The 267,236-nt window shown below is 43.5% G+C and overlaps 1 protein-coding gene across 4 annotated transcripts; it reads left to right on the forward strand.

Moving 5' to 3' along the window:
* The first annotated feature begins 100,026 nt into the window (after positions 1-100,026).
* Positions 100,027-243,478, forward strand: cacnb4a (calcium channel, voltage-dependent, beta 4a subunit). Of its 4 annotated transcripts, none has more exons than XM_067987132.1 (13): positions 100,027-100,418; positions 171,366-171,485; positions 176,076-176,198; positions 177,659-177,795; positions 194,527-194,603; positions 195,261-195,280; positions 201,920-202,000; positions 208,530-208,588; positions 209,075-209,184; positions 228,762-228,913; positions 231,112-231,207; positions 233,650-233,835; positions 242,431-243,478. In XM_067987132.1, exons 1-13 carry the CDS (start codon positions 100,374-100,376, stop codon positions 242,689-242,691), a joined length of 1,467 nt encoding a protein of 488 aa, XP_067843233.1. In that variant the 5' UTR covers positions 100,027-100,373; the 3' UTR covers positions 242,692-243,478. The 4 variants fall into 4 exon arrangements, with proteins under 4 accessions (XP_067843233.1, XP_067843231.1, XP_067843234.1 ...); XM_067987130.1 differs by lacking the exon at positions 100,027-100,418 and adding an exon at positions 131,111-131,184; XM_067987133.1 differs by lacking the exon at positions 100,027-100,418 and adding an exon at positions 131,111-131,184 and having other exon boundaries at positions 194,527-194,573.
* The last annotated feature ends 23,758 nt before the right edge of the window (positions 243,479-267,236 follow it).

Raw genomic sequence — 267,236 nt, forward strand, 5'->3', positions numbered from 1 at the left:
CACTTGGGCCATCTATTATACTCCCTGCCCAATATCACTTGGGCCACCTGTTATACTCCCCACCCGGTACCACTTGGGCCACCTGTTATACTCACCGCCCGGTACCACTTGGGCCTCCTGTTATACTCCTCACCCGGTATCACTTGGGCCATCTATTATACTCCCCGTCCGGTATCACTTGGGCCATCTATTATACTCCCTGCCCAATATCACTTGGGCCACCTGTTATACTCCCCACCCGGTACCACTTGGGCCACCTGTTATACTCCCCACCCGGTACCACTTGGGCCATCTATTATACTCCCCGCCTGGTACCACTTGGGCCATCTATTATACTCCCTGCCCAATATCACTTGGGCCACCTGTTATACTCCCCGCCCGGTATCACTTGGGCCACCTGTTATACTCCCCACCCGGTACCACTTGGGCCATCTATTATACTCCCTGCCCAATATCACTTGGGCCACCTGTTATACTCCCCGCCCGGTATCACTTGGGCCACCTGTTATACTCCCCACCCGGTACCACTTGGGCCATCTATTATACTCCCTGCCCAATATCACTTGGGCCATCTATTATACTCCCCACCCGGTACCACTTGGGCTACTTGTTATACTCCCTGCTCGGTATCACTTTTGCCACTTGTTATACTACCTGCCCAATATCACTGGCCACCTGTTATACTCCCCGCCCGGTATCACTTGGGCCACTTGTTATACTCCCTGCCCGGTATCACTTGGGCCATCTGTTATACTCCCCGCCTGGTATCACTTGGGCCACTTGTTATACTCCCCGCCCAATATCACTGGCCACCTGTTATACCCCCTGCTTCTTGGTTTCTCCCTTCCCTCTTAAATAACGGAGTGACTTTTGCAACTTTCCAATCCAAAGGCACAATTCCTGAATCTAGAGAGCCTTGTAACTAATGGACCTGCAATTTTGTCACCTATTTGTTTTAATACCTTCGGATGGAAAACATTAGGTCCTGGAGATATGTCTATCTTAAGTCCCATTATTTCCTCCATTACCATTTTTAATGTGTACTTCCAATACTCTTAATCAATTTTTTCTGTTAAAATTGATTTTTGCCTCCAATGAATCAAAATATCACCTTATGTGCAGGATATGTGGGATAGCACTCTCGTATCTGAGTTAGAAGGTTGTGGATTCAGGCCTCACTATGATTTTGAACACATAATTGAGGCTGATTCTTCATTGCAGTACTGAGGGCGCATTGTATTCTTGGAGGTGCCGTCTTTTGGCAAAAGATATTAAACCAAGGTCCTGCCTGACTGCTTAGGTAGATATAAGAATCACAACAGCATTTTTCAAAATAGAGTAGAGAGTACTTCTGGTGTCCTGATCAACATTCCTTCCTGAACCATTATCACCAGAAAATAGATCATCTGGTTATTCATTCATTTGTTATTTGTGGGACCTTCTTGTGCACAAATTGGCTGTCATCCTTGTCTACACAACAACAGTAACTGTACTTCAAAGTTAACACATTGGTTATGAAGTGCTTTGGGACAAGGATGTGATAAGGCACTATATAAATGCAAATTCTTTCTCTTTTTATTTTACGCACTGGAAATAGTATGGGGTTCTACCGTATACTCCTGGGGCATGATTTTAACATGCGGCAGGAAGACAGCAGATTAGTCGCACGGGAAACCCTGAAAAACTTTCTGTACGTCGGTTTGAGTGGTCATGACTGAATTGAAGTCCCATGATTTCACTTCCGGGTTTCGCATCTAAAAGCTGCGCAGCGGGCATACTGTGCGCCTGAATGACGTGCTGTGAACTGGAGTATTTAAAGGGCCATTGCATCAGTGGATTTTGAAGGAGAAAGGAGGATGATTCCAGAATGCAGCAACATAGAGTGAAGGAAGCACCCTGTTTCAGCGACTCCTCCCCTGAGTTGCTACTGGCTAGTGTCAGAAGCAGGAGGAAAGTCCTATGCCCAGCGGATAGGAGGAAGCGACCTGCTTCTGCCACCAAGGCCTGGCTGGAGGTGGCAGAGGAGATCAGCAGCAGGAGCACGGTGCCCAGGTCATGGTGCAATGCATGAAGCGATTTAATAACCTAACCAGGTCAGGAAAAAAGTGAGTACACCCTGTGAATCCCCTCCCCCCCCCCACCTCTCTCTTACACTGTGTTGGCAAGCCTACTCCATCACATCACTCCTCGCACACACTTGAGTCTCATCATCAACTTACCTTCACTTTCTGTGCATTTCCCCATTTGTGAACCCACCACTCCCACTCACCCCAATCCTGATGCAATGTGACGAATCTGTCTGACAGTCACCCTCTGATGCACCTGCTTCACCCAAAGCATCCATCGTGTGAACACGTCACCTTCAGTCACTCACACATCTTTTTCCCCTTGGAGGAGAAGAAAGCCCAAAATGTAAGGGAGAGGAGTAGAAGTGGAGGGGGCTCACCACAAATAGTACCCCTGACAGATGCAGAGGTGGAGGCATTGGACTTAAGTCGCATGGTTGCATGCCTGGCCATTGAGGTGGCAAGACTGGCAACACACAGGCGGCTGGTGACATAACTTTAACATCCTTCATACACATCAATAGTGTTATCAACAATTGCTCTATTCCACGCCTCAGTATGCTCATTGGAAAGATTGTAACTTTTCCGATGAATAACTAATATTGGTTTATGTTGTCATCCATGGCCTTCACAGATTGATGAGGAGGCAGCCGCCATGGAAGAGGGTGATTCCAGAGGAGCTCAATTCCTCTGAGGGCACACTGACACATGACATCCATCCATTCCAGCGCAGATACTGGCACTTTGGAGGGTCCTGTTAGCCAGATAGTTGGGTTGTCACCTGGTGATTCAACACTCACAAGTGTGCACGAGCAGACAATGGTGGTAGGGGCAGCTGTGGAGAGTCCATGTCCGGAGTCGCAATCCTCTCTAAGCCCTGCTCAGCTGGAAGCAGATGCTGAAGCCCAGGGGACTTCATTGAGTGAGAATGATCGAGGTACAACTCCACCTTTGTGAGGTAATGGAAAAGGTGTTACACACGCTCTCCACAATAGTGGATAGGATGGAGAAGTCCATCGCTAGTGGATTGGTGGCGCAGGTAAGTGCTGGAATGTCTTCAATGGAGAGAGTGGCAGCCTCCATTGAGCTTCAAGCACGACTCTCAAATGAGTCCATGCAGGCCATGACAATGGCCGTGCAGACTCTGGATGCCAATATGTCTGCCGTCTTAAACAGGCAGACAGAAACTTCATCTGTGGCCTTAGAAAGTGCCACATTTCCTCATCAGCCTGCTGTCCAGCAGAGTGGTGGGAGTGATGTTGTGCCAGCCCGGGAGAGGAATGATGGTGAAAGGGGACATGGAAGTGGGAACTCCACTCAATGTGCTCCCACGTCTCACCCATTCCCTCCCCCTCAACCAGTACCTGCAATGCTGACTGCTCCTCTCCTCATATCCGAGTCTGCACCTGCACAAGTGCAGGTGGAGCAGATTTTGGCGGGGCCCTCACGGGCTCCAAAACCCAGGGGTCATACGCTGAAAGCATCTCATCAGTCATGGCATGAATCTGAGCAACCTGCTACTACCTCTGCTGAAACCACAGGGAATGGACTACGTAGAACCGCGAGGAAAAGGAAGGCTAAGGTTTTGTAATCACCAAGGGTTTGCACAGAGGTGTCTGATGGAACGTCATGTTTTTCATTTATATTTGTTTTTTGTTAACTCCACAATAAAAGTTATAATTCTCACCGCCACTGCCACATCTTGCCCATTCTTGAGTACTTTTTGTGAAATTGCCCTTTCATGTGCTTCATCATGAACACCAAGACATGATGCCAATCAATGGGCGTGTGTGTAATGAGTGTATGTGTGGTTGAAGGACTGTTTTGTGCAAACGGAGGGGGGTGGGTAGTTGGGGTGGGGGTTGCTGTTGGTGTTGGTGGTTGTTCCAGGCGGCCTGAGTAGTTTATGTTCTTAAATTTGCAGATCTCATTTTGAGATGAGGGAATTCCTGGCATCATGGGAAGCCATGTGCACCCCTGCTCTGGCGATGAGTTCCCCATCTTCATCCTCTTCTTCAATGTTGCCGGCAGATGAGGATCCTTCATGAGCGCATTCAAGCTCCTCCACCTGTAACCCTCTCTACTGAGCGATGTTGTGCAGGACAGAACAGACAACTATTATCTGCACACCCTTGCTGGTGAGTACTGAAGGGATCCCCCAGATCGATCCAAGCACCTGAAGCATTCAACATTCAACATTCCTATGGCTTGTTCAATGACAGAACTGGTGGCGATGTGACGCTGGTTGTACCGCTGCTGTGCCTCCTTGGTGCGGTTTCTCACAGCTGGCATGAGCCATGTCTGCGGGAGGTATCCCTTGTCTCCATGGAGCCAGCCATTAAGTCTGTCTTCTGTGTGGAAGAGGTCCAGAATGTTGGACTCACGCAAAATGAAGGAATCATGGCAGCTGTCAGGGAATCTTGCACACACCTGCAGAAACCTCCCATTGTCACAAACCAGCTGTGCATTGATGGAGTGATATCTCTTTTGGTTTATGAACAGTCCTGGCTCATGTGGCGGTCTTTGTATTGCTACGTGTGCAATCAATTGTGCCCTGCACCCGTGGGAAGCCAGCCAGAGAGCGAAAACCTACTGCCCTTTCAGTCTGGCTGACGTCGTTGTGGGGGAAGTTGACGTAGTTGGATGCCCTGGCAGATGTGCAATGCGTGGCCACCAGGCCCAGCCAGGAGCAGCTCTGCATGAAGGAGGCTGCAGATGTCTGTAACCACCTGCTGATTCAATCTGATCCAGCGTAGGCACTGATCCTCAGGGAGGTCCAGGAAGCTCAGCCTCACATGGGTAGTGCCTCCTGCCTCCTTGGCCCCTCCATTGGTCCCCTCTCTACTCTTCCACAGGTCCTTATGGCGCACCTTTGTCTTGTGCTCCTGCAGATCCCACAACACGCTGTGTCTGCTGGTGATGTGCCTCCTCCTCGGATGTACTGTAGAATAAATCCATTGCGCATCCCCCCCACCCCCCATCCTGATTTTGTCAGTTTGAGGGGGTCTAAAATGTAGGTAAAGTTGTCTGAAGACAAGAATTCTCAGTCTCAACAAAGAAATCTCAGTCTAAACACAAAGAACGCCCAGCTAATCATAGAATCATAGAATCATAGAAGTTACAACATGGAAACAGGCCCTTCGGCCCAACATGTCCATGTCGCCCAGTTTATACCACTAAGCTAGTCCCAATTGCCTGCACTTGGCCCATATCCCTCTATACCCATCTTACCCATGTAACTGTCCAAATGCTTTTTAAAAGACAAAATTGTACCCGCCTCTACTACTGCCTCTGGCAGCTCGTTCCAGACACTCACCACCCTTTGAGTGAAAAAATTGCCCCTCTGGACCCTTTTGTATCTCTCCCCTCTCACCTTAAATCTATGCCCCCTCGTTATAGACTCCCCTACCTTTGGGAAAAGATTTTGACTATCGACCTTATCTATGCCCCTCATTATTTTATAGACTTCGATAAGATCACCCCTTAACCTCCTGCTCTCCAGGGAAAAAAGTCCCAGTCTATCTAACCTCTCCCTATAAGTCAAACCATCAAGTCCCAGTAGCATCCTAGTAAATCTTTTCTGCACTCTTTCTAGTTTAATAATATCCTTTCTATAGCAGGGTGACCAGAACTGTACACAGTACTCCAAGTGTGGCCTCACCAATGCCCTGTACAACTTCAACAAGACATCCCAACTCCTGTATTCAATGTTCTGACCAATGAAACCAAGCATGCCGAATGCCTTCTTCACCACCCTATCCACCTGTGACTCCACTTTCAAGGAGCTATGAATCTGTACTCCCAGATCTCTTTGTTCTATAACTCTCCCCAACGCCCTACCATTAACGGAGTAGGTCCTGGCCCGATTCGATCTACCAAAATGCATCACCTCACATTTATCTAAATTAAACTCCATCTGCCATTCATCGGCCCACTGGCCCAATTGATCAAGATCCCGTTGCAATCCCAGATAACCTTCTTCACTGTCCACAATGCCACCAATCTTGGTGTCATCTGCAAACTTACTAACCATGCCTCCTAAATTCTCATCCAAATCATTAATATAAATAACAAATAACAGCGGACCCAGCACCGATCCCTGAGGCACACCGCTGGACACAGGCATCCAGTTTGAAAAACAACCCTCTACAACCACCCTCTGTCTTCTGTCGTCAAGCCAATTTTGTATCCAATTGGCTACCTCACCTTGGATCCCATGAGATTTAACCTTATGTAACAACCTACCATGCGGTACCTTGTCAAATGCTTTGCTGAAGTCCATGTAGACCACGTCTACTGCACAGCCCTCATCTATCTTCTTGGTTACCCCTTCAAAAAACTCAATCAAATTCGTGAGACATGATTTTCCTCTCACAAAACCATGCTGACTGTTCCTAATTAGTCCCTGCCTCTCCAAATGCCTGTAGATCCTGTCCCTCAGAATACCCTCTAACAACTTACCCACTACAGATGTCAGGCTCACTGGTCTGTAGTTTCCAGGCTTTTCCCTGCCGCCCTTCTTAAACAAAGGCACAACATTTGCTACCCTCCAATCTTCAGGCACCTCACCTGTAGCTGTCGATGATTCAAATATCTCTGCTAGGGGACCCGCAATTTCCTCCCTAACCTCCCATAACGTCCTGGGATACATTTCATCAGGTCCCGGAGATTTATCTACCTTGATGCGCGTTAAGACTTCCAGCACCTCCCTCTCTGTAATATGTACACTCCTCAAGACATCACTATTTATTTCCCCAAGTTCCCTAACATCCATGCCTTTCTCAACCGTAAATACCGATGTGAAATATTCATTCAGGATCTCACCCATTTCTTGTGGTTCCGCACATAGATGACCTTGTTGATCCTCATTTGTCTGAGAGAACTGATTGCCCTGCTGCAAAACTTCACCTTTTACCATAAGACCATAAGAGATAGGAGCAGGAGTAGGCCATTCGGCCCCTCGAGCCTGCTCCGCCATTTAATGAGATCATGGCTGATCTGATTTTTACCTCAACTCCACTTTCCCGCCTTTTCCCCATATCCTTTGACTCCCTTGCTGATCAAAAATTTGTCTAACTCAGCCTTGAATGTATTCAATGACTCAGCCTCCACAGCTTTTTGGGATAAAGAATTCCAAAGATTCACGCCCCTCTGGGAGAAGAAATTCCTCTTCATTTCCGTCTTAAATGGGTGACCCCTTATTCTGAGAATATGTCCCCTAGTTTTAGATTCCCCCATGAGGGGTAACACCCTCTCAGCATCCACCCTATCGAGTCCCCTCAGAATCTTATATGTTTCAATAAGATCTCCTCTCATTATTCTAAACTCCAATGAGTATAGACCCAACCAGTTCAATCTTTCCTCATAAGACAACCCTTCCATACCCGGAATCAACCTAGTGAACCTTCTCTGAACTGCCTCCAATGCAAGTATATCCTTCCTTAAATAAGGGCACCAGAACTGTATGCAGTACTCCAGGTGCATACAAGTCATGGTACAGTTGTAGCGTGACTTCCCTGCTTTTATACTCCATCCCCTAGAAATAAAGGCCAATATTCCATTTGCCTTCCGAATTACCTGCTGCACCTGTATGTTGACTTTTTGCGTTTTATGTACGAGGACATCCAGATCCCTCTGTACCACAGCATTTTGTAGTATTTCTCCATTCAAATAATATTTTGCTTTTTTATTTTTCCTCCCAAAGTGGATCTTCCCAGATGCGCCAATCACTGGTTTAAAGGGCCAAATGAGGGTCGGCTGCAACTCGCCTCCGTTTCCATGGCGTGTTTCAGAGGCCACGGGAGACACATTCAGTATAAGCTGGGATGCAGTCCCGCTCCAAAAAGCTGTTATTTTCACCTCCCACCCGTTCCCAACCCACCCATTCTTGGGGGTTAAAATTACCCCCAGATCTCTCTAAAACTTCTAATTCCACGTTGTTGTATAAAGTATTTTATATAGATGCGAGAATAAATCAGCAGATTAGCTTTCACAAAAGATGTAACTATCTTCTGAATTCAACATAACAAATCACTTTGAGATTCTTGGTCCTTTTTTCCAGAGTTCTTGAATCAAGGTTATATACCATGCATGGGTTTTTTGGCACCATGGAGTTCCAACTCACCAATGCAACACCAAGCTAAATGTTGAGTCACGTGAACTAAAACAATTGCCAGTAGCTGTCTCTAAATAAAGAACTATCATTGAAAATCAGAACAAAGACACAATGGCAGGAGATAGCTGCTGAGGCACAGATACAAGGACATTGCTGCAGGAGTTCCTCAGTGCAGCGTCCTAGGCCCAACCATCTTCAGCTGCTTCATCAATGACCTTCCCTCCATCATAAGGTCAGAAATGGGGATGTTCACAGATGATTGCAGAGTATTCGGTGAGCGGCGGAGAGAGCGAGGCCAGAGCGGGGATAAAAACAGCGCGGAGAGAGCGAGAGTTCAGTCGGTGAGCGGCGGAGAGAGCGAGGCCAGAGCGGGGATAAAAACAGCGCGGAGAGAGCGAGAGTCCAGTCGGTGAGCGGCGGAGAGAGCGAGACCAGAGCGGGGATAAAAACAGCGCGGAGAGAGCGAGAGTCCAGTTGGTGAGCGGCGGAGAGAGTGAGGCCAGAGCGGGGATATAAACAGCGTGGAGAGAGCGAGAGTTCAGTCGGTGAGCGGCGGAGAGAGTGAGACCAGAGCGGGGATATAAACAGCGCGGAGAGAGTGAGAGTTCAGTCGGTGAGCGGCGGAGAGAGCGAGGCCAGAGCGGGGATAAAAACAGCGCGGAGAGAGCGAGAGTCCAGTCGGTGAGCGGCGGAGAGAGTGAGACCAGAGCGGGGATATAAACAGCGCGGAGAGAGTGAGAGTTCAGTCGGTGAGCGGCGGAGAGAGCGAGGCCAGAGCGGGGATAAAAACAGCGCGGAGAGAGCGAGAGTCCAGTCGGTGAGCGGCGGAGAGAGTGAGACCAGAGCGGGGATATAAACAGCGCGGAGAGAGTGAGAGTTCAGTCGGTGAGCGGCGGAGAGAGCGAGGCCAGAGCGGGGATATAAACAGCGCGGAGAGAGTGAGACCAGAGCGGGGATATAAACAGCGCGGAGAGAGTGAGACCAGAGCTTACTCTGAGAGCGAGACTCTGAGACCAGCGGCAGTTCGGGGTGACGTCACCAGTCAGAAAGTGACGCGGCACAGGGGAGGCAGCTGATTGGTGAGTAGGTTCAGGTGAGTATTTCTACCATTTTACTGTAAGTAAAGTAATAAGAAAGGGAAGATCTGCAGGTTTTATAGCAGATAGTGTTTTTTTTTTAGTGAACCGAGGTCCCTAGTATAGTTAACATTTTCTAATTTCAACGTAATTTAAAAGGGGTAACTAAGCTAAGGCAAGTCATGGCAGCAGACCTCGCACCCGTGATATGCTCCTCCTGCAAGATGTGGGAAGTCATGGACACTACCAGTGTCCCTGCCGACCATGTGTGCGGGAAGTGTGTCCACCTGCAGCTACTGACCGATCGTATCTCGGAGCTGGAGCTGCGGGTGGACTCACTGTGCAGCATCCGCGATGCAGAGAAACTCGAGGATAGCACGTTTAGCGAGTTGGTCACACCGCAGGTAAAGGGTATACAGGCAGGAAGTGAATGGGTGACCACCAGGAAGAGTAAGAGGTGCAGGCAGGTAGTGCAGGGGTCCCCTGTGGCCATCCCCCTCTCAAACAGATATGCCACTTTGGATGCTGTTGGGGGGGATGACTTATCAGGGGAAGGCAGCAGCAGCCAACTTCTTGGCACCATGGGTAGCTCTGCTGCACAGGCTGGGAGGAAAAAGAGTGAAAGAGCAATAGTGATAGGGGACTCAATTGTAAGGGGAATAGACAGGCGTTTCTGCGGCCGCAACCGAGACTCCAGGATGGTGTGTTGCCTCCCTGGTGCAAGGATCAAGGACGTCTCGGAGCGGCTACAGAACATTTTGGAGGGGGAGGGCGAACAGCCAGTTGTCGTGGTGCACATAGGCACCAACGATATAGGTAAAAAAGGGGATGAGGTCCTAAAAGCAGAATATAGGGAGTTAGGAGGTAAATTAAAAAATAGGACCTCAAAGGTAGTAATCTCAGGATTGCTGCCAGTGCCACGTGCTAGTCAGAGTAGAAATAGGAGGATATTTCAAATGAATACGTGGCTGGAGGAATGGTGCAAGGGGGAGGGATTCAAATTCCTGGGACACTGGAAACGGTTCTGGGGGAGGTGGGACCAGTACAAACCGGACGGTCTGCACCTGGGCAGGGCCGGGACCGCTGTCCTAGGAGGAGTGTTTGCTAGTGCTGTTGGGGAGGGTTTAAACTAAAGTGGCAGGGGGTTGGGAACCTGAGCAGGGAGAGAGAGGAAAGCGTAACAGGAAGGGACAGAAGGTATGGAGTAATAGGTAAAGTGTTAAAAAAGGAAAAAGCAGGAACTAAGCGTCACAAAACAGATTTGAAAGTTCTTTATCTGAATGCACGTAGCATTCGTAACAAAATGGACGAGTTAACGGCACAAATAACTACGTATGGGTATGATCTTATGGCCATTACAGAAACATGGCTGCAGGGTGACAACGACTGGGAAATAAATATGCCAGGGTATTTAACAATCAGGAAGGATAGGCAGGAAGGAAGGGGAGGTGGGGTGGCTATGTTAATAAAGGAAGGAATCACTGTAATACAGATAAATGATATTGGGACAAAGCATCAAGATAATGAAACAGTTTGGGTGGAGATAAGGAATAATAAGGGGAAAAAAACATTAGTGGGCGTAGTATATAGGCCTCCTAATAGTTGCAACTCTGCTGGAAGAAGTATTAATCAGGAAGTAGTCGGGGCATGTAATAAGGGAACAGCTATAATTATGGGGGATTTTAATTATCATATTAACTGGACAAATCAAATTGGGCAGAGCAGCCTTGAGGACGAGTTCATTGAGTGCATCAGGGATGGATTTCTTGAGCAGTATGTAACTGATCCTACAAGGGGGCAGGCAACGTTGGACCTGGTCCTGTGTAATGAGTCAGGATTAATTAATAATGTCCTAGTTAAGGATCCCCTTGGAACGAGCGACCACAACATGGTTGAATTCCATATCCAATTAGAGGGTGAGAAGGTTGATTCTCAAACAAGCGTACTGAGCTTGAATAAAGGAGACTATGATGGTATGAGAGCGGAATTGATTAAAGTGGACTGGGAAAATAGATTAAAGGGTAAGACGGTACATGAGCATGGTGTTCATTTAGGGAGTTATTTTACAACTTTCAAAATAAATATATTCCACTGAGGAAAAAAGGGTGTAAAAGAAATGACAGCCATCCGTGGCTAAGTAAAGAAATCAAGGATAGTATCCGACTAAAAACAAGGACATATAAGGTAGCCAAACTTAGTGGGAGGATAGAAGATTGGGAATTCTTCAAAAGACAGCAAAAAGTAACTAAAGGATTGATTAAGAAAGGGAAGTTAGATTATGAAAAGAAATTAGCAAAAAATATAAAAACAGATAGCAAGAGTTTCTATAGTTATATAAAAAGAAAAAGGGTGGCTAAGGCAAACGTAGGTCCCTTAGAGGATGAGACCGGGAAATTAATGGTGGGAAACATGGAGATGGCAAAAATGCTGAACAAATATTTTGTTTCAGTCTTTACAGTAGAGGACACTAAGAATATCCCAACACTGGACAAACAGGGGACTCTCGGGGGGGAGGAGCTAAATACGATTAAAATCACTCAGGAGATGGTACTCAGTAAAATAATGGGACTCAAAGCGGATAAATCCCCTGGACCTGATGGCTTCCATCCTAGGGTCTTGAGGGAAGTGGCAGTAGGGATTGTGGATGCTTTGGTGATAGTTTTCCAAAATTCCCTGGACTCAGGAGAGGTCCCGGCAGATTGGAAAACTGCTAATGTAACACCGTTATTTAAAAAGGGTAGTAGGCAGAAGGCTGGAAATTATAGGCCAGTTAGCTTAACATCTGTGGTGGGTAAAATTTTGGAGTCTATTATTAAGGAGACAGTAACGGAACATTTAGATAAGCATAATTTAATAGGACAAAGTCAGCATGGCTTTATGAAGGGGAAGTCATGTCTGACAAATTTGCTTGAGTTCTTTGAGGATATAACGTACAGGGTGGATAAAGGGGAACCAGTGGACATAGTGTATTTAGACTTCCAGAAGGCATTCGACAAGGTGCCACATAAAAGATTATTACTTAAGATAAAAAATCACGGGATTGGGGGTAACATTCTGGCATGGGTGGAGGATTGGTTATCGAACAGGAAGCAGAGAGTTGGGATAAATGGTTCATTTTCGGACTGGCAACCAGTAACCAGTGGTGTTCCACAGGGGTCGGTGCTGGGTCCCCAACTCTTTACAATCTATATTAACGATTTGGAGGAGGGGACCGAGTGCAACATATCAAAATTTGCAGATGATACAAAGATGGGAGGGAAAGTAGAGATTGAGGAGGACATAAAAAACCTGCAGGGGGATATAGACAGGCTGGGTGAGTGGGCGGAGATTTGGCAGATGCAATATAATATTGGAAAATGTGAGGTTATGCACTTTGGCAGGAAAAATCAGAGAGCAAGTTATTTTCTTAATGGCGAGAGACTGGAAAGTACTGCAGTACAAAGGGATCTGGGGGTCCTAGTGCAAGAAAATCAAAAAGTTGGTATGCAGGTGCAGCAGGTGATCAAGAAAGCCAACGGAATGTTGGCTTTTATTGCTAGGGGGATAGAATATAAAAACAGGGAGGTATTGCTGCAGTTATATAAGGTATTGGTGAGACCGCACCTGGAATACTGCATACAGTTTTGGTCTCCATACTTAAGAAAAGACATACTTGCTCTCGAGGCAGTACAAAGAAGGTTCACTCGGTTAATCCCGGGGATGAGGGGGCGGACATATGAGGAGAGGTTGAGTAGATTGGGACTCTACTCATTGGAGTTCAGAAGAATGAGAGGCGATCTTATTGAAACATATAAGATTGTGAAGGGGCTTGATCGGGTGGATGCAGTAAGGATGTTCCCAAAGATGGGTGAAACTAGAACTAGGGGGCATAATCTTAGAATAAGGGGCTGCTCTTTCAAAACTGAGATGAGGAGAAACTTCTTCACTCAGAGGGTGGTAGGTCTGTGGAATTTGCTGCCCCAGGAAGCTGTGGAAGCTACATCATTAGATAAATTTAAAACAGAAATAGACAGTTTTCTAGAAGTAAAGGGAATTAGGGGTTATGGGGAGCGGGCAGGAAATTGGACATGAAGCTGAGTCCAGATCGGTCAATGCCCTGTGGGTGGCGGAGAGGGCCCAGGGGCTGTGTGGCCGGGTCCTGCTCCTACTTCTTGTGTTCTTTAGATTTGTGGTTGGGATCAGATCAGCCATGATCTTATTGAATGGCGGAGCAGGCTCGAGGGGCCGATTGGCCTACTCCTGCTCCAATTTCTTATGCTCTTATGTTCTTATTCAGTTCCACTCGCAACCCCTCAGATAATGAAGCAGTCCGTGCCTGCATGCAGCAAGACCTGGACAACATCCAGGCTTGGGCTCATAAGTGGCAAGTAGCATTCGCACCAGACAAGTGCCAGGCAATGACCATCTCTAACTAGAGAGAGTCTAACCACCTCCCCTTGACATTCAGTGGCATTACCATCACCAAATCCCCGACCATCAACATTCTGGGGGTCACCATTGACCAGAAACTTAACTGGGCCAGCCATGTAAATACTGTGGCTACAAGAGCAGGTCAGAGGCTGGGTATTCTGTGGCGAGTGACTCACCTCCTGACTCCCCAAAACCTTTCCATCATCTACATGGCACAAGTCAGGAGTGTGATGGAATACTCTCCACTTGCCTGGGTGAGTGCAGCTCCAACAACATTCAAGAAGCTCGACACTATCCAGGACAAAGCAGCCCGCTTGATTAGCATTCCATCCACCACCCTAAACATTCACTACCTTCACCACTGGCACACTGTGGCTGCAGTGTGTACCATCCACAGGATGCACTGCAGCAACTTGCCAAGGCTTCTTTGAAAGCACCTCCCAAACCCGCGACCTCTACCATCTAGAAGGACAAGGGCAGCAGGCACATGGGAACAACATCACCTGCACGTTCCCCTCCAAGTCACAAAACCATCCTCACTTGGAAAGCTGGGTCAAAATCCTGGAACTCCCTACCTAACAGCACTGTGGGAGAACCTTCACCACATGGACTGCAGCGGTTCAAGAAGGCAGCTCATCACCACCTTCTCAAGAGCAATTAGGGATGGGCAATAATTGCTGGCCTTGCCAGCGACGCCCACATCCCATGAACTAATAAAAAACATTCTATGTTAATGAGTAGTGACACCTAGTGATGAGGCCTGTGACCAGCGGTGTGCCTCAGGGATCGGTGCTGGGTCCGCTGTTATTTGTTATTTATGTTAATGATTTGGATGAGAATTTAGGAGGCATGGTTAGTAAGTTTGCAGATGACACCAAGATTGGTGGCATTGTGGACAGTGAAGAAGGTTATCTAGGATTGCAACGGGATCTTGATAAATTGGGCCAGTGGGCCGATGAATGGCAGATGGAGTTTAATTTAGATAAATGTGAGGTGATGCATTTTGGTAGATCGAATCGGGCCAGGACCTACTCCGTTAATGGTAGGGCGTTGGGGAGAGTTATAGAACAAAGAGATCTGGGAGTACAGGTTCATAGCTCCTTGAAAGTGGAGTCACAGGTGGATAGGGTGGTGAAGAAGGCATTCGGCATGCTTGGTTTCATTGGTCAGAACATTGAATACAGGAGTTGGGATGTCTTGTTGAAGTTGTACAAGACATTAGTAAGGCCACACTTGGAATACTGTGTACAGTTCTGGTCACCCTATTATAGAAAGGATATTATTAAACTAGAAAGAGTGCAGAAAAGATTTACTAGGATGCTACCGGGACTTGATGGTTTGACTTATAGGGAGAGGTTGGATAGACTGAGACTTTTTTCCCTGGAGAGTAGGAGGTTAAGGGGTGATCTTATAGAAGTCTATAAAATAATGAGGGGCATAGATAAGGTAGATAGTCAAAATCATTTCCCATAGGATGGGGAGTCTATAATGAGGGGGCATAGATTTAAGGTGAGAGGGGAGAGATAGAAAAGGGTCCAGAGGGGCAATTTTTTCACTCAAAGAGTGGTGAGTGTCTGGAACGAGCTGCCAGAGGCAGTAGTAGAGGCGGGTACAATTTTGTCTTTTAAAAAGCATTTGGACAGTTACATGGGTAAGATGGGTATAGAGGGATATGGGCCAAGTGCAGGCAATTGGGACTAGCTTAGTGGTATAAACTGGGCGACACGGACATGTTGGGCCGAAGGGCCTGTTTCCATGTTGTAAACTTTTACTTCTATGATTAATCAAAAGCTGTCGACAGTATGCACCACATGCCGCCCCTTCATTCAAATGTGACCTCCCTTTACCTGATTATTAGATCAAACAATCTAGTTTGCTTTCCCTTAAACAGCTTGACCCCTTTTCCAGCTGGCGATCTCATGAGGACAGGCAGTTTCCATTTTTACCCCTAGCTAGTTTAATATGCCTTCTATATAAATTTAACAAAGAAAAAACTATACAATCTTAAAACTTCATGTGATATGTAGAGTTTCTATGGTTTGAAACAGGGCAAATATTAGACCTATCACACTGCATACACCTTTCAAATACTGACAAACTCGTGGGGACCTAACTTCCAAAAGACAATTTGTCAGCAACCCAAAAGACAACTGTGCTATCAATGCAGAAAATATTTTAATTGGTATACAGTAACAGGAACAATATGCTGGTAAGTTAACAAATAGAAGGAAAAATGCAGACATCTAATGAGATGCACAGCAAATGTGTTAACCTCATGAATACCCTTCTGGACTCCTGAGAGCTCAGGGGCTTCAGTATGGGGATCTGTGCCATACATTAAGTAGATAATGACACAGACTTCGAATAAACTGCAGCTCCAATTGCACTGTCCTGTCGACTACCTCACCTGATGGTCATCAAGCATTTTTTCCAATCCTATTTTCTTTGTCAATTTTTGCTTACCCCTCTTCTGAAGCCACTGACTTCTTGATGGGGTTTGGTTCTGCAGGTGCTCTCCAGTACCTCATTAAATGGGCCATTACTCATTGTGTGAACTTCAACAATGAGTGTTGGGGGTTATTTGATTGCCAGGGGAGGGGCTATAACATTCAAGACCTGTCATCACCCAACATTCACAGATGTACTCTTCTAGCAGTGGTCACTGGACCGCAAATCAGAAGCACGAACTCTGGCTGATATTCATGTTCCTAAATTAAAGCACTATGATCAATTGTAGTGCTTCTCCCAATGCCTTGAGATCTGTTTAGGACAGACCACGATCAAACCTCGGACATAGAATTTACAGCACAGAAACAGGCCATTCAGCCCAACTGGTCTGTGCCGGTGTTTAAGCTTCACATGAGCCTCCTCTCACCCTACTTCATCGAACCCTTTCCACATGGCTTTGCCACTCACTGGAAAAACTTGCTGATCTATTAGAGAAGCCTACCATATATACACGTCTTAAAAAATGACTGGAAAGAACAACTAGTGTTAATGTTTTTAAGTTGAAGACGGTTGTTTGTATGGTACAAACAAAGTACACACCATGATAGCTGCAGTTGTGGATAATAAACCACTTTCAATGTGGCCAACATAATGTATTTATTTACCCCTTGTACCACCCATGCCAATCACTAGTTTATTTTCCGTGAGCTGGTACTTCTGCTACATTGTTCTATATAAAAACTCCACTGCTTGTGGTATAATTAAAAACATTGTGTTGTCTCACATATAATTTCATAATTCCAGTTATGACGGTGATTCAATTGCATGCAACACAAAACGTGCCTTTGATCGGATGATGCAATCACTGTAAGCATTAGATTGGGACCATTTATGCCTTTCAGAATCAAAGAATGCAATTTGCCCTCCTTTCTCCTGTCTCATGTGGGTCTCTGAAGGTTAACAACTTTGATTCTGAAAACTGCATTAAGATACCAGGCACATCTCGATCGAGATGAGGCCAGTTGCAAAAGGTCATTTGTCATAGCCAGGTCTCATTGGATCATTGACCCCTCCTCCTCCCAACTGATATATTTCTTTCACATTTTTTTTTGTAACTGGCAGCACCATACAACCAGCTCCTCAGAAGCAGCGACAGCTCAGTCATGCAGTGAGAAGCAAATGAGCAGTTTCGATGCAGGTGAATGATGTTGTAGGAGTAAGGACACGATCTTTCCAGCTATTTCGCGGCAGGGGGCTATCCAGTAGGGAGGGAGGCTGCCGCTGTGAGACACAAGATCCCCAGCAGGTCCCAATGGATACCTAGGGCCCTCGGGGCTGGGCCGAGCACCACAACCGCAAGGGGACAGCCATCACAAAGTCAATGGCTCGTCGGCTTCCACGTTACTAACACCCGCTTCAGCCGTCGGACTATCACCAGCTCCCGAGCTAATGATCTATTTTAAGATGTCCGGAGTCGGACCTTTATTTACCAAAGAAATATCTGCCGATGGATTACAAGCTCCCATCTTTCAGGTAAACAGATGCCTTAAACTATTAGTTTAATGACGGGGACGGGAGCAAGTGATTTCTTTATCCATTCTCATCGACATCAACTTGTGATTTATTTTGCATTGTTAATCATGGATCGAATGAGATTTTGAACTGATACTAGAGAAATATTGAAATTGGGGAAATTCCTGAAAAGTTGACGTGCAGTGAATTTTACATCGTTTTGAACTATTGCATTCTTTCACACTCTCAGCTCAGAAATGCAGTTTTCAATGTGTTCAATTCATTTTCTTTTTGCATAGTTTTACCGGTTTCCACTATTGAACGAATATAATTGCAAAAAAGTTTTGTAATTAAACTTTGTAATGGTGATTTTTATCTCTCCCTCTAGTATATTTCGTGTTTTATGTCAGATCTAACCCGTTAAAACCGGGCTTTTAAAAGCAATTTTGTGCATGTAACAGTAAAATCTAACAGCGACCATTCTATCCCCCCCCCCCCCCTATCCGGGAAGCTGACCAGGGTGAATAGGAGAAGGAGCAGGTTAAAACGTTCTGATGGAAGCACATCGTCCGACACAACTTCGACCAGTTTCATTCTCCGACAGGTAGGACTCTGAACACTGACTGCAGTCTGATTCTCCAGACACCCTCCACTGTGGATCGGTAGAAATTACTCATTAAATGCTCATTACAGCGATTCCTGAACTTTTGGTCCCATTAATTAAAAGTACTGATACCGTGACATTGTGCCTTTGGTAATTGGGATTTGGTAGCCTATTTTGTCCTGAAGATAATTTATATATGGCACAATTTATATTTTTGACAAGGAGATATTTTGACTTTTCCATCACATATTTTTTCATTACAGCCTTTTATTTAAATCCAAAGAAGCTATTATAATATAAATTGGGTCTAATTAGCATAATCCATTAATGTCATCGCTAATTGCATAATGATTATAACCTTCCAGAAGGACTTAGGTTTTTGGAATGTGACTTTCTTGTCTGATAGAGCAAACATTGTACTCCCAAAGGATGGGGGAAGTGGGGGTGGGTGGATGGATCTGTTCAGACACCCCATGATTCGTTGGAGATCATTATTGAACTCAAAGGTACAAAACTGGAAGGATGGATGTCATTATAAGAGTGTGGATTGTGTAATACAGAAGAGTTGTAGCATAAAGGAATATTCCAGAATGAGATTCTATAATAGCTTTATCCTGCAACCTTAATGTTCCAGGATAAGAATGCTACTTAATGTTTCTGCTGCACCATATTAAAAGCAACCATATGTGTAATGTAAGTTTGTCTCTGACATATGGCTTGTCTTCTGTTTGGTACTGCTGCCTCCCTTGTGATTCCATGCTGCTGGACAGATTGAGAAAATGACATCTCAGTGCCTAGCATAAAAATGAGGAGGATTACAACAGACAGCAATTATTGTGTGAAACTTACTACTTACCCAAACATATATACATAACTTTGAATCCTGCCCCCACAAAATCACAAATGCGTTCTTTATAAGTGCGTTTACAATTTTGCTACATCTAGCGAATAGAGCAAATTTGCTCCCATAATGATTTCTTAAAATTATCATTTTCAATTTTTTAAAATGAATTTGTAATTATATAGCAGCTTATCACATCTTTGAGAAATGTCTCAAAGCTCTTGACATAAAATGTACTGCATTAGGTGAGGTCAGTAGCCATTTTGCAGATAGCAATGTTCTACAAACAGCAATGAGATGATTAACCAGTTTACCAATCTACTTTTGGTGGTGTTGGTTGAGGAAGGAATATTGGCCAGGACACTGGGAAAATTCTCTTCTCTTTTTCAAATAGCAACATGGGATCTTTAACATCCATCTGAGGGCCTTGGTTTAACAATCCATTCAAAGGATTGGAGCTCTGGCAATGCCACATTCTCCATTTGTCATCCTGGATTATGTGCTCAAGGCCTGGAATGGGGCTTGAATCCATAATCTTCTGACGGAATGGTCAGAATACTACTAACTGAGGCAAACTGATACATAAATATATTGTATGTACATAAATAAATTTAAAAGTTACTTCATTGTGTAAGAGTCATCAGTAGCTGAGAAGAGAACTTGGAAAATAAATTTCCTGACATTCACCTGACGAAGGAGGAAGCCTCCGAAAGCTTGTAATTTTCAAATAAAATTGTTGGACTATAACTTGGTGTTGCAAGATTGTTTACATTGGAAAATAAAGGCAAACCAGTGGTGAGGATGAGAGGATTTTTGGAATCGACTGCATAACACTACCATCACCTGCTTGCCCTTACTCAGTCCCTGTAGCTGTCTTCCTATTGTCACTCTTCCATTAATAATCCCACCAACTCAATCTTAACTCTTTGGTCATTTCCCAGCTGGGACCTATTAGAATTATAGAAAGGTTACTACACGGATGGAGGCCATTCGGCCCATCGTGTCCGTGCCGGCCCTATGCAAGAGCAATCCAGCTAGTCCCACTTCCCCGCCCTTTCCCCGTAGCCCTGCAAATTCAATTCACCTTCCAAAGGCAGATCGTCAACCATACAGTCCGGATGTCCAGCCCATCACAACCTTCTTATCATAAAATGCTGTATCATAAGTGCTAAATTGGAAGGAGCAACTGCTCCACAATGAAACAGTGCGGGGGAATCCGAGCGTTGACAGAGCAGAGCATTTTGGGACAAGCTCAGGGGGAGCAGTTAGAAATAGTGCGGGGGAATCCGAGCATTGACAGAGCAGGGCATCTCAGGACAAGCTCAGGGGGAGCATTTAGAAACAGTGTGGGGGAATCCGAGCATTGACACAGCAGGGCATCTCAGGACAAGCTCAGGGGGAGCATTTAGAAACAGTGTGGGGGAATCCGAGCATTGACACAGCAGGGCATCTCGGGACAAGCTCAGGGCGAGCAGTTAGAAATAGTGCGGGGGAATCCGAGCATTGACAGAGCAGGGCATCTCAGGACAAGCTCAGGGGGAGCATTTAGAAACAGTGTGGGGGGATCTGAGTGTTGACAGAGCGGGGCATCTCGGGACAAGCTCAGGGGGAGCATTTAGAAACAGTGCGGGGGGATTCTGAGTGTTGACAGAGCAGGGCATCTTGGGACAAGCTCAGGGGGAGCATTTAGAAACAGTGCGGGGGGATTCTGAGTGTTGACAGAGCGGGGAATTGCGGGAAAGGCCCGGAGACAGCATTTAGAAACAACGTGGGGGAATCCGAGCGGTGAAACAGATGGAGTGAAGAAATTGAAAAAATGACTTCATGGCTAACGCAGAGGAAGGAATGGCGGAGTCCGAGCAATAAACGATAGGTGCTCAATTATTTTATTCACTCTTTAAGTTAAACTATATAGTAGATTAAGTGGCTGCTTAACTAAAAAAAAAAGAATTAATACATAAGAGGGAAGGGCAAAAACCTAACTATCAGCTTTAAATAAGTAAATAGACATAATAGGCTAAATATACTAAACTAAGCAATAGAAGTAATTAAAAATTAAATCCTTCTGATAATCATAATTTAGTATTAAAGGCGAATCAGCACTAGAGATAAATAAATAGCGGCTGTTAAATAAATAAATATAGAATAGATAATGACAGCACAGGCAGTGTGCTGGTTTGCAGAATGTAGGAATTTGTGGACAGTGAGACTGTCCCGGATGACCACACCTGTGGGAAATATCTATTTCTTGAAAGTCGTTTAGTTGGAGCACACATTAGAGACACTCCGACAAATAAGGGTGGAATATCTGGATTGTTGACTCTAGAACACAGTCACGTAGAAAGATACAGGTACAGGAAGAGGAGCATATGAGTGACAGTCAGTAGGGTACAGGGAAGCTAGTGGTGGTGGATAAGGAGGGAACTGCAGAATTTAGTCCTTGCCAACTGGTACAATATACTTGCTACCTGTGGAGATAAGGAAGAAGTCTGCGAGGAGGATGGCCAGAATGCTAACCAAGACACCACGGAGCAGGAGGTGGGGAGGAGCAGAATAAGAAGATGTAGTTATAGGAGATTTGATAATTAGGGGGAATAGAGGGTATCCTCTACAGTTATGATTGAGAGTCTAGGAGGGTATGTTGCCTACAAAGAAAGTAAAGACGTGAAAAAAGGGAGTATGAAGATAGGCTGCATTAACTTGGCTTGTATTTCCTTGAATTTAGAAGGTTGAGGGTGATCTAATTGAGGTGTTTAGAATGATAAAAGGATTCAATAAGGTTGATACAGAGAAGCTATTTGCTCTGGTGGGAGAATCCAGAATGAGGAGACATAATCTTAAAATTAGAGCTAGGCCATCCAGGAGTGAAATCAGAAAGCACTTTTCCACACAAAGGGTAGTGGAAATCTTTTTTTTTATTCGTTCATGGGATATGGGCGTCGCTGGCGAGGCCAGCATTTATTGCCCATCCCTAATTGCCCTTGAGAAGGTGGTGGTGAGCCGCCTTCTTGAACCGCTACAGTCCGTGTGGTGAAGGTTGTCCCACAATGCTGTTAGGTAGGGAGTTCCAGGATTTTGACCCAGCGATGATGAAGGAACGGTGATATACTTCCAAGTCGGGATGATGTGTGACTTGGAGGGGAACGTGCAAGTGGTGTTGTTCCAATGTGCCTGCTGCCCTTGCCCTTCTAGGTAGTAGAGGTCGCGGGTTTGGGAGGTGCTGTTGAAGAAGCCTTGGCGAGTTGCTGCAGTGCATCCTGTGGATGGTACACACTGCAGCCACAGTGCGCCAGTGGTGATGGGAGTGAATGTTTAGGGTGGTGGATGGGGTGCCAATCAAGCAGGCTGCTTTGTCCTGGATGATGTCGAGCTTCTTGAATGTTGTTGGAGCAGCACTCATCCAGGCAAGTGGAGAGTATTCCATCACACTCCTGACTTGCGCCTTGTAGATGGTGGAAGGGCTTTGGGGAGTCAGGAGGCGAGTCACTTGCCACAGAATACCCAGCCTCTGATCTGCTCTTGTAGCCATAGTATTTATGTGCCTGGTCCAGTTAAGTTTCTGGTCAATGGTGACCCCCAGGATGCTGATGGTGGGGGATTCGGCGATGGTAATGCTATTGAATGTCAAGGAGAGGTGGTTAGACTCACTCTTTTTGGAGATGGTCATTGCCTGGCACTTGTCTGGCGCGAATGTTGCTTGCCACTTCACAGCCCAAGCCTGGATGTTGTCCAGGTCTTGCAGCATGTGGGCACGGACTGCTTCATTATCTGAGGGGTTGCGAATGGAACTGAACACTGTACAATCATCAGCGAACATCCCCATTTCTGACCTTATGATGGAGGGAAGGTCATTGATGAAGCAGCTGAAGATGGTTGGGCCTAGGACACTGCCCTGAGGAACTCCTGCAGCAATGTCCTGGGGCTGAGTTGATTGGCCCCCAACAACATCTTCCTTTGTGCTAGGTATGACTCCAGCCACTGGAGAGTTTTCCCCCTGATTCCCACTGACTTCAATTTTACTAGGGCCCCTTGGTGCCACACTTGGTCAAATGCTGCCTTGATGTCAAGGGCAGTGACTCTCACCTCACCTCTGGAATTCAGCTCTTTTGTCCATGTTTGGACCAAGGCTGTAATGAGGACTGGAGTCGAGTGTTCCTGGCGGAACCCAGTGGAACTCATTCCAAAAGCCATTGGATGCTGGGTCATTTGAAATTTTCAAGACTGACATCGATAGATTTTTGTTAGGTAAGGGTTTCAAGAGATATGGATCAAAGGCGAGTAAATGGAGTTGAGGTACAGATCAGCCATGATCTAATGGAATGGTGGAGCAGGCTTGAGGGGCTGCATGGTCTTCCCCTGTCCCTATGTTCCTAATTCAAATTGGGCAGCTCTAGTTCAAATCAAGCTGCAAAGCAACTAAGAGAGAGACTAGGTAATTTATGAGGACCATCAGTAAGAGACTAAATCGCTCATAAAGTAAGCAACTCGATAGTGTGCAACTGTAGCAAAAAGGTACTTCTGCTATAAAATATCAATTTGTAATAGTTCAAAATGAACTGAAATCTACACTAAATACAATATCTTACCACAATATCATTCTTTGAGTGTAGTTAAAATAATTGTACCATTAACTGAAATGTGGTGTAATACAACTCAATATATAAGGTACGTTATTCTAATAAAAGTACCCGTTTCCAGTGTTTAAGAATCCTAATGTAACCAGGTACAGATAGTAATCGGCAAAAGAGTATGTAGAGTGCACCAAAGAATGGGTCACAGACAATGAAAAGGAACAAACAAGATATGTACACTATACATTACAGGGGTTGCAAGAAAGAAATATACCAGGACACAACTGTTTTGGAAAAAACAATAACTGTATGAAACCAAATGTTCCAAAGGACCTCAGAGGTAATAGCTGAGAGAAAAATAAGTGATTGTAGGGAGATAGTTTCCCAATAGAAAATGTGAGGAAATATTATTAGGCGTCACTGCAGGAAAGAAACAAAAACCCTATTTGCTGTACAGAACCTGAGGGGGCTAAATTGGGCTGCGTAGCGCCCGTTGCATAGACACTACGTGGACTCCTACGCACCTAAAATGGTGTTCGAGATGCGCCGCACACCTCCGGCGTGACGTGCGCAGGACGCCATCTTATTAAAGGTGGTTGCGCACGAACACCGGAAACATGGAGATTATGATGTGCGACGCTGATTTGGAGCAGCCGGCATCGTTTTTGTGCGCACGTCACGCCGGAAGTGTGTGGCGCATCTCCAACGGGCGCTACGCAGCCCAATTTAGCCCCCTCAGGTTCTGTACAGCAAATAGGGTTTTTGTTTCTTTCCTGCAGTGACGCCTAATAATATTTCCTCACATTTTCTATTGCGAAACTATCTCCTACAATCACTTATTTTTCTCTCAGCTATTACCTCTGAGGTCCTTTGGAACATTTGGTTTCATACAGTTATTGTTTTTAATCGCTCCAGCCATTGCACTATCCTAACTGTGCACAGCTGGACAGGAGTTAAAGAGCATGAATGATTCCGCCCACCCTAACAGTGCTATTTAAAGGGAGTATGCAGGAGTCACAGGTTAGTTGCTGGATTGGTTATTCTGGCTGCTGGTACAATTGTACGTGTTTTTGGAAGTTTCCTATATTTGGAGGAAGTTGCAATATTATTTGAGAGAGTGGTCTGGATGGTCTTGCAGCACTTTTAGTGGCATTTAAAATAGTGTGCTGAACAAGGTTGCTTCCAGACCTGGGTAGCCTGCTAGGACGTCCTCTTGGAACTGAGCATGACTGGGAGCGTTCAGAGAGGCCAAGCAAAGAAGGACAAGCTGCCAGAAGAGGGAGAAGGAAGTGCAGGGCACTCAGCAGCAGACCATATTCAACGAGGGCCTACAAGGACCAATTCTCTTACCTCAACTTCAGTGACGACCAGCATCTGACGGCGGAGGTTCACGAAAGGGGTCATGACTGAAATTTGTCAACTGCTGCAGCCACAACTGCAGCCTCAGAGCAGAGCAAGAACAGCGTTGCATGTGGCTGTGAAGGAACCGTGGCGCTTAATTTTTACAGCTCTGGCTCCTTTCAGGCTGCTGATGGCAATATAAGCAACATCTCGCGGTTTGCAGTGCACTGCTGTATAAGGGAGGTCACTGGAGCTCTGTACGCACTCAAACAGATTCATCACATTCCCTCTGCTCAGAGACAAGCAACAAGAGCGAGCATGAGAGTTTGCTCACATTGCAGGCTTCCCCATGGTGTAGGGTGCCGTTGACTGCACGCATATTGCCATGCATGCTCCACTTCAGAACTCGGCCATATTCATGAACAGAAAAGGGTTCACTCCCTCAATGTGCAGCTGGTGTGCGACCACAGGCAGCGCATCATGCAGGTCAATTCCCGCTATCCTGGCAGCAGTCATGACACCTTCATTCTGCGGCAGTCCAACGTGCCATCCATAATTCAACCAACACGGCAAGTCAAAGGCTGGCTACTGGGTGACAAGGGTTATCCCCTCATGAATTGGCTCATGACTCCGGTGCGGAACGCATGCACATGTCCACAGCCGGCCTACAATGAGAGCCATGCTGCCATACGGAACATCATAGAGCACACCATAGGCATCCTCAAGCAACACCTCCGCTGCCTGGACTGCTCTGGAGGAGCCCTGCAGTACTTTAGCTGAGTGGGGTGTCAAGATTTGTTGTTCTATGCTGCATGCTGCACAACCTCACCATTATGAGGGGACAGCCCTTGCCACCGCCTGTCCGGCGAGAACCTGAGGCTGAGGAAGAGAAGGAGGAGAAAGTGCAGGAGGAGGAAGTGCAGCATGAAGTGGAGGGAGAGGCAGGGAGGTAACAAGGTAGACAGGCCCTGTCAGCCAGGGCTCTGCGTGATCGGATTATTAATGAGCAATACCAGTAACCTCAATGACACCTCCCCATTCACCATCAGTCCCACACTCCTTACCTTTCCGCTCCCACATGACCATCAAATCGTCCTCCTTATGATTACATATTGCTTCCTCCCTCAAAAAGCCAACACCAAATCCAAATTTATCAATTAACACATGCAATAAAGCAAACAAAATGAGACTATTCGCCCTTGCGCATTTCCTCAGTGCCTGTTGCTAGTGTGCCTTCACCTATCCTACAAGGTGCTTCCCCAGTGGCTGGAGCATGGGTGATGGAAGGCTGCTGACTTTCAATTGAGGAGATTGCAGATGGCCTTGGAGGATGACCTCGAGCAGCTCCGGGCTGGGAGGGCCCGGCTTCAGTCTGCACCATCAGCCTGGGTTGCAGCAGTCTGGCCTGGCTGGCTGACAGGCAACTGGCGGAGTGGACAGCCTGTTCATCTCCCATGACGCCACTGCCACTCTCCTGGGGCGGCGCCTCAGCAGTCCTGGTGATCTGCTGGAGAACAGATTGCTGGAGTGCTGTGACGCCCTGGAAGCCTTGTTCCACAGTGGTACCCAGAGACACGATAGCAGCAGTCTGAGCCTTTAAAGCAGCAGTCTGAGCCTTTAAAGCAGCAGTCTGAGCTACCAAAGCAGCAGTCTGAGCTACCAAAGCAGCAGTCTGAGCTCCGGATGAAGCATGCAGACCTTAGATGGCAGCTGTTTGTGCTGCAATGGAAGCTGAGACATCGTTAACAGACACTGCACCATCGTGGGTTCCACAAGTATGCTGATGGAGCTGACCACCTGTTCCATGTGGGAAAGGTTCGGCTCCAAGCTCTGTGCAAAGCCCTGTGCCAAGTTGGAGCTGGACTCTTCCACGGCCCTTGACATTGTGCTCAGACTTTCCGGCAGGCTTTCCAGTGCACCTAGCATTTGGTTGTGTACGCGCCCATCAGCCTTCTTCTGTAGCCTGGCCCATCAAAGTCATCATCTGAATCCTCTGCAACAGAACTAGTGTGTGACCTCGCCCTCCAGCGAGCTAGCACCTGTGGTTTCCATTCCCCCCGCCCCGGCTCCTGTGCACATGTGCTCGGTGTCTCACCACGTGTAGATCCCTCCTCTATCCTAGCCTCTAAAGTATGTGCAGTGTCAATATCTGAGCTGGTGGCTGCGAGTGTAAGATCGAGTGATGGTGTGTCTGCATTATCACTGTCATCTTCCTCTGCCTCCTCTGATGGTGCGGTTCCAGGTCTTGGGTATCTGAAATGACAAAGGGACATGGGTTGAGTTGTGGTGAGGGGAGAGGAGGAAGTAAGACCTGTGTACTGACACCATCTGCAGCACATGAATCATAAAATATTGTGGGATGAGGGAGAAATGGGAAGTGAGAAGGAGGATTAGGTATGCAGAGACCCTCATCATCGATACCTCCAGCATTGCCAGTGGCCACGGCCGCAATGATGGACCGCCCAGCGATCACCAACACGGTGTCCTCCATGGGGGTGAGGATGCGTGAGTGCGCCTGTCTTCCCCCAGGTCTTCCCTGCTGCCTCCTGTTATGCCACCTTCTCCTGCAAGAAAGAGGGAAGTGTGTCATTGAGTGTCCTACAAGATGTTTGGGGGATATGGCTGTCATGGATGAATAGCTGCCAGTGTGTGTGACCTGTAAGGTGTGGATGTGCGGCTTGCAAGAATGGTAATGTGTGAGGGTGAGATGCAGCATCTGATTGAAAGAATTCGTTGGTAGCAGTGGATGAGGCTGGTGGTGCAGTTGGTAAGATATGCCATGTGACAGTTGAACGCACTCACCTTGACCAATCATGTCAAATCATTAATCTTCTTCCTGCACTCTGTCCATGTGCCTGGAGCAATGCCCCTGGCATTGACCTCATCCGACACAGCTTCCCACTTCCTCTTGAGCATGTGTCTGGAGGGTCTCCTGCCCCCCTGCGGATAGAGGATGGCCCTCCGGCTGTCCACCTCTTCCACCAAGGCCTCTAGTGCACCGTCCGAGGACCTTGGGGCACGCTCTCTCGCAGGCGCAGCCGTTCTCCAACCCAGGAATCACTTCCCGCACCACTTACTGCAGCCACAGTGCACTTCCCCTTTAAGAGGTGCAGACTGCCTTTAAGAAATGCTAGCCACTCCCAATATCGAGGCCCCCTGCTGGTGTATGCACAGCACAGGTAGCGCTGGCTGCATACAGCAATCATGTAGATTAGCAGGCAGCACGAATGTTACGTGCTGCCTGCATCTCAACGACCGGGCGCGGGTTAATCATGCACCGCGGTCCCCGCGCCAGTTTTCTGGGATTAACCGATTTAAACCCTGAGAACCTAAGACTGACCAATGGCTGTACTTACTGACAAATATTTAAAGTGTTGAAGAAAACTTCCTGTGTTCTAGAGTGGGCATTGTACCAAGGGATATGGAGCTAAGGCGGGTAAATGAAGTTGAGGTACAGATCAGCCATGATCTAATTGAATGGTGGAACAGGCTCGAGGGGTTGTTCTCAAATCCATTCTTTTAATTGTTCTTGAAAATCTCAAAACTTGTTACATTTGAGACTATATAAAAAACAATCCTGCAGATAACATTTACACATTGTACTCATTAACATTGATAATAGGAAGGATTGAGCACCAGACTGATAAAACTGACAAGAAGGTGTATTAATTCTCCAGCGCTTTCATCTTATCCATGTCTCTGTGCTCTCAACCTCATCCAAGATGAGCCCCAGGAGTTTTATTCACATAGTAACTCAATCAAAGTGGGAAATAAATGTCAGGTTTTAACTGCGCCACTCTAAACTGCCAAGGAAAGTGACCAGACAAACGGTAATGAGGCAAGGCTGAATGTGACTGCAACTATTAAATGCAAATACAATTTGACAGTTTATCAGCCTGCGAAGGTTATTTTTAAAAGTATTTCTCCCCTTTCCACATTGATTGTTCCTACATCACTTTAGGGGGTAAGATGTACGAAATGGTCTTTGATTTCTAAAATATTATTTTAACTTGCTGTTTCCCTCCATTTCAGGGTTGATTGCAGATATTTGCAGTTTGTATAATGTTAATGGAGCTGGGGCAAATTTCAATATTGAGCTGTCTGCTGGCAGTGTCTGGTCTGACTGCGGTCTACACCCGGGTTCTGCTTCCCCAATATTGTATACAAATCAGCAGCGGCTTCTGCCCCTCTGATGTCCCAGCTCAACATACTGCATGCGATGTGACTTCGTTGGGAAAATTTAAATGGCTATTTTAATAGGATGCAGCATAAAAATTGATTTTACTATAGTACTAAATGATAAGTAATTCCATCTGTTCCAAGTTATATATTCTTTTAAAATATTTGTGAAATGTGTCCAATAGCTCCATTCACACAAGTCCCAGATGCCCAGGAGAGGGCACCACGCTGGATTGAGAAGACAATAAGAGGAACTTGCAGTGCAAAGGCCCATGAAAAGTCCATGCGCAAGTCCAAAACTAACGAGCAGTGGGTGTTATTCGTTCGCCGCTCAGAGCAAAATCCGGCCCATTGTAGCCCTGATCTTAAGATTATATAACATAAATGTTTGCATGTACTGTGCACTGAGTATAACTTGCATTCAACAACAACTTGCATTTATATAGCATCTTTAAAGTAGTAAAACGTCCCAAGGCGCTTCAGAGGAGCGTAATCAAACAAAATCCCCAGGCCCGGACGAAATGTATCCCAGGCTACTGTGTGAGGCAAAGGAGGAGATTGCGGGGGCTCTGACACATATATTCAGAACCTCTCTGGCCACAGGGGATGTGCCAGAGGACTGGAGAACCGCTCATGTAATACCATTATTCAAGAAGGGGAGTAGGGAAAAACCGGGGAACTACAGGCCAGTGAGCCTAACATCAGTGGTAGGAAAATTATTGGAAAAAATTCTGAAGGACAAAATTAGTCTCCACTTGGAGAAGCAAGGATTAATCAGGGATAGTCAACATGGCTTTGTCAAGGGAAGATCATGTCTGACTAATTTGATTGAATATTTTGAGGGGGTGACTAGGCGTGTGGATGAGGGTAACGCAGTGGATGTGGTATACATGGATTTCAGTAAGGCCTTCGATAAAGTCCCCCACAGGAGACTGGTCAAGCAGGTACGAGCCCATGGAATCCAGGGTGCCTTGGCACTTTGGATACAAAACTGGCTTAGTGGCAGAAGGCAGAGGGTGATGGTCGAAGGTTGTTTTTGTGACTGGAAGCCTGTGGCCAGTGGGGTACCACAGGGATCGGTGCTGGGTCCCTTGCTGTTTGTGGTCTACATTAATGACTTGGATATGAATGTAAAAGGTATGATCAGTAAGTTCGCTGATGATACAAAAATTGGTAGGGTGGTAAATAGCGAGGAGGATAGCCTCAGTCTGCAGGACGATATAGATGGGTTGGTCAGATGGGCGGAACAGTGGCAAATGGAATTTAACCCGGAAAAGTGCGAGGTGATGCACTTTGGAGGGACTAACAAGGCAAGGGAATACACAATGAATGGGAGGACCCTAGGCAAGACAGAGGGTCAGAGGGATCTTGGTGTGCAAGTTCACAGATCCCTGAAGGCGGCGGAACAGGTAGATAAGGTGGTAAAGAAGGCATATGGGATACTTGCCTTTATTAGCCGAGGCATAGAATATAAGAGCAAGGAGGTTATGATGGAGCTGTATAAAACACTGGTTAGGCCACAGCTGGAGTACTGTGTGCAGTTCTGGTCGCCACACTACAGGAAGGATGTGATCGCTTTGGAGAGGGTGCAGAGGAGATTCACCAGGATGTTACCAGGGCTGGAGCGCTTCAGCTATGAAGAGAGACTGGGAAGATTGGGTTTGTTTTCCTTGGAGCAGAGGAGGCTGAGGGGGGACATGATTGAGGTGTACAAAATTATGAGGGGCACAGATAGGATGGATACTAAGGAGCTTTTTCCCTTCGTTGAGGGTACTATAACAAGGGGACATAGATTCAAGGTAAAAGGCGGGAGGTTTAGAGGGGATTTGAGAAAGAACTTTTTCACCCAGAGGGTGGTTGGAGTCTGGAACTCACTGCCTGAAAGGGTTGTGGAGGCAGGAACCCTCACAACATTCAAGAAGCATTTGGATGAGCACTTGAAATGCCATAGCATACAAGGCTACGGACCAAATGCTGGAATATGGGATTAGAGTAGACAGGGCTGATGGCCGGCGCGGACACGATGGGCCGAAGGGCCTCTATCCGTGCTGTATAACTCTATGACTCTATGACTCTATGACTCTAAAATTTGTTCTGCCTGTCCAAGTAAAATTACCACATAATGCAAGCAATACCACATAGAAGGGAAATATACGTCTATGTAAAATGATTTACACATTAAGTATACTCACTTACGGAGTTAAATATTATGATTTAGCCCTGCTGGAAAGAAAATTGTATGGGCCTCAAAATCCGGTGAACTGACATTTATGCCTAAATTTCCAATATCTGCTTCTGTTATTGCAAAGTTCTGTGCTCGGACCTCTCAAAATTTAACCCACAACTACTAGTTCTGGCCATTTTCCAATGCAAAATTGTATGCATTCTCAAAAAGTATTTATAGAGTAGCTCTAAGATTATTTCTGTGTTTTAAAATAGACTTTAAGAGGGTACTCAATAGTAAAGATGTGTCGGATCAGTCAGGTTGAGCACTCCCCAGATAAAAGGGCACCGCACTTTAGGAAAGATGTGAAGGCCTCAGAGGATGCAGAAATTATTTATTAGAACAATTCCAGGGATGAGGGACTTTAGTTACGTGGATAGACTGGAGAAGCTGGGGTTGTTCTCCTTGGAACAGAGAAGGTTGTGAGGAGATTTTGATAGAGGTATTCAAAATCATGAAGGGTCTAGACAGAGTAGATAGAGAGAAACTGTTCCCATTGGTGGAAGGGTCAAGAACCAGAGGGTCTAGATTTAAAGTGATTGGTTCTTTTGCCAAAGGTGACACGAGGAAAAACTTGTTTATACAGCGAGTGGTTAGGATCTGGAATGCACTGCGCGAGGGGCTGGTTGAGGCCGATTCAAACGTGGCCTTCAAAAGGGAACTGGATAAGTACTTGAAAGGAAAAAATTTGTGGGACTACAGGGACAGGGTGGGTGAGTGGGACTAGCTGGATTGCTCTTGCATAGAGCTGGCATGGACTCGATGGGCCGAATGGCCTCCTTCCGTGCTGTAACCTTTCTATGATTCTATAGCAAATTACTGCCGAGGTAATTCTGATGCACTCAAGTACTACTTAATCTCCCTGTGCTTCCACTTGATGCGTTCACACTATGTGTTCAGATCTCCACACAATAAAGGATTTTGGATGTGTAGGGTGGAGAGTACAGCTCTTATTTCTGGCTTATCAATCACTCCAGCCCTTCCTGTTTTCAATGCCTCCTTTCTTGCTATCTATTTTTCCATCTCTGGCACTTGCTCTTGTTTTCACTGAACAGCCTCCCATGCCTCTGCCAGTGCTGGCGTTTTGACAGGAGCTCTTTCCTGTAACTCCAGTCCTCCTGGATCGTTTTATCCTCTTGTTCTCCATTTGCTCACCAGTGGAAACAACCTTCCACTATTTACCCAGGGTAAAGTCCCCAGGTTTCACTCACCCCTTCTGCTGGCTGCTCCTCTTTTGACTCCGCTCCCACTCACCAAGTTGCTGTTTGTTGCTCTCAGCTCCCAAGCCACTCCCATTCCTTAATCTTCCCTTCTCTCCCTGAACCCCAGTCTCCTGTCTCCTTCGTCCCTCTCATATCAGGAATACTTGCATGCTTTATCACTTTTTCAATATTTACACAGCAAAATAATAAATTTACAAATATTGTGTATGTGCTAAAGCTTTTAATAGATTCCAAATACGACCGGCATTATAGAACCATAGAAAGATTACAGCATGGAAGGAGGCCATTCAGCCCATCTAGTCCGAGCTGGCTGTATGCAAGAGCAATCCAGTTAGTCCCACTCTCTCGCCCTATCCCCATAACCCTGCAATTTTTTTCCTATCGAGAACTTACCCAGTTCCCTTTTGAAGGCCATGATTGAATCTACCTCCACCACCCCCTCGGGCAGTGCATTCCAGATCCTAACCACTCACTGTGTGAAAAATCTTACACAGCGAACACATGCCTCTTTAGCCATGTTGTAAAGGTGCTGTATAAATGCAAGTTTTTGTTGTTGTTATATGATTTCTTCGTCACAGTTTTAAAGAATTCCTAACTAGTTCCAGGAGTTGGTGCTTAGTCACCTTGTAGTTGATGATAAGCCACAGGAAAAAGACAGCAAGGAGTGTTCCTGCAAAAAAATACTTTACCACAGTCTAACATTTTGTTAATGTAAATGGTTGGTTTAATATGCATGAGTTAACGCCGGGTCTTTAAGGTACATTGGGTTTTCACACTTTTACCTGAGCCATTTAGAACAAATAAATATCAGATATAGATGCACTACAAAGTAGCAATTGCCAGATTTTTCAGGCCTGAGCTCTCTAAGTACCTATTAGAAAAATGAAAGACTTGCATTTATAACGCCTTTTACGACCCCAGAACGTCCCAAAGTGCTTTACAGCCAATAATGTACTTTTAAAATGTAGTCACTGTTGTAATATAAACATGGCAGCCAGTTTGCACACAGCAAGATAATTTGTTTTTTTAAGTGATGTCGGTTGACCAGGACACTGGGGATAACTCCCCTGCTCTTCTTTGAAATAGTGCCATGGAATCCTTTATGTCCACCTAAGAGGGCAGACAGGGCTTCGGTTTAACATCTCATCCAAAAGATAGCACCTCCGATAGTGCAGAACTCCCTCAGTACTGTACTGTCAGCCTAGATTTTGTGTCAAGTCTCTGGAACAGGACTTGAACCCACAACTTTCTGACTCAGAGGTGAGAAAACTACCACTGACACGTATTAGCAGCTTAACAAGTATCTTCGCAGTATTATTGCACATGTGTTCTGATTGACTCTACATTTGAACAAAGGTTGTGATGCTCAAGTGCACAGAGTAAAGATGTACATTTCTGAGGCATTAAAAAGGAAGAAAAAATGAACTGTCATTTAGTGCATTTCCTGTGCTAAGAGTAATTTCATCCCCATATTGTGTCGTATTGGATATGATGTGAAAAACTTCTTATTTTCTGTTTTTCATTAAAAAAAAATTAAAATTGACCAAAAGCAAGTCACATTTTTTGAGTTTTAATGGATGTTGTGGGAAAAATCACCACTCGGAGTCAGACTTAAAGATTCAACATGCAGTTTATTGGACAAAGCTTTGGGAGAACAGCTGGACACTCCGCAGTGCACGCAGTCACCTTTCTCAACTTTAAAATGGTTGTCATGCTTTTTTATACCTTTGAAATACAGATTTTCAGTAGCTTTTACATCATTAATCTTGATTACACACATTAACCAATTAAGCCCGCACGGCAACAACGGACTGTTTACATATTAACCAATCAAATTAAAACAACTGTTATCACCTTAAGACAGTATGCCTTTGTTTCACGCAGTCTGGTTCTATAGTTTTATCAGTTCGTTGTGAAATGTCTTTTGTATTCCCAGACTGTAAGCCAGTTTTGGAATGTACAAACTCAACACTTTTAACTGTCTTTCCCACAGTCACAGAATCCATTTTGTTTAGTAGTGTCCATTTTGTTAGTAGTCAAGTGTTATGTTTAAGCTTTAATTAGGGTTAGTCTAATCTACACAAAGCGCATTTCAGTGTGGTTTTAGGGTAATGATCACCGCCATGTACCCAATAGTCACTTCATCGTTGCCTTTAACCCAACAGCCCAAAGTTTACGCTAACAATGGAGAATCTATTTTGGAGTCATTTCATTTACACCGCACCTTCGGAAGGACATATTGGCCTTGGAGGGAGTGCAGCGTAGGTTTACTAGAATGATACCCGGACTTCAAGGGTTAAGTTACGAGGAGAGATTACACAAATTGGGGTTGTATTCTCTAGAGTTTAGAAGGTTAAGGGGTGATCTGATCGAAGTTTATAAGATATTAAGGGGAACGGATAGGGTGGATAGAGAGAAACTATTTCCGCTGGTTGGGGATTCTAGGAGTAGGGGGCACAGTCTAAAAATTAGAGCCAGACCTTTCAGGAGCAAGTTTCGAAAACATTTCTACACATAAAGGGTTGTAAAAGTTTGGAACTCTCTTCTGCGAACGGCAATTGATAATAGCTCAATTGCTAAATTTAAATGTGAGATAGATAGCTTTTTGGCAACCAAAGGTATTAAGGGATATGGGCCAAAGGCAGGTGTATGGAGCTAGATCACAGATCAGCCATGATCTTATCAAATGGCGGAGCAGGCACGAGGGGCTGAATGGCCTACTCCTGTTCCTATATTCCTATGTTTCCTATATATGTGAGTATGGTGTAATATTTGTTAACACGTTGAAATAGAAAAACTATAAATGTTGGAACTCTGATACTACAATAGAAAATGTTGGGAATGCACAGTGGGTTAATTATCACCTAAAAAAGACAGATTAATAGCTTGAATGGAACCCTTCATCAGAATTGTTTTGAAGAGGGATTCAACCCAAAATTTCAACCTGCCTTTCTATTTCAAATGTTAACTTGCCTGATATATATTTCTAGCATTTGCTGCCTTTAGTTTACTAAGATAGGAAATAATTTTTTTCTCTCAGAATTTCTGATTTTTTCTCATTGTAAAATTAATGAGAACACAACTGTAGGAGGAGTACCTATTAATACAATTTAAAGTACTTATCCTTTTTAGGTCTTCAATCTAAGGCCTTTAAAACAGTAACTTGTTCAGTAAAATGCTACATTTTACCGCTGCCTGGACAACCAACATTTCAGCTCAGCCGAAGACTGGGGAAGTGCTTCTCCGGTAAACACAAACACGGTCAACAAGCTTCTTCATTGAGATGGCAAGCAGTACGTTTTTTTCACGTCAAGTAAGGAGTTAGTCTTTTAATTCAGTACCAGCTGAGTACACAGCAGTACTCGACCGCTGCTGGAGTCAGAGAATGAATGACGGGTCCCTACTGACACCTGGGAACAAACAGCATATTTATTCTGTTTCTCAGTGCAGCCACTTGCTGCTTAGGCTCATGGTTGACGTCTGTTAAGAAGCACTCAAACCTCTAACCAATCTGAAATGTCAGGCCTCCTTGGGGTGTGATATTGAAGAAGCTAACTGCAAACATCAGCCAGCGTACATGACTTGACCTCAGCCTACTAACCTTACCTGGCTGTAGGACTCTAGAAAAATGTTCCAATAAATACAGCTGCTAATTCTGTTACTTCAGTTGTGTGATAATTTGCAGATCCTTAGCTGAAATGTAATTCGATCAAACTTTTTCATCATAAATATTTTACAGAATAACATTCTTATGACAAAAAGTGAAAATGGGTACAGTGAAGTCCACTTAAGTGCACACCGGTTAAATACACACATCAGTTAATTGCACACGTTTTCAGAATCTTAATTCCTTTCCATTAATTCAAGGTTAAATATTCTGGTTAAATGTACACTAGTTTAAAGCACATTCTGCTTCTATACTCAGATTTTCAAAGCTTCTAATGAGTTATTTACTTAGAAAATGCAGATTCTTGCTTCACCAGCCCATTGTCTCACACACACCAATGCTTCACAGCTTTAACATGTAGCTATTAATTATTGCAGAGGCCCTTACCCAAAGTGTTGATAAACCTGAGTGATAGTACACATATTATAATCGACCAATTGTGACGCTTCTGGACAATTGTTTGAGAAATGGGTGTCGACACCTCTGCAGTACCCACCTCTTTTAAATGTGAACCATGTTAAATTCAGAAGTCTGCAGATCAACAAAAAGATTACTGCCTGTAAAAGAATATAGGACTGCTCCTCTCGACCCCACATTAAAACCACAGCCGGCCACTGCTCGTGCCCACTCAAATCTTGTCCTCGACCCACTCCTACCCTCCCTCCCTATCACCGCTACCCTCCCTCCCTATCACCGCTACCCTCCCTCCCTATCACCGCTACCCTCCCTCCCTATCACCGCTACCCTCCCTCCCTATCACCGCTACCCTCCCTCCCAATCACCGCTACCCTCCCTCCCTATCTCCGCTACCCTCCCTCCCAATCACCGCTACCCTCCCTCCCTATCACCGCTACCCTCCCTCCCTATCACCGCTACCCTCCCTCCCTATCACCGCTACCCTCCCTCCCTATCACCGCTACCCTCCCTCCCTATCACCGCTACCCTCCCTCCCAATCACCGTTACCCTCCCTCCCTATCACCGCTACCCTCCCTCCCTATCTCCGCTACCCTCCCTCCCAATCACCGCTACCCTCCCTCCCTATCTCCACTACCCTCCCTCCCAATCACCGCTACCCTCCCTCCCTATCTCAGCTACCCTCCCTCCCTATCTCAGCTACCCTCCCTCCCTATCTCCGCTACCCTCCCTCCCTATCTCCGCTACCCTCCCTCCCTATCTCCGCTACCCTCCCTCCCTATCTCCGCTACCCTCCCTCCCTATCTCCGCTACCCTCCCTCCCAATCTCAGCTACCCTCCCTCCCTATCTCCGCTACCCTCCCTCCCTATCTCCGCTACCCTCCCTCCCGGTCACCCCCCTCCCTGACGGCTGCTGCCAGCGATGCAGTCACCCGATTTTTGATGCCTCATCTAATGGGCGTCCCGAGGCCCAATATTAGGTGTGCCTCTGGCCTAACCATTTAGGTGCAGGGACCGTTCCCTGTGCCCAGTTCATGCTGGCAGACCGGCGCGATTGAATTTCTAGGCCTTAACTTCTTCACCACTGGTTCCTTTCAGTCTGCTACAGGGAATATCACTCTTGTCTGCAGCACACAGTTGCATTAAGCAGACCATTAATACCCTGTTCGCCGGGACTGAGCAGTACATCACCTTCCAGCCTACACTCTCCAGGGTAGACTGCAGAGTGCAGATGCCACCACACAGGCTGGAGGTGGACTCCTCCACACTCTCAGCCATAGTGGTGAAACTGGCTGGCCTTCCAATACCTTGTACAGCTGCTTGTGTGATACCAGAAGTTTTCTTTTCATGGCTGTGCTAATTTCTGTCCTCAGCAAAGCTGGGAGAAGACCTCGACCTCTGGCGAGCTGTCTCCTGGGCTGGCCCTGCCACTAGCACCTACTGCTGTTCACTGGTGCTGGGTGTTCCATCACGTGCAGTCCCCTCTGACTCACTATCTCACCCACATGGGTGCCATTGTCTGAACTGGTGCCTGGGAGGGATGGAGCGCGTGATGGTACATCCTCAGGAGGATTTTCTTCCTCCGAGGTGTCTTACTGTGCAGGAGCCTCTTGCTGCAGAGAAGGACCCAAAAGAAAGAGAAAACGGACAAAAGTTAGAATGGCAGATAGAAGGGGGACATTTGCAGGTGACAGTCTTGAGCATACAGCTTGAAGTTGTGAAGCTTGTTGCTTAATTTGCTGAGCTGAATGAAGGGTTACATGTAATATGCAGACAGTCTGCTGAGGTAAGCCTTCAGCCTCGCCTTTCTCAATGCTGATGGGTCTGTCTGGGCCACTGACCTCCCGGGCCTCCTGCTCTGTTTGAGTGAGGGCGATGATGTTGGTGACTCCGCCTCCCCTGTCTTGTTCCTCTCCATCGCATTATGGGCTGTCTTGTCCTGCAGAAAGAGAGAAAGGGTGACAGTGAGTGACTGTTGAAGAGGCAAGTGGAGATGTGTGGGGTTTGTGCATATAGTGGGTGTGTTGGGAAGTGGAGAAGAAGCAAGATGGGATGAGGATGATGAATGTGCAGGGAAGTGTGTGTAATGTCAAGTGAGGTAGGAGTCTTGGGAGGAATTGGTTGTGCAAGTAGAGAAGAGAATGATGTTCGTGTGTGGTGTGAAGAGAGCAAAGGAAGAGGTGAGTGTGTTTGGAATGAGAAAGCGAGGAGTGGCACTGTGCCCTTGTGATTGTAAGGTGGAGGATGTGATGGAGGGGAATTGTCAAGCATGGCGGGGAAGGGGGCGAAAGGACAGTTGTCAGGTGCTGTTGAGAGAGGCGGAGAGATGAAGAGCTATACTCACCTTTGCTGCTCTTGTGAGGTCATTAAACCTCTTTCTGCATTGAACCCAGATCCGGTGGGGTGTGGGGGTGGTGGTGGTAATGCTAGTGGTACTGACGCTTTCAGCCATCTCTATCCAGGCCTGTTCCATTATGGCCTTGGGGATCTTCTCACGGCTTCTGGGGAAACATTTGCTCCCTCCTTGCCCTCACTTCTTCCACTCGGACCTCCGAAGTGGCATCAGAAAAGCGAGGGGCAGCCTTTCTACTCATTTGTGTTGCAACCATCTTTTCCAGCGTTCTTCCAGCAAAAATCAACCTTGCTTTAAGAGGTGCATCCCCGCTTAAAGTAAACCCTGAGAGTCGCTCCGGAAATTGTGAGGGCGGGCTGCCCGAGTCCTGATGCGATTGGGAGGGCAAATGGAAATGAGGCCCGGGAGTTAAAATTGCCCAGACCTGAAGCCAACGACGTCATAGGGACAAGCCGCCCACCCCTACCCCCCCACTCGCTCGATTTGCGGCCCTCGTTAAAATGGTGACTTGTGATCTCTCTTCAAAGTTTGATTACATGGCCCACAGTTTGATTACATGGCCCTGAAACTATCAGAGGGTCTTAACTCTATGCTTAAGATTATGCATAGAGAAATAAATTGTAGAACAAATTTCTAAGGAAAAGTCAAAATAAAGCAGGATTGTGGAGGCAGAATTTTAAAAAAAGAGGATTGCAGTGGATACTAAAACCTTAAGAAGAAGATGAGCACACTGAATAAATCAAGATTCTCAAAGAATTGACAACATTATGTTGGTATACTGTCTAATAGGTTGTTAGCTATTTTCCTCTGCTTTGTTGTTACATTTTATAAGAAGACTTGGCTGAAATGTTTCCAGAACTTACAAAATATTTTATCAAGGGGAAACCATTTTTGTCTAATGTTAACGAGTTTCAAATGATTTTGTTTGAGAGATGGTTAAATGTTGCAACCTGTGCAGGAAAATTTATGGACACTGATGGGTAATATTCCTTTGAGATCATTTATTTCTTTATGTAATTTGTAGTATGTATAAAAGGGTATTGGCTTTTAGAAGCTTTTGTGCTGTACCCTTCAAAGGATTGACCGTGAAGAAGTGAACTGTATTAATGGCTCTCCTAAAATTAGCTCTCTCGTAGCTTCTGCGACTGTGCTGGCCTGGTTATGTTTCCATAGTAACAAAGAGTCTTATTGATTTCGTATACAGTAATAAAAAAACTGCAAATTGTGTTTGGAGACAGGGAATTGTTACAGTGGAAATTGAAATAATGCCACAGCAGTGCTATAGTTACAAATGAAAAAATATCATTTCCTGAGTAATGAAACAAATCCTTTCTTCTGCTTCCTTGCCTTTGGCAACAAATACTCTGGAAAAACAAAGATATCGTATTTGAACAGAAGAATAAGTCTGGACTTTGTAACTTTTCTTGCTTTTTTCCAGTTAAATTCTGTGGACATGCAAGATTTGTTTCTCTGACTGTTACGGTTTGTTCAAATCTAGAGCACCGTCATTTTGTGGATCACCTTTCCTCTCATCAGAACAGGATTGAGAGATGTCTTCAGGTGCAGAGATACAGGAAACTCTCGAGGATTTGTAGATCTCAAATTTAAAGGTGTGAAAGCCGAGCAGATGGAAGGAGAAAATGTCATTCAGCCCATTTTGGTTGTTCGCTTGCATGGTCCAAATTAGGTTATATTGTATTGTCAACATTTAAACTGAATGAAGTGCACCAATTGAAACCACTGGGTGCTAAGTAGATTGAAGTCACGGTTTTTTGTTCTTTTCCTCCTCTTTTGTTGTATGAAGACTCGGGACCTGAAATTCAAGAAAATAATTTCATTAGAGTTTGTGTGGTTAAAGTGTAGGGGGCTGGAATTTGGGGTTACACCCATTCTAAAATACACGCTAAAGTCCAGTAGAATTGGCTGCTGGCAGAAGATGTGCCTTGCACCAAAGTGGTGCATGTGACAGGATAATGAGGGTCACAGCTGCCCATCCCGGAAATTTCACCATTTACACCAGAAACGCAGCTAACTTAAGTTAAGAGGGGTAGAAAAAAGAGCTAAGAGAGATATTAAGGGGAACAGATAGGGTGGATAGAGAGAAACTATTTCCGTTGGTTGGGGATTCTAGGACTAGGGGGCACAGTCTAAAAATTAGAGCCAGACCTTTCAGGAGTGAGATTAGAAAACATTTCCATACACAAAGGGTGGTAGAAGTTTGGAACTCTCTTCCGCAAACGGCAATTGATACTAGCTCAATTGCTAAATTTAAATGTGAGATAGATAGCTTTTTGGCAACCAAAGGTATTAAGGGATATGGGCCAAAGGCAGGTATATGGAGTTAGATCACAGATCAGCCATGATCAAATGGCGGAGCAGGCTTGAGGGGCTGAATGGCCTACTCCTGTTCCTATGTTCCTATGTTCCTATGTAAGGTACCTGCATGATCTGTCAAACCAGGAAGTGATTGAGTTCACAGGCTTTGATTGACCACAAAAGTTGTCTCAAATATCAAAGGAACATAGTTTTGACTGAAGCAATTAGAATTTTTTTTATTCGGCTTAGCAGCTAAGAAAGGATACCAGAAACTGTCTTTCAGCAGTTTCATGCAGGGAGATCTTTTTCTTCCCATCCTTCTGTCATGGAGCCCTTATCATGGGGTTCCCATATATGTCCTTATGATGGACGCAGCACAGCAGCAGGAAGGAGAGAAAATGAGAGAGGCACGCAGGATAAGTTTACACCAAAGAAAGCAAAGACCAATTGGGAGATATCCTTCCACCAGAGTCAACAGACCATGACCCCCCTCCGTCCCCCACCCCACCCTGCGAGATTGTATCAGGAAGGATCTGCTTAAGGAGCAATGGCTCATTAATAGAAGGAACTCTGATGCTGAAATTCATCTGGGCCTGAGCCAGCCAGAAATTGGGCCTCGGGCCTCATTAGCTGTGCCAATGATATATGCTGCACGGTACCTGTCGATGACACAGCACTGCACCTGGCTGTCTGCTCATCTAGGAAACCGAAGACAGTTTCATGTGACCATTGTCAAGTAGGTACGACGTTGCCTGCACGGATACCTGGGGGGTAATTTTAACCCTCTAAGGATGGGTGGTTTGGGGGCGGGTGGGAGGTTAAAATCATAACTTTTTGGAGCGGGACGGTATCTTGGCTCCAATGCGCCCACTTCTGGGGTTAATCCAGGCAGGTTTATATGCGTATACACAACAGACACCAGGAAGTCCCACCCCCACTTTAAGCCGTCGGGGCGATACTTAAAGGGGCAATGTACCTCATTGAAATAGTTGAGGTACTTAATATTTTGTGTATTACAAAGTTAAATGAATTTAAACTTACCTGTTCGGGTTTCCCATCGCTTCCCATTCACGTCAGGTGAAAGCAGGTGGGAAGGGCCAGATCTATGAGGTGAGTGCCTTTATTGCACTGCTTGTGGGCCCGGAGGAGCAGGAGTGCTTCATCCAGGCCCAACAAGCTCACCTGTCCGAGAGGAACCCAGTGATCGGCCAACTCCCCCCTCCCCCCCCCCCACCCCGATGGTGGACCCCCCGATGGTGACCCATCCCCACCCCCCCACTCCCAAATCCCCGATGCTGGCTGGACTCCTCAATGTTGTCCATGCCCCACAACCTCCCCCCACCCTCCGATTTTTTCCAGTGCCGAAGTTCTCTCTCTCCCTCCCGCCCCCACTCTCTGATTTACAGCTCCTTTCACTGCCGACAGGCAACCAGCCTGTCAATCAGGCTGCCAACTTCGTGGGAAACCCAGAATCACAAATACTCACCTTCAATTGAGTGCGACCGCAGATTGTGACGCACTCAATTCACTTCCGGGTTCCCCACGCAAATATGTAGAGACGCGCGGGGTACCCGGCTCTGAGATAAAATCATGCCCCTGGTGGCGAGCATGGCAGGGTATAGCCAATCAGACTTGATTGGCTGTTGATCACTTTGGTGTGCAGTACCACGGAAAGCTTAACATCCTGTGATTGGGATGTTTCCGAAGAAGCATCCAGCACCGCAGTTGGTCAGGCATTCACGTATCTTTGTGCCATCTGGTCTGCTGTCTCATCTTTCTTTATAGATTGGACCTCTGCATGCCGTTATTCCCGGTACGGTATGTACATCTAATTTTGTAGGTGTAGGTATGAGGGTGCTGAAAGGTACCACAGAACACCTCGGGTGCAGCCTGACCTGCTTGGCATCCTTCTATTGATCTTTTTCTTCTTAGTCCAAAAAGTTCAAATGGGATGATTCCCATTGGGAGCAGGAATGGTGCTGGTGGCAAAACAAAATGCAGCACAACAGTTTGCCCTAAAACTCATGAAAATCCAAGTGGCAACAGAAAGAAAAGCACAAAAATGGTCAATAAATGACTGAATTACGCTCATCCTAATATTACAGTGTTCTCTCACTGAACGTCCATATGCTTACCATCACTCATCGGCCCTGAACACCCATTTCACATGGGTGCATTAAGAATGGACAACCTGCATGCACAAACATTGGGCCTGCGGGATGCCCCATCGATCTCCACATTTTAATACTTCGAAGAGGTTCCCGCCCGTTTGAGGTGGTCATTTCCTGCCCCTGATGTAGCACAAAGATGTGTGATGTAAAGTGGGTGGATCTCCATCCACTTTTCCATTGTGGTTTGTCTCAACTGTGCCTATAAATTGGAGCTCATTGCCATCAGTCTATGTCCCGAATCCAGTAGTATCCGACTTGGACAATCACAATTCCAGCCAATGATATTGACAGGCTGTGCAAGGCTCTATCAAAATATTTAAATGGATCTTATTATCCAAAATATTTTCAGGACGATTTTCATTGCCAACAGTCAGTCACCTTTTTCCAAAGATATATTTTATAGTGTGGCCACAATCTGGCCCATTGCAACATGTAGGAAGGTTCAATATCTGCAATGCTAATATTTTTTGGAATTGTAGGTGCTGGCCTCTATTCTCCTTAGTAAACATTATTGATGAAATCTGTGACCTGGATTCTCATTCCCTAAATGTACTGAGCTTTTGTTGATAGGCAGGTCAATCAAAGGATAAGACTGCAGGCTTTGGTTTCTGATGTAGCAGTCAGCAGATAGATAAGTACACGAGGGAGAAAGGAATAAAAGGATATGTTGATAGGGTGAGCTGAAGTAAATAGAGTGGGAGGAGGCTCGTGTAGAGCATAAACAAAATGGCCTGTTTCTGTGCTGTAAATTCCATGTAAGCTGCATTTGTTTTTTTCAGTCATACCATTACTACTTTGAGCAAAAAAAACTTGTCTTATTCCTTTCATTGTGTTGGCATGTGACATACGTGTGTCTGTGTCAGGGGCTGCTAAGACTGCGTATGTGAAATGCGTAATGCTGCCTGTCTCAATCACATCAAGGTATCCTTTGACAAGTGTGAGACTCCAGAATGAAATCAGTCAAAAAGAATTATTTCAGAGGCAGGCTCATCCTTGTGACAGCAAGCTTCCTACTTTTACTCTTATACTATTCAGGAATTCTTCAAATGCCAAGTTATTTTGGCATATACCCACTATTTCAGATGAGTTTTTTTATTATTACCAAATCCCATACTGATTGTGCTGATCCCATCTCACTGCAATCCCAGAAGTGGTCACAAGATAGAGCAGTTGCATTGTGTTAAACAAAAATGGATCAAATTAGTCCATGCCACCCATTGAGGGCTAATTTAAACTACATAGCGACACACTCGTAGCAGCTAATGGGATCCTAAAAATTAATTCACAGGTTGCCAGCAGCATAGTGTCTTTCAGATGAGACGTTACACCGAGGCCCCGTCTGTCCGCTTCGGTGGACATAAAAGATCCCCTGGCACTATTTCGAAGATGAGCAGGGGAGTTCTCCCCGGGGTCCTGGCCAATATTTATCACTCAACCAACATCACTAAAACAGAATACCTGGCCATTACCACATTCCTGTCTGTGGGAGCTTGCTGTGCGCAAATTGGCTGCTGCGTTTCCTACATTGCAACAGTGACTAGACTTCAAAAGTTCTTCATTGGCTGTAAAGCATTTTGGAACATCCTGAGGTCATAGAGTCATAGAGTTATACAGCACGGATAGAGGCCCTTCGGCCCATCGTGTCCACGCCGGCCATCAAGCCCTGTCTACTCTAATCCCATATTCCAGCATTTGGTCCGTAGCCTTGTATGCTATGGCATTTCAAGTGCTCATCCAAATGCTTCTTGAATGTTGTGAGGGTTCCTGCCTCCACAACCCTTTCAGGCAGTGAGTTCCAGACTCCAACCACCCTCTGGGTGAAAAAGTTCTTTCTCAAATCCCCTCTAAACCTCCCGCCTTTTACCTTGAATCTATGTCCCCTTGTTATAGAACCCTCAACGAAGGGAAAAAGCTCCTTAGTATCCATCCTATCTGTGCCCCTCATAATTTTGTACACCTCAATCATGTCCCCCCTCAGCCTCCTCTGCTCCAAGGGTGGAGCTTAAAAACAAAAAGGGGGCAAGCACTTTGATGGGAGTGTATTATAGGCCCCCAAACAGTCAGGGGGAGATAGAGGAACAGATATGTAGGCAAATCTCAGAAAATTGTGCAAATAATAGGGTAATAATAGTGGGGGATTTCAACTTCCCCAATATTAACTGGGATACTCAGAGTGTAAAAGGCTTAGAGGGTACAAAATTCTTAACGTGCATCCAGGAGAGCTTTTTGAGCCAGCATGTAGAAAGTCCTACAAGAGAGGGGGCGGTACTGGACCTAATTCTAGGGAATGTGGCCGGCCAAGTGGAAGAAGTGCTAGTAGGTGAGCACTTTGGTGACAGTGACCATAATTCGGTGAGATTTAAGGTGGTCATGGAAAAGGATAGGGAGGGGCCGGAAATAAAGGTTCTAAATTGGGGGAAGGCCGATTTTAATAGGATAAAGCAGGATCTGGCCAAAATGGACTGGGATCAGCTGCTTGTAGGAAAATCCGCATCGGAGCAATGGGAGTCTTTCAGAAGGGAGATTGAGACCATACAATGGCAACATGTTCCCGTAAAGGTCAAGGGTGGTTCCAAGAACTCCAGGGAACCTTGGCTGTCAGGGGATATACGAGAATGGATTAGGGAAAAAAGGAGGGCTTTTGGCAGATACAAAAGGCTAAAGACGGAGGAAGCCCTAGAGGAGTACAAAAAGTGCAGGGGGATACTTAAAAAAGAAATTAGGAGATCAAGGAGGGGCCATGAAATAACACTGGCGAGCAAAATAAAGGAAAATCCTAAGATGTTTTATAAGTATATTAAGGGTAAGAGGATGACTAGGGAAAAAATAGGGCCCATTAGGGACAAAAATGGCAGTCTGTGTGTGGAGCCGGAGGTCGTCAAAGGCGCTACAAAAATACGAGTCTTTTTTCTTTCATGCCATTTGGGGACAGGCAGTAGATACACGAATGCATGCAGTACACTAAAACAAATACAGGTTTCTATGACTTACCAGCACTTACCAATGCATTCGGTGTTTGGAGTTCTTGAAATGGTTATGCTACAGAGGCAGCTGTGTTGTGATACAAATGTGAAGCCGGCAAACATAAATGGCTGGTCGTGGCAATGTTGACGCTGCAGGCTGCCATCTTTTCTGGCTGTGAGAGACAGCTAAGCTGCTGAGCTGCCCTGTACAAAAGTGATGTACACTTGGATTTTCATGAGCATTAGTGTGAATCGTTGTGTTGCATTTTGTTTTGCCACCAGCACCATTCCTGCTACCAATGGGAATCCCCCTATTTGAACTTGTTGGAAGGAGAAGAAAAAGACCAATAGAAGGATGCCAAGCAGATCAGGCTGCACCACAGCACCCTCACAGCTACATCTTCAAAATTAGATGAACAAACGCAAAATACAGGGCAGCAGAATGGCCTTTCCATTGCTGACCTATGTGTACCTTCCACTGACATCGGGGAAGGTCATCAGCCAGAAAATGAAAGCCGCTGTGCGTGCACAGTTCTTTCCCCATTGTTGCTGGAAACCAAAATCCGCCCTGTAGTGTGAACAGAATGGATTCTAGAGCACATTGTAATGTTGCTTCAAATAGAGGTTAAATGGGGTATGTGCCAAGATATCTGACAATCACAAGAATATTCAGTTATCACTCAAGCACCTTCCTTCCCCAATGTGACTCAACACACTAACCAACTCAATACTATTTACAGCCTACCAATATAATGAAAGCCAAAAGCAGTTTAAGCTGGTCAAAATCAAATAACTGAGTAGGCTATCCATAAGTGCTCTCATCTCGATAGGGATCCCTATAGTTCATGGGGCACTTAGTGAAACACAGGTATGTGAAGAGTTTTTTATAAATGATTGTTCTTGCAAACTTCTTAATTGGCTGACAAGGCTAGGAAAAGTGCATCAGATTGTTATAACACAAGAAGTAGATTAAGGAAGGGTTGGGGGTAGCTGGGATGGAATGACACAAATGAGGCAGGAGGAGAAAAAGAGAGGGGGAGAAAAAGGAAAGAAGAACAGCAAACAGAACAAGGAAGCTAAGAGAGAAATGAAACACCTCAAGCAAGAAATAAATGGACTAATACCTCCGCCTCTTTCTTTTTTTCTTTCTTTCTCTTCTTTTTTTTTCTCTTTCTTTCTTGGTAATCCAGAATTTGGAGCTTGCAGTGTGCCTTGGGTTATTTTGCAGTTACTGTATTGAAAAATTGGCTCTCCATACTAATTGATGCTTCTTGCTAAGAAATTTTGAGATTGCTATTGTAATGCATTTAATTACTGTGTTTTGATTAGTGAAGACCATCTGGTGGGAAAAACGTAACTAACATACTGTAGTTGTATTTAATTTATAGAGTAATACACCTGAGCAAACTGGTGTTTTGCTGCAAAAATAGCCTTAAAATAAGAAAATAACAGATAGGAGCAGGATTAGGCCATTCAGCCCTTTGAGCCTACTCCGCCATTCAGTCAGGTCATGGCTGATCTTCGACCTCAACTCCACTTTCCTGCACGATCCCCATATCCCTTGATTCCCCTAGAGTCCAAAAATCTATCCATCTCAGCCTTGAATATATTCAATGACTCAGCATCCACAGCCCTCTGGGGTAGAGAATGTCAAAGATTCACAAACCTCTGTTGTGAGCATTTTGGTGGTAGTGATCATAATTCCTTACCATAGTTAAGGAAAAGGACAAAGATAGACTAGAAGTAAAAGTTCTAAATTGGGGAAAGGCCAATTTTACTAAGCTGAGAAGTGATTTAGCAAAAGTGGACTGGAAATAGCTACTTGAACATAAATCAGAGCAGTAGGAGGCATTCAAGGGGGAGATTCAAGGGGTTCAGAGTAAACATATTCCCACAAAGAAGAAGGGTGGGACTGCCAAATCTAGAGCCCCCCGGATGACAAGGAGCATAAGGCAAAAAAGGGTAGCTTATGTCAGACACCGAGAGCTCAATACTGCAGAAAGCCAAGAGGAGTATAGAAAGTGCAGGGATAAAATTAAAAAGGAAATTAGGAAAGCAAAGAGAGGGCATAAAAAATACTGGCAAGTAAAATTAAGGAAAACACAAAGATGTTTTCTAAATACATAAAGAGCAAGAGGATAACTAAGGAAAGAATAGGGCCCACTGGAGACCAAAAATGTAACCTGTGTGTAGAGGCGGAAGATGTGGGTATGGTTCTTAATGAATACTTTGCGTCTGTATTCACAAAAGAGGGGGATGATGCAGATATTGTAGTTGAGGAGGAAAAGTGTGAAATATTGGATGGGATAAACAAAGTGAGAGAGGAAGCATTAAAGGGCTTAGCATCTTTGAAAGTAGACAAATCGCCAGGCCCAGATAAAATGTATCCCAGGCTGTTAAGAGAAGCAAGGGAGGAAATAGCAGAGGCTCAGACCATGATATTCCAATCCTCCCCGGCTACAGGTGTGGTGCCGGAGGATTTTAGGACTGCTAACGTTGTACCGTTGTTTAAAAAGGGAGAAAAAGATAGACCGAGAAATTATAGGCCAGTCAGTCTAACTTCGGTGGTGGGCAAATTATTGGAATCAATTCTGAGGGACAGCATAAATTAATAGAAAGGCACAGGTTAATCAAGAACAGTTAGCATGGATTTGTTAAGGGAAGGTCATGTCTGACTAACTTGATTGAATTTTTTGAGGATGTAACAAGGAGGGTCGATGAGGATAAGGTGTTTGATGTAGTGTACATGGATTTTAGCAAGGCTTTTGACAAGGTCCCACATGGCAGACTGGTCAAAAAAGTAAAAGCTCATGGGATCCAAGGGAAAGTGGCTAGTTGGATCCAAAATTGGCTCAGTGGCAGGAAGCAAAGGGTAATGGTCGACGGGTGATTTTGTGACTGAAAGGCTGTTTTCAGTGGAGTTCCGCAAGGCTCAGTTCTAGGTCCCTTGCTTTTTGTGGTATATATTAATGATTTGGACTTGAATGTGGGGGGGCTTGATCAAGAATACATAATAAATGGGAGGATACTGAGAGGTGTCGAGGAACAAGGGGTATGGGGAGAGAGCGGGAATATGGTATTGAGATAGATGTTCTGTCACGATCATATTGAATGGCGGAGCAGGCTCGAGGGGCCTACTCCTGCTCCTATTTTCTTTGATTCTATAGACACAAAAGGCATCAACAAAGGGACCTTGGAGAGCATGTCCACAGCCCCCTGAAGGTAGCAGGACAGATAGATAAGGTGGTTAAAAAGGCATATGGAATACTTTCCGTTATTAGCTGAGGCATAAAATATAAGAGCAGGGAGGTTATTCTAGAACTGTATAAAACATTGGTTAGACTACAGCTTGAATATAGCATACAGTTCTGGTCACCACATTACAGGAAAGATGTGATTGTACCAGAGAGGGTACGGAGGAGATTTATGAGGGTGTTGCCAGGGCTGGAGAATTTTAGCTATGAAAAAAGATTGGATAGGCAGAGGTTGTTTTCTTTGGAACAGAGGAGGCTGAGGGGAGATTTAAATTGAGGTATATAAAATTATGAAGGGACTAGATAGAGTGGATAGGGAAGACCTATTTCCCTTAGCAGAGGGGTCAGTGACCAGGGGGCACAGATTTAAATAATTGGTAGAAGGATTAGAGGGGAGCCGAGGAGAATTTTTTTCACCCAGAGGGTGGTGGGGGTCTGAAACTCATTGCCTGAAAGGATGGTGGAGGCAGAAACCCTCAACTCATTTAAAAAGTACTTGGATGTGCACTTGGAGTGCCGTAACCTACAGGGCTACGGACCAAGTGCTGGAAAGCGGGATTAAGCTGGATAGCTCTTTTTCGGCCGGCACAGACATGATGGGTTGAATGGCCTTCTTCTGTGCCCTAACTTTCTATGATTCTATGAAGAAATTCCTCCATATCTCAGTCTTTAATGGCCGACCCAGTATCCTGCGATTATGCCCCCTAGTTCTAGACTCTCTAGCTAGGGGAAACAATCTCTCAGCATCTACCCTGTCAAGCCCCCTCATAATCTTATATGTTTCAATGAGATCACCTCTCATTCTTCTAAACTCCAGACAGTATAAGCCCATTCTACTCAACCTGTCTTCATAGGACAACCCTCTCATCCCAGGAATTAATCTAGTGAACCTTTGTTGCACCGCCTCTAAGGCAAGAATATCCTTCCTTAGATAAGGAGACCAAAACTGTATGCAGTTAATATGAATAATAGATGGCGCATAGCCTTGTTTTCTTCTCTTAAAAGAGGCTTCACCTATTTCCTAGCAGCACTGATAACAGCTATGTCACAATATATTTTCACATCGTTCACCTGACGAAGGAGGAAGCCTCTGAAAGCTTGTGAATTTAAAATAAAATTGCTGGACTATAACTTGGTGTTGTAAAATTGTTTACAATACATGATAAAAGAACAGTCCTGTTCACTCAGCTGAAGGATAAGATGGAGACCTGCTCTTCAGTAGCTTTAAATCTGACCTAATTAACCTGCAAATGGCGGACAACAATGCCATCAGGGGTGCATCTAGGGCTCCATTTAAAACAAGCCGAAAATTCTGGCATAGATGCGCATGTGATCCCCATTTGTGAGGGGATGCCTTAACAATTGGAAATAAAAACATTTACTCCAAGAACTTTGGGGTCTGGCCCACACTCCTGACCTGGATTTTAGGGGGTGATTTTAAACCCCAAGAACGGGGGGGTTGGGGGCGGGTGGGAGTTGAAAATAGCTGTTTTTTGGGTCGCGACCGCAACCCGGCTTTATTTCCGGGTTTAACGTCGGCGCGGAAAAGTATAGACTTTGCATGGGGAATGCAAAGTCCAAATATTTTGCAGTTGTGATCCAAAAAAACATCTATTTTCAGCTTCCACCCGCCCCCTACCCACCCGTTCTTGGGGTTTAAAATCACCCCCTTAGTCCCCAGGTGGGTCCCACAAACGTTGGTAATCAGGGAACTGCACCTGGTCTGACCAGGAGTACCTCCGCTGATCGTACAATGAAGGCCCGGGGTGCGGTAATTCCTGACTAAGGGAGCCCTGGCCTTTGGCTTCACCCTCCCCTTATGACAATGGCCCCGTTTGGAGCGGGCGGAGATTCTACTCCAACAAGGCTGTCCGGATTTTTTGGTGCAAGGCCAGGACCTGGCTTATCCGAGTCCCAGCTTAGTTTCCAGTTGTCCCGATGGATTCCCACCAAAGTTACAGTCAGAGTGTAGTCATAGGTTTCCAGGGTCCCTCTCTTTCTTTCAATTTTTCACACTTTCTTCCTGTTGCTGCCACAGTTTCCATCAACTTTGCACAAAACAGATACAAATGACGAACCATCCATCTCTAATATAGGGAAACAAACATTACATTTTCTTGATAGCATAACTGGGGAAGGGGAAAGGATAAGGCTGAACTACGTTATGGTTCTGGTGGTTATGGATTGTTCAGACTTTCTTCCCCTCATTTATATCATTGATTGTGTTGCTGCCTTATAGCACATTTTTAGTTATTTATTAATATTTTATTGTAATAGAATGGAGTTACAGATAGTGGCAAAATAGAGAAGGTGAAATAAGATGGATAAGTTTGTGTTGCACTAGTCCCTGAATTATGTTACAATTTGAAGGACTTTTCTATTCATAATTCTATAGAATCATAGAAGTTACAACATGGAAACAGGCCCTTCGGCCCAACATGTCCATGTCGCCCAGTTTATACCACTAAGCTAGTCCCAATTGCCTGCACTTGGCCCATATCCCTCGATTCCCATCTTCCCCATGTAACTGTCCAAATGCTTTTTAAAAGACAAAATTGTACCCGCCTCTACTACTGCCTCTGGCAGCTCGTTCCAGACACTCACCACCCTTTGTATTTTGTTTGGACATTTCTGAATAAGTCTATACACAAATAAGGTTTAGTACTTGTTGAGAAGGAGAAATATTTCCACACATGAGATAGTGAAGTTAAGCATTGAAAATAATTGTTAAGAGTACAGATTCTACCTGCTATTGTAGTACACTGAAATGCTGTAGTCATCTTCAGAATCATCCAAATGTATAAACGTCTGCAGTATAGCCAGCACATCAGTAACATTAGTACATGAGGCAGTCCGGTGGGCTGTGCCCGTGATTCCCCACAGTGAGTTCCCAGTCTTAGTTCTGTTGCTGTGAGGAGGTGGAATGCTGCGGCCAGGTGCTATCCACAGAAAAGGAGAGGAAAGTGGAGATATAAGTCACCTCCTGCAATTCCAAAAAGCTGACTTTAGAGTGGCAGTGGCAGAAACTTAGGACAGATCTCCAAACTGTCTTCTCATTACTTGGTGTGGGTTGGTGGGATGGGAGGAGGGAGGGAAAATATAGGTATCTGGAACTGCACTTACAGGAGGATGTTTCTACAGCTATGAAATGGTTATACAGTGGCTCCTTTGCCACCAGAACTGCAAGTCCTGTTCCTAACTAGAGACTCTTTCATTACCAATATGGTTTATTCCACTCTTTGGTACCAGTTCTTGGATGAGTAAAGATTAGCTGGATTACTGAGGACGCACATGGTACATGTAGGAGTTAACAGAATGATGCACTTGCCATACAGTACAAGATGTGCATGAATTGTTAACCTTTATCCTTGCACTGTTTCTAAAAGCAGCCAATCCATGCATTCATTTTCAGCAGTTCTTGGGCTGCTTTATTCTTAGCTCTTGTCAGTAGGGATTGAGTCATAAGCTATTACCAAGAATGCTTGTTGTGTATTTTCTCTTGCTGCACTGGCTGTTCCAAGTTATCTTTTTAACAAGCAAAATAGAACAGACAATGTAATGGTGAAGCTGACAGAAGTAGTGTTTTTGATAGTAGAAAACAACACAACATGATATCATGAATGAAGGTGAGAGCGGATTTTACAACCTAAACATAGACTTGATAGCGCCAAGCATAACAGGCAGTTTTCAAGCTGGATTGGGGTGGAACAGTTGCCTGTGTCAAGAAGGAAATCAGCCATGAGCAGAAACAGACAGACTAGGTCAGTGAACAGCAGATTCAGGACTAAACTGAGGCAGTGTCCTGAAAGGAGAATGTGAAAATGTGAAGAAAAAGGGCATAAGCAAAATAAATGGAACCCGGAATGATCATAAAGAAGAGCAGGGGAGTTCTCCCCGTTGTCCTGGCCTATATTTATTCTTCAACCCAACATCACTAAAATAGATTATCTAGTCATTATCACATTGCTGTTTGGAGAACCTTGCTGTGTACAAATTGGCTGCCATATTTTTTTTATTCGTTCATGGGATGTGGGCGTCGCTGGCAAGGCCAGCATTTATTGCCCATCCCTAATTGCCCTTGAGAAGGTGGTGGTGAGCCGCCTTCTTGAACCGCTGCAGTCCGTGTGGTGACTGTTCTCCCACAGTGCTGTTTGGAAGGGAGTTCCAGGATTTTGACTCAGCGACGATGAAGGAACGGCGATATATTTCCAAGTCGGGATGGTGTGTGACATGGAGGGAACATGCAGGTGGTGTTGTTCCCATGTACCTGCTGCTCTTGTCCTTCTAGGTGGTAGAGGTCGCGGGTTTGGAAGGTGCTGTCGAAGAAGCCTTGGCGAGTTGCTGCAGTGCATCCTGTGGATGGTACACACTGCAGCCACGGTGCGCCGGTGGTGAAGGGAGTGAATGTTTAGGGTGGTGGATGGGGTGCCAATCAAGCGGGCTGCTTTGTCCTGGATGGTGTCAAGCTTCTTGAGTGTTGTTGGAGCAGCACTCATCCAGGCAAATGGAGAGTATTCCATCATACTCCTGACTTGTGCCTTGTAGATGGTGGAAAGGCTTTGGGGAGTCAGGAGGTGAGTCACTCGCCGCAGAATACCCAGCCCCTGACATGCTCTTGTAGCCACCGTATTTATATGGCTGGTCCAGTTAAGTTTCTGGTCAATGGTGACCCCCAGGATGTTGACCAGTGCACTCCATCTTCAGCCAGAAGTGCCGAGTGGATGATCCATCTTGGCCTCCTCCCGATATCCCCACCATCACAGAAGCCAGTCTTCAGCCAATTCGATTCACTCCACGTGATATCAAGAAACGGCTGAGTGCACTGGATACAGCAAAGGCTATGGGCCCCGACAACATCCCAGCTGTAGTGCTGAAGATTGTGCTCCAGAACTAGCTGCGCCTCTAGCCAAGCATGTTGCTCCTGCTGTTTAGCATGCATGTAGTCCTGAGTTGTAGCTTCACCAGGTTGGCACCTCATTTTTATGTATTCCTGGTGCTGCTCCTGGCATGCTCTTCTACATTCCTCATTAAACCAGGGTTGATCCCCTGGCTTGTTGGTAATGATAGAGTGAGGAATATGCTGGGCCATGAGGTTACAGATTGTGGTGGAATACAATTCTGCTGCTGCTGATGGCCCACAGCGCCTCAAGGATGCCCAGTTTTGAGCTGCTAGATCTGTTCTGAATCTATCCCATTTAGCACAGTGATAGTGCCATACAACAAGTTGGATGGTATCCTCAGTGTGAAGATGGGACTTCATCTCCACGAGGACTGTGCGATGGTCACTCCTACCAATACTGTCATGGACAGATGCATTTGCGACAGGTAGATTGGTGAGGACGAGGTCAAGTAAGTTTTTCCCTCGTGTTGGTTCACTCACCACCTGCCGCAGGCCCAGTCTGGCAGCTATGTCCTTCGGAACTCGGCCAGCTCGGTCAGTAGTGGTGCTACCGAGCCACTCTTGGTGATGGACATTGAACATTTCATACGAACATACAAAATTGACGGGCAGGAAAAGACCAGCTGGTCCATCAAGCCTGCCCCACATCATGATGGCCGGACCATTACGGCCAAACACCTCCTACCGCGCCCCCCCCCCCCCCACCCCCCCGACCTCCCACCCCCTCACACCCAACCTGGAACCATGTAATCTTCTGGAAGAGGCAAAAATCAGAAAAATCCCAGGGTCAATAAGGGAAAAATACTTTGTAAAATTCCTTTCCGACCCCCCTCAGGTGAACAAAACCAGTCCAGGAGATCACATGGACTAAGTGATATCTATAAAGACACTTATCTTCTATATGATGCGCTCGCTGCCCCAGTCAAGAACCGGTCCAGCTCCCTCTTGAACATTACAGAGAATCAGCAGCCGCCACGCCAACCGGCAATGTATTCCTGAGGTTACAATTCTCTGGGAAACAAAGAACTGCCTAACATCCAATCTATGCCTACTCTTCCATTGTTTAAACTCTTGTCCCCTGGTCCTTCCCCAATCTGTTGAACTGGAATAATCTATCAATAAGGACGCTATCCAGCCCTTGAATTATTTTATAGAACTCTAACAAGTCACGTCAAACTCTACGCTGCTCTAAAGTAAATGAACCAAGGTCCTTGAGCCTACCTGAGTAGCTGAGGTTCTTGTAGTTCTCCTCTGGACCATTTCCAAGGTCACTATATCACCTACCATGTGGGTGGACCAAAACTGGGCACAGTACTCTAGATGCGATCTGACCAGCGACCTGTATAAATGCTGTCAAAATGCTGTCCTTTGATTTATACTGAATCGTACTATTAATACAACCCAATACCTTGTTAGCTTTAGCTGCCGTTTCTCTACATTGGTCATGAACCTTTAGTGATCTGTGCACAATAACACCAAGATCTTTTTGTCACTCAACCTCTTTCATTTATTTCCTATATTACAACAAAAGTAAAACAAAAGCAAAATACTGCGGATGCTGGAAATCTGAAATAAAAACAGAAAATGCTGGAAAGACTCAGCAGGTCAGGCAGCATCTGTGGAGAGAGAAACGTTCCAGGTCGATGACCTTTCATCAGAACTGGATAACAAGCCCAACAACTGCAACATTAGATATAGTGATAGTTATTTTTTTTCCCCTCAAATGTGTGAGAGCAGTAGTGTTGAAGTTGGAACAAAGATTGGATAAAGGATGACACAGTAGAATAGTTAATACTATTAGAATACATGTAAAATGCTGGTGTGAGAAAATTAAAGCTTTCATTGTCAGGGAAATGTTAGGATAAAAATTATGGTCAAAAATTGAGACAGATTATAAACCCCATTTAGACTTGGAGCTGTGTTTATTTTTAAGAATGAGATACAGGAGCAAGGATGTCTTACTGTAGTTATACAGGGCCTTGGTGAGACCACACCTGGAGTATTGTGTGCAATTTTGGCCTCCTTACCTAAGAAAGGATATACTTGCCATAGAGGGAGTGCAGCGAAGGTTCACCAAACTAATTCCTGGGATGGCAGGACTGTCGTATGAGGAGAGATTGGGTCGACTAGGCCTGTATTCACTCGAGTTTAGAAGAATGAGAGGGGATCTCATCGAAACGTATAAAATTCTGACAGGTCTAGACAGACTGGATGCAGGGAGGATGTTTCCCCTGGCTGGAGGAGTCTAGAATGAGAGGTCACAGTCTCAGAATATGGGATAGAACATTTAGGACTGAGATGAGGAGAGATTTCTTCACTCAGAGGGTGGTGAGCCTGTGGAATTCTCTACCACAGAAGGCTGTGGATGCCAAGTCACTGAATATATTTAAGAAGGAGTTAGATAGATTTCTAGACACAGAAGGCATCAAGGGGTATGGAGAGAGAGCAGGAATATGGTATTGAGATAGAGGATCAGCCATGATCATATTGAATGGCAGAGCAGGCTCAACGGGCCGAATGGCCTACTCCTGCTCTTATTTTCTATGTTTCTATGTTTCTACGTCAAAACAGGTTACAATTTGAAAGCAAAACGAGTAAGGACCGAGATGCCAAACTTTGGGACCCAATTTTGAATCCAGCCAAGACAATGAGTTGAAAACCTCCTCTGTTGATTCTAAAGGTACTAGTTTGGACATAACGCAGTTCAAAGTGGGCATGCCCCCATAGCATAAAAATGCCTTGATTTGGCATTCATTGGCAGTCTTATTTAGAAGGCCACAGGATGGCTAGTGTGAGAAACAGGATAAGTCACACTGTTACAGTTGGGGTGTTTTTCTGAGTTGGAGCAGAGTAGAGGGGTGCAAATGGGGTTCAGCATATTTTTCATGGCTGGTGGGCTGGATACTGATGCTATCATACTCATCCTCCACGGGTGAGCAAAGCCATTTTGCTATCTCTGGCCTGTATGGACTTTCCCCGGATTTCGGGGAAATTACCAGCTCGAGCAAGATAGTTACTGTTTGAAATTATAAAACAATTACATGTGAATAAGCTTGCACCTGCACACTATTATTTTGAAATGGATCCAGTTACTGTAGAAACCATGCTCCACTGTAAACTGGGCAGGTTCAATAGCATTGGTGGCATCATAGCATTGCAGATCTTCAGGGAGTAGTTCTGTAATATGAATGCCGTATTACACAATACTCACCATTTTTCCAGAACTGGCAGGAGAGAAAGAGAGAGAAGGAGAGATTAGCTGGTCACTTTCACATCAATACAAAATACAGGTTTATAGCATAATGGGTCCTGGGAGAGGAATGAGAAGATACATTTTCTTTCAGTGAGCAGTTAAAAATGCACAGTTTTACAGTTTTGGCATATTTCTTTCACAAAATACTCATTTTTATAGTGTTAAATCTATTGTTCTTAGAATTTAGGTAATATTACAGCTCGCTTATAATACTTATAATGATATATACGCTTATAATGATATTTGATGCTGTGCTGTGTAACAAATTGAGATGCTTGATGTGCACCCACATACTCTACAGTACAAGAGTGGGCTGGTTGTGAGCCAGCGTGTTGTATGACTCATTTTATAGCGCAGGTATAAGACACATGATCCGTGTTAAAAGAGTTGTTATGCGTTCTGCAGTGAAAATAATAATTATAGACAGAGGCATGTGGTACTAACTGAATAAATGATTGTTACTCCATACCTATTAAATAATATTGTAGCAAAAATGTGTTCCATATTCTAATCTGTTACATTCAGGACAGCTTCGCAATTCCTCTCCCCTTCACCCCTGGCTACTAAAGATAGTCTGTACCTTTCAACAACAGCCACCTCCATTTATATAGCACCATTAACATAGTAAAATATCCCAAGGTGCTCCACAGAGGTGAAAATGGATGCCAAGCTGTAGTAGGAGAAGAAGTAGCAGAGCTGACTGAAGACATGGTTAAAGAGGTAAGTTTTGAGGAGTCATTTGAGGGTAGGGAGAGGCGTAACAAGGAAGTGGGGGGGGAGGTTTAGGGAGAGTGTTCCAAAGTGTGGAAAAAAAATGGCTAGATATCTGCCATCCAAGGTTTGGCAGAAGAGGGGAATGTAAATAAATCAGAGTTGGAAGAATGGAGGGCACGTAGGGTTGGAGGAGGTTGCAGAGGTAGCAAGGAAAGAGATATCGAGGGATTTGTAAAAGAAGTCGAGGATTTTGAATTGAATGCATTGGGGGATGAGGAGCCAGTGGAGGTTAGCAAGAGCAGGGATGATAGGGGATTGGGGCTTAGAGTGGGGCAGGATACAGACAGTGAAATTTTTGATGAGTCAGAGTTCATGTTGTACAGAACTCAGGAGGCCCATAAGGAGAGCAGTCTGAAAGACTTGTTCTCTTCACTAAAACTAATCACACATGGATGACCAGATGTTGCTGCTCAATGTAGTGAACCAGGATCTTGCTGAAATATTCCCACCTCTCTGGGACTGCTGAAACTTAACCTTACTTGTCCAGCTTGTCCAGTACTAATCTTTCAGAAGTCTGGGGAGCCTGCATTTGGGCTATATGATACACCTTTACCAAAATGACCACTGCAGAAAGAGTTGACCTCCCTTCTGTGTCTGTACAGGTCTGCTAACAAGAGAAATTATTGAATGAGGCCCACACTCTCATCCATTCATGTTAAGTTTGATCACTTCACTGAAACTGAAACATGTTTGCTGGAGAAGGAAACTACTGCTACCTGCCCTTTTGAGGTGACAACTGATTTTTCCCTCAGTATATTAATTATTATTAGAATGAATGACATCTAAGCAGAGCAAAGTCTATGAACAATCTATGATCCCTTCTTTATGAGATGCTATCATCCATAACTTCCATTTAAATGTTGGTCCTTCAAAAGGCACCTTTCAATGAACTTTTTGATCCATGAGCCCTGATTGGTGACTTTGCACCCAGATTGTCCCGATCCACTGAATCCAGACCCTCCATCCTTCTGCAAACAACAAAGATGAAATTGCATTTTTACTCCAGTAAAGCTGAAGACTAGCTTTCCTTTAACCGATTTGCTGACTGCTAAACATTTACATACAGATAATGGAGCTGATAATGCTATCTTCTGTCATCGAGTGCTAGATCCTAGTATTATATGGTGTGGAGGCCTGAGGAGCATCCATTGAGCACTGCACATAATAACCCAACCTGCAAGTGTCTGAAGCGCCTGGAGGCTATGCACCAGTTTGTGCTCTGGGTTCATTAAGGCCCTGATTCTTATGCAACTTAGGGTAGGTTCTTGTAATAAGAATGGAGCTCCATAAGTTCAGCACCTATATGAAATGTGTACTTCAAGGGAAGACTCTTCCCTTGATTTGGGTCTTTGCTGTGTTGCTTTTTGTCTGTCTGTTTGCAAGTTACTGTTTTTCCGCTGTTGGAATTTAAAATAAATTTAAAATAAATTTGTTGGACTATAACTTGGTGTTGTAAAATTGTTTACAATTGTTTACAATTGTTTACAATTGTCAACCCCAGTCCATTACCGGCATCTCCACATCAAGAAAAAGAAAGGTAGTGAAACTTCTTTAAGCCTTCATCACAGCTTCTTAAAGCTGTACTGGTTCTGTCATTTGTGTCTTTTCCCTGTGAATGATCTTTGTGTGTTGCCCTGAGAGCCCCTATGTGTATCCATATGAGTATACCTCTCTATTTGCAGGTTCTAGATGAAGGTGATTAGAGGAGTCTTGCCAGACAGGTGCTTTTGCACTTCAGATGCTCAATTAAGTCCCTTCCTTACACTGTCACCATGTTTCTAGGGCCAGGCCCTATATTCTGAAGATGTTTGAAAATACCTGGATGCAGAGACTAAGGGGGTGATTTTAGGAGGCAATTGTGGGTGAGTTGGGGGCGAGGGGCTCCGAAAATCACGGAAATCCCGTTCGGGTTTGGAAGCCGGCTCTGACCCGCCGACTTCCGAGTTTCCCGGGGATCCACCTGAGTGCACGCAGGTGACCCAAAAACGGAAGTCCCACCGGCAATTAAAGCCGGCGGGATGACAGTTAAAGAGCCAAATGTACCTCATTGAGGTACTTAAGGCACTTTACCTGTGACAGATTAAATACTTAGAAAGACTTTTAACTTACCTGGGTGGCTTGCCCACTGCTTCTGATTCACACCTGGTGAAACCAGACTTGAAGGGCCGGATCAGGCAAAAAGAAACTGAATAAATTAAATAAAAAACCCCCATGGAAGGAAGTGAAAACACTGAAAGAACCTACCTTTGAAACCTGCTCCGATGTCCGATGTCTCCCGCTCTGATGTCCCCCTCTTCACAGCCCGATATTCCCCCCGATGTCCCCCTCTTCATCCCTCTGATCTTCCCCCGACCGTCCCCCGATGTCCTCCTGATCATCCCCTCTCCCCCCCCCCCGATCTTCCCCTCTCCCTCCCGATTTTCCCCTCCCCCCCCCGGTCTTAAGTCCAGTGCCGGATCTTTCATTCTGCCCCCAGTGCGGTCTTCCATTCCAGCGTTGCATAACGTCTCGCTCTCTCTCTTTCTTGCACCCCCCCCCCCCCCACGCGTTGCAGTGCCTGTTAATCAGGCTGGCTGTCGGGCGCAAAACCTGGAGAGGACGTTAATCACTATCAATCAATGTGCGATCGTGTCGGAAACGGTAAGTTTTGTTCATGCGGGTTTGCCTCGTGCACCTTCACCCCCCCCGCTGCCAACCTGCCACCATTGTAAAATCGAGCCCTAAGATTCCCGAAGGAGACCATCACAGAAGTATGCATACTCCTGCAGCCAGACTTGGGAACCACTTCCAGGACAGAGGTGACTGTCAGTGGCTGTGAAGTTACAGCTCCATTGAACTTTTAAGTGAAAGGCTCATTCCAAGCAACTGCAGAAGAGTTCTACTACATCCTGGAACTCCCTACCTAACAGCACTGTGGGAGAACCTTCACCACACGGACTGCAGCGGTTCAAGAAGGCGGCTCACCACCACCTTCTCAAGGGCAATTAGGGATGGGCAATAAATGCTGGCCTTGCCAGCGACGCCCACATCCCATGAACGAATAAAAAAAAACATAGTATCATAATATCATAATATCATAGTAGGTACAGCACAGGAGGAGGCCATTTGGCCCATTGTGCCTGTGCCAGCTCTTTGAAAGAGCTGTCCAATTAGTCCCATTCCCCTGCTCTTTCCCTGTAGCCCTGTAAATTTTTTTCCTTCAAGTTTTTATCCAATTCCCTTTTGAAAGTTACTATTGTCTCTGCTATCACCACCCTCTCAAGCAGTACATTCCAGATTATTACAACTCGCTGCATAAAAAAATGTTTCCTCATGTCGCCTCTGGTCCTTTTTCCAATCACCTTCAATCTGTGTCCTCTGATTACTGACCCTTCTGCCACTGGAAACAGTTTCTCCTTATTTACTCTATCAAAGCTGTTCATGATTCTGAACACCTCTATCAAGTTTCCCCTTAACCTTCTATGTTCTAAGGAGAAAAATCCCAGTTTCTCCAGTCACTCCACATAACTGAAGTCCCTCATCTCCAGTACCATTCTAGTCAATCTCCTCTGCACCCTCTCTAAGGCCTTGACATCTTTCCTAAAGTGTGGTGCCCAGAATTGAACACAATACTTCAACTGCGGCCTAACCAGTGTTTTATAAAGATTTCGTATAACTTCCTTGCTTTTGTACTCTATGCCTCTATTTGTAAAGCCTAGGATCCCATATGCTTTTTTAACAGCCTTCTCAACTTGTCCTGCCACTTGCAAAGATTTGTATACATACACCCCCAGGTCTCTCTCTTCCTTCACCTCCCTTTAAAATTGTACCATTTAGTATATATTGCCTGTCCTCATTCTTCCTGCCAAAACGTAGCACTTCACACTCCTCTGCGTTAAATTTTATCTGCTACGTGTCTGCCCATTTCACCAGTCTATCTATGTCCCCCTGAAGTCTGTTACTATCCTCCACATTGTTTACTACATTTCCAAGTTTCATGTCATCTGCAACCTTTGAAATTATACCCTCCATACCCACATCCAGGTCATTAATATATATCATAAAGAGCAGTGATCCTAATACTGACCCCTGGGGAACACCACTGTATACGTCCCTCCAGTCTGAAAAACAACTGTTCACCACTACTCTCTACTTTCTGTCCCTTAGCCAATTTTGTATCTATGCTGCCACTGACCCTTTAATCCCGTGGGCTTTAATTTTGCTAATAAGTCTACAGTGTGGTACTTTATCAGATACCTTTTGAAAGTCCATATACACAACATCAACTGCAGTACACTCATCAACCTTCCCCAAATTACTTCATCAAAGAACTCAAACAAGTTAGTCAAACATGACCTTCAATGCATCATGCAAGTCACCAATTAATTATTTGTCAGGACCAGTAAATTCATCATTTTCACTTTACAGCATAATAGAGCCCTGTACTTGTACTGTAGCAGGATCCCCCAGAATGCAGGGCAATACTGACTACGTTTGTGTCTAGATGCATTTCTACCTGCAATACTGGTTCACTCATGATCAGGAAGGGCTACTGCACCATGAATTTGAGGCTGGCCTGTGACCATAAGAACAGAATTATGGACTTGAATGCCCATTAGCCCCCACCCCCGTAATTCCTTCTTTCTTTCTTTCTTCCTTATCTGACAACACCATTCTGAAACCCAAGGACATGACTTGTGTTGCTGGGGAGCACATGGGTCTTAGTCAAGCATACCATTGCCATCCAAAAGCTGGGAGTTATGAATATGGCATTATCTTCAGAGGGATCTCCATCATTTGTGCCAGCTCCTGCCATTCCCCTCCTGCTGAGTATTTCCTCAGCATTTGCCTATATAATAACAGTGACTGCATTTCAAAAATAATAGATTATTGGTAAAGTGCATTGAATGTCTTAATAATGTGAAAAATGCGAAGTAAATACAAGTTAATTTTTGCATAGAAATTGCACCACAGAAATGGGTCATTTGACCCAACTAGTCTGTGTTGGTGTTTATCCTTCCTATGAGCACTTGGTGAAACACAGGGCACAAATGAGGAAGAGCAAGTGCAGATGGCATTGCAAACTAACCTGCTGGCTGGTGGGTCAGGTCTCTCTCTCAAATGACAAGATGAAGTGCTGATGCTGAACTACGAAAGTGTGTTTGTAGGTAGACCCTCTAAGAACATAAGAAATAGGAACAGGCGTAGGCCATACGGCCCCTTGAGCCTGCTCCGCCATTCACTAAGATCATGGCTGATCTTCCACGTCAGTTCCACTGTCCTGCTCTATCCCCACATCCCTTGATTCCCTTAGTGTCCAAAAATCTATCGCTCTCAATCTTGAATATACTCAACGGCTGAGCATCCATAGCCCTCTGGGGTAGAGAATTCCAAAGCGGCAAGTGGCTCACCTCCTGATTCCCCAGAGCCTCTCCACCTCCTACAAGGCACAGGTCAGGACCATGATGGTATACTCTGCACTTGCCTGGATGGGTGCAGCTCCAACAATGCTCAAGAGCTCGACACCATCCAGGACACGCAGTCCACTTGATCGGCAGCGCATCAACCACCTTAAACATCCACTCACTCCACCATCGGCACACCGCATCTGCAGTGTGTGCTATCTACAGGAGGCACTGCAGCAACTCGCCTAGGCTTCTTTGACAGCACCTCCCAAGTCCGCGACCTCTGCCACTTAGAAGGACAAGGGCAGTAGGTGCATGGGAACACCATCATCTCCAAGTCACACACCATTCTGACTTGGACATGTATTGCCATTCCTTCATCGTCTCTGGGTCCCTACATAACAGCACTGAGGGAGTACCTTCAACACACAGATTGCAGTGGTTCAAGAAGGCGGCTCACCACCACCTCAGGAAGGGGTAGGCCTGCTGGCTGATTGATGGTCAACGACATTACCTCCTTGTGTACCTAGGGAAACTGAAGAACAACATATTTTAGAGTAAAACAATAAAATAGCAATAAAACACTTGGTAAGAAATTGTTGTGTGTTCAATTGCAATGCTGCATTGTATGCCTGTGAGTGAGGGAGTGAATTTAGAAGAGACTATATCGGGAGAAAAGGAGGTGATGGTATATGTAAACTCCAGTATTGAGGCACAAGTGAGAGAGGATATAAAAAAGGAAAAGGCAGACACACACTCACTTTGGGTAGAATTAACAGATGATAACAGAGGTAAACTATTACAGGGAATATGCTATTGATCCCAAGGCCAGGGTGAAAGCCTTGACCTGGAACTGTGGGATGATGGCAGAACCTCAATGATGGCAGAGCCCAGCATGTGAGTGCAAAAGACAAGGCTGAAGCATTTGCATCCATCTTCAGCCAGAGGTGCCGAGTGGATGATCCATCTCGGCCTCCTCCTGAGATCCCCACCTTCACAGAAGCCGGTCTTCAGCCAATTCGATTCACTCCACTGATATCAAGAAACGGCTGAGTGCACTGGATACAGCAAAGGCTATGGGCCCTGACAACATCCCGGTTGTAGTGCTGAAGACTTGTGCTCCAGAACTAGCCGCGCAGTACAGCCACAACACTGGCATCTCAAGGGCAATTAGGGATGGGCAATAAATGCTGGCCTTGCCAGCGACGCCCACATCCCATGAATGAATAAAAAAAAGATAAGGAAGGCGATGAGTAACAACAACAACAACTTGCATTTATATAGCACCTTTAACATGGTAAAACGTCCGAAGAACATAATTAGACAAAAAAAGTAAAGGATCAACTACAGTAATTGGAGATTTCAACTTACCAGAAATTGACTGGGACAATAATGTCTCTACTGGTAAGACAAGGAAGGGATTTCTTGAGTTAATGGAAGACTGTTTTATGACTCAGTTTGTAAAAGAGCCAAGAAGGGGATAAAACATCCTTGATTTGATGATCAAACCTCCAACACAAAGTTGGGTGTGGCTTTAAGTACCAGTGAACATAATATAATCACATTTGACATTACAAGGATTGGAGTGGTTACTAAAACCCAAACAAAATCCCTAAATTTTAAGAGGACCAACTTTATGTGCTTGAGAAGCCTTGTCAGACTGGGCCTAGAAGGTTTGAATATGGCTCGGAGAGTGGAGGAACTATGGAGTTCCTTCAAAGAGGTGATTCTGAATGCAATTAACTAATGTGTACACATGCAAAACAAAGGCATCAAGCTTAAAGGCACTCTGGCTTGTTTGAATGGTACTACCAAGCAACTCAAAAAGAAGAAAAAAAAGACTTTTAAGCATCTAAAGGAAAATGGCACAGAATTAAGGCAGATTCAATATAATATGACATGCCTGGAGTCTAAAAAGGGCATCAAAATGGTAAAGAACATTTTTTGAATTGAATATGGCAAGAGATATGAAAGATAATAATAAAGTTTTTTAGTTCTATTTAGAGAACAAGAAAATTGAGGGATGGAATGGGGCCACAGAAAGTGGGATCAGGTGAGTACATGACAACTGATGCTACACAGGCTGCAAAAGTGCTAAATAAGTTGTTTGCCTCAGTCTTTACCAAGGAGGAGACAGGTAACAGGGAACTGGAGGGTGTTGCAGAAGTAAGCTGTGACACTGTTACATTACTACTACCACGGTTGCTGAACAGCTGTGCAACCTCAAGGTAAATAAATCTCAGGGGCCGGATAAGATGCATCCGAGGATTCTTAAAGAAATAAGGGAGGAAAAGGGAGCAAGTCAGGTACTTTTAATCTTTATCAAATTGCCTAGGAATGGTAGAAATAGAGACTGAGAAGATGATCAAAAGCATTTGACTTAATCCATTTGATTTTCCCAGGCTTGGCCATCAGTTTTAGAATTGAGGAAATCTCGTAACTGTAATCCATCGAGGTTTTGACATCAGGAATTTCTTTTAGCAGTAGTTGCAATTCTTAGCCTCTGGCTTGCTATCTGGTACCAGGTCTAGCATTATCAGTGGTAAAATGCATATTATTTGATTCTTGCTGTTTGTGAAGAAGCCAATATACTTAAAAGGCTTCTATGAAACACTTATTGCCTCAATTTCAAGGACTTCTAAATTGTCTTTTGTGTGGACATTCACTTTTAATGTGGTTTTACATTGTTTTTGCCCCTTAAGGGTTTGAATTAAACTCAGCAGAAGTATGGGACCACCTAACCTCCTGTTTTCTACCATTCAAGCCCATGTAACTCAAGCTTATATGGTTGGTTACTGCAGTCTGAGATAAAAATGTTCAACTGTTTTAGAAACCACTGCATGTAGTACGTCCTACTACGTCCTTTGTCCTGCAAGCATCTGTGTGATCTTAGAGAAGCTAAAATTTCTTCCATTAATCGGAAACGCTCGGTTCCTGCACTGCTTTAATAACAGTGGTCCTTTTCTTAATTATCCACCAGGTTGTCTCATTGTCAACCTCACATTATAATATAAAGTAATTTACTCAGAAGAATTGCATGTTTCCTGCTATCATCCTGCTGTTAACGGCTAATTTAGCTAACTGTTCCTTCACTTTTACTGCTGAACTATGGAACTCCTTTCCAAATAACAGAAGATTATCTTCAAGTCTGCAAACCTTTAAGAAAAACTTAAATTTCCTTCTATGGTAAGAAAATTGTTTCAGTCATTGGTGTGCAAGTTGTCGCTCAATCTGTGGTACTCTTATTCCATGTATGTCACTTTATGTATTTGAGTTGTCTTTCCCCCCCTGTCGCCCAATATTTTGATTCTACTTCTTACACTTTCCTGTCATCTTGTCAACAGGGTTTGCCTAGCTTCATGGGTAAATAAGCCATTCTGAATAAATGACTCAACCAGAAGTGTTTAAAATAAAAAAGTAGTGGCTCTTAAGTGGAACACAATTTTATCAGACTTGATCTGAAATGAATTCCACTGTATTGATTTTACTTCTTCAATCTTGTTTATATTGTCCATGAATCTACTTTTCTGAGAAGAACTGCCTGGCAGATAACAATACAAGATTGTCTAATCTTTCTTCCTTCTGAAATGTTAGCAAACTCTAAGAGTACTTAGCTAAACAATATTCTTCTTTCTGAGTGGTGCTTCACCTCAGTTCTACTTTTCCCGATAAGATTTATGACTGTAGCTTTCTCAGCACTTCCAGAATGGGTCTGGGAACATTTCCAAATGTACGACTAGATCGCATTTACTAATGTGTGATACCAGCCATTGTATACCAAGATTGCTGGATGTCCAAGTCGGATATTAGAATGTCTCCTTAACGCCATAGAAAAAGTGAAGTTGTGCCAGGATGGACAAGGATGAGTCAATTTTATTCTTTCATTGACACAGACATGTCTATATATTTAAGGTTGAACAAGATGCCGCAAGGATACCATTAATCGATCATTTTAATTTAATTTTTAGCATATTTTTTTGTTAATAGTAAGATTATTGTTCTGCTTTTTAGTTTTATGAGCTCATTTACACTGGACTCAGGCAGAATTTTGCACCCTTCAATTAGAAAAAAATCTCATTTTAACCTTTCATTAAATTATATTTATTTAATCTTTTTTCTCCCTTTTATCATGCGTGCTTTTAACTCTCTTAGGTAATCACCTATGTTGGCACTTTTCACCCCCCCTCCCTTAAGTGGTCCAATAGCATTCCCCTTGGTTCAACCTAAAAATGACCACAAATTGACCTCTCTAGTGCATTAACCCATATTTCTTATTTTAGCATTATATTGGTCAGATCCCTTCCTCAATAGATTCAAAACCCAATTGACTTGCTATTTTGGTGCTGGGTCTGAGCAAAACCCACAAAAAAGTCATTGAAACTTCCCTTACATCATTGAGGTGTAAGTCCTTTGGTATAATCTCTCTCATAAGAGCATAAGAACATAAGAAATAGGAGCAGGAGTAGGCCATATGGCCCCTCGAGCCTGCTCTGCCATTAAATAAGGTCGTGGCTGATCTTCGACCTAAATTTTACTAAGCTGAGAAGTGATTTAGCAAATGTGGACAGGAAACAGCTACTTGAAGGTAAATTAGTGTCAGAGCAGTGGGAGGCATTCAAGGGAGAGATTGTGAGGGTTCAGAACAAAGATGTCCCCACAAAGAAAAAGGGTGGGACTCCCAAATCAAGAGCCCCCGAATGACAAGGAGCATACAGGGTAGGATAAGGCAGAAAAGGGAAGCTTACATCAGATACTGAGAGCTGAATACTGCAGAAAGCCTTGAGGAGTATAGAAAGTGCAGGGGTGAAATTAAAAAGGAAATTAGGAAAGCAAAGAGAGGGCATGAAAAATACTGGCAAGTAAAATTAAGGAAAACCCAAAGATGTTATCTAAATACATAAAGAGCAAGAGGATAACTAAGGAAAGAATAGAGCCTATTAGTGACCGAAGAGGTAAACTATGTGTGGAGGCAGAGGATGTGGGTATGGTTCTAAATGAATACTTTGCGCCTGTCTTCACAAAAGAGGGGGACGATGCAGAGATTGTAGTTAAGGAGGAGTGTGAAATATTGGATAGGATAAACATAGTGAGAGAGGAAGCATTAAAGGGCTTAGCATCTTTGAAAGTAGATAAATTGCTCGGCTTGGATGAAATGTATCCCAGGCTGCTAAAAGAAGCAAGGGAGGAAATAGCAGAGGCTCTGACCATCATTTTCCAATCCTCCCTGGCTACAGGCGTGGTGGCGGAGGATTGAAGAACTGCTAACGTTGTACTGTTGTTTAAAAAGGGAGAAAGAGGTAGACCGAGTAATTATAGGCCAGTCAGTCTAACCTTGGCGGTGGGCAAATTATTGGAATCAATTCTGAGGGACAGCATAAATCGTCATTTAGAAAGGCACGGGTTAATCAAGGACAGTCAGCATGGATTTGTTAAGGGGAGGTCGTGTCTGACTAACTTGATTGAATTTTTTGAGGATGTAACAAGGAGGGTCGATGAGGATAAGGTGTTTGATGTAGTGTGCATGGATTTTAGCAAGGCTTTTGACAAGGTCCCACATGGCAGACTGGTCAAAAAAGTAAAAGCTCATGGGATCCAAGGGAAAGTGGCTAGTTGGATCCAAAATTGGCTCAGTGGCAGGAAGCAAAGGGTAATGGTTGACAGGTGCTTTTACAACTAGAAGGCTGTTTCCAGTGGAGTGCAGCAGGGCTCATTCCTAGGTCCTTTGCTTTTTGTGGTATATATTAATGATTTGGACTTGAATGTGGGGGGCTTGAACAAGAAGTTTGCAGATGATATAAAAATTGTCTGTGTGGTTGATAGTGAAGATGTGGAGATGCCGGTGATGGACTGGGGTGGACAAATGTAAGGAATCTTACAACGCCAGGTTATAGTCCAACAGTTTTATTTGAAAATCACAAGCTTTCGGAGGCTTTCTCCTTCGTCAGGTGAGTGTGGGATTCCATGGAAGGTACCGCATGTATAGTCAGAGAACAATGCCTGTAATCACCAGGCATTGTTCTCTGACTATATATGTGGTACCTTCCATGGAATCCCACACTCACCTGACGAAGGAGAAAGCCTCCGAAAGCTTGTGATTTTCAAATAAAACTGTTGGACTATAACCTGGTGTTGTAAGATTCCTTACATTGGTTGATAGAGAGGAGGAAAGCTGTAGACTGCAGGAAGATATCAGTGAACTGGTCAGGTGGGCAGAAAAGTGGCAAATGGAATTCAATCCAGAGAAGTGTGAGTTAATGCATTTGGGGAGGGCAAACAAGGCAAGGGAATAAATGGGAGGATACTGAGAGGTGTAGAGGAACAAAGGGACCCTGGAGTGCATGTCCACAGATCCCTGAAGGTAGCAGGACAGGTAGATAAGGTGGTTAAAAAAGCATATGGGATATTTTCCTTTATTAGCCGAGGCATAAAATATAAGAGCAGGGAGGTTATTCTAGAACTGTATAAAACACTAGGTAGGCTACAGCTTTAGTACTGCGTACAGTTCTGGTCACCACATGACAGGATGGATGTAATTGCACTAGAGACGGTACGGAGGAGATTTACGAGGATGTTGCCAGGGCTGGAGAATTTTAGCTATGAGAAAAGATTGGATAGGCTGGGGTTGTTTTCTTTGGAACAAGTGGGAGATTTAATTGAGGTATATAAAATTATGACTGGACTAGATAGAGTGGATAGGGAGGGCCTAGTCCCCTTAGCAGAGGGGTCAGTGACCAGGGGGCATAGGTTTAAAGTATTGGTAGAAGGATGAGAGGGGAGCTGAGAATTTTTTCACCCAGAGGGTGGTGGGGGTCTGGAACTCACTGCCTGAAAGGATGTTAGAGGCAGAAACCCTCAACTCATTTAAAAAGTACTTGGATGTGCACTTGAAGTGCCGTAACCTACAGGGCTACGGACCAATTGCTGGGAAAGTGGGATTAAGCTGGATAGATCCTTTTCGGCTGGCATGGACACGATGGGCTGAATGGCCTCCTTCTGTGACGTAACTTTCTCTGATACTATGAACTCCACTTTCCCACCTGATCCCCATATCCCTTGATTCCTCTAGAGTCCAAAAATCTATCTATCTCAGCCTTGAACATACTCAACGACTCAGCATTCACATCTCTCTGGGGTAGAGAATTCCAAAGATTCACAACCCTCTGAGTGAAGAAATTCTTTCTCATCTCAGTCTTAAATGGCCAACCCCTTATCCCGAGACTTTGCCTCCTAGTTCTAGACTCGTCAGCCAGGGGAAACAACCTCTCAGCATCTACCCTGTCACACCCCCTCAGAATGTTGTATGTTTCAATGAGGTTACCTCTCATTCTTCTAAACACCAGAGATTGTATGCCCATTCTACTCAATCTCTCCTCATAGGACAACCCTGTCATCCCAGGAATCAATCTAATGTACCTTTGTTGCACTGCCTCTAAGGCAAGTATATCCTTCCTTAGATGAGGAGACCAAAACCTCACCTGGAGTACTGTGTCTTACTACAAAACAATTGTAATAAGACTTCCTTACTCTTGTACTCCAATCCCCTTGCAATAAAGGCCAACATGCCATTTGTCTTCCTAATTGCTTGCCGTACCTGCATGCTAACTTTTTGGGCTCGATTTTTGGACGTCCGAGCTGGCGGGTTTGTGGCGGGGGGGCTCCGAAAATTGGGGATTCCAGGAGCGGGTCCGAAGCCCAGCTCCAACCCACCCACTTCTGGGTTCCCCAGTGACGCGCTCAGATGTTCGCGCAGCCCCTGCATGTGGGACGGCGGGTTCCCACTTAAGGCAATTAATTAAATAGTTCAAGTCGTTAGCAGACCTGATTTGTAGGATATTTTAGGAGGGGTGGGATTTTCAACTAAACTGAGAGTGTTTCCCGTACTGGGGGAAACACTCCCAGTTGAAATGGACGTGTTGCAGCCACCAGCCTGTGGGAGCTGCAAAGGTCCATTTGACAGGTGGGGGGGGGAGACCCTCACTCATTGCAGGAGGCCACTCTGTCACTTGGGACAAAGTTTGGCCTCCACCACCCTCCTCCTAACAATAAAATTCACAAACTTGCAACCTCAACCCCGGTGTGCAGACACATGTACCTACCTTGCGGACCCCCTCAGATGTACATCTGGGGGCCGCCATAGCTGCAGTCATGACCTCCTCGGAGGACGAACAGCCTCGCCGGCCACGCCGTCCACCTCTGACATGTGGAGCTCCACAACACAATGCTGTGACACATCCACCTGCACAGCAGGAGGGAGGGCAAGCACAGAGAGAGATGCGTCGCAGAAGGCTCTACCCTCGCCACAGGGTCTACAGACCGAGGCTCAGCTTCCTGGACATCTCTGAGGAGCAATGCACACGGAGGCTCAGTCACTTGACATGTAGTCGTCGACATCTGCAGCCTCCTTCATGCCGAGCTGCTCCCGGCTGGCCTGAGCACCATCTTCTTTCCTGTCGCTGTCAAAGTCACCACTGCCCTTAACAACTTCTCCTCCGCATCCTTTCAGTGTGCCACCTGGGACATGGCCGGCGTCTCTCAGTCGTCTGCACAAAAGAGCCCTGCAAATACACCTACACCCACTCTGCAGTGACACAATGGGTGGCATCAGGTGTGGGTCTTCACGGTGATCCTCAGGAAAGGGCATTATTGCGCAAACCAGACAAGATTTTCAAAGACGTGGCAGTAGTGGTGATAACAATTTTTAATGATTTTTTGCAAAACATACGAAAATAAATCAAAAACATGACATTTCGTCTTACACCCTTGTGCATCCCCTTTGTGCTCACAAATCCTTCGCCTTACGTTTACGGGAACCCCTACGGGGTGCTACCCCTGTGGCTTCAGCAGAGGTAGTGGCAGGTTGCTCTTGTCCATGCCCTGACCGATGAGATGCTTTGCACAGACGCCCTTTGGATTTCGGTGCCCGTGAGGGCCCCTCCAAAGACTGCTCCACCTGCACCTGTGCAGGGGCAGACTCGACCACCTGGAGAGGGGGCAGCATTGCGGGTACTGGTTGAGAGGAGGGCAACGGGTGAGACGTGGGAGCACTTTGAGTGGCGTCCCCACTTCCATGTCTCCTTTCACCATCATCCCTCTCCTGACCCAGGCCCACATCACTCTTCTGGATGACAGTTTGGAGGACTCGTATGAAGCCTCGGAAGGCCAGTTGTAAGGTATCTGACAGCCTGTTTAAGGCGGCAGAATGTTGCTTACCCTGAATCCGAACGGCCGTTGTCAGGGCCTGCATGGACTCATTGTTGAGCCGTGCTTGACGCTCGATGGAGGCTATCCTTTCCTCCATCGCAGACGTTCCCGCAGCTACCCGCGACACTATCTCAGAGATGCCTTCACGTCCCTGTGACAATATTCCATGCATGCAGGAGTTGGACTCCTCCATCCTCTGCGTGATTGTGGAGAGTGCGCGTGGCAACTGTTCCAGTCCCTCGGCAATGTGCTGCTGCCCCTCGATGACTCTCCTTTTCATGGCTGCCCCCCAGGGTTCAGCATCTGGGTCCAGCTGAGCAGAGCCTGGAGAAGAGTGCTCTCACCGACACAGACTCTCCACAGCTGTCCCTGCCACCAGAGTCTGCTCGTGCTCACATGTGCGTGGTGACTCACCATGTGCAAGCCCAACTAAGTGAGGACAGGGACCCACCGAGGTGTGTGTATCTGCGCTGGTGGATGGCTGGCTCAGATCTGACGATGGACCCTCAGAGACCGGCAGGTCCTCTGAGGAATTGCCCTCCACAATCACGGCAGTCGCAGATGGCTCTGTAAGAGAACAGAAAGCAATATTAAGCATGTGGACAGATGTTGAGGTGCTGCAGATGCCAAGTGATGTTAAGATCATTCGCTATCATGAGTGCTGAGTGTTAGATTTCTGTCACCAGCCGCTTATGCACTCCCAGTCTTGGCGTCCGCCATGGACAGGCACTCCAGCTTCCGGCTTATTTCGAGTGCCTGCTGCGCCGCGTCTGTTAAGGCCACCTGGTGTGGCGGGCCCCCTCCGGTCCTTGCCCTCTCCCGGACATTCTGGCATCTCTTCTCCTATCAAGGCCAACCACAGAGGTGTGATTGAGTGATGGTTGCATGGTGACCCGCTGCATGCATTGGTGTGGGTGGGGGAGAGCGTGAGGGAGATGCATGGGAGGGTGCATGTGAGACATAGCTATGAGATTGTACGAGGATTGGGTTGCTTGGTAGTGTTCGAATGGGAACTGGGGCGGTAAGTACGTGCAGGCAAGGTGAGGATGATAGTTAATTGGATGTGAGGAGTGATGCGAGAACGTTGTGGTGGCAGTACAGAAGGAGTTGTGTGGTGGGGGAGGTGATGTGGAAGATGGAGTGTGCAAGAATGCATAAGTATACTCACTTTGGCTGGCGTGGTTAGGTCATTAAATCTCTTCCTGCACTGCACCCAGGTTCTGAACACATTGCCACTGCTCGTGACCTCCTCGGCCACCTCCAGCCAGGCCTTCTTGGTGGTGGAGGGAGAACACTTCCTCCCATCCGATGGGAAAAAAATTTCCCTCCTCCTCCTCACCCCATCGAGCAGCACCTGGAGTGGGAATCAGAGAACCTTGGAGCAGCCTTGCCTCTGGTCTGCTCCATGCTCCTAAATTGGTTCTTTGCTGCAGGAGAAGCATTGGAGGACTGCCCCTTTAAATAGGGCTCCTCCTGCTGACAGCCTGTGATGCGGGTGCGCAGAGCGCCCGCTGCGCAGGTCCAGAATGGGAAACCTGGAAGCCAAGGTAGGTGCCTTCAATTAGGCTGCAATTGCGTGCAGAGCACCCCGAATTCACTGGGCGCGTTACCCACGCGCCCAGTCGACCCCCCGCTGCCAACCCGCCTCCCTCCTAATATTGAGCCTTTTGTGTTTCTTGTATGAGGACACCCAAATCTCTCTGAACACCAACATTTTAATAGTTTCTCACCATTTAAAAAAATATCCTGTGTTTCTATTCTTCCTACCAAAGTGAATAACCTCACATTTCCCCACATTATACTTCATCTGCCACCTTCTTACCCACTCACTTAACCTGCCTATATCCCTTTGCAGACTCTTTGTATCCTCCTCACAGCTTACTTTCCCACGTAGCTTTGTATCATCAGCAAACTTGGATACATTACACTCGGTCCCTTAATTTAAGTAATTAATATAGATTGTAAATAGCTGAGGCCCAAGCACTGATCCTTGTGGCATTCTACTAATTACAGGCGGCCAACCTGAGAATGACCCATTTATTCCTACTCTCTTGTTTTCTGTCCATTAACCAATCCTCTATCCATGTTAACATATTACCCCCAACCCCATGAGCCCTTTTCTTTCGTAACAACCTTTTATGTGGCACCTTATCGAATGCCTTTTGAACATCCAAATATATTACTTCCACTGGTTCCCCTTTATCCACCCTGCTGGTTGCATCCTCAAAAAACTCTAATAAATTTGTCAAACACTATTTCCCTTTCATAAAACCATGTTGACTCTGCCTAATCATATTATGATTTTCTAAGTGCCCTGTTTCCACTTCCTTAATAATGGATTCCAGCATTTTCCCGATGACTGATGTCAGGCTAACTGGCCTGTAGTTCTTGTTTTCTCTCTCCTTCCTTTCTTGAATAGTGGGGTTAGATTTGCTGGGACTGTTCTAGAATCTAGGGAATTTTGGAACATCATAACCAATGCATCCACTATTTCTGCAGCCACCTCTTTTAGAACCCTAGGATGTGGGCCATCAGGTCCAGGGGATTTGTCGGCTTTTAGTCCCATTAGTTTCTCCAGTACTTTTTCTCTACTGATATTAATTACTTTAAGTTCCTCACTCTCAATAGCCCCTTGGTTCCCCACTATTCCTGGTATGTTTTTATGATCTCTCACATCTTTTCAGTGCATTGGATGAACCCCAAAGGAGTATCATTTTTGCAATAATAATGCTGCTTTGAGATATATTTCTCTGATTTTTATTTATTTGTAACAATAGGCATCTTCATTTGATGAAATGAATCAGTCTCCTGTGACATAACTGCCTTTTGGCACTTTTTGTGATATGTCTAATGACTCATTTAGTCCAATGCATCAAATAAATGCAAATTGTTTTGCATATAATTAGCTTATGGGCTGTGTGGATCAAGACTGCTTCCCCCAATTTTTTTTGTATCTGCTGTCTATTGTCACTAGATTGTTTTGGTATGCAAGCCATAATGTAAACAAACTGCTGAATCAGCCTTTCAAGATAGCAATAGCTATGAACCTGTGACGGTCTCTTCAAGAACCCTTTTTTGAAAGTATTTAAACCATGTGAGCTTTATGCAGAAATTTCAACATAAGAACCACACTGTTTAAGCTTCTCTGAAAATCCCATCAGTAAAAACCTTGTTGACCGGAGGTCACCGGTTACGGTTATTGGCTTAGTACAAAGAGGAGAAGAGTCAATTCTCTCTTAACTCTCAATTCACTTTATTCAGGTCGTTAGATCATATACATATAGCTTATACGTCTGGTTAGATATAGACATGCAGTTTGCACCAGGTTATACAGTTTTATACCCAAACTAGGATCTAAACGCACACCCACGAGGTTTCTCTGACACTCCCTGAGTGGTCACAGAATATAAAGGATAATACCCAAAAAGGAGAGCTGTCGCTGGCCAGGCGTTCTGTTTTCTCTCTCACTCTTGACATCGTCTCTACGTCCCTGACGTAGGTTCTTCCACTTACGCGATGGTTGGTCTCCGGAGTCTTCGCTGTGGCTCCACGGCCCAGATCCTTCATTCTTATTCCGAATCTTATCTCTTCAAGCTGTGCTGTCTTTCTCCCTTTGGTTTAGGCTTGCTCGCCTAGGCTGTGTCTTCTCCTCATTGGCTCTGTCCCAAGGACTTAGGTAGCATTACCTCATTACTCCTTTTCTAAATAAGGACTTGTGTCTTATCACATCTCCTTTGTCTTTCACAAAACTTAGCTAAGTCAAACCGGTTCCAGCCAGCTCAGGCCAGCGACTGAACTCAGGTTACTTCAGTTCAAAAGTTGCTCTTGCCTGTGTATGAGCAGCTGATGTCTCAGGTTACTGAAGCCCCTAGCCAACAACCTGTTGCATTGAATTAATTTTGTTTGTTACCAAGAAATTACTGTACCATAAACACACTGATCACTTCATTCTACTCGGCTGGATTGACCCTGTTAATTCAAAAAGTTTATTCACAAGCATGTTCCATTGAAAAAATGATCACCAACAGCTTGCTTTTATATAGTGTCTTTAACCCAGGAAACTCTGAGAAAGATGCGAGTTCAGGGCAATACCTATATTGGTCTCAGAAGGACAATTTTCTGTTTTTGTTTTCCCAGTCCTGCAGTCATATTTAGAAGCAGGAGGTAGTACCATAGATTAAAAAAGAACTGAACCCAAATGATGAAGAGGTTCCTTTCACTGCAGCGATTTCTGTTATGTCCAAATAATTACAGTGAATGTATCTCAGATGTGTAAAAATGTCAGCTTGGCTCTGTTGGTAGTGATGTTCGGCAGGACTTTGCTTAGGGCTTCTCCCACCCTGCCACCGTAACTTTGGCACAAGTTTGGCAGAAACCCTATTTATGCATGTAAACAGTGTTTTGGAGATGGAGCAGGAGAAGCCCTGAAGAAATTCCGGGCAGTTGGTTCTAAGTTATAAAGTTGCAGATTCAAACCTCACTGCAGGACTTGAGCAAATAATCCAGCCTGACAGTAGTGCAGCACTAAGGGAATGCTGCATTATCGGAGGTGACATCTTTCACATGAGAGCCAAGTCTCTGTTTCGGTGGTGGACGTTAAAATTTCATGACATAATTTGAAGAAGAGCATTCTGGCCAAAATACCTCCTTCAAACAACACCACCCAAAAAATAAATGACTGTGCATTTCCCTCACTACTGTTGTGCAATCTTGCTATGTGCTAAAAGAAAGAACTTGCATTTACATTGTGATTCACAGCCAACGTGGTACTTTTAAAATGTAGTGAAATAGTGTCAGGAAATACAGCAGCTAATTTACACACAGCAAGGCCCCACAAACAGCAGTGAGATATATGACCAGTTAATCTGTTTTTTGTCAGTGTTGGTTGAAGGACAACCCCCCTGTTCTTCTTCAAATAGTGCCATCTGATCTTTTACGTTCACCTCTGTTTAACGTATCATCTGAAAGACAACACCTCTTGACAGTGCAGCACTCCCTTCTTATTGCACTGAAGTATCATCAGATTATGTGCTCAAGTCTCTGGAGTGGGGCTTGAACCCACAACCTTCTGCCTCAGCGGTGGGAGTGCTACCACTAAGCCAATATGTTTACCTACATAACAACAGCCACTACACTTAGAAGGAATTCACGGTGTAAAGTGGTTGGAGATGTTTCTGAGAGATTTGATAAGGGATTAGATAAATGCAAGTTTTTCATTATTGATGTTCATTATTGCTTTAAGAACTATGCTCATGTTTATATAAGCTATTCAGTTTGCTGTAATATATTTTTAAAGGAAAACTGATGCAGAAGCTCCCCCAATGGTTGTTGGTCACTGCATTGTTCAGCATGGAAGTGGAGCTTGTGGATCATCTGACTACTCAGTCTGTGCTGAGTTAACTTTCGTCAACCAGGGTAGTTTTTTTAATTCAATCTTGAGATGCGGGCATCTCTGGCAAGGCTAGCATTTACACAGAGGCAAAATACTGTAGATACTGGAAATCTGAAATAAAAACAGAAAATGCTGAAAAGAGTCAGCAGGTCAGGCAACATCTGTGGAGAGAGAAACAGAGTTAACATTTCAGATTGATGGCATGAGTTGCCCTGAGAAGGTGGTGTTAGTGGGCCGTTTTCTTGAACCACTGCAGTCTTTGTAGCGGTTTGATACAACTGAGCGGATTGCTAGGCCACTTGAGAGAGTAATTAAGAATCAATCACATTGGTGCGTGACTGGTGTCACATATAGGTCAGATCAGGTAAGGACAGCAGGTTTTCTTCCCTTAAGGACATTAGACAATGCGACATCTTCATGGTCATTTTTTTTTACTGATACCAGTTATTTTATTTCTAGACTTTTTAACTGAAATCAAATTCTTAAACTGCCATGGTGGGATTTGAACTCACGTTCTCTGGATTATTAGTCCAGTAATTTAACCACCACATTACCGTACCCATGATTGGGCAGTACAATTATCTCATTATACTTGTGTTAGTGAGGGGAAAAAACACCAGCCCAGGTTCAATCACTATCCAGTGACTCATGAAAGAAAGTGTATTCCATAGACTTTGAAGGACAGGATTAATTTTGGCTGTGGTGCCCCCACAGTCAAATAGCCTGCCAATGCTCAGTGTTTAGACTCACACATGGAGAATTGCATTTGAGTGGGGAACTAGAGGATGGCCAATACCTGGTGTGTTATACCCCAATATCACTCAATGCCTTTAAGAGAAAAGGGGAGAAAATTAAAACAGATGCACAATGGGGCAGATGAGACAGACTAAAGAAGAATTGAACTGAACTACAATCATTGACTTGCAAAATCTTGAACTGATTTTTGGTTAGTAGGCAACAATTTAAATTACAGGGTCAGCAGCTGGTGGGATTTTCCCATTTCCTTTTTTAGATCAGACGAGTGTCAACATTAGTTTGAATGTGACCAGCTATGTTAAGAAATCAGTTCCTGGAGACTCAGACCAAAAAAAAACGCATCAATGGATATTCGTATGATTAGTATTAAATCAATTATTAGCGACTTTGTCATTTGCCTATTGGCCACTATTATTTTGCCATAAACTGAGAATTAATCCAATGTGAAACTGGCAAATTTGTAAGGGAGTTGATGGTTGATCCCAAGTAAATCTAGGAAAGGATAGGATCAATTAGAAACAATACTAAACCATTTGAGAGTAATCCAAGGGTATAATCCATAAGAGCTCTCTTGTTTCTCCAACCCCTGAGCTGCCACTACAGATCCCTCAGAGGAAACTTATCAGCTTCACGCGATGTGTAATTTTTGATCCCAAATAAAGAAGCCCAGATGCTCATGCACAATTAGTGGCTCAAAGCATCAGGGAATCATGCATCGTCTCGGAAAATTGTGTGAGGTACAGTTGCCACAGGATGAGTTTAATAGAATTTAGCATCCATTTATAGAATGCTATCTACCGTTACAGAAGGGAGAAGGGAATGGTCCAAGTGCCGGTGGGGAATTCTCGCACGATGGAGCCGAGAATCAAACCGCTCATTCTAACAACAACAGGCTCTGAGGGTGCACTAGACAATGAGACATGCCTGAATCATGGAAATTATATACTTATATAGTTACTTTGTATCCAAACATCCCTTAAGGATTGTCTGTAAGAGTTTTCAAACCTATATTTTTGATAATGTATCTCTTGAAATCTAGGTATAATTATATGTTTGTAATCTGTCACCATGTCAATAATTACTGCATGTTATTTTTAAAAGTTAAATATTGTATTAAAATGAATGTACATAAATGATCTGGATTTAGGAACTGAGGGAACAATATTCAAATTTGCTGATGACGCTAAATTAGGGGGTGCAGCAAATTGTGCAAGGATTGTGAAGAATTGCAGGAGGACATCAATAGGACAGAGCTGATAAGTGGTAGATGGAGTTCAATAATAAAAATTATGAAGTAGCATATTTCAAAGCAAGAATAGGGGAACAATACACCTTAAACGTTAAGATTTTAAATGGAGAAGAGGAGCAGGACATTGGACTGGAGATACACAAGTCAAGAAAGGTGGCAGCACAAGCAAAGGCATAGAATACAAAAGCAAGGAGATTAAACTTTTACAAGATCGTAGGGCGCACTGAAGTTTTCGATACCCCATTATAGAAAGGATACAAAAGCAATAGAAAAGGGGTCTCATAGATTTACTAGGACGTTACCAGGGCCACAGGATCCCAGTTATAGATAGAGATTTGGGAAATGAGGGCTTTTACACTAGAGCTGAGAAAGCAAAGGGGTGACCTGATAGAAGTCTTCAAGATTATGAAAGGTAAATCGTGATAGATTGTTCTCACTGGTCGGTGAGGTGGTAACGAAAAAGTACAAATTTAAGTTAATCACGAAAAGAATTAAAAGGAAGGTTAGAAAACATTTCACTGCTACAAACTGTTGTTGAAACAGATTTATAAATTCTTCTAAAAGCAAATAAGATGGTTGCTTGAAAAAGAGGAATATTAAAAGGCATGGGGAGTGAGCAGAAGAGTGGGATGACATGGTGGTTCATGTGGAGAAAAATACCGTCACAGATTTAACGACCAAGTGGCCTGTTTCTGTGCTTTAACATTCTATAGGTTAGAAATTGGACCTTGTTGTGAACGTTTTATTGACCGCTGGTTACGCGGTTTAGCACCCTGAAATACTAGTCAGAGCTTGTGCATCGCAAGCTATGACTAATCAAGCTCCGACTAATCTAAATGAATTTGGGAGTCTGGGTCCAAAATGGGCACAGGAGCCTCATTTCAAAATTAAAATGATGCTTGCACTCATTTCAGGCGGAGGGCAGGGCTGCCTAAAAAAGAGGCCCCGATTTAGGAGTGGCTCAATTGCCCGTGCAGGCCTCTACCCTGCTAAATTGCACTTGTTTTATGTCTGCAAAATGGCTGCAACAATGCTGGATTTAGGCCTTAAGATGTCTCCAGTTCCACATGGTTCCCTCCTGCATATATGAAATCTTTTGAAATTATGGAAATGGTTTTCTTTTGTGTATATTCATAGAATTCATTAATAAATAAATGTTGCCAGTATTAGCATCTCCAGGTTGTATCTGACCAACTCCAAACAGAAGACCCCTTCCTATACTAAGAAATATCAATCAATAACCCTGCTAAATTATGATTCTAATATTTTATTTTCTGTTTCATAGCTTACCCTAACAGATGTCTTAAATCAGTGATATACAAAGAATAGTCAGGTTTCATTAAGAATAGTAATGTAGGCCCAGCAACTTGATTTATTGGAGTTTTTAATCCTAATTTTTATGATTCCTTTTTTTAATGTCTACAAACCTAAGGTTTTGGCAATTGCTTTGTAAAAGTGAGGGAATTTAGTAATAATATTAAGATTTTGTTTAGTATTGGCCCAGAATTTTCCTTGAACAATACATGGAAGGGTTACATATTTGCCTTTTTTAATTTCCAGTCACGGTTAAGCTGCTTGCAGTTGTTATCAAATATTCAAACATATTTAAGTAAGCAATTTTGAAAGTAAAATTAAAATTAGTCATCTAACAGATGGTACCATATTTTTACTTGAAGATGAGAAACAGTTATTTTTTGTTGATTTTATTCATAACTCTCTGAATTCGAACTGGATTTAAAGGAAAGCAGACTCTATTAATTTTTTTCAAATTTTTCCCTTCCTGTCCTGCAGGTGCTGACTTTTACTGAGGTACAGTTCCACGGTAGCCTTCGGTATCTCACACAATTGGCCATTCTTCATGTTACCCGTGGTCAATTATCACAGGTGCTCTTTCCAGCAGTAGGTAGCAACCTGGAGTAGGAACCCTGGCTGATTTTTCTCCTTTCCAGCCAAATAATGCTGCGGCCAGTTGTAATTCCCCCAGCTGCTGCCCCGGCTGACATCAGTTAGTGCAACACAGTCTGTGAATTGAATTTGTCTCCATGGCGTAGCAGAACATCACTATGCACTGAGCCACAGAGAGCAGTACACTACTCTTAACAGTTTGTAAGGGGCATAAAGTTGGTCATGTCTCTCTGAAGGATATGGTTAGTTACTTGGGAATTAGCATTTCCAAACATGTCCTTAACAGTAAAACCATTAATTGATGTTTTGAGTAAAATTAGAAACAATTTAAACTTTGGTTTCCATTGATGGAATAGCTCATCTGTGTACAAGGGAATGAATCTCCAGGACTGACTACCAATGATGGGAAATATTTTCTTCTGCTGATTAATCTTAGCAACAAAATAAGCATTAGTATAAAGTAGGGAGCACTGCTTTGGAGTTGCACCTACTTTTCTAAAATAAGTAAACAGAGGAAGGACACCCTGTATGAACAGGAGTGGCTACTGCTGCTATTAAGAGTAAAAATTGTAAAATATCCTAACACCGGCATTGCTTACCTTTTTAAAAATTTGTTCATGAGATGAGGGTGATGCTGGCAAGGCCACATTTATTGCCCATCCCGAGTTGCCTGAGAAGGTGGTGAGGAATTTTCTTCAACCCCTGCAGCCCTTGTGGCGATGGTGCTCCCACGATTGGATTAAGTGGGGAATTTCAGGATTTTGATCACGCGATGATGAAGGAACAAGGATAAACACAAAAGCTTGCCAAAAACAAATTCTAAAAGCAAAAATGTTTTACATAGACTTTTGAAGATCTTATAATTGTTAACAAAAAGATAAAATTGAGTCGTATTGAAATATTTCTTTTTAACAAGAGTCTAAAGAAGAGGAATATTTTGTACATTTTTTTATCCCCTCAGGCAGATTTGAGCAAATTTTCAAGGCCCCATGCTGCTAGCAGGGCCTTTCATGCAGAAATCGATGGATAGACAATTGAACCGATGCCATTTTGTGATCCCTGCTTCTTGCGTGCAAGCCCCACTTGGTGGTATGGAGTCCTCCAAATTTACCCCTGATGTTAAATTCTCTTTAGCATGAATTTGTAATGTTTTTGTTTATTGGACTATCGCTAGCATATCACATGATTTCTTATCATATCCCTGCTGTCAGCACTCAACAACAACTGTGCCCCCACGGAATATCATCTTTACTACTTAAGCAAGAATGATGCCAGCGGAGCAGAGACTAATTCGGGACGTGTGAGTCTGTTGTTACACAATTTATGCATAATTTGTACCTGGGAAAAGATTCTGTAGCAACCCGGTTGTCTTAGATAAGTGAGCCAAGAAGACTGTGATAAAATGAGTTGGAAAAAAAAAAGCTGAGAGACATCCACAGTAATTAAGGTGTAGAGAATAGTGAATACATTAAAACGGTGCAAGCGGTAAATTTTAATCGTTGCTATAAGTTATAGTTCGGAATGTTCACAAGGAACAATTATGTTCAGATTAAGTCCCACAAGCAATAGGACTGATGTCTTAAAGGAGGGCTGTCATCAGCTACTGTGGCAAGCCTGCAACAGAAAATATCCATATTTTAAACAACAGATTCATCAGTAAAAAAGTGTGGGGGAATATTCTTCTTTGGGGATGTTGTAGATGGTGTATACATCGCACGTGCTTTTGGCAATCCACCTTTCGGATGAGATGTTAAGCTGAGGCCCCGTCTGCCCTCTCTGATGGACTTAAAAGATCCCATGGCATTATTTTGAAGAAGCGCAGGGGAGTTCTCCCTGGTGTCCTGGCCAATATTTATCCCTCAACCAACACCTAAAACAGAGGATCTGGTCATTACCTCATTGTTGTTTGTGGGACCTTGCTGTGTGCAAATTGGCTGCCATGTTTCCTACATCACAACAGTGACTACACTTCAAAAATACTTAATTGGCTGTGAAGTGCTTTGGGACGTCCTGAGGTTATGAAAGGCGCTATAGAAATGCAAATTCATTCATTCATAACATTTGGAAAAATAAAAACAGGCATTGGTTTCTGGAAATTCCATTTGATACCAGGTTTTGATTTTAATTCTGTAGTTTATTTTTTGTCGAGGAAAAAAAAGGCCATAGGACAGGAAATGCAAGGATGAAAAAAAAGTAGAAGAGATGATGAGGTAAATCAGGCAGTAATAATTAAGTAATGCCAATGTTTAATTTGATAAGCCTGAAGATTGTATGAGGAGGAAATGACTGAGGAGTTTTGAGGTCTTGGCAAATAATGTGCAATTAATCTTGTTTCCAACACTGGAGGAGGAAGACCATGTAGGAAGGTGTCTTCACAGCTTGAAAGGAACAAGAGAGGTACGTTCAGAGGAGCACTGACTATAATAGCAACAAAATAGACAAAGGCAAGAAAAGTTGCAATAGAGAGAGGTCAGAGGCTAGAGGTGAGTGAGAGATCACCCATCAATGACAAGTTATTTCTTGTATCCTGTCCAGGAGTGAGAGAGAAGTGTTAGAAGAGGAAACTGAGCTTCTTGGTGACAGCTTTAATAATGGAGACATGTGAGTTCCTTTTGAGGTCAGAGGCAATAGTGAGGCCAAGAATGTTAATAGATGAAGGAGAACGAAGGATGGAACTATCAAATGTAAGGTGAGAGGAGGCAGTAGCTGTTAGTTGGCTTTGCCAGTGATAGCTATTTGCCACATGATTTAAAGATAGATACCAGAACAATAATAATTTATTCAATGCAATAAAGCAGACTTGTTCCTTCGGATGAAAATTCTTTTATTGGCCATTCCCTGAAGCAGCCCTTCATAACGTCTGGGACTAGCTGACGATCAGGACGATCACTGAATCCTGCTATATTTCTAAGTGTTCAAAGGAATCAAGCATCATCCAAACCTAGTGCCCGAATGACTGCTTGGCCTACCCTTCTTATCCTGCTTAGCAGAAACCTTGGTCTTGTCACCAAATAATGGCACCCAAATATACAGAACTGTGGAAAATCCTCAATATATGTAGCTGTAAATGCCATGAATCAGGGAACATGTTAACTGCAATGTACCATGGCCTGAGAAAATGTGTAAATTTTATATAAGGCAATAATTTTTTTAAATGCCTTCATGAAACATATCAATTTGCCGACTTACACATTAACTGTCAACAACAACACAACAATTTGCATTTAGGGCTGGAGGAGGTTACAGATATGGAGGAGTAAGGCTACGATCTTCCCATTGTTTAACTGGAGGAACTTGTGGCTCATTCAGGCTGTCGGACAAACAGTCTGACAACAGAGGCAGTGGAGAGGCAGAGCTGGGTGTCATCAGTGTACACGTGGAAGCTGACTCCATAGTTTCGGATGATGTCACCAAGGGGCAGTATGCAAATGAGGAAGAGGATGAGGTCAGGTGTAGTTCACTGGGGATCCAGAGGTAACTGTGCAGGGACAGGAAGAGAAGCCATTACTTAAGATGTTCTGGCTACGATTGGATAGCTAAGAGTGGAACCAAGCGGGGGCAGCCCCACTGAGTTAGACAACAGTGGAGAGGCGTTGGAGGAGGATGGTGTTAGTGACTGTGTCAAAGATTGCAGAGAGGTTGAGGAGGGTAAGGAGAGATCATAGAATCATAGAAAATAGGAACAAGAGTAGGCCATTCGGCCCTTCAGGCCTGCTCCGCTATTGAAAATGATCATGGCTGATCGTCTAACTCAGTACCCTGTTCCCGCTTTTTCTCCATATCCCTTGATCCCTTTAGCATTAAGAAATATATCCATCTCCTTCTTGAATACATCTAATGACTTGGCCTCCACTGCCTTCTGTGATAGAGAATTCCACAGGTTCACCACCCTCTGTGTGAAGAAATTTCTCCTTATCTCGGTTCTAAATGGCATTCCCCGTATCCTGAGACTGTGACCCCTGGTTATGGATTCCCCATCCATCGGGAACATCCTCCCTGCGTCTAGTCTGTCTAGTCCTGTTAGAATTTTATATGTTTCAATGAGATCACCTCTCATTCTTCTAAACTCTAGTGATTATAGGCCTAGTCGACCCAATCTCTCCTCATACGTCAGTCCTGCCATCCCAGGAATCAGTCTGGTAAACCTTCGTTGCACTCCCTCCATGGCAAGGACATCCTTCCTCAGATAAGGAGACCAAAACTGCACACAGTACTCCAAATGTGGTCTCACCAAGGCCCTGTACAACTGCAGTAAGACATCCCTGCTCCTGTACTCAAATCCTCCTGCAATGAACGCCAACATACCATTCGCCTCCCTAACTGCTTGCTGCACCTGAATGCTCGCTTTCAGCGACTGGTGTACAAGGACACCCAGGTCTCGTTGCACCTCCCCTTTTCCCAATCTGTCACCATTCAGATAATAATCTGCCTTTCTGTTTTTACAACCAAAGTGGATAACCTCACATTTATCCACGTTATACTGCATCTGCCATGTTCTTGCCCACTCACCCAACTTGTCTAAATCACATTGGAGCCTCTTTGCATCTTCCTCACAGCTCACATTCCAGCCCAGCTTTGTGTCGTCTGCAAACTTGAAAATGTTATATTCCGTTCCCTCATCCAAATCATTGATATATATTGTGAATAGCTGGGGCCCAAGCACTGATCCCTGCGGTACCCCACTAGTCACTGCCTGCCACCCGGAAAAAGACCCGTTTATTCCTACTCTCTGTTTCCTGTCTGTCAACCAATTCTCAATCCATGCCAGTATATTCCCCCCAATCCCATGTGCATTAATTTTGCACACTAACCTCTTGTGTGAGACCTTATATCCCCTCAAAAAACTCCATTAGATTTGTTAAGCATGATTTCCCTTTCATAAACCCATGCTGACTTTGTCCAATCCCGTTAATGCCTTCCAAGTGTTCTGTTATCACATCTTTTATAATAGACTCTAGCATTTTCCCCACTACTGATGTTAGGCTAACTGGTCTGTAATTCCCTCCTTTTTTAAATGGTGGGGTTACATTTGCCACCCTCCAATCTGTAGGAACTGTTCCAGAGTCTCTAGAATTTTGGAAGATGATCACCAATGCATCCCCTATTTCCAGGGCCACTTCCTTTAGTACTCTGGGATGTAGATTATCAGGCCCTGGGGATTTGTCAGCCTTTAGCCCCATTAATTTCCCTAGCACTAATACTGATTTCCTTCAGTTCCTCCCTCTCACTAGACCCTTGGTTCCCTAACATTTCCGGGAGGTTATTTATGTCCTCCTTTGTGAAGGCAGAACCAAAGTATGTGTTTAATTGTTCTGCCATTTCTTTGTTCCCCATTATAATTTCCCCCATTTCTGACTGTAAGGGACCTGCATTTGTCTTCACTAATCTTTTTCTCTTGACATATTTATAGAAGCTTTTACAGTCAGTTTTTATGTTCCCTGCTAGTTTACTCTCATACTCTATTTTTCCCCTCTTAATCAATCTCTTTGTTCTCCTTTGCTGAATTCTAAACTGCTCCCAATCCTCAGGCTTGCTGCTTTTTCTGGCAATTTTATATGTCTCCTCTTTGGATCTAATACTATCCCTAATTTCTTTTTTAAGCCATGGTTGAGCCACCTTTCCTGTTTTATTTTTACGCCAGACAGGGATGAATAATTGTTGTAATTCCTGCACACGTTCTTTAAATATTAGCCATTGCCTATCCACCATCATCCCTTTTAGTAAAGTTCTCCAATCTGTCCTCGCCAACTCACACCTCATACTTTCGTAATTTCCTTTATTTAGATTCAGGACCCTTAATGAGGAATTCTATCATGTTATGGTCGCTCTTCCCTAAGTGACACCGCACAACAAAATTGCTAATTAATCCTTTCTCATTGCACAATACCCAGTCTAGGATCGCCTGTTCTCTAATTGGTTCCTCAACATATTGATCTAGAAACCTATCACATACACACTCCAGGAATTCCTCCCCCACAGTATTATTGATAATTTGGTTTGACCAATCTATATGTAGATTGAAGTCACCCATGATTATAGTTGTACCCTTCTTGCATGCGTCTCTAATTTCCTGTTTAATGCCCTCCCCTACATCTCCACTACTGTTTGGGGGCCTATAGACAACCCCCACCAACGTTTTCTGCCCTTTGGTGTTTCTTAGCTCCACCCATACAGGTTCCACATCGTGATTTTCCGAGCCAATATCCTTCCTCACTATTGCAATGATTTCCTCCTTTACTAACAACGCTACCCCACCTCCTTACCCTTTTTGCCTGTCCTTCCTAAGTATTGAATATGGTGACCATTGTCACAATAACAGAGGATGTCATTTGTGACTTTGATGAAGGCCATTTCAGTGCTGTGGCATGGGTGGAAACCCGACAGGAGAGATTCAAACATAGAGTTGTGGAAAGGATGGCCACGGATTTGGAAGGTGTCAACACATTCAAGGGCTTTGGACAGAAAGGGGAGGTTGGAGATTTGGTGGTAATTTGCAAGGTCAGATATTTCGAGAGAGGGTTTTTTGAAGTGGGGGAAGGGGGTGGTGACAATTTTGAAAGGGTGGGGGGACAGTACCTGAGGAGAGGGAGCCACGTACAGCTAGCATGAAGGCCAGGAAGGTTGGATGGTCTTAAGTATAAAAATATAAAGGACAACACACTAATGTTGCCATTATATGTAAATAATCATGATTTCAAAAGTAGAAAATGCGGGAACTGTGCAGTTGGTCCATCAGCATTGGAAAGAGAGAAAACAGTTCAATGTTTCAGCTAGAGACCCTGCAATAGAGCTGTTGTCATGAATCATAGCAGCTAAGATGTATATAGTAGATAAGAACAGTAATGTTTAATGTAAGTTTGAAGGCCAAGTCTGCTGCTGTCAAGCTACAATCCGATTTGCTGTGTAGTTTTTGGCTTCTCAGCTTCCTGTCAGTCTGCTGTGAGTTGTTAATTCCACTTTGATTTGTCAGCTGACATCATCATACTTGGCTTTTTATATTGGTTAGATGATATCAAAAGTGCTTATCCCTGAACCTCTGTAGGTTCATTATACTGGCTGTGAAAATTGATTTCCTTGTGTAAACTACTGTGTACTTTTAAATTGGTAATATTATATGAACTTTTTGAAAAATATTGCTATTACTAGATCATTGATGAGTTGAAAATCAATATGCTTTTAAGGGTGATCACATGGATGAATTATAACTGTAGGAAAAATTCTGTGTTCTTGTGCAAGGTACGAATTGAATTACTACAGTCAAATCTCACTGAGTCTATGAATTCCTATAGGAAGCAACATCATAAATGCATTTGTGAAGATTTCCCCTATTTGGTATTTCTTGTAAAATTGCAAGGATTCTCTAAAATAATGTGTTGCTACAAACTGCAATTGTAAACCTTTCATTGCCACATAGCCTTTCTGTCATCCTTGATGAAGCTGTATTATAGATAACAGTACTTAAACCAGTCCTTAGAAGGTAACATGGTTAGACTGTAATGTGGCAAAAAAGACAATTTTATTAATATTATAACTTTGTTTTCCATGCATTGCCAGAACATATGTACACCCATCCATCCACCCATCCATCCACCCATCCATCCATCCCTCTCTTCCTCCCTCAAAGATGCTTTTTCTTATCAGGTACCAAAGTGCATGATTGATATGTGAGTGCCTATAAGTGCTCCTATAAATGCCAATACATCGGTTCGTTTCATTGTCCCAGGTTCCTTTTCGACAAGTTAGAAGGTGCCCACTGGGACTCTTTCCTAAATCAGTAAGGACATTAACCCAAACCGTTAACAGTTCTGGAGATACCTGGGATAAATGATCTACCTATGAAGAGCAGTTCTTCTAACTCATGCTTCATTCACAACTGATGCTTCCAGGGACAGAGTTTTCTTCAAGTTCAAAAAGAACCTGATACCACGTAGATAATTTGAATACATTCTAATATTATTTGCACCCTGTTTAACATTCACACAAACCAAAAATGCCTGAATACAAAGCGTACTGGCTTAACAGAAATGGAATACCAAAATTTCATTTTATCAATGCAGAATTATTCATAATGCTTCACTTTAAATAAAAAGAATTTTGCCCATAATATGGAGAATGTATATGTGTTCTTGGCTGTATATAGAGAATAAATACATTTTGCATTATTTCGCCCTGTAGCTTTATCACATCTGGGTCAAAATCCTGGAACTCCCTACCTAACAGCACTGTGGGAGAACCTTCATCACACAGACTGCAGCGGTTCAAGAAGGCGGCTCACCACCACCTTCTCAAGGGCAATTAGGGATGGGCAATAAATGCTGACCTTCTTGCCAGCGATGCCCACATCCCATGAACGAATTAAAAAAACCCAACAACTTGCGTTTATATAGCACCTTTAACGTAGTAAAGCGCCCCATGGTGCTTTGCAGGAGTGTTATCAAACAAAATTTGACGTCAAGCCACATTAGAAGATATTAGGACATGTGGCCAAAAGCTTGGTCAAAGAGGTAGGTTTTAAGGAGCGTCTTAAAGGAGAAGAGAGAGGTAGAGAGGCGGAGAGGTTTAGGGAATCAATTCCAGAGCTTAGGGCCTAGGCAGCTGAAGGCACAGCCGCCAATGGTGGAGTGATGGAAATCGGGGATGCGCAAGAGGCAAGAATTGGAGGAGCGCAGAGATCTTGGAGGGTTGTAGGACTGGAGGAGGTTACAGAGATAGGGAGGGGCGAGGCCATGGAGGGATTTGAAAACAAGGATGAGAATTTTAAAATGGAGCCAGTGTTGGTCAGCGAGGACGGGGTGATGGGTGAACGGGACTTGGTGCGAGTTAGGATATGGGCAGCAGAGTTTTGGATGAGCTCAAGTTTACGGAGGGTGGAAGATGGTAGGCCGGCCAGGAGAGCATTGAAATAGTCAAGTCTAGAGGTAACAAAGGCATGGATGAGGGCTTCAACAGCAGATGAATTGGGGCGGGGCAGAGACAGGTGATGTTACGGAGGTGGAATTAGGCAGTCTTGGTGATGGAGTGGATATGTGGTCAGAAGCTCATCTCAGGGTCAAATAGGATGCCAAGGTTGCGAACAATCTGGTTCAGCCTTAGACAGTGGCCAGGGAGAGGGATGGAGTCGGTGGCTAGGGAATGGAGTTTATGGCGGGGACCGAAGACAATGGCTTCGGTCTTCCCAATATTTAGTTTTAGGAAATTTCTGCTCATCCAGTACTGGATGTCGGACAAGCAGTGTGACAAATCAGAGACAGTGAAGGGGTTGAGAGAGGTGATGGTGAGGTAGAACTGGGTTTTGTCACTGTACATGTGGAACCTGATGTGTTTTTGGATGATATCACCGAGGGGCAGCATGTAGGTGAGAAATAGGAGGGCGCCATGGTTAGATCCTTGGGGGACTCCAGAGTTAACGGTGTGGGAGCGGGATGAGAAGCCATTGCAGATAATTCTCTGGCTACGACTGGATAGATAGGACTGGAACCTCACAACATCCCAAAACTCTTTACAAACTATTGTTATGTTGGTAAATGTGGCAGACAATTTGTGCATAGCAAGGTCCTGCAAGTAGGAAATTAATGTTTTTGGTGGGGTTGGTTGAGGGAAGAATGTTGGCCAAGGCACTGGCAGAACTCTCTGCTCTCATTTAAATAGTAACATGGGATTCTTTATGTCAATGTAAGCAGATAGGTAGGGCCTCAGTTTAACAAAATCGGTACCTAAAGCAATGTAGTGCTGCCTCAGTACTATACCCAGGTAGACTATTTGCACAAGTCTGCAATTGGGCTTGAATCTACATTCTTCTGATTTAGAGATGAGAGTGCCAAGCTAATGCTTTGGCTTACGTCTATGGTAATTGGCAGTGGATTGGACTTTGGCTAAAAGCTAAACGTTGAGACTTTTTGTAAAAAAAATGGCTGAATGTCAAATTTAGTCAGTCTCAGTTAATTTAAATTGAATCTGGATTTTTTTTTTGAGAAATTAGTCCTTGATAATTATTGAAAAATAATAGCCTTAGTTGTAGGCAAAAGCAATTTTATCCCTCTTAAGGAAGTAAAATTAGGAATTTATTCTATTAGGGTTAGGATGTATTTCTTCCAGAGACAGAATTCCCTCCCCTATTGTTTTCCCTTGGTTCAAATTAACTCCTTATGATTTTTGTTTAATTCAAAGGGCAAGGCGGTCAAGCTGAAGAACTGGCAAAACAGCCGGCCCAAATTGGTCATGAACACGCTGGCGAGCTGCCTCTGGACACCCGATTGGCATGCGCAGCTCGTCGGAATCATAATGATGTGGCCCAAGGCCCAATTTGGGATGAGTCTTGGGCTTCTGGCTATCTCGTGCCTGGAAACGGGCCTAAACCAATTTCTCACCCTGTGTCTGCATTTGCAGAGCTTAAAGATATTTGGGCAGTTATTTTGGTAGCTGCACAACTGATGGTGAAAAATGATAACCATTGAAGAGTGGACAGCTGAAAGACATAAGAACATGAGTAGGCCATTCGGCCCCTTGAACCTGTCCCTCCATTCAATTAGATCATGGTTGATCTGTATCTTAATTCCATTTAACCCCTTTGGTTCCCTATCACTTAATACCATTGCCTACCAAAATCTGTCAATCTCAGTTTTGAAATTTTTGAGCCTCAACAGCTCAAAATCTGACTGGGCCAGCATACCATCAAGGTAAGTTGTAGGGGTGGGGGAGGGGGGTCTCGATCGTGACCCGGGACTCCTGCCTCTCCGGGGGCCCACAAAAATAATTCGACAACAAAAAGCCTCTGCGGTTCCATCGTCTGTGGAACTGGTCGGAGCCTGCATTGCGCAGGCTCTGACCAGTTCTGACCTAAAATGACAATCGGGATCCTATTTGCATCATAGGACCCTGATTTCCATATTAAAATGGGCTTATTGCCTGAAACAGGCAAGCGCTTTGGACACCCGACGGTAGGCCTCTTTCAAAATGGAACCAGCCGCATTGCCGCGTTATTGGGGGCGGTAAATCGTCTGACCCCAGTTTGAGGCCGTTACCGCCCCATTAACGCCAGGAGAAGGTAATCAAAACGGACCCTGCTAAGCCAATGGGGAGCTGAGAATTACAGTTGTAACAGTGGAGTTGAGAGTTTTGTTTTTCGGGAATCTTTAGTTGTTTGGGAAGAGTTCGTAGCGGTGATAGAAAACTTTAAGGGGGAGAATTTAGAATTGATGTTTGAGTGTGGCTCTTTCAAAATTCTCTTAGAGGCACACTAACTATATTCATGGTAAGATGTATGAATAAAGAAGAAGGGGACAAAAATGGATGAGAAAATAGATAGTATGGAGAACAGAGGAAAGTAAAACACACAAACGCGCTGCAGAGCTCGTTTGAATTTGAAGTAATGGGAAGACAGGCAAGCAGGAAATCTGGATTAGACTCTTAGGGCTCAATTTTGAGATGGTGGTGGGTTGGCAGCGGGGCGGGGGCGGGGAGGTGAAGGTGCGCGTGGCAAACCCGAATTAACAAAACTTTCCGTTTCCGACGCGATCGCATCGTGATTGCTGGTGATTAACGTGCTCTCCGGGTTTCGTGCCCAACAGCCAGCCTGATTGGCAGCTGATTGGCTGCCGTCAGGAGCTATGACGCGAGGTCGGGGGTGGGGGGGGGAGAGAAAGAGAGAGAGCGAGACATCAACCGGGGCTGGAACGGAAGATCGGGGGAGGGGAGAGGGGAAGATCGGGGGAGGGGAGAGGGGAAGATCGGGGGAGGGGAGAGGGGAAGATCGGGGGAGGGGAGAGAGGAAGATCGGAGGGGGAGAGGGGAAGATCGGGGGTGGGGAGAGGGGAAGATCGGGGGTGGGGAGAGGGGAAGATCGGGGGAGGGGAGAGAGGAAGATCGGAAGGGGAGAGGGGAAGATCGGGGGTGGGGAGAGGGGAAGATCGGGGGGGAGAGGGGAAGATCAGGGGAGGTGAAGATGGGGAGATCGGTGGAACATCGGGGAAGTGAAGAGGGGGAGATTGGGGAGGGGGTGAGGAGGGGGAGATCGGAGAGGGAGACATCGGACATCGGAGCAGGGTGGAAAGGTAGGTTGATTTTGTGTTTTAACTTCCTGCAATGGTTTTTGATGTACTTTATTTTGTTTCTTTTCCCCTGATCCAGCCCCCAGGCGTGAATCAGAAGCGATGGGCAAGCTGCCTAGTTAAGTTAAAAATTGTTCTAACCACGTAATCTGTCACAGGTAAAGTGCCTTAAGTACCTCAATGAGGTACATTTGGCTCTTTAACTGTCAGGCCGGCGGGACTTCAATTTTCGGGACGCTTGCGTGCACACAGGTGCGTCCGTGGGGAACTCGGAAGACGCGGGTTGGAGCCGGCTTCCGAACCTGAATGCAGTTTCCGTGATTTTCGGAGTCCCCCCACCCCCAACGCACCCGCAATTTCCCCGTAAAATTGAGCCCTTAAAGGGGAAATAAATCTGTGTTTTATTTCACACACAAAACAAGTTGCTATTGAACTGTGGGTTACTTCACCCCGAAGAAACATGACACCAGCAAGGTTGACCATGTCATTTAGGGACAGGCTTATTTGAGTTTAGAATTGTAAACAATTTTACAACACCAAGTTATAGTCCAGCAATTTTATTTTAAATTCACAAGCTTTCGGAGATTTTCTCCTTCCTCAGGCAAAAAAGGAAGGAGAAAATCTCCGAAAGCTTGTGAATTTAAAATAAAATTGCTGGACTATAACTTGGTGTTGTAAAATTGTTTACAATTGTCAACCCCAGTCCATCACCGGCATCTCCACATCGAGTTTAGAATTGGCAAAGGAAAGGTAAATATAAGTTAATCTACTTTTTTTAGACTGGTGCCAAAGGAGAATGAGAGGAAATACAAGGTGAGAGAGAGATGAAAATAGGTCTGAGGCAAGGTGTGAGTGTTTAAAACTGACAGGTCCTTAACAGGTCCATAATATTCCAGTGATATTTGGATATGCTCAGGCTAGAAATATGTTTTTCTTTTATAAGCTTGGGGATATATTTTCTGACACTGGAGGGACATATGCTGTAGATTAGTTTTGGGTCACATTTTCATTCAATGCCTTCTCTCATTGGGATGTTGCAAGGTTGTAAGTGATGTGCATCATTTCTGGATGGGGAGTGGAGATCAACGAAACTTTGTTATTTTCCAAAACCCAACCACAGTTCCACAGTGACCTCATTTGTAGACAATTTGAAGCTCATAAAGGGAATGTCTCCCAATTACTTGCTTTAGATCTCCCAACTGTTGTCCATGACTCCTTGGCAGTTGTGAGATATTTCTGTTATACTTTCAAAACATTTTGCACCTGTTTTTGCTGATGTGAAGAAATAAAGTTGCATTTATTTAGCAATTGTCCTGTTTCTCAGAAGTGTCTTAAAGTGCTTCACGTACATTGAACTATTTTGAAGTGCAGTGACTATTGTTTTCTGGCACGTGTGGCTGCAGTTTAGCACACAGCAAGATCCCAGAAGCAGCATTGAGATGAATGGCCAATTAATCTGTTTTTGATGATGTTGGCTTGTGGAAAGAATGTTGGCCTGAATACCTGAAGAACCCATACTCTTCTTTGAATAGTACCATGGTATCTTTAACATCCACCTCGGTTTAATGTCACATACAAAGAATGGCACCTCACTACTGCACTGAAGTGTCCGCCTACTTAGGTACTTAGGTTGTGTGTTAGCGTAAGATTTTCAGTAAGGCTCTTGAACACTGAAATCAGCTGTCATAGGTTTATCAAGCGTACAGTACATGCAATAGTACTTAAACATACACTTAAAAGGTAGCATTTACAACCACACCAAACCACGATTCAAACGTGTTACAGTTCTGAGCTCAGTGTCTAAGACCTTTATGAATCCAAATACTCATTACAAACTGCCAGTTTTTATACATTTCTCTTATTTCTGCTATGTGACAATCCACACAATTCTGTGTTACATAATTATATAAAAGTTAGAATACAACTCCATATAAGGAGCATTTATTTGATTTAACCTTTATCGATAACTTTAGTTTTCCTTACTTAACGAGCTCTTTTTTTGTTGGGCTAACAAGTATAACTCCCTTACTTCATTATCTTATCGATAGTTTCACTCTTGTTCCATATAATTGCCATTCTACCAAGTGAAACCTTTAATTATAAGCCTGTCCTTGTTTCTGTATCATTCGCACCAATTAAAAAGGATGATGTATGCCCAGATGTTTTCCTTTGCAGAACTAACTGTTTTCCCACACTGTTATCAAATGATTAAAGTTCTCTGAACTTTAGGAACCAAAATGCAATGGAATGTCTTTAGTCAAACCTTATTACTTCATCCTGAAACTGCCCATTGCTGCAGGGACAGCTCTGGCCCAACAGCCCTGTGGAACGTTAAGTTAACTTATACTTCCCTGCTTAACATTACTACAATATAAAGAAAAATCAATAGTAGTATAACAATAGTAGACTTCAGGACAGTCTGATTAACTCTTTCCTTACATGTGGAGTTGAACTTCAAACACACACGCTGCTGATGCTATTGATATCACTGTGCTCTACTACATATATGGCTTTACAGTTCACTCCCTTGTTAACCAGTCACAATAATGTAAATGCCTGATGCGGTCAACAACAACAACTACTCACATTTATATAGCACCTTTACTGTAGCAAAATGTCCCAAGGTGCTTCACAGGAGCGATTATCAAACAAAATTCGACACTGAGCCACATAAGAAAATATTCGGACAGGTGACCAAAAGCTTAGTCAAAGAAGTAAGTTTTAAGGAGCGTCTTAAGGGAGGAGAGAGAGGCGGAGAAGTTGAGGGAAGGAATTCCAGGGCTTAAGGCCTAGGCAGCTGAAGGCACGGCCGCCAATGGTGAAACGATGAAAATCGGGGATGCACAAGAGGCAAGAAATGGAGCAGCGCAGAGATCTCGGAGGGTTGTAGGGCTGGAGGAGGTTACAGAGATAGGAAGGGGCGAGGCCATGGAGGGATTTGAAAACAAGGATGAGAATTTTAAAATGGAGGCGTTCCCGGATCAGGAGCGAACCTAGGTCAGTGAGCATAGAGGAGATGGGTGAACAGGACTTGGTGTGAGCTAGGATGCAGGCAGCAGAGTTTTGGATGAGCTCAAGTTTATGGAGGGTGGAAGATGGGAGGCCGACCAGGAGAATATTGGAATAGTCGAGTCTAGAGGTAACAAAGGCATAGATGAGGGTTTCAGCAGCAGATGAACTGAGGCAGGGGCACAGACGGGCAATGTTACGAAGGTGGAAGTAGGTGGTCTTGGTGATGGAGCAGATATGTGGTCGGAAGCTCCTCTCAGGTAAAATAGGATGCCAGGTTGCGCAGTCCCACCCAGCTGGATGACGGAGGAAAGACGTTGGAGGATGATAGTGTGGTCAACCATGTCAAAGGCTGTAGATGGGTTGAGAAGGATGAGGAGGGACAGTTTACCGTGGTTACAGTCACATAGGATGTCATTTGTGACTTTGATAAGGGCCATTTCAATACTGTGGCAGGGGCAGAAACCAGATTGAAGGGATTCAAACATGGAGTTGTGGGAAAGATGGGCTTGGATTTGGGAGATAACAACACATTCAAGGACTTTGGAGAGGAAAGGGAGGTTGGAGATGGGGCGGTAGCTTGCAAGGACAGAGTGGTCATGGGTGAGTTTTTTGAGGAGGGGAGGTGATGATGGCAGTTTTGAATGGGAGGGGGACAGTACCTGTGGAGAGGGAACCATTAACGATATCAGCTAACATACGGGCCAGGAAGTGAAGTTCGGTAGTCAGCAGTTTGGTGGGAATAGGGTTGAGGGAGCAGGAGGTGGGTCTCATGGTCAAGATGAGCTCGGAGAAGGCATGAGTGGAGATAGGAGAGAAACTAGAGAAAGATGCCAGTTCAGGGATAGGGCAGGGGGGATCCATAGGGGAGGTTTGGCTTGCTGGGGCAGGGGAAGGGAGGGAAGAAGCAGAAGCAGCTGAGGATGGCCTCAATCTTAGTGACAAAGTAGTCCATGAGGTCCTTGCGCTTGTTCTTGGAGGTGAGGGTGGAGAAGGCAGGGGATAGGGGTTTAAGAAGACGGTTTGTAGAGGAGAAGAGAAGCCGCGGGTGATCTTTGCATTCCAGGATGATCCTGGGATAGCGAGCAGTTTTGGCAGAGGAGATCAGGACCCTATTAGTACTTTCTGTGGTCCAGCCAGGTCTGGCGCTGAATGGCTAAACCAGTTGTCCGCCATAAACGTTGAAGTCTGCAGCCCATGGACTTAAGGGAGCGGAGATGAGGGCCGTTCCCGGGGGAACGACCAGGGTGAGAGAGAGTAATGGTATTAATGGGGACAAGGGCATCAAAGGTGGAGGTGAGGGTGTGATTGAGCAGAAATGTCGTGAATGGAGGGCCAAAGGCTAGACAGTTGGGAATTTGAAAGAATAAATACATAGAAGTTATATATAGAATGCCTTTCAACACTTTGCATGGTGATATTTTTTATCATGTCAAAATAAATTGACATATTCTGCACTCTCATTTTTTAATTCAAGTTCCTTTTCCTTTTCTGAGTTCAAAATCAATTTCAAGTCACTTTTCTTAATTTGGGTTCAGATTGCAATTGCTTTTCTCAGTGCAAATTCCAATTGAAGTTCCTTTTTTTGGTTGCAGTCATGGTAACTGTAGTGCCAATCACCTAAATGATATACAAAATTGCACCAGGACTTACTGAGGTCATTATCTTTGAAAGTGCACCCTGACGATCACTATTGTCAGTGCTTCCCCTCACCTCCCCTGCACACACAGAAAATGCACAAAAAAAAATCTGTTTTGCAAGCCGGAAATTCCTGATGACAGTGCCCCTTTAAAAACTTAGTAAATCCCAGTTAATATTCTATAAAGCAGCACTGACATAATGGGCTGTGCAGCTAAGTAACATTGTAAGATGCTGTTGTTCTAGGCGAGGGCAGCTCAATTAGGAAGTGTGTAATACAGAGACTGAGGCTCAGGAACACATACGGTATTTGCACGCGACAGACCGACACAAAAACATGCTAGAACCTTAAAGAGATTGTGATGGGCTAATTATTTTACTAAATAGGGCCTGTGCGCCCTTAATGAAGTAATACTTTCTCTTTAAAGACTTGCACATTGATGCAAATAAGCCTGTGCTAAGTGTGAAATTAGCTGAAATAATAGAAATGCTTACATGCTTCAGTTGGCCTACCAATAGGAATATCCAATAGGCGTGTTCTGCATGTAATTTCCATGCAAACATAAAGGCAGATTAATTGTATATCTTCTGGTGATAATGTCAAAATAAGAATAAGAAATTTAATATTTGCTCAGGGCTGAACATGAAGTCCCTGTACATTTGGCTAAAAATAACTTGCTTATCTAATGCAGAAGGAATTTATCAAATCTCTTTAGGAGGTGAAGAAGCTTCCCCCCCCGCCCCCCCCATTTACCATCGGCTCCTCATCTACAGACCAGAGGAACAAAGGCTGTTCTCAGCTGACTGGAGTCTAGCTCAGCCAATCACCGAGTCCCCTTCCGGCCGTGTCATCAGGACCTGATGAGGAGAGGATGCTTTTTATTCTGTAGTTGAAAGGCAGAGAAATGCCAGGTCTGAGCAGCCTCTGGGGATAACCTGCTCTCCATGATGTGAATGAACAGCGTCTCTCTCTCTGTTTCTTGACTGGGCTACGCATCTCTGTAACAGACATCAGCAGACGCTGGGATCCTGGGCCTCCTGGCTTTCCATTTGCAGCCGGACTAACATATTTACATTCTGTGGTGTTTATCAGCAGTGCTGGTTTATCAGAGCTCCATGTACGACAATTTGTACCTGCATGGATTCGATGACTCGGAGGCGGTGAGTGTATGTTGTGCGAGTGAAGTGGGGAGAGGGAGGGGATTAGAAAAGTCTATCGAGCAGCACACGGAGCAGAACATAAAAAAAAATTGGTTGTTATTTCTCTCACTGGCAGAGATTCCTTTTAATTCATTGACACCTGCAATAATCCTCCATTAAAGCTTGCATTGCCAGGCGATGATTCTGTAGATATGTGGGAAGACTGGAGGCCTGTGCTGTAGTTATGGAAAGCCACCAGCAATCCTCGCCTCTCGTTCTCTCAGCAGCAATAGCAGAAAGCAGCAGCAATGGATAGTGCCTTCTCTCTGTCAAGGCTCAACAACCTCAAGCTTACAACTAGTAACACAGCGTTTGGAGTGAGAGAAAAATAACAGAATAATTAGCTTTTGCGCGCCGAGCCAAATTGAAAATGTTTTGACTTCCTTTTTATCATTTGAAGTGCTCGTTTATTTAACCAGTTCAAAATCCAAAGTTAAAATCTATACTGTCCCCTCGAGGTGTGTGTGTGTGTGTGTGTGTGTGTTTCTCAATGGACGACAGAGCACTGCGCTCTGGCAAAATATTGCTTGCAGCTTAAGTATGGAGGATGTCTATTGCTTTGCTAACATCATTTTCACACAGCTGGATCCTAATATGCTTTAGCCATTTTGTATGGTAAACTGTGGCAATTGAATGAGAGCAAGATAAATTGCAACATAGTACTGGTGCTAAAGCTGTATTTTTAGTGATAGATCACATTTGCTGTTGGCTACTTCTGAGATACAATTGATGTGAAAGGCTAATATCAAAATAGCGCTATATTGTTAGGGACAGTATTTATAGTGCCTCCTTTATGTTGATAAATCTTTTGCTCAAGTGAATTAAGTGCCACATCAATTGATTACTTCTTTTTCTCGACAGACTAAAGCTTTCTTTTCCCTGGTTTTAAAATGGTTAATTATTTGAATCCACAATGTACCTTTCACACCTTTTAGCCTTTGCTGAAAGCTATGTGCAATTGAAGATAAATGTTAAAAGTAGTTTTCTTATAATCTCATAATGGCTGCTTTTAACAGCAGTTACTTCGCTCTGTGAACACTATTTTTGGGAGCTGTGCAAATCGCATGTCACAGCGAGGATATTTTACATTAGTTCTCTAATGGGGAGTGACCCTGAAAGATTATAAGTAATATCAAAAGTTGCCGTATACTCCAAGTGTTATAATGAGGACAATGCTATATGACTAACATCTGTTATAGATATTATTGTTTGGATGTCTTTGTAATCCATTTTAGTAGCTCATCCTTTGATTGACACTTAATCCTCCTAAACATTATAAATCTTAATGACACAGGTGAGCAATGGGCAACATTTGCTTTTTCAATTTTTCTTTTTTTTCATACACACAATCAGAAGAACTTGCATTTATATAGCAGCTTTAACGTAGTAAAACGTCCCAAGGCACTTCACAGGAGCGATTATCAAAACAAAATTTGACACTGAACCACATAAGGAGATATTAGGACAGGCGACCAAAAGCTTGATCAAGGAGATAGGTTTTAAAGAGCGTCTTAAAGGAGGAGAGAGAGGTGGAGAGGTTTAGGGAGGGAATTCCAGAGCTTAGGGTACTACTTTGATGCAAACTATTAGTTTAGGGAAAGATCTCATCTCTGGTTTCTTGCACCATCCAACATACTTTGCTATTAAATCTGCCTAAAGTTAATTTTACTGAACTTTGGAAAATTTGGAGTAAAAGTTAAAGTAAATGTTAGCTCTTCGTTCAGTGAGCATTGCTGCCTGGCTGATGAGCAACAGCCCATACTGTTATCAGCAGTGATTGCATTATATAATGTGACTGCAGACTGCAAGCCAACCACAGCTTTTTAACATTATTCTCGAGGAGCTGAAACGGTTCAAAGATAGGACTATTTAAAAGAGCATGACAAGAGATTGACATGAAACTCTCAAGTTGGTTAAGAAAGACTTGCATTTATATAGCGTCTTTCACGACCTCAGGACATCCCAAAGCGTTTTACAGCCAATTAAGTATTTTTGTTGTTGAAGTGTGGTCACTGTTGTAATGTAGGAAATGCGGCAGCCAGTTTGTGTACAGCAAGGTCCCACAAACAGCAATGAGACAATGACCTGATAATATGTTTTAGGTGTTGGTTGAGGGATAAATGTTGGGCAGGACGCCAGGGAGAACTCCCCAATTCTTCTTCGAACAGTGACATGAGATTTTGTACGTCCACCTCAGAGGGCAGACGGGTCCTCGGTCTAATGTCTCATCCAAAAGATGGCACCTCCGACAGTGCAGCACTCCCTTAGTACAGCATTGAATCAGTCTCGATTAGGTGCTGAAGTCTCTGGACAAGCAAGTTTACCTATATAACAGCAATCTCTGCACTTCAAAATTAATTCATGTGAAGTTCTTTGAGATTTTTTGATTTGTTAGGAGAGTTGTTGGGAGAAATTATTTCAGTCAAAGAGTTGTTTGAACATGGAATGCTTTGCTAAAAGGGTTGAGGCAGAAATCACTGCATCGTTTAAGGGCGAATTGGATCAGTATTACAAATTACAGGTCCATGGGGAGAGAAAAAGGCAGTCAGATTAGTACTAAATTGCTCTACCAAAGAGCCGGCTTAGGGCCAAACGGCCTTACTCTGTGCTATAGACTTTTATGGCTTAATAGTTCTGAATGCAAATGGTTTATTCACAATGCAGATTGTGTATGCTAAACTCGAACTCCTAAGAGCACCCTTTTTAAATGTGAGGTATAAATTCATAGAATGTTACAGCACAGAAGGATGCCATTCGGCCCGTTGTGCCTGTGTCGGCTCTTTGAAACGGCTATCCAATTAGTCCCACTCCCCTGCTCTTTCCCCATAGTCTTGCAAACTTTTCCTTTTCAAGTATATATCCAATTCCCTTTTCAAAGGTACAATTGAATCTGCTTTCACCACCCTTTCAAGCAGTGCATTCCAGATTATAACAAATCGCTGCATTAAAGGAAATTCTCCTCATCTCCCCTCTGGTTCTTTTGTTAATTATCTTAAATCTGTGTCCTCTGGTTGCCGGTGGAAACAGTTTCTCCTTATTTACTCTATCAAAACCTCTTATAAGTATGAAAAACGTTAATTATAAATAGTAGTCCTTTTAGGAACAGAAGGAAGCCAATTACCCATTGAACTTGTGCCACTTTGTAAACCATGGTAATTCTATTTTTTCGAGCCTAATTGCCGTCCTTTCCCATATTGCTTTAATTCTCTATTTCCCAAGTAAGTATCCATCACTTTTTATCACCTCAGTCATAACATTGCGGAGTTTAAAACAGGGTGAGAACTTACTCATCAAAGTGGGGGCAACTGCAAGGATCTCAATTATTTCTCAACTTTGCTTCTAGCCACATCATCATGTCTCATCTCAAGTACAGAACAAGACAGGTTCAATGCAGTTTTCTCTTTATATTACCCTAATGATTTTGCAAAGTGTCATCCTCTGTAGCAAACAAGCTAAACAAAAGAACATAAGAAGTAGGAACAGGAGTGGGCCATATGGGCCGCTCGAGCCTGCTCTGCCATTCAATAAGATCCTGGCTGATCTTCTACCTCAACTCCATTTTCCCGCCCTATCCCCATATCCTTTGATTCCCTTGGTGCCCAAAAATCTATCGATCTCAGTCTTGAATATGTGCAAAGACTTACCTTCACAGCCCTCTGGGGTAGAGAATTCCGAAGATTCACAACCACTGAGTGAAGAAATTTTTCCTCATCTTCGTCCTAAATGGCCGACCCCTTATCTTGAGACTATGACCTCTAGTTCTAGACTCTCCTGCCAGGGGAAGCAGCCTCTCAGCATCTACCCTGTCAAGCCCTCTAAGAATTTTATACGTTTCAATGAGATCACATCTCATTCTTCGAAACTCCAGAGAGTATAGGTCCAATCAACACAATCTCTCCTCATAGGACAACCCTCTCATCCCAGGAATCAATCTAGTGAACCTTCATTGCACCCCCTCTAAGGCAAGTATAGGTCAGTAGACCAAAACTGTACACAGTATTCCAGGTGTGGTCTCATCAGACCCCTATATAAGTGCAGCAAGACCTCTACTCCTATACTCCAACCCACTAACAATAAAGATTATCATACCATTTGCCTGCCTGCATGTTAACTTTTGTGATTCGTGTACAAGGACACCCAAATCCCTCTGAATACATTTTTTAGTCTCTCATATTTTGAAAAATATTCTGTTTTTCTATTCTTCCTACCAAAGTGAATAATTTCACATTTCCCCACATTATTCTCCATCTGCCACCTGCTCCCCCACTCACTTAACCTGTCCATATCCCTTTGCAACCTCTTTGCGTCCTCCTCACAGCTTACTTTCCCACCTAGCTTTGTATCGTCAGCAAACTTGGATACATTACACTTGGTCCCCTCATCTAAGTCATTGATATATATTGCACAGTTGAGGCCCAAGCAGGATCCTAGTTACACCCCACTAGTTACAGCCTGCCAACCCGAAAATGACCCATTTATTCCTACTCTCTGTTTTCTGTCCGTTAACCAATCCTCAATCCATGTTACCATATTACCCCCAATCCCATGAGCCCTAATCTTGTGTAATAGCGTCTTGTGTGGCACCTTATCAAATGCCTTTTGAAAATCCAAATATACTACATCCACTGGTTCCCCCTTATCTACCCTGCTAGTTACATCCTTAAAAAACTCTAATAGACTTGTCAAACCTGATTTCCCTTTCAAAAAACCAGGTTGACTCTGCCTAATCATATTATGATTTTCTAAGTACCGTATTACTATGTACTTAATGGATTCCAGCATTTTTCCTGCTACTGCTGTCAGGCTAACTGGCCTATAGTTCCCTGTTTTCTCTCTCCCTCCTTTCTTGAACAGTGAGGTTACATTTGCTACTTTCCAATCCATGGGGACCGTTCTAGAATCTAGGGAATTCTGGAAGATGAAAACTAATGCAGCCACTATCTCTGCAGACACGTCTTTTAAAACCCTAGGATGTAGGCCCTCAGGTCCAGGGGATTTCTCGGCTTTTAGTCCCACTAATTTCTCCAGTACTTTCTCTTTACTAATCTTAATTACTTTAAGTTCCTCACTCTCATTATACCCTTGGTTCCCCACTATTGCCGGTATGTTTTTTGTGTTTTCTACTGTGAAGACAGATACAAAATATTTATTTAACATCTCTGCCATTTCCTTATTCCTCATTATAATTTCTCCTGCCTCTAAGGGACCCACATTTACTTTTGCTAATCTCTTCCTTTTTACATACTTGTAGAAACAAAGTTTGGATCCTAATAGACACCAGTTTGGGCTTCAAAATTAATTGCACAGACATTTTGGAGGCACTTGCGTATATTCTCTGATATCTAGAGATAAGTTATTTAATGTCATAATTCTACATGTAATTTGTTATTAATACGTTAACAATCACAAGGCCCGACTGACTAAATACTTGATTTGCGTGGAAGGGGTATGGGAGAGATTGGAACAAATCCCCTGGGTGGGTTGAATTATACTGAAGGTCATTTTGGTTACTTGGGGGCCAGTGCAGCAGTTACCTGTTTTGATTGCTAGAGGCAACAGGAATTAGATCCAGTTTTCCTATTTTAGCACCACTTACTTCACCATTGTGATATTTATCTTATCTACCCAGAGAGTGGTTAGAAGGTGGAACTTGCTACCACATGGAGTAGTTGAGACGAATAGCATAGATGCCTTTAAGGGGAAGCTAGATAAGTACATGAGCGAGAAAGGAATATGCTGTCAATGCTGATGTGGTTAAAGGAAGTAGGGTGGGAGGAATCTTGTGTGGAGCATAAACACCAGCATTAACCAATTGGGTGGAATGGCCTGTTTCTATGCTGTAAATTCTATGCAATTCTATGTAATCTTGAACTGCTAGCCTCAGTCTCACTGAGAAGTAATGAATGTGAGAGAAGATTCCTGCTATGGACTTTTCTAATCTATCTATTTGGGCTGAGAACTCTTTATTTCATATTTTTCTGTATTGACTTATTTGCATGATATTTCTGTTGCTGCATACTAATAAATAACATGCTGTGTGGTGATAGCATTGTTTTCCTTTGGGCACCTGGCATCTCCATTCAAAAGTTAGTATAGAGGGTCACCTGGAATGTGTCATTATTTGAGATGGGGTCCCCACAGAGAAAATTGAAAACCCGTGGTCTACCGGAGATGGGGATTGAGAAGGTCCAAATTCATTCTACTTTGGACTCCTAATAGTCGTCTAACAGAAATGTTAACTTGGTTGTCTAGATTAGTTTTGAACCCAGGTCCCAGGAGTAGAAGGATGCTGTTCAATAAAAGATTCACATCGGATTCTCTTTGAAATAAAAGCTTTACAGTTAAAGAAAGAAAGAAGAACTTGCATTTATAAAGCGCCTTTTTTGACCGCAGGACGTCCTGTGGTCACTCGCTTCACAGGCAATTAAGTACTTTTGAAGTGCATGACTGTTGTAATGTACATAAACGCAGCAACCAAGTTGTACACAGCAAGGTCCCACAATCAACAATGAGATAAATGACGGAAAATCTGTTTTAGTGATGTTGGTTAGCCAGGACACCAGGAGAATTCCCCTCCACTTCTTCAAAAAGTGCCATGGGATCATTTATATCCAGCTGAGAGGGCAGACAGGGCCTTGTTTTAACATCTCATCCAAAAGGCGGCACCTCCAACAGTGCAGCACTGTCTCAGTACTGCACTGAAGTGTCGGTCTAGAGCAAGTACTGAAGTCTCTGGAGTGGGTCTTGAACCCACAACCTTCTGATTCAGGAGCAAGATTGAGCCAAAGCTGATACCCAATAAGTGGAAAAAAAAAACATGCTTATGTCAGCACTGATGGCACATTACTGCAGAAGAGCTTTTAGAAGGTCAACAGTACAGTGAACCATTCGAATTTGAATTCTATTCAGACCCATTATAGACTCAGCAGCCTGCTCTGTGCAGCTATTTCAATTAATTTTACTCTGTTTACTAAGAATACTTCGACAGTTCTCATCACCCTTTGCATTTTTGTGACAGTTAGTGTGAGGGCCAGAGAAGGGGGTTTAGCACATAATACAAATACTAGCAAAAGTAACAAGAGAAGTAACATTTAGTTCACCTTTTTCTGATGGCCTTTAACAATAGAACTCAGAGGCTCTTGTCCTCCATCCACCAGTAACAGTTTGTAGACAGTGCCATTCCCTAAGGGAGGTGAGGTTGCTAATTATGTCAACAATCTATGCGGAAAAACCTCTGCTAACTTTGTGGTAGTAGGTACAAAACACACTGAAGAAAATAAATATTTTAATGAGTTAGTTGCTTCAGCATCTGAAAAAATGTCTAAACCAATTAAACAGGCTTTCCTCCAAGTATCTCTGTAAATGTTTTTATATTCCACATCGTCATTCACTACCACATGACAGTACCCGTGATACTTGTGTAAACGATAATATTGAATTGTCTCTCCGTTTTCTTGCACACATTTTTTGCTCGCTCATGATGTATATGTGTGAGATCTCTGGGTTAGGGATTGATGAATGAGCTCCTAATCACCATCCAATGAGTTCTGTTGCAAGCGCACTAATCTGGACATCAGTTGATGATAGGATTGATTTTGGCCGTGATGCCTTCCATCACTTTCCCTCGCCCTTCCACTACTGCTTGGTGTCTTTTCCGACTCAGTGAAGTGCTTGGAACAATAACCGCAGTAAAGGTGTACTATAAGTGCAAATTGTTGCTAGTCCAAATGACCTGTTGGTACTCACTATTTAGCCTCAGACATTAGGAATGGCTTGGGAAGAGGGAAGGGAAAAAATTGGTGAAAAGGAGTAAGAAAGGAAAACACAAATAACAGTATGGTAGATTTGGCAGTGTGCCATCATTAAGTTAATCATAGAATCATAGAATGATACAGCAGAGAAGGAGGCCGTTCTGCCCATCATGTCTGTGCCGGCTCTTTGAAAGAGCTAAAATTGTTTTTGTTTTATTCAGTTGTTCCGCTCAAAATTGCAATAACTCACCCTGCAAGGACAGATATATTCGACTTCATCGAGGCTGAAATTCTAACTAGCGTTTCTGATTTGGAGTGTACTGCTTTAAGGGCTATTTTGCATTGCAGTGAAAATATGTTTGTGTTGCATTACACAGCACAAATACATAAATAAATTGGTTTGCTCTGTTCTCTGTGCTCCACATGCTGTGGCACTTCTCTTTTATGGTGTGCCATGAAAGGGAGGGCACAGTCAGAATTGACGTGTTGCCAGGAATTGCTGAATCAACTTTAATCCTGTACATGGGTGACATGCATGCTGTGACAACCCCATCCATGCCACAGTAGGAGTGGTGACATATCTTTGAAAAATTTACTTTTCGAAAGGAAATTCATGCACAGCCGATTCCAATTAATCAGATATGGCAAAAATACTATTTTGAATTTTACTTTTCTTATTTTCCAGATTTTTTTTTAATTGTGAGGAGGATGTGGCCTCAGGATTTGGGATGCACGGCCAATTCCTCTCCCCAGAGTCCATCTACAGTTCCATTTCACCGATTTGAAAGTCTCTTATTAATATTTATTAACACTTATTTGGCAGCGAGAAGCAGCATTTTTTGCACTGCTCTATACAATGCACTTAAACTGTGCCCCAAGGCTCTATGAAACACAGGGCATCGGCACCCACGCTGGCAAGTAATAATAGAATCAGCCCTGCGTCTGACTTCCAGCATGCAAGCTGATGTACTGTTATAGCAAGTCCTTTCTGTTTTAGTATAATAGATTTGAACCCTATCATCAGGCGACTTCTTGCTTTGAGCATTGTATAGGAATACTTGTGTAAGTACTGTTTTGTTAAAACCATCAACATGGGCATCTGTTGAGAGTGAGAATAATCTGCGACTCGAATGGTATTTAGTTGCACACAATGTATTTCTGTACCGCTCTCCTATTAGATATTTTGCATTGTGCCAGTACAGAGGTGGTGATGACAGGGAAATATTTATAGAATGTTAAGTGTGGGCAATATTTTAAACTTTTGAGTGGCACCTTAGCTTAGACATCATACCACCATTTAAGTCGTGTCAGAGATGGAGAAATGTCACTGTGCCAAGGTTTACTGTCGAAACTTTAAAAAAATTTGTTTACTTATGGATCTGATTGCTGTTTTCATTTTAAAAGAAAATCAGGCTCATAGCCTGGGAGGAAACAGCTTTTAAACTCCCATTGCCATATCAAGGCCATTTCTTCCTCAGCCTAAAATCCAGGACATTAACGCAAAATCTAGGAAAAATTAATTCAGTATGACTTATTAATGTTGGTAAGATGCTATGTTTAGTGCCACTCAATAAATTACAAATTTACTTTGCATTGACATTAATACCAATGTAAATACCACAAGTATAATTCAACCCAAAAGATTTTACACATGGTAAAAGAAATTGGTGCTGTCTCTTTGATCTGCAAAATTATATTTGCTCTCACCTCTATGATCCTGACAGCTTGTGAATCCTCTTTATTTGGGTTTATTGTGTCAGCACTAATAGCCCCCTCACTGTGCTGGAGTCCAAAAGTTTGATTTAAAAAATGTTAATTGGTACCACTTCATTATGTAAATGCTGGGATAATGTGGCTTCTGATGTACTGAAGCTGCCATTTCCAGTGTGTGTGCTTGTTCAGGGATGGCTGCCGACACTGCAGGTAAGTCTGGGTTTAGTCTGCATGGTATTGTGCATGTATAATTTTTTCCCCAAATAAATAGAAAAGGTCAGCTGAATTAGTCCAGTCTCCAGCATCTCTCTCTGCATCTCATTGCCCCAGTGTCTCAGACAAATACAGCAGACTCCCCATCTGCCTCACATGCACTCTCTTTCGGACACCGATAGAGCTTCCATCATAAAATTACAGATATTAAGTAATGTTTATATGGCATATTACTCTTCTTAGGGTAACATTTTATTTTAATAGAGGTTTAAAATACTTGAGCTACTTCTGGGGAAATGCTTACAGTTTTTCATAACTTTTGAAAATGTTGTAGACTGAATAGGACAGGCTACTTCTTTCCTTCCAGATCACTCTGTGTCTCTAATGTTCCCCTTACTCACTTCCTGATATCCCTTCTGACTTGCTCCATGTCACCATTATCTCCTCCATCTGCTAACTCTGAGATCCATCCTTTCAGCTCGATCTCCTGAAATTTCTCTGCTCTCTCATCTTCTAGAGTTCCTTCTGCCCATTCCGCACCTTGAATGTTCCCCAATGCCCTGATTATACATCTCTGAAATTCACAGCTAGATTGCTCCTATTAAAAATATCAAAACTATTAGAAGGCAAAGAGAATTATCTGAATTGTGTACAACTAAAATACAGGAACTTTAAAACACATTGGCATTGTTCGGATCTGGGAGTTACAATATTACTTTAGAGAATCATAGAATCATAACAGCAAAGAAGGAGGTCATTCGGCCCATCATACCTATGCTGGCTCTTTGTAAGAGCAATCCAGTTAGTCCCATTCCTCTGCTTTTTCCCCGTAGCCCTGCAAATTTTTTCCCTTAAAGTATTTATCCAATTCCTTTTTGAAAGCCATGATTGAATATGCTTCCACCATCCTTTCAGGGAGCGCATTCCAGATCATAACTACTTGCTGCGTAAAAAAGTTTTTCCTCATGTCGCCTTTGGTTCTTCTGCCACTCACCTTAAATCTGTGTCCTCTGGTTCTTGACATTTCCGCTAATGAGAACAATTTCTCTTTATTTACTTTATCTAAACCCTTCATGATTTTGAAGTTTTTTAACAAATCTCCTCTTAAACTTCACTGCTCTAAGGAGAACAACTCCACCTTCTCCAGTCTATCCACATAACTGAAATCCATCATCCCTGGAACCATTGTAGTAAATCTTTTCTGTACCCTCTCTAAGGCCTTTACATCCTTCCTAAAGTGAGGTGCCCAGAATTGGACACAATACTCCAGTTGTAGCTGAACCAGTATTTTATAAAGGTTCAACATAACTTCCTTGCTTTTGTACTCTATATCTCTATTAATAAAGCCCAGGATCCCGTATGCTTTTTTAACTGCTTTCTCAACCTGTCCTGCTACCTTCAAAGATTTGTGCACATAGACATCCTGCACACCCTTTAGGATTGTAGTTTATATTTCCTCTCCTCATTCTTCCTGTCAAAATGTATCACTTTGCTCCTCTCTGCGTTAAATTTTATCTGCCATGCGTTTGCCCATTTCACCAGTCTGCCTATGTCCTCCTGAAGTCTGTTACTATCCTCCACATTGTTTACTACACTTCCAAGTTTTGTGTCATCTGCAAATTTTGAAATTGTGCCCTGAACATCCAAGTTCAAGTCATTAATTTATATAAAAAAAACAATGGTACTAGTACCAATCCCTAGGGAACACCACTGTATACCTTCCTCCAGTCTGAAAAACAACCGTTCACCACACTCTCTGTTTCTGTCACTTAGCCAATTTTGTATCTATGCTGCTACTGCCCCTTTTATTCCATAAGCTTCAATTTTTCTGACAAACCTATTATGTGGCACTTTATCACACGCCTTTTGAAAGTCCATATACACAACATCAACCACATTGCCCTCATCAACCCTCTCTGTTACCTCATCCAAAAACTCTATCAAGTTAGTTAAACACGATTTGCCTTTAACAAATCCGTGCTGGCTTTCCTTTATTAATCCACACTTGTCCAAGTGACTATTCATTTTGTCCCGGATTATCGTCTCTAAAAGCGTCTCCACCACTGAGGTTAAACTGACTGGGTTGCCAGGTTTATCCTTACACCCTTTTTTGAACAAGAAAACAAGAATCATGACAATAATGCTCCATGGTTGGGCAAAGCATACTTGTAGGGTAAGGCATCTGATTTATGATAGGTTCAGTGGCAGCAGTTTGATTTGAGGAAGCCAAGATTGGACTAAAATTGATTGAAAGTTTAAGCAACCATTATCAGGGCGATGGATCATTAATGGGCTCGATAAAGAGGAGCCTGACTATGGTGCTTATTCTATGCAGACGATGTTGCAGTTAATTAAAAATAGATACAGTTGTATTACCTGTTTCTGGCTGTGGGTTTGCTGTGCTTGGTTCTACTTAAGATAAAGTAAGGCCAGTTTTCAACAACAAATTTCATAATCTGAGAATTACATTGTGATGCATCATAAGTTGAATGTTGTGTACTTTGTACACAGAATACAAATTGTAGGGAAAGTAGATGATACAAGGCGCAGATCATAGTCCGACATTTTCAAGGAGGGATGCCTCAATCACCAGCCACTCTTGATGCAATGTACATTTGTTAAACAGCTCTTGATTAACTTTTGCTGATGCTAGTTAATAGGTCCATCCAGCTCTGATGCCTTAGCTGGCCATAAGAATACTCGATACCCATGAAGGAGTTACAACCTCTAATCAAGGGTCTCAGATAACGTCACATACCTGTCGTTCATGAGCTTTATCTGAATTCAGATATAGATTATTGGTTTGAACTCACCCAGCTAACTGTCATTTGCTGTGGTTTGTATTTTGCTTGCCCGTGGGTTTTTGATTCTGTTTATAAAGCAGTGTTTATGCCACTGACACTTTACCACTCACGCAATGTCTTGATGTGAGATGAAATGAAAAGTATCATGGCCTTGTGATGTTCATGCAAGGGTGATATGATTGCAGGGTTATATTTGCAGATAATTAGGATTTACTTATCTTCAGAATATTTCATGTTGTTTCCTTCTTTCATCCTGACTGAATAATTACCTTTTATGTTATTAATAGCACTAATACTGTACTATAAGTTTATGAAACCTGCTTACTGCTGAATGCTTCCATTCCATTTTGAGGTATTTCCAAACCCTGCTTTATTCTTATATGAAGCTAACTTGTGAAAAAACATTAAATGGAATGTCCAATCCATAGAATTTAGAAGGATACTAAAGAAATGAATTTAAAAAAAATATTTTCCTCATTTTAATTTTCAACAAGTTACTTAAATAGACAAATTCATTAGCACCATGCTCAATACAAAAGGTTTTATTCTCTTTTAAAAACAAATCTCCACATGTTTTCTGTCATAATCCTCCACAAATGGTCCTTCTGCATCCATGCTATTATCTTCCATTGGGAGGACATGATGGTCACGCTCATAGTTACTGCCATGGATGCAAGTCATGAAAAGACAAGTAGATTACTTGTTGGCACTCATACAAATTCTCCAGATCTTTCACAGCCCACAACAACAATTGAGCCAATTCTTGAGACATTTGTCCTTTTTACAGTTGCTCCTGGCTTCACCATGAAGTTTCGCCATCTAATATACAAAATAAAAGAGTCATTTCTTGATTCACCTGTCAAAAGATGAATCATATCAACATTTACACTTGCAGCCCTCCTAAAAGTGTTCATCATCAGTGTTGGCCATTGTAACTAGGAAGTGAGGGAAAATGGTCCTGGAGACCTTTTCAGCACATCTTATTTAACAACACAGCTTGATTTTTTTAAGAGAGGTCAGGATAGGAAATTAATGTTCCCCAAGGTAGGGAACAGGTGGTATGGGAAGGAAGTCCGTGATAGAATAATCATCATGGATTCTGATGGGCTGAGTGCCTTTTTCTTACACTGGATTTTCTTATGTTCTATTGCTGTAGTTACTGTCCACCCCACTCAATGGCTTTGTTGTTAATTGAATTTTGAAAATAGTATGTACAAAAGGAAACGTGGAGGATAGTTCTCCGATAAATAAATCATAGAGTAACACTCAACCTCAGAACTGGTTCCCCTAAAAGTGTCAATCTGTATCAAGACATCAGTAGTACTGCAGGATGGTGAAGGAAGGTTGAAGACCTCTAATGTGTTCTTGGGAAATAAGAAGTTAGGTTGCCAGATTCGCTGAATAGGTTTGAATTACCGATATTTTAGTGTCAACCAAAACATATTAATAAACTGTGCTGAAAAGATGCATTTAACGTCACAATATTCCAGATAACCGGGCTTCTTCAGTGTATCGAATTTTGGGAATTTTACAGTAATGATGGAGTGGAATTTCATAGATGGAAGGATAAATCATGACTCACAAATAGTTTATCTGTGTAGCATCCATGGTTGCAAAACTACAAGTAACAGAGAGTTTAGCAAGTCAATGTTATGCACTTTCAGTGAGACATGTAAACCACCAATTAAGGTTTTGGTGCTAAATGGAAATGATCTCAGCAATTTCCCAAGATTATAAATTTTCTAAATTAGATGTTCTTATATAGTGTTCACTATCAGTTGCATGAAAAGCTATAATATTGTATATATAATTGCCAAAAGCTATTTTTACATTCTCAAAATGCAACATAAATGTAACTGTCAAATGGAGAGTTACTTTAATGCAAAAAAGGGTGTCAGTTTTGGCTCAGTGGTAGCACTCTTGCCTCTGGTTATGAGTTCAAGGCCCATCCCAGAGATTTGAGCACATAATCTAGGCTGACATTTCAGTACAGTACTGAGGGAGTCCTGCATGGTTGAAGGTGCCGTTTTCGGATGAGACATTAGACCGAGGTTCCATCTGCCCTCCAGGGTGGATGTAAAAGACCCCATGGTCCTTTTTGAACAATAACGGGGGAACTCTCCTGATATCCTGGCTGATATTTATCCCTCAACCACCATCACTAAAAAACAGTTTCATTGGTCATTTATCTCATTGCTGTTTGTGGGACCTTGCTGTGCACAAATTGGCTGCTGTATTTCCCTACTTCACAACAGTGACTACATTACAAGAATACTTCATTGGCTGTGAAGCACTTTGGGATGTCCTGAGATAATGAAAGGATGAAAGGTGCTATATAAATGTAAAATCTTTCTTCAATAATCTTTTGAAAAAAACTGCAATCAGTCGCTTTGAAAACAACATGTGGCACCATTTTAAAATGCAGGAGGGATGGCAGCGGGGGTGGGGGGGCGGTCATTGGGCACGCGAGTAACCCGGATACCAAAACCTTACCATTCCCCGCGTGATCGCGACTTAATTGGTGGCCATTAACCTTGTTTCTGGGTTTGCCGTCCAAAAGCTGCGCAGTGGGCGGACTGCACACCCGCATGACCTTCTGAAGTGTCTGGATTTAAAGGGCTGTTGTACCAATGGCTTTTGCTGACGCAAGGAGCAAGGAGACAGAATGGAGCAGCAGAGCGGCAAGCCAGCTCCAAGATTCAGCGACGCCTCACTTGAGGGGCTGCTGACCGTGGTGAGGAGGAGGAGGGAAATATTTTACCCGGCCGACAGGAGGAAGCGCCCTTCCTCTGCCATCCTGGCTCGAGGCAGCAGAGGAGGTCAGCAGCTGTAGCAACATCTGCCGCAGTTGGATCCAGTGTAGGAAGCGTTTCAATGACCTAACTAGGTCAGCAAAAGTGAGTACACTTAATAATTCTCCTGCATTCCATAGTGCACATCACCACCCCTCCCCCCCCAACTCATTCTGCACTGCTAAGACTACACCATCACATCACTCCTCACACCCACTTAAGGCTCATCCTCAACTTAGCTTCACTTCCTGAGCATTTCCTCACCTCCCCATTTGTGACCCCACCACTACCACTCACTCCAATCCTCAACCAATGTGATGTCTCTGTCTGATACTCACCTTCTGATGCATCTCTTTCATGGTCAGCCTCTCCCAAAGCTGACCACTTCACCCTCATTCACTCACATGGCTGTACTTTCTCCCCTTGTAGGAGAAAAGAGCGCAAAATGCACGGGAGAGGGCAGGGACTGGAGGGGGGGCCACAACAAGTAGTGGTCCTCACAGAGGCGAAGGAGGAGGCCCTGGAGATCAGCCACACCCTCGAGTGCCTGTCCGTCAGGGACGCCGAGACTGGCACCCCACAAATGTCTGGTGATGCTATTTTAACATTCATCACACACAACATGAATTGATGTCAAGAATGATTGGCATGTTGAGCACCTCAATTGCAATATTACACATCTGTGATGATGCTTAATATTGCCTTCTGTTCTCTTCCAGGCCCTTCAACGACCGCACTGATGGGAGAGGGTGATTCCTCAGAGGTGCTCCCGGCCTCTGAGGGTGCACAGTCACATCTTAGCGAGCCATCCACCAGCGCAGATACTCACACCTCGGTGGGTCCTATTATTCAGTTAGTTGGGTTGGCACCTGGTGAGTTACCACACACAAGTGAACACGAGCAGACACTGGTGACGGGCAGCTGTGGCGAGTCCGCGTAGGGGGGCGCACTCCTATCCAGGCTCTGCTCAGCTGGATGCAGATGCTGAACCCCGGGGGCCATCCTTTAAAAGGAGAATGATGGAGTGGCAGCAGCACATTTGTGAGGTACTGGAACAGATGCCACGCGCACTCTCCACAATAGTGCAGAGGATGGAGGAGTCCAACTCCTGTATGAATGGAATGGTGGCACAAGAACAGGAGGGAATCTCTGAGATAGTGGCGCAGGTAAGTGCAGGAATGTCTGTGATGGAGAGAAGGCTAGCCTCCATTGAGCTTCAAGCACAGCTGACAAATGAGTCCATTCAGGTCCTAACAATGGCTGTTCGGACTCACGGTGAACAATATTCTGCCGCCTTAAACAGGCAGACAGAAACTTTACAACAAGGCTTCCAAGGCACCATACGTGTCCTCCAAACTGTTCTCCTGCAGGGTGGTAGAAGTGATGTGGGCCAGGCCCAGGAGAGGGATGACGGCGAAACGGGACATGGAAGTGGGGACTCCACTTAAAGCGCTCCCATGTCTCACCCGTTGCCCCCCTCTCAACCAGTACCTGCAATGCTGCCTCCTCTCCAGGTGGCCGAGTCTGCCCCTGCACAGGTGCAGGTGGAGCAGTCTTTGACGGGGCCCTCACGGGCTCCGAAGCCCAGAGGGCGTAGGCCGAAAACATCTAGGCAGTCAGGGCATGAACATGAGCAACCTGCCACTACCTCTGCTGCAGCCACAGGGGATGCATCACATGGAAGTAGTAGGAAGGGAAAGGCTGAGGATTTGTGATCACGAAGGGGATGCACCAGGGTATCTAGCAGACTGTCATGTTTTTCATTTATATTTGCTTTTTGTTAAATTCACATTAAATGTTATCATTCTCACCATTACTGCTACGTCTTGCCCATTCTTGAATGCCTTTTGTGATCGCGCCTTTTCATGTGCTTCATCATGAACGGCAAGACTTGATGCCACCCAGTGGGTGTGTTCACAGTGGGTGTTTGTGTAGTTGTAGGACTGTTTTGTGCAGGGGTTGGGGGGCTGGTGTTGGCGCAGTTCTTTCCAGGTGGTCTGAGGACTGGACTATCCTCACTTTCCATATGTCCTTATGAGACTCGTTCAAATATTAGTGACTCCTTGGCCTCATGAGCAGCCAAATGAGCCGCTGTTCTGCCGATGGGCTCCTCCGCCTCCTCCTCCTCCTCCACTTCCTCCTCCTCTTCCTCCTCAATGTTGCTGGCAGATGTGGATGCTGGATGAGGGCATGGGACCTCATCAACCGGTACCCCTCTCTGTTGTGCCGTGTTGTACAGGACACAATGGATGACTATAATTCTACCTACTCTCGCTGGTGCGTATTGAAGCACTCCTCCAGACCGATCCAGGCACCGAAATCACATCTTCAGCAACCCTATCGTATTTTCAAATGACAGACCTGGTGGCGATGTGACTGTCGTTGTATCAGTGCTGTTGCTCGCTGATGGGGTTCCTCCACATGTGCAGGGGATATCCCTTGTCTCCGAGGAGACAGCCCTTAAGGCTGTTTGGTGTGTGGAAGAGGGACGGGATGTTGGATTCCCTCAGAATGAAGAAATCGTGGCAGCTGCCAGGGAATCTGGCTCACACGTGAAGAAATCTTTTCCTGGTGGTCGCAAATGAACTCCGCGTTGATGGAGTGATACCCCTTTCTGTTGATGAATAGTCCTGGCTCGTGTGGAGGTGCTCGGATTGCTATATGCATGCAATCGATTGCACCCTGTAACCGTGGGAAGCCAGCCACAGAGTGGAAACCCATTGCTTTCTCTGTCTGGCTGAGGTGGTCCATGGGGAAGTTGGTGTAGTGGGACGCCCTGCGAAACTGTGGCCTGTCTTATGCACTTGTGGGCAAACGACTGAGAGACCCTGGCAATGCCACCGGTGGCACCCTGGAATGACCTGGAGGCAAAGAAATTGAGGGCAGTGGTCACTTTAACTTCGATGGGCAATACAATGCCGCCAGGCCCAGCCGGGAGCAGCTCGGCATGAAGGAGACTACAAACGTCTTCGACCACCTGGTGACTCACTCTCAGCCTCCGTATGCACTGCTCCTTAGAGAGGTCCAGGAAGGTCAGCCTCGGTCTGTAGATCCTCTCACGAGGGTAGTACCTCCTGTGACATTGGTCCCTCTGTTGTTGCCCTCTGTATTCTTGTGCAGGTGCTTGTGGTGCACCTCTGTGTGGTGGAGCTGCAAGTGGTGGAAGTGCACGCTGTGCCTAGCGTGGATGGTGATGTTGCTCGTCCTTGGATGTACTGGTGAATGCAGCCATTGTGCCCCCTATCCTGATGTTGTCAGTTTGAGGGGGTCCAAAAAGTACTTTAATATGTGTAAACAGAACAATTCTGAGTGTAAACCAAAAGTTTTTCTGAGATATTTGAGTGCCCTGCTGCAATAACTCACCTTTTATCCCCATCTGTCAAACAGGGATTTAAATGTCCAAATGGCTGCTGGCTGCAACCCGACGAATTTCCGATACCGTGTTTCGCACAGCATGGAAAACACATTGAGGCAGCTTTGAAATTGCTTGCCATCATTGTTAATGACTTTCATGCATGTTCAAGTACTTGAAGTACTTGAATTGCTGCTTTAAATATCGTTTAGCCGGCTTTAATTGCAACCGGAACTTCCGGGTTCGGGAACAGCGTGTGCGCCCAGATGGCTCTGGCTCGTGCGCGTTTTTCGTCGGATTGGAGCCGGGATTCCTTCCCACTCCAGAAAATCCCAATTTTCTTTGCCCCGCCCCTCCCAACCCCAACACACCCGCATTTTGCTTTTAAAATCGTGCCTATAACATTTGTAAGACAGCAAAATTTTGCTTTATCAATTTCTAAACATTTTCAATAAGAAAATGTTAAATTCTAGAGGGTTAATATTTCCGTTTCGAGGTACGCTTCCAAAATTGATACAGAAATAATGCAACATCAATGTGTCATCGTACTTAAGTTAGGATATATGTCATTCTGGCTGAATAAACAATCGTTGCAACAAAAAAAACTCAGTTAAATAGAGTTTAACAAATGACTAAAAATCAATTTAGCTTGGCCTAGTAAGTGAAATAAATATCTGTAAACCAGTATGTGTGGAACATTAGTCAGATACTGTGTCCCACGTTTTTGCTTCCTTCAGGCAGTGAGTGGGCAACCTTAGCAAAGACCTCAATATCTGACTGCATCACAAGGTGGTGAAAATTCCTAATAGGGTTTGTCACTGCAAATGAATACAGAAATCAAAATACTATCACTTTCTGTGCTAGAATGACAGGGGAAGTATCAGTTGTCAGCAGCTTTTTGTTCTATTTGTGAAGTCACTGTTATCATTGGGTTTTCGAGTGTCTGGGGCTTATTGGTGATTGTAAGTGTTAATAATTTAACCCTAATTCTACTCGTTCTGCAGGTTCACATCTCTAAGATTGCAGCACAGTTGCAAAATAACTGACGGGGAGTTCTTCATTACAACTGGATTTCAGAGATTAAAAAAATAATAATTTCCTTTTTGGAGCTGTGCGGGGCTACAGTGTAGGAGATTCACAGTAAGCTAGTACAGAATGTGAGTAATTGAAACGAGGAATCTAATGTCAGCACATGTATCTGGCAGGTACCTCCCAGTGTGTGAGTAGATCTGTGCACTGCATTCGTTTTAGGGAATTGTGACTCAATCACAATGTGCTCTCTATTAGATTGAAAGTATAAATGCAGCTTGGGTGTGGCCACAGCCAGCGTTGGTAGATGGAGCGTTTGAAGGCTTGCCACATTGGCCCAGAAATTGCTGGACAAATATTGGTGAGTTCCTGCCGCCCGCCATTAAGAAAACCAGCAACTTGTGGCTAGGAAGAGATACGCCGTGAATTCCGATTCACCACAGATTGCTGGCCGATTTGCGCCGCTCCGCCGTTAGCCTCGCAAAAAATGAAAAAATTGGACCCTTGCCGTCAGCCGCCCCATTGACATTCATTGCGTGTCAGGGAATTGCTGGATTTGCACAGTTTTATGTGTTTTATGGAGAGGGATAGAGAGGCATTACACATACGGGCACCGGATGCAGCACTGATTTTCATTTCTATTCCTAAACCTCCGGGGGGATACTGCAACAGTCTGGCAAGCAGCACTCACCCCTGCAGCCTCCCGTTTTCTCGCCGTATCCTAAGAGATGATTATGTGTCTCAGAAGGATAAAAAGCTGAATGAGCCCTGTCAACCTAAGGCCCCATGTCCACCTCTCGGCCAATCGACGTCCTTCAATTAATGTTGGGCGGCTGTTGCTCAATTTTTTGCTCTTGTTTTAAGTGCCTCAATATTTCAAGCAGTAAATATTTAAAGAAAGGCCTTGCTGTCCAACTAGAAAGTAGCAAGGGTAGAGTCCATGGCTGGTGTCAGTGGGCTGTGCTGCCTGATATCTCACCAATCTTAACCCTCCTCATCTAGTTTCTAGAAATTGGCTTTCTGGAAAGCAGCCTAATCACAAGACAGATACAGAGCAGGAAGGAGAAGGCTGAGGGGGGACCTTTAAGATTATGGAAGGGCTTGATAGGGTGGACGTAGAGAAGATGTTTCCACTTGTAGGAGACTTATGACTGTCACAGAAAACTAAATACTGCAGAAAGCCTAGAGGAGTATAGAAAGTACAGGAATGACGTAAAAAAGGAAATAAGGAAAGCAAAGAGAGGGCATGAAAAAATATTAGCTAGTAAGATTAAAGAAACCCAAAGATGTTTTATCAGTGCATTAAGAACAAGAGGATAGCTAAGGGAAAGGTGAGATCTATCAGGGATGATAAGGGTAACTTGTGTGTAGAAGCAGAGGATGTGGGTAGGGTTTTAAATGAATATTTTGTCTCTGTATTCACAAAGGAAAGGGATGATCCAGACGTAGTAGTTAAAGAGGAGAGGTGTGAAATATTGGATAAGGTAAACATAACGAGAGAGGAAGTGCTAGAGGGACTGGAGTCCTTGAAAGTTGATAAGTCACTATGGCCAGATGGATTGTTTCCTAGGCTATTGAAGGAAGCCAGCGAGGAAATAGCGGATGCTCTGAGGATCATTTTCCAATCCTCACTAGATACAGGGGAGGTACCGGAGGACTGGAAGACTGCAAACATAGTACCATTGTTTAAAAAGGGTATGAGGGAAAGATCAAACAATTATAGGCCGGTCAGTCTTACCTTGGTGGTGGGCAAACTATTAGAATCAATACTGAGAGATAGGATAAACTGTCACTTGGAAAGGCATGGTTTAATCAGGGATAGTCAGCATGGATTACAAATCTGCCTTACAAATCTGATTGAATTCTTTGAGGAAGTGACAAGGAGGATTGATGAGGGTCGTGCAGTGGATGTTGTCTACATGGATTTTAGTAAGGCATTTGACAAGGTCCCACATGGCAGACTGGTCAGAAAGGTAAAAGCCCACAGGGAAATGTGACGAATTGGATCCCAAATTGGCTCAGTAAAAGTCGATGGATGTCTTTGTGAATGGAAATCTGTTTCCTTGGTGTGCCACAAGGCTCAGTGTTGGGTCCCTTGCTGTTTGTGGTATATATCAATGATTTGGACTTGAATGTAGGGGGCATGATTGGCAAATTTGCAGATGACACAAAAATTGGCCGTGTAGTTGATAGTGAAGAAGATAGCAGACTCCAAGAAGATATCAATGGGTTGGTGGAGTGGATGGAAAAGTGGCAAATGGAGTTCAACCCAGAGAAGTGTGAGGTAACGCACTTAGGGAGGGCAAACAGTAAAAGGGAATACGCCTTAAATGGGAATATATTGAGAGGGCTAGAGGAAGTGAGAGACCTTGGAGTGTATGTGCACAGATCCCTGAAGGTGGCAGTACAGGTAGATTGTGAAGAAAGCATACGGAATGCTCCCCGTTATTAGCCGAGGTATAGAATACAAAAGCAGGGATGTAATGATGGAACTTTATAAAACGCTGGTACGGCCACAGCTGGAGTATTGTGCGCAGTGCTGGTCACCACATTACAGGAAGGACGTAATTGCTCTGGAGAGAGTGCAGAGAAGATTTACAAGAATGTTGCCAGGGCTTGAAAATTGCAGCTATGAGGAGAGATTGGATAGGTTGGGGTTGTTTTTCTTGGAGCAGAGGAGGATGAGGGGAGACATGATTGAGGTGTACAAAATTATGAAGGGCCTAGATTGAGTAGACAGGAAGTACCTGTTTCTCCTAGCGGAGAGTTCAAGAACTAGAGGACATAGATTTAAGCTGATTGGCGGAAGGATTCGAAGGGACATGAGGAAAAACTTTTTTACCCAGAGGGTGCTGGGTATATGGAATTCGCTGCCCGAGTTGGTAGTAGAGGCAGGGACCCTCAACTCTTTTAAAAAGTACCTGGACCTGCACCTAAAGTGCTGTAAGCTGCAGGGCTATGGACCGGGTGCTGGAAGGTGGGATTAGAATGGGCACCTGGTTGTTCTTCGAGCTGGCGCGGACACGATGAGCCGAATGGCCCCCTTCTGTGCTGTATCTTTTCTATGGTTCCATGGTTCTATGGTTCTAGGGGCCATAAATGTAAGACAGCCACCAATAAATCCAATAAGGAATTCAGGAGAAACTGCTGTAGACTGCCGGAAGATACCGATGGACTGGTCAGATGGGCAGAGAAGTGGCAAATGGAATTCAATCCAGAGAAGTGTGAGGTAATGCATTTGGGGAGGGCAAACAAGGCAAGGGAGTACACAATAAATGGGAGGATACTGAGAAGTGTAGAGGAACAAAGGGACTTTGGAGTGCATGTCCACAGATCCCTGAAGGGAGCAGGACAGGTAGATAAGGTGGTTAAAAAGGCAGATGGGATACTTTCCTTTATTAGCTGAGGCACAGAATATAAGAGCAGGGAGGTTATGCTAGAACTGTATAAAACATTGGTTAGGCCTCAGCTTGAGTACTACGTACAGTTCTGGTCACCACATTACAGGAAAGATGTGATTGCATTAGAGAGGGTACAGGAGGAGATTTACAAGGATGTTGCCAGGACTGGAGAATTGTAGCTATGAGAAAAGGTTGGCCAGGCCGGGGTTGTTTTCTTTGGAGCAAAGGAAGCTGAGGGGAGATTTAATTGAGGTATATAAAATTATGACGGGACTGGATAGAGTGGATAGGGAGGACCTATTTCCCTTAGCAGAGGGATCAGTGACCGGGGGCATAGATTTAAAGTAATTGGTAGAAGGATTAGACGGGAGCTGAGGACATAAGAAATAGAAGCAGGAGTAGGCCGTAAGGCTCCTCAAGCCTACTCCGCCATTCAATCAGATCATGGCTGATCTTCCACCTTCCCGCCCGATCCCCATATCCCTTGATTCCCTAGAGTCCAAAAATCTAGCTATCTCAGCCTTGAATATATTCAATGACTCAACTTCCACAGCCCTCTGGTGTAGAGAATTCCAAAGATTCACATCCCTTTGAGTGAAGAAATTCCTCCTCATCTCAGTCTTGAATGGCCGACCCCTTATCCTGCAACTATGCCACCTAGTTCTAGACTCTCTAGCCAGGGGAAACAATCTCTCAGCATCTACCCTGTCAAGTCCCCTCACAATTTTGTACAATTTTAAATGTTCATTCTTCTAAACTCCAGAGAGTATAGGCCCATTCTACTCAACCTCTCTTCCCAGGAATTAATCTAGTGAACCTTAGTTGCACCACCTCCAAGGCAGGTATATCCTTCCTTAGATAAAGAGACCAAGACTGTATGCATTACTCCACGTGAGGTCTCAGTAAAGCCCTGTACAACTGTAGTAAGACTTCCTTACTCTTGTACTCCAACCCGCTTGCAATAAAGGCCAACAGGCCATTTGCTTTCCTAATTGCCCGCTGTACCTACATACTAACTTCTTGTGTTTCTTGTATGAGGACACCCAAGTCTCTCTGATCACCAACATTTAATAGCTTCTCACCATTTAAACAATATTCTGTTATTCTATTCTTCCGACCAAAGTGAATAACTTCACATTTCCCCACGTTATACTCCATCTGTCACCTTCTTGCCCACTCACTTAATCTGTCTATATCCCTTTGCAGACTCTTTGTGTCCTCCTCACAGCTTACTTTCCCACCGAGCTTTGTATCATCAGCAAACTTGGATTCATTACAATCGGTCCCTTCAACGAAGTCATTAATATAGATTGTAAATAGCTGAGGCCCAAGCACCGATCCTTGCGGCACCCCACTAGTTACAGACTGCCAACCTGAGAATGACCCGTTTATCCCTACTATCTGTTTTCTGTCCTTTAGCCAATCCTCTATCCATGCTAATATATTACCCCCTACCCCACGAGCCCTTACCTTGTGCAACAACCTTTTATGTGGCACCTTATCGAATGCCTTTTGAAAATCCAAATATACTACATCCACTGGTTCCCCTTAATCTACCCTGCTAGTTACATCCTCAAAAAACTCTAATAAATTTGTCAATCACGATTTCCCTTTCATAAAACCATGTTGACTCTGCCTAATCATATTATGATTTTCTAAGTGCCTTATTACCACTTCCTTGATAATGGATTCCAGCATTTTCCCGACTACTGATGTCAGGCTAACTGGCCTGCAGTTCCCTGTTTTCTCTCTCCCTCCCTTCTTGAATAGCGGGGTAACATTTGCTATCTTCGAGTCCACTGGGACCATTTCAGGAAATTTTTCGCCCGAGGGTGGTGGAGGTCTGGAACTCACTGTCTGAAAGGTGGTACATCCAGAGACCCTCAACTCATTTAAAAAGTACTTGGATGTACACTTGAAGTGCCGTAACCTACAGGGCTACGAACCAAGTGCTGGAAAGTGGGATTAAGCTGGATAGCTCTTTTTCGGCTGGCACAGACACGATGGGCCGAATGGCCTCCTTCTATGCCGTAACTTTCTGTGATTCTATGATTCTATGATTCTTTGATTGTATGGTTAGAACATAGAACACAAGTACAAGGAGTAGTTGAGGAGAATAACATAGATGCATTTAAGGGGAAGCTAGGTAAACACATGAGAGAGAAAGGAATAGAAGGTTATGCTAATAGGGTTAGATGAAGCGAGGTGGGAGGAGGCTCATGTGGAGCATAAACACTGGCATGGACCAGTTGGGCCAAATGGCCTGTTTCTTTGCTGTACATTCTATGTAATTCTATGAAAGCCATTCGGCCCATCTTAGTTCACCTGTCCAGAAAGACCGAAGTTCCCCCACCCCTTCAAAGCGTTTGAGCGATTCTTCTGATTCCAGGGATTTACCTCCGCTGCTGAAACCAGAAGTCCATTTCATGTACTTTGTGTAAAGAAGAACTTCCTGTTATCTGTATAAATTTGTCTTTTATTCGTTTTGAACCTGTGTTCTCATGTCAAGTTATCACAGTGTTGCTATATGCTTCTTTCTCTTCATGGACATAACTCTACATTGTTTGACACTAGTTGTGCTGATTTGGGATGTTGGTCTGCTTAGCTCAGTTGTTTTGATTACTTAAGAGCTGAGGATTGCTAAACAATAAGTTTGGTTGATCTCTTAGGACCTGCAGTGTGGGAGACATGATTGAAACCATGAGACAGTTAATGCTGAGTCACTTAAAGTTAATGTGTTATATTTTGCTTTGAAGAATGAATGAAAAATGTTTCAAGGCTGCAGTGCTCCCACAAGCATATTTCCTATGATTAGTGCAGAATGTGATGCTTAACAATACCAATTACAAAGGGAGATTTGGGATTTATTCAGATATTGAGTGAAATTAGAAAAAAGTGTACAATCTGAAAGCCAGAATGGAATCTGTATGACAAAGCCCAAGCACACAACTAAAAATGATTGTGATTCTTACTCTCGTTCCTTGCCATAAGGTTACTTACCGTCAGCCATGTCAGTTGGTAGCACTCTCGCCTCTGACTCAGAAAGTTGTGGGTTCAAGTCCCACATCAGAGACTTGAGCACAAAATGTAGGCTGACATTCCAGTGCAGTACTGAGGGAGTCCTGCACTGTCGGAGGTGTCTTCTTTCAGATGAGACTTTAAACCTGAGGTCCTGTCTGCCTTCTCAGGTGGATGTAAAAGATCCCATGACACTATTTCAAAGAAGAGCAGGGGAGTTATCCCCAGTGTCTGGGCCAATATTTATTTCTCAACCAACACTTCTGAAACAGATTACCTAGTCATTATCACATTGCTGTTTGTGTAACCTTGCTGTGTGCAATTTGGGTGCCGTGTTTCCTACATTACAACAGTGACTACACTTTAAAAGTACTTTATTGGCTATAAAACGCTTTGGGATGGCCTGAGGTCATGAAAGGCACTATATAAATGCATGTCTTTCTCTCCTTTTTTACCATTTTCCCCACTAAGCCACTAGAGATCAAAGATTCACACCAATTCATTTAGGCTAGCTGCACCACTCTGTCAGACTATAAGGGCCACCAAAATGGTTCATCATAAGGCTGGCGTTTCTCCACTTCCTCTCGACCCATCCCCTCACTGTAGATCATGGATCAGCTACATTTATCAGTACCAAAAAGCAACCTATGATTATCTTCACTTTACAATATTCAGTATTCGTCTACCAGGGATCAGGGATCGTCTACCAGGGATCAGGGAGATTTACACTACTGCAAAGTTGTCAATTTGTGCATTATTGGACTATTAACAATTTAAAAAATGTATCACAATCGATCAGATTGACAAAATCCAGCCTGAGGCCATCTACCGCTCTCTGCACTAAATTAACAGAGATTTGGCTTGCTGTCCTCCCAGCAGACTGCTGGGGTTCAGACAGGACAGTCAGTATCACAAGGCTATAAAAAAGACCTTCCCCTTCCCATTATACTAAGTAGGAGTTGCTCTAAGATACAAGGGAATCAGTTAAATCTAATTATTTTCTGTGTTAGAGAGATTAACAGTTGGATTATTATAATGTGCAATACAGCTGGCAGTTCTGATCAGAGAAAAAGAGAAAGGAATAGAATAGTGACTGGGCAGTTAAAAACTGTAACACAATTGAAGATTTCCCCCATAAAAAAAATAGACAGAGAGGTAGCAATGGATTGTTACAAGGCTGTAATGCCATTGTGGGGTTTCCCTCCCCCTCCCAATTTTCTTGCCTTATTTATTGTGTTCTGTCCTGAAGCTGTTGATTCTTACTGCAATAAGAAAGGATAAAACCCCTGGTCCGGATGGATTACATCCACAAATATTATATGAAGTTAGGGCTTCCATGGGCTTGTACAAAAATGGATTACATCCACAAATATTGTATGAAGTTAGGGAGGAGATAGCAGAGGCACTATTATATAATATAAAAATTCATTACAAAAGGGAATAGTGCCAGAGGACTGGCGGACAGCTAATGTTATTCCTATATTTAAAAAGGGAGATAGAACAAGTCCAGGGAACTATTGACTAGTTGGCTTCACGTTGATGGTAGGAAAGATAGAATCATAGAATCATAGATTAGAATCATAGAAAATTTACGGCACAGAGGGAGGCCATTCGGCCCATCGTGTCTGCGCCGGCCGGAAATGAGCACCCAGCCTAATCCCACTTTCCAGCACTTGGTCCGTAGCCTTGTAGGTCACGGCACTTCAAGTGCACATCCAAATACTTTTTAAATGAGTTGAGGGTTTCTGCCTCCACCACCCTTTCAGGCATTGAGTTCTAAATCCCTACCACCTTCTGGGTAAAAAACTTTTCCTCAGCTCCCCTCTCATCCTTCCACCAATCACTTTACATCTATGCCCCCTGGCTATTGACCTCTCTGCTAAGGGAAATATGTCCTTCCCATCCACTCTATCTAGGCCCCTCATAATTTTGTACACCTCAATTAAATCACCCCTCAGCCTCCTTTGTTCCAAAGAGAACAACCCCAGCCTATCCAATCTTTCCTCATAGTTAAAATTCTCCAGTCCTGGCAACATACTCATAAATCTCCTCTGTACCTTCTCTAGTGCAATTACATCCTTGCTGTAATGTGGTGACCAGAACTGTACACAGTACTCAAGTTGTGGCCTAACCAGTGCTTCATACAATTCCAGCATAATCTCCCTGCTCTTATATTCTGTGCCTTGGCTAATAAAGGAAAGTATTCCATATGCCTTCTTAACCACCTTATCTACCTGTCCTGCTCCCTTCAGGGATCTATGGACATGCATTCCAAGGTCCCTCACTTCCTTTATACTTTTCAGTATCCTCCCATTTATTGTGCACTCCCTTGCCTTGTTTGCCCTCCCCAAATGTATTACCTCACACTTCTCTGGATTGAATTCCATTTGCCACTTTTCTGCCCACCTGACCAGTCCATTGATATCTTCCTACATTCTACAGCTTTCCTCCTCACTATCAACCACATGGCCAATTTTTGTATCATCTGCAAATTTCTTAATCATGCCCCCCTACATTTAAGTCCAAATCATTAATATATATCACAAAAAGCAAGGGACCTAGTACTGAGCCTTGTGGAACCCCACTGGAAACAGCCTTCCAGTCACAAAAACACCCGTCAACCATTACCTTTTGCTTCCTGCCATTGAGCCAATTTTGGATCCAACTTGCCACTCCCTTGGATTCCATGAGCTTGTACTTTTTTGATCAGTCTGCCATATGAGACCTTGTCAATAGCCTTTCTAAAATCCATGTAGACTACATTAAATGCACTACCCTCATCGACCCTCCTTGTTACCTCTTCAAAAAATTCAATCAAGTTAGTCAGACATGACCTTCCCTTAACAAATCCATGCTGACTGTCTTTGATTACTCCGTGCCATTCTAAGTGACGGTTTATCCTGTCACTTAGAAAGGCATGGAGTAAAGATAATGGAATCTTTACTCAAAGATGTATTAGAAAGACGTCTAGAGAACGAAAATATATGAAGGGAAAGTCATGCTTGACCAACCTGATTGAATTCTTTGAGGAAGTAACAGCAAGAGTAGACAAGGGTAATGTAATAGATATAATATATTTGGATTTTCAAAAGGCCTTCGATAAGGTACCGCATTGTAGATTCATGATTAAGATGTGGAGTCAGGGGACAGGTAGCAGAATGGATAGCAAATTGGATACAAAACAGAAAACAGAGAATAGGGGTTAAGGGTAGCTACTCAGACTGGCAAAAGGTGGGAAGTGGTGTTCCACAGAGATCGGTGCTGGGACCATTGTTGTTCACAATTTAAATTAATGATTTGGATTCGGGAATCGGAAGTACAATTTCAAAATTTGCGGACGACGCAAATTGGAGGGTATAGTTAATACAAAGGAAGAATGCGACAAAATGCAGAGGACATTAATAAACTTGCAGAATGGGCATGTAATTGGCAAATGAATTTCAGTATAGATAAGTGTGAGATGGTGCATTTTGGCAGGAAGAGTAAGGAGGCCACATACTGTTTGAATAATATGAGTCTAAATGGGATAGAGGATCAAAGGGATCTGGGGGTACATATACACAAATCACTTAAAGTAGCGGCACAGGTTAACAAGGCCATAAAAAAAAGGCAAATCAAGCACTGGGGTTCATTTCCAGAGGGATAGAATTTAAAAGCAGAGAAATTATTTTGCACTTGTCTAGAATCTTGGTTAGACCATAATTGGAGTATTGTGCACAGTTCTGGTCTCCATACTATAGAAAGGATATGGAGGCATAGGAGAGGGTGCAAAAAAGATTCACAAGAGTGATACCAGAACTGAGAAGATATACTTATTTGAAAAGGCCGGGGCTCTTTTCTCCAGGAAAGAGAAGGCTGAGGGATGACCTGATAGAGATCTTTAGGATAATAAAAGGGTTTGATAGGGTAGACATAGAGAGAATGTTTCCACTTGTGGGGGAGACCAAAACTAGAGATCATAAATATAAAATAGTCGCTAATAAATCCAATAGGGAGTTCAGAAGAAACTTCTTTACCCAAAGATTGGTAAGAATGTGGAACGCGTAGTTGAGGCAAATAGCACAGATGCATTTAAGGGATTGCTAGATGAGCACATGAGGGAGAAAGGAATAGAAGGGTATGCTGATAGGGTTAGATGAAGTAAGGCGGGATGAGGCTTGTGTGAAGCATAAATGCTGGCATAGACCATTTGGGCCGAATGGCCTGTTTCTGTGCTGTCGTCTCGATGTAACTCGATATAACATGGTTCCACCGGCATCAGCAGTCCTGCCTCACCCAACTGTCCATTCTTCATTGTGCGAGCCTGGACAGTGAATGCTGGGAGGCTTTTGAACTTCGATAGGCAGCACAGTTGAGTCTGATATTGTTTCACCCGATGTTACACACGCACTTCCCAGCAGAGGCCCTAGCAGATTTCTTTCTCTACCCTAGCCCAGTGACGCTGAGGCCAAATATAGTGCCTTAACTACTGCCCCGGGAAAGATCGGCACAGATTGGGAATCAAAGCTAGGACCTTCTGTTTTGTGTAACTTAGCAAGACGTTGCACAGGACAAGTATCCACTAAGCTGTCAGTCGAGCTGCCACTGAGGAGTTCTGATGAGACAGAATAACAGTCGTCTCAAGAGAGGAAAAGAAAGAGACAACAGTTGGAAGGTAACAATATTGAGGTTTCCTGAGCAAAAGAGAGAGGTGAACAAAACAGTTGGTTTGTTACGAAGGTGTAGCATAATTGAGGAATTCTAAAAAGAGGAGAGACAACAGTTGGATTGCTTTAAGGCAGAGGAGTTCCAATAATATAATTCACCACAACCACGAACGTCCAACAGATAGCAACGGTCATGTGAAATGGAACCATCTGTAATACAATCTAATCCAACTGTTATTTAATACAAGGCTATTTTACATGACAAATAGATTGAATGTTATTTTGTGTAAAATATATAAATAAATAAAAATGTGGCTGCTATATTATAGCCAGTGCTGTAAATAGCCATGACTGCCTTCAGTAGACTATCATGTGAGTGTAGCAATAGCTTAGACTGCAGAGAGACATTGCATGTTGCGGCAAAACAAAGAGATTTGTTTTTTGTTATTTGTTCATAGGATGCTGATAAAACCACATTTATTACCAGTCCCTTGTTGCTCTGAGAATATAATTCGGGGTCATCTCCTTGAACTGCTGCAGCCCTTGTGGTGATGGTGGCTTTGTAACAGCAAAGGCAGAAAATGTTAGCAGATTCTTTAAGGAGGAAGAGGTAGATGTATAAAGAAATTACACCCAACCCAATTGCAAATCAGAATTCTATCTTCCTGTGCGTGTTCTCCCTTGAACTTGCCAACACCAACGTTAGCTGACATCATTGGGGGGGAGGGGGGGGGAAATGTTTACAATGTAACTTTGAATAATTTTTTTTAAAAAGGTAAAAATGAAAGGTAAAAGTTATTTGAAGGAAAGTCAAGGTGGCAATTGAGCTGACGCAACAGCTCAGAAACTGCCTCCACAGTCAACTGATTGAGCAATAACTGTGACAAGTTTACAGAAGCAAAAATGGTTATTAATTTGCACATAGGAATTTATGGGAAAAAATTACACAAAAAATGTGACAAAAACATGACAACATGAAGGAAACACCTTTAGTGCCGACAGGAAGTGCATGCAGATAGCTTTTTAACTGTGATATTAGTGGATATCGGTGCACTTTTTACAGTACCTGAGTTAAATCATTGATCAAGTTCTAAATCCATAAAATAAATATAACATTGCTCATTAGAACCCTACATAAAATTATATATTTTTTTTATTAAAAATTCCGTAGGTGTAAAGGATCGTTGTTAATTCACTAACAGCTCCCTTGTATTTTACATTGATGTAAAACCCTAAACAGACAAAATAGGAGTATTTAAAGTTTCCATTTGATAAGTACCATTAAGTGGAGTAATGCACAGTGTATTGCAGGATTCTAAGCCAATCTGCCATATGGATGAAACTGCCTGGTGCATTTGTTTCAATGGTGAATTGTGACTTTTTTTCTTGTGACACTTGGAAGATGTATACGAAACTCTGTTGTGGTTCCACTGCTAGATTTACTATATTGCATTGGGATATCCAGGGCTTTCCAGGGGCATGGGGTGGGGTGGGAGGGTCTGGAGCTTGGTCTGCATCTGCAGTAGCTGCAGGCCCAATGGAGGCATTTAAATGAGGCAGTACGGGAGGTCCCAGCCTCCTGCCTCATTTTCCTGTGGGACCGCTGGCTGGGCATCCAAAAAACATGGTGCTGTGGCCTATTCCTGGATCCCTGCTGACTGGATAATCTGCCAGAGTCCAGGGACAAGCTGGAGAATGCACACAGGATTTTTTTAAGCACGATTTTAAGCCCTGCAGAGTGCACAGTTCAACTGGGTACTTCCTGGCTGTTGGCGGCGATCGGCAGGTTCTGATCTCCAAGGCCTGACTTGCAGCTCCAGACCCGAGAGGTCTGCGGCTGCTCATCACTTTCCTGCCCCTTTGGCCAGCTCTAGGCCCTGTCGGTGGGGAGTGGTTCTGTGCTAAGGTTTCCCTGGGTCATGTAAATTGCCTGGGACAAGAAATCCTGGCGCTCCAGGACAGGAGCAGCGCACTTCTGGGGTGCTCTCCTGCGGTGGGGGGGAGGGAGGGCGGTCGGTAACTGCAGGCCCGATAAGCTCTTAAGTAAGGTGGGATGGGTGTTCTTGGACCTCCACCTCATTTTCCTGTGGGATTGCTGATTGCTGGGTGGGCGGCCACAGTGCATGGGCACTAGCTCTCAACTCTTGCTGAAATCCATTTTAGTTGGCACTGGTCACTCTCTGGTACCTCACCCAAGTGGCCATCATTCATGGGTGAGTTTTGACAGTGAACGTCAGCAGACTATTTGAACCAAGGAGGGTGGGTATCACAGCCATGCTGAAACCTGCCCTCATCCAATGTCCAGATGTGCCCTTCCAGCAGTGATCACTGGATAGTGATCAGGATCCTGGCTGATTTTCCACTCCCTATCCCAGGGGTACTGAGAGCTGTTGTAGCATCGCTAGTGACACCATGGCTGAGATCAGTTAACTCAGCACAGTGAGGGGATCAAACCTGGGACGTCTCTAGTCTGTATGGCTCAGCTACTCATTGTACAAAGTTGCTGAGCCATTGGGGGAGCTAATACTGTTGCCTTTAACCATTTTAAAACTGCAGTGCATTTCTGCACCAAAATTCATTTTTATGGACTCAGTTTGTGTATTTTGAAGGTAGTGACATTCATTGATATTGTTGGTGGAATTATCTTGAAGAAATGACAGAATTGACAATGCAGGGGACATAAGTTATCGAAGACCATTGAAATGAGGCTACCATCCAAGCACTCTGAGTTCATCAGGTTACCTACTGGTGTTAATTCACTTCTTCCATTAATTAAAACAAAATTTTAAATTGACTAAAATATTTCACTTCTCTGTGGACAGTTGGAGAATACAAAGGCTAAAGGAGGCACTTGTTGTTAATGTATAAATAAGAACCCTGTTCCATTAATTCCAGTGCATAGACTGTCCTGGAGAAATTAAGTTTGCATTACAAAGTGTGATTGAAACGCATGTCTACAATCCAAATGCAATGCAAAATAAAAACAGAAAAAACACTCAGCAGGCCAGGCAGCATCTGTGGAGAGAGAAACAAGAGTGAACATTTCAGGTCGAAGACCTTTCATCAGAGCTGGAAGATGTTAGAGAAGAACAACTTTTAAACAAGTGGGCAGGGAAAAGAACAAAATAGGATAGGATGGAGGGCAATAGTGATTAAATGATGAAAGGGATGATGTGAAAGGCAAAAGGGGTTGATTATGCGACAGATATTGAAACATAAGATGGGTCCACAGGCTGTGTAAATGGTTACAGCAGAATAGCAGAGTGGGGGGGAAGCATGGAAAATCTAGCAAAGCGGAGAGGGTTGGCAGGGCCGGGAATGTGGCGGAAGAAAGGCAGGTAGACCTCGGGTGTGGACCACCCTGCTGGCTGTGTACCAATAGGGGATCCCCATGCCAAGTACCTTTTTTTGAAGAGGGCAACCCTCTAACCCTTAGGCACAATTTTCCTTTCCACAAACCTTTGTAAAATTATAGTCATAGCCTTGGCTATGTGTTCCCTAGCTTCCCTCAGAATCCTCAGATGTAAACCATCAGGTCCCAGTGATTTGTCCATCTTAAGTTTGAATAACTTTTTTTAGTACCATTTTTCTTTGACTGGTAACTTCCAGTAACTATTCTACACCCACCTCTGCTGATTCAATAATCCCACTATCCATCTGCTTTGTGAAAACTGATGTAACTTTTCCAATCCTTCACTCTCGACTGCAAGCTTGCCTCCTTCATCTCTTAGTAATCTTAACCTTATCTTGACTATCCTCTTACTAGTAATGATCAAAGATCCGGCACAGGCACGATGGGCCGAATGGCCTCCTTCTGTGCTGTATGATTCTATGAAAAAGACTTTAATTTTTTTTTCGTAATTTTCATTCATGCTTCCTCCTAGCTTGTTTAATCTCCATTTTTGTAGCTCTCCTTTCTTAATTGTATTTATCTTGGTTTGTTGTTTTATTATCTGCCCTGTAATTGTTAAATACTTTTTTTGTAAGTTCCAGAATTGATCTAATTTTCCTATTCATCCATGGAACCCCAGCCTTCAATGCACTCCCTTTTTTCTTTACTGAGGTATATTTGATTTGTTCCCTTTCCACGTTCTGCTATTCCTTAGCTCAGTACAACAGGATTCTCTTTGGACCACATCTCTGTTTAAATCCACAGTTTGTAGTTCAGTGATACAGTTAGATACTCCTACTCCCCTCCCCCCTACTTCCCTTATTCCTCTTGAAAGTTTTATACCCAGGTATATTTAATTACACATTCTGACCCAGTTGCAGCCATATTTCAGTTACTAACTGTTAGGTTATGCTTTTGTTGGGAATCTATTCTACATATCCATGTTTAGGGAAGGGGAGGGGATTCTTAAGTTTTCTTGCTTGAGGCTTGTTAACTTTGGATACTACTTGTGTACTCTAATTCTGCAAGACAAACATAATGGGCTCGATATTGCCAGGGCTGCGGGTTCGCGACGGGGGAGCTATTTGCCCGGCGAAATCAGTTTGCCCCGCGCGCGATCGCAGCCTAATTGGATCCACTCACCTGGTCTTCCGGGTTCCCCACTGCTGATCTGCGCGACGGGCGGGCTGCGCATGCGCAGTAAGGTCTGTCAGCTGGAGGAGCTTTATTTAAAGGGGCTGTCCTCCACTGACAGATGCTACAACAAATAGGAAAAAATACAGCATGGAGCGGCCCAGGGGGAAGGCTGCTTCCAGGTTTAATGATGCCTCACTCCAGGTATCATTAGATGGGGTGAGGAGGAGGGGGAGGACAGAGATCTTCCCCCCGGCGGGCGGGAGGAAGCGGCCTGCCTTTTCCAGCAGGAAGGCCTGGCTCGAGGTGGCAGAAGAGGTCACCTGCACCACCAACATATCGCCCACCTGCGTACAGTGCAGGAGGCGCTGCAATGACCTAAGTAGATCAGCCAAAGTGAGTACACTTACTCATTCCCCTACACTCCGTCTGCCACATCAACGCCCCCACCCCACATCTATGCCCCCACCCCACATCTCCTTCTGCACTGCCAGCACTACTCTGACACATCACCCCTCACACCCACTCAAACCTCATCCTCATCTTACCTGCACCTACTCACCTCGCCAGTACTCATCCCGCCACTACCACTCAACCCAATCCTCATACAATCTCATGGCTCTATCCCATACTCACCCTCTCATGCATCTCTTTCACGGTCAGCCTCACTCAACCTGCCACTACCTGTGCTGCAGCCACAGGGCATGCATCACATATGTGCAGTAGGCAACGTAAGGCAAACGTGTCATGAGTGTGAAGGGGTTGCACAAGGGTGTTTGAGGGTTTGTCATGGTTTTTACTTATTTTTAATTTCTGATCAACTCATATTACATATTATATTGCCACCATTACTGCCACATCTTCGCGAATCTTGTCTGGTTTGTGCAATAATGCCCTTTCCTGAGGATCACTATGAGGACCCACACCTGATGCCACCCATTGTGTCACTGCAGAGTGGGTGTAGGTGTATTTGCAGGGCTCTTTTGTGCAGACGACTGAGAGACGTCGGCGATGTCCCCGGTGGCATCATGGAAGGATGCGGAGGAGAAGTTATTGAGGGCAGTGGTGACTTTGACAGCGACAGGTAAGAAGATGGTGCTCGGGCCAGCCGGGAGCAGCTCGGCATGAAGGAGGCTGCAGATGTCCACGACTACATGTCGAGTGACTCTGAGCCTCCGTATGCACTGCTGCTCAGAGAGGTCCAGGAAGCTGAGCCTCGGTCTGTGGACCCTGTGGCGAGGGTAGTGCTCTCTGCGACGCATCTCTCTCTGCGGTTGCCCTCCCTCCTGCTGTGCAGGTGGATGTGTCACAGCACTGTGTTGTGGAGCTCCACGTGTCAGAGGTGGACGGCTTGGCCGGCAAGTCTGGTGTTGCTGTTCGCCCTCCAAGGAGGTCATGACTGCAGCTACGGCGGCTCCCATCCGGAAGATGTACATTTGAGGGGGTCCGCAAGGTAGGTACGTGTCTCTGGACCCCGGGGTAAGTGTGCAAGTTGGTGAATTTGATTGTCAGGAGGAGGGTGGTGGAGGCCAAACTTTGTCCCAAGTGACAGAGTGGCCTCCTGTAATGAGTGTAGGGTCTCCCCCCCCACCTGTCAAATGGACCTTTGCAGCTGCCACAGGCTGATGGCTGCAACACGTCCATTTCAACTGGGAGTGTTTCCCCCAGTATGGGAAACAGTCCTAGTTGTTTCTAAAATCCCACCCCTCCTGAAATATTTCCTTAATCAGGTCTGTTAATGACCTGAAATAGCAAGGTAAATAGTCTCAAGTGGCACCCCGCTGGCTTTAATTGCCTGAGGGAGTCCTACATGCGGGGGCTGCACGCGCATGTCGGCCTGTCTGTGGGGAACCCGGAAGTGGGCGGTTTGGAGCCGGGCTCCCGACCCGCTCCGGGATTCCCCGATTTTCGCAGCCCCCCCAGCCAGGAACGCACCCGATAGCGGATGCTAAAATAAAGCCCAATGACTGGTTTTCAGAAGCTTACAGTCATTATCAAAGGTTTAGGGGAATTTAAAAATAAAAGCACTATTTGTCATGATTTTTTAGCACTGCTCTTCCATTTCTGAGGGTGCAGTGTTAGCATTAGAAGAACCTGCATGTGCCTCTTTTCCAAGCAAATGTGGACAGTCTCTTGCAAGGGCCAACAAGGCTCTCCCAAAGCTACGTGATGTATGAATATCATGGAAATATATGAGAATGAGCCATCATGAGTATGAAAAGCTGCATCCAGTTTCTTGGCTTCAATTTATCTCAATGTAACAGAATGTATTGAGATCAGTTTTTGAGCGAAGAAGGATAACAGGATGACTGGAAGTTCTTTTTCCAGGGATTGATGTAACAAATATACAAGCAGTCAACATCGTGCATTGAAATTTAAGGATGAGTAACATGTCGGGAGTGCAGGATCTAATAGGCACTGAAGGGAGGCCTATTGAGACCTGAAAGGAAAGAATTGAATTGCTAATCCAGTTTCTTTATTCAGTTTGATCATCAATGTACAAGATTATCAGGAAACCTCATTGAGAATTAATAAATAGATTTTGCAATTTACATGTTCTGTCTGGTTGGTCAGAGGGCAGCTGCCCCACTTAGTCCTGCATTTTAAGAATGGTATTTGAATATTAAATAAGTATCCCAGGCAACTCTGACAATCAACTCATGCACTGCAGAATAATTTGCTATGAAAACTTAGCTTTCAGCAGTTCAATCAACAACTAACATCATAATGTTGTTTTGGCATCATAAGGTTCATCCATAATTCTTTTTGAATTTATTTACAGCTTTTTTAGTTTTGCATCAGGAAAGACAGCGGTCGGTGCAAGAATATAATGCTCCTAAATTACGCATTAAGAAATAGATTTATGCAATACAAGACAGATGTACAAGATGAGGTCAGTTGTGAAACAGTGGGAAGCTATTGAAAAACCTCAGGCAGAGCAAGTCGTTAAGAACACACTAAGAGACCATCCAATGCTCTAGCTGTCCATTAGGTTGCAACGCACTGAAATAGCTGATTGGTTCAAATTCACATGTAAAATGAGAAAAGAAGTCAAACAGAAAGGATAAAGCTCCACTGAAGGTTCAGTGTCTGGTGTGGAATCTTGCTGTAGAGAGCAAGAAGATCCCAAATTCAACCCTGCTCTGTGTTGAGTAATTGACCCCAGCACCTATAGGACATGGAAAGGACAAATCAAGCTGTGTTTCTGCACCTCTTTTCCATCCAGTGATAACTGAAAGTACATGTATCACGACTACAGGCAAGATCAGGATCAAGCTGATGTGATTTCTCTCCTCCCCCACTCCCACATGGCAAATAATCTGTCACACCCACCGTTTGGGCTCCATCATGAAGTATGGTATGTTTGGCAAGGTACCAAAAAATATCTGGTGCCCTTGGAATTGTAACCTTGAATGAGTTTTCAGGAAAGGAGCGGAGAAAATGAAAAGAGGTAAAACTAAAATATTAAAAAAAGGGGAAAAAGCGAGGGGATTCATGCTGTCTTTGTACTCCATGTTAGGTGCCACAGATTAAAGCTTTCCAACCCCCATTTCAGGGATACGTTGAGAGCTGCACCAATGCAGCATGTAGGATAGTCATGGAAATTCTGGCTGAGCTGACAGGCCAAATACATCAGGAATGGCAAAAAAATCCAACAGCAATATAAGGCTGGAAATGACTATTGGTGACTTTAGCAGACAAACGCTTAACACATTCGTATGACAGTTTATTTTTAACAGAACCATTCATTTGTTTATTTTAAACTGGTTAATGCCTCTGTTAAAATAACAGACTTCATCCGCTGTACTGAACAGGAATCTAATGAATTGTATGGTTCACAGAGGGCAACCCGTAATACACATTGAAGGAGGAACTACTAAAACCAATGAATTGAATTGCTAATTTTATTTTCTTTTGCATTTAGCTTACTGATCTCTGTATATGAGTATCTGGAGACTGCACTGAAAATCATTAAATAGATCTGCCTTATGCACATGCTGTGGCTACCTAACAAAAACATGTCGGTAAAAGACCTATCTAAAGGATATTTGAATTTTATATCAGTGTCACAGGCAATGCTAAACACTATAGATTGATAGACCACAATAATTAATATATTGCAATACCATTGACCATGATAAATCACAAAGCGAATGACCTCTGCAGTTTAGACTATTGGCTGTGTTGCCAATTAGGCAAAGATGATATAAGAATTCTCCTCAGTTGTCATGTCCTAAGGATGAACATGAAGAAATTATCATCTAAACAGAGCAAATTGATACTGTTTGGCAAAGAGAGTCTAGGTTGTTCATCAGAAGAAGCCTGGAGACTCCTTCAGAGAAATCTATTTTTGGGTGAGGGAGACTGTAACTGATGAGGGGAGGGGGATGCGTAGCTGGTGGTGGTGGTGGGGGGGTGTAGCTGATGGGGGGAAGGGCTTAAATGTCTGATGTTTGATGTAAGGGGAATTATGGAGTCGCAGTCAGGGGGCCATGGAGTGTTCATTGAGGCACTGGGGGTGAATTTCAGCAGGAGAATGAGCCCCCGCAGAAATTCACTCCCATTGAATCTTTCGACATACTAGTGGATCTCCAATGGCATCACTTAAGGTAAGTTGGAAGGCATGTTTTTTTGATAGGAGCTTTATACCATGAAATACACACAGTGGCTGCAGTGTGTACCATCCACAGGATGCACTGCAGCAACTCGCCAAGGCTTCTTCGACAGCACCTCCCAAATCCGCGACCTCTACCACCTAGAAGGACAAGAGCAGCAGACACATGGGAACAACACCACCTGCACGTTCCCCTCCAAGTCACACACCATCCCGACTTGGAAATATATCGCCGTTCCTTCATAGTCGCTGGGTCAAAATCCTGGAACTCCCTTCCTAACAGCACAGTGGGAGAACCGTCACCACACGGACTGCAGCGGTTCAAGAAGGCGGCTCACCACTACCTTCTCAAGGGCAATTAGGTATGGGCAATAAATGCTGGCCTCGCCAGCGACGCCCACATCCCATGAACGAATAAAAAATACAGTGTATCATTCTGCTTCTAAGAAGTCTAATCTGACCTGACTCTAAGGCCACGAGGTCTAAATGCTATAACCCCCTGCGGCCAATTGGAGTCTAATTGCTTTTAGGGACATCCTGAGTCCTGAGGTCAATTAAAGAGCATTTACTGTTGCTAGGGAACTTTCTCTGTGGCTTGGAAATCATTGTACCTCTTTCGACTTTTCATATTTATTTTGAAATGTTACTGATGCATCTTGAAATATGTAAAATCACTGGATCATGGAAATAAGTAGGTAACAGACATACAGGGGAGAGAATTGATGGGATTAGTGTTAGTGCTGTGGTTAGACAGCTTGATGTGGTGTATTAGGTTTAGAATTAGGGACTTTAACTGTAATATTCGTGATTGGTTCAAGCTGCCTTGTACTGTCCAATCTACTTAATTTTTAGAGCTGCAGGATGATGAAAAATATTTAACCTTTTGGCAAACTGCTTGAGTTCTTGGTTATTTTATATAAGTTAGAATAAGAAAGATATGTAGTATGATTGTTCAATGTACTGAAGATGCAAAACTAGTTATGCAAGCGAATAGGACTTGTGCTTAAATGTAATGATGTTAGACCTTGAATCCATATGTTTTTATGGACTTGACTTGTTTTCGGAGTTCTCAGCTCTTCTGAGCATTAGGATTATCAAGTTCTACCCCACTGGGTAGCTGATGGATAGGGAACTGACTCTGAAGAGAATAAAAACCATAAAATGTGGAAATTGCCCAGAGGTTGGAAGGTTTTGTATTCCGTGAAATGCTCTCGTCTATTTATAACTACATTTAAATACATTTCTAGAATAAGAAAAGTGAAAAATTCTAAAAGGAAAATAACATTGGCCAGTACTCAGAACTCAATATGTATTAGCCCTTGGGTTAATGCACTGATCTAAAGAGAATTGTCAGAGTAATTCACGTTATATAAGCAAATAGTATTTTCTGTCTATTGTCATTCATTACACCTCAGGACCACTGAATTAGCCCAAATAAGTCAACAGCATATCTCCTATATGTTTATATGTATGCCTGTATGTATGCTTTTCCTTTTTTTTGGTGTTTCTTTCCCTCTCTTTCCCCCTTTGTATGTCTCTGTTGTCTCTGCATATGGCAGTGAGTCCAAATCCTCGAGTCAACTATCCTGAAGTATTTTCACTTGCAATAGGTGGGTTATAATGACTGCATGCACACCCTAAATGCTATGGCTCCAATTAAAGTGGGAGTCTCACCACCAAGTTTACTATGCCCTGTGCAGGTGGTGGTGGTGCTTCCAGTTGTGGATCAAGTCAGTGACTCCTGGTTGTGCAGCTAGAATAACAGGCAGTTGTCAAAGTAAAGGCGAACATAAGAATTAATCCAAGGAGATTGTAAGTACACGTAAAGCGGGCCAAAGATTTGATTTTGATGCATTTCATAAAGAAAATGGTTTCTCAGTTATTATGTTGTCTTCTACTGGATTAGTGTTTTGTCAGTTCCAGTCTAACAACAGAAGCCTATAGTCTTGTGGTGTCTCTCCTGCCAGCTCCTTGAAGAGAGGGACTGTGTAGGCTGGATTTAAACATACTTGAAAATGTTAGTATTGCATTTACGATCATACAATGTTGAATGGGACAGTAAAGCTCGAGTGTAACAGTTGTGTCTCTCTCAGAACTTTGTATAATGAGAAGTAATAGAGAATAATGCTGTACGGATCGGCTTTGGTTTTAGATGAGCTTGTTGATTACCAGCAAAGATGACCTTTACCACTGTGTTGGCATTTTAGCAAAAAAAATAAAATGGTTGAAATGTTTCAGTTTCAAACTGTATAAAATGACCTCAAAGGAAGGTCATATTTTACGTTTTCCTATTAAATATTTATATATTGGTTAATACCTTTTTTGAATTTTGCTATCATCAAATGAGGCATGTTAGCACGGTGGAGAGGAATATTTTCCATTTTGGGAACTTTAATGTCAGCATCCAGAAGTCCCAAGTCAGTTACGACATAGTTAGATGCAGAGTTAAGCTTCCTCTATCCTACTCCAATAATCTGTGTGAGCCCCAGCCTCAAGGGAGTGACCCTCCTGTACCAATGTGATGTTCTCCATTTCCCACATTGGACACAGTGTGACCTCTCTAATTGAGATTGCCAAATTTGAGGCAGTATTCTGCAGTGAACCCATGCACATCACAAACTGGGTTTAACTGCCCAACCTCATTCTATATGGGATCCTTAAAGCCAGAAGATTGAGGAGACTTTGATCTCATCAGGTTGTTGGATTTGAACCCAACCATCTTTTCCCTCTGGGTTATGCCTTCCATCATAGATAGATGGCTAAATGAACCAGAAAGGTATAGTTAACCTCCTAAGAAACAATTTTATGCTGGAATGTTTACTAAATCTATTGTCATTGTCAAAGAAAATACATTCCCTTACACCCTGTTTGAAACAGAATTCCATTGTCTGTGATCCCTGATTTGGTCTGGCAATGTGTGAAGATGAAACCACATGAGGAAGTGCTACAATGATTAATACCATGTGCACAGTGTGAGCTCGTTGCCAATGTGTTGGAGCTGAAAGGAAGGAGTCAGCTTGCTGTCTTCAGTCCTCCAGCCCAGAGTGCCAAAATGAATGTGATAAACGTGTCACTCAGTGTTATCGGTTTAATGGCTCAGCTACTTTGAGAATTTGCTCAATACGTGGAGAGGAATAAGAGGGATTCATTGATGTATTTGGATTATTATTGTCTTTATGCACGTATCAGCCATGTAATGTAACAATGTTAAGATGGCAGGACAAGTTGAGAAGGCTGTTATAAAAGCAAATGGGATGCTGGGCTTTATTAATAGAGGCGTAGAGTACAAAAGCAAGGAAGTTATGCTAAACCTTTATAAAACACTTGTTAGGTCTCAGCTGGAGTATTGTGTTCAATTCTGGGCACCAAACTTTAGGAAGGATGTCAAGGCCTTTGGGAGGGTGCAGAAGGGATTTACTAGAATGGTACCAGGGATGAGGGACTTCAGTTATATGGAGAGACTGGAGAAGCTGGTGTTGTTCTCCTTAGAACAAAGAAGGTTAAGAGGAGATTTGATAGAGGTGTTCAAGATCATGAACGGTTTTGACAGAGTAAATAAGGAGAAACTGTTTCCAGTGGCAGAAGAGTTGGTAACCAGAGAACACAGATTTAAGGTAATCGACAAAAGACCCAGAGGTGACATGAGGAAACTTTTTTTACGCAGCGAGTTGTAATAATCTGGAATGCACTGCCTGAAATGAGTAAGTAAATCTTACTACAATTGTACAGGGCTTTGGTGAGACCTCGCCTGGAGTACTGCATACAGTTTTGGTCTCCTTATCTAAGTAAGGATATACTTGCCTTAGAGGCGGTGCAATGGAGGTTCACTAAATTAATTCCTGGTATGAGAGGGTTGTCTTATGAGTAGAGGTTGAGTAGAATGGGCTTATACTCTCTGGAGTTTAGAAGAATGAGAGGCGATCTCATTGAAACATATAAGATTCTAAAGGGGCTTGACAGGGTAGATACTGAGAGATTGTTTCCCCTGGCTGGACAATCGAGAACTAGAGGGCATAGTCGCAGGATAAGGGGTCGGCCATTTAAGACTAAGATGAGGAGGAATCTCTACATTCAGAGGTTGTGAAGCTTTGGAATTCTCTACCCCAGAGGGCTGTGGATGCTAAGTCGTTGAATATATTCAAGGCTGAGATAGATAGATTTTTAGACTCTAGGGGAATCAAGGGATATGGGGATCGGGCAGGAAAGTGGAGTTGAGGTTGAAGATCTGCCATGATCTGATTGAATGGCAGAGCAGACTCGAGGGGCCGTTTGGCCTACTCCTGCTCCTTTTTCTTATGTTCTTATGTTCTTAAAGGCTGGTGGAAGCAGATTCAATAGTAACTTTCAAAAGGGAATTGGATAAATAATTGAAGGGAGAAAATGTACAGGGCTATGGGGAAAGAGCAGGGGAATGGGACTAATTGGATAGCTCTTTCAAAGAACTGGCACAGGCACGATGGGCCGAATGGCCTCCTCTTGTGCTGTACCTACTATGATACTATGAATAGCTGAATTTGGATAAATTAATTGTTGATGAAATCCAATTGTATTTCTCAGACATCACACTGTATTTGTGAAATGCTTTGTTAGTTACACTTATTTCACTCAATGTTCAGCTATATCCATAAGTATACAGTGCCAATATAGGCAAATTCCTTCTCTTCCCAATTTATGCTGACACTTCTCTTTCTCCCTCCAGTTTGTGCTTGCTCTCCCCTCACTCTCCCCAGTTCACAGAACCAGTCTCCCCTGAGTTTGCCGCTCACAGCTGCTACCTGAAGCTGCTTTCAGAAGATGAAAGTCGGCAGCATGTTTTGGGTGGGAAATCCTTGTCACAGTGAGCAGCAACATGCGATGTCCCAGAGCAATAGCAAGAACTTCACGTAAGAGTACAATTTTGGAGGATCCTGCGATAAAAACACGGCCGTGAATTCTCTGGCCATAGCTGCTGCTGCAAAATCCTCGAAGCGAGGGAAGGTTTTATCTTTGCGTTAGGTGCAGCAAAATCATAAGTGCACATTCAACACACAGTTGAAGTCTTACCCCCAAGGTTACTGTTTAAATCACGCTCTGACTCGGGGCATTCCTGTTATTGCTTATTGATATTGCTTACTTGGTTGCAGAAATTCTACATCTCTGCAAGTGATGATCTCGTGAGGTCATTAATGGAAACTACGCCTGCTTTCAGCAGGCGAGAGCAGGTGTGGGTTCCTTTGGGCCTCTTCCTCCCCACCCATTAGAATTTCCAAGTTTCCTCACCGTGGAATCCTAATGGAACCATTTTTCCGACTCATTTTCTGACCCCCTTCTGCCAGTTACACCAGAAATGTGCCCAGCTCCAGGGTAGAATTTCAGACCCTTTGGCCAGGAAATTCCTCGGAGCTCTCCTCACTCTGCGGGCATTACTTTGCTGGAATTACGGTGCACATCTGGTGAAGTGACACTGGTGGAGCGGGAGCAGCTCTGAAGAATTTCCCCGTCTTTGTTCTTATTTTAAATCGAGACAGGAGGGTGTATCGTATGGAAAATATCTTTCCTTCTCCTTTAATAGTTTGTCAAGACTTAACGCCATGGTGGTCTAGCACCATTTGACGTCTCATTACAGGTAATATTCAATAGAGTGAGGTACCAAAGGGCTACCATTGCCTATGGAGTTGCATCGTGGTACAATTTGGTACTTTCAGGAGAGAATAGATAAGGGGGAGAAAATCAGAGGAACAAAATCAGTAATAAAAGAAAGGCTGCAATAATTCTGTGACTTGCCTGTTGCTATCCCACAATTTCATGTCTCTTATCTCCTCGCAGCAACCAGCAGGGTAGTGTTTGTGAAACATCTGCCCCTGTTACAATTGGGCTGTGGTTATATCCTGTTATTATGCCACCGAAGAGACAAGGAAAAAATGCCTACTGGAGTGTGGTAGGGCTCTGCAGCTTAGGAAAAGATCAGCTGCGCACACAGCCAGCGAGGGAATGGCACAGGGTCTAGGGAAATTAAATAGATTTTAAAACGAGAAGGTATCAAAACAAGCAATCTAACACATTAATTCTTTCTGGGTTTACAACTATTTGTATGAGAGCTTGGCTCAGTAGAAAATTCTACAAAATAGGATCTAGCTGTAGTATTGACAAAGCCTATGGCCCAGAATACAATACATCAATCGCACACTGGTACAGGCATTTGAAATTGTCTATTCATTTATCTGCCCTGATGCATTAAAGGGGAAGCTAGATAAAAACATGAGGGAGAAAGGGATAGAAGGATATGCTGATAGGGTGAGATGAAGTAGAGAGGGAGGAGGATCATGTGGTACATAAACACAAGCATATACCAATTGGGCCAAATGGCCTGTTACTGTGCTGTAAATTCCATGTAATTCTATGTATTAACAACAGCTTAGCATGATTCACAATCAAATTGAAAAAATATAAATCTGTATTATGGATCTTTGTAACTTTTCCATAAAACAGCTCCAGTTCACAATTTGATTCTTGCACACAAACAAAAGAAACCAATACCATTGATTGAAATATTCTGTCACAGATAAATCACAGCTTATTCTGGCCTTAATAACTTAAGTAATAAAAAAACAATAAATCCATCTGTGAATTGCTGGCTTATCTGTATGGATGACACAATTACAGCCAATTTGTTTTCGGTCCTAAACTGCAACACAGAATAAAAGAAAAGGGCCCTGTATAAAGGTGCCTAGCCTAAGTAAAAAGTAAATTCAGAGGCACTAAACTACCCATAGACTCAAGAGTTTGACATTTCTCACCTCACACTGAGTAAGATATTGCCAGCAATTCATGTGTCACCTTGTCTTTCCAACCTGCTCTGATAGATTTCACTCATTATTAAAAGCAGTGCACACTTGCAGTGTAAGGTGCTACATGGACTATTCTTCTGAGGCTGTGCAGATCCCATGTGAATGAAGGAGAGGCGGCTTGTCATCATTTAGGCATTTTCAAGTTAGCTTTCTCAGTGGGGTCAATGTGTGATCCTAATGTCACTGAGCCTAACCAAGTTTGGGCTGCTAAAACTCTTCAGTTAGTACCAGTAGCCCTTCTGAATATTGCACTTGTTGTCTTATCTCTAACTCCTGCAATAGTGACACAACTGGTACTGTCCAACAAAAGAATTTCTCATGAGAAAAGCTTATTAAAACCTTTCCCTCTGGCAGGCCATATACAATTTCCACTGTCATAGCCTTTCCTTGATTTAATCCCTCTCCTAAGGGATACAAATAACCGTGATTAGACCTCCAAGATGGAAGCCCTGCAATTTTCTCATACCCCAAGGGTGATCAAGAGGAAACCCCCAATGTATCATTCCAATGTTTAGATTAGTTAACCCTATCCATGGAATCCACACATGGCAAATATTTGACCTTATGTGATTTTAACTCTAGTTCATTAAATCCCAAACTACAGAATTCCATTTTACATAAAATGTAATCAAAACGTGATATAAGATGGAAAGAAAAACTACGCACATTGGAAATCTAAACTTAAAAACAGAAGATACTAGAAACGTACAGCAACACAGTGAACCCTGAACGAAAACTAGGTTAACATTTTAGAGGTGAAATCCTTCGCATATAATACTTTATGTATGATGTGTTTTTTTCCTAATGACATTTTGTTATCAGATTACGTGAATGTGAGCTTGCTCTAAGCCTGCTAGAATTGAATTGTGGTGAATGTCTGCGTGGTTAGGAAATGCTACACTTGATTTCAGGAAATATACTTAATACAAGTTAGTGTAAGTGGCAATTCAGGAATTGATGCTTGTATCAGAATGAATTTTTGATTAAATATTCACTCTTTACAATGCATTATGTAGTAAATTCTTTACAGTTAGTAAGTTTTTCTTCCTCATTACTAGTTGCATTGTGCTGCATTGTCAGAGGGGCCGATGGGTGCGATATTAAACTGAGGCCCTGACTACCTGTTCAGGTGGACATATAAGATCCCATGGCACTATTTGAAGAAGAGTAGGGAGTCCTCCTGGTGCCCTGGCCAGCATTCATCCCTCAACCGACATCACCAAAACAGATCAACTGATCATTTTTGTCAATAGTTGTTTGTGGGACTTTGTTTTGTGCTGCTTTATTTGTCTTTATATCAACAGTGACTACATTCCAAAAGTAATTCATTGGCTATGAAACACTTTGGGACATCCTGACTGTTTGAAACTCTATTTGCAAGTTCCATCATTCTTAGTTATAATCTCATCATCATTTGTTGAATAACGTGCTGTTCTTTAATGAATACTGAAATCATACAAATGATGGACATTTGTTCCTCCATATGATTACCACTCACCCTATTCACATGAAGTCAAAAATGTTGGGCTCTTCCTTGTCCTGATTTACTATAAAATTGGGGGTTCACTCATTGACAAAATGTCATGGGGGTGGATGGGGTGGGGGGATGGGAGATAAAGGACAATTTTTCATTTGCATTTTTGTGCTTATCATGTGTATTGGTGAGATTATTACCATGACAACCATTTGTGTGAGTCTCATTTTTGCACAGAAATGCAAATGCAAAATGAATGGAAATAAAGCAAATGCAGAAATTAACCATTTTTATAGTAACCTTGAAACAGTTAAGGAAAGAGTCACCAATCCGGCCTCAATAGATATTGACAAATCTGAGTGTCAACTAATTCTGGAATTACCTGTTACCATGTGAAGTCATGAAAACCTAATGATGAGTGGCTGCCATCAAAAAGGGAGCAACTATTAGCTTAACAACCAGTTTCCAGCATTTTTTGGCATCAGGTAAATACAACAGCCATTTTCCATCAATTACGAATCACTGATTCATTAACTAGTTTTCAATATTACTCAACAATGGATGATCCATCTCGGCCTCCTCCCGATATCCCCACCATCACAGAAGCCAGTCTTCGGCCAATTCGATTCACTCCACGTGATATCAAGAAACGGCTGAGTGCACTGGATACAGCAAAGGCTATGGGCCCCGACAACATCCCAGCTGTAGTGCTGAAGACTTGTGCTCCAGAACTAGCTGCGCCTCTAGCCAAGCTGTTCCAGTACAGCTACAACACTGGCATCTACCCGACAATGTGGAAAATTGCCCAGGTATGTCCTGTCCACAAAAGCAGGACAAATCCAATCCGGCCAATTACCGCCCCATCAGTCTACTCTCAATCATCAGCAAAGTGATGGAAGGTGTCGTCGACAGTGCTATCAGACGGCACTTGCTCACCAATAACCTGCTCACCGATGCTCAGTTTGGGTTCCGCCAGGACCACTCGGCTCCAGACCTCATTACAGCGTTGGTCCAAACATGGACAAAAGAGCTGAATTCCAGAGGTGAGGTGAGAGTGACTGCCCTTGACATCAAGGCAGCATTTGACCGAGTGTGGCACCAAGGAGCCCTCGTAAAATTGAAGTCAATGGGAATCAGGGGGAAAACTCTCCAGTGGCTGGAGTCATACCTAGCACAAAGGAAGATGGTAGTGGTTGTTAGAGGCCAATCATCTCAGCCCCAGGACATTGCTGCAGGAGTTCCTCAGGGCAGTGTCCTAGGCCCAACCATCTTCAGCTGCTTCATCAATGACCTTCCCTCCATCATAAGGTCAGAAATGGGGATGTTCGCTGATGACTGCACAGTGTTCAGTTCCATTCGCAACCCCTCAAATAATGAAGCATTCCGAGCCCGCATGCAGCAAGACCTGGACAACATCCAGGCTTGGGCTCATAAGTGGCAAGTAACATTCGCACCAGATAAGTGCCAGGCAATGACCATCTCCAACAAGAGAGAGTCTAACCACCTCCCCCTGACATTCAACGGCATTACCATCACCGAATCCCCCACCATCAACATCCTGGGGGTCACCATTGACCAGAAACTTAACTGGACAAGCCATATAAATACTGTGGCTACGAGAGCAGGTCAGAGGCTGGGTATTCTGCGGCGAGTGACTCACCTCCTGACTCCTCAAAGCCTTTCCACCATCTACAAGGCACAAGTCAGGAGTGTGATGGAATACTCTCCACTTGCTTGGATGAGTGCAGCTCCAACAACACTCAAGAAGCTCGACACCATCCAAGATAAAGCAGCCCGCTTGATTGGCACCCCATCCACCACACTAAACATTCACTCCCTTCACCACCGGCGCACTGTGGCTGCAGTGTGTACCATCCACAGGATGCACTGCAGCAACTCGCCAAGGCTTCTTCGACAGCACCTCCCAAACCCGCGACCTCTACCACCTAGAAGGACAAGAGCAGCAGGCACATGGGAACAACACCACCTGCACGTTCCCCTCCAAGTCACACACCATCCCGACTTGGAAATATATCGCCGTTCCTTCATTGTCGCTGGGTCAAAATCCTGGAACTCCCTAACAGCACTGTGGGAGAACCGTCACCACACGGACTGCAGCGGTTCAAGAAGGTGGCTCACCACCACCTTCTCGAGGGCAATTAGGGATGGGCAATAAATGCTGGCCTCGCCAGCGACGCCCACATCCCGTGAACGAATAAAAAAAAACAAGTGTAGCTAGCTATTTGGGGTTCATATGTGGGAGTGCTTGTTTAACCCGTCTGAGATAATAACGAGTAGACACCATTGTTAAATTGTTCCTATTTATTGAAGTCCCACTGTTCTCAGGATAGGTTGTGAGTTAGATTGATATTCCCGGAGTGCTTGGAATCCAGAGAAGTAACTGGAGCACATACATGATGGTGACTATCTTTGCCCAACATAGGATGAGAGAATCGCTGATTTATAATTTTACATTAGGTTTGACAAGTAGGCCTGAGTAAAAAGTAGCTAGAAAGTGCAGACACAGTAATTGCCTGTGTTTAGTGCTACCAAGACCATTGCTGCTCTTCCAAAAATCAATTAACGACATAAGTAGAAAAAGAGGGGAGAAAAAACTGACTTTTGTTAAGGTCTTGTTAAGATAATTAATGAACTTATGCACATTGTCGTTGATCACCAGGCAACCAGATGAAGAATACAATAAAATTTGAATGAAATAATTTTCTCCCACCCCTCCCCCTCCGCCCCCAAGTGTAGATTGTCAGAGATCAGCAGATCAGCTTACGTACATGATACAAAAATTATTGTGGCATTAATCACAGTGTTTGATCACAGTGTTCCAAAATAACTTTTCAATCGTAATTAAATACTTGATCCCTTTTTTTTGAACACTAATATTGCACTGCCTTTGACAGTGATAAATTAAATTGCACCAAAAATAATCTCAGGAGATAATATTACAGCTGCGGCACATGGACAAAGCAGTGTCATGTTGCCTGTTAAAATGCTGGCATTGCACTGATGCCAGGAGGGATACAGTCTTCACTTTCTTCTTCGGTCATTAAGACAGATGGCCCGTGCAAAGTTTGTATTTCTGGTATATGACTAATTCTCTGAAAAGCACGTTCTAAACTGTATACATAATTCATCATTGTGCGTTCCTCGAGCCTCTTTCTTTTACTTGATAATACTTCACTCAGAGCAGAAGAATTGTTTTTAAAAAATGAACAACTTATTGGAAATCGTAACCGTTTTTTAAAATTGAGAAACAAGAAGCAAGTGCAGAGCTCGTAGTACAGGATGTCACCAAGATTGAAAAGAACAGGAAACAGGACATCGAGTGGTAACAAGCTTGGGGTTTAATAGCCTTCTAAATAGTCGGAGACACGGAGAGACTGGTAGAGATAAGGAGATCCGAAGTTTTGAGGTCTTGGAAAAAAATGGCTTAGAGCAGAGGAGACAGTGTGTTGGGTGTGAACATTGGGATTACTGTATATAAAACAGGTTTGGATTTAATGGCAAGAACCCACTCCACCAATTTTGAACAATGACTGTTTAGTTCTCAAAAGTACCCTTTGAAGTTGTGTTTCCACAGAAATGATTGTGAGCCTTGTATGGTTGTTCTGAACTTTCTCTGGGATATCTGCAGAGCAGTAATAGGCACAAAGTACAGACCAGCACTGAATTTGAAGTAGTCCACAGCTGGGCTAGGATTCAGGTTAGGTATTATGTTTCAGCTTTTTATTGGTTTAAACAGGATGTATCCAAAAATGTTTACAAATTTAAATTTAAACACTTATTCTAAGGTCAGCATAACTCCCCTCCACCCCCACCCCCCCAAAGCTTTTCAGGGTTAACATCTGGATCCCAATGTTGAAGTGATGAGACTGGGACACAGCAAGCATAATATTCTTTGGCTTCTTGCCGGGCTGAAATACCTGGATTTTCTGGGTCGGCCCTGATGAATAATTCATGACAAGCTCATGGCCCATATTGGGCCTGGCGCTGGGAACTTGCCAAAGTGGGGGGGGGGGGCGTGGAAGACGCAAATAGCATGTGTTAGCTGCCATTAAAGAGCTGCTGCTACAAGGGATATAACAAGTTAAAGGTAAATGGATACATATGGTTGGGGGGGGGCGGTGGCGGGAGGAGGGGATTGTTGCATCCTTTACAAAACCTGTAACGAGCAAGCAAAAATAGCTGCCAAAAAAAATGTAGAGGCAGGGAGTAGAGTCTGTGACCAAGTGATGGAGTGGAACAACACCTGAATTCCCTGTCTGACGGATGGCTAAGTGAAGATGTTGCTGCACAAGGTGGGTGGAAGGATGTGTGAACAGATGCAGAAGATGACACACTCTAAGGGAGCTGCCAAAGGAGGACTACTCGACAGTGTTATTTATCAGATAGATAGCCCAGGTATGCACATCTATTTTGGTAAGTGCAGCAGTGTGGTGGCATTGGACACTCTGTGTCATGCTACTGTTGATATTCGGTGGGAAAGGAGATGAAACAGCTGGCTATGCTGACGTATGCACCAGTTACCTGTCTTATACACATGTGGGCAGCACATTGACCGGTACTGCAAATGATCTTTATACCAGGCTGGAAGTAGTCAGACACAAAGATAGTTGAGGGAGGAACTGACCTTCCTCGCCATTGGCAGTGGCCTCCTTATGGAACAGATTGGCTTCACGTACCCTTTTCACAAATAACACAGATCTGCAACCGGTTCCAAACTGACCTGGAACCTGTGGAGCCAGTTCTCCATTACTCTTGTCAACTCGGTGTGCGAGCGCCTGCAGATCTGATTGGTGGCATAATGGTGGGTGCAGGCAGTCTGACTCTGGTGCCTGCTGATCTCACCTGGCATGTCTTTTTTTCATCTTGTGCCATTTCAACCATGAAAGCTTTTATCAGTAATTTTAACTTGATTTGCTGACTACCATCAGACTCTTGTATGTCTTGTTGCTCCCTCAGCTCCTGTGAAAGTTTGTAATGTAAGAGCTCCTTTTTCATGTTCCTCTTTTTCAGCTCTCTACTGAAGTCTTGCAAATGTTTCAATTACTGCTGGCTTCCCAGTGAATTGGAGAGAATAGGGCTGATTCCCTGATTGGATGCTGCTGGTGGGGAGCTGTGCCCAAAGGCAGCATTGGTCGGGAACTTACAGTTCCATAGGCCTTGATTTTCCATCCACTTAAATTAATGGATGGAAAATCAGGGACTGGGGACCCACGATTTCCTGATCAGTGGCCCTCACATGTGCTGCTTCCCAACCCCATATTTGCCTAGTTTAAGTTCTATGTAAACATTACATGCTGCCTGGACAAAGAAAAACAATTCTTCAAAAATAATTAACAAAAATCTGGACAAAAAATCATTAATAAAAATGCCAACAAAAATTAACAACATGAGCTAGTACTAAAAATAATATCGTAAAACTGGAAAAAATGGGGAAAAATGCTTAAGAAGTCTTGGACCCTTTAAGAGCTACATTGGGCATTCTTCAGGCCTGTTCCAGATAGGTTTGCCCAATCCAATCCCATCCTAAGCTTACAGAAAATCAATTTTCATTTAAATCCATTATAATATTTAAATAAGGTTAAAGTTCCTTTATGGCGAGATTACTTTAGGCTGGTCTAAAAGAACGTATGGAAAATTGGACTCAGCACTAAAATGTCATAGATACACATGTATGAATCCGAACCACATTCTCCAGTCCCCCAGTACCTGTTCCATTCCTACACCACCAGTCTCAGTGACCAGAAAATCTCCACATCCCTGAATGCTTTTCTTTTCAGTTTCATCAACATTATTCTCCATCAAATACAAAGCTCAAGAATGTATAATTTACCATTACTGCAAAATACACTTGCTGAAATTTCAAATAACTGGATAAACTTCTTGTACATAGTACTCAAAAGTAGAGATTAATTGTTTGTTAAGAATGCTCCTTTAAAAAACTGCAGTTGCTTAAAGAATATTTTCTCTGGTTGCTATGTGTTAATGAGTTTATAAACATAAGTTGGGATGTTCCAATATTCTTAGTTTCTAATGATGAGGCTGTTTATGATGTCGCTAATTCATTGGGACCATAGGATAGTTTCACCCATATTCAACTGTAATTTTGTTTTCTGTGTGTTACTTTATTAGTGCAACTAATGCAGAATTGTACTATGGTTCTGCTTCAGAGTGATGTGGAAAAAGTTCACGCATGTAATGTAGCAGTGTTGTGATGTGCTGGACTGTGACACTGTACATTACACAGGTCTTGGAAAGGATTTGACAGATATTACCAAATATGGGCATGCCGTCCAATGCTGTTCAATGCATTTGTTCCCCTGCTGGTCAAAGAAGTCAGCTTATCAAGGTTCACTTCACTTACACCCTTTAGCTGAGTCTAATTCATAGATATGATTCACTCTGAATTGCATTATTTTAAATAGCTGACTCAGTACAGAGGAAGAAGGCTAGAATATGGTCACTGGGGCTGTTATAAAACTTAATGGTAGTGACTGAATAACATTGAATAAATGCTTTTCAACATTGTTCTTTTTACAACTTATATATCAGGATTTTTTTATATATATATATATATATGTATAAATATACTTTTAAAAACATTCATTCTCAGGATGTGGGCAAGGCCAGCATTTATTGCCCATCCTAGTTGCCCTTGGGAAGGTGGTGCTTCTTGAACCGCTGCGGTCTGTGTGGTAAAGGTGCTCCCACAATGATGTTAGGTAGGATGCTCCAGGATTTTGACGCAGCAGCGATGAAGGAATGGCGATATATGTTCAAGTCAGGATGATATGTAATTTTGAGGGGAACTTAGAGGTGATGGTGTTCCCATGCACCTGTTGCCGTTGTCCTTTTAGATGGTGGAGGTTGCAGGTTTGAGGGGTGCTGCCAAAGAAGCTTTGGCGAGATTCGACAGTGCAACCTGTAGATAGTACACACTGCATTCGGGTTATGTCGGTAGTGGACAGGATAAATGATTAGGCTAATGAATGAAGTGTTGATCAACCAGACTGCTTTGTTTTGGATGGCATTAAACTTCTTGAGTGTTGTTGCAGCTGCACCCATCCAAGAAAGTATTCCATCACACTCCTGACTTGTAGGTGGTGTAAAGGCTTTGAGGAGTGAGGAGGTGAGCCACTCACTGCAGAATACCCAGTCTCTGACCTGCTGTAGTAGACAGGGCATTTATGTGGCAGGTTCAGTTGAGCTTCTGGTCAGGATGTTGATGGTGAGGGGCTCAGCGATGGTAATGCCATCAAGGGGAGATGGTTTGGCACCCTCTTGTTGGAGATGGTCATTGCCTTGCATCCATATGGCACAAATGTTAAGGTGGGGATCTCAGGTGGAGGCCGAGAAAGATCATCCACTTGGCACTTCTGACTGAAGACGGTTGCAAATGCTTCAACCTCGTCTTTTACACTCGCGTGCTGGGCTCCACCATCATTGAGAATGACTATGTTCGTGGAGCCTCCCCCTCTGGTTAGTTTCTTAATTGTCCACCACCATTCATGACTGGGTGTGGCAGGGTCGCGGAGCTTTTCCCTGATTCTTTGGTTGTGGGATACCATGGCCATGATTTCAGCATGGTGGCAGGAAGTCAGCGGGTGGGTAGAGTTATGCGTGGTGAACCCGGAGGCAAAGTGAACACGTTTAAATCAGCGATCATATCTCGATTGCAGTCCATTATCTTTGCTTCTGGGTTTCCCATCTCCAAGCTGCACAGCGGGCATACTGTGCACCAGAATGACGTGATTTCAAGCCCACTATTTAAAGGGCAGGTCCTAGAATGGATTTTGAAGAAGAAAGGAGAAATGGAGTCCAGAAAAGCAAAGGCTGCCCCTAGATTTAGTGATGCCTCCCTTGATGTACTGCTAGCTGCAATGAGAGCTAGGAGGGAGGTAATGTTTCCAATGAATGGCAGCAAGAAACCTGCCTCTGTAACCAAAAATGCTTGGCTGGAGGTGGCAGAAGGGGTGAGTAGCAGGAGCACGGTGCCCAGGTCTTGGGTTCAGTGCAGGCAGCGTCTTAATGACCTAACTTGGTCAGGAAAAGTGAGTACAGTTGCTGATTCACCACTATCCTGTGTGGTTCAACAAACCCCTCCCCCCCCCCCCCGTCACTCTGTGTTGGCACGCCTACCCCATCACATAACTCCTCACACCCACTTAAGTGTCAGCCGTCACAACCATCCTTTACTTTCTGTGCACTTCCTCAACTGCCCACTTATTTACCCATCACTGCCACTTGCCTCAATCCTGATGCAAAGCAATGTATCTGTCTGATCGTCACCCTCTGATGCATCAGTTTCATGGTCAGCCTCACCCAAAGCAATGCATCCATGGGTCAATATGTCACCTTCAGTCACTCACAGATCTGTTCTTTCTCCCTTGTAGGAGAAGAGAGCGCAAAACACAAGGGAGAGGAGCAGAACTGGAGGTTGCCCACCACATAGTGGAGGTGACAGATGTGGAGGAGGAGGCCATGAAAATAAGTCGGACCGTCGCATGCCAACCCGTCGGAGATGGAGAGACTGGCAACCCACAGTTGGCTGGTGACAGAACTTTAACATCTTTCACACACATGATGAATTGATTTTATCAATGATGTAACTGTGCCAGACCTCAATGTGGTCACTGGAAAGATTGTCACTTTTGCGATGAATCATTAATATTGCTTTCTGTTGCCTTCTAGGCCCTTCACGCCTTCATGAGGATTCAGCAGAAATGGTGGAAAGCGATTCCTCAGAGGATCACATTCCTTCTGAGGGTGCACCGTCACAGGACATACAGCCACGCACCAGCGCTGATACTCGCACTTCGGTGAGTCCTGTTAGACAGTTAGTTGGGTTGTCACCTGGTGATTTACCACTCACAAGTGCGCCCGAGCAGACACTGGTGGCAGGGGCAGCTGTGGAGAGTCCATGTCGGGGGACGCACCCCCGGGGGGGCCATCATTGAGAAGGAGAATGATAGAGGTGCAGCAGCAACTTTGCAAGTTGATGGAAAAATTGCTACACACACTCTCCACAATAGCGGAGAGGATGGAGGAGTCAAACTCCATCGCTAGTGGATTGGTGGCACAGGTAAGTGTGAGAATGTTTGAAGTGGAGAGAACGGTAGCCTCCATTGAGCTTCAAGCACGACTTTCAAATGAATCCATGCAGGCTATGACAATGGCCGTGCGGATTCTGGATGCCAACATAACAGGCAGACATATATGTTAGCCATGGCCTTATGCTGTGGCACATCTGCTCACCAACCTCCTGGCAGGCAGAGTGGTGGGAGTGATGTTGTGCTGGCCCAGGGGAGGGATGATGGTGAAAGGGGACATGGAATTGGGGCCTCCACTCAAAGTGCTCTCACGTCTCACCTGTTGCCCCCTCCTCAACCAGTACCCACAACGCTGCCTCCTCTCCAGATGGCTGCGTCTGCCCCTGCACAGGTGCAGGTGGAACAGTCTTTGGTGGGGCCCTCATGGGCTCCAAATCACAGAGGTTATCGGCCAAGATCATCTAAGCAGTCAGGTTAGGGATCTGAGCAACCAGCCATTACCTCTGCTGAAGCCACAGGGGATGCAGAAGAGTAGGATGTAGAAGCGGGAGAAAGAGAAAGGCTAAGCAATTGTAATTCACCAAGGGTATGCACAAGAGTGTTTGACGAGCTGTCTTGTTGTTAATTTATATATTTTTGTTATGGCACATTTAATTTAATCATTATCATCACCGCTGTCATATCTTAGCCATTATTGAGTCCCTTTTGTGAATTCGCCCTTTCATGCGCTTTATGATGAATGCCAAGACGTGATGCCACCCATTGGGCGCGTGTGCAGTGGGTGTATGTGTGGTTGAAGGACTGTTTTGTTCCGGGGTGGGGGGAGGGGGGTGAGTGGTGGTTGGTGGTGGTGATTGTTCCAGGTGGCCTGAGTATTTCAAAGTCTTCAATTTCCACATCCCATTATGAGAACCTGTTGGAGATGAGGGAATCCCTGGTATCGTGGGCAGCAATGTGCGTGGCTGCTCTGGCGATGGGTTCCCCGTCTTCATTTTCCTCCTCCTCAGATGTACTGTAGAATTGATCCATTGCGCCCCCCCCATCTTGATAATGTCAGTTTGAGGGGCTCCAAAACGTGGGTAAGTTTGTCTGAACAAAAGAATTCTCAGTCTCAACAAAGAAATCTCAGTCTAAACACAAAGAACTCTCAGCCAAACGTTTGTCTGAGAGAACTGGGTGCTCAGCTGTAATACCTCAACTTTTATTGAGATGTGTCAATCACTGGCTTAAAGGGCCAAATGAGTTTCAGCTGCAACTCGCCTCGGTTTCAATGCTGTGTTGCAGAAGCCATGGGAGACACGTTCAGGAGTAGTTAAATCCGTTTCTGTTGCAGAATCTATAAAAAGTTAAGTACCTAAAGTGCTTCAACTACCTGAATTGGCCCTTTAAATATCGGCCCGCCGGCTTTACGTGGGGACGGGACTTTCGGGTTTCTGTTGTGCATGTGCATCCTAACGTGCCTGGGTTAAACCCGGAAGTGGGCACATGGAGTCAGGATGCGGTCCTGCTCCAAAAAGCTGCTACTTTAACCTCCCACCCATCCTCAGCCCACTCCTTCTTGGGGGTTAAAAGACCCCTCATAGCTCTGCCTATAGCATGCTGCTTTTGCTGTTTAGCATGTGTTCTAGCTTCACCAAGGTTGGCACCTCCTTCTCAGGTATGCCCGGTGCTGCTCCTGGCATGCTCTTCTACACTCCTAATTGAACCAGTGTTGGTCATCTGGCTTGTTGGTGAGAGAAGAGTGAAGGAAGTGCTGGGCCATATGATTACAGATTGTGGTGGAATACAATTCCGCTGCTGCTGACGGCCCAACGCGCCTCCTGGATGCCTTCAGTGTGAAGACGAGACTCGGTCTCAACAAGGACTGTGCGGTGGTCACTTCTACTAATGCTGTCATGACAGGTAGATTGGTATACATCCTACAGAGTAATTTATTCAAAAGCCACATCCATTTTGCAGGTATTTTGTAATCGATCTTATGGGATTTACTAATCAATTGGTCAGTTATTTAAGGTTCTACAAATTGGTGAATCTTTCTGCTATCAAGGTGAAGGTGTCAGTGCATTTTATTTCATTTTTGTGGCAGCTACAAACACTCGTGTCAGTTAGTGGATCAGTCAGATGTAACGTTAGGTTCCTTCTACTCTGTATACCAGGTAATCTTGTGGACTTTCTTTGTGACACTGGCATTTTAGTGCTTAATTTGTGCTGAATGTGGACAGTTTCATGTTGTGGACTCCTATGTAACAGGAAGAGCGTTAAGACTGTCCAAACTTATTTCACTTGGGATCCTTAGAGTTGGCTTTCATTCCATCAGTTTAGGCTGGATTCATATCCGGATCTTAGAGTATTAACCAGTGTGTCAATGCCTGTCACGCTGTTGAGAGTTTGACTTGCTGCTCAATCCGCTGTTCTATTTACCTTTTCTTGGGTCTTGTATTACAGGCATTTTTAGGTTTTTTTTTGCCGGGGGGGGGCGGTGGACAACATTATTGTATCTAGCTGTTTTATACAACTATGTCTGCATTTCCTTTTCTGCATCTCACTGGGTGCTCTTGTGCTGTCTTTTTAACATAATAGGGAAGAAATTGGTATTTGTGTACTTCATATATGAATGCAGTTTTATCACATTCACATGTGCGCTATTTTCATACAAGTGTTACTTACTTTAATTGTAAACAATTTTACAACACCAAGTTATAGTCCAGCAATTTTATTTTAAATTCACAAGCTTTCGGAGGCTTCCTCCTTCGTCAGGTGAACGATGTGAAAATGAAATCCTCGAAATGAAATCGCATTTATAATTCACAGAACAAATGCTTGGTGAGTACAGACAGTTTTTTCAACTGCCCGTTGCCAAGGCAATCAGTGTGCAGACAGACAGGTGTTACCTGCCAGGTCTCACAGAATATACAAATCACCAAAAAAAAAACAACAAACAAAAAAAAACAGAGATAGAGAGGTAGAAACATAAAAAAGACAGCAACTGACCCGTTATATTAAAAACAGATAACATTTGTTCGCTGGTGGGGTAACGTGTAGCGTGACATGAACCCAAGATCCCGGTTGAGGCCGTCCTCATGGGTGCGGAACTTGGCTATCAATTTCTGCTCGACGATTTTGCGTTGTCGTGTGTCTCGAAGGCCGCCTTGGAGTACGCTTACCCGAAGGTCGGTGGATGAATGTCCATGACTGCTGAAGTGTTCCCCGACTGAGAGGGAACCCTCCTGTTTGGCGATTGTTGCGCGGTGTCCGTTCATCCAAACAGGAGGGTTCCCTCCCAGTCGGGGAACACTTCAGCAGTCATGGACATTCATCCACCGACCTTCGGGTAAGCGTACTCCAAGGCGGCCTTCGAGACACACGACAACGCAAAATCGTCGAGCAGAAATTGATAGCCAAGTTCCGCACCCATGAGGACGGCCTCAACCGGGATCTTGGGTTCATGTCACGCTACACGTTACCCCACCAGCGAACAAATGTTATCTGTTTTTAATATAACGGGTCAGTTGCTGTCTTTTCTATGTTTCTACCTCTCTATCTCTGTTTTTTTTTGTTTGTTGTTTTTTTTTTGGTGATTTGTATATTCTGTGAGACCTGGCAGGTAACACCTGTCTGTCTGCACACTGATTGCCTTGGCAACGGGCAGTTGAAAAAACTGTCTGTACTCACCAAGCATTTGTTCTGTGAATTATAAATGCGATTTCATTTCGAGGATTTCATTTTCACATCGTTCACCTGACGAAGGAGGAAGCCTCCGAAAGCTTGTGAATTTAAAATAAAATTGCTGGACTATAACTTGGTGTTGTAAAATTGTTTACAATTGTCAACCCCAGTCCATCACCGGCATCTCCACATCCTTACTTACTTTAAAGTAAAGGGGAGATGTCTACAAATATAGTGTGGTATGCACACATCAATCATTTGTATTTGAAGTTCGCCGATCTTAACTGTTCTACCCTAATAATACCCCAGTGGACAAAGCCTTCCTTTTTCAACCCAGTCTCCACATGAACCCTATTCACATGTAGTGGATAATGCCAGTTTGTCAGTAACTAGCTTGAATCCATCAACAAGGAGGAATAACTGATTTTTAAGTGATAATCTTTTTGTGTCAGCAATGGTTAGAACAAGATCTTAAGGTATATAGTCAAAGGAATGCAGCATGCAGAGACCAAGTCCCATCTTTACACTGAGGACACCCTCCATTGTGTCGTGTGGTACAACCACTGTGCTAAATGGGATAGATTAAGATCAGATCTAGCAGCTCAAAACTGGACATCTATGAGGTGCTGTTGGCCATCAGCAGAATCAAAATTGTATACCACCACAATCTGTAACCTCATGGCCCGGCATATTCCTCACACCTCCATCACCATCAAGCCAGATGACCAATGCTGGTTCAATGAGGAATGTAGAAGAGCATACGGGAAGTAATGATGAGTTTGTGCAAAGCACCAGCTTGTCTGTTGCCAGGTACTGAGGAGTACTGAATAATTCTAATGAGGACAACCTGACATTGGAGAGTGTATGGTGGATGGCAACTAAATTGCTTTTTTGGTTTGGGCACCTGAACTATGAGCAGAGGTTATTGAAGCTTGGAATCTTCAAACTGAGAAAAGAAGGTTCAGGGGCGACCTTATTGAAGTATTCAAGATTCTAAGAGGTACAGATAGATTGAATCCTAATAATGTGCTTGACATAATCACAAGGTTCGCAACAAGGATCGAATGGACTTGAAGAGCTGGAAAGCTGGTTTAGATTCAATTACATTACACAGAGGTGGCGAATAAATGCAACAGATTTCCTAGAGAGGGAGTGGAGTGAGGTGGACTGTGTCAGGAACTGGATAGATATTTAGCAGAGGAAGGGATTGAGGAGTATGAGAGATGGAGTCTCTATATAGTCCACCTATGGAGGAGAGACATGTGGCTCCATTCCTGCATATTGCAATGTATACATTATATCACCTGCAATAGCTTCTCCTCACATACCAAAAGCTCAGGGCTCCATCCTTGGCCCCCTCCTCTTTATCATCTGCATACTACCCCTGGCGATAGCATCCCTTAGAATAACACCCTGCTCTACCTCTCCGACTCCTCCATTAGCACCAAGGTTGTTACCACTCCTTCCAACTGTCTGATGAAACTTACTCCAACCAAATGAACTCTCACAAACACCATATACCTCTGGTCTTAACTCTGTTAACTACTCTGGCTGTTACCTTAGGCTAAGACCAGAGGTGCAGAATTTTAGTATGCTGCTCGGAGCTGAATTCAGCTTCTTCTCCCACATCCGGTCCATTGCTAAGACTACTTTTCTTCAATTCCAAAATGTTACCTCCGTTATCGTCTTGAGGTTTAATTTCCTCCAAGCTTGTTGGTCAAAACGCCTGCACTTATCAACTCGTCCAAAACACTCTGATCCGCACTCTCATTTGAACCAAGGCCCACACTTCCATCACCCTGTCCTCATCAAGCTCCACAGGCTCTCTTGGAATTGATTTAAAGATCCTCACTCTCATCTACAAATCTCTCCATGGCCTCATTGATAGCCAGCTGTCTGTCCCCATGCGTACTCTCCACTCCTTATACTTGCTTCCACCGTGTTCCCCCGCTCTACTGTCAGTGGCCGCTGCTTCAGTCACTATGCCCCCACCCTCTAGAACTGCCTCCCCCTGCACTCAGAGAATGGTGAGAATGTGGAATTCGCTACCACATGGAGTGGTTGAGGCGAATAGCATAGGTGCATTTAAGGGGAAGCTAGTTAAGTCCACGAGGGAGAAAGGAATAGAAGGATATGTTGATAGGGTTAGATATAGTAGGGATGGAGGAGGCTCGTGAGGAGCATAAACACGAGCATAGACCTGTTAGGCCTAATGGCCTGTTTCCGTGCTGTAGAATTCTATGTAATTCTATGTAATGTAAGCCTTCTTAAGGCCCTTCCCTGTACTTTTGTCCCTTATCCAGACCAAGAAGACTTTACTCCAATGCGTATGGGCTTGATTTAAACCCAGGGCTCAGACGTGAACAACCAATATTTAATCTACTACACCATCCAGTCTCCTCAGTATCTTGAGTCTTGATATCATTGATTTTGGGTGGGTATAGTGCAGTGAGGTAGCTTTATTAAAAACCAAGTAGGATTCAGTCTGTGAAGTCATGCAGCACCTCATTGGATATGCACTGTCACTTAGTGGGATGACACAACACACAAACCAGCAATTAGTGAGGGAGATGAAGGAATGTGGAGGATGATACTGCTGTTCTGTTCTACTTTACACTGAATTCAATAACACTCGCCACAATAAATAACTCCTGCAAAAATCGCTCTTTAAATCAATTTAGTTTTTTTATATATAATATGGGGAAGTTTGCTCAACCAAATATAATCCATCCTTTTTTTTATTCTTTGCTGCTCACAGTCCGGTCTATCTGTGGGGACATAATTGTGCTGTGTTTCTGGGATCAAAGCCAATATACTATCAACAAAAAAAAAGAAGAGTACTTGTCACATGCATAGTCTGCTTTCCCTCCATGTGGGCAGACTAACTGACTGCGTTGGGAAGTTTTACTTGGGAGAAAATAAAGCTATATTTTAGGGGGAAAAAAATCACCAATTTAGAAAATATTTCTGCACGGATTACTTCTTAACATTTAGCGTTGATTTTGGAGGGTGGGGAGTGGTGGAAATGCAGCGATAAAGCTTTCCAAAAATGTGGAAGGCTCCTTTCCTCTGAGCATACTGCATGCACATATTTGGTGTACAATTATTTTCTGCAGGTGTTGGTAATGAAATGCAAGGTTTGTTTCAAAAGCTTCATCTGTGCAGTAACGATTTATGAAGTTGAGTACTATTGGCTTTCAAACTGGGAACCCTGAATCCTAAGAAGTCTGTGGACTTTTTGTGGCTGTATATCAATAAAACATATTTTTGGCAATGATGGCATTGTTTTTCTTTGTGTAGTCTGCACTGTCTTTTGGAAGTTAGGACAGGGGCCTCTTAGAATGCACAATAATATTTGTTGGAGGTCCTTCATACAGTAAATGTTACAAGACCACTGTTCTTTTGATTATCAGTCTAATCTAAACTTTGCAGAATTTTTACTGAATTCCAAGTACTCATTCATCTCAATGGAGTTGTGTGCACAACAGGTAGGTGTTAAAGATGGTTAACAAATAACAACTAAACAGATCTAGTTGACACAGATGAAATTTGTTCCTGTCAACCCGTTTACATGGCGTTAATAAATCCGTGGACTAATCTTTGAGTTAGCGCCTAATTTGGAAATGTCTTGACATTGAATGTATACACAAAGCAGCCACTAGCAGTGGGGAAAAAGAAGCCAGAATGTTTTGAAGTCTTAACTTATTCCTGCTTTTGTTTGCGCAGATGCATTTAACACAACAGAAACAGAAAACATTTTGGGGGAAAGTTTCTGCCTGTTTCAGTTAGATTTGTGCCTAGATTCCAGCAGAATCCGGGCGGAATCAGCCAAACCAGCGCAAAAGATCAGGAAATTTAAAATGGAGGTGAGTTACGCCCGAAACCACTTACGTTCGTGTTTTCTGCGATCTTTTACGCAGGTTCAATTGGCATGAATCAGGCCCCGCCCATAAAACTGGCACGCACCCAGGTGAGATTCTGCCAGTTGTGCTGGTTCGGAATGGGTCTTCAAATTGTACTTATTTTCTTAGGCGCAAGGCACTAGTTGCACATTTTAAAACTTTTTTCATATCAAAAAATATTTAATTTACTAAGAAACTGACTAGTGTACGCCAATAAAACAATTAAATGGTTCAGTATAGTTTTTTTTAAGTCATTTTCAATTATTTTAAATCATGTTACTCACAGGTGGAGGACTGAACACCCTTATTAAAAATGCTTAATTTTGGTGATAAACCCATTTACAGCTGTATTAATAAAACTGCACCGGACTACCACTCTTAAATACTTCATGAAATACTTTTCAATGGAAAAAAAGAAACAATTATGTTCTATTACGCTCCCTGATTGCGTTGGTTCCTGGAAGATTTTACGTTTGTGATCGTGCAAATGAATTTTAGCGGAAACTTGAAACGGCGCAATTTCAAGCGCATTTTGGGAGCAATTTCCCAATTGCACCCAAAGCGGAAACTTTACCCTTATTCCATTGATTCTGTTGCCTGCTTTTACTCCTATGCCAACATAAGCCCACTTGTGTCGACTAAAGTTATTGTTTTAATAACTGATACCTTGGCCAGTCATGTTGCACATTTGAGGTTGGTGCAGCACAATTGTTCAAGCTGAACAGGCGCCAAAGGTGTAGCACAGTCCTGCTGATTTTCACAGAAATTGGAAGTATGCTGTTGTTAGTGAGACCAGCTGTTAGAGATAGTCTCGCACTGCTAGTGCTGTACGTCACAGCCAGCGCGGAGCTGTCTTTCCAAACCTTACATTTAAAATTCAACAACACCTCTGGTGGCCCATTGCACAGCACTTAAGTTTCTAAGGATAGGAAAGAGCTGAGTGTCCTGTCAGCTCTCTTCTATTCTTAGAAATTTCTTGGGCTGTCGGATGCTGGTAATCAGACTTCATCGTGTGTTGAAGCGCACGAGTGGGGAGTTCTGTTTTTCCTCACTCAAGGACAGTGCAAAAATGGATAGTATTATTACAGCTGTTTATTCACACCACAGTCAGAAATGCTCCCAATATTTCACCACTTGGTTTAATAAATCCATGGCATTGAGTGTTCAAGTACTTAAATGAGTCAACAGCACATTAGCCATGTAATGAAAATAGGGTCAGGTTTTTTGTTTTTCTTGGCAAACCTGAGATTTTTTATATTCACTTTTAGTACTAGTCAGGAATGTAATATAACAGAAGCTTAGAAAAGGAAAGGAAATGTTTTGTGTTTCACTCTCAACATTATGATTGCTACATGCAGCAGAAATATGTTTTACATTAAAAGGTAGTCTGCTCTTGTTTAAAATATAGCTCTGCCAATTGAATTCTGTTGTAATATTTAGTGATCAGTTTGTAAAATAAATCCTGATAGCACTGTTTATCGAATCATAGGACAATATCATGTCTGGTTAAATCATATGATTTAATTAGGGGAGCTTATCATTTGTCCCTGCTGTCATGACAACCCTGCTGGTAAGAAAACAGAGATCAGTAGTTGGAAAATGATTAGAAATCACAAGCTTTCTATATATTTCTACAGAATAGCACACTTTGGAAGGAGCATGTTCAAGGGCAGTCAGAGGTGATGTAAGTAAGCTGGTCAAGCTTTGTGCTTGTAGCTTATGACATTAGCTTTGCTCCTTAATATGGTTTCAACTTGTAGCATGCTGCAGACAGCATGTTAACTTGTAGCAATCTTAAACCGATGAACAATCTTAACTCGAGAAACTGCCAGTGCTTACATCATATGTGTTAATTGTTCATTGTAGATATCTTCACATATCAACTACATGCAGTGCCTTGACACTCCATGTCTACTTTGTCAATTCATAATGGAGTAAAGGTGCCCCATGAATTCTGTAGTGTATGCTATAAACTATAGTAGATATATGGATGTGATTACAAGGCAGTAACCTAATCTCAGGATATAGATAATTTATAACCTAATTATGGTTCACTGTCAACTTTATGAAACCATCGGTACTCCTCAATAAGATTACTGCCATGCAGCCACTTTTAGGTTTTTATCGTACTTTACATGATTTAACTGAATGTAATTTTTCAATGGCTTTTTATGACTGTTTATTGGATGAATTAGTGCTGCTCATGCAAAGCACAATTAAAGGCAAATAAAGGTTGAATGTAATTTTTACTGAGAAGGCTGAAATATATGAATCTATATTTAATAACACTACTCAACTGTAATTAAAGGTGACAGCTTCTCATAAGAAAACATTTTCTTTTGCATGATAAAACACACTTGAACCATAGGAATTCTCCTGGTGCTAAAGGCCTGCTCATATAATTATATTGGCATCTGACCCTGGGTACGTTAGCAGTGTTAGGGATAAGTCTTTTCTTTTATTATTTTAAAATATATCTGACATCATCGGGGAACAAATGCTGTTCCTAGTGAGTCATTAATTGAGTGTGGAAAATTCATTGATCATGTTGATTCATACTCTGCAGTCTCGAACAGTAGCCAAGTACCCAGTTATGCTATTAATGTTTCATACTAAGTGGCTTTTAGTAGAAATGTTGACTGTTCCTGAATGAAATGCCCAATGAGCAGCAGCAGTGCCAGGCGGCCAGATGTTTGAGGCTGGATGAGCTTTTGATCGCAAACAGTAAATTTTCCTTGAATTTGAATGAACAGGCTTTTCTCTTTTGTCTTCCCTCCCCTTTAGATTCAATGATGGGGAGATGCTGGTGATGGACTGGGGTGGACAAATGTAAGGAATCTTACAACACCAGGTTATAGTCCAACAGTTTTATTTGAAAATCACAAGCTTTCGGAGGCTTTCTCCTTCGTCAGGTGAGGAAGCTTTCGGAGGCTTTCTCCTTCCTCACCTGACGAAGGAGAAAGCCTCCGAAAGCTTGTGATTTTCAAATAAAACTGTTGGACTATAACCTGGTGTTGTAAGATTCCTTACTTTAGATTCAATGGTTGTTTATTTGTAGGTCAGTCACCATCGGTTGTGAGAGCATACTGGTGTGAGTTGTGTATTTTTCCCAAGACTAGGCTCAATGCTTTTTCTTTAATCAACAGGAGCCCTAACAGGGCTGAGTTGAGAAAAGCCAGTTTTCCATATGCTGAGGTTGAATATCTCTCACCTGGTCGGCGCTCGGCTAAGAGCTGAGAAAACTCACCCAGCTAAGATACAGATTGTAGGGAAGCAGAAGTGCCAATGTAGTGACCTTGGCTATTGCTTGGTGATAGCAGAGGATGAGATGCACTCAAACTATGGAGTTTACCATTCCTGGACCTTTCACATACATATGGGGAGAGAGAGATAGAGAGAAAGCAATCCTCTCCCTCCTCACACTGGAAGTCAGGATCTAGCAAGCTCCTCCTCATCCCTCACAGAGACTTCAGTACCAATCATCTTAAGATTTCAGAATTTCCCCATAAAATGTTAGTTTGGTTTCACATCTCAATCTTGCAGCTGACATTGACAGTGCTGTTCTTCATCAACTTGCTTCAAAAATGTATGGGTATATTGCTGGTGGGAGACGATTGTGTTTCTGGAGTTGTGTGGAAAGTTTGTCTTGTGCATTGATTTGAAATGGACTTAATTTTGCCATCACTAACCAGAATGGTCTGAGAGAAAATATGCCCTATTCTTACAGCTTGAATAAAGTAATCCAAAACTTTCCTATTCTTGAAAATAGAAAATATACTTTTCTAAGAACCCCTCCTCCATGCATTTGTTACCTCCAGAGTCGACTATTTCTTTGCTTTCCTGGCCGGCCTCCCACCTTCCGTCCTCCAATAACTTGAGCTCATCAAAAACTCTGCTGCCACTATATTAACTCTCAATAAGTCCCGTTTACACATCACCCCTGTGCTCGCTGAACGACAGCACCTCGACTTTAAAATTCTCATCTAGTGTTCAGATTCCTCCATGGTCTCGCCCCTCCCTATCTTTTTTTTAATTTGTTCACGGGATGTGGGCGTCGCTGGCGAGGCCAGCATTTATTGCCCATCCCTAATTGCCCTTGAGAAGGTGGTGGTGAGTTGCCTTCTTGAACCGCTGCAGTCCGTGTGGTGAAGGTTCTCCCATAGTGCTGTTAGGAAGGGAGTTCCAGGATTTTGACCCAGCGACAATGAAGGAACGGCGATATATTTCCAAGTCGGGATGGTGTGTGACTTGGAGGGGAACGTGCAGGTGGTGTTGTTCCCATGTGCCTGCTGCTCTTGTCCTTCTAGGTGGTAGAGGTCGCTGGTTTGGGAGGTGCTGTCGAAGAAGCCTTGGCGAGTTGCTGCAGTGCATCCTGTGGATGGTACACACTGCAGCCACAGTGCGCCGGTGGTGAAGGGAGTGAATGTTTAGGGTGGTGGATGGGGTGCCAATCAAGAGGGCTGCTTTGTCTTGGATGGTGTCGAGCTTCTTGAGTGTTGTTGGAGCTGCACTCATCCAAGCAAGTGCAGAATATTCCATCACACTCCTGACTTGTGCCTTGTAGATGGTGGAAAGGCTTTGGGGAGTCAGGAGGTGAGTCACTCGCCGCAGAATACCCAGCCTCTGACCTGCTCTCGTAGTCACAGTATTTATATGGCTGGTCCAGTTAAGTTTCTGGTCAATGGTGACCCCCAGGATGTTGATGGTGGGGGATTCGGCGATGGTAATGCTGTTGAATGTCAAGGGGAGGTGGTTAGACTCTCTCTTGTTGGAGATGGTCATTGCCTGGCACTTATCTGGCGCGAATGTTACTTGCCACTTTTGAGCCCAAGCCTGGATGTTCTCCAGGTCTTGCTGCATGCAGGCTCGGACTGCTTCATTATTTGAGGGGTTGCGAATGGAACTGAACACTGCAGTCATCAGCGAACATCCCCATTTCTGACCTTATGATGGAGGGAAGATCATTGATGAAGCAGCTGAAGATGGTTGGGCCTAGGACACTGCCCTGAGGAACTCCTGCAGCAATGTCCTGGGGCTGAGATGATTGGCCTCCAACAACCACTACCATCTTCCTTTGTGCTAGGTATGACTCCAGCCACTGGAAAGTTTTCCCCCTGATTCCCATTGACTTCAATTTTAAGAGGGCTCCTTGGTGCCACACTCGGTCAAATGCTGCCTTGATGTCAAGGGCAGTCACTCTCACCGCACCTCTGGAATTCAGCTCTTTTGTCCATGTTTGGACCAAGGCCGTAATGAGGTCTGGAGCTGAGTAACCTCTGTAACCTCTTCCAGTCCTACAACCCTCTGGAATCTCTGCATTCCTCCAATTCTGGCCTCTTCTGCATTCTCAACTGCCGTTGCTCCACCATTGGTGGCTGTGCCTTCAGCTGCCTACGCCCTAAGCTCTGGAATTCCCTCCCTAAACCTCTCTGCCTTTCTACCACTCTCTCCTCCTTTAAGACGCTCCTTAAAACCTAGCTTTTCCTGTTCTAATATCTTTGTGTGGCTCGGTATCAAATTTTGTCTGATAACACTCCTGTGAAGCGCCTTGGGTCATTTCACTATGTTAAAGGCGCTACATAAATGCAAGTTGTTGTTGCTGTAAATGACTTTATGTACTACAGCATACTTTTACACAGGCTCAGTTTAAAGTATTGTGTACCTCAAATAACTGTATAATGGATTGTGGAAATTCCGTTACACTCTTAAAGGAGTATTATCTTTATGGAAAAATATGTCAGTTTTTTTTTGTTTGTTGAGGCAACTAAGCATTGATTTAGTTATGATGACATAACTAGAACGTAGACAACACATGATGGATTTTTACCTGATATACATCATCACCACTAGATCTCGAGCATCATATAAAGTGGAATTTTCTCATTTTTGATGTTCCTTTAAAATATTGGGTGCACACTGTAACCAGAAGTCTTTAAGGTCTTTAAAATGCGTAATATGACTCGTGAGATTCAGGGATTATGATATAAACTCAGGTTATTTTGCCATAAAATGACTTTTTTTATTGTGGTAAAGAATCACCTTCCTCAGGTGATACACAGTAGGAAGTGCATGAGATCTGATTTGACTTTTTGCCATGTGATTTTTATTGCAGGGTTCAGCAGATTCTTACACTAGCAGGCCATCCGATTCTGATGTTTCCCTGGAGGAGGATCGCGATGGGGTTCGTCGCGAATCAGAGCAACAAGCAGCAGTACAACTTGAAAGAGCCAAAGTAAGGGGCCGACCAGCTTCAAATAAAACAAGGGGCTAACAAAAATAGGGCTCCAGTATGATTTTAAAAAAAATTATTCCACTGTGTGTTATCCTCAGACTTTTGTAGTTGGAACTTTTAAAACATAATAGAAATAGAAGTACACATACGAGTCAAAATTTTCAAAGGATGGCCTCAAATATCTTTTGTGCTTCCCCAGTAGCCCAGTAGCTAAGTAGGTAAATGTAACTCTGGACCATCACTCAGATCAGGAACGCCTCTGACCTGATGCTGGTTTTGTGCTGAGTCAGTGGTTCTCAAACTGGGGCTGTGGTGGGGACATTACGAACATTCAAAATTGTCAAGCAAGAAAAGACCAGCTAGTCCATCAAGCCCACCCCACATCTTGATGGCCGGAGCATCATGACGAAACACTTCTTCCCTCCTCCGCCCCCCCAAGGCCTCCCCCCCACCCCCCATCGCCGTGTAATCTCCTGGAAGAGGCAGAAAAAAAAAGGGCCAATGAGGGGAAAAGTATTGATTACAATTGATTTCTGTGTCCCATGGTCAACAAAGGACAAAACAGCCATGGCACTGATGTTCACTTTTTTTTATTCGTTCATGGGATGTGGGCGTCGCTGGCCATCCCTAATTGCCCTTGAGAAGGTGGTGGTGAGCCGCCTTCTTGAACCACTGCAGTCCGTGTGATGAAGTTCTCCCATGGTGCTGTTAGGTAGGGAGTTCCAGGATTTTGACCCAGCGACGATGAAGGAACGACGATATATTTCCAAGTCGGGATGGTGTGTGACTTGGAGGGGAACATGCAGGTGGTGTTGCTCCCATGTGCCTGCTGCTCTTGTCCTTCTAGGTGGTAGAGGTCGTGGGTTTGGGAGGTGCTATGGAAGAAGCCTTGGTGAGTTGGCGCAGTTCATCCTGTGGATGGTACACACTGCAGCCACAGTGCGCCGGTGGTGAAGGGAGTGAATGTTTAGGGTGGTGGATGGGGTGCCAATCAAGAGGGCTGCTTTGTCTTGGATGGTGTCGAGCTTCTTGAGTGTTGTTGGAGCTGCACTCATCCAAGCAAGTGGAGAGTATTCCATCACACTCCTGACTTGTGCCTCGTAGATGGTGGAAAGACTCTGGGGAGTCAGGAGGTGAGTCACTCACTGCAGAATACCCAGCCTCTGACCTGCTCTTGTAGCCACAATATTTATGTGGCTGGTCCAGTTAAATTTCTGGTCAATGGTGACCCCCAGGATGTTGATGGTGGGGGATTAGGCGATGGTAATGCCGTTGAATGTCAAGGGGAGGTGGTTAGACTCATAGAATCAAAGAATTGTAAAATCATAGACTCATAGAATCTCACAGCACAGAAGGAGGCCATTTGGCCCATCGTGCCTGTGCTGGCTATTTGAAAGAGCTGCCCAATTTAGTCCCACACCCCAGGTTTTTCCCTCTAACCCTGCAAATTAATCCTCTTCAAGTACATGTCCAATTGTCTTTTGAAAGCTCCTATGGAATCTGCTTCCACCACCCTTTCAGGTAGTGCAGTTCAGATCACCGCACCTCGCTGTGTAACAAATATTTCCTCATGTCTTAAAAACCTTTTGTGTGAAAAAAATTCTTCTCATTTCCCCTCTAGTTCTTTTGCCAATTATTTTAAATCTATGACCTCTGGTTATCGACCCACTTGCCAGAAGTAACAGTTTCTCCCTATTTGCTCCGTCAAAACCCCTCATAATTTTGAATACCTTTATTAGGTATCCCCTTAATCTTCTCTGCTCTAAGGAGAACAATCCCAGCTTCTCCAATCTCTCCACATAACTGAAGCCTCTCATCCCTAGAGTCATCCTGGTAAACCTCTTCTGTACCCTCTCCAAGGCCTTGATATCCTTCCTAAAGTGTGGTGCCCAGAATTGTACACAATACTCTAGCTGAGGCCGACCCAGTGATTTGTAAAGGTTTAGCATGTCTTCCTTGTTTTTGTATTCAATACCCCTATTTACAAAGCCAAATATATTATTTTGTTTCTTAACTGCCTTATCAACTTGCCCTGCCACCTTCAAAGATTTGTGAATATGCATCCCAACTCCCTCTGCTCTTGCACCCCCTCAAAATACTACCATTTAGATTATATGATGTTCCTCCTAAAGTGCATCACTTCACACTTATTTACGTTAAATTGCATCTGCCACATGTCTGCCTATTTCACCAGTCTGTCTGTCCTCCTGATGTCTGCTACTGTCCTTCTCACTATTTACTACGTTGCAAAGTTTTGTATCATCTGCATACTTCAAAATTGTACTCCCTATACCCGAGTCTAGGTCATTTATATATAACAAGAAAAGCAATGGTCCTAATACCGATCCCTGGGGGACCTCACTGCATACTTCTCCAGTCAGAAAAACATCTGTTCACCACTACTCTCTGCCTCCTATCCCTTAGCTAACTACATACTCAAATTACCACCATCTCTTTAATCCCATGTGCTTCTATTTTCCAAATAAGTCTGTTATGTGGTACATTATGAAATGCTTTTTGGAAGTCCATATATACTACATCTACTGCACTACCTTCATCAACCCTCTCTGATACTTCATCAAAGAACACTATCAGGCTAGTCAGACATGATTTGTCTTTAACAAATCCGTGCTGACTGTCCCTTATTAACCCATGCTTCTCCAAGTGAGAATTAATTTTTACCTTGACAATGATCTCTAGTAGTTTTCCCACCACTGATGTTAGACTGATTGGCCTGTAGTTACCAGGTTTATCTCTCTCCACTATGTTGAATGTCTTTTGCACCTGCTCCTTGGGAGATAAGGTCCTAGGCATAAACTCTGGAGTAAATGTTCAGAGCAGTATCAGTGTACAAATACTGCGATCTGTGACTCCACAGCAATTTACCTGAAAATATTTGAAAATTGGGCTTATTGACCCTGTTTTAGTTTCATGATCTTTTCTCTTTCCAAATACAGTGTTCAAATATTATTGAAGTAACTTATTTACAAACCTGCTTATAAATCACCCTGAGAAATTGTTTTGAATTTCTGCAGTTGACCTGAAAAAAACACTGTGTTCTGAGATGTAGTTTGCAATTTGTCCTTGTCTAATTATGATACAGTAGATCTAGGAATGAGGAGCAGGGAAGTAAGCAAATGGAAACTGCTTAACATTTCAGCCTTTGGTCTTCACTATGACAAATTTGGTCAGTTCTTGGCTAGGTTTCTAGTTTTAGCTCGTTATGATAGTATAACTTTATACCTCAAGGGAAAGGGATCATTGGAGCAGAAACACTGATACTGACTAACAGTAGGGGGGGGATCTTGTAGGGGAGCATGCTCGGCAAACACAAAATGCCATTGCTAGTAACCATGGAGGAGTTTGCAGCCTGGATTGTTTTGACCTTCTGGATAAAGGGGGTACTTCAAAGACCAACACAATGGAAAAAACAGGGAAAGAAGAAAATCCAGACATGTTTCCTTTGAAACAGATTAATGCGTCAGTGTCTCACAGTTGCTCACAATTTTTTCAAGGACTGCCCATTCTAAAAGTATTCAAGTTTTTGTAGCAAAGAGCAATTAGAGGAATACAGAGTTTGTGCACGCACACTGGTGGATCTTCACCAGCATTGTGACTCAATTGCAAGAAAATATGAGGCACGGCAGTTTTAATTGAGGTTTGTCTCTTTGCCTCATTTACTCCTGTCTCATTTAACAATGAGCAAAGGCATACGGCTGAAGTCCTGATCAATTCAGTGGAGTATTGATGTAGATACATCTTCAAGCCTCTGAAGGATGGTTGACTTTCCAGTTAGACACGCAAAAAGGATCGAAGTTTTCCAAATTAGACGAGCAATAAAAATGTTTGGTGAAGTCTAGTACTTTGGGACTAGTTATCAGTGACCCACTTGGTGAAATCTAGCATTATTACCAAACAAATAGGCATTGTATCATTTTCTTCATTGTCAATGTGTGAATCCAAATTCAGACCTCGGAGACTGAATGGACTTCTAGGGGATAAATGTCCTCAGGGCTTCTCCCACTCTGCCACCATAACTTCGGCAGAAGTTCATCAGAAACCTTGTTTACACGCATAAACGGGCTTTCCGCTGAACTGCTGATATTACTGCGGTGGAGCAGGAGAAGCTCCGAGGAATTTCACCCCCTGGTTTTAGAATCTAAGTGTGCATTTAGATCTTTGCATCAATGCTGTAGTTATAGTGTCTGAATTCAGAGTCAGTGCTCAACCTGACACCAGAGCAAAGCAGAGTCAAGCCGATCCTTAATACCCACTATATACTACACAAATTTAGTGTCAGTGTAAAACCGAAACCACTTGGAACTGACCCTAAACTTGTCGTGCAAATGTATGCTAACGCTAACACTACCACATGGAGTAGTTGAGACGACTAGCAAAGATGCATTTATGGGAAAGCTAGATAGCATGAGGGAGAAAGGAATAGAAGGATATGCTGGTAGTGTGGGGGGAGGCTCGTGTGGAGCATAAACCAGTAGACCAGAGTTACCATGGACCAGTTGGGCCGAATGCCCTGTTTCTGTGCTGTAATTTCCATGTAATTCTATGTAACTGAATGTATTTTTTTTCCAGACTAAACCGGTTGCATTTGCCGTAAGAACGAATGTCACTTATTGTGGCGCTCTGGATGAAGATGTACCAGTCCCAGGAACTGCCATCTCTTTTGATGCCAAAGACTTTCTACATATTAAAGAAGTAAGTCAATGAGCTTCACTGTCACAAAATGGATTCTGCCATCCCATGGTATCTAAACAGCATTATTCCCAATCACTGACCATTTTTATTGTCATCGATCAGTGAAAATACCATACATTCTTAAGATCAGTAACTGAACAATCAAAATTAATGTGCTTGTATTGCTGTTAGTGCTGAAACCCAATCTGGATGAACACTTTTCAGAGACAATGTCCTCACTCTGGAGTGTGTGAAATAGAAAAGCATAACATCATGGAGCTGAGGCACAAGAAAACAGTGAAGTCCTTGTTCAACCATGTACTTTACCAGACTTGTACCAACAGTGAAGAAACAGGTGGTGGGACAATGGACCAGATCTCAATGGAAGTGAAGCAGTTGAATACTATTTTAAGCCCCATGACTAAATGACATTATCAAACTTTGTGAACTGAATTACAAGACTTCTGACGACAAAGCTACAGCATACAGTTTGAACATGCTTCTTCATTATGAATATAATTTCTATAGTTTTAATGCTTCAAAGTCTGAAGGCTAACCAGTGAGTCTAATTCAATTTTCAGCACAAATTGTTTTGCATAATCTCTCTCCCTCTCCTCACATTTGTGGCATTGCATGAGGGTTGTATCATGCCACTTAAGGAATAATATTCAACTACTGCCTGAGGTTCCCTTTTGGTTTTATTAGCAGGTACACACTGTCCTCAGTCTTTGCATTGTTAATTTTATCACTTAAGAGTTGTATATAACTGCCAAACAGGCTCAAGTTATTGCTGCTCCCCAAGTACAAAATTTATGGACATGTTCATAATGAGGATGGTTTAAGAATGATCAGATGGTCTTAGCAGGTGCCTGAGTCTTTCTTTTTGGGAGGGAGTTGGGAGGTGGTTCCTGTACCGCAGTACCAGCGAGGAAATTTTTGTTCCTGTTGTGTCATATTGGGTCATTTCCTCTCTGGCATCTCCGTTTGATTCCAACATGTCAATATGAAAAGTAACATTTTGGAAACGTAACCAAATAAGTTTAGGAATATTTATTTAATAGCAAAAATAGCTTTTCAATCAAGATGGCCCATGTGGTGCGATGTAATAACTCAAATTGATTGGGTTTGCTAATTATAAGACTTTAAATTGTTTTATTTTTTTCCGCTTGCCAAAGTTGCAAACGAACTTGCCACTGGCTAGTGCTGAGTGGGATTTTACAACCCAGGAGCATGGTCACATGATTCACTTTAGTATCAGGGACCCACATTACAAGTTTAAAGCTGACCAGTTTTTGACTGTGAAATAACATGGTCTGTTGCTTCTTTTCTGCTTTACATTGTGGTGTAGGGACATTCTTGGCACTGAAGAATAAACATAATTGAAGTGATATTATAATTCAGCTTTACTTTACCATATCAGTGATTGTTGTTATTAAGCAATTTGAAGATGACATCTCCAAAAATCCCATCTGTTTTAACAGAAGTACAACAATGACTGGTGGATAGGGCGACTGGTGAAAGAGGGCTGTGAAATTGGATTCATCCCAAGCCCCCTCAAACTCGAGAACATCCGAATACAGCGGGAGCAGAAATCTCGACAGGGACGTTTTTACAGTGGGTAAGGACCTGAACTTTCGATCAGGATTAATGTGCGATGGGCTGATTTAAAAACAAATGGTGGTGGTGGTGGGGGGAGAGGGGAAATGATTTCCTCTGTGTGCCATTTGGAGTAAAATCATAAAAAACATTTTGCTATAAATAACACAAAGCTTTGCTGTGAAAGATCTAACTTGCACCATCATGTTGGTTAACCGTGGAAGGGGTGTATTGGCACTCTTGCTTCTTCCTGTTGGGCACTCTGGTCAAATGATAGTTGTAGTGCCATCTTGTGGTCTACAGTGGAGCTTTACGACTTTAGTGATCCATTAAAAAAAATATTGCTGGGATATTATTGCGCGTGATACTACTTTACAAGCACTTAGGGGGTGAATTTCCTTTTGGGGGTTCTCTTGACCATCCGATGTAACTTTGTCAGAAGAGACAACCCAGGAAACCCAGAAAAATGGTGTAAATGGATATGTCGGGTTCTCTACCTTTGCCCCAAGTTTTAGGGTGGCCCCGTTTCGGATGGAACCTCTGTCAGCCCCAGATATGGTCCTGTTGTCAGTGAGGGGGTGGCAGGAGGAGGAAATTTCCAGGCTGGCAATTTCTTCAGCCTTGGCCTGGGGAACTGTGGGCAGCTGGTGTCCAGGGAGGAATGAGGCATACTGGCCTTGCCAGTAGCGTATGTAGGGGCTACCTGACATTCCAGGTCTTGCAATTCCACAGCACAGTATTAGCCGCACCCACACTCCCCTCCCTGTCCCCCACCCCCACCCATTCTGGCGGGCACCTGAGATGCGCCCATATTGATGTGGGTACCTGCCAGGAATATTTAACTTGGGAGACTTTCCCCGGACCTTGGATACTCCACTGGGATCAGTGGCACTCGCAGTTTCCTACCTGGATCCATGTTGTTTACAGTGTGGATTTTATATTACCAGTGAGAAAAGAACTTCAATGTAGTTGGCTTTGCTGCTTTTACCGTACATTATCTAAAGGCTCGTGCCTAGTTAGTCTCGTAATTTACATAAGAGAATAATGCAACATAGCAATTTCACCAAGGGGTTCAATTGCTTCATGTAGGGAATAATGAAAATTAATCGGATTTTACAAAGTAGCAATGTCACCAGGAGTTCAGATGATATTGGAAATTTGTGAGGGCAAAACTAAAACTCATTTGAACACTGAGGTGAAGTTAGTGGCTGCAAATCATACGTACGTATCCAGTTTTTATATATATATCATAAAGGATGTTGCATTATACATTGGCTCTATTGTTTCGCTGTTTGGATTGACTACGGTGTTTCACGCAGTTGTTGCATCCTGAGGCTGCACTGATTGAGATGCTGGTTTTCTTTTTGATTTGAGATTGCCAAAGTAAAGGATGTCAGTGCTGGGAAACAGAGCACTTTTCCATTTTGGGCACCATGGGCATGATTTTGACCCCGAGCCGGTAAGGGGGCAGGAGGGGTCAAATTGCGGACCGGAATTTATTTTTGTCGGTTTGCCATCCGACTGGCCAGCCTGATTGACAGACTGGTCTCAGTCAGACGGGAGAGCAGCCAGGGAGAGGATGTGAAAAGGTAAGTCCTAAGGTAAGTCTTTAATTGGAGGGCATGGGAGGCATATCCCATGCATGCAGGGGCATGGGTCACTGATGGGCATGGGTGGGCATGGAGCACTGATGGGCATGAGTGGGTATGGGGCACTGAAGGGCATGGATCACTGATGGGCATGAGTGGGCATGGGGCACTGAAGGGCATGGAGCACTGATGGGCATGAGTGGGCATGGGGCACTGATGGGCATGGGGCACTGATGGGCATGGGCATGGGTGGGGATGGGGTCACCGGTGGGCATAGGGTCAGGGGGAGCAGTCAGTCATGGCGGGTGTGTCCGTATCGGGGGTCATTGTGGGGGTCCGCGTTCATTGTGGGGGAGGGGATCGGGGATCATGCGGGGGTCTTCAATCGATTGGGGGAGGTGGGGGTTGGGGATCCAGGTGGGTCGGTCCGCGATCGTTTTGCGGGGGGGGTTGGAGATGGGGGGAAACGCTGCAGGTAGGCTTGTTGGGCCTGGGGGAAGCACTCCTGCTCCTCCGGGCCCACCAGCTGTGCTATAAAGGCACTCACCTGCAGTTTCAGGCCTTCTCGCCTCCTCTCATGAGGCGTGAAGGAGAAGGCCCAGGAATCTCGGCCCCCAGGGGTTGAAATTGCAAAATCTGCAAAACTGGAGCCCGCAGCCTCCTTGAAAGGTTTACCCGCCCCTCGTCCGGCCCCAGTGAAAACTGGAAATGGGCGGGTTGGAGGTGGGTTGGGGGCGGTCTGGGAGCGGGTCTGAAATGGTTGCGATTTTGAATGTCACCCCGTCCCCAACCCACCTGTTTTTCAATGTTAAAATCGTGCCCCGTGTGTTTGCGCTTCCAGACCAATTAGAGCATGGGCCATTTGCTGAGTATAGTTCTCTCTATTCTATCCCAATGACATGCCTTAACTTTATCCTATGACAAAAAGTTAAGGTGAATCTTTAAATATCCTGCGACCGTTATATTTTATTTTTTCCTTTTCCCCGATTTTCATTGCTACACCTTTGATGGCCGGGCTTTCAGCTGCTCAGGCCCGCCATGACTGACTGCTCCCCCTGACCCTATGCCCACCGGTGACCCCATCCCCACCCATGCCCATGCCCATCAGTGCCCCATGCCCATCAGTGTCCCATGCCCACCCATGCCCATCAGTGCCCCATGCCCTTCAGTGCCCCATGCCCACCCATGCCCTAAACCTCTCCGCCTCTCTTCCTCTCTCTCCTCCTTTAAGACACTCCTTAAAACCCACCTCTTTGACCAAGCTTTTGGTTACCTGTCCTAAGAGCTCTGCAGTGAGAGAGGGAGAGGGGCAGAGAGAGAGGAGGACAGAGAGAGGGAGGGCAGAGAGAGAGGAGGTGTCAAAATCTGTTTGATAACACTCCTGTGAAGTGCCTTGGAATCTTTTATTACGTTAAAGGCATGATATAACTGCAAGTTGTTGTTGCCTCTCCTGGAGGTGGGCGTCGGCTCAGTGGTAACACTCGCGCCTCTGAGTCAGAAGGTTGTGAGTTCACAGACCCACTGCAGAGACTTGAGCACATAATCTAGGCTGACACTCTAGTCCAGTACTGAGGGAGTGCTGCACTATCGGAGGTACCGTCTTTCAGATGAGACATTAAACTGAAGCCCTGCCTACCCTGTTAGATGGACATTAAAAAATCCAGGACTTTCCTGAAATGAATCATAGAAGCATGGACGTTTACAGCACAGAAGGAGGCCGCTCAGTCCATCGCCACAAATTCTATGCCTTGCCAGTGACTTCACGTTGTTGTTGTTGTCACCAGCTCTTCGTTAGAGCAATCCAAAATTATTCCCACTGCCTGCCCTCTCCCCAAAGCCCTCTATATTTCTGTGCTTCAAATATTTATCCAATTTTCCTTTTAAATAAAGCGATTGTCTGTGCCTCAACCACTCTCTGTGGAAAAGCATTCCATACTTGACCAATCCGCTGCATAAAGAAATTTGTCCTGACCGCTCTCCTCACTTTCTTAGTTTTAATTTTAAATTGATGATCCCCTCATCGCTGACTCACCAAATGATGCTGCTTCTACTTCCAAGGATTCTTAGGTGTGCTCCATGGATACTCATTCTGGTCTTAAGTGTTCATGTAGCACTGCCACCAACCTAAAAGAGCTACCAGCCCTGAATACTTTCCAGTCTCGTACTGCAAGAGGACACATACTCATGAAGGGCATTGGTCTGCTTATGAAGTGCACCATTCAGTGCTCCAGCAGACCAATCAATGTGGTGGTCTGCAGTGTAGCCCCTGATGAATTGAAGCCAGTCTCTCACTTCCTACATTTTTTAAATAGAATTTTACAGCACGGAAACAGGCCATTCGACCCAACAAGTCTGTGCTGATGTTTATCCTCCACACGAGCCTCCCTCCTCCCACTTTACTTCATCTCACCCAATCAACATATCCTTCTATTCCTTTCTCCCTCATGTACTTATCTAGCTTCCCCTGAAATGCATCTATGCTAATCGGCTCAACCACTCCATGTGGTAGTGAGTTCCACATTCTCACCACTCTCTGAGTAAAGAAGTTTCTCCTGAATTCCTTATTGAATTTATTAGTGACTATCTTATATTTATGGCTCCTGATTTTGTACTCTACCACAAGTGGAAACATCTTCTCTACGTTTACTTTATTGAACCCCTTCATAATTTTAAAGACCTCTATCAGGTCACCTCTCAATCTTTTTTCTAGAGAAAAGAGCCCCAGCCTGTTCAGTCATTCCTGATAGTTGTACCCTTTCAGTTTTGGTATCATCCTTGTAAATCGTTTTTGCACTTTCGCCAGTGCCTCTATATCCTTTTTGTAATACGGAGATCAGAACTGAGCACAATACTCTAAGTGTAGTCTAACCAAGGTTCTATACAATTTAACATATTTTGTCACCAAAGGCTGCCATAACTGCAGTGTAAGCATCCACGTGAGAGACAGGCACTGTGCTTATGATTTAATTCACTTTGCCTGCTACAGCTTGTGTTGCAACAGCTAGTATACGTTGCACTTAAGACCTCAACCTGGAGAAGCCTCCCTTGATTGCCTTACCAAGTTTATTCAGGCTGCTGGAGAAGCAGCCACACCATGCCCTACAGAGCTCCACATGGAGAAAAAAAAACAAAGAAGATGTCCTATCCATATGATCCAGCATCCTCTCAAAGATGTCCACTGAGAGGCCCACTTCCTTAGACATGTCTGTAGTCAGTTTGGAGTAGCTGGGCCACTAAGCATTTCTGAGGCTCTCTGAAGACACCTCTGTTGACAGGGAGGTACATCAGCTTTCACAAAGATACTGCACCTTGCAGTATCTTCCCATCTGGAAGATTCCATGCTACGAAAATGTATGAAGGGGAATACTCCTCATGCTGCTCTTCCTCTTGTTCCTGCGACAACCCTACATGTTTGAAGAGCACACATGACACAACTGAGACATAAGAACATAAGAAATAGGAGCAGGAGTAGGCCATACGTCCCCGCAAACCCGCTCCTCCATTCAATCAGATCGTAGCTGATCTTCGACCTGAACTCCACTTTCCCGCCTGATCCCCATATCCCTTGATGCCCCTGGAGTCCAAAAATCTATCCATCTCAGCCTTGAATATATTCAATAACACAGCATCCACAGCCCTCTGGGGTAGAGAATTCCAAAGATTCACAACCCTCTGTGTGAAGAAATTCCTCATCATCTTAGTCTTGAATGGCCACCCCCTGATCCTGCGACTATGTCTCCTAGTTCTAGACTCTCTAGCCAGGGGAAACAATCTCTCAGCGTCTACCCTGTTAAGCCCTCTCATAATTTTATATGTTTCAATGAATTCACCTCTCATTCTTCTAAACTCAAGAGAGTATAGGCCCATTCTACTCAACCTCTCTTCATAGGACAGTTCTCTTATCCCAGAAATTAATCTAGTGAACCTTCGTTGCACCACCTCTAAGGCAAGTATATCCTTCCTTAGATAAGGAGAACAAAGCTGTACGCAGTACTCCAGGTGAGGTCTCACTACAGCCCTGTACAACTGTAGTAAGACTTCCTTACTGTTGCATTCCAACCCACTTGCAATAAAGGTCAACATGCCATTTGCTTCTCTAATTGCCTGCTGTACCTGCTTACTAACTTTTTTTGTTTCTTGTACGAGGACACTCAAATCTCTCTGATCACCAACATTTAATAGTTTTTCACCATTTAAAAAATATTCTGTTTTTCTATTCTTCCAACCAAAGTGAATAACCTCACATTTCCCCACGTTATACTCCATCTGCCACCTTCTTGCCCACTCACTTAATCTGTCTATATCCCTTTGCAGACTCTTTGTGTCCTCCTCACAGCTTACATTCCCACCTAGCTTTGTATTATCAGCAAACTTGGATACATTACATTCGGTCCCTTCATCGAAGTCATTAATATAGACTGTAAATAGCTGAGGCCCAAGCACCGATCCTTGCGGCACCCCACTAGTTACAGCCTGCCAACCTGAGAATGACCCATTTATCCCTACTCTCTGTCCTTTAGCCAATCCTCTATCCATGCTATTATATTATCCCCAGCCCCATTAGTCCTCATCTTGTGTAACTACCTTTTATGTGGCACCTTATCAAATGCTTTTTGAAAAACCAAATATACTACATCCACTGGTTCCCCTTTATCTACCCTGCTAGTTACATCCTCAAAAAACTCGAATAAATTTGTCAAACACAATTTCCCTTTCATAAAACCATGTTGACTCTGCCTAATCATATTATGATTTTCTAAGTGTCCTGTTGCCACGTCCTTAATAATGGATTTCAGCATTTTCCCAACGAACAATGTCAGGCTAACTGGCCTGTAGTTCCCTGTTTTCTCTCTCTCCCTTGTATAGCAGGGTAACATTTGCTACCTTCTAGTCCACTGGGACCGTTCCAGAATCTAGAGAATTTTGGAAGATCATAACCAATGCATCCACTATCTCTGCAGCCACCTCTTTTAGAACCCTAGGATGTAGGTCATCAGGTCCAGGGGATTTGTCGGCTTTTAGTCCCATTAGTTTCTCCAGTACTTTTCCTCTAGTGATATTAATTGTTTTAAGTTCCTCACTCTCATTTACCCCTTGGTTCCCCACTATGTTCGGTATGCTTTTTGAGTCTTCTACTGTGACGACAGATACAAAATATTTGTTTAATGCATCTGCCATTTCCTGATTCTCCATTATAATTTCTCCTGTCTCAGCCTCCAAGGGAACCAATGTTTACTTTTGCTATTCTCTTCCTTTTTACATACTTGTAGAAACGCTTACAATCCATTTTTATATTTCTTGCTAGTTTACTTTCATATTCTATTTTCCCCCTTTTTATCAATTTTTTGGTTGTCCTTTGTTGGTTTCTAAGACTCTCCCAATCCTCAGGCTTATTACTCTTGTTAACTTCTTTAGTTAGCCACGGGTGGATCACTTTTCCCATGGAGTTTTTATTTCTCAATGGAATATATACTTGTTGAGAAGATTGAAATATTTCTTTAAATGTTTGCCATTGCTTTTCAACTGTCAAACTCTTTAATTTAATTTCCCGATCTACCTTTGACAACTCGCCCCTCATACCTATGTAATTGGCTTTATTTACATTTAAGACTCTAGTTTCTGACTTAAGTATGTTACTATCAAACTCATTGTGAAATTCTATCATATTATAATCACTCTTCCCCAGAGGTTCTTTTACTGTGAGATTACTAATTAACCCTATCTCATTACTTAATTTAAGATCTAAAAATAGCCTGTTCCCTGGTTGGTTCCATGAACTCATCTTCCAAACTAACTTTGCCAATTTGATTTGCCCAGTCTATGTGCAGATTAAAGTCCCCCATAATGACTGCATTACCTTTGTTACAAGTTCCTATTATTTCATGATTAATACTCTGTCCAACGGTATTGCTACTATTAGGGGGCCTATAAATTACTCCCATCAGTGTTTTCTGGCCCTGGTTATTTCTAATTTCCACCCATATCGATTCTACTTCCTGATCTTCCGAGCCAAGATCCTTTCTCACCACTGTCCTTATGTCATCCTTTATTATTAGAGCTACACCCCCTCCCTTTCCATTCTGCCTGTCTTTTCTAAACGTCATATACCCTGGAATATTTAGTTCCCAACCTTGGACATTTTGCAACCATCTCTCTGTAATGGCTATTAGGTCAAACCCATTTATCTCTATTTGTGCAGATAATTCATCTATCTTGTTACGAATGCTCCGTGCATTCAGATAAAGAGCCTTTAATTTTGACTTTTTAAACCATTTTTTCCTGCTTTGACCTTAATTGTTGTTGCACTATTATTGGTAAACTCTCTGTCCCTTCCTGCCACACTCTGCTTATCTTTACTCAAGTCACGACACTATTCTATTGTCTTAACTTTTCTCATTAGGTATCTAAATTTCCTCTCACCTGAACCCCTCTCTCCTCCCCCCCCCCACTTTAGTTTAAAGCCCTATCTACAGCCCTAGTTATTCGATTCGCCAGGACGCTGGTCCCAGCCCGGTTGAAGTGGAGCCAGTCCTGTCGGAACAACTCCCTCTTTCCCCAGTACTGGTGCCAGTGCCCCATGAGTCGAAACCTTTCCTCCCACACCACTCTTTGAACCATGCATTTAACTCTCTTATCTGCTTGACTCTATGCTAATTTGCACATGGCTCAAATAGTAATCCAGAGATTATTACCTTCAGCTTATTAATTTGGACCCCAGCTCCTCAAACTGTCTCAGCAGAACCTCATTCTTAGTTCTACCTATGTGGTTGGGTCCTATGTGGACCATGACAACTGGATCCTCCCCTCATGCTCAAAGTTCTTTTCCAGCCACAAGGAGATGTCCTTAACTCTGGCCCCGGCAGGGCAAAATAACCTTCGGGACACTCGGCCGCGGCTGCAGAGAACAGTGTCCCCCTGACTATACTATCCCCTACCACTGCCACATTCCTTTTTACTCCCCCCACTTGAATGGCCTCCTGTACCACGGTGCCGTGGTCAGTTTGTCCATCCTCCCTGCAGTCCTTGCTCTCATCCATACAGGTAGCAAGTACCTCATACCTGTTGGACAAGGTCAAAGGTTGAGGCTCCTCCATCACAAGATCCTGGGTCCCCTTACCTGCCTGACTCACAGTCACACCCTCCTCTCCCTGAACACTGAATGAATCTAAACTACGACCGAACCTAAGGGGTGTGCCTGCCTCCTGGATCAAAGTGTCCAGGTAACTCTCTCCTTCCCGGATACATCGCAATATCTGCAGCTCGGACTCCAGCTCAACAACTCTGAGCTGAAGCTCCTCGAGCTGCAGACACTTACTGCAGATGTGGTTGCTCGGGATCTCGCTGGTCTCCACAAACTCCCACATGCTGCAGTTATGACACACCACCTGCCCTGTCATTGCTTGTCGAACCAGAATTTATTCATATACTTTATAGAGTTTTTAATCTCTCGCTATTATTAGTTTTATTAACTAATTAATTTATCTAATTAAAGTTATTGATTTCAGTTTTTAGTGAAACCCCTGCCCTAACTTAGAGAGAAAGAAAACAGTAATACCAGTATTCACCAACCAATCACCGACTTGCTGTTCTGTGACGTCACTCTTTCAATTTCTGCCTGTGGGGAGTTCACTCCAACTGAGTCTCGACCCCCCTCCCCCTCTCGGGCTCTATCACCCCCCTCCCCCTCTCTCGGGCTCTATCACCCCCCTCCCCCTCTCTCGGGCTCTATCACCCCCCTCCCCCTCTCGGGCTCTATCACCCCCCCTCCCCCTCTCTCGGGCTCTATCACCCCCCCTCCCCCTCTCTCGGGCTCTATCACCCCCCTCCCCCTCTCTCGGGCTCTATCACCCGCCTCCCCCTCTCTCGGGCTCTATCACCCCCCTCCCCCTCTCTCGGGCTCTATCACCCCCTCCCCCTCTCTCGGGCTCTATCACCCCCCTCCCCCTCTCTCGGTCTCTATCACCCCCCTCCCCCTCTCTCGGTCTCTATCACCCCCTCCCCCACTCTCAGGCTCTATCACCCCCCTCCCCCACTCTCGGGCTCTATCACCCCCTCCCCCTCTCTCGGGCTCTATCACCCCCTCCCCCTCTCTCGGGCTCTATCACCCCCCTCCCCCACTCTCGGGCTCTATCACCCCCCTCCCCCACTCTCGGGCTCTATAACCCCCCTCCCCCACTCTCGGGCTCTATCACCCCCTCTCCCCCACTCTCGGGCTCTATCACCCCCCTCCCCCACTCTCGGGCTCTATCACCCCCCTCCCCCACTCTCGGGCTCTATCACCCCCTCCCCCCTCTCGGGCTCTATCACCCCTCTCCCCCCCTCTCGGGCTCTATCACCCCTCTCCCCCCCTCTCGGGCTCTATCACCCCCTCCCCCCCTCTCGGGCTCTATCAACCCCTCCCCCACTCTCGGGCTCTATCACCCCCCTCCCCCACTCTCGGGCTCTATCACCCCCCTCCCCCACTCTCGTGCTCTATCACCTCCCTCCCCCACTCTCGGGCTCTATCACCCCCCTCCCCCACTCTCGGGCTCTATCACCCCCTCCCCCACTCTCGGGCTTTATCACCCCCCCTTTACTCTCGGGCTTTATCACCTCCCACTCTACTCTCGGGCTTTATCACCCCCCCTCTACTCTCGGGCTTTATCACCCCCCCTCTACTCTTGGGCTTTATCACCCCCCCTCTACTCTCGGGCTTTATCACCTCTCTCTCTACTCTCGGGCTTTATCACCCCCCCTCTACTCTCGGGCTTTATCACCTCTCTCTCTACTCTCGGGCTTTATCACCTCTCGCTCTGCTCTCGGGCTTTATCACCTCTCGCTCTACTCTCGGGCTTTATCACCTCTCGTTCTACTCTCGGGCTTTATTGCCTCCCGCTCAACTCTCGAGATTTATCACCTCCCGCTCTCGTTCTACTCTCGAGATTTATCGCCTCCCGCTCTCGTTCTACTCTCGAGATTTATCGCCTCCCGCTCTCGTTCTACTCTCGAGATTTATCGCCTCCCGCTCTCGTTCTACTCTCGAACTTCATCGCCTCCCGCTCTCGTTCTACTCTCGAACTTCATCGCCTCCCGCTCTCGTTCTACTCTCGAACTTCATCGCCTCCCGCTCTAATCTCGGGCTTTATTGCCTCCCGCACTCGCTCTGTTAACCATGTTAATATTATTGATTGATCATGGCACTGCATACTGTGTGAATATCTTTCCTTACTGCCTAGATGTTATGATATTTGTCGCAGATGTATTAAGCTCTGTCCTTGGTACATATCAAAGCATGCACATAACTATAGGGGTGCAGGTCCCCTACTCTGTTTGACCGAACTCCCAGAGGGTATTTGAAGCCAAAGAATTGAACTAGATGAGCCTTTTTGAAAGGCAGAGTCTTTTCCCAGAACTCACCTCTCCAATATCACTTCTGGCTCTAGTATTATAAACACTTGGTCCATGTGATCTCCTGAAATGGTTTCGATCGCCTGAGGGGGTCGGAGAGGAATTTTCCAGAGTATTTTTTCCCTTATTGGCCATGGGCGTTTTCACTCTATTTTTTGCCTCCCAGGTGATTACAGAACTGTGTGGCGGGAGGGAGTGGGTTAAAGAAATGTTTAGTCAGGATGCTCCAGCCATCATGATGTGGGGGCAGGCTTGATGGACCAGCTGGTCTTTTCCTGCCCGTCAATTTTGTATGTTTGTAACTACTTGGCCTAGGAGAAGCAAATAATCACTTTTACTAAATGGTTCTGATAAATGAAGGTGTTCAGATGTAGCTGTTTTATCTCCATGGCTGAGTCAGAGGAAGCATTTTTGAATCCAAAGCAATATGTGCCATTTGTACCCTGCTGTGCCAAGTCATGCAAAGTGCGTAACAATTCATTCACACCACTTCAAAGACAGGATGTGAATGACTGGGAGTGTATACATTTCTTTGACATGTAACACCTCCCTCCCCACTTCCAGAAAGTCACCTGCCTTTATTGGGCAGTTCATGCTATCCTTACAAATATCAATTCACAGTAGCAGCCAGGTTAAATTTTCCCCACATGCATTATTTGTAGCCTATTTACAGAACTAATGGCATTATGGTGTGAAGTCATTGGAACACTTACACTACAAGCAACTTGCCATAGATGGCTTCACAATTCATTGAATTTCACAACTTGGCGTGGTGGGATTATGAATCTACAATCTCTGGGTTACTAGTCCACTACCATAACCACAACACTATTGTACCCTGACCTGAAGAGCTTAAAATGATTAAAATTTATTTACTGCAAAAAATGCAACTTTTACGAGCCCCTATGTGTCAGGCACAGTGAAATGTGAAGAGGACGAAAGGTTGAACTTTTTCACTGGCACAAATGTTGGTTGTGTTTTAACTAACAGTGGGAGAATGCCTGCATTCTCCTAATGAAAGGCCTGCTAACAAAATCATCAGAACACACGGCTTTGAACTGTGTCAATTTTATTAGAAGAAATACATGCATTCTCACTATTTTCACTAATGGAAGAATTTCACCCCTTACGTCTCTGCAGTTTGGGACTGTGAATCTGCCAATTCACACCAGCATAAAGTGCCACTTTAAATGACTCACCACCCAACTCACCCTTCTTACTTTTTTAAAATTCGTTCATGAGTTTGGGCGTCACTGGCGAGGCTGGCATTTATTGCCCATCCCTAATTGCCCTTAAGAAGGTGGTGAAGGAACGGCGATATATTTCCAAGTCGGGATGGTGTGTGACTTGGAGGGGAACGTGCAGGTGGTGTTGTTCCCATGTGCCTGCTGCCCTTGTCCTTCTTGGTGGTAGAGGTCGCGGGTTTGGGAGGTGCTGTCGAAGAAGCCTTGGCGAGTTGCTGCAGTGCATCCTGTGGATGGTATACACTGCAGCCACAGTACGCTAGTGGTGAAGGGAGTGAATGTTTAGGGTGGTGGATGGGGAGCCAATCAAGCGGGCTGCTTTGTCCTGGATAGTGTCGAGCTTCTTGAGTGTTGTTGGAGCTGCAAGCAAGTGGAGAGTATTCCATCACACTCCTGACTTGTGCCTTGTAGATGGTGGAAAGGCTTTGGGGAGTCAGGAGGTGAGTCACTCACCACAGAATACCCAGCCTCTGACCTGCGGTTGTAGCCACAGTATTTATATGGCTGGTCCAGTTAAGTTTCTGGCAGGAAATAACAACAGTGGAGATGAAACCAGATGAAAACAATGGGAGGAAAAAGACATAACTTTAGGATGAAAATGAGAAGAACATTGGTGAACATTACATATATTATCCCATCAGATATTTTTATTAATACATAAATAAGACTCAAATACTCACTGTGTAAATTGGACTATTAGTTTGAAGGATGCTGTGGCACATTTGTGTTAATGGATGCTATATTAAGTTAGATTTCATGTCTCATTGAACTTCAATATTTTCATACTTTAGTGCACGTTAATGTGATTAACACACTCACCGCGCAATAATTAGGTGAGGTCATGCATTTTAATGTTTACAGACTCTAAAAGTTTATATGTCAATGTTGAGTCATCCCTAGTCTGGAGAAAAAGGGCAAAGGAAGCAGATCCTTTTGTGACTCTTTATGTAATACATGCAGCTCTCTAATTTTTTAATATTGTAAGAAATATCTGTGTAAACCAGTCACAGTGAAACTGGGCTATTATTTTGGGGAGGTGGATTTTATTCAACTGGGGGGAGAAAACAGAAAGTTGGTGAAACTGCAAAAGTAGCAAGGCCTGTCTTTGGGCCCTGATAGAGATTCTTGTTCTTTTAAATGCTGCATTAAAAATGATAGTTTTACATATTTATTAAACTGTAATTTTTAAGGGTCGCGCAAGTTTTGCTAGAGGTTTTCCACTCCCCCTCCCCTCCCAACACAGGATAAATACATCCCCCTTGCATTTTATTACACTGCTATCCTGCAGCTCTCTGTGTGTTGCTCAATCCTGTACCGTAGAGTTGTCAATTTCAGTAGTGTTGCTCCAGAGAAGCACTAGAGCACTGCCTGGGTTCATTCTCATCTCATTGGCAGAGAGGGAAGATATAACAGGAGAATCATATAGAGGCTGCTCTTCTATACCTTCTAATGGTCGGCTCAGAATGGGGCAGTACACATTCTTCTCAACTGTAGATGGTGGGCAACATCAAAATGACTTACAAAGAGAGGGAGTCGTCCCCTCCAAAACAAAAGAAAAATTTGTCAGATCCACACCTCATTGCTGTTTGTGGGACCTTGCTGTGCGCAAATTGGCTGCCGTGTTTCCTACATTACAACAGTGACTACACTTTAAAAGTACTTCATTGGTTGTCAAGCGCTTTGGCATGTCCTGAGGCCTTGAAAAGCGCAATATAAAGGCAAGTCTTTCTTAAATTTTCAAAATGGTTACAGAATGTGTATCCCATAGCTCACCCACTCTAGGGAGTGAAAATATGTCCGTGACCCATACCTGGCTGCCTATTCTTCAATGCAGCTCTCTAATTTTTTAATACTGTAAGAAATGTTTGTGTAAACCAGTCACAGTGAATCTGGACTATTATTTTGGGGAGGTGAATTTTACTCTATTACTGTAATAAAGACCAGGTAATCTGTTTTAGTGATGTTGGTTGAGGGATAAATATTGGCCAGGACACCAGGGAGAACGCCCCTGTTCTTCTTTGAATAGTGTCAAGGGATCCTTTAAATTCCACCTGAGAGGCCAGTACTCTCTCAGGAATGCACTGAAATGTCAGCCTAGATTATGTGCTCAAGTCTCTGGAGTGAAACTTGAACCCATAACCTTCTGACTTTGATGCGAGAGTGCTACGAATTGGGCCAAGGCTGACAACAAATGAACGGAAAATTGGGCAGCCTCCATTTTTTCTCAACACACTACGCCCAGGAGTTCCAATACACACAAGCGCAGGAACAGGAAATTCCCCCCTGTCATTTATGTTGTGAAAACATCATAGCTTTGTGCCAATCCCAATGCATTGCTAAGGTAGGGTATCGTCATTTTAAAAAAAGGAGGAAAATAATATTGGACTCTGATGTTTGTTTCACATCCCACCTCCTTAAAATTAATTTTAAGAACAATTAGGAAATGCTTTATGATCCTGTATCTCTACATGATAACTTACATCATTAAACCGTACAGAAAAATTACTTTTTTATGTTCCTGCATGACAAAAAAAATTCACATTTTCTGTTACGTAAAAAAAATGAGACCTTTCAGTATTTTTTTAAAAATTCATTCTCGGGATGTGGGCATCACTGGCAAGCCCGGCATTTATTGCTCATCCCTTGTTGCCCTGAGAAAGTGGTGGTGGGCTGCCTTCTTGACCCACTGCAGGGCGGCTTGATAAAACTGAATGGTTTGCTAGGCCAGTTCAGAGAGCAGGTTAAGAGTCAACCACGTTGGTGTGGAAGTGGAGTCACACATAGGCCCGATGGGGTAAGAACAGCAGGTTTCCTTCCCTAAAGGACATTAGTGAACCAGTTTGTTTTTTTGTGACAATCCAACGGCTTCATGGTTACTTTTACTGGATTAATACTTTACTGGCAAACTATAGCTGCACAGCAGTGGCAGTTAGGTATTCTCACAGAATGCCTGAGTTAACTTTGATGAATGATTGCAATGCTATCAGCTTTAAGTCCTATTTTCTGAGCAGTGCTTCCTCAGTTTGTTAGCCACTGACAAACAGTCGAGGCTCAACTATTTATAGGTCTAGTTTGGGTGATTGTTTTTGTTACGTAAGATTGAAGGAACTGAGTAGAGGCTTTGGCTTGATTTCCAGCACTTTATTTCAATGGATGTATATTTAGGTTTGTCACTTTTTGCCAAGTCCAAAACTAGATAGGGTGCGGGGCAAGAGGTGTAATTGCGGCTTAAGGTTTGCTTTGCTGCTGGTGAAAATCTATCAAAAACCATGATAGCTTCACAGATACTGCCACTGCATCACCAATGACAGAAGCAAATGGGAAGAAATGAACTTTTACATTAACAAACAGACTTTTAGTGAATAGCTTATCCCTTGGAAAGTTACAAACAGGCCACTCAAAACCAGACTCTCCAGCCCAAAGCCAAAATAGTGTCAGCTCTCTGTAAATTGGTAATAGAGAATACAATTTTGACACTGTTTTGCTGCCCCTCTCAATAACACATACAAGTTCTAAACTACAATAAAACAATCAATAATATACACCAATTACCAAAGGTAGGGGAGTCTATAACGAGGGGGCATAGATTTAAGGTGAGAGGGGAGAGATACAAAAGGGTCCAGAGGGGCAATTTTTTCACTCAAAGGGTGGTGAATGTCTGGAACGAGCTGCCAGAGGCAATAGTAGAGGCGGGTACAATTTTGTCTTTTAAAAAGCATTTGGACAGTTACATGGGTAAGATGGGTATAGAGGGATATGGGCCAAGTGCAGGCAATTGGGACTAGCTTAGTGGTATAAACTGGGCGAGATGGACATGTTGGGCCGAAGGGCCTGTTTCCATGTTGTAAACTTCTATGATATTAAACCTTAACTAATTAACAGTATATCCTTAAACCAGCCATTATGAATTAAATAATGATTGCTAAATTCCAGAGATTTAGTGAGATTTCAAGGAAAGGGGGAGTTTCAACTACATCTATTTCCAATGGACAAACGATAGTAGTGACTGATGGGTCTTACTAGGCTTATTATTTATTGCAGCTAACTATTGCACTAATTTTATATCCCAAAATAGAACGTACAAATTTATAATACAATTTTTGGATACTTCACAAATTTTTTGTTAAAAATCAGTTGGGTTCCAGTCAATGACATTGCGAAATTAGCCCCAAAACTGTGACACTTTATATATCCAGAGTTGTAATCAAGGGGACATATTTAGGAGTGAGATTTATCACAAACCCGTACAAATACATTGTATGTTTATTTTTTATGAGCAAGCTACATAAGAGTAGGTTACACTTTTAAACCAAAAAGAATGAGCCTTACTGTAAATGAGGGACCCTCGGTAGATCTGTTATCCAGATATTGGCAGTCAATCTCTTTTTTGATAATTGATTATTTTCATGACATAAAGTCATGGAGAAATTGTAAGAACCTTGAATCTACTCTCAGTGTAAACTGGATAGCCAATAACAGTCTTCAGTGTTACTCAGTCTCCCTTAATAATTCTTTTATAATTTATTTTATTAGGAAGTCCGGTGGGAACTCTTCTTCCAGCCTCGGTGATATGGTATCTGGTACGTGGCGCTCTCCCTCCCCCTCTGCAGGTGAATTTGTTCTTGCTATTTAATCACACCTGGAGTATTTGACTTGCAATTGCTCAACTGACTTTAACTCTGTGGGTATTTTAGGGTATTCCAAGAATACCTGATCACTGTGTGCATTTCATCACAAAGTAAGTAACACATTGAGGAGTTCAGAAAGTGTTATAAACCATGAGAGTGAAACTCAAGTAGTTTATCAGTGTATTCTGAACCCTAAGAACTCTTAGAATATATATATATATATATAATATATATTTATAATGGGTTTCTTACTGATTTACCGAAATAAGGTTACTGCTCAGTACAGCTAATGTGGTTGCAAGTAGATCCATTCCAAAATGGATGCCAGGGATTGCCAGACAGTGTCATTCTACCATGTGTGTTGTACTTCTGCCATGTTGAGTTTTAAAGCATTGAATTTGCTACAGGGAAATAGCACGCCCTGTGTGTATCCTAATTATCTGTGGCTCTGTACATCGTTTCTGCAATATACTTATTGGCATTTATTATGTTGTGGATGTTATTTGAAATTATGCAGATTTTGACAGCTGAAATGACCTTTCATATTCAAATTCTTGAGATTTGATGCAACTGCATTTGCAAACGGTAATATCCAGGACTATGCCATTTGTTGTTAAAAATGTTTTTTTTTCATTACAGCAAAACAGAAGCAAAAAGTGGTGAGTTTGTTTTCCATCCTGTTGTTTTAGTGGTTATCAACGTGATCAGTAGTCCTGCTTCAATCACTGTCAGGTTGTCACCAGCAGCGAGGGTGTATAAGAAATAGTGAGACAGGTTGAAACCCATTGAAATAAATTGAGCTGAATGTGTGTTATACTGTATCAGATTGTAACCCCATTGAAATAAATTGAGCTGAATGTGTGTTACACAGTATGAGATTGTAAACCCATTGAAATAAATTGCGCTGAATGTGTGTTACTCAGTATCAGATTGTAAACCCATTGAAATGAATAGTTTGGTCTATTTTGTCATAAAACCTTTAAGTTACTTTTGACAGATGTTCTGCTTTCTGACCATTCTGAAGTGTTTATTAGCAAAGGCAGACTTATACTGATAGGAACACAGAGATTAACAAGACTGGAAAAGACCATTGCCATCCATCTGGCCAGTCTCAGCGTCTAGGAAATATAAGCCCTGATTTTAACTCGCGGTGGGAGTCGGGCGTATTGGGGGCTGAGGTGGGCGATGAACCGTCCTGACCTCGACAGCGTGAGGCCCAGGAGATTTTAATTCCGAGGCCTCATCTGCATAGCCTCAGTCCGGTTCCTGCCTGAAGCGGGCGGGAAGTGGCAGATGGCTGGTGGGCGAAAGTGCATTGTTGGGAGGCAGGATGTCAATCCTGCTCCTCCAGGTCCCACAGGAAAGTTCTAAATAAAAGTAAAACAACGCACCTTTTTGAGGCCTGTTCTGGCTCCAACTCCTCTTCCCAGTAGGTTGGCCTTCCAGGAAAGCCACAACGGTTCCCCACGCAGACATCTGGTTAAAATAGCAATCGGGTCCCCGGGACATCTTCGGAGCCCGATCTGCATATTTAAAGAAGGATGTCATTGATTTCCGGTGTCCTTTGGTGGATAAGTCCCACGGACAAATCTAACTGCCTGTCCACTGGGCAGGTTAAAGTTGCTGCTGTAGTCTTGCAACAGCACTGTCGGTCTTGTGTCACATTTTGTGACTTTACAGAATTAATATTGCATGACCCACCACCATGCTAATAAAAGAAGCAAAGAAAGAAGCATCATCCAGCATTGAATAGATCTATATGAAGTTAACAGCAAGACAACAATCTGCGACTGACACCAAATCTACCTGCACTAGCACATAAGTTACTGCATTTTGTGACATTATGGTGCAGCTAAGGTTATTCGTTTAACTAGCCAATGGATTATCTGAAAATTAGATACTAGATAAAACTGGCACAAAGTCAAGTGACAGAACTAGCAGCCACAAAATGGAGTTGCCCATACGTTCGTCCAAATAGAGTATTGCTATCTGCAGTCATGCATCTTATTTATGAGAAATCAAAAGCAAAATACTGAGGATGCTGGAAATCTGAAATAAAAACAGAAAATGCAGGAAACACTCAGCAGATCAGGTTGCATTTGTGGGGAAAGAAACCGAGTTAACGTTTCAGGTCGATGACCTTTCATCAGAACTGGAAGAAGTAAAAATTTGACAATGTTTAAACAAGTACAAAATATGAGAAGGGAAACAGAAAGCAATGAAGATGAACAAGGTAAAAGAGACAAATGGAAATCCCGTCGGAGAGTAGAGCAGAACTTCTTCAAGGTGGGGCATTCCTGGAAGAGAAATGGCAGTGAATTAAACACTGAATCAAAAGCAAAACTGTTAAATCTTTCCTACTTCCAGTTTTGATGAGAGGTCATTGACCTGAAACACTAACTCTCTTTCTTTCTCAACAGATGCTGTCTGACCTGCTGAGTCTTTCCAGCATTTTCTGTTTTTATTTCAGATTTCCAGCATCTGTTGTATTTTGCTTTTGATTCAGTGTTTAATTCACTGCCACTTCTTTCCCAGGAATGCCCCACCTTGAAGAAGTTCTGTTTTTCTCTCCGACGGGATTTCCATTTATCTCTTTTACTTTGTTCACCTTCATTGCTTTCTGTTTCCCTTCTCGTGTTCTGTGCTTGCTTAAAAACTGTTAAATTTTTACTTCTTCCAGTTCTGATGAAAAGTCATCGACCTGAAACGTTAACTCTGTTCCTTATTTACGAGAATGTTGCTTCTATATCAAATGTTGCCCATGAAAGCAATTTTTTGAGCAGGTAACAAGGAGGGTCGATGAGGATAATGCGTTTGATGTAGTCGACGTGGATTTCAGCAAGGCTTTTGACAAGGTCCCACATCGCAGACTGGTCTAAAAAGTAAAAGCCCATGGGATCCAAGGGAAAGTGGCTAGTTGGATCCATAATTGGCTCAGTGGCAGGAAGCAAATGGCAATGATTGACAGGTGTTTTTGCGACTGGAAGGCTGTTTCCAGTGGGGTCCCGCAAGGCTCAGTACTAGGTCCCTTGCTTTTTGTGGTATATATTAATGATTTGGACTTGAATCTGGGGGGCTTGATCAAGAAGTTTGCAGATGAAACAAAAATTGGCCTTGTGATTGATAGTGAGGAGGAAAGCTGTAGACTGCAGGAAGATATCAATGGACTGGTCAGGTGGGCAGAAAAGTGGCAAATAGAGAAGTGGATCTTCAATCCAGAGAAGTGTGAGGTAATGCATTTGGGGAGGGCAAACAAGGCAAGGGAGTACTCAAGAAATGGGAGGATACTGAGAGGTATAGAGGAGGAGAGGGACCTTGGAATGCATGTCCACAGGTCACTGAAGGTAACAGGACAGGTAGATAAGGTGGTTCAAAAGGCACACGGGATACTTTACTTTATTAGCCAAGGCATAGAATATAAGAGCAGGGAGTTTATGCTAGAACTGTATAAAACATTGGTTAGGCCACAGCTTGAGTACTGCGTACAGTTCTGGTCACATTACTGGAAAGATGTGATTGCTTTAGAGAGGGTACAGGGGAGATTTACAAGGATGTTGCCAGGGCTGGAAAATTTTAGTTATGAGAAAAGATTGGATAGGCTGGGGTTGTTTTCTTTGGAATAAGGGAGGCTGAAGGGAAATTTAATTGAGGTATATAAAATTATGACAGGGCTAGATAGAGTGGATAGGGAGGACCTATATCCCTTAGCAGATGGGTCAGTGACCAGGGGCCATAGATTTAAAGTAATTGGTAGAAGGATTAGAGGGGAGCTGAGGAGAAATTTTTTCACCCAGGGGGTGGTAGGGGTCTGGAACTCACTGCCTGAAAGGGTGGTAGAGGCAGAAACTCTCAACTCATTTAAAAAGTACTTGGATGTGCACTTGAAGTGCCGTAACCTACAGGGCTACGGACCAAGTGCTGGAAAGTGGGATTAAGCTGGATAGCTCGTTTTTGGCCGGCACGGACACGATGGGCCAAATGGCCTCCTTCTGTGCCCTAACTTTCTATGATTCTCTGATCTATTTGGGTTTATCTGGCAAGGGTGTTTGTGGCAGCAAGTATCAGTTGACAAAATGTTCTCTGGCTTGAGGCTGGATTTATAGCCAGAATTTCTGCTTTCACGTTTATGCTGAATGTCTTCAAATTTTGCTTACTTGGCTACATGCATCAAGGAAAGAGGGTGTTGCAATTTTGGGTTTTTATGGAACCATTTCTCTCAACTCTTTCACAGTAGTGAAGGGAATTGACAAGGTAATTAGGGAACAACTCTTACCTCTAGCAGGGGATTCCAGCACGTGGAGAAATAATCGTAAAATTCAAATAGAGGCAGTTAAAAGCAACCCAGAAAAAATAAATCTTCACACGGAGGCTTGTGAGGATGTGGAATGAGTTGCCCCAGAAGGCCATGGATGCAGAATCAATTGAGGCGTTTAAAAGGGAGATGGATACTTGGAAAGTAAGAGATAAGGAGAAAGGGCAGGGAATTGGATTAAAAGGATAAAAATCCTCCCACAGAATGGAGGGCCTACTCCTGATTTGACATTTCTAGTTCCCATAGGTGGACTTTGACTTCTTTGATCTGGAAGATGCACTTTTTTCTGTAACCTGCTCTTTCACAGCAGCATATCCAGATGGTTAATTCCCCAATCTGTGTTTTTACAATTGAGTTTTTCAAAAAAAAATTACAGATGGAAAATTGCAGCAGGAGTGCCTGTAATTTCCCAATGTACACTTCTAAGGGTGAGGCTCCATACTGGAAGCACACATTTGGAAAATCAGCCCTCTTGTCTCATGCTATAGTATTGCACTCACTTCAGAAATGGCAGACACTGAGTAAACAGACTACAATAACTAATGGGCCAGATTTTACTGTCAAAATAATGGTGAGGCTAGCAGCGCTCACTGTTATTTATGCGCAAATCGGACAGCAACTTCCGGCGATTGCATATGCGCAGTTAAACGCGAACATCCAGAGGTTGCTGTCTGAGATGCACTGCTCCTCCGTAAGCTGTGCGAAAACAGCATCTTGCCATCTGGCTCCCCATTTCTATGTATTGAAGGGCATTAAGTTCCTGTACTGACGTCATAGGTACAGACTAAACTTGCCACAAAAAATTAGGGCTTGTCCATTCCAGTCTAAGTACCCTTTTAATGGTTTTTTAAGACTTAATTACTGCCAAACAGCCTCTTTGGCACTGAAAATGAACTTTAACAAGTGTGGAGTCTCATTTTTTCAGATTTTAATTGTTCGAGATTTTTTTAAAAAATTAAAAGAATTTTTTTTGCTTTTTCTTTCTGTCACTTTTATCTCTCTCTCTCTTAATCCAATCTTTCTTTCCCTCTGTTTATTTTGCTTTCTGTACCTGATTTGACATTGAATTCACTATTCTAACTTACACTTTCTGGTTCAGACTCTGTGCGCTGTTCGTTAACAATTCTTCAATCTGATTGATTAAAGAGATACACAGTTGCTTGCCCCGTTTGCACAGGTCCCAGATGCCCTGTAGGGGGTGCCGTGCTGTTTAGTGTTTGACTGACCGCAACTTGCCGTGCAAAACCCCATTGAAAGTCTATGGGCTAGTGCAAGTCCAACAAACAGCTGGTGCCATTCGTTCGCTGTTCACAGCAAAATCTGGCCCGATATTTTTACAGATTAAATGCATGAGGCACAAAGGTTTGGCAAATATTTAACAGTGAAATTCTCAGAACAGCAGCATGTTCCTGCTTTTACCCAATCAATTCCTTTGGAGTCAGGTTTCAGCTAAACTTTACAATATTTATATTCATTTATCAATAAGTATGTTAATTCAATAAATGCAAATGACTGAATAAATAATTACGCAAGCGTAGAGGTTCATCAAATTCACACATTATCCAGCAAAAACACACTTCTGTCTGTGCACCTCCGATTCCTGTCATATATTTCCAGAAATATGATTTAATCAGCTAAGTATAACAAGAGATTTACAATTGTCAGCCAACAGCCCTTTCAGTATTCAGAGACTCTAGTTATTTACATTGAATGCAATTATTAGACATTTAAATCAAAAATCTTACCCAAAGTACCATGTACGAAACAATCAGAAAAAAATACAGTTTAATTTAAACTCTTGTTTTTTTCCTATTTATTACAGTTGCTTGTTAAAAAATATTTTGACCTAGAAATTTGTTTGCACCCAAATCTTGCCATAATCTCAGTGCAGCGCATGCGCCTAATGAGACTGGCGGCAGGATCACAGTAAATTGGTCCGTTGGCCTCATTAGGATGGTACCGTTGAGCTGTGGGCGCCAGTTATGGCCCCTGAGGCAATTCGTCGGTGGTTGGGCTTGGGGGGGTGGGCAGTGAAGTCGGCTGGCCCAGACACTTGCGGAGGACCTCGGGTGAGTCTGGGAGGGGGGCAAGCTGTTGCCGGCAGCGGCCCATGGTTTTAATATGGAGCTGGGAGGAGCACGTCTGCCCCTCCTCACTCCACATTAAGGTCAGTAAAAAAACTTGAAATCTTTGGGTGACAGCCTCTCGCGGTTCCTTTAAGGATCGCTGGCTTGGTTGCTGTGGGCCTAAACAAACTGACTGCAGCTTGCACGGCGCATGCTGTGGTGAGTCACGGACGAATTTCACAAAGGGGCTTGAAACAAAGGTTAGGTCCCCAATTAGCATAAACAATGGACGTAAAACCAGTTTCAGGCACTCGCTCCGGATGACTGCAGGATGCCCTATTCAATGTGGCATGCACATATTGGGTCCTGCAGTGCCCGTTTTTCACCTGAAAAATGGGTGCTGCACAATTGAATTTCCAGGCCTTTGTTTCACAACTCAACCTGATGAAATAACTCAAGGCTGCATCAAACAATGTGAAGGAGTGTCAACACATACAGAGTAACTACTTTCTAATGGCATCATTCAGTATTCTAAAGGGGGTTTTCCGTAGTAATCACTTTTTAAAGTAAACCTCCAAGAATCATCTCTTGAAGGAATACCCCAGTAATAACCTAAAGAGCATCCCTGTGGAACACTATAACCCCTCAGGTCAACCCAGTGAATATATTTTATGAGGAAACTCTGCCTGATATCAGGCTGTTGGTCTGCCACATTCCATAGAGGACCTACTTTGGAAGGTGAGTATTCTTAACAAGTCCCACTTTAATGTTGCGGGGAACATAGAGGTAAACATAGTGAGTTACATTGCAAGTGCTTCCTCCTATAGTAAAATTTCCATTTAAATAAGATATTAGCTTGTTTAAACTATTAGGATTCAATGAGTATTCTCATGCATCATTACTGTTTCTAATTAACGCAGACTGAGCATATTCCTCCTTATGATGTGGTGCCGTCTATGAGACCAGTTGTGTTGGTGGGCCCATCATTGAAAGGTTATGAGGTAAGGGATATTCCTGGATTACATTTGTCTGCAGTCTTGCTGAAAATAAATTTGTGCAGTTGGTAACTTTAGCAACAAAATGTTGCTTGACCTTGTGGCATTCCTGTTGTTCCTGGTAGGGGTGGGATTGAAAGTGGCAATCAGCTTGAATTGGGCAATTTAAATCTATTCACGAAATCTTGCTTTCACCTAGTTCAGAAATGTTGTATTTGAGTGGCTTAGAAAAACATCCCACTGAGTGCGCTCAACTTAATTTTGGTATTTTCTCAATCTATGGCTGTCTAGCTTGTTTGATGTATTCATGAAGGTATATTGTCAACTAACAACCCAATACAGTCCTTGGTCCCAAATTTCCTTGGAGTTTGAGGGTGCACTTCTGCTGACCTTATCTGCAAGATATCTGGGATAGCAGGCCTCGGGGAAAATAGTGAACCCTTATTCCATCGGTTATGTACTAGAAATGTACAGAGTTCTCCCATATGTGTCTTCAAATTGGTGAAAAAACACCACAGTGATAGACTATAGTTTGGGCTAAACTACTAATTAAAATTTATTATAAGTGAAGTTATGTAAAAGCAAGAACAAATCAGCAGATGAGATCATAATATATTATTTAACTTTCACTGGTCCGTTAATCTGTTCTCTGTGTCCAACACAACAATGTTTTTTAGATTCTTACAATCGTTTTATCAGAACTTTTTTTTAACTGACGTTATTTACCATAAATGGGCTCTAAACACCATGGAGTTCCAGCTCACCGCTACAAAAATGAAGCTAAGTGATTGAATCATGTGCATTGAAGGCACTTTGGCTGCCACATCGGTATACCTAGACCAAGTAGCTTACTCGCACCGCCACACAAGTCTTTCCCTCGTTAAGCAAGTTTCTTTGAAGAAGCACTCAATCCTTTCTCAATAAGCAGTTGAACAAGTTTTTAATCAATTATATCTCCCTGACAGAGTGTGAACTGCTGGCTTTTAACATCTGGATGGATGTTGAATTTCTTGATAGGCATTATAGAGTAATATATCCATTGTATTTTAAAGCAGGGATGGCCAAGCTTTTGGCTTCATGGGTCATATTGGTATACCATGGAACCTCAGGAGCCATAAATAAAGTTTCAACCTATGATCCCATTAGTTTACATGTATCTCAAGTTGCTGATAGATCATGTTGTTCTGATTTAGGATTTAAGCAACATTACTAAAAAGAACCATTTCCAAATCCTCAGGCCCAGAAAATTAAAACAACACAACGCAGCAAATATATGATAGGACTGAGTTATCTGTTCTTCGAGGGATGGATAACTAGGGCTCAGGGACCACCTGGGGCCGTTGGGCCACACTTGGACATTCCTGCTAGAAAGGATTTATAATTTGATTGTCTATTGTTCAAAGGGCTACTAGGGTTTCAAATTAACATGACTTTGAATTCCAAGCTACAGAAACAATAGCTTCCTCTAGGGAGTTGCCGGTTGAAATTTATTTTTAAAAAAACAAGATAAAATTTCATATAGAGAGATAAAATATAGATTTTCATTTGAATTGACATTCACTGGGTCCTTGGATCTACCACAGTAACGTTATTTGAATGTTTTTTGTCTCTGATGTTTTATGAAGTTAAGGATTTTGTCCTCTAAATTGGCTCTAATGTGAGTGATAGGAGAAGAAATGAATTCTAATACATTTATGGTGAGATCAAGGATTAATATTGTGTGTCCCACTAATGTTATTTTCTGATACTGTACCATCTGATATGGTTGTCTAGTTCAATGCTTAATTTCAGTACAGTACAGAAAGAAAGACTTGCATTTATATAATGCCTTTCATGACCTCAGGACATCCCAAAGCATTTTATAGCCAATTAAGTACTTTTTGAAGTGTAGTCACTGTTGTAATGTAGGAAATGTGGCAACCAATTTACACACTGCTAGGTCCCACAAACAGTAATTTGATAATGACCAGATAATCTGTTTTAGTGGTGTTGGTTGACCGATAAATATTGGCCCAGACACTACAGAGAACTCCCCTGCTCTTCTTTGAAATAATGCCATGGGATCTTTTACACCCACCTGAGAGGGCGGACGGGTCCTCGGTTTAACATCTCATCTGAAAGACAGCACCTCTGACAGCGCTACACTCCCTCAGTACTGCACTGGAGTGTCAGCCTGGATTTTGTGCTCAAGTCTCTGGAGTGGGACTATGAACCTACAATCATCTGACTCAGAGGTGAGAGTGCTACCACTGAGCCACAGCTGACACTTATCAAGATTAGTCCTTAATTAATAACTGATCCAGTCCATGAAACCACACAGAAATATTTAGGCCGGGAATTTCCTTGGAGCCGTTCCCACTCTGCTGACCTAACTTCCCTGAAAGTGCGATGGTAATGTGGAAATCCCGCTAACGCACATCAATGGAGTTTCTACTGCAATTTCGGCAAAGTTATAGTGGCGGTGGAGTGTGAGCAGCTCCGAGGAAATTCCAGGCCCTAGAGATAAACAAAATTGCTATAGAGTCAATCCTCCAGTAACTCTGTGTAAACACCAGTGTACTAAACATTGGAAACAAATCTGGATTGTAACTGTCTGGTCTCCTACCTTCTAGTTTCCCTAACTGAGGGGTGAAATTGTTCACATGAAATTCCTCTGTGAACCCATTTACACTAAACAGGTTGATGAATGTGTTAAAATAGTGCCAAGAGAAATTTCACACCAATGTGGTAATTTGGTCCTTATAAATATTGCTGAGAACAATTGTCTCCTGTTTTCACCTGGCCTCCCAGACCAGGGAGGAATGAGTAACACAGATTTCCATACCCAGAGATGAAACATCATGCTGTAGTGCATCAAGGTGATTTTTCAAAATGTTTTTACTCACTAATTTGCTCCCTTCTCCCATGAAAGCATTGACTCTTCATTGAGGTATAGTTGTACTGTTGTCAGGTGCCCTCTGGTACCTTGTTGAAGTGACCATTATTCACATCTGATAATGGCAGAGTGTGAACAGACTATTTGGCCATGTAGATGGTATCACACCTGAGCCCAATTCAGTCATCACTCATTTTCACATGTGTGCACTTCCAGCATGGGTCACTGGATAGTGATCAGGAGTGGGATCTCTGACTGCTTTTTCCCTCGCTAACTCTAACACATTGGGGTTCATTTTGACTTTGGGCGATAGTGCAAAAGGGGAGATATCGGATCCGCTGCCTGTTATACATCAATGGAAATGAAAATCGGGAGAGATGTATAATGGGCGGCTGATCCACTCTCTCCCGTTTTACACGATCGGCCAAAGTCAAAATTAACCCCCATTGTGCCTAATTATTGCTGTCCCCCCCCCCGAGATTATGTAGCTCAGCACAGACAAGGACTCAAACCTGGGCTACACAGGTCAGCTACTCACTGGATAATCTCAATGAGCCGTTGAGAGAGCCCCATCAAGGTGCTTAATAAATTGACCCAGTCCAGAACTGTTGAAGTTTGTCCCAATCATGACAGCTCAGTTGAAGTAGTACCCAGATATTAGGATCCAGCACTGCAATTACTCGACTGAAAGAGCTCCTTATAGGAGAACAGTACTGCAGAAGGTAGCACTGGTAATATGATGTATTCTCCCCTAATGTGTCCTATAGATTTCATCCATTAAATAATAATCTCTAGCTGAAGGCCTTCTTTGTAATGCTCCGGAAACAGAATATTTCATTTGAGTGGGAAAAAATAGGAGATGCTCTGTAATGCCTCCACCTTCTTTAAGTTTCATTCCTAACTAGGTTACAATGCTCAGAGTACAACAGGTCACATTTATACCCTTTGCATATGGAGTAGGTTTCAAATAACACCCTGTAAGTGCTAAGGAAACGAGATATGCTCATCTTTACATCATGAGACATCAGCTGTAAACACCCGTCCACAGTTAAAACTGATATGAACAGGGAATGATAATCGGCCTGATATTGCCGAAGATTAGACGTCCTCCCACACACAGCTCTCAAGCCCCAAGTATTAAAAATATCTAAATTCATTTTTTTAAGCTACCTACCTTAATTGCTATACCTCCAGCATAGAAATTAAGTACAGTGACTGACTGGCCAGTATGTGCCATAGCAGGAGGACAATGTATAGCAACACAAGACATGTTCCTCTGCACTTGCAATAAGGCCAGGGGAGGGCACTTGTGGCCTACCTCTCCCTCAGTTATGGCCTCAGAGACTTACTCATCCTGGAGTCTTGGCCTCCATTCAATGCTTAACTGACTGAGTGTTGCTGGAGATTGGATTAAGGAAAGATTTTCCACTTCAGTGCTCTCAGCACATGCCAGGAGCAAATAGCCAGAAATTGTGCACTCCCAGCCCATGATTTTCTGTCAGTAATGGACTGGAGGTGTGTGATCTCCCAATATGCACTCCTAGGTGTGCGGGGAGCACCGAAACAGATATTCTCCCCTTTAGTGCCCTTGCTTTTTCCAGTGAAAGAAAGTAAGGGAAAGCCATGTGGACGGAAGGGGATGGCTTTCCCAGTATGCATAGCACAAGCGAAACAGCCACTCAGTAATCATCCACTGCACCATAAAGTCCAAAAGTTCACAATTCACAATTTAAGGATTCACAGATGTGTTTCTGTGCCCCATCATTCTGTGGAACAGCATGCAGTAGCATCCCTGAGAATGGTCCTCCAATAAGCACAAACCACACTGTGAGTAACATTAATCTACATTAATCAGAGCCATGCCATTCAGGAGAGAAGTTAGGAAAAACTTCTTTACGCAAAGGGTGTTAGACGTGTGGAACTCTCTCCCACAAAAAGCAGTAGATGCTAGCTCAATTAATAATTTTAAATCTGAGATTGCTATATTTTTACTAGCCGAGGGTATTAAGGGATATGGAGCCAAGGCGGGTAAATAGAGTTAGGATACAGATCAGCCATGATCTCATTGAATGGCAGAACAGGCTCGAGGGGCTGAATCACCTACTCCTGTTCCTATGTCTGCCTGCGCTGCTGTTTAAAAAAAAAACACAGAACCCAAAATAATCTGAATAATCTACTTGTAGATTTATGTGTAAACGTTCCAGTTTGGGCCACTTCGGGATATCAATCAGATTCACATTTCACTGGTAATTAATTGTAAGCGACAGTTTGAACAGAGCTCGTTTGTAAATGTGCCTTTGGGCCATACTGACCCTTTAATGCTTTACTATGTTATTGACATTTAACACAAATTATGGTGACCTGACCCTTTGTATTTGTTACAGCTGATTTCAAGCTGAGTATAATGTGTTTTTGGAACATTTAGTGTCACAAAACCAGACTCATTTTAGACCTTGGTTTGAGATTGCACCAATTTGAAGCTTTGGCTATTAACGGATGTGTTGGATCCACTCTTGAATCCTGCATAATTTTTTAAAAGGTCACCAGTCCAGCTGTCCTGTATTGCCTGCATAGTGATTTCTTTGATCTACTTTAACCCTTACACAGAGTGGATTAAAAATCTGACATCAACAAAGCTCATGGAAATCCCACTTGCACATAAACCTATACATTATAGTCCTTTCATGTACAAGGTGCTTTTTAAACTTAACTCCATTCACTGGCCAAGTAGGTGTGAGGAAACTTGCACAAGAGTACAACTGGTCTAATAGAAGGCTAAGAGCACTTAGGGGAGTGGTAATCCTATTGCTCCCTACCTATGGTTCATTAATGTAAATGGAGCAATTTTGTGAGTTGGCTGAAGTACAGGCATTCGATTTCCTTAAAAAGCCACCAAATGCAATGTCCATTTTGAACACTCATTACCACAGTTCTCAGACCTGGTGCCCCAAATCCAGAGCTGAACCTTTGGAAGGGCTGCTTCTAGTTGTGAAAGTGCCCCATTTGGACTGATAGGTGGCTTCAAAAGAGGAGAGGAGCTGGAGACATGGTCATGACAATAAAAAAAACAACCACCCCCAGCCCATTGCCAGTCTCTCAGCAGTTTGAACCTTAAATTGACCACATTAACGGTAAGGGAGATAAGTGTTTAAGAAGCTGTGCATGTGCAGATTTAAAAATAGATCATTTTTCTCACATTTTTTGATGCTTATTCTTTATGAGATCCAAGAAAAAGGCTTTTCTGTATAGTTTAAATTGCAAAGCGAGGGCAGGGTAGTAGCAGAAGCCATGTGGGCTAGTGGTGCCTATTTTTTCGCCACCGCAGAAGCAATAGTTGGAACCCACAAACAACCACAGTGGCAGAAAGTCTACATTTAGAATACCTGTTTGAAATAGGTGAAACACACCAAAAAGGTTAATTTAGCTTCATCCATGAAAATCATGCTGTTTATAGTTGCAGACAGTAATCACCCAAATTATGCTTCGCTAATTCAGCTGTGTTTCTACATGAGTTTCCTTTGTTGCGACCATGTTAGTTCTGTTTTGAGACAGGTATGAACAGATCTCTAAGAATTCTCAATAATTACTTTTATTTTCTGCGATTCTCTCTTTCTCTGCTCAACATCAGTTCTTCCCTTTCCATCTCTTCTTCCTGTACAGGTAACGGACATGATGCAGAAAGCTCTCTTTGACTTCCTAAAGCACCGGTTTGATGGAAGGTGAGCAGAACCCTTTCCCATACTTCTCTTCCAGCCCTTCATGACTTGTTTTCTTTTGACTAAGTCTGTTTAGTCAACAATGCAGTTTTTAAAATCTGCACATCACATTGCACAACGTCGACAAGAAGATTTAATTAATTTATGTCTAACAAAAGCATTTCATAGCATAGAGCTAGAGAATTGCTTGCAACTTTCTGAATTCACAATATTCTGCAAACATAAAAAGTTGAGTAATGAAAAGAAAAACTGACTGCTGGAAATCTGTAATAAAAATGCATAGCTGAAGAAGAATGATAGGTTAACATTTCAGATAGGGCCCTTCAGCAGAACTGTGAGAAGAATATGTTGTATGTTTTAGGCCATTCCAACTTGATGCTTATTGTGTCAGAGAACTGAAAGGTAAATTAAAGACCTGTGACAACTAATGACCACAATTAGCAAAACTGCCTTATTGAACCAGTATTGCTTGCTTGCTTTTTGTTATAGGATATCAATTACACGGGTGACAGCAGACATATCTCTGGCCAAGCGTTCAGTTCTAAATAATCCCAGCAAAAGGACAATAATGGAGCGTTCCAACACGCGGTCCAGCATAGGTACGACTTGAACTTGTTTCTTTTGCGGAGGGAAGTTAATTTTCAATGTTATTTCAATCTGGACATTAATTTCCATGTTGTCTCAAATTCTCTGGGCAGTAGCATTGTGAAATAAAATAAAATGAAGCAGATCTTTGCACTATATAACTTTTCAATTTTACTCAATTATATCTTCCATAAAAATGTTTTCCCATCTCATTCCTGTTTGTCTTTTCGCGATCAAAGAATGGCAAAATTCACTGTTCATGGGATAATAAGAATACCCACAAATGCAGGAATTCTGAAATAAAAGCAGAAATGCAGGTGCCTGGAAGAGAATGATAGTTAACATTTTGGATGGGATCCATCATCAGAACTCAGTTCTGATTTCAGCCAAAACATTCAGTTCTCTTTTTCTGTTAAGGGTGCTGACTGCCTTGCTGCTGATTGCCAGCACTTTCTGCTACCATTTCAATATTTATGAGGCTGCATATTGATCATTTGCCCAGGATACGACTTGAACCTGCTAACGGAGCTGTGGGAATTAAGTACTAATCAGTGCACAGTGGAGCTGCATTTTGGTGGGGTACACAGAGCTAAGAGAGTCTGCGGGAGAATATTTCTGAAATCGATGATATGTTGTAGGACCTCAGGTGCTGCTGCAGTACTGCTGTATTACAAAACAGGACACAGTTCAGGGGTCTCCATATTATAAAAAGGATATAGAGGCATTTAAGAGGGTGCAAAAAAGATTCACAAGGATGATACCAGAACTGAGAGGATATACTTATCAGGAAAGGCTGAACAGGCTGGGGCTCTTTTCTCTAGAAAAGAGAAGGCTGAGGGACGACCTGATAGAGGTGTTTAAGATAATGAAAGGATTTGATGGGGTGGACGTAGAGAAAATGTTCCACTTGTGGGGAGTCCAAAACTAGAGATCATCAATATAAAATAGTCACTAATAAATCTAATATGGAATTCAGGAGAAACTTCTTCACCCAGAGAGTGGTAAGAATGTGGAATGCGCTACCACAAGGAGTAGCTGAGACAAATAGCATAGATGCATTTAAGGGGAAGCCAGATAAGCACATGAAGGAGAAAGGAATAGAAGGGTATGCTGATAGGGTTAGATGAAGAGGGGAGGGAGGAGGCTCGTGTGGAGCATAAATGCAGGCATAGACCAGTTGGCCTGTTTCAGTGCTGTAGTTTCGATGTAACAGCTGTGGACAACAGCACCATGGAATCATCTACTACAGCGTTCCTTATACATAATCCAGCCTTCAAAACATACTTGTGCTCTAGGTTGACAAACAAACTATAGGTCTTAATTGCTCTTACTAACTGGATTTTGCACTTCCCTCACTCTCCCTAATTGCACTCCACCCAAGTGGACCTGAACTTCCTCATATTTCCAAGGTTCTGGCCAAAAGCATGGCCTAGACTTCCCCCCGGCACAGGAATGTCCCTTGGAATGAGCAGGCATCCCAAACCGGAGAAGGAAGATTGACCGTTGCTGTAGGTCTGACAGGCCTGCAACAGAGGCAATGGCCACTGGCCTTGGGGCCTTGAAAATGTAACCAGGTGGCCCCCAGCACCACTGGTCGTCTTTGCTAGCCCTTAAAAGCAAACACTTTGGAGGTGGGAGATATTCTGACATAACCCCTGCCTTATTCCCATATGATTTGTTTCAGGCAGGAACTCTCCACCTATGCCTGCAGGATACTCCAGAAGAGTGCATGAGGCACACAGGGGCGGAGACCCGGCATAACATGTCTTTTCCCCTGGCTTGTTTCCAGGAAATAGACCTACCTTAGCCACATAGCAGATAAAAATTGCCAGTCAGTTTAGGGGACATGTTATATGTTAGTCTTCACCACAATACAACACAATGGCTGGGAAATTGCGCTGAGCGGTGAACGAACGCCGCTCGTTAGTTATAAACTTACCCACAAACTATTCGCGGGCTTTTGGGTGGCAACTTGCTTCACTGGGGAGCTGGAAAAAATGCAGTGGTCTTTCCCGGGCTTCTGTGAGCTGTGTGAACGGGGATAGGATCGCTCTCTCCCCTCAATAATCAGCTTGAAGCATCCTTGACAAGCCGCGCAGTCAGAACCAGGAAGTGAAAGTTACAACAGTAAATTCAATGTAAAATCAGTTAGAGAAAGTGAAATAAAGAGCGGGTAAGAAATATCGAATTAAAAGACAGAGATGAAAGAGACAGACAGAAAAAGTAAAAAAAAATGTAAATTTAAAAATTTTTTTTTAATAAATGTCTAACAACCATTAAAATCGGAAGTAATGAGACTCCGCATTTTTAAAAGTTAATTTTCAGTGCCAGAGGGATTGTTTGGCAGTCATTAAGATTTATCACACCATTAAAAGTTAATTTAGACCTAAAAAACCCAGCGTACCTTTTTTATGGAGAGACTAGTTCGTTCCCAGCTGGGCAGGAGAGCAAGTTTGCGCTGACCATTCATTCAGCCGGCGAGCTGTCCTTCCCGCACAGCTTTCAAATGAGCAGGGCAAATGATAGAGCAATTTCCAGATTTCAGCGTTTGACTGCGCATGTGCGCTCATCGGAACTTGCTCATCCATTTGCCCTAAAATAACGGTGAGCCCTGTTTAGCATAGCCGTTATTTTATGAGCAATTTCTGGGCCATTATGTTTAAGATCCTGGGTCAAAATCCTGGAACTCCCTACCTAATAGCATTGTGGCCTTCACCACACGGACTGCAGCGGTTCAAGAAGAAGGCTATTTGGGACTGAGATGAGGAAACATTTCTTCAGTCAGAGGGTTGTGAATCTTTGGAATTCTCTACCCCAGAGGGCTGTGGATGCTCAGATGTCAAGTATATTCAAATGTAAGGAATCTTACAACACCAGGTTATAGTCCAACAGTTTTATTTGAAAATCACAAGCTTTCGGAGCTTACCTCGGAGCTAAGCTCCGAAAGCTTGTGATTTTCAAATAAAACTGTTGGACTATAACCTGGTGTTGTAAGATTCCTTACATTTGTCCACCCCAGTCCATCACCGGCATCTCCACATCAAGTATATTCAAGACTGAGATCGATGGATATCTGGACACTAAGGGAATCAAGGGATATGGGGATAGGGTGGGAAAGTGGAGTTGAGGTCAAAGATCAGCCATGATGTTATTGGATGGTGGAGCAGGCTCAAGGGGCCGTATGGCCTACTCCTGCTCCTATTTCTTACCTTCTTATGTTTTCAATGGCATCTAGGGATGGGCAATAAATGCCGGCCTTTCGAGTGATGTCCAAATCCCGAGAGTGAATTTTTTCAATTGTTTTTTTTCGTGTGTTTTGGAGCCTCTTTTCTCTGATCTTGCCATGGATGGACTTCAACAAAATATTGTGTGAATAAATGGATCATAGTCATCTGTACTGAAAAGCAAATTTAAAAACAGTGAGGTTATGTCGTATTTACCTGACATAGGGGTGTTGACCTTGGCAGCAACGCTGTAAGATGTATGAGACGGCTCTGCTGTCTCCGGTGACATTGAGATGCAACTGAAGAGATGATTTTTCCTGGTGGTTCTGGAGGCAGTAGTGCCAATATAGTCATCATCTAGCAGGACACCATCCTCTCTGGCTGCTGATGGGCTGAGTACTCAGCCAATTCATAGATTAGTAATGCATAGGGCTCAGAGTAAAAAATGGTGGGTTTGGGGCGGGGGGGCATTAAAATTGCCATCATTTCAGATCCGCCCCCAACTCGCCCATTTCTGGTTTTCACAGGGGCAGGACCAGGGGTGGGCGGCCAACCCGCTCCCAGCAGGCGGGTCAGGGCTTAAAACCTTTCAAGGTGGCTTCAGGCCTCCATGTTTCGCTAATAGCCGATTTCATACCCGGGATTCCTGGGCTTTCTGCTTTACGCCTCATGAAAGGAGGCGAGAAGGCCCGAGCCTGACAGGCAAGTGCCTAAAAAGGCACAGCTTGTGGGCCCGGAGGAGCAGGAGTGCTTCCCCCAGGCCCAACAAGCCTACCTGCACAGACACCCCCACCCCCTCCCCACCCCGATCGTGGATTCCTGATCACGGACCCCTGACTCCGATCCTCCGACCCCAGTCTTCTGACCCGCGGACCCCGATCCCCTAACCCCAAACCCGATCCCCGACCCCGATCCTCAACCCTGATCCTCTGACCCCGACCCCGACCCTGATCCCCTAACCCGACCCCGGTCACCCGATCCTGATCCTCCGACTCCGACCCCGATTTTCTGACCCCGATCCTTCCCCTCAACGATCGCGGACCCCCGCGATGACCCCCAATCCCAACCCCCCGTGACTGGCCCCGATTGAATCCCCAATGATTCGTGACTCCTGTGCCCACCTATGTCTACCCAATCCTACCCATGCCCCATGCCCCCCTGTGCCACCCCCCCCCCCCCCAATTCATGCAAAGAAAGACTTACCTGCAGACTTAACTGAAGACGTCGTCTCCCTGGCTGGTCTCCCATCTGACCGAGACCAGCCGGTCAGTTGGACGGGAAACCGACAAAAGAAATCGAACACGTCCTCATGTCAAATTCATAAGGACATCTGGGAAACCCGTACTAATGGATTTCCCAACCTCAAATTGACCCCCCCTGTCAGCCCCTTCCCGGCTCCGTTTTAAAATTGAGCCCATAGTTTCTCAATTGCTGGTGTGTACATACCTTCCCCAGCTAAATGAGAAAACTATAGCTGGCAGAAAATAAAGTTGCATTTCCTGAATTTCAAATGACTAGGCATGAGCAATCTTCCACATGTACAATCTGCTTGTTGCTTTTGGACTGTGGAATCTGACCTCCAGTATAAATGGGATGGATTACACCGCATTGGCAGCCTGGATCTCCTTCTTGAAGTGATTCTGTAATATAAACTCAGCATTAGACTCCATAATCACCATGTTCCCAGGTGGGATTTCTTTCTCCATAGCTGCATGAGGCCTCTCAGAATTAAAAGCACCTTATCAACTGCCAGGAAAGACATTTCCTGGAATCATGAATGTTTTAACTGTATATATTTTAAGATACTACAGAGAGCCTTTTTGTAAGTCTGTCCACTGATAATATCTATCGATTTGATTTTTGCTAGTTTTGACAAAACACACGGTGGATGTAGGTTGTCTTTTGATGAATAAAATTATACAGGGTTATTGACAAATATCAGTATCACATTTGTGCTGTTTGCATGTTTTAAATTTCTTAAATAATCCTAAAATTGGGAGGCTTATTTATTTTCTGACTGTTGTCAGGTTTCCAAATTACATTTCCAATGTTTCCAAGAGGCGTTGCTGCCTCTTGCGGGAACTGTATTGATACTAATTTCACGCCTGTCACTATTCATTTCCTTTCAGATCACCCAACACCAGCATCTCTAATACTCTGTGTACATACGCAGTGACTGTAAGTCCTGCATCATTTCATGTTTGAATACTCTGGCTGGCTTTAACCCTTTCTGCATCAGATCCAGAACAACTTTGTCTCGTCTTCCGTCTGAACAAACCTATGTTTAGTTTATCTGTACTTTCTTTGTAATCTTTTCTTTGAGGTGGGCAGTTGAAGATTTACTTCTGGTAGTATCACTGGAAACAGGGACATAGGATTGTAAAAGACTGGAAAAGTCCACGTCAGTTCATCAAATTAACACAACTGCTGCCCACAGTTCATATTTGTCATTACTCATGAACTACAGACCAGTCAGTTTGATCTCAGTGGTGGGAAAACTTTTAGAAACGATAATCTGGGACAGAATTAACAGTCACTTGGACAAGGGTGGATTGATTAGGGAAAGCCAGCACGGATTTGTTAAAGGCAAATCATGTTCAACTAACCTGATAGAGTTTTTTGATGAGGTAACAGAGAGGGTAGATGAGGGCAATGTAGTTGATGTGGTGTATATGGACTTTCAAAAGGCGTTTGATAAAGTGCCACACGATAGGCTTATCATCAAGGTTGAGGCTCATGGAATAAAAGGGGGCAGTAGCAACATGGATACGTAATTGGCTAAGGGACAGGAAACAGAATAGTGGTGAACGGTTGTTTTTCGGACTGGAGGGAGGTGTACAGTGGTGTTCCCCAGCGGTCAGTGCTGGGACCACTGCTTTTCCTGATATATATTAATGACTTGGACTTGGGTGTACAGGGCACAATTTTAAAATTTGCACATGACACAAAACTTGGAAGGGCAGTGAACAGTGAGGAGGATAGTGATAGACTTCAAGAGGATATAGACAGGCTGGTGGCATGGGCGAACATGTGGCAGATGAAATTTAACGCAGAAAAATGCAAAGTGAAACATTTCGGTAGGAAGAACAAGGAGAGGCAATATAAATTAGAGGGTTCAACTCTAAAAGGGATACAGGAACAGGGAGATCTGGGGTTATATGTGCACAAATCATTGAAGGTGGCAGGGCAGGTTGAGAATGTGGTTAAAAAAGCATACGGGATCCTGAGCTTTATAAATAGAGGCATAGAAGTCATGATGAACCTTTATAAAACACTGGTTTGGCCACAGCTGGAGTATTGGGCATCATTTTAGCACCCGCTATCGGGTGCGTTCCTGGCGGGGGGGCTCCGAAAATCAGAGAATCCCGGAGAGGGTCCGGAGCCCGGCTCCAACCCGCCCACTTCTGGGTTCCCCACTGATGCGCCGGAGTGCGCGCAGCCCCCGCTGGTGGGAATCCCGCAGGCAATTAAAGCCAGCGGGATGCCACTTGAAAGTATTTATCTTGCATGTTCAGATCATTAACTGACCTGATTAAGGGATTATGTGAGGAGGGGTGGGATTTTATAGAAAACTGGGACTGTTTCCCAGACTGGGGGAAACACTCCCAGTTCAAATGGACCTGTTGCAGCTGTCAGCCTGTGGCAGCTGCAAAGGTCCATTTGACAGGTGGGGGGTCAGGGAGACCCTCACCCATTGCAGGAGGCCACTCTGTCACTTGGGACAAAGTTTGGCCTCCACCACCCTCCTCCTGACAATCACAGTCACCAACTTGCACACTTACCCCGGGGTCCAGAGACATGTACCTACCTAGCGGACCCCCTCAAATGTACGTCTTCCGGATGGGGGCCGCCGTAGCTGCAGTCATGACCTCCTCGGAGGGCGAACAGCATCACCAGCCTCACCAGCCTTGCCATCCACGCCGTCCACCTCTGACACGTGGAGCTCTACAACAGAGTGCTGTGACACATCCACCTGTACAGCAGGAGGGAAGGCTACCGCAGAGAGAGATGCGTCGCAGAGGGCACTACCCTCGCCACAGGGTCCACAGACCGAGGCTCAGCTTCCTGGACCTCTCTGAGCATCCGTGGACATCTGCAGCCTCCTTCATGCCGAGCTGCTCCCGGCTGGACCGAGCACCATCTTCTTACCTGTTGCTCTCAAAGTCACCACTGCCCTCAACAACTTCTCCTCCGCATCCTTCCAGGGTGCCACCGGGGACATTGCCGACGTCTCTCAGTCGTCTGCACAAAAGAGCCCTGCAAATACACCTACACCCACTCTGCAGTGACACAATGGGTGGCATCAGTTGTGGGTCTTCATAATGATCCTCAGGAAAGGGCATTATTGCACAAACCAGACAAGATTCGCAAAGACGTGGCAGTAGTGGTGGCAATATAATATGTAATGTGAGTTGGTCAGAAATTCAATATAAGTAAAAACCATGACAAACCCTCAAACACCCTTGTGCATCCCCTTCATGCTCACGACACGTTTGCCTTACGCTGCCTACTGCACATATGTGATGCATGCCCTGTGGCTGCAGCACAGGTAGTGGCAGGTTGAGTGAGGCTGACTGTGAAAGAGATGCACGAGAGGGTGAGTATGAGATAGAGCCATGAGATTGTATGAGGATTGGGTTGAGTGGTAGTGGCGGGATGAGTACTGGCGAGGTGAGTAGGTGCAGGTAAGATGAGGATGAGGTTTGAGTGGGTATGAGGGGTGATGTGACAGAGTAGTGTTGGCAGTGCAGAAGGAGGTGTGGGGTGGGGGCAGTGATGTGGCAGATGGAGTGTAGGGGAATGAGTAAGTGTACTCACTTTGGCTGACCTACTGAGGTCATTGGAGCGCCTCCTGCACTGTATGCAGGTGCGTGATATGTTGGTGGTGCAGGTGACCTCCTCTGCCACCTCGAGCCAGGCCTTCCTGGTGGCAGAGGCAGGCCGCTTCCTCCCGCCCGCCGGGGGCGGGGGGGGAAGATCTCTGTCCTCCCCCTCCTCCTCACCCCATCTATTGATACCTGGAGTGAGGCATCATTAAACTGGGAGCAGCCTTCCCCCTGGGCTGCTCCATGCTGGATTTTTGCCTATTTGTTGCAGCATCTGTCAGTGGAGGACTGCCCCTTTAAATAGAGCTCCTCCAGCTGACAGACCTTACTGCGCATGCGCAGTCCGCCCGACGTGCAGATCAGCAGTGGGGAACCCGGAAGACCAGGTAAGTGGATCCAATTGGGCTACGATCGCGCGGGGGGCCGACTAATTTCACCGGGCGCGTTACCCACGCGCCCAATAGCCCCCCCCCCGCCGCAAACCCGCAGCCCTGCTAACATCGAGCCCATTGTGTCCAGTTCTGGGAACCGCACTTCAGGAAAGTTGTGAAGGCCTTAAATAGGGTGCAGAAGAGATTTACTGGAACGATTCCAGGGATGAGGGACTTTAGTTAGGTGGATAGACTGGAAAAGCTGGGATTGTTCTCCTTGGAACAGAGACAGTTGCGAGGAGATTTGATCGAGCTATTCAAAATCATGAAGAGTCTAGACGGAGTAGATAGAGAGAAACTGTTCCCATTGGCAGAAGGGTCAAGGACCAGAGGACATAGATTTAAGATGGTTGGCAAAAGAACCAAAGGTGACAGGAGGAAAAACTTTTTTACACAGCGAGTGGTTAGGATCTGGAATGCACTGCCCAAGGAGGTGGTGGAGGCAGATTCAGTCATGGCCTTCAAAAGGGAACTGGATAAATGCTTGAAAGGAAAAAATTTGCAGGGCTACGAGGAAAGGGCGGGTGAGTAGGACCAGCTGAATTGCTCTTGCATAGAGCCAGCGTGGACTCGATGGGCCGAATGGCCTCCTTCCATGCTGTAACCATTCTATGATTCTATGATAGTTATAAAATGTAAATATTTAAAATGTCGACTGAGAAGGCTTTTTGGGTTGTGCTGAATGTTTAACTTGTTCTCCATGTTACAATAGCTGGTCAGGGTGTGCGTGTGGTAACTTTATTTTTTTGATGGAATCTTTTGTTTCAGCACCAGTACTGCATTTGTCCACCTAAAATCCTGTCCTGCCATGAACAAGATCTGAGCTATAATTATTGGCGGGAGACACTCTGTGAGTCAGCATTAAGAATCATTTAAGAAACAGTTGGATACGAAAATGAGGGCACCTTTAGGATGGATGGATTAAGATGGGTCAAATAGCCATCCCCATCTGTAATTATCTAGTGATTAGTTACCAATTGCAACAAAGCAGCTTCACTGGCCTTATCTCTGCCATTTGTTGGAGTTTCCATGAAAGGAGCAGGATTGGCATTACATGCTTGAAGACTGGCCTGAACCCTAATCATAAGTTTACATAAGCAGGGAAAAACTAGGGGAAAACTAGAATTAGGGAAAAACTCAACTTGTGCTGCCAATTATATTTTGCAGCTGCTTTCATTTCCTATCTGTATCTAACTCTACAAACAAGACACAAGTGATTGAAAGAAAACTGTAACATTTTTATCATCAAAATCATTCAAGTAAACAAGGACACAACCTTAGCTGCCAGCCAGCAGGCCATGGTTTAATAGTGTATTGATGAATATTCTAGAGTTTTGATTCCTCCTGAGAAAAGAGTTTTGGGCAGAACTCTGCATAAGCAGATTACTTGGGTGGGGCAGAGTGCATGATAGGGCAGATTGTACCCACTGTGGAACGAGTGGGGCGAATGATCTTTCCTCATTCCATGTTTTCTTAGAATCATAGAAAGGTTACAGCACGGAAGGAGGCCATTCGGCCCGTCGAGTCTATGCTGGCTCTCTACAAGAGCACTCCAGCTAGTCCCACTATCCCTGTAGCCCTGAAAATATTTTCCCTTCAAGTACTTATCCAGTTCCCTTTTGAAAGCTACGATTGAATCTGCCTCCACCATCCTTTCAGGCAGTGCATTCCAGATCACAATCACTCGCAGTGTAAAAAAGTTTTTTCTCATGTCACCTTTAGATCTTTTGCCAATCACCTTAAATCTATGTCCTCTGGTTCTTGACCCCTCTGCCAATGGGAACAGTTTCTCTCTAACAACTCTGTCCAAACCCTTCATGATTTTGAATGCCTCTATCAAATCTCCTCTCAACCTTCTCTGCTCTAAGGAGAACAACCCCAGTTTCTCCAGTCTATGCAAGTAACTGATGTCCCTCATCCCTGGAATCATGATGTGGAGATGCCGGTGATGGACTGGGGTTGACAATTGTAAACAATTTTACAACACCAAGTTATAGTCCAGCAATTTTATTTTAAATTCACAAGTTTTCGGAGGCTTCCTCCTTCGTCAGGTGAACGATGTGAATTGTCAATCCCTGGAATCATTCTAGTAAATATATTCTGCAACCTCTCTAAGGCCTTCACATCCTTCCTAAAGCGCGGTGCCCAGAACTAGATACAATACTCCAATTGTGGCCGAACCAGTGTTTTATAAAGGTTCATCATAACCTCCTAGCTTTTGTACTCTATGCCTCTATTTATAAAGCCCAGGATCCCATATGCTTTCTTAGCCGCTTTCTCAACCTGCCCTGCCACCTTCAACGATTTGTGCACATTTACTCCCAGATCTCTCTGTTTCTGTACCCCTTTTAGAATTGTACCCTTTAGTTTATATTGCCTCTTCTCGTTCTTCCTACCGAAATATATCAATTCACACTTTTCTGCATTGAATTTCATCTGCCACGTGCCCGCCCATTCCACCAGCCTGTCTATGTCCTCTTGAAGTCTATCACTATCCTCCTTGCTGTTCATTACACTTTCAAGTTTTGTGTCATCTGCAAATTTTGAAATTGTGCCCTGTACACCCAGGTCCAAGTCAATAGATATCAAAAAAAGCAATGGTCCTTGCACCGACCCCTGGGGAATATCACTGTATACCTGCCTCCAGTCTGAAAATCAACCATTCAGCACTATTCTCTGTTACATAAGAACATAAGAAATAGGAGCAGGAGTAGGTCATACGGCCCCACAAGCCTGCTCTGCCATTCAATCAGATCATGGCAGATCTTCAACCTCAACTCCTCTTTCCTACCTAAACCCCATATCCCTTGATTCCCCTGGAGTCCAAAAATCTATCCATCTCAGTCCTGAATATATTCAATAACACAGCATCCACAGCCCTCTAGGGTAGAGAATGCCAAAGATCCACAACCCTCTGAGTGAAGAAATTCCTCCTCATCTCAGTCTTAAATGGCCGACCCCTTATCCTGTGACTATGACCACTCGTTCTAGAGTCTCCAGTCAGGGGAAACAACCACTCAGCATCTACCCTGTCAAGCCTCCTCAGAATCTTACATGTTTCAATGAGATCACCTTTCATTCTTCTATACTCCAGAGAGTATAGGCCCATTCTATTCAACCTCTCTTCATAGGACAACCCTCTCATCCCAGGAATTAATCTAGTGATTCTCCGTTCCACCACCTCTAAGGCAAGTATATTCTTCCTTAGATAAGGAGACCAAAACTGTACGCAGTACTCCAGGTGAGGTCTCACTAAAGCCCTGTACAATGTAGTAAGACATCCTTACTCTTGTACTCCAACCCACTTGCAATTAAGGCCAACATGCCGTTTGCTTTCCTAATTGCCTGCTGTACCTGCATACTAACTTTTTGTGTTTCTTGTACCAGGACACTCAAGTCTCTCTGGACACCAACATTTAATAGTTTCTCACCATTTAAAAAATGTTCTGTTTTTCTATTCTTCCTACCAAAGTGAATAACCTCACATTTCCCCACATTATACACCGTCTGCTCCCTTCTTGCTCACTCACTTAATCTGTCTATATCCCTTTGCAGTCTCTTTGTGTCCTCCTTACTGCTTACTTTCCCACCTAGCTTTGTATCGTCAGTAAACTTGCATACAGTACACTCGGTCCCTTCATCGAGGTTATTAATTATAGATTATAAATAGCTGTGGCCCAAGTACTGATCCTTGTGGCACTCCACTAGTTACAGCCTGCCAACCTGAAAATGACCCATTTATCCCTACTTTCTGTTTTCTATCCGTTAACCAATCCTCTATCCATGCTAATATGTTACCCCCAACCCCATGAGCCCTCATCTTGTATAACAACCTTTTATGTGGCACCTTATCAAATGCCTTTTGAAAATCCAAATATACTACATCCGCTGGTTCCCCTTTATCTACCCTGCTAGTTACATCCTCAAAAAACTCTAATAATTTGTCAAACACGTTTTCCCATGTTGACTCTACCTAATCATATTATGATTTTCCAAGTGCCCTGTTACCACTTCCTTAATAATGGATTCCAGCATTTTCCTGATGACTGTTGTCTTGTTTCCTATTACTAAGCCAATTTTGTATCCATGCTGCCACTGCCCCCTTTATTCCATGGGCTTCAACTTTCGTGACAAGCCTGTTACGTGGCATTTTATCAAAGGCCTTTTGGAAGTCCATATACACAACATCAACTGCACTGCCCTCATCGACTCTCTCTGTTACCTCATCAAAAAACTCAATCAAGTTGGTTAAACACGATTTGCCTTTAACAAATCTGTGCTGGCTTTCCTTAATTAATCCACACTTGTCCAAGTGACTGTTAATTTTGTCCCGGATTATCATTCCTAAAAGTTTCCCCATTAAACTGACTGGCTTGTAGTTGCTGGGTTTATCCTTACACCCTTTTTTGAACAATGGTGTAACATTTACAGTTGTCCAGTCCTCTGGCACCACCCCCGTATCAAAGGAAGATTGTAAGATTATGGCCAGTACTTCTGCAATTTCCACCCTTGCTTCCCTCAGCAACCTAGGATTCATCCCATCCGGACCGGGTGACTTATCTACTTTAAGTACAGTTAGCCTTTCTAATACCTCCTTTATTAATTTTTAGCCCATCCAGTATCTCAACTACCTCGTCACTTACTGTGACCTTGGCAGCATCTTCTTCTTCCTTGGTAAAGACATGCAAAGTACTCATTTATCACCTCAGCCATGCCCTCTGCCTCCATGCGTAAATCTCCTTTTTGGTCCCTAATCGGTCCCACCCCTTCTCTTACTACCCGTTTACTGTTTACATGCCTATGGGAGACTTTTGGATTCCCTTTTATGTTAGCTGCCAGTCTATTCTCATACTCTCTCTTTGCCCCTCTGATTTCCTTTCTTGCCTCCCCTCTGAACTTTCTATATTCAGCCTGGTTCTCACTTGTATTATCAACCTGACATCTGTTGTACGCCCCTTTTTTCTGTTTCATCTTACTCTCTACCTCTTTTGTCATCCAAGGAGCTCTGGTTTTAGTTGCCCTACTTTCTCCCTTGTGGGAATGTATCTAGACTGTACCTGAACCATCTCCTCTTTAAAGGCCAACCATTGTTCATTTACAGTTTTACCTGCCAATCTTTGATTCCAATTTACCCGTGCCAGATCCATTCTCATCCCATTGAAATTTGGCCCTCCTCCAATTGAGTATTTTTACTTTAGAATGGTCCGTGTCCTTTTTCATAGCTAATCTAAACATTATGATACTATGATCGCTGTTCCCTAAATGTTCCCCCATTGACATTTGCTCCACTTGGCCCACCTCATTCCCCAGAACCAAGTCCAGCAATGCCTCCTTCCTCGTTGGGCCGGAAACGTACTGGTCAAGAAAGTTCTCCTGAACATACTTCAAAAATTCCTCCACCTATTTGCCCCTTATATTATTACTATTCCAGTCCATATTCGGATAGTTGAAATCCCCCATTATCACTACTCTGTGGTTCTTGCACATCATTGTAATTTCCCCGCAAATTTTCTCCTCTATATCCTTCCAACTCTTTGGTGGCCATTAGACTACCCCCAGTAGTGTAATGGCACCTCTATTATTTCTTAACTCTAACTAAATAGATTCTGTCCTTGACCCCTCCAGGACATCATCTCTCTCCAGCACTGCAATATTCTCCTTAATCAATGCTGCTAACTCTCTCCTTTCTTTCCTTCCCTATCTTTCCTGAACACCTTGTATCCAGGAATATTTAATACCCAATCCTGCCCTTTTTTGAGCCAGGTCTCCATTATTGCCGCAACGTGACATTCCCATGTGGCTAATTGCACCTGCAGCTCACCAACCTTGTTTACTACGCTTCGTGCATTTACATACATGCACTGTAAACCTATCTTAGACCCTCTTGTGTTCTCTCTTAGTCTGATCCCATCTAATACCATACTGTTTCTTACTCCAGTGCTATCTGTCTCTCCCAATCCTTTGTGCACCTTGTTTCTCCTTTCCAGTGCTACATCCTGGTGCCCAACCCAACGCCAAATTAGTTCAAACCCTCCCCCACTGAACGAGCGAATCTTTCCGCAAGGACATTGGTCCCAGCTCTGCTGAGGTGCAATCCATCCGGCCTGTACAGGTCCCACTTCCCCCAGGAATGCCCCAGGAATCTAAAGCCCTCCCTCCTGCACCATGTCTCCAGCCATGCATTTATCTGCCCTATCCTACTATTTTATACTCACTAGCGCGTGGCACCGGGAGTAATCTGGAGGCTACTACCTTTGAGGTCCTGCTTATTAATCTCTTTCCTAACTCGCTAAACTCTTCCTGCAGGACCTCTTATGTTCTAGAACAGATTAATTTCAGATCAAAATTCCAATTTGCTAGAGTGTAGTCCTAATATGTGAGGAAAGAAAACCCTACAATCAGTTGCTACAGACTGAATACAGTCAGTAACAATAATGGAGAGACACATTGGAAATATATCTCCATAATCTGTCATTAAAACATGTTCATTCCATTTCTTACAGCCTAAAATAGTTATATATCATAGAAAAGCCTCATTGATAGAAGACTGAGCAATGAGGAAATAAGAGAAACTGGAACTCTTTAGCCCTGAAAGATGGCAACTAAAAGGACTTTATATAAGTACATAAGGTAATAAATGGCATAGAAAATGTAAATCCGGAGCACTATTTCGAGATAAAACATGACAATAGGGCAAAGAAGCACAGGCAAAAACTACTAAAAGACAAATTTAGGACTGATGTTGGGAAGGATTTCTTTACACAAAGAATTACCAATACTTGGCGCAGATTTCCTGGTAAGGTAATGGAGGTAAAAACCTTAGTCATATGAGCCAATGGGATGCCGTGAAAGTGAGCTGTGGGGTTTTCATTCAGGAAAGATGGGCTAAGGTGATCCAAAACACCTTTCTCATCTGTATTTATCTTGGGATAGTGTTTACCACGGAGAGTTCTTATTGCTGATTTTATTTTTAGAAATCGTGCAGTTATATTACATCTTACAACTGTGTCAAAATGTCTTCAAGTGCTTCGCACCATGCACTGCAGTAGTTATCTGTAAAGCTACCTTCTTTAACTGGTCATTTTGGTCAATACAGTAATGATGCTGCTGAACAAGTGCAATTCTGTGTCAAATGATCACCAGAATTTGCTGTTCTATTTATGTTTCCAGTTTAGGTGCAAGGGTAGTTTGCTATAGTAAGAGTGATAAGAACATAAGAAATAGGAGCAGGAGTAGGCCAATCGGCCCCTCGAGCCTGCTCCGCCATTCAATAAGATCATGGCTGATCTGATCCTAACCTCAAATCTAAATTCATGTCCAATTTCCTGCCCGCTCCCCGTAACCCCTAATTCCCTTTACTTCTAGGAAGTAAGCAGGATAAGGGGAACCAAGGAAAGATAGAGAAGGAGGTCCCGCAGACACTAGTTCTGTTCAACAAGTACAATGTACTCGATACCTGTGAGGATAAGGATGCAGGATGCGGGGAGGATGTCCAGAATGCTAACCGTGGCACCGTGGAGTGATGAGTTGTTTGAAAATCTGCAATAAAACTGCAATAACTTCAAAGCATGGATCTAATCCACTTAACATAAATCACTCTGAAGCAAATTTGTACAGTGGAAGTTTAAACTGTCACCGATAAAACCCACCCCTGGAATCTACAGATGTTCTGTGGTATAAATGCAGTCTATTTGCATTATAGTTTCAGCTTTGCAGACTCCATTATGGAAATGCTGGCACTTGTTTAAAAATATTCAAGCACTGTAAATTTTATAGAGCAGTTTATGAATACAAATTATATGAATGAACAAATTAATCTGTGATAAAGTCATCAGGATTCAGTCACTTTAATACCAGACTTTTCTCTCTGGATGACAGATTACTGTACAATGCACAGTTATTATAAACATGCACATTAAAGGGTACATTTGAACAGAACAGACAGCGCTTGTGTTTCCTAAACTCTACTAAATATAATCTAGATCTCAAGTAATTGTATTATATCTAGAACTAAATTGATACTAATAAATAAATAAATAAAAACTAGAAATGGCAGTGCAGGCTATGTGTTAGGACTGTAATATGTGAGTTTTATTGACAGTAAGACTGTCCCGGATTGCCATATCTGCAGTAAATATCTCTTGCTTGAGACACTCCGGCTCATTGTTCTTGAGCTGGAGTGCGAGTTAGAGACATTCCGATACATAAGGGAGGGAGAGAGATTTTTGGATAGTTTTTATCAGAGTATAGTCACATCTCAGAGGAAAACACAGGTGCAGGAAGGGGAGAGTATGACTGTTGGTCAGTAGGGTAAGGGGAACCAAGGAAAGATAGAGAAGGAAGTCCCGCAGACACTAGTTCTGTTCAACAAGTACAATGTACTCGATACCTGTGAGGATAAGGATGCAGGCTGCAGGGTGGATGGCCAGAATGCTAACCGTGGCACCGTGGAGCAGGAGGCACTCCAAGGGGGGGATGAGCAGAATAGAAAGGTTGTAGTCATAAGGGATTTGATAATTAGGGGGTAGATAGCATCCTCTGAAGTCGCGACCAAGAGTCCAGAGGGTGTGTTGCCTACCCAGTGCAAAGATACCTTGGAGCAACTGGAGAGGAACTTGGAAACGAAGGGGGAAGATCCAGTTGTCGTGGTCCATGTTGGGACCAATGACATAGGGAAAAAAAGGGAGGAGGTCCTGCTAGGGGACCAGAAGTTATCAGAAGTTAGGAACTAAATTTAAAAAACAGGACCTCACGGGACCTCTCAGGATTACTACCCGAGCCATGTGCTAATTGGTATAGGGATAGGCAGATAAGGAAGGTGAATGCATGACTAAAAGACTGGTGTGGGAAGGAGAGGTTCTATTACATGGGACACTGGCACCAGTACTGGGGCAGGAAGGAGCTGTCCCGCTGGAAATAAGCTATCAACACTGGCGTGATCATGTGTCCTCTAGATTGGGGGTGGAGTCTGATGGAGGCAGCATATCTATTCTGGTGGGTCATGGTTACAACACAGTCTAAATGGAGGTGCTGTCTGAGAGAGATCTGGAAGTAGATAGTATTCCCACCTTTTTGAAATAAAAAGACAAACTGCTTTCAGTCAGCATCTATAAATAGAAACGTTGGATTAATGTTTTCAGTGTGAACCAGTCATTATAATTGGAAAATAAGCAAACTGCTTAATAGAAGCTGAACAAAATGTAGTGGATGGTGGGGTTGTGGGGTACTTACATTGAGTTACATTGAGTCTACAGCACAGAAATAGGCCATTCAACCCAACTGGTCTATGTGAGCCTTTATGTTCCACATGAGCCTCTTCCCTCCCTACTTCATCTACCGCTATCAGCTTTCCCTTCTATTCCTTTCTCCTTCATGTGCATATCTAGCTTATCCTTAAATGCATCTAAATTATTTGCCTCAACTACTCCTTGTGGTAGCACGTTCCACATTCTTACCACTCTTTGGGTGAAGAAGTTTCTCCTGAATTCCCTTTTGGATTTATTAATGACTACTTTAAATTAATGACCTCTGGTTTTGGACTCCCCCACAAGTGGAAACATTTTCTCCACATCTATCCTATCAAACTCTTTCATTATCTTAAAGGCCTTTATCAGATTACCCCTCAACCTTCTCTTTTCTAGAGAAAAGAGCCCCAACCTGTTCAGCCTTTCCTGATAAGTGCATCCTCTCAGTTCTGGTATCATCCTTCAGAATCTCTTTTGCACCTTCTCCAATGCCTCTATATCCTTTTTATAATATGGAGACCAGAACTGTGCACAGTACTTCCAAATGTGGCTTAACCAAGGTTCTATACAAGTTTAATATAATTTCTCTGCTTTCCAATTCTATCCCTCTAGAAATGAACCCTAGTGTTTGATTTGCCTTTCTTATGGCCTTATTAATCTGTGTCACACTTTTAGCAATTTGTGTGTCTGTACCCCGAGATCCCTTCGCTCCTTTACCCCATTTAGACTCATTATCCAAGCAGTATTTGGCCTCCTTATTCTTCCTACTAAAATGTGCCACCTCACACTTATCTATATTGAAATCCATTTGCCAATTACATGCCCATTTTGCAAGTTTATTAATGTCTTCTTGCATTTTGACACATTCTTCCTTTTGTATTAACTATACCCCTAATTTGGTGTTGTCCGCAAATTTTGAAATTGTACTTCCGATTCCCGAGTCCAAATCGTTAATGTAAATTGTGAGCAACAGTCGTCCCAGCACCGATCCCTGTGGAACACCACTTCCCACCTTTTGCCAGTGTGAGTAGCTTAACCCCTAATCTCTGTTTTCTGTTTTGTCGCCAGCTTGCTACCCATTCTACTACCTGTCCCCTGACTCCACATGCTCTGACCTTAGTAATGAGTCTACAATGTGGTACCTTATCGAAGGCCTTTTGAAAATCCAAATATATTACATCTACTGCATTACCCTTGTCTACTCTTTATGTTACTTCTTCAAAGAATTCAATAAGGTTGGTCAAGCATGACTTTCCCTTCTGAAATTCATGCTGACTAGTCTTTATTATATTTTTGTTTTCTAGATGTTTTTATATTACATCTTTTGAGTAAAGATTTAATTATCTTTCCTACCACTGACATTAAGCTAACTGGTCTATAGTTCCCTGGACTTGTTCTATCTCCCTTTTTAAATACAGGAATAACATTAGCTGCCCAAAGTCCTCTGACACTTTTCCCTTTTCTGATGAATTTTTATATATATGTAGTAGTGCCTCTGTTATCTCTTCCCAGCTTCTTTTAATATGCGCAGATGCAATCCATCCGGACCAGGGGTCTTATCCTCTCTAAGTTTGATTAGTTTATCAATTATCTCCCCCCTTTCTGGTGGATATCAACAGGTAAAAGATGGATCAGGTATGTAAACTGCTATTACAAAGAGGCAGTTCATAGATTTAACAGCTCATTAATAGGTTCATTAGAAAGCTGGAAAGAGGTGAAAAATTGCTGGATGATATACAAGTTTTGATGCCCCAATTTTCTTTCTTGTGTCCTTGCATATGCGAAGTAGCCTACACTGAATGATGACCATTCCAGGGATGATTTCTATAAACTGTAACTGGTTTTCCTACTTTTATTTTCAATAGCTGAAGTGCAGAGTGAAATTGAAAGAATCTTCGAATTGGCCAGAACTTTGCAATTGGTTGTTTTAGATGCGGACACCATTAATCATCCTGCCCAGCTCATCAAGACTTCCCTAGCACCAATCATCGTTCATGTGAAAGTTTCTTCTCCAAAGGTAAAATACATCATCTATACATAAGCATAGAGAGTGATTTAAAAATATATAGATTTATTTTATATATTTTGCCTCTTTCAGGTGCAACAACAAAACGTTAAAAAAAATTGTGTCATTTTAGCTCAGTTGGTAGCACTATTATCTCTAAGTCAGAAGGTGGGTTCAAGTCCCACTCTAAGACTCGATATAGCAATGCAGAATTGAGCAAGTGCGGAAGTCAGAGGTGCCAGCCTTTGGATGAGATGTTAAACTGCGGCTCTATCTGTTTGTCCAGTGGCTCAGGTGATGTTAAAGATTCCATGGTACTTTTTGAAGAAAATGAGGGAGTTGTTTAGGCAAACAACTGGTCATGCATCTTATTGCTGATTGTTGGACAATGGCTACTTCATTTGCCTACATAACCACATTTCATTGTACGGGAAGTGTCATGGGACATTCCTCAGAGATGTAATAAAGCACCAATTAAATGCAAGTTCTTTCTAATGTAATTGTTATAACTGATGTAAAAAAAGTTTCCTTCCTTGAAGATAAATCTTTATTATCCTGCTTGATAGATTATTTTAGAGGCAAAAACATTGGGGTCAGCCAAAATATAATTTTAAAAAAATTATTCATTCTCACAATGTGGGCGTTGCTGGCAAGCCTGGCATTTATTGCCCATCCCTAGTTGCACTGAGAAGAAGATGGTGGGCTTGCTTCTTGAATCATTTGTAACGGTTTGATTGAACTGAATGGCTTGCTAGGCCACTTCAGAGGGCAGTTAAGAGTCAACCACATTAGATACCCTGATGGGAGAATCAGTATACTAGCGTGATGGGCTGAATAACATTTTCTCATCCTTGACATTTCTTTTGTTCTTATGTTTATTTATAGAAAGAGCAACTGTGCTGATGACTCCGTGTTGCTACCCCAAACCGTGCATCTGGCATTTAGTATGCAGTTATATGGTGTGACCCAGCTGTCAATAGGTGCATCATCTCTTTATAGTCTGGCCCATCAGCACTGCAACCTCTTTTCATGATACTAATTTATAATGTCAAAACATTATACACAGATACATATGCTAACATTTGCTCTCACCAGAAGACATAGTTGTTTCTAGCAGGGAAATAATCCCTAATCGAGGGTTGTTGCTCAGCCTCCCAAGCATCCAGTGTATTTTCTCTCCATAAAACTGATGCCCACTGTTAGAGGTGGCACCAATAGCTTCAGCAATGGAGGTCACACTTAACTAACCCGATAATGTTTCTTTGAAGATGTTACAGACATAGAGGACATCGGAAATGCAGTTGATGCTATACTTGGATTTCAGAAAGCTATCGACAAGGTTTCACATTGACGATTAATGGCTAAAATAAGGAGTTACAAATGAGGGTTTAAAATGTGATGCTAAATTGATACTTGGTTTAAAAACAGGAATCAGAGATATAAGTAGGTTATCCCAGAGATCAGTTTCAGGATCCTTTTATATTTAAATATAAACTAGTGGCAAGGACACTGTTACTGTAAGCAAAGTCTCCAAGATTACTGTTGATTATAAAACAGGAGGCAGACCAAAAGTAATTTTGGTCAAGTGAAGTATCCCATCAGATAGTCAGTATCGCTTCTGCTATCTTTGTCTTTGGGCAAACATTCCAGTCTTCAAATTGGTATGTTCATTTCTACATACTGGATTGTGACAATCATTTCTTTTTTATGTTGCCAGGATCCATTTGTGTGCCTCATGTACTCAAAAGGTTATAATATGATTACATAGTCCACCATAGTGTTGGTGTTGAAACATGGAGTGCTATGATGGTAGTTCCCAGGATGATCCCCACATGGTGCATTTACAATCTGTGTCATGCCGCTAAGAGTCGACAAAGTGTGTAAGCCAGGCAATTCATCCAGGAAGAGAGGAAAGAAAAACATGCCGATTCACCTAACTGGCCTTGCACAACTTCAATGAGCAACTGCAAAAAGGCATTGTCAGAATCCTGCAAACAATGCATTGACCAGTCTTTGGGCCAAGAGAGGTGCAGAGTGAGAATTCAAATGAAATGATCTGGGTCTTTATGTTTATGAGATATCATCACTGTGGAAGAGCAGATTAATCCTTGCCTGAAATTTATTATCTCTCCTGATTCTAATATTAGTGTCTTTAGAGCTTCAATGTTGTAATTATTACTTTGATTAAAGATTTTGCTTGTTTTCACCAGGTGCTGCAGCGGTTGATAAAGTCCAGGGGAAAGTCACAGAGTAAAAACCTCAATGTCCAGTTGGTGGCAGCAGATAAACTGGCACAGTGCCCTCCAGTATGTAATAGTTCAGCAATTGCTATGATTGATACGAATAGTTTAACAAGATACTATAACAATGCACAAAGTAACAGCTTTGTGCCTACCATTTTCAGTCGACATGATGCTTATTTATAAGTATAGGTTTTGATAATTTGATTATAGCAGGTTAAATAAATACTTCCCTTTCAAGACCAGTGCAAAGCTTGTGAATTAATTCAGATAAGCAGATGCCTGATTCAGATTTGGCAGTTTGACTGAGTTTAAGTTATTTTGACTTCAAAGAAAATTAAATTGTCATCTATTATTCTGGAGTCCTGAACTGTTTGTAAATGCTCAAGCAGAAGTGTTTCTGTTGGTGGAACAGGATTAAAATTAATCACATAGAGCAATCACTCATGAAATGCATCCAGATACATTACTGTGAATATTCAGCCTATTTGTATCAGGTAAAATAAAAAGAAGGGCAAATTCAGCCCGATGGAGTAACAAATTCACCCTCACCTGCCGCTGAAACCCTTGTACATTCATGCTTTCTTCGGCTCCAATCTCAATTACTCGAGTATTCTCCTTGCTGGCCTCCCATCCTCCATCCTCATTAAATTCCAGCTCATCCAAGAACTCTGCTGCTCATATCCTATCCTAACCCATACCGAATCCCTCTCACCCATCTTCCCTGTTTTCACTGACTTACATTGACTCCTGGTTCCCCAACGCCTCAAGTTTAACATTCGTCTCCTAGAACATAAGTACATAAGAAATAGGAGCAGGAGTAGGCCATTCGGCCCCTCGAGCCTGCTCCACCATTCAACAAGATCATGGCTGATCTTCTGCCTCAATGCCATTTTCCTGCACCATCCCCGTATCCCTTGATGCCTTTAATATCTAGAAATCTATCGATCTCTGTTTTGAATGTACTCAATGACTGAGCCTCCACAGCCCTCTGGGTAGAGAATTCCAAAGATTCACCACCCTCTGAGTGAAGAAATTTCTCCTCACCTCAGTACTAAATGGCCTACCTCTTACTCTGAGATTGTGACCCTTGGTTCTAAACTCCCCAGCCTGGGGAAACATTCTCCTTGCATCTACCCTGTCAAGCCCTGTAAGAATTTTGTATGTTTCAATGAGATCACCTCTTATCCTTCTAAACTCTAGAGAATACAGGCATAGCCTACTCAATCCTCAGACGACAATCCCGCCATTCCAGGAATCAGACCGGTGAACCTTTGTTGCACTCCCTCTCTGGCAAGTACATCCTTTCTTAGGTAAGGAGACCAAAATTGTACACAATACTCCAGGTGCGGTCTCACCAAGGCCCTATATAATTGCAGTAAGATATCTTCACTCCTGTACTCAAATCCTCTTGTAATAAAGGCCTTGTCTTTAAATCCCTTCATTGCCTCACCCTTCCATATTTCTGTAACCTCTGCCAGCTCCACAACCCACCACTCCATCCTCCCGCCCCCCCCCCCCCCCCCCAATTCCTCTGCCTCGTCTCTTGTGCGTTAGAATCATAGAATAGAATCACAGAATCCAACAGTGGTGGCCACGCCTTAAGCTGATAATGTCCCATTCTCTGAAAGTCCCTCCCTAAACCCCTCTGCCTTTCCACCTCCCTCTTCAACTTTAAGATCCTCCTTAAAATACTTGTCTTTGTCCAAGCTTTAGGTCACCCCTCCCATTTATTATTCTTTGGCTTGACGTTCGTCTTTGTCACGTCTCAGTAAGGTGCCATGGGAGGTTTTATTTACGTTAAAAGTGCTACATAAAATCAAGTTAGTGTTGGTGGCATTTTATTTTGAATTATACAGATACTATATCACTTTTTCATTCAGCTGCTCACAATCATAGCCAGCAAGCTATGCGCCATCTAACCAAACTTCAAACGGAAACAAGGGGGGTAATTTTAACTATTATCGTATGCGAAAAGTGGGTGAAAGCGAATCAGCAACCCGCATTACACCTCCAATTGAAAAGAAAATCAGGAGAGTTTTAAAATGGGCTGATGATTCGCTTTCATCCTTTTCTTGCCCAGCGATGACAGTTTAAGATTGCACTCTGCTCTAGAGACTAAAATCAACATTGAAATTTCAAAATGCAACCAACCCATCCAATTCAACATATGAAATCTTGGGTATGGCGCATACTTCCCATCGGTATCACACTTCCTTCCTGTACTCTCCAGATCATAGAATCTTATAGCACAGAAGGAGGCCATTTGGCCCATCGTGTCTGTGTTACACTTTAGCTTATCCTCTAATTCATCATGATAATTCCGCAAAAGATCTACTATTATAAAATAATAATGTAATATCTAACCTTTTTAATAGGATTTCATTTTGTACGATTTTAAATTGTAATGTAGATTGAAAAACTTATCAGTTTTCTAACCATTGACAAAAAGAATGCCTCTCTTTAATTATAGTGTCTAAAAGTGCTGATTTTCTTTCTATTTGACAGGAAATGTTTGATGTTATTCTGGATGAAAACCAGTTGGAGGATGCATGTGAGCATTTGGCAGAATACCTTGAAACATACTGGCGTGCGACACACACCCCCAGCAACGTACCACTGAATCCATTGCTGGGCCGAAACCTAGGTAGTACTGCACTGTCAACATATCCTTCAGCTATCTCTGGGTTGCAGGTATGAACACAAACAATGTGATTACCTGTGGAAGTAACGGGACAAAGTAAGCCATGACCCATATTTCAACACAAATATTTGAACACCTCAGACTCTTGCCATATCTATGATGTTCCTAATTCTATGGATGTAGTTCAACTCCACGTACAAATAAGAAATTTCTGTCACCTCTTTTAAAAGCTTTGCAACATGCTTGCATCAGTTGCTCTTCCCCATCTCTGTATATAAAATGGCCTTGTGAACTGCATCTTCAGTTCTAGGTTCTGAGAGGCAGCAGAGAAAAGGGAGCATTAAACAAAACATGCACACATAAATAAAGGGTAGTCATTGGTTGATGATTTACTCTCACACTTGCAAGAAGAAATGCATTGATCTTTTGGCCAGAGCCAGGTCCTCTTGCTGTAAAATGAATAACTTCTTGATTCGATCAATATGTGTATCCTGAACAGAGGTGAAGTGTTGGTAACTCCATAGGTAGTCACCAATGTTTGTGCAAATTGTACTGTTATTGCCTGAGCATCAATTGATGACATTGACACTTTAGAGGTTTCTCTCTCCCTTGGCATAGGATTGGCTGCAGAGTCTGGGACTGAATGGCTTTATGATTGGTGTTAGAGGAGGTTCGAAGAGTCCCATAGGACCTTGGTGCCTTCTCCCACCCTTATGTGCTAACACAGAGTTTTTCGTGACTTTTTTTTGGAGTGATCCTAACCTGAACCTGATTTCCTTCCTGACCTATAGCTGAGCAAGTACTTCTTGGCATAACTAGCCTAGAAAGAGACGTCTTGAAAATTCTGAAATTTTAGCAAAAGTTCTAAAAAAAAATACCAACAACAAATAACTACTACAAATGGTGTGAAAATGACATCACTATTAAGGGGAATGTTTAATATGCACACAGAGAAAAGCACATAACAGCAGCAGAAAAAGCACGAAGGCTGAGACCTTATTTACATAACATTGAAAAGCATGGAATATGAAAAGGCTATTTCGTCCATCAAGCTGCTCCATCGGGCAAAAGTCCAGAATATTTATCATGTCTTACATCCTACACAATATATCCCGAACCAATTCCCTCCCTTAGCATGACCTTCCTGTGGTCTCAGAGGTTCAGTAACTATCATGTTCCATATAACATTCAATTACCTTTATAACCTTCAGTATTAGTCCTAACAAACTATTCATCCAGCTGTTTTTTAGATGTGTTAACACTGTTCAGATAGCTTTGGTGTGGATCTAGCACTGGCACAGGCATGATGGGCTGAATGGCTTCCTTCTATGTTGACATTTCCATGATTCCATAATAATTGCTTTATCTGAGACTGCAAACCACATATCTATACTGGCCAATTTAGGAAAAGCTTTGGTAAATTCTTCTCTGACTCCCCACAACAATCAAGCAAGGAACCGAGATAGCACATTACTCATCAACATGCGTTTTGTAAGTTACCGTCTAACAAAAAATGACTTCCTCACTCAGGAACTTGTCAAGTCTGTTCCAGCCAACCCTTTCATCATTTTATAAACCTCAATTATGTTCCCTCTAAGCCTGCATTTCTCTAAAGTATATAGCCTTAACTTTTGGAACCGAGTTTAGCCCTAAGGTTAGATGTGAACCTGGTAGCTGTCCTCTGAATCTTCTCCAAAGTCCCAATTTCTTTTGCCATATGCGGGGACAGAAACTGAACATAATAAGTGCAGACGTAACAAAGCCTGATACAGCCTAAGTATGGTGGTATTTGTTTTATATTTAATGGTTTTCTCAATAAACCCTGAAATCCCAATTGCTTTCCTTGTAGCCATCTCACAATGTGCATTTTTAATGAGTTGTCAGATATTACCCCCAGGTTTCTCTCATGATCTGTAGCCTTTAACAGGTCCCCTGCTTGGTATAAACATACCTGGAGTTTCTTAACCCAAAATACACAGCAGTGCAACCATGCCGTCCTCAAAATCCTCCTGAAAGCATCAATGATCTTCTGAAAGTAGGGAGCGAAAATTGCAAACACATTTTCCTCTGATTGCTAATGTGAGTGCAATAAGTTGATATGAATAAAAAATAGGGCAACTTATTGTATACTCGCACTGATTTCTTCACTCACATTAGTGACCAGAGAAAAACGCACCCAAATATTTCAGATGTAGCCTCACCAATGATCTTTAACCAAAGATAGCATGAAGCTTTTCTATCTTGTTTAAATTACAATGCTACAGGCAGCCCTACCTTCAGATGCAGTGCTGTGATATGAAAGAGGTGGTGTACACGCCTCCAGAGGCAGGGAACATCACCTCACAAGACCACATCCCTCCTTTCCCAGACACAAAGCACTGGCTCTGACCAATGTATGTTTTTTTTTTATTCGTTCATGGGATGTATGTTGCAGCCACAAGTGCATCAAATCCATCTGGCAAAGTAAAATGGAGGAACTCAGAATAACAATAGCACTGGTTCTGTCCACAGTATAAGTGAGGCATCAAATAGGATGATGGCAATTTCAGATTTGTGCATGGAGTTGAAAAATTGAGAAGAATGTCAGACAAAAAAAGCATTTGGACAGTTACATGGGTAAGATGGGTATAGAGGGATATGGGCCAAGTGCAGGCAATTGGGACTAGCTTAGTGGTATAAACTGGGCGACATGGACATGTTGGGCCGAAGGGCCTGTTTCCGTGTTGTAAACTTCTATGATTCTATGTAGACGCTACAGAAGAAGTCTACAAGATTCCGCAACAAAACACATACTATAGATGCAATAAATTCTCGTTGTAACAAAATATTCTGGAGCTAGCTGAAACTTCATTAATTTGAAGGCTGTATTGTGACCAAAGAGCATTTCCTTTTTCTCAGTGAACAAGTCTTCTAGGCTTCTCATTTTTAAATGCAAGCCCTTTTGAAAATGGGCCAGAATCAGGATCTGGCATTAACGTGATAATAGTTTTCCTTGAAGTTATTAATATATTCTCGTGTTTGAAAAGTTTAAATGCACTGACTTAATTTTCAGCTTTTGAAAAGCAAACTGAAACTGTCACTAGTTATTAGCATTTAGTGGTGTATGGTGCAGTGAGTTAATTATTGAAATTTAGAGTTGATCATTTAGAAATATAGGATATATATCAAATTTGGGTGTTAAATTAAGCTTTTAAAAGTACAAAATAGTATTCTATCATATGCAGGTAACCAAAGTCTTCCTAATCATCTGTCCCATTTTGCCTAACCTGCAGTCAAATCCTTCAGAATCTGCCTCCTCTTTCCCACATTGTCTGTGTGTGTGTGTGTGTGTGTGTGTGTATGGGTGTTTATCATTTCCCAACTGCCTATGGTCAAATCCTACAGACTATAACAACAACAACTTGCATTTATATAGTGCCTTTAACGTAGTAAAATGTCCCAAGGTGCTTCACAAAAGTGTTATCAAACACCGAGCCACATAAGGAAATATTAGGACAGGTGAAAAAAGGTAGGTTTTAAGGAGCATCGTATAGGTGGAGAGAGAGGCGGAGAGGTTTAGGGAGGGAATTCCAGAGCTTAGGGCTTAGGCAGCTGAAGGCGCGGCTGCCAATGATGAAGTGATTATAATCGGGGATGCGCAAGAGCAAGAATTGGAGGAGCGCAGAGATCTCGGAAGGTTGGAGGAGGTCACAGAGATAGGGAGGGGCGAGGCCATGGAGTGATTTGAAAACAAGGATGAGAATTTTAAAATCAAGGCATTACCGGACCTGGAGCCAATGTAGGTCAGCGAGCAGAGGGATGATGGGTGAACGGGACTTAGTGTGAGTTAGGATATGGGCAGTTTTGAATGAGCTCAAGTTTATGGAGAGTGGAAGATGGGAGGCCAGCCAGGAGAGCATTGGAATAGTCGAGTCTAGAGGTAACAAAGGCATGGATGAGGGATTCAGCAGCAGATGAGCTGAGGCAGGGCAGAGATGGTGGAAGTAGGTGGTCTTGGTGATGGAGCAGATATGTGGTTGGACTATCTTTGGCTCCTCTAGTTTGACTGAATTATCTCAGTTTATCCATCTATTTTCCATTGCTCATAGATGAATCTTAGTGATCTGTGTTTCCTCTTGTTTGCCTAGAGCCAAAGCCTTTCATGATCTCCATTTCCTCTCAAGGAGTAAAATTACTCTTTTCACGCAGGCAATGGGGATCAATTTTAACCCACCCCACCAGACTGACTAGAAGCACTATTTAAAGGGTCACTCAGTTGCAGGTACTCAGATCATAGGGCTTTGTGTGCTACTCTGCTTAGTGGATTTCCAAATGAGTTTTGAGCTTGAAGATTGCTTATTTCTGGGTTTTTTCTTGCCTTGCACACCTTGGTTAAGATCTCACAACTTATCATGGGTGTCATTTTTGCTTCACTACTTTGGATGGAGGAACAGTTGGAGGAAGAGCAGCAGCAGCAGCAACAACAAATTACAGTGTGATGATGCCGTGTAAGATGACACTACACAAACTCGAAGTAGACACCTCTATACTTTCAACCATGGTGCTGAAACTCTTTGGCAGGACTTTCAATACCTGATATAACTGCTTGTGTGCAGCAAGCAGTTTTTTTTCCATGGCTGGGCCCCTGAAGTCCTCATCTCTGTTCTCCTCAGCAGACCTGGGAGAGTATCACACCCTTTATCGAGCCATCTCCGGGGTTCTCCCTGTCACTACTACCTGCTCCTGCTGACTGCTGCTGGATGCTTCTCCATCTAACTCACTCGCTAACCCACCCAGGCTGCTAATCTCTGTGCTGGTGCTTGGGAGGGATGGAGTGCACGACGGTAATTCCTCAGAAGGATTATCCTTCTCCTGTGTATCTTATTCAGGAGGTTCTTATTGCTGAGAAGGACCAAGAGGAAAGAGAAAAGTGACAAGAGTTAGCATGGCACTGACAGGTTGGACAATAACAGATGGAAGACTGCACAATGCAGCTTGATGTTGTCAAGCTGGATGAATGTGCACTTTTTTGAGGTACATGATGGGGTACAAGTCCAGTCAGATAAACCCCCAGTCTTGAAATCTTCAATTTGGACAGCTATCGATGGACCACTGATCACTGATCCTCTCCCAGACTTTCTCCTCTCCCTGGTGTTGTGTGTCGTTTCATCCTACCAAAAGAGAAGGTGAAAGTTCGTGAGCCTCTGCTGAAAAGAAGATTGCACATGTGTGGGGCTTCTGCTGGTAGTGCATATGCTGAGAGGGAGAAGAAGCAAGATGCAAGCAGGATGGGGAGGTGTTGAATAGAAAGCAAGTGGCTGGAGTGTGAAGTGAGAAAGCAGTCATGAGTTCCTGATTCTGCAAAGGCTACCACGTGAGAACTAATGTGGGAAGCCATTACACAGGAGATCAATGTTTGCTCAAGTACCATCAAAAACAGAAATGCTATCTGGAAGAGGGTATCAGACTTGAAGAAAAGTATCATGGTGAGAAATAAGAAAAAACATGAATAAACATATCCTGCCATATATAGAGACTGTCATATATGCAGGTAGCCACCAGTGCCAATTAAAGTAAGTTACAGATGTCAGAAGAGTTTACCCGAGTTCTTCAATATTCTTAACAACTTGCTGCAAATGCAACACAAAGGGAAGCAATGAACATGATTGAGAACTACATAGAATTACATAGAAGTTTACAGCACACGAACAGGCCATTTGGCCCAACAGGTCTATGCTGGTGTTTATGCTCCACACAAGCCTCCTCCAACCTTACTTCATTTCATCCTATCAACATATCCTTCTATTCCTTTCTCCCTCACTTACTTATCTAGCTTCCCCTTAAATGCATCTATGCTGTTCACCTCAACCGCTCAACGTGGTAGTGAGTTCCACATTCTCACCACTCTCTGAGTAAAGAAGTTTCTCCTGAATTCCTTATTGGATTTATTAGTGACTATCTTATATTTATGGCTCCTGGTTTTGGATTCCCCCACAGGTGGAAGCATCTTCTCTACGTCCATTCTATCAAATCTCTTCATAATTTTAAAGTGCTCAGATCACCTCTCAGTCTTCTCTTTTCTAGAGAAAAGAGCCCTAGCCTGTTCAGTCTTTCCTGATATTTATAACCTCTCAGTTCTGGTATCATCCTTGTAAATCTTCTTTACACTTTCTCCAGATGAGTACAGCAAGAATTAAAAAGGAGAATCTCAAATGATCAGCTGAGGAAAACTGGAGACTGATTTATAATTCACATAATGAGCTAATAATTACAATGCATTCAGTCAACCCTCAAAGATTCCCATAAACTTTCTATAGACAAGGAAGGTACTTTACATTCAGATAAACTGTGCATAAGACCATAAAACCTAAAATACAAAACACACAATATTTGCTTAGTCAATGCACCTTTTTTAACAAAGAGCACAGATTATAGATGGGCGGAGGAACTCAGCAAGATAAATCTCTTGCTGTGTCAAAGATGCTATCATGGTGATCATCAGTTGGGACATTAAGTGTAGGTGATGCCCAAGCTGAAGGAGAGGAATAATTCTAATCTCATACCTTTTCTGTGGAAATGTGTTTTAGCTGTGACTGTTGTATTGCAAAATGTGCCATCCATTCTCTGTATGGTAACAATATGCCCTATCATGTACCTTTTCTTCTTGTTACAGATAATGTAACAATCCCAGGAACAGCAGTTAAGGCATTCTCATTATAGCCCTCAGCATCATTGTCACTCGAAGCACACTAGCCCAGAGATCGACACTCTGGAGGGAGGTGGGGGAGGGTTTAGTGATTTAGAACAGGAAACACTTCTCATGGTGTGGAAACGGTGAGAATGGTGGGTGAAGAAGGGCTGGCAGCATCACAACGTCAAGGGTCCTGTTGAGTTGCTTTGTGATTTCAACCTCACGAGCTATGAAATGGAGGATGCATCAAGAACTCAAATGGACGTGGAAGTCACTTGGCTCCTTTCAAAGCAAAATATAGATAGTTGGTGCACAACTGGGCAATGTTGTGCAGCAAGGGTTTGCTGTTCTACGAATTGCCATTGAGTAGCACATATCATCATTGACATCTGCAGGACAGATATCAGGCGTGTAAGCTGCACAGTTGCAGAACATCTCGTGAACCCTCTCACTGATAATCTATATGAATCCATTTGGCTAACATCACCAGAGCTTCATTCATAGGAACATAGGAATTGCTAGACGAAAATAGACCAATGTCCGTCTAGTTCGGCTTCTACCATCCTGGTGGTCGCATGATACAACAATTATGGAGTTGTTGACTAACCATAGCAACCAATCTATCAATTATTCTACAACAGACCCAGAAATGACAGGAGGAAAGCTTTGGGAACCATAGATCCAAAGGCACCTGTTCATCCCAAGCATGTTATACTCACCACGTCATTTCTCAAATTACTCATATACTGTATCCCAAAATGTTTTTTTCTAAAAGAAATCTATCCAATTTGTATTTGAATGAATCAAAACTAACTACTTCCACCGTCTCCCTAGGGAGTCAATTCCATAGATTGACCACTCATTCACTGAAATATTGGCCCTGATTTTTACGGGGAGGGAGCGGGGGGTGGTGGGGGGAGATGCAGTGGCCAGGAAACCCGGAAGTAAAGGTTTCCTGGAGGTCCCGCCGAACTTAATGGCAAGAGCTGATTTTAAATTTTTAGACTCTGCTTCCTGGCACCAGACAACAGCCAGGGAGCAGAGCGGGTGGGGGGGGGGGGGGGAATGGGAGACACACATCGGGATTGGGGGGGGGGGGGAACCACAGACATCAGAGGGGCCCGAGAAATCGGGAGGGGGGTGGGGTCCGGAGACAGCAGTCGGAGGCTGGAGAAATCGTGGGGGGTGTAGGGAATGGGGCCTGGAGAGAGTGGTGGGGAGCCAGAGAGAGGGGGGGTTGCGATCGCGGGGAGGTTAACAGGTTTGCTTGATGAGCCAGGAGTGGGGGTGGGGGGAAGCACTTCTGCTCCTCCTGGCCCACAAGCTGTGTTTGAAAGACACTTATCTGTTGGATCCGGCTGTTCTCGTCTCTGTTCAGCTGCCAGGTTTCCTGAGGCCTGGGAATCCTGGTCCGCAGGCGTTAAATCTGAAACATAACTAAAATTTGAGGCAAGCAGCCTCATTAAAATATTTAAATTAGGGATCCGCCTCTGGAGAGCAGGTTAGTTGCCTGCACCCAACCCGCCTCCATTAAAACTGAAAGTTGGGGGCGAGTTGGGGTTGGGTTTCCCATTTTTTTTATTTTAACCTCCCCCTCCACCCGTCCTGGGGAGTTAAAATTACCCCCATTGTTTCAGCAGATTAATTTTGATACTTACCCCACTTCAAGCACAGGTTGTGTCTACTGTTCTGGACAAGGTGGAATAGCTTGTCATTGCTTTATCAATGAAATTGATATCTTCCGCCTTCTAGGCTCCAGAGGGAAACCTTTTAAGTACTAATTTCTCACAAGGTAAAAATGGGAATTCAAAAATAATCGGCCAAAATGCATGAGGGTGTAATTACTTTTCATACATGGTCCTAACCCATGGAATTATCTTGTCCTTTAATTATGTCTATTCAGAGGTCTTTTACTCTCTTCTGTGTTAACTTATAACTGTTCTGTTAATTTAAGTCTATCTTTTGTGTTAACTAGGGCCAGCGAATGAGCAACAGCAATCACTCTGGTGAGCACTTACCCATTGAACGAACACGCTTGGTGCACTCTGATGAAAACGGTCACAGTGAGAGGGCGCGGAAGAATCGTAACCGCTTGTCTTCAGGTTCCCAGCACAGCCGAGGCCAATACCCACTGGTGGAGGAGGAGTATTCTGACCCCTATCAGGACACGTACAAATCACGAAGGAGTCATGGATCACCTGGAGGCCACAGCCATGATTCTCAGCACAGGCTATGAAAAATGTTGCGGCTCACCTACAAAAAAAAGAGAAAAGAATTTTTTTAAAAAAGCAAACCCCCTGCCTGGCAACATGTAACTTGTGAACAGGAAAGTATCTCGGCAGTTCTAAAGATTTTATTATTGAAACAACAACGCAATGTGGTTTTCAAAAAGTCATTTTATTTCCTTTCAGGCTGGTTTGCTCATAATGAAGGCAGTCTGGTAAAGTGCGTTCCAAAACACTTTACTGGATTTGTAAATATGAAGAATGTACGGTGGTGTGATCTGTGATACCGTGAGTTACCGTCACTATGTCACCGATCACATCTGCCTCTATATATTTTTAGCATATAAAATAACCACATATACTATGAAAGTTGGTGCTACAGCAGATATTTCCTCCGCTGCAGTGCCAACTCAACCCTACAGTCAATGGGGTGGACCTTGAGTGGAATTTTCAGCCCAGGTGGGTTCCTGGCACTTAACCTGCCTGAAAACTTCCCAATGTAGTGACAAAGCTCCTTTAATGCATAACACTCTTCACCTGATTTCTTGTTAGCAATAAATGGTATTGCAATACAACCCTGCACTACCATTGTTTCAACAAATTTTGCTTCAGCGTATGATTCCAGAATTTACGCAGCTCTCCATTACATGTACAGCACACTTACTTGCATGAGACAAGCAGTAACGAATCACATATTTACAAGCAAGATATTATTTAAACTTAAGAACAATAAATTAAGCTGTTATGCATTTGCTATTTGTGTATGGTTTTTTAAGGGTATTATTTATAAAGAATGAATTCAGGCTGTACATTATCTTGCTGATGTTTAATTCCTCTATTTTTCATGTTTAGAGAATTCAATGTTATTAGTTAGCAGAAACATTAGTGCACCAAATGCTAGTAAAGTTATGGTCTCTCACCAGGACAACTTGTATAGTAATATCCATTTATTAAACCCTCGATTTTTGAAGAGAATACAGTCTTAGACTGGGAAGCCTTCATTTCATGTTTCCATGACAGTAACCCTTCAAAATGGTTTGAATTGCAGAATTCAATTTAACACAAGGTAAGGTCATTGGGAAATACTTTGCAACAGTGATTGAGCAACTGACTGATTCTATCACAGGGTTCAAAATTGGCATTATGCGGGTTTGTTAACCTTTCAGAACATTTCCCCTTTAAATTCTTTGGGGGTGTGCAGAAACTTTGGCTTTCCATATCTTGGCTAATCAATGGTAATCTGTATTTACAGTGGACATGTAGTATTGTGGTACGTAACAAGAACAACATGAAATTCCCCAATCAAAAACCACATCATCTGCCATTAGCTTCATTTTTCTCTATTTGATTTTTTTTAATAATTGCATTTGCAGTTGTCTTTTATGTAGCCCTGAATATCTTCATTACATTGGAGCAGGCATGGTAGCATAACAGAGAGTAAGTTAATTCCCTTCCAGCGCATCTGCTCCATAGTATGGTGATAATGGATTTGCAGTCAGCTAGAACAGGGACTGGGCGGGATGGGTGGTTGTAAGTGGAGAGAACTTTCTGAGCAAGTTCATTTGATGGGATTTGTTGGGTCTGTGGTGCATATGCGGGTTGCTGTTGTGGACAGGTGCATGGGCGGGGGGCCGCTGTAAACCTGGCACATCAATTGATGGTTCAGGTGTTCTAGCGCCAAATGATCTGGCTGGAGAGGTAGGTACTGCTGAGAATTAGCTCTCATTTCTTCTTTCCTTATACCTGAACTACAGTGTAAATTCAGGTTTTAAAAAAAGAGACGATTGTTAGTTCTCAGCAATAGCTGCCAGCAAGATCAACCGGTGCTGCAATGCTTGATACATCAACTAATCTTGCTGGTGTGAGTAGACGAGTTAACTGCTGTTGGAGAGGACTAATGCAGTGGGTGGGACCGGGAAGAGACAGCCCATTCAGAGCAGCAATCAGTGTAATTTGGGGACTCCTAGTTACTCACCAATTTCTATTATTCATAGGGGAGTGCATAACTATGGCAGGTAAATAAAGTTGTATTGTAATAAAAACTAATAGAGTTGGGAAAAAACTATACGCAATTTATATATGGCCACATAATTTCTTGTACTTACCTCTAAACTAATGTACTCCTTTATTTTAATGTATAATTTGCACAAAAGTGACTACGTCCTTCTAACAATATGACTATTCTCAATTAAATCTACATTTTGGCCCAGTTTAGGTATCTTACATTTGGATAGTCTAATTGTGTGAGAAACATAATATTATTTATGTTTATCTGTTGTTTGTAGAGTGTCGCATTAGTGGTAATGCATTTAATGTTGGTGTACTTCATTCTTAGAGGTTTCTGGTATCAGAAAAATTGACTGGCAGGCAGATAATATTTTTATGTTGTGTGTGTCTGTTTTCTGGGGTAAGCTGGTAGCTATTTGTCGAAGGTATCTCTTTCCCTGGTGGTCAAGAGGGCTGTGTTTTCACGGTATTCATTTCCTGGTGGATTGGTGATGATCCATCTAATTATATCCATTTCCTTGATTGTCTAAGAAAACTTTCTGTATGGGGTACCTTATGTTCTACAGAGGATCTCCCCATGACAACCCCCCCCCTCCTTCATCCATGGTCAGCACTTGGATTTGGACTTTGGATTTGGAAATGGATCATAATAATTGGGAGTGAAGGAAGTTCAAATCTGAAGTACAGATTAATCTAAATGCTTATCTCTACTGCTTTACATTATTCTCCTCATAGTTTATTTCCTTGAATAAACTCAACAGTTCACCCTACACTTGTCATCAGTGTGATTTCTTAGAATGAAATACAGAATTAGAACAAGTACTTAATTTAGGTGCATTTGTACTCAGATTAGACCACTTTTCTCTGCAAAACACAGGCTACAATATCATGCTGAGAGTTACACACAGGGAGAATCAATGAACTTCAACAACTTTACTTACTAGGGGCATTGGAACTCTGACAATGCTTTAGCAAACTCCAGGCAATGATCCAAAAGATCATTGCTTGATCAAAGTGCTTGGATCCGTAATTTGAACTATTTAGCAAAAGATGGACCAAATGCAGTGTTTTTTTAATCAGTAGTATTATTGGCTGCCATTTAAGAATTCAGTGACATGGAAGAAAGAAAAGGCCATTCAGCTCATCCAGGTCAATTTATTGTTCAATTGCTTGTTCAGGACACGACAGACCATTTTTATCTCCTTTCCATCCTGATGCCATGCCCATAGCCCTGTATTCCCTGTTGAATCAGTCATTTCTGTATCTTGTTTTCAAATGCTTCAACTGAGTCATCATTTACCAGACTAAATGGCAATCTATCAAATAAACTAACAACTCTTAAGCATGAAGAGGTTGGCCCATGTTACATTTAGTTTGTGTTTTCCTTAGCTCATAATCATGTTCCCTGGTTCTCCATTCCTAGATCCACACAATACCTATTGATGCCCCTCAATACTTTAAAAATGCAGCTCATATTCTCCTTTAAACTTCTTTTTCCAGTGAGAACTAATTAAGCTTCTTCAGTATCGCTTCATAGTTCAGTAATCTAAACCCACCTGCGCCATTATATCTTTACCTAAATATGGTGATCAAAACTGGACACCGTATTCCTTGTGTGGTCTCAGCAGTATTTCATAGAATGTTGGTATTCAACTTAGATTTATGCTAAATGAGTCTGCTTACATTGGCTAACAAGCTATTAGCTATGGCAGTCATAATATAGTGTGATAGCATTTTCAATATTTGGTCAATTGACACCCTCAAATCTTCTTCTTTGTCCACTTTTTGGGGGAGAGTTCCAGATTTCCATATCTACTGTATGAAAAAATACTTGCTGATTTCACTCCTAACTAGATTAGCCAGACCAGATCTAACCTGCACAAATACACACCGAGTCTCTTTGATCAGCTCGTACTTGTTCAAGTGCTCAGTCACTCTGTCCATGACAAAATATTCCAGTAACTTCCTCACAACTGATGTTAAACTGACAGGTCTGTAGTTACCTGGTTTCTCCCTCCTTCCCTTTTTAAATAATGGAGCGAATTTGGAATTTTCCAATCCAACTGCACGATTCCAGAATCTAGAGAGCTCTGGAAAGTTATGACTAATGCATCTGCAATTTCCTCCCTTTGACTTATTTTTAGGTTCCCTTGTATTTTGACCTCTTTTTCCACTGTAAAAACAAAAACAAAGTCTGCCATTTTCTTAATATCCATTAGAGTCCCGCCTGCATCTAACTTTAATGGGCCCACTTTCCCTTTAACACTCTCTTTCGCTTAATATATTTATAAAAACGTTTGCTGTAAGCTTTGCTATATCCCTTTCAAGTTCTTTTTTCATATTCCTTTTTTGCACTCTTTGTATCCCTTTGTTGCTTTTTACAGCTCTCCCACACTGTTAGATTTTTACTTTTCTTTGCATTTGTGTAAGCCTTTTCTTTTAGCTTGATACTGTCTCTCGCCTCATTTTGTTGATCATTGTTGCTTAACTACACAAGTGGAGCCTTTATCTTTAGGAGTATGCACTGCTTTTGTATCATACCAAGTACTTCTTTGAAAACTTTCAATTTCTTCAAAATTTTCATTTAAAAAAAGTTCTATTTTGGGAGGGGAGAATCGGGTGCCATAGTGAGTCACCACACTGTCGCTTAGCTCTGGGACCTGTGTTTGAATCCAGCCGAGACCAGTAAGATAAAGATGTCCTCCCTTTGCTGATGATGTAGTTCTTACATTAAATAAGTCAGGGCAGTCTTAACCCAGTTTAGAACCTACCTTTAATATATCACCAATTGCCAATAAATTGTCAATCTCACCCAGAGCAGCTACGAGAATAGTTCGTTTGGTAAGAGGGCACTCTTGTGAGGTAGTAATAATGTGCTCTGACTCATTGTTAAGGCAGAGTATAGGGAGCTTTACCCTGTAGCTGGATCAGCTACAGGGTAAAGCTCCCTATACTCTGACTGAAACGTTTGTTGTTGTTATTTGTGATGTTGATCTATGTTCACTGGGAACTGGGCTGAGATTAGACTTCACAAACTGCTTTCACTTGGGACCCTGATCTGCAATTTTAAGACTTCTTTTCCTTGAGCAGCCAATTAACACAAACATCGGTTTTCTGATAGACAAATGGACCAGCTGACAGCTCCTTAGAGATTATGCTTTTGACCTGATTTAAATGTGCTCTTTTGAAACTATAATTCAATCTCTTATAACTATTCCTTGAAACTGTTTTGCTGATCTTTTAGAATTTAAAATGGTTACTTAGAAAGGGTATGTTTAGAATAATCCCATAAACCAATATTAATTTATCAAGTTAAACACTTTTATTAATGTTATTCCTTCATATGAAAATACCAAACAAGTTTAATTGTAGTTCACATTTAGATTTAAAAAAAAATTAACCTGGAACATAAATAGAAACCGATATACAATACCAATGAGTTCGTGGTCCTATAAACAGTTACAGTGATGGTTCCAGTGTGCTCCCTGTTTAATACTAGCATATATACTGCCTGTTAAATAGCAGTATACATATTGCGTGTTAAACATTGGCATATATATTACCTGTTTACTCCAGGTATATATACTGCATGTGGACTACTGGTGTATATACTGCCTCTTAAATACTGGTGCATATACTGCCTGTTAAGTACTGGTGCATATACTGCCTGTTAAATACCGGTGTATATACTGCCCGTTAAATACTGGTGCATATACTGCCTGTTAAATACTGGTGCATATACTGCCTGTTAAATACCGGTGTATATACTGCCCGTTAAATACTGGTGCATATACTGTCTGTTAAAATACTGATGCATACACTGCCTGTTAATTACTGGTGCATACACTACCTGTTAAATACTGGTATGTATACTGCCTTTTAAATGCTGATATACAGTGCACTGAATTTTAAAAAGATAAGGAAATGCCAGTTTTGAAGCCTTGATAATGATGGGTTATATTTCACTCTGCGTGTTAATTTTAGTGAAAAAGTAAAGGTGAGTATTAAACAGGGAACATTGTTCTATATTCGTATCTACTTTATGCACTAAAAATAGCAAACAGGGGAAAATATTCCCCTATAAGTCTTCCTTTTTCATGCCAACTGATTGGAGTTCATTTGGCCATTGGAAATATACTTTGCACCTTAATGCAGTCTTTTTTTTAATGTGAACATAACTGACATGTTATATTTTTGCAAGTGACTATTTCAGTAATGGCTTGTTTTTTTTTATTCGTTCACGGGATGTGGGCGTCGCTGGCAAGGCCGGCATTTATTGCCCATCCCTAATTGCCCTTGAGAAGGTGGTGGTGAGCCGCCTTCTTGCGAGATTTTACAACTGAGTGGCTTGCTAGGCCATTTCAGAGGGCATTTAAGAATCAACCACATTGCTGTGGGTCTGGAGTCACATATAGGCCAGACCAGGTAAGGGCGGCAGGCTTCCTTCCCTAAAGGACATTAGTGAACTAGATGGGTTTTTTACGACAATCCGGTAGTTTCATGGCCATCATTACTGATACTAGTATTTTAATTCCAGATTTTTTATTTAATTAATTGAATGCAACACTGCTTTAAAAAAAATTGCTGCATGACCTAGCATGTCAGACACTGAAGAAACTCATCACAAGATTACTTGTATGTTTGTAAAACTGTTTACCTATTGAAGTAACCTTCAATGCTACTGGACAGTACTATCAGTCTTAGATTGATGACCAGCTGGATTTCTGTACTTGGAGGGTTACAGCAACATGCTTAGCCTTTAAGTGTTTTTTTTACATTGAACAAGTTAAATAGTAATCATTAAAAGCTGAGACTGCATGACATGTACATGTTTATCAATCAAAATAAAGTAATCTGTCATTATTCTAACTACACAAAAAAAATCTAAATATTTAGTCCTTAAGTACACTGAGGTAGAAACTAGTTCTTGTTGCGCTCATTTTCTGGGAGGAAATTGGGGGCAAGAAGTACAAATTTCACATGGCTATGTCCTGCGCCCAAAGGATGCTTGAAATATGTCTGACTGTATAATTGTTTCGGGTGATTTTACAGGCGTCCCTGGTGGCCACTCAAAACAGGTGTTAGGCCCTTTGCATATGTTAATGATGGGCCGAATGCCTGTTTTAGGACCCCTCTGCCAAATTGGGCTGGCCTGATTTTCTTGGCGTGGATGCAGCTCAGCCAAATTATTCAAATGAGGCCCGAGGACCTATTTCAGGCGAGCCTCGGGCCTCCCAGTGGGGCACAAGCTCTGTGCGCGTCATTGGTTATGCGCCTGAAAACGGGCCATAACGAATATTTACTCCATTTTCTTTCTAACAGATATCTGGTGCTAGGTTTAGTAAATTTCTGCTGATGCATCATCAGCCATTTGCTGTGGGATTAAGAGCTGCTAAGATATATGACTGGTAAGCCTTATCCTGTTAATCATGAATTCCTACTGTATATTCAGATGGAGTCTTAGTCCCCATTTATATTGCAGAGCTGTGCCTTGGGAGGCAATCTGTGATGTAAATGAGGTGATGTATGTGGCTCCATAGGCATGGAACAATACCTTAAAAGATAGTTTGGTCTTTCTTCCTCTGAGGGCAAAGTACACCAATGCCACTTTCCATTACATCTACCATTTTATTCTGACCATGGTTAGGCTTAGAACTCAGCTGACATATACAGACCAAGCTGTCAATCTGCCCATACATGCCAGAAATATGATTTTGACAATAGTGGCCTGCAGGACCTTCCCCTAACAGTGGGGAAAGATCCATAACTAGAACTATATAAATGTTTTGAACATAACTTTGTAGCAATTGTAATTTTGCAAGATCATATTTGTGACCTTTGAACAACTGCACTTCGGTCCATTGCTGCTGAATCTACCCTGCAGTATAAACAGAGCTAATTCAGCACTATGAGAACAGGGGCGTGTTCTCAACTGCTTCCATTAGAAATTATTCCACAACGTAAACGGGGGTAATAGATTTTTAGCAGGATAAGGAAATTATATAATGCCATCCTGGGGTTCCTTAACAAGGATGAATGGCACGTGTGTACGAATGAGCTCTGTATTGCTCAGTTAAAAATGCATTTACCACATATCGGATGACCAGGGCATTACATAATGGCAAAAGTCATGTGAAGGTTGGCTTATAATGGAACGGTACCAAAATATAACCAGTCCTAACAAAGGGGGACAACAGGAAAATTTAATTGGGTACTTGTAACACCTAGTACAGAATGAACAGTTCCTTGTAAAACTGAAAAAAAGTTGTAAGGTATTTGTACATGTAAGTCTTGTGCTAACAATTGTTACAGTAGTACTACTCTGAAATGTGTACCACTTTGTATCTGTTAGTTTAGGTACAGGTTGAAGCTGTGTGCCCAAACTAAAACAGTAATGTATACCTATGGTCAACCATTATGAAAGCTGTAGTGTCCTTTAAATTGGGTGTTTTTATAGTTCAAAAATGTGGTCTGATTTTAACCTAAGGTGCTTGGCGAAAACTGGGCGAGTTTGGGTTGCTTGCCCAATTTACAACCCCTTCAACTTTTGGCTCCATTGAAGTAAAATTGGGCAGGGTGTAAATCGGGCATCCGACCCGAACGTGTCCCATTCTCACCAGGCACGTTTGGTTAAATCGATGTGGAATTTGTTTGAAGAATGGGAGGGTGGTGAGAGGCACTATCTCTACCTCTTATCCTGCGATATAATCATTAAAATGTGTGGTAATCATGTCATGCACTCCCCCAATGAAATTTATATGCCTATAAATTTACAAACAACAAAATAAATTTGATGAATTAGTTGAATTTCTGCAACTAATTCAATCCAATAATTTTTCTCCTATAATAGTTATTGCAGTACTCCACCATCTGTTTGCTGTGTCACTAAATAACATCCTGTATAACAATTATGTAGGTTTGTTGATTCAGAATTTTTGCTGATAACTAGATCAATGGGAAAGGTATACTGCCGCTCTAATTGTGATAAATGCAAATCTTACTTATTGAAAAAGCAACGCAAAATGTATTAACACATTTACAAATATTTTGATCTATAGAAAAAAAATGGATATTTGTAGTAAGAGTTAAAGGTGTCAGTAGCTCGTCTTCCATTTCTAGCTTTTAAGACATAAAATAGGTCTAGTTGCAAAACTGCAACTCCCCATTTTATAGTTGTCTTATAAATTGCATTGAACATTTGGAATAACTAAAGCCTGTCAGAGGAAAATATAACGTAGTATTTTAATTAAAAATCTCACCTTTTAGAAATTGGGATTAGAAACTTAAAAAGTGCTATATAATAGATATTTTTTGTAGTAGAAATAAATCTTTACAATTCAATTATACAGTAGCACTTTACTTACCTTTAGTACTTTCATTAGTTAATTAAAGAAACGATCTAATGCTGTACTACATTTAGAATACCTCAGTGTGATAAGGGTCAAAGTAATTCATATGAAAATTACTATTGTAAAATGACATAGAAATAGATATACGTTGTTACTTTTTTATTAACTTTAATTTCAAATAGTCTTTTTGAGTAATGTTTTCAGATACATGGAATTGAATTTGCTAAGACTTGGATTGGAAGATGGGCTACATACAGTTCCTATGTATTACTGTTACAGATATTTTGTCAAATGCCTTGCCTGTCGAATTTTTTAAAGGAGTTATCAAGTAAGGCTATTCCTGCCAAACTATTATAAGGAGGACTTTGCTCCACAATGAGAAGACAAGTTTAGCAACGTTCCTTCCTTCAACATCTCATTCACCAGGGCTACTGGACACCCTGAGGACTTAATAGCATGTTAAAACTATAAGACCTTTTTTGCACATTTCTAATACAAGTTTACAAAGAAAATTGAAAAAGCTTGTAAATAAATAGTTGCTGCTTTAATTGGTATGGAAATTATTAATAAGAAATATATTTAACATACTGTACAACAGAGTTACCCTATGCAGGGTTCTATGAAAGGTATCCTTCTGTGTAAGGTCTATAGCATTGTTTCTTACAGCACACAGTTTATAGTATTTTCAGTATTCTGAAGAGCATGTTGGGTAACTTCCATTTCCTATGCAAATGTGCACAGTGTTGCATGTCATGCTGACTATTCCCTCAGCTTTTCAGTGGCATTTTTTTTTGGGGACTTCAGAAATTGATTGCTTCGCTATTTTTCGTGTACAGAGAATTGGAAAATGAAATGCAAATGGCGTGCATGGAATTATAACTATTTCTGAAAAATATTGGTTTCTGGAAATTAGATGTTAAAATCAGCTGCATTTTCAATATAGATTAGAATTTTTCTAAAGTAATAAAAAAAAGTTTCTTCAAACTGATGTATTTTTGTTCGATTTTCTTCCAAGATCAAGTTCCTTACACTTTAGAGGAATACAGTCAGAACTGAATTAAGAATTCATGGGCCCCAAGAACACTCAGGGCCACTCCGCACCCCCCACCCCTCCCCCAACCCCCTTGCGAGCCATTAAAACACAAATGTGTAGTAAAATGCACAAAGAAATAGGTCCCTAGAATGTTTACACACTGCAGCTGTTCTGAAGAAATTCATATCACAATATTAAATGCTAAAATATTTTGATCCAGCAGTTGCATGCAATTTTTCTGCATTATGGTGAGTTTTACTAATGGCCCTATATTTAAACAGGGCACCTGGGCACGAGTGCCATAGGACCATGCATTAATTCACTCCTGAATGCAATGTGATATATATATTTACTCATTCTCGTGATGTGAGTGTTGCTGGCAAGATCAGCATTTATTGCCCATCCATAGTTGCCCTGTGAGGTAATAGTTGGCAGCCTTCTTGAATCGTCGTCATCTGTTTTGAACTATGGATCCACACCCACTAGGAACTGAAATAAGGCTTCCTAGATCCATAAGATGCCTATAAGCAGCAAAGTGAGATGACATTCAACTCATCAGCCTGGACTGGATTTCAACAGTCATGATCCAGTAGTTATGAAAGAGCAGCTGAGCTAGTTTTGGCTAGCTCAATGCGTTCCCACTTTCCTATTTCACTCATGCACAAAAAAAATGTTTCTGAACTGTCTAAACTATGCATAAAACTGACTCTTGTTCCTACCATGACAGGTACCAAAAAGGAACATGGGAACAGGTGTAGGCCATTTAGCCCCTCGAGCCTGTTCCGTCATTCATTGGCTGATCTGTGACCTAACTCCATATACCCACCTTAACCAGAGGTATTAAGGGAAATGAGGCTAACAAAAATCTATCAATCTCAGATTTAAAAGTATTAATTGAGCCAGCATCAACTGCCATTTGCGGAAAAGAGTTCCAAACTTCTACCTCCCTTTGCGTGTAGAAGTGTTTCCTAACTTCACTCCTGAAAGTCCTGGCTCTAATTTTTAGGCTATGTTCCCTAGTCCTAGACTCCCCAACCAGCAGAAATAGTTTCCCGAGATCTACCCTATCAATTCCCCTTAATATCTTGAAAACGTCGATCAAATCACCCTTTAATCTTCTAAATTCCAGGGAATACAACCCTAGTTTGTGTAACCTCTCCTTGTAATTTAACCTTGGAGCCCAGATATCATTCTAGTAAATCTATGCTGCACTCCCGTCAAGGCCAATATATCCTTCCTAAGGTGCGGTGCCCAGAACTGAGCACAGTACTCCAGGTGTGGTGTAACCAGGGCTTTGTATAGTTGTAGCATAACTTCTACCTCCTTGTATTCTAGTCCTCTAGATATAAAGGCCAGCATTCCATTAGCCTTTTTGATTATTTTCTGTACCTGTCCATGACATTTTAATGATCTGCGTACATGGATCCCTAAGTCTCTTTGGACCTCCACTGTTTCAAACTTTCCATTCAGAAAGTACTCTGATCTATCTTTTTTAGGTCCAAAGTGGATGACCTCACACTTGCCTATATTGAAATCCATTTGCTACAGTTTTGCCCATTCACTGAATCTATTAATATCTCTCTGTAATTTTATGCTTCCATCTACACTGCTTACAGTATTGCCTATCTTTGTGTCATCGGCAAACTTTTTTTTTATTCGTTCATGGGATATGGGCATCGCTGGCGAGGCCAGCATTTATTGCCCATCCCTAATTGCCCTTGAGAAGGTAGTGGTGAGCCGCCGCCTTGAACCGCTGCAGTCCGTGTGGTGAAGGTTCTCCCACAGTGCTGTTAGGAAGGGAATTCCAGGATTTTGACCCAGCGACGATGAAGGAACGGCGATATATTTCCAAGTCGGGATGGTGTGTGACTTGGAGGGGAACCGGCAGGTGGTGTTGTTCCCATGTGCCTGCTGCTCTTGTCCTTCAAGGTGGCAGAGGTCGCGGATTTGGGAGGTGCTGTCGAAGAAGCCGTGGCGAGTTGCTGCAGTGCATCCAGTGGAAGGTACACACTGCAGCCACAGTGTGCCGGTGGTGAAGGGAGTGAGTGCTTAGGGTGGTGGACTTGGATACGTGGCTCTCCATCTTGTCATCTAAGTCGTTAATAAATACAGTAAATAGTTGAGGCCCCAACGCAGGTCCCTGTGGGGCACAACTACGTAATGATCAAGTTACAAAAGGAATTCAGCACAATGTAGGACCATAGAAAATATACAGCACAGAAGGGGGCCATTCGGCCCATCATGTCCGCACCGGCTCAAAGAACAACCAGGTGCCCATTCGAATCCCACCTTCCAGCACCCGGTCCATAGCCCTGCAGCTTACAGCACTTTAGGTGCAGGTCCAGGTACTTTTCAAAAGAGTTGAACGCCCCTGCCTCTACCATCAATTCGGGCAGTGAATTCCATACACCCACCACCCTCTGGGTAAAAAAGTTTTTCCTCATGTCCCTTCTAATCCTTCCGCCAATCAGCTTAAATCGATGTCCTCTAGTTCTTGAACTCTCCGTTAGGGGAAAACAGGCACTCCCTGTCTACTCTATCTAGGCCCTAGGTACACCTCAATCAAGTCTCCCCTCAGCCTCCTCTGCTCGAAGGAAAACAACCCCAGCCTATCCAATCTCTTCTCGTAGCTGCAATTTTCAAGCCCTGGCAACATTCTTGTAAATCTTCTGTGCACTCTCTCCAGAGCAATTACGCCCTTCCCTTAATGTGGTGTCCAGAACTGCGCACAATACTCCAGCTGTGGCCTCAGCAGCGTTTTATGCAGTTCCATCATTACATCCCTGCTTTTGAATTCTATACCTCGGCTAATAACGGAGAGCATTCCATATACCTTCTGTACTGCTATCTTCAGGGACCTGTGCACATGCACTTCAAGGTCTCTCACTTCCACTACCCCTCTCAATATATTCCCATTTACTGCGTATTCCCTTTTACTGTTTGCCCTCCATAAGTGTATTACCTCACACTTCTCCGAGTTGAACTCCATTTACCACTTTTCCGCCCACTCCACTAACCCATTGATATCTTCTTGGAGCCTGTTATCCTCTTCACTATCAACTACACGGCCAAGTTTTGTGTCATCTGCAAATTTGCCAATCATGCCCCCGACATTCAAGTCCAAATCATTAATCTATACCACAAACAGCAAGGGACCCAACACTGAGCCCTGTGACACACCACTGGAAACGGATTTCCATTCGCAAAGACATCCATTGACTTTTACCCTTTGTTTCCTGTTACTGAGCCAATTTTGGATCCAATTCGCCACATTTCCCTGTATCCCATGGGCTTTTACCTTTCTGACCAATCTGCCATGTGGGACCTTGTCAAACGCCTTACTAAAATGGGTACTAAAGCATACTGGACTAGTAATCCAGAGTCATAAGTTCAAATCCCACCATGGCAGCTGGGGAATTTAAATTCAATTAATTAAATAAAATCTGGAATTAAAATACTAGTATCAGTAATGGTGGCCATTGAACTACCGGATTGTCTTAAAAACCCATCTGGTTCACTAATGCCCTTTAGGAAAGGAAACCTGCCGTCCTTACCCGGTCTGGCCCATATGTGACTCCAGACCCACAGCAATGTGGTTGATTCTTAATTGCCCTCTGAAATGGCCTAGCAAGCCACTCAGTTGTAAAATCTCGCTAAAAAAAAGTCATAATAAGAATAAAACCGGACGGACGACCCGGCATCAGACCACTAGGACTGGACACGACAAAGGTAAACCAAGCCCAGTTGACCCTGCAAAGTCCTCCTCACTAACATCTGGGGACTTGTTCCAAAATTGGGAGAGTTGACCCACAGACTAGTCAAGCAACAGCCTGACATAGCCATACTCACGGAATGATACCTTTCAGCCAACGTCCCAGACTCTTCCATCACCATCCCTGGGTATGTCCTGTCCCACCGGCAGGACAGACCCACCAGAGGTGGCGGTACAGTGATATACAGTCAGGAGGGAGTGGCCCTGGGAGTCCTCAACATTGACTCTGGACCTCATGGCATCAGGTCAAACATGGGCGAGGAAACTACCTACCGCCCACCCTCAGCTGATGAATCAGTCCTCCTCCATGTTGAACACCACTTGGAGGAAGCACTGAGGGTAGCAAGGGCATAGAATGTACTCTGGGTGGGGGACTTCAATGTCCATCACGAAGAGTGGCTCGGTAGCACCACAGCTGGCTGAGTCCTGAAGGACATAGCTGCCAGACTGGGATTGCGGCAGGTGGTGAGCGAACCAACACGAGGGAAAAACTTACTTGACCTCGTCCTCACCAATCTACCTGTCGCAAATGCATCTGTCCATGACCGTATTGGTAGGAGTAACCACCGCACAGTCCTCGTGGAGACGAAGTCCCGTCTTCGCACTGAGGACATCATCCAACGTGTTGTGTGGCACTACCACCGTGCTAAATAGGATAGATTCAGAACAGATCTAGCTGCTCAAAACTGGGCATCCATGAGGCGCTGTGGGCCATCAGCAGCAGCAGAATTGTATTCCAGCACAATCTGTAACCTCATGGCCTGGCATATTCCTCACTCTACCATTACCAACAAGCCAGGGGATCAACCCTAGTTCAATGAGGAGTGTAGAAGAGCATCCCAGGAGCAGCACCAGGCGTACCTAAAAATGAGGTGCCAACCTGGTGAAGCTACAACTCAGGACTACATGCATGCTAAACAGCGGAAGCAACATGCTATAGACAGAGCTAAGCGATTCCACAACCAACAGATCAGATCAAAGCTCTGCAGTCCTGCAGCTCTGCAAACATCCCCATCCTCAATGATGGCGGAATCCAGCACGTGAGTGCAAAAGACAAGGCTGAAGCGTTTGCAACCATCTTCAGCCAGAAGTGCTGAGTGGATGATCCATCTCGGCCTCCTCCCGATATCCCCACCATCACAGCAGCCAGTCTTCAGCCAATTCGATTCACTCCATGTGATATCAAGAAACGGCTGAGTGCACTGGATACAGCAAATGCTATGGGCCCCGACAACATCCCAGCTGTAGTGCTGAAGACGTGTGCTCCAGAACTAGCTGCGCCTCTAGCCAAGCTGTTCAAGTACAGCTACAACACTGGCATCTACCCGACAATGTGGAAAATTGCCTAGGTATGTCCTGTCCACAAAAAGCAGGACAAATCCAATCCGGCCAATTACCGCTCCATCAGTCTACTCTCAATCATCAGCAAAGTGATGGAAGGTGTCGTCGACAGTGCTATCAAGCGGCACTTACTCACCAATAACCTGCTCACCGATGCTCAGTTTGGGTTCCGCCAGGACCACTCGGCTCCAGACCTCATTACAGCCTTGGTCCAGACATTGACAAAAGAGCTGAATTCCAGAGGTGAGGTGAGAGTGGCTGCCTTTGACATCAAGGCAGCATTTGACCAAGTGTGACACCAAGGAGCACTAGTAAAATTGAAGTCAATGGGAATCAGGGGGAAAACTCTCCAGTGGCTGGAGTCATACCTAGCACAAAGGAAGATGGTAGTGGTTGTTGGAGGCCAATCATCTCAGCCCCAGGGCATTGCTGCAGGAGTTCCTCAGGGCAGTGTCCTAGGCCCAACCATCTTCAGCTGCTTCATCAATGACCTTCCCTCCATCATAAGGTCAGAAATGGGGATGTTCGCTGATGACTGCACAGTGTTCAGCTCCATTCGCAACCCCTCAAATAATGAAGCAGTCCGAGCCCCCATGCAGCAAGACCTGGACAACATCCAGGCTTGGGCTGACAAGTGGCAAGTAACATTCGCGGCAGACAAGTGCCAGGCAATGACCATCTCCAACAAGAGAGAGTCTAACCACCTCCCCCTGACATTCAACGGCATTACCATCGCCGAATCCCCCACCATCAACATCCTGGGGGTCACCATTGACCAGAAACTTAACTGGACCAGCCACATGAATACTGTGGCTACAAGAGCAGGTCAGAGGCTGGGTATTCTGAGGCGAGTGAATCACCTCCTGACTCCCCAAAGCCTTTCCACCATCTACAAGGCACAAGTCAGGAGTGTGATGAAATATTCTCCACTTGCTTGGAAGAGTGCAGCTCCAACAACACTCAAGAAGCTCGACACCATCCAGGACAAAGCAGCCCGCTTGATTGGCACCCCATCCACCACCCTAAACATTCACTCCCTTCACCACCGGCGCAATATGGCTGCAGTGTGTACCATCCACAGGATGCACTGCAGCAACTCGCCAAGGCTTCTTCGACAGCACCTCCAAAACCCGCGACCTCTACCACCTGGAAGGACAAGAGCAGCAGGCACATGGGAACAACACCACCTGCACATTCCCCCTCCAAGTAACACACCATCCCGACTTGGAAATATATCGCCGTTCCTTCATCGTCGCTGGGTCAAAATCCTGGAACTCCCTTCCTAACAGCACTGTGGGAGAATTTTCACCACACGGACTGCAGCGGTTCAAGAAGGCGGCTCATCACCACCTTCTCAAGGGCAATTAGGGATGGGCAATAAATGCCGGCTTTGCCTGCGACGCCCACATCCCATGAACGAATAAAAAAAAATGTAGATAACATTCACTGCACTACCCTTATCAATCCTCCTGTCACTTCCTCAAAGAATTCAGTCAGATTTGTAAGGCATGACCTTCCCTGGACAAATCCAGGCTGACTATCCCTGATTAAACCCTGCCTTTCCAAGTGACATTTTATTCTTTCTCTCAGTATTGATTCTAATCATTTGCCCACCACCGAGGTAAGACTGACCGGCCTATAATTGTTCGGCCTTTCCCTCGTACCCTTTTTAAACAATGGTACTATGTTTGCATACTCCTCTAGGCTTTCTGCAGTATTTAGTTTTCTGTGACAGTCATAAGCTTTCTTTTTCTGGTTTATCTTGCCCCGTATACTTCTAGACAACCATGGGGCTCTAAATTTGGCAGTGCCACCCTTTTTTCTTTGAGGGGACGTGTATGCATTGTACCCGTAGAATTTCACTTTTTAGTGCCTCCCACTGTCTTGCCACTGATTTCTCCTCAAGTAGTTGTGTCTAGTCCACTGCTTCCAAATGGCCTCTTAGTTCTGTAAATTTTGCCTTCCCCCAATTTAAAACATTTACTCCTGATTTAACTCTGTCCTTTTCCATAATGATGCTAAAACTAACTGAATTGTGGTCACTATTCCCAAGATGGTCATCCACTGTCACTTCACCCACTTGCCCATCTTCATTTCCCAGGACTAAATCTAGAATTGCATCCCCTCTTGTTGGGCTTGTCACGTACTGGCTAAAAAAGTTCTCCTGGACACCGATCAAGAATTTTGCACCCTCTGTGCCCCTCACACTGTTTGAATCCCAGTTGAAGTTAGGGTAGTTGAAATCCCCAACTATTATTGCCCTCTTATTTATGCATTCAGAAATTTGCCTACATATTTGTTCTTCTATCTCCCTTTCGCTATTCGGAGGTCTATAGTACACTCATATTAGTGTGACTGCCCCTTTTTTATTTCTTAGCTCAACCCATATGGCCTTGATTGATGATCCATTTAGCATATCATCCCTTCTCACAACTGTGTCCAGTGGAGGCGGGAAAATCCTCTGTATTTTGTAAAGATAATTTCAAGCAGAGTAGCATTCTTGCTACCCTGACCAGTGTTGCCATTTTGCACTCTGCAGCAGTACTTTGTCATCCATGTGCAGTCTGACCTTATATCTCAAGAAGCCTGTTACATCTGTCACTCCAACTGATCTGAAGAGAAGAGAAACCAGTTGGACTAAGGGTGCAATTGAAGTAATAAAAAGTAGTCTACCCCCACAGTAAATTCCCTGCCCAGCGTGGAAGGACCCTAAACTAAAACAGTAATGTATATGATCAGATGTCCTCCATAAATGAACAGCCTGGTGACATTCACTGTCCTCTATCACATATGAAGAATGGCCACTTAGGTTGCCAACATCAATGAAACCATACACCAGCATCTCAAGAGAGGGTAGAAATTTCAGGGCCGGGGGTGGGAGGGGGGAGAGGGACTGAAGGGAGGTCAAAGGACAAATGTATAATGCATTACTTCTGGTTGAGAAATTCTGAAAATGTGAACATTATCAATCTGTCAACTTCAACAAAACTTGGATTTATCCAATGCCTTAATACCCACTTTCCTCCAACACAAGCAGTTTTCATTTTATGTTTCACCACAAAGGAGCTTGTTCATTTAATAAATCCTATTCAATCAACACTGACAATTTATGCTGACATCTCATTCCCTCCCTGACAGCTGGAAGTTTTGCCAAAACTGTATAATCTGCATTATGAGAGGATATTAGCATATAATTATTTTACAATCTTACAATCCAATGTATCTCATTTTGTTAGTAGTAACATGATAATTGCTTTCTCAAGCCATCTGAGCCAGGTGTTTGACTATACGGACTTTTAACAATTTCTGCAGTAACTTATAAATTTCTACTGGGACTTCACAAGTTACTCATAGTTATTCACATGTATTTGGAATGAGTGAAGCGACTGTCAAGAGATGTCACTGAGAGCTATGCAATTGAACCTGATTTTATTTAATATAATTAAAAAACAATCTGAATAGATTCATGGTGCATAAAATCTTCTGAATTCATCACTGTTCATTTTGGCAGATGTTACTCTTGGCACTTCTTGTCCTAAGGGGAGCATTTCTAATTATAAAATTGATGAAAATTCAGCACAGTAATAAACTAAACAAAATACGCTCAGATGCCATAGTTTTTTCCAGTTTAAAGATAATCTTGCCATTAGTACTCCTTTTCAAAGTCATCAGTTATTAAAATAAATGTAATTGTACATTAAATAAAATAAATTCCTTTTGTTTCCTTTTGTTTCTTTTAATTCCCCACCCCCCCAATATTTTTGTTCATGCAAAAATGGATGATGACCTCATCGAGGAACAGGCAGCGAGCAATTACTGAACATGACAGTCTAAGGATAACTGTTTTCATGACAGATGAGACAAAGACTGATCTATAAGCTGGCCTGCTATTCACTGTCCCTGCTCATTAAAACCAATGATGACTAAATAGCTGCTTTGAATGTTTGGAATTTCAGGTGTGATGATTGACGGTGTAACCGTTGGGGGATATGACAACTCATGCACTCATCACTTCATTAAGTGAGAATTGACCACTGGTCATGAGTTAAGCCACCGATTCAGTTGGACATATGGAGGCAACGTGTTGGATTGTAAGGTGTCAGATGTGGCTCAGTGAAGCAGTCTTGCCTCTGTGGCAGAAAGTTCTGGGTTCAAGTCCCACTCCAAAATCTAAGCTGAAATTCCAGTGCAATACTGAGGGAGTGCTGCACTGTTGGAGGTGCCGTCTTTTGGATGAGATGCTAAACCGAGGCCCCATCTGCCCGTAAAAGGTCCCATGGCACTATTTCGACGAAGAGTAGCAGAGTTCTTCCTGGTGTCCAGGCCAATATTTATCCTTCAACCAACATCACTAAAATGGATTAACTGCTCATCATCACATTGCTGTTTGTGGGACCATGATGTGTGGCAATTGGTTACCACATTTTCTACATTACAACAACAATGACTTGCATTTATATAGCGCCTTTAATGTAGTGAATCATCCCAAGGTGCTTCACAGGAGTGTTATCAAACAAAATTTGACACCAAACCATGTAAGGAATTATTAGGACAGGTGACCAAAAGCTTGGTCGAAGAGGTAGGTTTTAAGGAGTGTCTTAAAAGGAGGATAGAGAGGTGGAGAGGTGCAGGGAGGGAATTCCAGAGCTTAGGGCCTAGGCAGCTGAAGGCACGGCCGCCAACGGTGGAGCGATTAAAAGCAGGGATGCACAAGGGGCCAGAATTGGAGGAACACAGAGATCTTGGAGGGTTGTAGGGCTGGAGGAGTTTACAAAGATAGGGAGTGGCGAGGTCATGGAGGGATTTGAAAACAAGAATGAAAATTTTAAAATGAGGTGTTGCCAGACCAGGAGCCAATGTAGGTCAGTGATCACAGAGGTGATGGGTGAATGGGACTTGGTGCGAGTTAGGAAACGGGCAGCAGAGTTTTGGATGAGGTCAAGTTTATGGAGGCCAGCCAGGAGAGCATTGGAATAGTCAAGTCTACAAGTAACAAAGGCAAGGATGAGGGTTTTGGCAGCAAATGAGCTGAGGCAGGTGCGGAGAAGGGGGATGTAACGGAAGTGGAAGTAGGCGGTCTTAGTGATGGAGTGGATATATGGTTGGAAGCTCATCTCAGGGTCAAATAGGATGCCAGGTTGTGAACAGTCTGGTTCAACATCAGACAATGGCCAGGGAGAGGGATCGAGTCGGTGGCTAGGGAATGGAGTTTGTGATGGGGCCTGAACCCAATGGCTTCAGTCTTCCCAATATTTAGTTGAAGGAAATTTCTGCTCTTCCAGTACTGGATGTCGGACAAGCAGTGTGACAAATCAAAGACAGTGGAGGGGTCGAGAGAGGTGGTGGTGAGGTAGAGCTGGGTGTCGTCAATGGTAGCATAGTGGTTATGTTACTGGACTAGTAATCCAGAGGCCTGGACTAAAATCCAGCGTCATGAGTTCAAATCCTGCCGCGGCAGCTGGCAAATTTAAATTCAATTAATTAAATAAAAATCTGGAATTAAAATACTAGTATCAGTAATGATGGCCATGAAACTACCGGATTGTCGTAAAAACCCATCTAGTTCACTAATGTCCTTTATGGAAGGAAACCTGCTGTCCTTACCCGGTCTGGCCTATATGTGACTCCAGACCCACAGCAGTGTGGTTGATTCTTAATTGCCCTCTGAAATGCCCCTGTAAAATCTCGCTATGAAAAGTCATAATAAGAATAAAACCGGACGGACCACTAGGCACCGGACACGACAACGGCAAAACACCAAGCCCAGTCAACGCTGCAAGGTCCTCCTCACTAACATCTGGGGACTTGTGCCAAAATTGGGAGAGCTGTCCCACAGACGAGTCAAGTAACAGCCTGCCATAGCCATACTCACAGAAGCATACCTTTCAGCCAACGTCCCAGACTCTTCCATCACCATCGCTGGGTATGTCCTGTCCCACCGGCAGGACAGACCCACCAGAGGTGGCGGTACAGTGATATACAGTCAGGAGGGAGTGGCCCTGGGAGTCCTCAACATTGACTCTGGACCCCATGAAATCTCATGGCATCAGGTCAAACATGGGCAAGGAAACCTCCTGCTGATTACCACCTACCGTCCTCCCTCAGCTGATGAATCAGTCCTCCTCCATGTTGAGCACCACTTGGAGGAAGCACTGAGGGTAGCAAGGGCACAAAATGTACTCTGGGTGGGGGACTTCAATGTCCATCACCAAGAGTGGCTCAGTAGCACCACTGCTGGCCGAGTCCTGAAGGACATAGCTGCCAGACTGGGCCTGCGGCAGGTGGGGAGCAAACCAACACGAGGGAAAAACTTACTTGACCTCGTCCTCACCAATCTACCTGTCGCAAATGCATCTGTCCATGACAGTATTGGTAGGAGTGACCACCGCACAGTCCTCGTGGAGATTAAGTCCCGTCTTCGCACTGAGGACACCATCCAACGTGTTGTGTGGCACTACCACCGTGCTAAATGGGATAGATTCAGAACAGATCTAGCTGCTCAAAACTGGGCATCCATGAGGCGCTGTGGGCCATCAGCAGCAGCAGAATTGTATTCCACCAGAATCTGTAACCTCATGGCCCGGCATATTCCTCACTCTACCATTACCAACAAGCCAGGGGATCAACCCTGGTTCAATGAGGAGTGTAGAAGAGCATGCCAGGAGCAGCAGCAGGCGTACCTAAAAATGAGGTGCCAACCTGGTGAAGCTACAACTCAGGACTACATGCATGCTAAATAGCGGAAGCAGCATGCTATAGACAGAGCTAAGCGATTCCACAACCAACGGGTCAGATCAAAGCTCTGCAGTCCTGCCACATCCAGTCGTGAATGGTGGTGGACAATTAAACAACTAACGGGAGGAGGAGGCTCTGCAAACATCCCCATCCTCAATGATGGCGGAGTCCAGCACGTGAGTGCAAAAGACAAGGCTGAAGCGTTTGCAACCATCTTCAGCCAGAAGTGTCGAGTGGATGATCCATCTCGGCCTCCTCCCGATATCCCCACCATCACGGAAGCCAGTCTTCGGCCAATCCGATTCACTCCACGTGATATCAAGAAACGGCTGAGTGCACTGGATACAGCAAAGGCTATGGGCCCTGACAACATCCCAGCTGTAGTGCTGAAGACTTGTGCTCCAGAACTAGTCTGCTCCTCTAGCCAAGCTGTTCCAGTACAGCTACAACACTGGCATCTACCCGACAATGTGGAAAATTGCCCAGGTATGTCCTGTCCACAAAAAGCAGGACAAATCCAATCCGGCCAATTACCGCCCCATCAGTCTACTCTCAATCATGGGAACAACACCACCTGCACGTTCCCCTCCAAGTCACGCACCATCCCAACTTGGAAATATATCGCCGTTCCTTCATTGTCGCTGGGTCAAAATCCTGGAATTCCCTTCCTAACAGCACTGTGGGAGAACCGTCACCACACGGACTGCAGCGGTTCAAGAAGGCGGCTCACCACCACCATCTCAAGGGCAATTAGGGATGGGCAATAAATGCTGGCCTCGCCAGCGACGCCCACATCCCGTGAACGAATAAAAAAAATTAAAAAAATCATCAGCAAAGTGATGGAAGGTGTCGTCGACAGTGCTATCAAGCGGCACTTACTCACCAATAACCTGCTCACCGATGCTCAGTTTGGGTTCCGCCAGGACAACTCGGCTCCAGACCTCATTACAGCGTTGGTCCAAACATGGACAAAAGAGCTGAATTCCAGAGGTGAGGGGAGAGTGACTGCCCTTGACATCAAGGCAGCATTTGACCGAGTGTGGCACCAAGGAGCCCTAGTAAAATTGAAGTCAATGGGAATCAGGGGGAAAACTCTCCAGTGGCTGGAGTCATACCTAGCACAAAAGAAGATGGTAGTGGTTGTTGGAGGCCAATCATCTCAGCCCCAGGACATTGCTGCAGGAGTTCCTCAGGGCAGTGTCCTAGGCCCAACCATCTTCAGCTGCTTCATCAATGACCTTCCCTCCATCATAAGGTCAGAAATGGGGATGTTCGCTGATGACTGCACAGTGTTCGGTTCCATTCGCAACCCCTCAAATAATGAAGCAGTCCGAGCCCCCATGCAGCAAGACCTGGACAACATCCAGGCTTGGGCTATCCATATAAATACTGTGGCTACGAGAGCAGGTCAGAGGCTGGGTGTTCTGCGGCGAGTGACTCACCTCCTGACTCCCCAAAGCCTATCCACCATCTGCAAGGCACAAGTCAGGAGTGTGATGGAATACTCTCCACTTGCTTGGATGAGTGCAGCTCCAACAACACTCAAGAAGCTCGACACCATCCAAGATAAAGCAGCCCGCTTGATTGGCACCCCATCCACCACCCTAAACATTCACTCCCTTCACCACCGGCGCACTGTGGCTGCAGTGTGTACCATCCACAGGATGCACTGCAGCAACTCGCCAAGGCTTCTTCGACAGCACCTCCCAAACCTCTACCACCTAGAAGGACAAGAGCAGCAGGCACATGGGAACAACACCACCTGCACGTTCCCCTCCAAGTCACACACCATCCCGACTTGGAAATATATCGCCGTTCCTTCATTGTCGCTGGGTCAAAATCCTGGAACTCCCTTCCTAACAGCACTGTGGGAGAACCGTCACCACACGGACTGCAGCGGTTCAAGAAGGCGGCTGACCACCACCTTCTCGAGGGCAATTAGGATGGGCAATAAATGCTGGCCTCGCCAGCGACGCCCACATCCCGTGTACGAATAAAAAAAAACATGTGGAACCTGACATATTTTAGGATGATTTCATCGATGGGCAGCATATTGATGAGAAATTGGAGGGGGCCAAGGATAGATCCTTGGAGGACTCCAGAGGTAATGGTTGTTACAAACTGGATAGCCAGGTGGTGAAGGATAGAATACTGGAGCCAGTTCTTCAGTTGCTTCCAAGCCTTTATTCACAGAACTCCATATTGCACACCCCAGGGAAGCACTCTCATATATGGATACAAGAGAGCCCCAATTGATACCACCTGAATACAATTAACACTAATTGATATAAATCACATGGATACAATTAGCAACGGTGC

The sequence above is a fragment of the Heptranchias perlo genome, chromosome 7, assembly GCF_035084215.1.
Source record: "Heptranchias perlo isolate sHepPer1 chromosome 7, sHepPer1.hap1, whole genome shotgun sequence".
Classification (NCBI taxonomy): domain Eukaryota; kingdom Metazoa; phylum Chordata; class Chondrichthyes; order Hexanchiformes; family Hexanchidae; genus Heptranchias; species Heptranchias perlo.

What these genes read in the sequence shown, in the direction of transcription:
- cacnb4a (XM_067987130.1), top strand. Translation starts at nt 131,128, where the DNA reads ATGAGACAGAATAACAGTCGTCTCAAGAGAGGAAAAGAAAGAGACAAC. An exon ending in AACTGGCACAGTGCCCTCCA is followed by an intron (nt 231,208 to 233,649) that starts GTATGTAATAGT and finishes TCTATTTGACAG; the next exon opens with GAAATGTTTGATGTTATTCT. An exon ending in CAGCTATCTCTGGGTTGCAG is followed by an intron (nt 233,836 to 242,430) that starts GTATGAACACAA and finishes TGTGTTAACTAG; the next exon opens with GGCCAGCGAATGAGCAACAG.